General features: G+C 40.8%; 4 protein-coding genes, 1 non-coding gene and 2 pseudogenes across 12 annotated transcripts; 4 read left to right on the plus strand and 3 right to left on the minus strand.

Moving 5' to 3' along the window:
* Positions 1-33368: 33368 nt before the first annotated feature.
* On the minus strand, positions 33369-169571 carry PARG (poly(ADP-ribose) glycohydrolase). Of its 4 annotated transcripts, XR_001114968.2 has the most exons (19): positions 169051-169571; positions 162315-162381; positions 160044-161030; positions 158974-159157; positions 148919-149041; positions 148707-148790; positions 142469-142543; positions 111350-111442; positions 105816-105973; positions 94566-94645; positions 90153-90213; positions 82572-82647; positions 78256-78403; positions 64544-64622; positions 62946-63054; positions 53827-53932; positions 35258-35386; positions 34373-34589; positions 33369-34162 (listed from the first exon to the last, which is right to left on the minus strand). XR_001114968.2 is itself a non-coding variant. In XM_030798265.1 (18 exons), exons 2-18 carry the CDS (start codon positions 162350-162352, stop codon positions 34435-34437), a joined length of 2685 nt encoding a protein of 894 aa, XP_030654125.1. In that variant the 5' UTR covers positions 162353-162381; positions 169477-169571; the 3' UTR covers positions 33369-34434. The 4 variants fall into 4 exon arrangements, 3 of the variants coding, with proteins under 3 accessions (XP_030654125.1, XP_003278231.1, XP_012359051.1); XM_030798265.1 differs by having other exon boundaries at positions 33369-34589; positions 169477-169571; XM_003278183.4 differs by having other exon boundaries at positions 33369-34589; positions 169051-169566.
* LOC100586568 lies at positions 136165-136502 on the plus strand (annotated as a pseudogene).
* Positions 169565-206644, plus strand: LOC100586892 (mitochondrial import inner membrane translocase subunit Tim23). Its single transcript, XM_003278184.4, has 7 exons — positions 169565-169844; positions 172565-172623; positions 179947-180040; positions 180275-180359; positions 183058-183116; positions 186415-186525; positions 206105-206644. The coding sequence occupies exons 1-7, from the start codon at positions 169739-169741 to the stop codon at positions 206218-206220; spliced, it is 630 nt and encodes a 209-aa protein (XP_003278232.1). The 5' UTR covers positions 169565-169738; the 3' UTR covers positions 206221-206644.
* Positions 182361-182550, plus strand: LOC115831348. Its single transcript, XR_004026865.1, has one exon. It is a non-coding gene; the product is annotated as a small nucleolar RNA SNORA74 (small nucleolar RNA).
* Positions 206645-207987: 1343 nt separating the features above from the next.
* Positions 207988-234161, minus strand: NCOA4 (nuclear receptor coactivator 4). Of its 4 annotated transcripts, none has more exons than XM_030798266.1 (10): positions 233973-234161; positions 219740-219894; positions 218031-218171; positions 217759-217847; positions 217350-217458; positions 216457-216546; positions 215792-215935; positions 213135-214121; positions 212304-212444; positions 207988-209505 (listed from the first exon to the last, which is right to left on the minus strand). In XM_030798266.1, exons 2-10 carry the CDS (start codon positions 219878-219880, stop codon positions 209500-209502), a joined length of 1848 nt encoding a protein of 615 aa, XP_030654126.1. In that variant the 5' UTR covers positions 219881-219894; positions 233973-234161; the 3' UTR covers positions 207988-209499. The 4 variants fall into 4 exon arrangements, with proteins under 4 accessions (XP_030654126.1, XP_003278233.1, XP_030654127.1 ...); XM_003278185.3 differs by lacking the exon at positions 233973-234161 and adding an exon at positions 226493-226622; XM_030798268.1 differs by lacking the exon at positions 207988-209505 and adding an exon at positions 211580-212106 and having other exon boundaries at positions 233973-234036.
* A 2854-nt stretch (positions 234162-237015) lies between these two features.
* MSMB (microseminoprotein beta) lies at positions 237016-250697 on the minus strand. 2 transcript variants are annotated; one of them, XM_003278189.4, is made up of 4 exons: positions 250663-250697; positions 244658-244763; positions 243299-243404; positions 237029-237262 (listed from the first exon to the last, which is right to left on the minus strand). In XM_003278189.4, exons 1-4 carry the CDS (start codon positions 250663-250665, stop codon positions 237133-237135), a joined length of 345 nt encoding a protein of 114 aa, XP_003278237.1. In that variant the 5' UTR covers positions 250666-250697; the 3' UTR covers positions 237029-237132. The 2 variants fall into 2 exon arrangements, with proteins under 2 accessions (XP_003278238.1, XP_003278237.1); XM_003278190.4 differs by lacking the exon at positions 243299-243404 and having other exon boundaries at positions 237016-237262.
* Positions 250698-272415: 21718 nt separating this feature from the next.
* On the plus strand, positions 272416-272886 carry LOC115831201 (annotated as a pseudogene).
* The last annotated feature ends 15472 nt before the right edge of the window (positions 272887-288358 follow it).

Here is a 288358-nt window from a genome sequence, read left to right on the forward strand (position 1 = left end):
GGAACTACGTCTCTAAATAAATAAATAAATAAATAACGATTAAACTAAATTTAATTAAAGATACCGATATGGTTTTATTTGTGTCCCCACCCACATCTCATGTCAAATTGTGATTCCTGTGTGTCAGGGAAGGGGCCTGGTGATAGGTGATTGGATCGTGGGTGTGGATTTCCCCTTGCTGTTCTCGTGATAGTGAGTTCTCACGAGATCAGATGATTTAAAAGTGCGTGGTTTTCTTCACTCGCTCTCTCTCTTGCCACCTTGTGAAGAAGGTCCTTGCTTCCCCTTCGCCTTTCACCATGATTGTAAGTTTCCTGAGGCCTCCAAGTCATATTTCCTGTTAAGCCTGCAGAACTGTGAGACAATTAATCCTCTTTTCTTCATAAATTACCCAGTCTCGGGTAGTTCTTTACAGCAGTGTGAGAACAGACTAATACAGATACTGTCCTTAAAGTAGTTGTTTTACAATCCATTACAGTAAAGGTTTCTCAGGAAGCTGATGATACCAATTTACCAAACGGATCCATTCCTTTGCATTATCCCCTCTGGTTTTAATAGTTACTTGGTTTTGCCTTTCCCTTGACCATCTTCTTGGCAACCACAGGTCTCAGAGGTAACTTTTGTTGCCCTGGCTTAATTTTTCCTTTTATAGGTAGCTTCTAGGCTGGTGGCCTGAGCTTAGATAGACCCATATCTGAGCTTGGTCCAGCCTTAAGGCCCAACCCAGCACTCTTTTACTTCCCTTTTAGCTATTGCAGATAATAATAACCAAGGGATTGAATATTTTATCTTTTTCTCATTAGTTTGCATTTTCTTATGCATTCAATGAACCAACTCCCTGGAAGTATGAGTATGGCCCAGCTCTAAATTCCACCGGAAATTTTTACCTTTAGTAACTGAATGCAATCCACTGCAGCTCCTTAAGATGGGTAACCACGTGGCCACCCAGGAGTCTAAGGTTTTTGATTTCCTACCTTTTTGCCTTCCTCTTTATCCATTTAGATTTAGCTATATAATTTTTCCTTTATTTTAAAGCAACTCAAATAGCCTTTAAACTAGAAAAAAAATTACATTTTCTTTAGCAAACATCCTTGTGTTTTTATAAACCTCACCAAAACATTTTTTACTCTTTTACTATTTTAACCCTTGGTAACCCAAATTCCAAGTGAAAAACCGAAGGTTACTTAAATTAACATAATATGACCTTAAGATTCTAAACTACTGGACAGAATTTTGAGATTAAATTTACCAAATTAATCGTACCATATATTACTATAGTCATGTGAACTAAAAGGCATCAGAGCTAGTTTTCGTTAGTCTGATTAGCACTTACTTTTATTTATTTTTTTTAATTTTATTATTATTATACTTTAAGTTTTAGGGTACATGTGCACAATGTGCAGGTTTCTTACATATGTATACATGTGCCGTGTTTGTGTGCTGCACCCATTAACTCATCATTTAGCATTAGGTATATCTCCTAATGCTGTCCCTCCCCCCTCCCCCCACCCCACAACAGTCCCCAGAGTGTGATGTTCCCTTTCCTGTGTCCATGTGTTCTCATTGTTCAATTCCCACCTATGACTGAGAACATGCGGTGTTTGGTTTTTTGTCCTTGCGATAGTTTACTAAGAATGATGATTTCCAGTTTCATCCACGTCCCTACAAAGGACATGAACTCATCATTTTTTATGGCTGCATAGTATTCCATGGTGTATATGTGCCACATTTTCTTAATCCAGCCTATCCTTTTTGGACATTTGGGTTGGTTCCAAGTCTTTGCTATTGTGAATAGTGCCGCAATAAACATACGTGTGCATGTGTCTTTATAGCAGCATGATTTATAGTCCTTTGGGTATATACCCAGTAATGGGATGGCTGGGTCAAATGGTATTTCTAGTTCTAGATCCCTGAGGAACCCCCACACTGACTTCCACAATGGTTGAACTTGTTTACAGTCCCACCAACAGTGTAAAAGTGTTCCTATTTCTCCACATCCTCTCTAGCACCTGTTGTTTCCTGACTTTTTAATGATGGCCATTCTAACTGGTGTGAGATGGTATCTCATTGTGGTTTTGATTTGCATTTCTCTGATGGCCAGTGATGATGAGCATTTTTTCATGTGTTTTTTGGCTACATAAATGTCTTCTTTTGAGAAGTGTCTGTTCATGTCCTTCCCCCACTTTTTGATGGGGTTGTTTGTTTTTTCTTGTAAATTTGTTTGAGTTCATTGTAGATTCTGGATATTAGCCCTTTGTCAGACGAGAAGATTGTGAAAATTTTCTCCCATTTTGTAGGTTGCCTGTTCACTCTGATGGTAGTTTCTTTTGCTGTGCAGAAGCTCTTTAGTTTAATTAGATCCCATTTGTCAGTTTTGGCTTTTGTTGCCGTTGCTTTTGGTGTTTCAGACATGAAGTCCTTGCCCATGCCTATGTCCAGCATGGTAATGCCTAGGTTTTCGTCTAGGGTTTTTATGGTTTTAGGTCTAACATTTAAGTCTTTAATCCATCTTGAATTAATTTTTGTATAAGGTGTAAGGAAGGGATCTAGTTTCAGCTTTCTACATATGGCTAGCCAGTTTTCCCAGCACCATTTATTAAATAGGGAATCCTTTCCCCGTTGCTTGTTTTTGTCAGGTTTGTCAAAGATCAGATAGTTGTAGATATGCGGCATTATTTCTGATGGCTCTGTTCTGTTCCGTTGGTCTATATCTCTGTTTTGGTACCAGTAGCATGCTGTTTTGGTTAGTGTAGTCTTGTAGTATAGTTTGAAGTCAGGTAGCGTGATGCCTCCAGCTTTGTTCTCTTGGCTTAGGATTGACTTGGCGATGCGGGCTCTTTTTTGGTTCCATATGAACTTTAAAGTAGTTTTTTCCAATTCTGTGAAGAAAGTCATTGGTAGCTTGATGGGGATGGCATTGAATCTATAAATTACCTTGGGCAGTATGGCCATTTTCACTATATTGATTCTTCCAACCCATGAGCATGGAATGTTCTTCCATTTGTTTGTATCCTCTTTTATTTCATTGAGCAGTGGTTTGTAGTTCTCCTTGAAGAGGTCCTTCACATCCCTTGTAAGTTGGATTCCTAGGTATTTTATTCTCTTTGAAGCAATTGTGAATGGGAGTTCACTCATGATTTGGCTCTCTGTTTGTCTGTTATTGGTGTATAAGAATGCTTGTGATTTTTGTATGTTGATTTTGTATCCTGAGACTTTGCTGAAGTTGCTTATCAGCTTAAGGAGATTTTGGGCTGAGACAATGGGGTTTTCTAGATATACAATCATGTCATCTGCAAACAGGGACAATTTGACTTCCTCTTTTCCTAATTGAATACCCTTTATTTCCTTCTCCTGCCTGATTGCCCTGGCCAGAACTTCCAACACTATGTTGAATAGGAGTGGTGAGAGGGGGCATCCCTGTCTTGTGCCAGTTTTCAAAGGGAATGCTTCCAGTTTTTGCCCATTCAGTATGATACTGGCTGTGGGTTTGTCATAGATAGCTCTTATTATTTTGAGATATGACCAATCAATACCAAATTTATGGAGAGTTTTTAGCATGAAGTGTTGTTGAATATTGTCAAAGGCCTTTTCTGCATCTATTGAGATGATCATGTGTTTTTTGTCTTTGGTTCTCTTTATATGCTGGATTACATTTATTGATTTGTGTATGTTGAACCAGCCTTGCATCCCAGGGATGAAGCCCACTTGATCATGGTGGATAAGCTTTTTGATGTGCTGCTGGATTCGATTTGCCAGTATTTTATTGAGGATTTTTGCATCGATGTTCATCAGGGATATTGGTCTAAAATTCTCTTTTTTCGTTGTGTCTTTGCCAGGCTTTGGTATCAGGATGATGCTGGCCTCATGAAATGAGTTAGGCAGGATTCCCTCTTTTTCTATTGATTGGAATAGTTTCAGAAGGAATGGTACCAGTTCCTCCTTGTACCTCTGGTAGAATTCAGCTGTGAATCCATCTGGTCCTGGACTCTTTTTGGTTGGTAAGCTATTACTTATTGCCACAATTTCAGAGCCTGTTATTGGTCTATTCGGAGATTCAACTTCTTCCTGGTTTAGTCTTGGGAGGATGTATGTGTTGAGGAATTTACCCGTTTCTTCTAGATTTTCTAGTTTATTCGCATAGAGGTGTTTGTAGTATTCTCTGATGGTAGTTTGTAGTTCTATGGGATCGGTGGTGATATCCTCTTTATCATTTTTTATTGCACCTATTTGATGCTTTTGAAGGGTTTTTTGTGTCTCTATTTCCTTCAGTTCCGCTCTGATTTTAGTTATTTCTTGCCGTCTGCCAGCTTTTGAATGTGTTTGCTCTTGCTTTTCTACTTCTTTTAATTGTGATATTAGGGTGTCAATTTTGAATCTTTCCTGCTTTCTCTTGTGGGCATTTAGTGCTATAAATTTCCCTCTACACACTGCTTTGAATGTGTCCCAGAGATTCTGGTATGTTGTGTCTTTGTTCTCGTTGGTTTCAAAGAACATCTTTTTTTCTGCCTTCATTTCGTTATGTACTCAGTAGTCATTCAGGAGCAGGTTGTTCAGTTTCCATGTAATTGAGCAGTTTTGAGTGAGTTTCTTAATCCTGAGTTCTAGTTTGATTGCACTGTGGTCTGAGAGACAGTTTGTTATAATTTCTGTTCTTTTACATTTGCTGAGGAGAGCTTTACTTCCAACTATGTGGTCAATTTTGGAATAGGTGTGGTGTGGTGCTGAAAAGAATGTATATTCTGTTGATTTGGGGTGGAGAGTTCTGTAGATGTCTATTAGGTCCATTTGGTGCAGAGCTGAGTTCAATTCCTGGGTATCCTTGTTAACTTTCTGTCTCATTGATCTGTCTAATGTTGACGGGGGTGTTAAACTCTCCCATTATTATTGTGTGGGTGTCTAAGTCTCTTTGTAGGTCACTAAGGACTTGCTTTATGAATCTGGGTGCTCCTGGATTGGGTTCATATATATTTAGGATAGTTAGCTCTTCTTGTTGAATTGATCCCTTTACCATTATGTAATGGCCTTCTTTGTCTCTTTTGATCTTTGTTGGTTTAAAGTCTGTTTTATCAGAGACTAGGATTGCAACCCCTGCCTTTTTTTGTTTTCCATTTGCTTGGTAGATCTTCCTCCATCCTTTTATTTTGAGCCTATATGTGTCTCTGCTCGTGAGATAGGTTTCCTGAATACAGCACACTGATGGGTGTTGACTTTTTATCCAATTTGCCAGTCTGTATCTTTTAATTGGAGCATTTAGTCCATTTATATTTAAAGTTAATATTGTTATGTGTGAATTTGATCCTGTCATTATGATGTTAGCTGGTTATTTTGCTCGTTAGTTGATGCAGTTTCTTCCTAGCTTTGATGGTCTTTACAATTTGGCATGATTTTGCAGTGGCTGGTACCGGTTGTTCCTTTCCATGTTTAGTGGTTTCTTCAGGAGCTGTTTTAGGGCAGGCCTGGTGGTGACAAAATCTCTCAGCATTTGCTTGTCTGTAAAGGATTTTATTTCTCCTTCACTTATGAAGCTTAGTTTGGCTGGATATGAAATTCTGAGTTGAAAATTATTTTCTTTAAGAATGTTGAATATTGGCCCCCACTCTCTTCTGGCTTGTAGAGTTTCTGCTGAGAGATCAGCTGTTAGTCTGATGGGCTTCCCTTTGTGGGTAACCCAAGCTTTCTCTCTGGCTGCCCTTAACATTTTTTCCTGTATTTCAACTTTGGTGAATCTGACAATTATGTGTCTTGGAGTTGCTCTTCTCGAGGAGTATCTTTGTGGAATTCTCTGTATTTCCTGAATCTGAATGTTGGCCTGCCTTGCTAGATTGGGGAAGTTCTCCTGGATAATACCCTGCAGAGTGTTTTCCAATTTGCTTCCATTCTCCCCGTCACTTTCAGGTACACCAATCAGACATAGATTTGGTCTTTTCACATAGTCCCATATTTCTTGAAGGCTTTGTTCATTTCTTTTCATTCTTTTTACTCTAAACTTCCCTTCTCCCTTCATTTCATTCATTTCATCTTCGATCACTGATACCCTTTCTTCAGTTGATCGCATCAGCTCCTGAGGCTTCTGCATTCTTCACGTAGTTCTCGAATTTGGCTTTCAGCTCCATTAGCTCCTTTAAGCACTTCTCTGTATTGGTTATTCTAGTTATACATTCATCTAATTTTTTTTCGAAGCTTTTAACTTCATTGCCATTGGTTTGAATTTCCTCCCGTAGCTCAGAATAATTTGATTGTCTGAAGCCTTGTTCTCTCAACTCGTCAAAGTCATTCTCCATCCAGCTTTGTTCTGTTGCTGGTGAGGAGCTGCGTTCCTTTGGAGGAGGAGAGGCGCTCTGATTTTTAGAGTTTCCAGTTTTTCTGCTCTGTTTTTTTCCCGTCTTTGTGGTTTTATCTACCTTTGGTCTTTGATGATGGTGACGTACCGACAGGTTTTTTGTGTGGATGTCCTTTCTGTTTGTTAGTTTTCCTTCTAACAGACAGGACCCTCAGCTGCAGGTCTGTTGGAGTTTGCTAGAGGTCCACTCCAGACCCTGTTTGCCTGGGTGTCAGCAGCGGTGGCCGCAGAACAGCAGATTTTTGTGAACCGCGAATGCTGCTGCCTGATAGTTCCTCTGGAAGTTTTGTCTCAGAGGAGTACCCAGCTGTGTGAGGTATCAGTCTGCCCCTACTGGGGGTTGCCTCCCAGTTAGTCTGCTCGGGGGTCCGGGACCCACTTGAGGAGGCAGTCTGCCCATTCTCAGATCTCCAGCTGCGTGCTGGGAGAAACACTACTCTCTTCAAAGCTGTCAGACAGGGACATTTAAGTCTGCAGAGGTTACTGCTGTCTTTTTGTTTGTCTGTGCCCTGCCCCCAGAGGTGGAGCCTACAGAGGCAGGCAGGCCTCCTTGAGCTGCGGTGGGCTCCATGCAGTTCGAGCTTCCGGGCTGCTTTGTTTACCTAAGTAAGCCTGGGCAATGGCGGACGCCCCTCCCCCAGCCTGGCTGCTGCCTTGCAGTTTGATCTCAGACTGCTGTGCTAGCAATCAGCAAAACTCCATGGGCATAGGACCCTCCAAGCCAGGTGCGGGATATAATCTCCTGGTGTGCTGTTTTTTAAGCCCATCAGAAAAGTGCAGTAGTAGGGTGGGAGTGACCCGATTTTCCAGGTGCTGTCTGTTACCCCTTTCTTTGACTAGGAAAGGGAACTCCCTGACCCCTTGCACTTCCCGAGTGAGGCAATGCCTCGCCCTGCTTCGGCTCGTGCACGGTGCACTGCACCCACTGTCCTGCGCCCACTGTCTGGCACTCCCTAGTGAGATGAACCTGGTACCTCAGATGGAAATGCAGAAATCACCCGTCTTCTGCGTCGCTCACGCTGGGAGCTGTAGACCAGAGCTGTTGCTATTCAGCCATCTTGGCTCCACTCCACTTACTTTTCTTTAAGCCAATTGATGAGAGCTCTTTCATATAGTTTGATAGTTAAATATCACTTCCACATAACACATGTGAATATAACAGATATGCAGACCAAAGCAGATCCTATAAGATTTTTCTTTCTTTTTTTTTTTTTTGAGACGGAGTTTTGCTCTTGTTGCCCAGGCTGGAGTGCAATGGCATGGTCTTGGCTCACTGCAACCTCTGCCTCCCACCCAGCTAATTTTTGTATTTTGTTTTTTGTTTGTTTTTGTTTTTTGAGATGGAGTCTCACTCTGTTGCCCAGGCTGGAGTGCAGTGGCATGATCTCGGTTCACTGCAACCTCCGCCTCCTAGGTTCAAGTGATTCTCCTGCCTCAGCCTCCCCATTAGCTGGGATTACAGGCATGTGCCACCACACTCGGCTAATTTTTTGTATTTAGTAGAGACGGGGTTTCACCATGTTGGTCAGGCTGGTCTTGGACTCCTGACCTCAGGTGATCTACCCACCTCAGCCTCCCAAAGTGCTGGGATTACATGCGTGCACCACTGCGCCCGGCAATTTTTGTATTTTTAGTACAGACAGGGTTTCACCATGTTGGCCAGGATGATCTCGGTCTCTTGACCTCATGATCCACCCGCCTCAGCCTTCCAAAGTGCTGGGATTACAGGTGTGAGCCACCACGCCTGGCTGTTTACCTTTTAATAACACATTTTTTAGAAAAATGTTTTTCTATAATTTTTAAATTAGAAACTACCCATTTAATGAATTCTATTATTTAATGTACTTTAGATTCTAAATTATATATCAAGTTTGTTTATAAGCATTTATTCCATTACATTTACCTGATTAATTTAATTTTGATAGTTTACTTAGGTTATTTATGAAAACTCTGATAGTCATTATTTAAAGCTATTTCCTGTTAACCTTTTTTATAGCCTGTGAGTTTCTTACCTAAGGAAGAAACTTAAGGTTAAATATCGGTATTTTACCAACAAGTCAGAATTTAGCTGTTTTCATTAAACCAACAACAGTAAATGTCTTATTTATCAAAACACAAGAGGGCTGGGCGTGGTGGCTTACACCTGTAATCCCAGCACTTTAGGAGGCCAAGGCGAGCAGACCACTTGAGGCCAGGAATTCAAGACCAGCCTGGCTATGATGGTGAAACCCTCGTCTCTACTAAAACTTCAAAAATTAGTCGGGTGTGTGGCACACTTGTAATCCCAGCTATTTGGGAGGCCGAGGTGGGAAGATCTCTTGAACCCAGGAGGTGGAAGTTGCAGTGAGCTGAAATTGTGCCATTGCACTCCAGTTTGGGCAACAGAAAAAGAGTCTGCCCCCTGTCAAAAAACAGCAACAACAAAAATTACACTAGTAAGGATCATTTTGTTTTGGACTGGGTTTACAGTTTTATAACTCTTATACCAAATTTTGACATCTTATAGTATTTGGCAGGGATAAGTTTGAAACTGCTTCCATCAATCAATGGAAACAAAAATGCTGACAATTCTTAAGACATGTCTAAAATTTACTAATAATTTTAAAGCTGGCTTATTTATTAAATATTTTACTTATGTCACATGAAGTTGAAAAACATTTGGGTTTATTATTTATGAGTACTCTTTAACTTTAAGCCAATTTGGCACATTGTGGCCACAACACATAAGGTATATGTACATATACATAAACACACATACACACTCATACAAAGATCCTGTTGCTTTTACTTCAGAATTCTAGACATGAGATATTAATACGAACTCACCAGTTTACAAAAACAAACAAATGGCCTGGCACAGTGGCTCATGCCTATGATCCCAACACTTTGGTAGGCCAAGGTGGACAGATCGCTTGAGCCCAGGAGTCCCAGACCAGCCTGGACAACACAATGAAACCCCATCTCTACAAAAAAATACAAAAAAAAAATTAGCCAGGCATGGTGGTGGGCACCTGTGGTCCCAGCTATTCAGGAGGCTGAGTTGGGAGGACCGCTTGAACCGGGGAGACAGAGGTTGCAGTGAGCTGAGATCATGCCACTGCACTCCAACCTGGGTAACAGAGCCATACCCTTCCCAAAAAAAAAAAAAAAAAAAAGCCAAACAAAATGGTTGAATCCAGTGATTTTTTTTAAATCTCAGCAGAATAGTAACAACAGATTTTAAGCAGCAGAAAATAAAACAGGGTAACAGAGAATTTAAGAACTCTGTAGTTTCAGGTGGACCATTGGGTTCTGAATTTTTCCGTGATGTAATTTACCCATCAGTTCAAAATGTGCACAACAGACCATAATATGTAACCAGCTCGACTACTGGAAAACCTGGTGTGCCTTTGGACTTTTCCTTTTCTTTTCTTTCTTTTTTTTTAAAGACAGGGTCTCTCTCTGTTGTCCAGACTGGAGTGCAGTGGCGTGATCTCAGCTCACTACAGTCTCCACCTCCCAGGTTCAAGCGATTCTCCCACCTCGGCCACCTGAGTAGTTGGGATTACAGCACCTGCCATCATGCCCGGCTAATTTTTGTATTTTTTGTTAGAGACCAGGTCTCACCATGTTGTCTTGAGCTCGAACTCCTGAGCTCAAGCAATCCTCCCACCTCAGCCTCCCAAAGTGTTGGGATTACAGGCATGGGCCACTGCACCTAACCAGACGATTTTTATTTCGTACAAACACTTGCAAGTAGAGCTGCCATAAAATCAATGGGCTGTCCAAAAGGCAGTGGTTCTTTTTTTTTTCCTCATTCTTAGATTGTGTCCCACTTTTTTTTTTTTTTTTTTTTAAGGAGGAACTGAGCTGTGGCCTAGGGTTTAGTATGGTGGCTCAAAGTGTGCTGCTTGTGGGTGGAACTCCAGTGTGTCACTACTGAGTCGTTTCTGCCCTCTGATGTGTGTCAGTTTACCTCTCCGGAGGTCTGTCATCTCCAAGAGGGCTTGAAACACAGAGTTATCAGCCCTTACATGCATTTCCTGGGTGTGCTTTTAAAACTAATTTTGTTGGAGGATTCCCTGCTGCAGGGCCGCTGCATATTACAAGGAGTCAATCCCTTAGATGCTCCCACTCCAGCCCCTTGTCATCTAGGGGCACCTTTAGGCTCAGAGGAGCAAAATCTCCTCTCTCTTCAGAGCTAAGGAGCTCAGTCTCTCATTTAACTATGAAAAGGACAGTTCGGTTGCTCATGCAAATGCACAGACAAGCAAATTGAGCTTAATTTTGGGAGAAAAAGCAATGGAGAAGACCCTTTAGAATGTACCTCGGAACTAGAAACCAAACTAGGTGCCTGAAAGGGGATTGTTCCTGTCTTTGGAAAAAGGCCGTGACGAAGACCCTTTAGAATGCACCTCTGAACTAGAATTAGGATCCTAAACAACTTCCTAGGTGGAAAAAAAAAAAAAAAAAAACAGCTCAAAATAAATCAAGGATCATCAACAAAAGGGAGGTCCAGAGCTCATGAAGACTTCCCCGTTCCACCGGAGGAGAAGCTCGAAGTCAGGAAGGTTTCAATGGGCCCCTGCTGGTACCTTAGCTCCAAGAACAGGCAACTCCTTCTGGGTCATGAATCTTCTCTGAGGCCCCACATATTTGGGCACCAAATTATTGTTGACAAAAAGAGTCAAACCCTGTAAAATATTTGAAGAGATTTGTTCTGAGCCAAATATGAGTGACCATGGCCCGTGACAGCCCCAGGAGATCCTGAGAACATGTGCCCAAGGTGGTCATGGTGCAGCCTAGTTTTATACATTTTAGGGAGACATGAGACATCAATCAAATACGTGTAAGATTTACATTGGTTCAATCTACATTCAACAGGGGGTGGTGGGGAGACTTCCAGGTCATAGGTAGATTTAAAATTTTCTAACAGGCACCCAGGCGCCATAGCTCATGCCTGTAATACCAGCACTTTGGGAGGCTGAGGCAGGAAGATCACTTGAGGTCAGGAGTTCAAGACCAGCCCAGCTAACATGGTGAAACCCTGTCTCTACTAAAAATACAAAAATTAGCTGGGTGTGGTGGTGCGCACCTGTAATTCCAGCTACTCAGGAGGCTGAGGCTGGAGAATCACTTGAACCCAGGATGCAAAGGTTGCAGTGAGCAACCACTGTTCTACTGTGTGGAGATCGTGCCACTGCACTCCAGTCTGGGCAGCAAAGCGAGATTCCATCCCAAAAATAAATAAAATAAAACAAAATAAAATTTTTCTGATTGGCAATGGGTTGAGTTATTATCAATGGAAAGGAAAGTTTGGGTGATAAGGGGTTGTAGAGACCAAGGTTTTATCATGCAGATGAAGCCTCCAGGTAGCAGGTTTCAGAGAGAACAGATTGTAAATGTTTCTTATCAGACTTAAAGAGGTTTATCAGTAATTCCAAAAGGGAGGGGGTATAAACGAGGCATGTCGGGCTACCCCTCCCATCATGGCCTGAACTAAGTTTTTTTGGTTTTGTTTTGTCTTTTCAAGACAAGGTCTCATCTGTTGCCCAGGCTGGAGTACAGTGGCACAATCTTGACTCACTGCAACCTACACCTCCCAGGTTCAAGCAATTCTCCCACCTCAGGCTCCCGAGTAGTTGGGAACACAGGTGTGAGCCATCATGCCCAGCTAATTTTTTGTATTTTTGGTGGAGATGGGGTTTTACCATGTTGCCCAGGCTGGTCTTGAACTGAGCTCAAGCGATCCACCTGCCTTGGCCTTCAAAAGTGCTCGGATTACAAGTGTGAAGAACCACCCCTAGCCTGAAGTAATTTTTCAGGTTAACTTTGGAACACACTTGGTCTGGAAGAGGGGTCCATTAAGATGGTTAGGGGGCTTAGAATTTTATTTTTGGTTTATGGAGTCTGGAGATAGATTCACACACCTTCATTAATTTTTTTTATTTTTATTTTTTTGAGACGGAGTCTCGCACTGTCACCCAGGCTGGAGTGGCGCGATCTCGGCTCACTGCAAGCTCCCCTCCTGGGTTCACGCCATTCTCCTGCCTCAGCCTCCCTAGTAGCTGGGACTACAGGCACCCGCCACTACACCCAGCTAATTTTTTTGTCTTTTTAGTAGAGATGGGGTTTCACCATGTTAGCCAGGATGGTCTCGATCTCCTGACCTCGTGATCCACCTGCCTCAGCCTCCCAAAGTGCTGGGATTACAGGCGTGAGCCCCCCTGCCCAGCACCTTCATTAATTTTTGATGAAGTTCCCAAGGCAATTCAATGAGGAAAGAAAAGTCTTTTCAATAAGTGATGCTGAAATAAATGAACATTTATGCAAAAAAAAGAACCCTGACCCCTACTTTATCACATATACAAAAATTTACTTGAAATGGATCTTAGACTTAAGTTTAAAACCTAAAACTCCAAAACTTTTAGAAGAAAATATAGGAGGAAAATCTCTGTGAACTTTGGTGAGGCAAAAACATATTAGATAGGACACAGGTAGCACAGGCCATTACATTTTTGAAATACATTTTACTTTACCTTACTTTTAAAAAGCCTGTTGAAAGACATTGTTAAGAAAATGAAAAAATAAGACACAGACTGAATAAAATATTTGCCAAACACATATCTGATAAAGGATTTATATCCAGAAAACATAAAGAATATTTACAATTTAATAATAATTCCAGTGAGTTTAGCTAAAATTAAGAAACCTGGCCGGACATGGTGGCTCATGCCTGTAATCCGAGCAGTTTGGGAGGCCAAGGTAGGCAGAATGCTTGAGCTCAGGAGTTCGAGACCAGCCTGGGCAACATGGTGAAATCTCGTCTCTAAAAAATGTACTTGAGTTAGCCGTGCACGGAGGCACACTCCTGTAGTCTCAGCAACTTAGGAGGCTGAGGCAGGAGGATCACTTGAGCCTGGGAGGCAGAGATCACAGTGAGCTGAGATCACTCCACCACACTCCAGCCTGGGCGATGGAGCTAGACTCTGTCTCAAAAATTAATTAATTAATTAATTAATTTAATTAAGAAACCCAAGGATACCAAGTGTGGGTGAGTATGCAGGGCAAATACCATTCTCATATATTGCTGGCAAAAGGACAAAATAGTGCAGCCACATTGGAAAGCACTTTGGCAGTTTCTTTTAAAGTTGACTGTACAACCCAACCATCCGACTTTTGGGATTTTACCCAAGGGAAGTGAAAATACGTATCCACACAAAGCCCAAATGTTTCTAGGGGCTTTATTCATAATCACGAAAACCTGGAAACAATCCAGTGTCCACAAACTGGTGAATAAATAAACAAATTATGGTACTTCTACACAATGGGATACTGCTCAGCAACAGGAATGAGTTACTGATAACTGATATGCTACAATATAGACCAGTCTCAAAAAATGTGTGCTAAGTGAAAGAAGTTAGATAAAATGATAAATGATTCATTCAAGATGAATGAACGATTCCATCACATTCTGGAAAAAGCAAAACGATAGGAACAGAACTCGTATCAATGTTTGATAGAGGGGCTAGACCATAGGGAGGGGATTGACTTCAAGGGGCAAGGCAGAACTTTGGGCAGTGAACCTGTTATAGTTATCGTACAAATTGAAATGCTGTGTTATAGTTTTCTTCTGCTCCATAGTTTTAGGGAGAGTTTCATGGGCTGAAATATTCTGATTCTTTTTGTTTTCTTCTTGTGACTTTGTGTGGATGGAAACTGCCCATGTGCATGTATTCCATGAATGGGATTGGGAGGTTGGGTGGTTTACAAAATCCCTCCTCCCTCTTCTGTCACTGCCGGACTGTCCTTGCATTTTCCCTAATAGATGGCTTTAGGGAAGGGTGTGTGTATGACGGAGTACTTCATGTGTCCTTCAACTTTTTGGCTCTCTTCTGTCTTCCAATATTCTATTTCCCTCTCTGTTCTTTCCCTTTCACCACCCAGGTTTCAAGAACCATTCTTTCTCCTTTTTCTACCTTTTTCTGTCTCGCTCTGTCACCCAGGCTGGAGTGCAGTGGCGTAATCTCAGCTCGCAGCAATCTCCACCTCCTGGGTTCAAGCGATTCTCCTGCCTCAGCCTCCTGAGTAGCTGGGATTACAGGCACATGCCACCATGCCCGGCTAATTTTTATAATTTTAGTAGAGACGGGGTTTCACCATGTTGGTCAGGCTGGTCTCAAACTCCTGACCTAGTGATCTGCCTGCCTCGGCCTCCCAAAGTGCTGGGATTACAGGCATGAGCTACCGCGCCCGGCCTTTTCTAGCATTTTTGTGAGGATGCTCAAATATACAGAAAATAATTTTCCAGCAAACACTCATATACTCATCACTTAGATTCTACAATTGGCATTTTATAATTACTGCTTTCCCACATGTTGCTGAAACTATCCCTCTCTCCCTGCACTAATTCATACTATGTTGATACATTTCAAAGTAAATTGTACACATCTGTCCATTTCCCCTTAGATACTTTATCATATGTATCATTAAATAGAGCTCAATATTTCTTTGCAGTTTTTAAATGTAAAATCTATGTACAATGAAATTCACAAATATCCAGTATATATTGCTAAATTTTGACAATTGCATAGTTCTGTTTAACCCAAACTCCTATCAAGATATAGGATATCATCATCAACCCCAGATAGTTTTCTCATGTTCCTCAGTAAATCTTCCACCCCATACTCACAGACAACATCGTTCTGATGTCATCATGGGTTTTTTTTTCTGCCTGTTCTAGAATTTCATATGAACTGCAACTATATAGTGTGTACTCTTTTGCATAAGCTTATTTCACTTAGCATGTTTTTGAGATTCATCCATATTGTTTTTATTAGCAATTTTATCAGTAATTCATTCTTTCTTAGTTCTGAGTAGTTTGAATATACCACAAATTGCTTATTTATTCTCCTGTTGGACATTTGGGTTGTTTCCAGTTTGAGGCTATCAGGAAAAAGCTGCTAGTTATTCAGAGATGCCCTTTGTCAGTCTAAGGGCTTCCTTCCATAGCTTGCTGAGAGTTTTTATCATGAAAGGATATTGAATTTCCTTCCTAAAAAAAACATCTTCCTTTCTAAGAAGCCATGCCTTTCAAGGCTGCCACCGTGAGTCCCATAAACTTTTTTTTTCCCAAAAGAGCGTCAGTTTCTCAACCCATAAACTTTCAAGGGCCATCCCTTTAGTGTTCTTATTTACTGTTTTGCAAAATTTAATTCACATGCATGAAGTGTACAATTCAATGGTCGTTAGTTTGTTGATACGTGCAACCATCACCACAGTCCATTTTAGGATATTTTTGTCATTGCAAGAAGAAACACCATACATATCATACATATCCTTTGGCTATCACCCCTGTTTTCCCTTCATCCCTGCCCCCAACCCTAAGCAACAACAATTCTACTTTCTTTCTCTATGAATATGCCAATTCTGAGCTTTCCCATGAATGGAATCATACAAGATGTGGTCTTCGGTGTTTGACTTTTTTTTTTTTTTTTTAGACAGGGGCTTGCTCTGTCGCCCAGGCTGGAGTGCAGTGAAGTGATCCCAGCTCACTGCAGCTCGACCTCCCTGGTTCAAGCAATCCTCCCACCTCAGCCTCCCGTGTAGCTGGGACTACAGATGTGCGCCAGCATGCCCTGCTAATTTTAGCTTCTTTCGCTTATCACGTTTACAAGGTTCATCCGTGTAATAGCAAGTATCAGAACTTCATTCCTCTTAATGGCAGAATAACATTTTATTGTATAAATATCCCACATTTTATTGACTCATTCACCTGCTGATACATTTGGGTTGTTTCTGTCTTTCAACTATTGTGAATAATGCTCTTATAAACATTCATGCACAAGTCTCTGTGCGGACATTGGCTTTTCTTTCTATTGTCTATGTAGCTAGAGTGGAATTGCTGGATCACGTGGTAAATTTCTGTGGAGTAACTGCCAGACTGTTTTCCAGAGTGGCTGGCCTATTTTTATGTTCCCACCAGCAGTGTTGGGGGTTCCCATTTCTCCACATTCTCACCAGCAACTGTTATCTGACTTTTTGATTCTGGCCATCCTAGTGGGTGTGAAGTGGCATCTAATTGTGGTCTTGATGTGCATTTTCCTGATGACTAATGATTCTGAGCATTGTTTCATGTGCTGTTTGCCATTTGTGTATCTTCTTTAGAGAAATGACTATTCAGATTCTTTGCCCATTTTTTTATTGGTTTATTTTTCTTTTTATTATTGCATTGTAGGAGTTCTTTATATAGTCTAGATACAAGGCCCATATTAGATATATGATTTGCAAAAGCTTTCTCCCATTATGTGAACCATCTTTTCACTTTCTTGATGGAGTCCTTTGAAACATAAACGTTTAAAATCTTGATTAAGTCAGCTTATCTATTTTTTCTTCTACTGTTTGTACCTTTGGTGTCATATCTAAAAATATTTTGCCACATTTAAGGTCACAAAGTTTTTTTTAAATTTTATTTTTTATTGTGGTAAAATATATACAACCACATACATATTATATATATATTTGATATATATATATAGTTTACCATTTTTAACATTTTCAAGTTAGGTTCAGTGGCATTAAATGAATTCACATCGTTCTGTGCAACCATCACCACCATCCATTTCCAGAACTTTTTCATCTTCCCAAACTGAAACTCTGTACCCATTAAACAATAACTCCTCGTATCCCCCTCACCCTTCACCTGGTCCCTGGTAACCAGTGTTCTACTTTCTGTCTCTATGTATTTGACTACTGTAGGTAACTCATATAAGTGGAATCATGTAATATTTGTCCATTTTTTATCTGACATATTCCACTTGGCATAATGTCTTCAAAATTTATCCATGTTGTAGCATGTGTCAAAATTTCCTTTCTTTTTAAAGCTATGTAATAATGCATTGTATGCATAGATCACATTCTGTTTATCTATTCATCTATTGGTGGACATTTTCCACCAACTTCCAACTTTTGACAATCGTGAATAATGCTGCAATGAACATTGTGTACAAATATCTGTTTGAGTCCTTGCTTTCAATTATTTTGTGGATATACTCAGAAGTGGGATTGCTGAATCCAATTAAGTAAAAAAATAATTCAGGCCAGGTGCAGTGGCTCACACCTGTAATCCCAGCACTTTGGAAGGCCAAGGTGGGCGGATCACTTGAGGTCAGGAGTTCAAGACCAGCCTGGCCAACATGGCAAAACCCCATCTCTACTAAAAATACAAAATTAGCCAGGCATGGTGGCCTATGCCTGTAATCCCAGCTACTTGGGAGGCTGAGGCAGGAGAATCACTTGAACCCAGGAGGCAGAGGATGTGGTGAGCCAACATTGAGCCATTGCACTCCAGCCTGGGCAACAGGCTCAAAAAAAAAAAATTAACTCAATGTTTAAATTTTTGAGGAACTGAAAGGCCATCAAGATTTACACCTATGTTTTCTTCTATGAGTTTTATAGCTACCACTCTTACATTTAGGTCTTTGACCCATTTTGAGTTTGTTTACATGTGGTATGAGGTAAGCATTCCAACTCAACTCTTTAGTATGTAGGCTATCCAGCTGACCCATCACCATTGTTGAAAAGACTATTCTTTCCTCACTGGGTGGTGTTAACACCCTTGCATAATCATACATTTATTTCCAGATTCTTAACCTATCCTATTAATCCATATGTCTCTCCTGGTGCCAGCAAGTTTTGCAACAGATAAATGTGAGTCTTTCTACTTTATTCTTTTTTTTTTTTTTGAGGCAGAGTCTGCTCTATCACCCAGGCTGGAGTGCAGTGGCGTGATGTCAAATCACTGCAACCTCCACCTCATGGGTACAAGCAATTCTCCTGTCTCAGCCTCTCAAGTAGCTGGGATTCCAGGCGCGTGTTACTACGCCCAGCTAATTTTTGTATTTTTAGTAGAGAGGGGGTTTCACCATATGGGTCAGGCTGATCTTGAACTCCTGACCTCAAGTGATCCACCTGCCTCGGCCTCCCAAAGTGTTAGGATTACAGGCGTGAGCCACCGCGCCTGGCCACTTTATTCTTTATTTTCAGGATTGTTTTGACTCTTCTGGCTCCCTTGAAATTCCATGTGAATTTTAGAAGCATTTCATCAATTTGTATAAAGAAGTCAGCGGGGTGCCTGTAGTCTCAGTACTTTGGGAGGCTGAGGTGGGCAGATCACTTGAGGTCAGAAGTTTGAGACCAGCCTGGCCAACATGGTGAAACCCTGTCTCTACTAAAAATACAAACATTAGCCCGGTGTGATGGCACCCTCAACTACTCGGAAGGCTGAAGCAGGAGAATTGCTCGAACCCGGGAGGCGGAGATTGATGTGAGCCAAGATTGCGCCACTGCACTCCAGCCTGGATAACAGAGTGAGACTCTGTCCCCCGCCCCCCCAACAAAAAAAGCCATAAAAGTATATTATATCCAGGATATAGTTTTTTTTGTTTTTGTTTTTTTGTCGTTTTTGGTTTAGTATTTACTCCATTTTACTGCTTAAAAGCAGAATTTTCTGAGCCCTTTCACAGCCCTAAGGCCTGGTAAACTCTAAAACCTCAATATATAATGCAAACGTGTGTTGAATTTAGGCTTAGTTTTTTTTTAGAGAGAGAGAAAGAGATAAGGTCTTGCTCTTTCATTTAGGCTGGAGTGCAGCGGCACCATCATAGCTCACTGTAACCTCCAACTTCTGGGCTCAAACAATCGTCCCACCTAAGCCTCCTGAGTAGCTGGGACTACAGGGTGTGGGCCACCATGCCCTGCTAATTTTTTACTTATTTTAAAAATATTTTTTGTAGAGACAAGGTTTTATGTGTTGTCCAGGCTGGTCTCAAAATCCAGGCCTTAAGGGATCCTCCCACCTCAGCCTACCAAAGTGCTGGGATTACAGGCATGAGTCACCACATGCCAGCCCCGTTTCCCTATGTCAACATCTTGCATTGCTGTGATATATTTGTAACTGCTGGGGCTATATCGATACATTATTGTTAACTCAAGTCCATTACATGAGGGTTCACACTTTGTGTTGTACAATTCTATGGGTTTTGACAAATGTGTATGTCATGTATCCACCATTACACTATCATACAAAATAGTCTCATTGTCCTAAAAATTATGTGCCCCATTTTTCACCCCTCCCCTCACCTGTCTACTCACCTTGAACCCCTGGAAACCACTGATACTTTTACTAGCTCTATAGTTTCACCTTTTCCAGAAGTCATAATTTGAATGATACAGTATGTAGCCTTTTCAGACCAGCTTCCTTCACTTGGCAATATGCATTTAAGGTTCTTCCATGTTTTCTAGTGTTTTGACAGCTCATTTCTGTTTAACACTGAATAATATTCCAGTCTGCATGGAATGGTCCATAGTGCATTCACCTACTGAAGACATCTTTGTTGTTTGTATATTTCAGCAATCAGAAATAAAGCTGCTGTAAACATTCATGTGAGGATATTCTGTGGATATATTTTCAGTTCACTTGGGTAAAAACCTGGGAGGTCGGCTGCTGGTTCATATGGTAAGACTACATTTATATTTGTTAAGAAGCTGTCTTCAAAAGTGGCTGTAGCTTTTACATTCCCACCAGCAATAAATGAGAGTTCCTGTACCTCCACTTCTGACCAGTGTTTAGTATTGTCAGTGTTTGAGGTTTTAGCTATTCTAATAGCTGTGTAGTGGTATCTCTTTGTTGTTTTAATTTGTGGTACACTAGTGACCTAGGATGATGGGCATCTTTTCTTATGCTTACTTGCCATCTATATATCTTCTTTGGTGAGTTGTCTGTTCAGATCTTCTGTCTACTTTTTTTTTTCTTTTTTGAGACAGAGTCTCACTTTGTCAACCAGGCTGGAATGCAATGGTGTGATCTCAGCTCAGTGCAACCTCTGCCTCCCAGGTTCAAGTGATTCTCCTGCCTTAGCCTCCTGAGTAGCTGGGATTACAAGTGCACACCATCATGCCCAGCTAATTTTTGTATTTTTAGTAGAAATGGAGTTTCACCATGTTGGTCAGGCTGGTCTCAAACTTCTGACCTCATGATCCATCTGCCTCAGCCTCCCAAAGTGCTGGGACTATAGGCATAAGCCACTGTGCCCAGCCTCTGCCTACTTTTTAGTAGGGTTGTTTTCTTATTGTTGAGTTTTAAGAGTTATTTGTACACTTTGGATACATATTCTTTCTTTTTTTTTTTGAGACAGAGTCTTCTCTGTCACCCAGGCTGGAGTGCAGTGGCTCAATCTCCTCTCACTGCAACCTCCATCTCCCAGGTTGAAGCAATTCTCCTGCCTCAGCCTGCCAAGTAACTGGGACTACAGGTGCGCGCCACCATGCCAGGCCAAATTTTTGTAATTTAATAGAGACAGGGTTTCGTCATGTTGTCCAGGGTGGTCTTGAACTCCTGAGCTCAGGCAATCCACCACCTCGACCTCTCAAAGTGTTAGGATTACAGGCCTGAGCCACCATGCCCAGCTGGATACATATTATCAGAGTAGCTGGGACTGCAGGCACGTGCCACCACACCCATCTAATTTTTCTATTTTTTGTAGAGGCGGGGTTTCACCATGTTGCTTAAGCTGGTCTTGGACTACTGAGTGCAAGTGATCTGCCTGCCTCAGCCTCCCAAAGTGCTGAGAATACAGGTATGAGCCACTGCACCTGGCAATGTCTGTTTTTTTGTTTTTGTTTTTGTTTTTTTGGCATGGTTTGTGCTTTTGATGTTATATCTACAAAGTCATCACTGAACCTAGGTCACCTAGATTTTGGCCTTTAGTATCTTTAAGAAATTTTATAGTATTGTGTTTCATATTTAGGTCTATGATCCGTTTTTTAGTTTAATTTTTGTAAAGGTATAAGGTCAGTGTCTAGATTCTTTTTGCACATGAATGTCCAGTTTGGATGTTGGTTAAAAACAATATCATTTCAGCCAGGCGCAGTGGCTCACACCTGTAATCCCAGCACTTTGGGAGGCCGATGCAGGTGGATCACCTGAGGTCAGCAGTTTGAGACCAGCCTGGCAAACATGGTGAAGCCCCATCTGTACTAAAAATACAAAAATTAGCTGGGTGTGGTGGTGGGTGCCTGTAATCCCAGTTACTTGAGAAGCCGAGGCAGGAGAATCGCTTGAACCCAGAGGTGAAGGCTGCAGTGAGCCGAGATCAAGTCTACCGATGTTCTTTTTCAGTATTGTGTTGGTTGTTTTGAGTCTTACTCTTCCATATAAACTTTAGAACCACTTTGTCAATATACAAAAATAACTTGCTGGATTTTGATTGAGAATATGTTGAATTCATTGATCAAATTGAGCCTTGATAACAATGCTGAGTCTTCTGATCAATGAACATGGAATATCTCTCCATTTATTTATTTATTTATTTGAGATGGAGTCTCGCTCTGTCGCCCAGGCTGGAGTGCAGTGGCACAATCTCAGCTCACTGCAACCTCCAAATCTGGGTTCAAGGGATTCTCCTGCCTCAGCCTCCTGAGTAGCTGGGATTACAGGCACGCACCACCATGCCCAGCTAATTTTTGTATTTTTGGTAGAGACGGGGTTTCACCATGTTTGTCATGCTGGTCTCAATCTCCCAACCTTGAGATCCACCTGCCTTGGCCTCCCAAAGTGCTGGGATTACACGTGTGAGCCACTGGGCTCGGACTGGTATTTCTCCATTTTTTTAGGTATTTTTTATTTCTTTCATCTGAGTTTGGTAGTTTTCTTCATATAGATCTTGCACATATTTGTGAGCTTTATGCATAAGTATTTGATTTTTTAGTGCTAATGTAAATTTTATGGTTTTTAATTTCAAATTCTAACTGTTCATTGCTAGCATACAGCAAGGCAATTAACTTTTTATACTAAACTTGTAACCTGAAAACTTACCATAATAGTTTTTTTGTTTTCTTTGTCTTTTCTTTAGGATTTTCTAGATAAGCATGTCACTGGGAATAAAAGCTGTTTTATTTCTTCCTTCCCAGTCTGCATGACTTTTTAAAATTTTCTTTTATTGTCCTATTGCATTGGCTAGGATTTCTAGAAGAATGTGGGAAAGTAGTGGTGAGAAGAGAGAGCCTTGCCCTGTTCTTGATCTTAAATGTGAGAAATCTAACTTTTCAACATTGAGTATGATGTTAGCTATAGATTTTTATGGCTCCTTTTAAAAAAATCAAGCTGAGGAAGTTCCTCCTCATTCCTAGGTTGTTGAGAGTCTATTAACATGAATGAATCTTGAATTTTGTTGGATGCTTTTTTCTACATCTATTGATTGATCATATGACTTTTTTTCTTTGGTTTCTTGATGTGATAGATTACGTTTTCAAATATTGAACCAGCTGGGCATGGTGGCTCATACCTGTAATCCAGCACTTTGGGAGGCTGAGGTGGGAGGATCACTTGAGCCCGGGAGTTCAAGACCAGCCCCGGCAACATAGCAAGATCCTGTCTCTACAAAAATTAAAAAAAAAAAAAAATAGCTGGTCATGGCAGCACATGCCTGTGGTCCCAGCTACTTGGGAGGCTGAGGTGAAAGGATCAGTGACTTGTGGTGGCACCATTTCACTCCAGCCGGAATGACAGGGTGAGACCCTGTCTGAAAACAATCCCAAAAAAACAAAAATATTGAATTAACCTTGCATACCTGGGATAAATCCCACTCTATTGCTCAATTCTATTTGCTATTTGCTAAGATATTTTTAGGCAGTTTTGCATCTATATTCCTACAGGATATTGGTCGGTAGTTTAGTTTATTTACTTTGTCTGGTTTTGGTATTAAAAGGAATTGGGAAGTTTTTTCTCCTCTTCTATTTTCTGAGAGAGATTGTATAGACATGGTATTAATTATTCCTTAAATATTTGCTAGAATTCTCCAGTGAAACAGACTGGGCCTGAAGTTTGCTTATTGTGAGTTGTAAAATTAGAAATTCAATTTCCTTACTAGCTATATGGCTATTCAAATGATAAATTTATAAAATTAAACATACTCTTAACCACATGACCTAGCACTCACACTCCTTAATATTTATACAAATGAATTGAAAACTTTGTTCACACGGAAACCTGCACATAGATGTTTATAGCAGCTTTATTAGTCATTGCCCAAATTTGGAAGCAACCAAGATGTTCTTTAGTAGGTGAATGGATGAAGAAACTGTGTCACATCAAACAATGGAATATTATTCAGTACTAAAAAGAAGTGAGCTATCAAGCCATGAAAAGACATGGAGGAAATTTAAATGAATTTAACTATGTGAAAGAAGCCAGTCTGGGCTGGGGGCAGTGAGTCATGCCTATAATCCCAGCAATTTGGGAGACTGAGGTGAGCAGATCACTTGAGATCAGGAGTTCAAGACCAGCCTGGCCAACATGGTGAAACCACGCCTCTACTTAAAATATGAAAATTAGCTGGGCATGGTGGCATGTGCCTGTAGCCCTAGCTACTCAGGAGGCTGAGGCAGGAGAATCATTTGAACCTGGGAGGTGGACGTTGCAGTGAGCCAAGATGGCACCACTGCACTCCAGCCTGGGCGACAGAGCAAAATTCAGTCTCAAAAAAAAAAAAAAAAAAAAAAAACCAGAAGCCAGTCTGAAAAGTCTGAAAAGGCTACACACTAACACACTATGTAATTCCAACTATATGACATTGTGGAAGAGACAAAATTATGAAGATAGTAAAATATTAGTGGTTGCTAGTGCTTGGGGGGAGGGAGGAATGAACAGATGGAGCGCAGAGGATTTTTAGGGCAAATGTATTCAATCAGTTGTAGTAATTTGTAAAACTTTTGGAATTTTTGGTCCATTTCATCTAAGTTGTAAAAAATTTGTGTAGAGTTGTTTGAGCATTCCTTTATTATCCCTTTTGAGATTTGGAAGGTCTGTAATAATATCCCTTGTTTTATTCCTGATACTAGTAATTTGGGTCATTTTTTTTCTTTCAGTCTTGTGAGAGGTTTGTTTTATATTTTGTTGATTATTTCAAAGAACTAGCTTTTGTTTCATTGAGTCTCTCTTGATTTTTGTTTTTCATTTTCATTGATTTCTGCTCTTTATTTTGTTGAGTTATGCTCACTTTGGGCTTCTTTTACTCTTTTTACCAGTTTCTTGAGGTGGGAGCTTAGGTTATCAATTTGTGAGTTTTCCTCTTTGTGTATGCACTTACTACTATAACTTTCCCATTCAGCACTGCTTTAACTGCATCCCACACATTTTGATAGGTTTTCATTTTCACTCAGTTCAACATATATTTCAGAATTTTCCCTTGAGACTTCCTGTTTGCTGCATTTATTATTTTAAAGTGTGCTGTTTACTTTCCAAGTCTTTAGAGATTTTTCTTTTATCTTTCTGTTATTGATTTCTAGTTGATCCACTGTGCCAGAGAACACATTTATATGATTTCAACTTAATGGCCCAGGATATAGTCTATCTTGGCATATGTTCCACAGGCACTTGAAAAGGATGTGCATTCTGCTGTTTTGGGATAGAGTGTTCCATAATCGCCATTTAGACCCTGTTGATTTATGGTGGTATTGTGTTCCTCTGTATTTTTGCTGATTTTCTGTCAAGTTGTTCTGTCAATTGTTAAGGGAGGGGTGTTAAAATCACCAACTATAATTGTAGATGAGTCTATTTCATCTTTTATTTCTATTGGCTTTTGCTTCACATATTTTACAACCCTGTTATTTTGTGCATAAACATTTAGAATTGTTGTCTTCTCAGTGGCTTGACCCTTTAATCGTGTAATATCTCTCATTCCCTGACAACATTTTTTTGCTCTAAGGTCTGCTTTACTTCATATTATACAGCTACTGCTGTTTTCTTTTGATTAATGTTTGCAAGGTATACATTTTATTCTACTCATTCACTTTGAATCTACCCATATTACTATACTGGAAGTTTGTTACAGACACCATATAGTTCGTATAATTGCATTCATTTTTATAAGCTCTGCCAATCTGTCTTTTATATCTAACGTCCTTAGAGTTCATGTAACTACTAATGTATTAGGGCTTAGAGTCTGCCACTTTTTAAATTAATAAACTTCACATTTTATAGTTTTAGGTTTACAGCAAAAGTGAGCAGAAATTACAGTTTCCATACATCTTGTTTCTGCACATATGCAACCTATCAATATCCTGTACTGCATTGGTACAATTTTTTTTTGTTTTTTTTTTGTTTGTTTGTTTGTTTACGATCAATGAACCTACATTTACACGTCATCACCTGAAGTTCATGGTTTACATTAGAGTTCACTTTTGGTGTTGTACATTCTATGGGTTTTTATAAATATAATGACATGTATCCCCACCATCGTAGTATCATACAGGACAGTTTCATTGCCCTAAAAATCTTCTATGCTCTACCTATTCATCTCTCCCACCCCACAAGCACTAGCAACCACTGATATTTTACTATCTTCATAATTTTGTCTCTTCCACTCTGTCATATAGTTGAACTATACAGTATGTAACCTTTTCAGATTGGCTTCTATCACTATTTAAATTTCCTTCATGTCTTTTCATGGCTTGATAGCTCGCTTCTTTTTAGTACTGAATATTCCATTGTTTGGATGTACCATAGTTTTTTTTGTTTGCTTTTTTTCTGAGATGGAGTTTTGCTCTTGTTGCCCAGGCTGGAGTGCAGTGGCGCGATCTCACCTCATCACAACCTCCACCTCCCAGGCTCAAGTGATTCTCCTGCCTCAGCCTCCTGAGTAGTTGGGATTATAGGAATGCACCACCATGCCCAGCTAATTTTGTATTTTTAGTAGAGATGGGGCTTCTCCATGTTGGTCAGGTTGGTCTTGAACTCCTGACCTCAGGTGAACTGCCCACCTCAGCCTTCCAAAGTGCTGGGATTACAGGCATGAGCCACTGTACCCGGCCAGGATATACCACAGTTTCTTTATCCATTCATCTACTGAAGAACATGTTGGTTGCTTCCAAATTTTGGAAATGATTAATAAAGCTGCTATAAACATCTATGTATAGGTTTTTGTGTGAAGTTTTCAATTCATTTGGATAAATACTAAAGAGTATGAGTGCTGCATCATATGGTAAGATTATGTTTAGTTTTGTAAGAAAGTGTCAAACTGTTTTCCAAAATGGCTATAAAATTTTGCATTCTTACCAGCAATAAATGAGAGTTCTTGTTACTCCACACCCTTGCCAGCATTTAGTGTTGTCAGTGCTTTTGATTTTGGCCATTCTAATAGGTATGTAGTGGCATCTCGTTGTTTTAATTTGCAGTTTCCTAATAACACATTATTGTTGAATATCTTTTCATATGTTTACTTGTGATTGGTGTATCATTTTTGGTGAGATGGCTGTTCGGTATTTTTTTCTTTTCTTTTTTTTTTTTTTTGGAGATGGAGTCTCACACTGTCACCCAGGCTGGAGTGCAGTGGCGCGATCTCAGCTCACTGCACGCTCCCCTCCTGGGTTCACGCCATTCTCCTGCCTCAGCCTCCCAAGTAGCTGGGACTACAGGCACCTGCCACCATGCCTGGCTAATTTTTTGTATTTTTAGTAGAGATGGGGTTTCACCATGTTAGCCAGGAAGGTCTCGATCTCCTGACCTCATGAGCCGCCCACCTTGGCCTCCCAAAGTGCTGGGATTACAGGCATGAGCCACCGTGCCCAGCCCTTTTGTTCATTTTTAATTAGGTGTTCTTTCTCTTATTGTTAAGCTTTGAGTCCTTTGTGTATATTTTGGAGAACAGTTCATTATTAGATCTATCTTTTGCAAATACTTCCTCCCAGCCTACAACTTGTCTTTTCAGTCCCTTAACTGTGTCTTTTGGAGAGCAGAAGTTTTGAATTTTAATGAAGTCCAGTTTATCAATTATTTCCTTTATGTAGTGTGCCTTTGGTGTTGCATCTAAAAAGTCAGCCGGGTTTTCTTCTGTGTTGTCTTCTAGGGGTTTTATAGTTTTGCATTGTACATCTAGGTCTATGATCAATTTTCAGTGAATTTTTGTGATGAGTGTAAGGTCTATATCTAGATTTATTTTTTAACATGAGATATCCAGTTGTTCCAGCATCATTTGTTGAAAAGACTGTCTTTGCTTCATTGTATGGCATTTCCTCCTTTGTCAAAAAATGAGTTGACTGTATTCATATGGTTCTATTTCTGGGCCTCTATTCTGTTCCATTGGTCTACTTATTTTTGCCAGTATGAATTACTGTAGCTTTATTTACCATTATTTTAGACCCAGTTGTTTAGTAAGTTTTGACATCATGTAGTGTCAGTCTTCCAACTTTGCTCTCCTTCAATATTGAGTTGGCTATTCTGGGTCTTTTGTCTCTCCATATAAAGTTTAGACTTAGTTCATCAATATCCATGAAATAATTTGCTGAGATTTGAATTGGGAATGTGTTGAATCTAGAGATTAAGTAGGAAAAAACTGACATCTTGACAATATTGAGTCTTCTTATCCATGAACATGGTATATCCCTCCACCTATTTAGTTCTTCTTTGATATCTTTCATTAGAGTTTTGTAGTTTTCTTCATATACATCTTTTACATATTTTGTTAGATTTACACCTAAGTATTTCATTTTGGCAGGGGGTAATGTAAATGGTAATGTGTTTTGAATTTCAAATTCCACTTGTTAATTGCTGGTGTATAGAAAAGCAATAGACTTTTGTACATTATATTATATCCTGGGCAGGCGTGGTGGCTCACACCTGTAATCCCCGCACTTTGAGAGGCCAAGGCAGGTGGATCACTTGAGTCCAGGAGTCAACACCATCCTGGCCAACACGGCAAAACCCTGTCTCTACTAAGAATACAAAAAATTAACCAGGTGTGGTGGTGCATGCCTGTAGTCCCAGCTACCTGGCAGGCTGAGGTGGGAAGATCCCTCGAGCCCCTAAGGTGGAGGTTGCAATGAACTGAGATTGTGCTACTGCACTCCAGCCTGGGTGACAGAGTGGAACTCCATCTCAAACAAAACAAAACAAAACCAAAACCATTGTATTCTGCAACCCTGCTGCAATTGTTTATCAGTTTCTTATTTGTCAATTCTACATGTCATCTATTAACAAAGTATTTCCTTTTATTGTTGTATTGCATTAGCTAGGATTTCCAGTATGATGTTAAAAAAAGAGTGGTGATATGGGATATCCTTGCCTCATTCCTGATCTTATCAGGAAAGCTTCACGTTTCTCACCCTTAAGTATCATGTTAGCTGTAGGCTTTTTCTAAATGTTCTTTAACAAGTTTAGGAAGTTTTCTTTCTTTTTCCCCCCCAAAGATATCTTCATAACATTCAAAGTTTTCTTTCTATTCCTAGTTTGCCAAGGGTTTTTTTTTTTTTAATCATGAATGTGTGTTGGATTTTGTCAAATGCTTTTTCTGCATCTATTAATATGATCATGTTATTATTCTTCTTTAGTCTGTTGATGTAATGGATTACATTAATTGACTTTTGAATGTTGAACCAGCCTTACATACCTAGGATAAATCCCACTTGGTTGTGTGTATAATTATCTTAATACATTTCTGGATTCAATTTGTTAATATTCTGTATGGGATTTTTACATCTATGCTCGTAAGAAATATTAGCCTGTAGTTTCTTTTTCTTGTAATGTCTTTGTCTGGTTTTAGTATTAGGGTAATGCTGACCTCAGAGATTAAGTTAAGAAGGATTCTCTCTGCTTCTGTCTTCTGAATGACATAGAAAATTGGTGTAAATTCTTTCTTAAATGTTTGGTAGGATTCACCAGAAATCTGGGTCAAATGCTTTCTGTTTCAAGATCATTAATTATTGATTCATTATCTTTAAAAATCATAGGTCTAGTCATAGTGTAGTCATAAAATAGATTCTCTATTTCTTCTTATGTGATTTAAAGCAGATGTGTTTTTCAAGGAATTGTTCCATTTCTTCTAGCTTATTAAATTTGTGAACATAGTTGTTCATAATATTCCTTTATTATCCTTTTAATGTCATGGGGTACATAGTGATGCCCTCTCTTTCATTTATTATTTTTTTTTGAGAAGTCTCACTCTGTCGCCAGGCTGGGGTGCAATGGTGCAATCTTGGCTCTCTGCAACCCCCACCTCCCGGGTTCAAGTGATTCTCCTGCCTCAGCCTTCCAAGTAGCTGGGACTATAGGCACGTACCACTATGCCCAACCAATTTTTGTATTTTCAGTAGAGACTTGGTTTCACCATGTTGGTCACGATGGTCTCAATCTCCTGACCTCATCATCTGCCTGCCTCGGCCTCCCAAAGTGCTGGGATTACAGGCATGAGCCACTGCGACCGGCCATTTTTTATATTAGTAATTTTATATCTTTACTTCTTTTTTTAGTCTGGTTACAGACTTATTGATTTTATTGATCTTCCCAAAGAATCAGCTTTTGGTTTTTCTGACATTTTTTTTCCCGGTTGTTCTCTCTTTTTTTCTTCCTGGGGGTTAATTGAACTTTTTTTTTTCTTTAATTCCATTTTGGCTTATCTGTAGGGTTTTTGAGTATATCTCTTTCCATAGTCTTTCTAGTGGTTGCTCTAGCTACTACATTGTATTATGTATAGCTTTTCATAGTCTACTGGCACCAACATTTTACCTGTTTGTGTGAGCCAAAACCTTACCTCTATGCCCCTTTTCTTTCCCACATTTATAACAATTATTTTCTCTGCATACAGTGAAAACCCCAATAGACAGAATTATATTTTGCTTCAATAAATGTAATTTAGAAACCCACAGAGGCGTATTGTATTTACCCATATTTTTACTGTTTCTACTCTTCCTCCCTGATCTTCCAAGATTCCTTCATTGATGGTTTCCTTTCTGTTTCAAGAATTTCTTTAGTATTTCAGCCAGAACCACATTCCAATAATTCACCAAAATGACAAACACAAAAAGGAGGAGGAGAGGCACCTGATATATGTTCTCTGGACCTTTTATAACGTGCAGTTGTTCCTTTGGCCACATACACACGAATCTAACAACAAAAGTCATACTGTAGGATCAGTATGGGAACTGTTTGAAAAGCAATACCCCACAAATGTTCCCATGGCAAAACTGGAGTCCACAATGTTACCCACCATGCTGTTGGCATTGTTGTAAACAAATTAAGGGAAATACTCGTCAAGAGATTAATGTGAATACTGAGTGTAGTAAGGACTCTAAGGGGTGAGATAGCATCCTGAGAAGTGTAAAGGAAAATGACCAGAAAAAGAAGGAAGCCAAAGAGAAAGGTACCTGGGCTTAACTGAGGCGCCAGCCTGTTCTGCCCAGAGAAGCACACTTTCTGAGAACCAATGGGAAGGAGCCTGAGCCGCCAGAACCTATTCTCTACTAATTCATGCCATAATAGGTGTGTAACAACAACAACAAAAGACCTTTGGACTGTTAAAACAAAAACAAAAAAAACTTCCTTTAGCCATTTTATTAGGGCAGGTCTGCTGGTAACTAATTCTCTTAGTTTTCCTTTTTTGTGTTTGTCTTGTAGACAATGTGTCATTGTTTTTCACTGCACTTTCCTGGTCCTTTAGCTACAGAGAATGGGCTCTTCTTGAGCCTTTGTCTGCATGCAGCCTTTCCAGGTTGTTGGGTTCTCCAGTAATTGGTAATAAGTATGCGATACACAAGGCAGTAAGAAAATCCAGGGAACTCACCACTATTTTATTCCTTGATTCCCAAGGTCTCTAGCAATTCTGCCTTCTTTTTTCCAACTTTCAAAGTGTTCTTGTTTGTTTTATATATAATGTTCAGGGCTTTTTAAATGAGTTTAGAAGAAAGAATAGAGAAAAGTATGTTTACTCCATCTTTTGGAATCAGTCCTTTCCTGATTATTTTGATGTGTGCGTGTGATGATGCTGTGGTCATCTTTTTAAGACATACTGATTTACAGATAAAATATAATGTCTGGGATGAACTTTGTAATAATTTGGCATGGGTAAATGGGTAGGAATATAGGTGGAAGTGAGATTAGCCATGAACAGATAAATATTGAAGATGAGTGACGGGTATATGGAGGTTTATTACCCTATTTTATTTTTGTATATGTCCGAAATGGTCCTTTAAAAAAAAATTTCCTGACTACCCCACTCTAATATTACAGAATCTTACAATAATCATGATCTATCTATAGCTATTGTCTATGTTCCCTGCTAGAGTATAAACTTATTAACAGGGACTCAGTCTATCTTGGTCACAATTATAAGCTCCAAAGCTTTAAAGTGACTGGCATATAGTTGTTACTCAAATTACCATGTTTTGTCAAATAAAAGATGCCATAGATTGTAAAATGTGTCTTAATTTTATGTACCAGTAGGAAAAATTTCTGCAAATTGTGACACATACTACCAGTTTTCTTTTCTTTTCTTTTTTTTTTTTTTTTTTGAGATGGAGTTTCACTCTTGTCACCCAGGCTGGAATGCACTGGCATGATCTCGGCTCACTGCAAACTCCACCTCCCGGGTTCAAGCGACTCTCCTGCCTCAGCCTCCCAAGTAGCTGGGATTACAGATGCCCGCCAGTATGCCCAGCTAATTTTTGTATTTTTAGTAGAGATGGGGTTTCACCATGTTACCAGGCTGGTCTCGAACTCCTGGCCTCAGGTGATCCACCCACCTTGGCCTCCCAAAGTGCTGGGATTACAGGCGTGAGCCACTGCGCCCGGCTGACATACTACCACTTTTTAGAAGTATTTTGATTTGGGAGATACTACAATGTGAAAACATGTCTATTGGTATCTGTGGAATAAATAAGCTGAAATAATGTGAGGTTTACATAATGGTGAATATGTGTTCAAGGACAGATCATGTATTAATTGATAACAGCTATATTTTTCAGTCTATTATCAATTCTTCAGTGAATGTTCCTTCCCAAATAGTAAAAATTTATGTTCAAGTTTGTAGGACTATTACGAACCTTAATAGAAAATGCAGGATTCCACAACAATGATCTCCATCTTTTACCACCAAGAACCTCCTGTATTAATTTATCCCCAAGGTCTCCATAATTTATCCTCCTGTATTAATTTATCCCCAAGGTCTCCATATTTTAAAATACTTTGATAACCAAGTAAAGTTCATTTGTTAAGCTAATTTTGTCCTTTATGGATGAAATTATACTGTTTGGATTGAGGTAATATAATTCCAGCTACAGTAAAAGAAACTTCACCTTTTGCCCTACTTGTATGGATTCACTACAGGGAAATGTAACATTTCCATTAGAATATAACCTTGTAACCTCTAGTGCTACTTTCCTAGAGTCTAGGCCCCAGTTGAATGGGGATGGCAGTCACTGACTGGCTCTTAGCTCCTACATTAAGTCAACAAAGGGCATTTAGCTGGCCCATCTTACATTTATGTTAGGAGTTAGGCCATTTGTTTACACAGCTCTCCACAAAAGAGTCTTACTTTCTGTGTTCTGGAATACCTAGCTGGGTGACTTCTTACTTGGATTAATGATTTCTCTACCATAAGAACCAACCTACCCTGTTCATGAAACATTTTAAAGAACTGGTCACTTAGTCTTGGGCTGCACAGGAGGGGACGAGTGTAGGGCTAGAAAAAGTGAGGACATGAAACAACCATGAATCTGCAACCAAAGCAAAGAATGGGAAAGATTTTAGTATCAACAGAACTAAAGACAGATTCTTCCAAATTTGAGAGATGACTAAAAATCTTAGTTATTGTGGTAAAAAACTTCAGTGACAAGTGGCTGCCTTCAGGTGCCAAATCTCACTATCCTCTCAATCTCTACATAAACAAAAAGAGCGATGGCCACCAGCCAAGGCCCTGTCTTTTTCCTGCCAGTAGCAGGAGGTCAGGCCATCCACTGAAGTGCCTTATGAATAGGATTTGACTGCTACTGGTGTCTCCTGACAGCTGATGGTAAACCAGAACATCAACAGGGTGGTTTAGGATTGTTTTGGAAATCTGAGTAGTAAGTGCTTCTGGGATGAAATTCTACTTTCGGTTAGCACAGGATTGGCTTTGGCTTTCACTTTAACCTCTGAAAGACATTATTATTTATGTTTGTCGCCAGATTTAAAAATGCACAATTGTGATAAAGGACGTTAAACAGAACCCAGATAATGCCTAAACCTAATTGTTTCCCAACAGTCCAATTTTATTTAGATTTTATGTGCTCACATATAGACACACTTAAAGAGCATATGTTTATATATACATATATAAAATATAGATGATATGGGAGTTTCTGACAAAGTGATTTATTAATGAAAATTCATTCACTATATAACCTTTGAATACCAGAGAAACTTCAATATGTACAAATCAGCATGAAGTTCCCAGTTCTCAAACTTTGGTTATATGCATATGCCTCAAGCACCACAAAAGAAACATTAGTCCTAATTTAAAAAGAAAAAAGTACCAAGAAACAAAAAAAATCTTCAATTCTCTTGAATCTGTTTTCTTTACACAACATCAGGAAAACCTCCTTTTATTCCACATTTCCTTTCATCTCAGCCGGTTTCCAAAACTGGTATAAAAAAAACTGATCAGAGGAAAAAAGACAGACAAACCATTATAGATAAAAGTGATACCTCAAAAGGACAATTTCTGGAAATTATTCTATCTTAAATAAAGAAACTATTTTAACCTAGGAGGTTTGCATTATGCAACATATATGAAAAAAAAACCCTAATTACTAATTTTCAGAATTTAAAAACTTAAACAATGCAAGCATATTAAGAGTGGAGGGGAAGGCTCACAGGGAGATTTTTAGCAAAATCAGTTAAAGAGATTCCTGGATTTCAACTTGTTTCCTGGCATCGCTGGCATCTGCGGGCTGCAGAAGCAACTGGTATAATATATGGGCAGGAAGAAAGAGACCCGACAGGCTGAGCACAACCTTCCATGGGATTTCACAAGAGATCTGATGGACAAAAGAAATAAACATCAAAGAATGAAAACTGAAATAGAAGAAAATAGAAATAAAACATATCTAAGTCCACGTGAGTCAAGATGGAGGGAGTTTAGATGTACCAACTGACAACTGCATATGTGTGGAAGAGATTGCGTCCTTGACTACAAATGTGGATTATATACACATTTATATTAACTTAAGTCAATTCATATATTACACCTGACAGCTCAAATAGGACGTCTCTGGTGGGAGGTGGGAGGAGATGCTATTCGCTCGGCTCCTCAGGTCCCTGTCCTTTGCCCTGAATGGTCAGCGGTCTCTGCACAGGACTCGACGGCATGGTATATGAATGGATAAAGCTTGATGTCTGGTCCAGGGGTAGAACAGTTTCTGCATTCTTCATTGTAATATCGTAGCAACAGCTTATACACGTCTCCTGGAGAGCAAAAGGTCAGACCAGAGGCACATTAAAGTATGTAATTGAAAAAACCTTAGAAAGAACACTCCAGTTTTATCTTAATCTAAATGGCATATGCTCAGACTTGGCTTTTGAAAATACAGCATGAATTTCATACGCCTGAAAGGCTTTCCCAGCACAAATTAAACAAAATTTTTAAAACTCTTTAAAGAAACAACTTCTTTGTTCATGATAACAACAGGCTATACATGGTATACCGTCCATGAACCCTCCTGGGAGTTCATGGCAGCCCTCGTTATACACTTAGCTCCTGAGGTAGCAAGCACACTGGATGAGCGCTGGCAGGTCTGAGAAATAGGACAGTGGGGCTTCTCAGATCTGAACTTACCCTCATTCATCTTTCCCATTTTAGATTTTTATAGACACAAAAGTAAAAATGAACACTAACTCCAGCTTCTTGACCTTACTTTAGTAAGCTGATATACCCTATCAAGACTGTGGATGAAACTCTGCCAGAACAAAAAGACTCTGCAAATGCTGCCCCTCCGAGAGCTTTGTCCTTCCCGCTCAGAGCCATGCTTTTGTTTCTTCGTGCCCACTGTGATTCATCCAGATTTAGCAAGTGTTCCTACTGAATGGTGTACAATCCATCTAGATACCAAGTGTCAAGAGTATCTCCTACTTACCAACAGTGAGTTTCCTTTCAGTAAGGAAAATGTGCATGCTGTAAATGTCTCTCATCAATTCTGAGTCCCCAAAGGTGAAATAAACCACATCTCGCTCAGCTGCAGCAGCTGCCAGTATCTGTATTAGGGCTGAGGCAAAGAGAAAAGACACAGCTACATCATGACATTTTCCACCTAGATACCTTTAGCTCTTTACCAGCTGGTGTGCCACAGCTTCATCCTAGATTAAAGATTTATAAACCTAGTATACATGGTATTAGAAATGGGGAACACAAGGCCGGTCATGGTGCCTCACACCTGTAATCCCAGCACTTTGGGAGGCTGAGGCGGGCAGATCACCTGAGGTCAGGAGTTTGAGACCAGCCTGGCCAACATGGTGAAACCCTACTAAAAATTAAAAAAAAAAAAAAATTTAGCTGGGTGTGGTGGCGGGCGCCTGTAATCCCAGCTACTCGGGAGGCTGAAGCAGGAGAATTGCTTGAACCTGGGAGGCAGTGATGGCAGGTGAGCCGAGATCGCGCCACCGCACTCCAGCCTGGGCGACGGGGCAAGACTCCATCTCAAAAAAAAAAAAAAAAAAAAAAAAGAAATGGGGAACATAGGATGGACATAAATCATCTAGTTGTGTGGCTTTTCAGACATGCTGCCAAGAATATCATCAAACTATAGAATTCCAACACAGGCATCATTGCTGAACCATAAATAAAGGAAGCTGCAAACCATGGGACTAAGGTGGTATTTATATTCGCTTCTATTAATCTGCAATTAAAATTTTTTATGTTTGCTTACTAGATATAATTGCTGTGTCTTATCACACAGCCACTGGTCTTTTGTATAGGCACATTTGGGAGGTCCTAATGTTCTCCTTAATCCTACAGCAGGAGTTCTCAAAATGGGCTGGGGAGCACACCTGAGTCCCTCCTGCACTCCCACCTCCACTGGCCACTGCAGAACGGGAGGCAGAGTTCCTGAAAACACTGGACAGTCACTCTCTGGTGTGTTATAAGAATGAAAAAACAATTGAGATCTACTATTTCCAGGAATCAAGGTTACAAATCACTGAGCCTGAAGTATGTTTCCGAAAATTTAGTTACCTTACAATCTCAATAGATAGGATTTATTTTAAATAACCACAAAATTGAATACAGTTACAATAAATGCCCTTTTGCTAGTTATAGATCTCTTACTTCATAAAAGGGAAGATGGGAATCAAATTAAAACATTAAAGAGGGTATATATATTTTTTGAGATGGAGTCTTGCTCTGTCACCCATGCTGGAATGTGGTGGTGTGATCTCAGCTCACTGCAACCTCTGCCTGCCGGGTTCAAGTGATTATCCTGCCTCAGCCTCCCAAGTAGTTGAGATTACAGGAGCCTGCCACCATACCCGGCTAATTTCTGTATTTTTAGTAAAGACATGGTTTCACCATGTTGGCCAGGCTGGTCTCGAACTCCTGACCTCAAGCGATCTGCCCATCTCAGCCTCCCAAATTGTGGGGATTACAGGCATGTGCCAATGTGCCTGGCCAAAGGGGGTATCTTTTTATAGTTTTGATTTTTGAGAGCATGTTAATATTCTACATATTTACAAATTAAAATTAAAATACTAAGAATGGGAATGGGGAGAAACCTACAGCTGAAGGTAAACTAAAACAAATGAGCGTAATTTTAATTCAAATAAATAACATAACTACACTGAAGGGAAAGGAAGAAGAAAAGGAAGAAAGAAAGAACCCAAGTAACTTACAAAGACAATATATGACTTATATAAGTCCATAAGACCATAATATATGGTCTTAGGCCAGAACTGCAAACAAATTCCCAACTCTTTTTACAAGGTTTGCTTACCATAGTAGTAGAGGTGAAGCAACTCTGAAACTATTTTGAACTGTATTAGAGGAATGAGCAAATGAATAAATGTGTTGATGCTGCTGGGAACTATGTGTCTCACTATGGAAGAAGGGACACACAAAAATGGAATGGAGGAAGACAAAAAAGAACTCTGAGGATGGACTGAAATGGAAAGCATTGGTGTATACTCACGATGTCGAAAATATGTGTATCTGTGTGTGTGTGTGTGTGTGTGTGTACATATACATTTCCTAGCTCTGTCTGCTAAAAGGGCCAAAAGGGAGACACCACAGTAGCAATGAGCACACTCAGCACCCAAATCTTGGTCTCTACCATCATTCCCCCTAAATGGAACTAGATTCCTCAAGAAGTGCTTAATGCTATAGTTTGGACAAGAAAGGTACAAGATGACCTCAAAATATTTTGTTATACCAGAAGGTAAAGAGAAGTGCTCAAATGGATAAAACAAAACGAAACAAAAAACAGAAGGGCCAGCTCTTCCCCACAGGAGAAAGCCAAAGACTAACCGGTAAGTGTGGTTGGGGTATTAGAATAGGAACATCCTTTCTTTGCAACCATTGTGGTAAAGGTCAGGCAAGAATCATTAACAGATGCTAAATCTAGGGAAAATTTTGCCTTTGTCTTCCTACAGATTGCTTATTAGTTACAAGGGAGGAAAAAAACCCTCAACTCTGCAGTGGGGAAACTGGGCAACAGCCTGACACAGTGATCAAAATTAAGATCACCAGTAGTGTCAGATGGCCATCAAGTGTCTCTTGACAGTGTCACTGACACAGCATTCTGACAGAGAATGCATAACCTTAACCTCATCACAAGGAAACAACAGACAAACTCAAAGAAAGTTGTATTCTTTAAACACATCAATGTCATAAGAGATAAAAAAAAGGCTGTGGAAATATTCTTGATTCAAAAGGAGGCTAACAAACATGACAACTAAATGCAGTAGCTGACCCTGGACCCTGTGCTAGAGGGGAAAAAGGCTAGAAAGGGCTTTATTAGGTCATCTGACAAAATAAGAATATAGATGAAAGAGTAAATATCAGTGTACATTTATGAATTTAATAACTATAATGTAAGTTTATATAAGATAATATTCTTAGGAAATACACATTGAAGTATTTAGGAAAGAGGGCATAGTATATGTAAGTTAAGCTCAAATGATTCAGAAAAAAATTATGTGCATGTGTATACATATATATGCATACATAAAGGTGTGTATTTTTATTTTTATAAATTTGAAATTATTTTTAAATAGAAAGTTTTAAAAATTACATAGGAAGAAAAAATTTTAAGTTGAACCAGTAAAATTTGATATTGTTGAGTATTCCCCAGATTTGGGAAAGAATCTATGACATAATATATGTAAGATTCTAAAATACCATCAAAGTATGTCCTAATTTCCAAACTAATATTTATGGAGTACCCACAACATGGGAGGTGCCATGACTATGCCTCATTAATCTCAGAGTATTGAAAGTAATTAACTTCAAAATAGAGATAAGTTTTAATTAAAACTGCTCAACCAACTTATGTATACATTAAAGCTTCAATACACCCTATTTCAAAAGGTTCCTAATTAACCTAAACTACACATAAAAATGGGAACTAATGAATCATAATCTTTCTTGACCAAGAAGTACCATTTCTTACCTTTTACTGAAAATGAAAATTTAGCTTTAAGTATTTACTATTAAAAAAGACAGAGACCCAAAGAAGAGTCTTTTTCCTCCTATTTCCTACTAGATCTCTAGTCATTTGCCATTTGTGAAAATGAAGTATTAATAAAAACATTTAAAATTTATCTCTTTATAGAATTTATTTTATATTAAGAGAAAATCAAAAAGTAAAACCAATTCACATTACATTCTTGATTTCACACTCATTTCTATTTGAGTACATATTGTACCATAAGCACATGTTAGACTAGTTAGGACTGGGAGGCAGGAGATCCAAGTTCTATCTTCAGCCTTCTGCCAGCTATCTAGCTCTGTGACTTTAGCCAGTTACTCTCTGGGCCTCATTTTTCTCAACTACACCATGGAGTTAAATCAGATGCTCCCTGAAGATTCTGTCAGAGTTTAGAAATCCATAATCACTGTTATAATTATTTTCCCTCCATTGAATGCTAGACTATACATACATAAATGAAATTTCCAGAAAGATAATCTCGATCCTAGATACATTAGTAAACACTGACAAAAGTTTATTTTAAAACATCACTGTCTTCAGGCCTCCTTGTCTATAACACCCCCAAGATCTTTGCAAATCTACACAATTATGCTTCATTATTTAAGTGAACGCTCTTGCATCAAAAGTTAGACGAGAATAAATCACAAGTCTATTAGAGTATGTGGACTGATTCCAAGTATGATATAAAAACATCCAATTCTAACTTCAAGCACAATACGTGCCAAAATAATCACTTAAATTAACCTGCAGGGAGCTTGGTTTTAATTTTCTTTTTGGCATCAATGTTAAGCTATGAAAAAATACAAATAAATATGAATAACATAAAAAGCAATTCATAGTGTCCTGCTGCAACAAATGGACCAAGCACAAAATGGGTAAGATGATTGATACTCACACCACAAGTGTGGTGTGAGGCCACCAGCATGTAATATTGGTAACAACTGCTAACACTGGGCTCTTATAGCACACTGAACACTGTTCTAGGAGCTTTACAAACACTACCTCATGATTCCTTACAAAAACTCAACAAGGGAATTATTATTTCCATATTGAAAATAAAGAAATTTAGGCACCAAAAGGTTACGTAATTTGTCTCAGGTCACACAGCCAGAAAGTGGTGGAGCTGACTGGGACACCAACTCAAGAACGCTTGCCCTCACCCACTGCTTCTGGACTGCTGTGGCAATCCACCCTGGTCAACTCCAAGCAGACCTTACCACACGCCAGCCAGAGCAATGTCTTTACATTGCTTATTCAAATGATTTAAATGCATGCTGTCAAGGAGGCCAAGATAGTACAGATTTGAAAGTACTACGCACGTCCTTCTACTGAGCTCACTTTGTAAGCTCTCACATTTTGGGTACCCTGAGAGCTCAGCTTTGGTCACCAGTCCCAAAAGCATTTCACTTCTTCTTTCTACCACACAGCACTCTTTGAGGCCTACTCTTATTCTCCAATTGGTCTTGTCCTCTGGCTACTGTTTTAAATCTTGACACTCCCTCCTTTTCCACTATGGATGTTACTAATGGCTCAATCTTTGGTCCTCTCACCTGCTTTAAATACACTCTCTCTTCAAGAATGCAGCCACCATCTCTAGAACGGTAACTCCCAAATCTCAATCCAGATCCAGAGCTTGCAGCCAATACGGATTAAATAACAAAAGCACACAAGGGTTTCAATCCTGGTTTGAATCTTGGCACTACCACTTGCTATCTGTATGACTCTAGGCTAATTTACCTCTCGACGCCTCAGTTGTTGCCCCTACACAGACAAAACAGAAAACTTACCTAAATAGGTTGTTGTGTGCTAATACAGGCAAAGAATATATTTAGTACAATTCCTAGAACATAGTATGCACTCAATATGTTCTCAACTAATAATAACAATAGTAATGAACATATATTGGTTTTTAAGAAGATGGGGCCAAGTTTGAATGTTGGTTCTGACACTTGCTAGCTGCTCTCTTGGGACAGGTTTATTAGCTGTCTATAAACCTTGGTTCCTCATTCTTAAAAGTGGGGCAATAAATGGAAGGGTAACTGTGCAAACCATAAGAGAAAATGCAGTGACTGTTAAACCTGGCTGATCCCAGCTCACAGATAGTTAAAAAAATTCCTAAAGCCATTTTCCAAGTCCAGTAACTCAGCAGTATCTCTGAGGTGCTGACACAGGTTGAGTATCCCTCATATGAAATGTTTGGGACCAGACTGGCTTTGGATTTCATTTTTTTTTGGGTAATATTTGCAATATCAGTTGAGCATCTCAAATCTGAAAATCTGAAATTGAAATGCTCCAAAGAGCATTACCTTTGAGCATCATGCACTCAAAAACTTTTGGTGAATTTTGGAGCATTTTGAATTTTGGATTTTCAGATTTGGGATACTCAACCTGTAAGAAATACATACTTGCTCCAGACACCTTTGAATGCGCATTATCAAGCAAGACCCCATTCTCAGCACTGGGGCCACAAAAAAGGATAATACAGAAATGTTAAGAAAGTAATCTTCCTGAGCAAGGCTGGGAGAGACCAAGAGAGTGTGATCTGTTCTGGCAGAAGAAAGCAAAGTGAGGAGGAGCCTGTGGTAGACAAACGAGGTGACCTGATCCAATGCTCTATACTCCCACCTTCCATTTTTGGTTGGAAGTCATCCCTTCCCCAACTCCATAACCACACTTCCTATAAAACTCAGTCAAAGGGCTAGTCTAGGCCAATCACAGCATGGTAGAAAATGACGTATCAGCACTGTCTAAATTCTTTTTCTAGAGAAATGGTCTTTCTGGAGTTTAACTATCTTGATTCCAAAATTACAAAATAACTAGTAAAGACATTATTTAAGTTTGATATAAATGGACATAAAAAGTTTCTATATCTCAGAAACATTTCACTTAATATACATATGCCATGGAAATAAATTAGAAATCCTTTAAATCTCATTAGGTTATGTGTCTTGTGTTTCTTGATTCCCTGGCTATGACAATTTGGTCCAAGGGATGAGAAGTAATCCCAGTTGGTCAAATTAGAGTATTTTTCTGGCATTTTAAAACTAAGGAGTCCCCTTTCTTCTTGGGTCGCTCAACTGCAGGTTTGCAAGACTGGAACTATTTGGTCCTGGTTCCTGCCAGGCAGAGACAATCTGATGGAGACAGATGAAAATGAGGCCATTATATTGAAAGAAGCAGGCAGGAAAGGAACCAACACAAACAGAGGGAGAGCCTGATTCTAGGATCAACTCATACCTGAGGTCAACTCTAGCCACGTCAAGCAACAGTCCCCTTTTAGGTGGAAGGCATAAGCTACATTAGTGTCTCTTTCAACCAAAAGAATCCTAATACAGAACTTTTTTGGTGGAAGGGAATGAGGGTCTTTCTGGTGTAGTTACCACTGGAGTAGAATCTTACAAGGGACCGAAGTAATTAGCCAGGTACAGACAGACAGTTACAGAAAAATGTTTAAAGCCCAAGATTAATTAAAGGCACACAGAAGCTAACGAATAAATTCGTTAAATGGAAATTCATTGAGCATATTTTATTTGCAAGTCACTTTTAGGTACTGAAGGTAAGGAATGGGGATAGAAAAGAAAATGCAAAAAATGCAACAAGACACCTTTTAATGATAGTAAACTGGCAATGGCATACTTGTTTACAGGTCAGGTAACATATACAGGGAAGTCCAAGGGAGAGAATACAGTCATGGGTTCTTAGTTTCTGTTCCTGATTGGGCCAGTAAAGCCCTTTCCTCATCCCTCTTTTCCACTTACCACTAGAGAGAGAAACTAAAAACCACAGCTTCAGGCTGCTAAGCACCTAAAACAAAACAAAACAGAACAAAAACAACAAAATAAGGCAAGTTGGACAAACGTAAGTAAACAGCAAAGGAAATGCTAGGAGAAATTTACAAAAGCACAACAGAAGAAGGAACGTTAAAGTAGCACTCAATTCCTTCACAAAATAAGCAAGTAAAGTCAGAAGGACAGAGTCTGACCTAAAAGGTATAGAATCTTACAGCAAAAGAGTAAGTCTTATACCTTTCAGAGACACCTTTTCAAGTGCCAACATGTCTGCAATAATTGACTATGTTAGGTCATGAAGAGAAGTTCAAGAAACACCAAAAAGTAGAAATAGTATTATCTACATTCTTGATTACAATGTAATAAAATTAGACATGAGATAAAAGCAAAATTTTTAACAAACTAACCACTGAGATAATTTTAAGTTATCTCCTAAAATTCTCATGGGTGCCTAGGGTCTGGTGGTACATTTGAGGCAGAAGCTCCCCTACGCAAAAATCTTTGCTGAGACGAGATGTAGAAAGCTAAAAAAAAAAAAAAAAAAAAAAAAAAAAAAAAAAAGCTGCTTCTACCCCAACCATGAGAAAAGGCCAAATGTTGTAATCTACAAAATTATGACTTTTTCTGAGTTTATAGGAGAGCTGAGTTTTCGAGGCAACCAAAGGGTGACAAGCCCCTCTGAGAAGATAAAACACATGAACGGTTTTATGTTTGAAAGTAACAGGAGAAAGAGGTGGTCACCACACAAATGGGTAGGAATAAATCAGCTAAAACTTCAATGAAATGTTAAAAGTCAAGTATGAACTAGAGGGGCACTTTGGAATAGTTAGGAGCACCAGAAATAAGTAGAGCTTGCACTGGCTCAAAAGCTTTCACATAAGCCTCCACAACGTGCTCAGAAAAATGCAGGTCAGGTAGGAGGCCACAGGGAGCCCCTTTGATGGCACAGGCAAGCAGGACGCCACTGGCTGCTGCTGGAGCCAGGTCCAAAGCCCCTCTATCTCCTCCTAGTCCCTTCTCTCCTAGCCTGTGGCTCCTAGGGCCACTGGCTGCCTGAGGAAGAATGTTGTTAGTAAACTGTCTATTGAATGAACTAATATATTAAAAATGTTCTCTTAATAGTTGTCAAAGTAATGTACAATTAAAGCAGTTCAAAACTAATTGTGAGGCTGGGGATGGTAGCACATGCCTGCAGTCCCAGCTACTTGGGAGGCTGAAACAGGAGGATCCCTTGAGCCCAGGAGGTTGAAGCTGCAGTGAGCTATGATCACGCCATTGCACTCTAGCCTGGGTGACACAATGAGACCCTGTATCTTACACAAACAAACAACTAAATTGTGGTAAAACACAAAACTCATGTACAATTAAGTAACAAGCATGGGGGGAGGAGCCAAGATGGCCGAATAGGAACAGCGCCAGTCTACAGCTCCCAGCGTGAGCAATGCAGAAGACAGGTGATTTCTGCATTTCCAACTGAGCTTTGAAGAGAGTAGTGGTTCTCCCAGCACGCAGCTTGAGATCTGAGAAGGGGCAGACTGCCTCCTCAAGAGGGTCCCGGACCCCCGAGTAGCCTAACTGGGAGGCAACCCCCAGTAGGGGCGGACTGACACCTCACACGGCCAGGTACTCCTCTGAGACAAAACTTCCGGAGGAACGATCAGGCAGCAGCATTTGAGGTTCACCAAAATCTGCTGTTCTGATACCCAGGCAAACAGGGTCTGGAGTGGACCTCCAGCAAACTCCAACAGACCTGCAGCTGAGGGTCCTGTCTGTTAGAAGGAAAATTAACAAACAGGAAGGACATCTACACCAAAAACCCATCTGTATGTCACCATTATCAAAGACCAAAGGAAGATAAAACCACAAAGATGGGGAAAAAAAAGAGCAGAAAAACTGGAAACTCTAAAACTCAGAGTGCCTCTCCTCCTCCAAAGGAACGCAGCTCCTCACCAGCAACAGAACAAAGCTGGATGGAGAATGACTTTGACGAGTTGAGAGAAGAAGGCTTCAGACGATCAAACTACTCCGAGCTACAGGAGGAAATTCGAACCAATGGCAAAGAAGTTAAAAGCTTTGAAAAAAAATTAGAGGAATGGATAACTAGAATAACCATTGCAGAGAAGTCGTTAAAGGACCTGATGGAGCTGAAAACCAAGGCACGAGAGCTACGTGACGAATGCAGAAGCCTCAGGAGCCGATGTGATCAACTGGAAGAAAGGGTATCAGTGATGGAAGACAAAATGAATGAAATGAAGCGAGAAGTTTAGAGAAAAAAGAATAAAAAGAAATGAACAAAGCCTCCAAGAAATATGGGACTATGTGAAAAGACCAAATCTATGTCTGATTGGTGTACCTGAAAGTGACAGGGAGAATGGAACCAAGTTGGAAAACACACTGCAGGGTATTATCCAGGAGAACTTCCCCAATCTAGCAAGGCAGGCCAACATTCAGATTCAGGAAATACAGAGAACTCCACAAAGATACTCCTCGAGAAGAGCAACTCCAAGACACATAATTGTCAGATTCACCAAAGTTGAAATACAGGAAAAAATGTTAAGGGCAGCCAGAGAGAAAGCTCGGGTTACCCACAAAGGGAAGCCCATCAGACTAACAGCAGATCTCTCAGCAGAAACTCTACAAGCCAGAAGAGAGTGGGGACCAATATTCAACATTCTTAAAGAAAAGAATTTTCAACCCAGAATTTCATATCCAGCCAAACTAAGCTTCATAAGTGAAGGAGAAATAAAATCCTTTACAGACAAGCAAATGCTGAGAGATTTTGTCACCACCAGGCCTGCCCTACAAGAGCTCCTGAAGGAAGCACTACACATGGAACAACCAGTACCAGCCACTGCAAAAACATGCCACATTGTAAAGACCATCAAGGCTAGGAAGAAACTGCATCAACTAACGAGCAAAATAACCAGCTAACATCATAATGACAGGATCAAATTCACACATAACAATATTAACTTTAAATGTAAATGGACTAAATGCTCCAATTAAAAGAAACAGATTGGCAAATTGGGTAAAGAGTCAAGACCCATCAGTGTGCCGTATTCAGGAAACCCATCTCACGTGCAGGGACACACATAGACGCAAAATAAAGGGATGGAGGAAGATCTACCAAGCAAATGGAAAACAAAAAACGGCAGGGGTTGCAATCCTAGTCTCTGATAAAACAGACTTTAAACCAACAAAGATCAAAAGAGACAAAGAAGGCCATTACATAATGGTAAAGGGATCAATTCAGCAAGAAGAGCTAACTATCCTAAATATATATGCACCCAATCCAGGAGCACCCAGATTCGTAAAGCAAGTCCTTAGTGACCTACAAAGACACTTAGACTCCCACACAATAATAATGGGAGACTTTAACATCCCACTGTCAACATTAGACAGATCAATGAGACAGAAAGTTAACAACGATATCCAGGAATTGAACTCAGCTCTGCACCAAATGGACCTAATAGACATCTACAGAACTCTCCACCCCAAATCAACAGAATATACATTCTTTTCAGCACCACACCACACCTACTCCAAAATTGACCACATAGTTGGAAGTAAAGCACCCCTCAGCAAATGTAAAAGAACAGAAATTATAACAAACTGTCTCTCAGACCACAGTGCAATCAAACTAGAACTCAGGATTAAGAAACTCACTTAAAACCGCTCAACTACATGGAAACTGAACAACCTGCTCCTGAATGACTACTGGGTAAATAATGAAATGAAGGCAGAAATAAAGATGTTCTTTGAAACCAACAAGAACAAAGACACAACATACTAGAATCTCTGGGACACATTCAATTTCCCTGTGTAGAGGGAAATTTATAGCACTAAATGCCCACAAGAGAAAGCAGGAAAGATCTAAAATTGACACCCTAACATCACAATTAAAAGAACTAGAAAAGCAAGAGCAAACACATTCAAAAGCTAGCAGAAGGCTAGAAATAACTAAGATCAGAGCACAACTGAAGGAAACAGAGACACAAAAAACCCTTCAAAAAATTAATGAATCCAGGAGCTGGTTTTTTGAAAAGATCAACAAAATTGATAGACCACTAGCAAGACTAATAAAGAAGAAAAGAGAGAAGAATCAAATACATGCAATAAAAAATGATAAAGGGAATATCACCAGTGATCCCACAGAAATACAAACTACCATCAGAGAATACTATAAACACCTCTACACAAATAAACTAGAAAATCTAGAAGAAATGGATAAATTCCTTGACACATACATCCTCCCAAGACTAAACCAGGAAGAAGTTGAATCTCTGAATAGACCAATAACAGGCTCTGAATTTGAGGCAATAAGTAATAGCTTACCAACCAAAAAAAGTCCAGGATCAGATGGATTCACAGCCGAATTCTACCAGAGGTAAAAGAAGGAGCTGGTACCGTTCCTTCTGAAACTATTCCAATCAATAGAAAAAGAGGGAATCCTCCCTAACTCATTTCATGAGGCCAGCATCATCCTGATACCAAACCCTGGCAAAGACACAACGAAAAAAGAGAATTTTAGACCAATATCCTTGATGAACATCAATGCAAAAATCCTCAATAAAATAATGGCAAACCGAATCCAGCAGCACATCAAAAAGCTTATTCACCATGATCAAGTGGGCTTCATCCCTGGGATGCAAGGCTGGTTCAACATACGCAAATCAATAAATGTAATCCAGCATATAAACAGAACCAAAGACAAAAAACACACGATCATCTCAATAGATGCAGAAAAGGCCTTTGACAATATTCAACAACACTTCATGCTAAAAACTCTCCATAAATTTGGTATTGATTGGTCATATCTCAAAATAATAAGAGCTATCTATGACAAACCCACAGCCAGTATCATACTGAATGGGCAAAAACTGGAAGCATTCCCTTTGAAAACTGGCACAAGACAGGGATGCCCCCTCTCACCACTCCTATTCAACATAGTGTTGGAAGTTCTGGCCAGGGCAATCAGGCAGGAGAAGGAAATAAAGGGTATTCAATTAGGAAAAGAGGAAGTCAGATTGTCCCTGTTTGCAGATGACATGATTTTATATCTAGTAAACCCCATCGTCTCATCCCAAAATCTCCTTAAGCTGATAAACAACTTCAGCAAAGTCTCAGGATACAAAATCAATGTGCAAAAATCACAAGCATTCTTATACATCAATAACAGACAGAGAGCCAAGTCACGAGTGAACTCCCATTCACAATTGCTACAAAGAGAATAAAATATCTAGGAATCCAACTTACAAGGTATGTGAAGGACCTCTTCAAGGAGAACTACAAACCACTGCTCAACGAAATAAGAAAGGATACAAACAAATGGAAGAACATTCCATGCTCATGGATAGGAAGAATCAATATCATGAAAATGGCCATACTGCCCAAGGTAATTTATAGATTCAATGCCATCCCCACCAAGCTACCAATGACTTTCTTCATAGAATTGGAAAAAACTACTTTAAAGTTCATATGGAACCAAAAAAGAGCCTGCATTACGAAGTCAATCCTAAGCCAAAAGAACAAAGCTGGAGGCATCATGCTACCTGACTTCAAACTATACTACAAGGCTACAGTAACCAAAACAGCATGGTACTGGTACCAAAACAGAGATATAGACCAATGGAACAGAACAGAGCCCTCAGAAATAATACCACACATCTACAACCATCTGATCTTTGACAAACCTGACAAAAACAAGAAATGGGGAAAGGATTCCCTATTTAACAAATGGTGCTAGGAAAACTGGCTAGCCATATGTAGAAAGCTGATATTGGATCCCTTCTTTACACCTGATACAAAAATTAATTCAAGATGGATTAAAGACTTAAATGTTAGACCTAAACCCATAAAAACCCTAGAAGAAAACCTAGGCAATACCATTCAGGACATAGGCATGGGCAAAGACTTCATGTCTAAAACACCAAAAGCAATGGCAACAAAAGCCAAAATTGACAAATGGGATCTAATTAAGCTAAAGAGCTTCTGCACAGCAAAAGAAACTACCATCAGAGTGAACAGGCAACCTACAGAATGGGAGAAAATTTTTGCAATCTACTCATCTGACAAAGGGCTAATATCCAGAATCTACAAAGAACTCAAACAAATTTACAAGAAAAAAACAAACAACCCCATCAACAAGTGGGCAAAGGATATGAACAGACACTTCTCAAAAGAAGACATTTATGCAGCAGACACATGAAAAAATGCTCATCGCAGTTGGCCATCAGAGAAATGCAAATCAAAACCCCAATGAGATACCATCTCACACCAGTTAGAATGGCGATCATTAAAAAGTCAGGAAACAACAGGTGCTGGAGAGGATGTGGAGAAACAGGAACACTTTTACACTGTTGGTGGGACTGTAAACTAGTTCAACCATTGTGGAAGTCAGTGTGGCGATTCCTCAGGGATCTAGAACTAGAAATACCATTTGACCCAGCCATCCCATTACTGGGTATATACCCAAAGGACTATAAATCATGCTGCTATAAAGACACATGCACACGTATGTTTATTGCGGCACTATTCACAATAGCAAAGACTTGGAACCAACCCAAATGTCCAACAACGATAGACTGGATTAAGAAAATGTGGCACATATACACCATGGAATACTATGCAGTCATAAAAAATGATGAGTTCGTGTCCTTTGTAGGGACATGGATGAAACTGGAAAACATCATTCTCAGTAAACTATCGCAAGGACAAAAATCCAAACACCGCATGTTCTCACTCATAGGTGGGAATTGAACAATGAGAACTCATGGACACGGGAAGGGGAACATCACACTCCGGGGACTGTTGTGGGGTGGGGGGAGGAGGGAAGGAGAGCATTAGGAGATATACCTAATGCTAAATGACGAGTTAATGGGTGCAGCAAAACAACATGGCACATGGATACATATGTAGAAACCTGCACATTGTGCACATGTACCATAAAACCTAAAGTATAATAATAAAAAATAAAAAAAGAAAATGTGGCAGATATACACCATGGAATACTATGCAGCCATAAAAAACGATGAGTTCATGTCCTTGTAGGGACATGGATGAAACTGGAAACCATCATTCTCAGCAAACTATCACAAGGACAAAAAACCAAACACCACATGTTCTCACTCATAGGTGGGAATTGAACAATGAGAACACATGGTCACAGGAAGGGGAACATCACACACCGGGGACTGTTGTGGGGCGGGGGAGGGGGGAGGGATAGCATTAGGAGATATACCTAATGCTAAATGACCAGTTAATGTGTGCGGCACCCCAACATGGCACATGTATACATATGTAACAAACCTGCACATTGTGCACATGTACCCTAAAACTTAAAGTATAATAATAATAAAATTTAAAAAAAAAAGTAACAAGCATGTTAAAAATATTTTGCCAGCCGGGCACAGTGGCTCATGCCTGTAATCCCAGCACTTTGGAAGCTGAGGCAGGTGAATCATGAGGTCAGGAGTTCAAGACCAGCTTGGCCAACATGGTGAAACCCTGTCTCTGCTAAAAATACAAAAAATTAGCTGGGCGTGGTGGCAGGCACCTGTAATCCCAGCTACTCGGGAGGCTGAGGCAGGAGAATTGCTTGAACCCAGGAGGTGGAGGTTGCAGTGAGCCAAGATAGTGCCACTGCATTCCAGCCCGGGCAACAGTGCAAGACTCCGTCTCAAAAAAAAAAAAAAAATCTTGCCTTCTTTCTTTTGTAATTTTCTTTTTTTGTAAGAGATGTGGTCTTACTATGTTGCCCAGGCTGACCTTGAACTTCAGGGCTCAAACATTCCTCCCACCTCAGCCTCACAAGTAGCTGGGACTATAGGTGCATACCATCATGCTCAGCTTACCCTTATTTCTATTAATAATTAAAGAAATACCAGTTTAAGGATTTATACCTGCCCATGTTACCCACCATGAACATTTTTTATAAGTTTTTTTGTTACAAAAACAATATATGCTCACAATAAAAAAGATGCAGATTAAAAATAAAGTATAAAACATCACTGACCAAGTGTGGTGGCTCACAAGTGTAATCACAACACCAGCCTGGGCAACATAGTGAAACCCCACCTCTACTAAAAATAAAAAATGAAAAAACCCCAACAAAACAAAACAAAAAGAGTATCACCCACTACAGAACAACCATAGTTAATCTTGGCACATAAACAGATAAACATAGAGAACCTCAAACTTGTGTGTGATATTTTATATTCATGATTTAATTTTAAAATGGTTTATATGGCATACATTGTGTATTTCTCCCATTTGTCAATATTCCAAAACCATCCTTCCCTGTCAGCAGACACATTTCTATAATGATTTTTAAAGGATGCATAATATTTTATTGCATAAATGTACCATAATTTCTTTTTTTTTAGCATCATAGTTTAGTAACCAATTCCCCACTGAAGGACATTATGACTCGTTCTAAATAGGGAAATGTCACAGTTACTCCAAAATTTAAATCTCAATAGTAGAGGAAATGAATTGTATAATGGAAATCTTAGACTACTATGCTTGATAGTCACCAGAGCAAGCACAGCTGCAGTCTGAAAGGCTTTTAAGCCAGAAAAAAAGAAAAAAGGAAAAGAAGTGAACACATTTATAAAGTTTTCCAAACTGTCTATCACAAATGACCGTGGCTTACAGCAGACCTAGCTTCTGGATTGATGACTTGAATCTAGTCATTCATTTTACTTAAGAGAAAGACAGGAAAAAAGTGTCTGTCGTAAGATCAATAAGCCCAGAGTGAAAAATAGGTTTCCTCAAACACTGAAAATAGCACCATGCAGTTTTTGTCTTTGAATTTGAAGAAAATGTAGGTGAAAGTCTTTCGCATAAAGGGACAGGAAAGATCTTTATAAGTACACCACAAAAATGTGAACACATAAAAGCTAACTCAGTAACTTCAGCCTAATTGGTTGAAATAAATGAAGAAGCAGAAAAATGTTTATAACATGTAACAGTTAAACAATTAATATGTTTTAATATACAAAGAGTTATTACTAGCCAGTGATAAAATCAAACTACTCCCAAAGAGATGAATGGGCAGAAGGCATGAAAAAGCAATTCACAAAACAAACAAATGGCCAGTAAACATGAAAACTGTTGAGCCTCAGAGAAATGAAAAAGAATAACAAAGTCCTGTCTTGGTGATGCTGTTCATGTGAGGAAGACAATGTGAATTGATACCACCTTTCAGAGTGAAATCTACAAGGATCAAAATGAAGTATACGTATTCTTTGAGTCATTAATCTCACCTCTAGGAATTTACCTTAAGAAGATAATTACACATAATATATATAATTGTACTACACACTGTAGTACTGGTTATAATATAATGAAAAGAAATAAACTGTGAATGGAGAATCTGTGAAATAAATTATGGTACATATGTGCATACAACAGAATACTGTGTAGCCACTAACGAATGCTGAGTACTCAGTAGATCTACATTTGTTAGATGGATAGTTGAAAACTATCCATGAGACTGCAGACTTTCTAAAAGGAAGAGGCTGGAGAATAAAATAGAGGGTGTCACTTCATCAACAGTTACATAGATTGCTACTGAGATGACCTGAAGGATGGCCACCAAATGCTGACAGTGAATTCTAGTGATTTTTATATACTTCATGGTATTTTTCTAGATTAAAAAAAATAGTAAACGTGTCATTTTTATAAAATATTAAGAAGCATTTTACTGATGAGGGGAAAGGCAGTTACATTATGACAGACTCAAGTATTCTCAAAGAGATGAATTTTATCTAAACATAGTTCGGCTATTAAGGCCAGCTGGCTGTTTTATGTCTGCTTTATTGCTTGTTACTTTGTAACTGTGGTATAACAAAGAATTTTTCTGGCATGCCATCTTGGGTTCCTGGTAGAAGCTTCAAACACCCTTGGAATTTCCTGAGTGCTGGTGCCTTTGTTCTGCTAATGAGGCGATTCAGATTGCACACTGGGGAGTCAGGGGAGGGCAGAGACCAAGCTCAATCATGTGGCCAATGATTTAATCAATCATGCCTACAGAATGAGACTTCAATGAAATCTTTGGTCACCAAAGGTCAGTGCAGCCTCCTGACTGGTGTACACACTGATGTGCCAGGAGAGTGGGGTGACCTGACACTAAGGGTTGTAGAAGCTCTGCTTTCCCTTCTAGGCTTCGCTTTATGTGTCTCCTTTATAATAAAACTGCAGTGGTAAGGACAGGACTTTTTTCTGAGTTCTGTGAGTCATTCTAGTGAATTAGGAACCTGAGGTGGGGACGTGGGAACCTCCTAGAATAGTAACCAGCTGGACAAAAATGTGAGTGGCCTGGAGATCCCCCTGAAACTTGTGGATGGAGTCTGAAGTGGGGGCAGTCTTGTGGACTCTGTCCTTAATAGGCGAGATCTGCGATTACTCCAGGTAGTCAGTGTCAGATTTGCAATGCAGTACACCCAGGTGGTGTCAGACCAGTTGGGATGAAATGGAAAAGTAATCATCCTAAGTAATGATATAGTATTATTTTCTATAACTGATACTTTGAAAAAATGTCAATGTAGTAAATAGCCAATAGCTTTGTTGATCGGGTTTTGTGAATTTCCTACCACAAACAATAACACGTAAGAAATGTTTCTGCTTCTTGGACATCCAGATGCCTCCTGTCTGTGCCATTCTTGCAGCTCTCCCAGGCTGTGTTCCCACAGCCCCGTGGGCCTCTACTACAGCACTCATTCCCATGTACTGCATCAGTCTCATACTGCCTCTCTCTCATATGCTGGACTGTGAATTCCAAAGCAGGCATCACATCTTCTCCATCTTTGTATCTCAGAGCCTACCACTGTGCCTAGAAAGTGGCAGAGGTGCTATTAAATTTGGTGGATGAATGAGTCAGTGAAATAACTGTCCATAAAAATCACTCCAGTGGAGGAAAGTGCAAGCTCAGGTTTGAAACTTCGCAGTCATTATATGCTCTTTTCCTCCAGCCAACCTTTCAATATTCAACAAAATACTGTGTCTGGGGGATCAAAGTGATAAGCGACCTCTGAAGGAAAATGGTAAATGAAATAAGAATTCCTTCAAACATAATAGGAAAAAAGAAAATAGTGTTAAATATTCCTTTTCCTTTTCTCCTAGATTTTTGTGGTTTCATGACAGGACATGAGAAATCTGGCTTGAAGGACTTTTTTTTTTGTGGGCAGAATGCTTTTATCCTTCTCTACAACAACTTACCTTTTAACCTGGCATCACCCCCAAAGGCACCACAGCCCCAGTTTCCTGTGGCCACTGCAGAAAGATTCTCTGAAGAAACTCCAGGACGGAGAAATCCACAGTAAGCCTGCAGGATAAAAGAATTATCAAAGCCTGTGAGTGCCTAGACACTAACAGTGTTTCTGACTGATGTACTAGGATCAGTGTCCATTATCAAGCTTATGTTCAATTTCTCATTTTTTTTTTCCATAGGGGCCAAAATAGAGGGAAAAACAAAGAGGGAGGGAGGGAGAGAAAAACCTGGGATTATGCAAGGAAGAGACTAAGAAATTATAAATTTTAATATTTATTTGTTTGAATGCTAAGCAAATAAAATCCCTTAAACTAATACAGGTCCCAATTTATTTTTCCACTTCAAACAAACAGAAATGAAAATGGCAGAGATATTTCAAAAACTAACAGGATCCCAATTATAAACTACTAGGAAAAACCACCAGGAAAGCGACTTGTTAGAACAGTGTTCTTTTTCTTTGAAGGCTTTAATCACTATTTTTTTCATCAGGAAAAGGGTCACTATTATGCCTCCTCAGCATTCTCTCTCTGAGTTATGGAGACTAGATTAATAAATGTGCTTCCTGCTACTGAAATACTTAACAAAGAGCAAGGAACTATCTATAGAAGGAATTCCTACACCTGGTTAAGAAATAACCTTTAAGATGCCTTTTGGCTCTAAGATTCTCTAGTTTCACAGCTCTGTTTTAAGCTAGAATATTTAAAAATTTGCCAGTAATCTGAGAAAAGTACAATATATTCTGAGGATGCTGGCTAAGTATTAATTAAATGAACAGCTCATTTTCTATATGAGAAGACCATTGTGTAAGATCCCAGAGTTCCTGATTTCCACCTCTTTGCTGTCAGCTAGTTGGTCTTTCTGCCTTCTTTCTAAATTCTTATTTTCTGAAGTGATGAGACTGTAACAGGTTTAATACAGCGGCAAAGCAAAACTTCCCTGGGTTCTCAAGTTCCAAATGAAGCCTAAAATATAGCTTACATATAATAGCAAATACAATTAAAAGAATGATCTTGACAAATGTTCCCAGAGAAAACCCAAGGATAAAGAAAGATGCTTCTATGAAACCCACACATAGAAGTATAGTAAATTGTTCTTTGAAGTTTCCACAAAGGTATAAAAATTTATTTTACAGACTGTCTCGATAGATTAACAAGGCTATTCCTTCCATACCCTCCTAGACTGTAAATCCTGACAGATATTAATTATAAGTTGGTACCAGATCATTATTCAACACTGTGGTATAGCGCTTACACAAGCGCTCACAAATTACCTGCATAGTCAAATGCATGGAGCTTCTGAAAATCTCTTTCAGGTCAAAAAAATTTGAGAGCTCCATTTGTTTTGAATAGGCTCTTGAAAGATAGTCTGTGTCATTAACGAACAAGGGAAAAAACAAACCCTCTGGAAGAATAAACATAACTTTGCCGCTTTGTTTCCTGTCAGAATTTTCTAACATGCCTAGAGAGAAGAAAGCTTCCTCAGATTCCTAGTTCATTTCTCTGTTTTATACTATCAGGATGGTTTTAGTTTCTTTCTTACTGCTGTCTCTAAATAACTGGGTTAACTTTACTTCAATGTGCAAAAATAGCTTAGTGAAACTAAGGCCTAATGATTGAGAATTTGAAACACTTAAATTATTAGAAGCAAAATCTAGTATAAAATATTATCCAATTTTCCTGGAAAATTATCTATCTTGAAAAATGGCCATCAAAACAAACCACGAAACTCAAAATAAACCTCATTCAGTGTTTAGATCAAATCTTTAAAAGCTCATGGCTATAACCCCAGCACTTTGGGAGGCTGAAGTGGGAGGATCACTTGAGCTCTGGAGTTTGAGATCAGCCTGGGCAATATGGCAAGACCTGTGGTGTCATCTACTTGGGAGGCTGAGGTGGGAGGACTGCTTGAGCCCAGGAGGTCTAGGCTGCAGTGAGCCATGATGGCGCCACTGCACTCCAGCCTGGGTGACAGTGAACTCTATCTCCCACCCCACCACCAAAAAATATTGATCAGATAAAAATTAAATGATAAAATTACATAGAAATTAGAATAACTGGTTATAATGATTAAATACAAAATTATTTTATTCTGTTAAGAAGCAAGCATTTGTAAGGTCAGAAATAAGACAGTAGCATACTGCCCTGAGCCCTCTTTGGAAGGTCAGCCCAGGCTTCTCCCTTGTCTAGGAAGAAGGATGCCTTAAGTGCTGGAGACCAGGGCAGAGCCTTGAATCAGGGGACCTTTCCTTTTATGAGTAGGAATTGAACTCCTTTGGTAAAGAAACAAAGATGAGATAAGGATAGAGACCTCAAAAGAGTTGCCAAGTTCTCACTCCATAGAGAAAGGCACTAGGAGTTCTCAAGAGCTCTATATTGGCAAATGCGTTTGTTTTTCCCCCACCCAGAGCAAGAGTACTTGAGAAGACTGATCAGAGAGCTGCGAGAGTAAAAGAAAGCCAGCTTGAACTCTAGCCATACCCTGCCCTGACAGTCTGCAATGACAGAGCAATTTATTTTTACTAATAAACAACTCAGAAGGGGGAAAAGAAAAAGGAAGCACTGAGACCTCAGGATAGTAAGCAGAAGATACCAATGAACAACTCTCTCTTGGAATGAGTTTTGATGGGAAGGGAAGAAGACAGCGAACATAAAGGTAATTTGGGAGTCCTGAAGGTTGCAAAGGGGTGTATTGAGAAGAAAGATGAAAATATTAGTACCTAGAGTTAAAAACTAGAGACCAACCAGGAAATGGTAATGAAAAAGATGTAGGAAGAAGGAAAGAAAACAGAAAAGAGACCAAACAAAACTGGTATAAAAGTCTACAGGCCCAAAATGAGGCCCAGGAAAGAAATGGTATCCAGGGGAATAGTCTGGCACAAACTGATGTATAAGATTTTATACTTAAGATCTTTGGCTTCAATATCAATTTTAGAAGGCCCAAGCAGATAGTTACGTGCTGCATAGTGATGTTGCACTCAACAACGAAGCACAAACACGACGATGGTCCCATAAGATTATAATACCATATTTTCATAGTACCTGTCCTATGTTTAAGACACAAATACCCACCGTTGCGTCACAACTGCCTATAGTATTCAGTACAGTAACATACTCGACTGGTTTGCAGTCTAGGAGCAATAGGCCATACCATCTAGCCTAGGTGAGTAGCAGGCTATATCACTTAGGTTGTGTAAGTACACTCTGTGACATATGCACAGTGACTACTTCACAGAACATATCTCCATCTTTAAGTGATACATGATTTTACTTAAAAGATGTCTTTCATTATCATGTAAATACATTATTCTACGTGCTAGAATAATTTAATAATTATTGTTCCTAAAGAGTTACTCATTCATATGAAATCAATCTACTATACTTCTTTAACTTAATACATAGTGGATATTGATACTGATTTTCTGAGGTTTTTAGTATTCTGTGATTTCTTATGACTTTTTTTGTTTTCTTCTTCTTTTTAGCCCAGGCTGGGTGCAGTGGTGTGATTCCAGCTCACTGCAACCTCCAGCTCACTGCAACCTCCACCTCCCGGGTTCAAGCAATTCTCCTGCCTCAGCCTCCCGAGTAGCTGAGATTAGACTTTATCCCTAAAATAATTATAACATTAATACATTGTTTTTGCTATTCTAAAATGCAATATAAAATCAAAGAAGTATGTAGATCTTAGTTTCCTGATGTATAAAATCCAAGATTGGGTTATGTATTTGTTATTCTGATTCTGTATGTTGGGAAACTTAAGGGAAAATCCACTACAAATGATACATTTTGAACATTCTTGAAAAGTAAAGTGACACCTATTTTATGAAAAGATTGTAAGTGCTCAGATGCTGAACTTCTTAGGAATATCAGCAGCAAATTTGACTGGTTTTGTTTTCAGGCTTTGGTTTAATAACAGTCCTATTCCAAATATGATGGTGAATAATAACAAAAACATCAATAAACAGATCAATTTTTAAAAAGGTAAATAGGGATGATTTCTATCTCTCCACCTTGTTCAATTTCAGATTCAGAAAGCTCCACAAAACATATTCATTACTTAATCCTACCTAAAATCCTACCTAACATGGCAAATACAACTTTTCACAAGTGATTTCTTTCTTCTCTTGCAGCGCTATTTGCCACTTTTACAAGCTGAAGTCATAAATCTTTCTAATACTAAGATAATTCTCCTTTAGAATGACACCCAGCTGATCTCTCACAGGATTAAACATTGCTTCACAGTATCAGTTAGATGAAAGGAGACTGATTCCCTCCTTTAAAAACCAACTCTACTTGCAGGTCACGATGTGGGTCCAATAAGACCAGTGGAGCCTGGATGGAGCAGACCTTTTCCAGAGGCCTGGAAAGCACTTTGTAGGATTGGCTTTTCAATTATTAACTGGTGAGTAATGCTTAAAAGTAGCAAACAGGTCCCCAGAGGTCAGAGATCCATACTGACTTCTGACGGTGAAAACCAGTCTTACTGCTTTTTCGCTTAGAAAAATGTGGGTTTTTTTTTCTTTTCCTCCTTTCTCTCCGGCATGCATACACACACACAGACACAGACACACACAGACACACACACACACAAAAGTAGAATTGTGCAAGTCATCTCTAAAGTGATTTAACACAGACTTCTACTCTAAAAGTTTGCAAAACAAGAGATATAAAATATTAAACATTGTCTTCAAGTTGTGCTGTCAGTTTATGTGAGATTCCTGCTGCTCATAACCAAAATTCTTAAGTCAATTTTAATAGGTAAATGTAACTAGTAAGGGACAAATGCTTTAATTTAGAAGGCCTAATTTGGATTAGTTTCTGATTAAGTTGCCAATGACATTTAACAAAATCATTTACTGCTTTTTCCTTTTTCAGTGAAAGAATTAAAAAACCAATTCTTTGCTAAAAGAACACATTTTTTGGAATATATCAGTGAATAAAAGAACACACATTTATCAGATGCCTTCCCATGTGCCAGGCCCTGAACTAGGTGCTTTCTCAAAGTTAGTCCATGTGTTGATAGGCTCTTGAAAAACTATATCAAACAGAAAAGCATATTGAGAAAAGCATTTAACAGGTACCTTGCTCACAGCAGAAATTTATGATCACAAAAGAAGAGTGATTCAGGAATAAGCATGTAGGAGACTATTCCAAAAGCAGAAATATTCTCAATGATTTAAGTTTGAACCATAAAAAGTCTAGAAGGTCAGACCTAGTTATAGTAGTCTCTATGTGGAGGATTTACATTTTTAAAAATAATTTGGCTGGGCACAGTGTCTCACACCTGTAATCCCAGCACTTTGGGAGCCCGAAGCACATGGATCAACTGAGGTTGGGAGTTCGAGATGAGCCTGACCAACATGGAGAAACCCTGTCTCTATTAAAAATACAAAAATAGCCGGGTGTGGTGGTGCATGCCTGTAATCCCAGCTACTCGGGAGGCTGAGGCAGGAGAATCACTTGAACCCGGGAGGTGGAGGTTACAATGAGCTGAGATCGTGCCATTGCACTCCAGCCTGGGCAACAAGAGTGAAACTCCGTTTAAAAAAAAAAAAAAAAAAAAAAAAAAAAAAAAAAGATTTGAAGTCTGGGGAGCCTGGATTTGAGCCCTGGTTTGGTCAGTGGCCAGCTATGTGATCTGGCCTGCGACAAATTACTCAACTTCCTAAGAAGTGAACTGTCTCTAAATTAGAGACAAGAAAAATAGTTATGCCTCCCTGAGTGGTTAGGACTAAATCAGACACTGCATTTAAAGCACTAAGTAGAATGCCTCATAGAGAGTAAGCAATCATTTAATGGCAAGAATTACTTTTACTATTGTTATCTGTATAATTTGAAAAAAAAAATTTCACCTGCATTTGACTGAAAAGAATCTTTTATGAATTATAAATTAGACTTTATTGCATATTGACATGAATAATAGCAGGTTGAAAATGAATGTAGAACTGCATCGCTATACATTAAAAATTAACCCATCTGCTTCATATGGCTTCATCTGTCCCAAACTTGATTTGACGCTCAACTTACTAGGCTTTATTGAGCACCTGAAGAATATTTAGGAAATATATAACATTTTGTGACATATTGAGTGATTTAAGATAATGTACTTATGTAACTTCTAAAATATTTACCTCAAAAACCTAAATTAACACTGTCTAAGAAGTTATTTAAGCCAGGCCTGGTGGCTCACGCCTGTAATCTCAGCACTTTGGGAGGCCAAGATGGGCAGATCACCTGAGGTCAGGAGTTGGAGACAAAACTGGCCAACATGATGAAACTCCATCTCCATTAAAAATACAAAAATTAGTCTGGCGTGGTGGTGCGTGCCTCTGATCCCAGCTACTTGGGAGGCTGAGGCAGGAGAATCACTTCTACCCGGGAGGCAGAGGTTGCAGTGAACTGAGACCGTGCCATTGCACTCCAGCCAGGGCAACAAGAGTGAAATTCCATCTCAAAAAAAAAAAAAAAGTTATTTAATTATCAGTCAAGTCATTTAACAAAATATTTTTGAGACACTTCCATAAGGCGGTGTGACTGACTGCCACCAACTCCTAATGAAATAAAACTCCTGTTGCCCGGTTACTTAAAGACTCATTCTTTGTATAAAATGCCCCTCATTAAGACTCTATATTCTATAAATAAATGTTCTTCCATGTTGCCAATATTTACAACTAACTTAACCTATTCACATACATCTTTTAAATTTCTGGTGTCTTTGAGGATGGGCAAACTGAAGGTTGGTGATACACAAGTAAGTGCAGAGAGAATCAACTGGACCTGGCAATTTTAAAAAAGACTTATGCCCAAAGTTACCTTCTTAAAAGATCATAATTTAGGATAACTTCTAAAAGCGAATGATCTAGTTCTCATAGAAAAGTATATGTGGGAGTATAGAGTTCATTCATAAAATAGGGAAGCTTTCAGTTTGTATTAATGTATTAACCGTGGCTAAACACATTTTGGTTCTACTTTCCTTTTCCATATTTCTCTCCAACAACCTACTGCTTATATAAATGTCCTCTTGACTGTGTGACAAATTCACATATACATGTTTAGGTAAGTAGCACCTCATGAAAATTTAAAGATAAATCTTATTCTACTCTATATGCTCTATCCTAAAAACATCATGGCACTGGGGACAACTGCTTTAAGGCAAGAGTTTGGGACAGTGAAAATAGGCTTACATTTAAAATGTATCCAATTACTAGTAAAAGATACTTTTCAGGCAGGGCGTCGTGGCTCATGCCTATAATCCCAGCACTTTGGGAGGCCGACGGGGAGGAGATCGCTTGAGCCCAGGAGTTTGAAATTGGCCTGGGCAATATGGTGAAACCTAGTGTATCTAAAAAAGAAAAATCAGCCGGGTGTGGTGGTGCACACCTGTACTCCTAGCTACTCACGAGGCTGAGATGGGAGGATCACCTGAGCCCAGAGAGGTTGACAGTCTGCAGTGAGCTGTGATTGCGCATGCTACTGCACTCCAGCCTAGGCAACAAAGATCCTGCTTCAAAAAAAACAAAAAACAAAAAACAAAACAAAACAAATCTTCAGTACAGGCAAATCTCTGACTTTCAGAGTCAGGTAGGAGAGAACTTTAGAACTGTTAATACACCAAAGGCCAGTCTTTCTGGATAGCTATTCTGAGGGATTACTTTTTATTTTCATTTTTAAATAAATGATGTCTGTTACGTAAGTTCAACTTTAAAAAATAGTACATTATTCTTCAAACATTTTATAAAATTTGAGAACGCTAAACATTAAAATAATTTTAAAAATTATACATATGAGAACATGTTCAACAATAAATTAGATTCTCCCAAATAGATCAGGATATAAGGTACTTAATTATGTTCAAAATATCTACTAAGTTGTAAGTGTAGTAAAAGTCTGTCTAGATCACTGTTATTATTCTCAGAAGTCTGTGTAGGAACTGGCACACCATGTATAGCCATGTAAAACCACAAGCCTCATTATCCTAATAATCTCATAACCAAATCCTACTCATGGGAGTGAAAGAATGATTTTCAGAATTGGGTCAGTGTTCTTGGCTGTGTGAATAATTTGTGGAACTAAAGAAAATCTCTAGGCTGGGCACAGTGGCTCACGCCTGTAATCCCAACACTTCGGGAGGCTGTGGCGGGCAGGATCGCCTGAAGTCAGGAGTTTGAGACCAGCCTGGCCAACATGGTGAAACCCCATCTCTACTAAAAATACAAAAATTAGCTGGACGTGGTGGTGGGCGCTTGTAATCTCAGTTACTTGGGAGGCTGAGGCAGGAGAATCACTTGAACCTGGGAGGCGGAGGTTGCAGTGAGCCGAGATCATGCCATTGCACTCCAGCCTGGGCCACAAAAGCGAAACTCCATCTCAAAAAAAAAAAAAAAAAGAAAGAAAAGAAGAAAAAGAAAATCTCTGCTGAGTGAATAATTTGAGGAACTAAAGAAAATCTCTGCTGTTTTGGGAAAGCCCAAAATCCGGAGAACAGAATCAGCTCTCTATTGTGTAACAGAGTTTATTTATTATGGTTGCCAATACTGAAAATTTGAACAACAGGTATGGCTCATTTTTATATTTCTGTAATAAAAAAGAAAAAAATGAATATAGTAGGCAGCACTAAGTATTACAGAAAATAATAGATTCCATCATAAATCTTACCTAAAATAGAACAACATTTGACCTGGCTTTTTCAGTTTTTCTGTTTTAACCCTGATAGCATACTTTGTAGAGAAAATGTCATTAAGCAGGTCTGAGAAAAAATTTTCAGAGCTCATTTGTTTCTATACGGTTTTATAATGATAATGTTCCATAGCAGCTAAGGTACTTGATGAGATAAATGCATGTGTGGGGTTTAAAACTAAGCAACAGCCTATCTGGCAACCTTAGCTGCGAATCAAACAATTACAAAATGGAAAGTACATCTTGTACAAGCTGACAGAGCCATTAAATCAGGAGAGCTGTGGGCAGACATACTGACACTGCAAGAATTACCAGAAAGCATTAATTTCAGCATTAATAAAATGGCAGTAAATAGATGACAGCTGCCAGATGAACTAAGAAATAAGGTTACTGGCCTTGTTCAGCTCGCGTCTCATTTTCTCAGGCACAAACTGATCGAGGTGGCGTCTGAAGTGAAGAGCATCGATGGCAACGATCTCAGTGCAGCGCCGCTGCCAGTCGTCCCTGGGACAGGATGAAAAGGGGAGAAAAGATAAGGAACAGGTAGTCGCTCAAATAAAATCCTCTCAGTGGTCAGGTTGCCAAGACTTTAGCTGTGTTAAAATATTAAAAACAAACCAGTGTCTGCAGGTCTGAGCAAAAGGAAAGGAAAGGAAACACCTTTTATTTTTAGATTGAGGCATATACAGTGTGCACTGTTAGGCATTAAAAAGTAAAATGAAAAATTACCCAGAGACAACACAATGACATAGTGTAAACAGGTAAATCATTTATAGTAAGTCTCAGAGGTTAAAGGATTTGGGGGCAAACAAAAGGAATCTAGTTCTTTGTTTTCCTCTAATACTAAGGACATGGAATTTGCATCCTGACAAAAGCTCATTCCTCCTTTGCTTTGAGAGATCTGCTTTAAATCACTGGGGTTGTAACATCACTATATACTGTCCAGGAAATAATCCTAAGAAGTGTTACAAAAATGTGAAATAATTCAGTGCAGCATTCTACCTACTGTGCTCAATTGCTGACTGTGAGAAACTATTTTTAAAATAACAAAGACATCAAAGCAGACAATACCATGCTGCCTGTGGAAATAGAGAGGACTGGTTGAGATGATAATTTTGGAAACATGTAAAATCCCAAATATTTAATCTCTTTATGAACCTGCATATATTGCTGTGCCAAGCAACTTTTCAAACTGAAAACCAACAATAGAAATCTTCATGCTGGTTTGTAAATAATTATCAGGAATAAACATCTACATAGGTGTTTGTTGCAACCATATATTTTAAACAAAATAAAGAGAAAGAAAGCAGAGGATGGACTTGAGACATTACGAGGAATAAATCTGTGGCACGTGGGCAAGAGCTGATTCTTTCTGCCACAATGGTTTTCTCATCAAATAACAAACAAAACAAAACAAAAAACCCCACAAGCTTTCAGGTAGTATTTCTGCAAAATTTTATCTCTGGTTAACTAGAAGTAAGAATGTCAAAGTAGAAGACTGTATTTCAAGAAGAAATAGGAGACAGGAGCAGCAAAGCACACTGCAGGTTCTGCCATCAACTGGTTTGCGGCATTAGGTCAACTGTCGCAACATAGATTTCCTCTACCTAATTTCACAGAAAAATTAAAGATCACTTATTAAGTTGGTCAAAGGCTTTAAGCTCTGATTAGAACCTATTCTACTGAGATTTAAACATGGAATTTAACCTCCGCGGTTTCTGATTGTAGCTCAGAGGTAAAGAACTGTAAAGAATTCTGCCCCTCTTTGTCTTTGCTTTAGACTTTTGGTTTTATCTTCTCTGTTCTTCCCTTTGGTACAGGAAGATGGTAATAGTGTTTTCAATACCAATGAACCTGTAATGCTGATTTCTTTTCTTTTTTCTTTTTAAGTTCACTTGTTGAAATACAAGTAGACGGAATGAGAGTGTGTGAGGGTCAAGCCCAAATTCCTTTGCTTTTAGCCATGGAATACTGAAGACAGAAACAGACTCACCTTTCACTCCCATCTTCATGGCTCCGGGACCAACGATATGTCTCAGCATAGCCTGTGTATTCACTGTACTGCTCAGTACCTGAAACAAACAATCTGTCACTATTAACTTCACACTTAATGGCAAAAACATTCCACCTATCATAACATGGCAAGAATCACTTCTGTTTAGCACTGTACTGAAGGTCTCTCCAGCCAGTGCAATAAGGCAAGAAAATAAACAAAAAGGCATAAAGAATGTAAAAAAAATAAGTCAAACTGTCCCTATTTGTAGATAACATGATTGTTTACATAGCAAATCCTAAGGAATCATTGAACTAAAGAGAGAGGCCAGGCTCAGTGGCTCATGCCTGTAATCCCAGAGGTGGGTGGATTACCTGAAGTCAGAAGTTCGAGACCAGCCTGGAAAACATGGTGAAACCCCACCTCTGCTAAAAATGTAAAAATTAGCCAGGTGTGGTGGTGTGTGCCTTTAATCCCAGCTACTAGCGGGGCTGAGGCAGGAGAACTGCTTGAACCTGGGAGGCGGAGGTTGCAGTGAGCCGAGAACGTGCCACTGCACTCCAGCGTGGGAGACAGAGCGAGATTCAGTCTCAAAAGAAAAAAAAGAAAAGAAAAGAAAGGGGAAATTAAAATAAAGAAAAAGCATATAAGTAAACTTAGATCAAGGGTATGTCTGTATACTGGCAACAAACAATGGGAAAATTAACATTTTCTAAAAATCCATTACCCATAATGTCAAAAACCATAAAATACCTAGGAGTAAATATAACAACAAAAAAGACACTACTGGCCGGGTGCAGTGGCTCACGCCTGTAATCCTAGCGCTTTGGGAGGCCGAGGCTGGTGGATCACCTGAGGTCAGAAGTTCGAGACCAGCCTGGCCAACATGGTGAAGCTCCGTCTCTAATAAAAATACAAAAATTAGCTGGGCATTGTGGCGTGTGCCTGTAATCCCAGCTACTCAGGAGGCTGAGGCAGGAGAATCGCTTGAACCCAGGAGGCAGAGGTTGCAGTGGGCGGAGATTGTGTCACTTCACTCCAGCCTAGGCCACAGAGCAAGACTCCATCTCACAAAAAAAAAAAAAAAAAAAGACACTAGAAAAAAAGAAAAATGGAGACTGGGGAGGCGGAGGTTGCACTGAACTGAGATCATGCCACTGCCCTCCAGCCTGGGTGACAGAGCAAGGCTCTATCTCAAAACAAAAACAAAAACAAACAAACAAACAATGAAAAAACACCTTCAGGAAAATGCTTAGACAAGACTGGAGGAAAAATATTTGCAAATCAAATATCTGACAAAGGACTTGTGTTCAGAATACGTGACAAACTCCTACATGTCTATTATAAAAACACAACCCAATTTATAAAAATGGACAGAAGACCTGAATATAAACTTCACACAGGAAGATATACAACCGGCTAACAACCACATAAAATATTGCTCAACATTATTAGTCATCAGAGAAATGCAAATAAAAAAATCACAGTGAGAAACCACCATATACTCAAAAGAGAGGCTAAAATACAAAAGAATAAAAAAGAATGACAACACTAAATGTTGACAAGGATGGAAAACAAGTGGAAATCTCATTATATATTGCTGGTAGAACATAAATTGGTGTAATAATTTTGGAAAAGAATTTGGCAATCCCTTATAAAATTAAACATACACATATCCTTTGACCTAGAACTTCCATTCCTAGATATCTACTAAACAAATACTAAAAATGTGTGCTCACAAAAACTGCAAAGAACAATGTTCATAGCAGGTTTACTTACAATAGATTTGTATCAGTCATTGCTCAACCAGAGAAATGGAACCAGGAGGACATATATATGAAGAGATTTATTGCCAAAAATTGGCCTACACAATTGTGGAGCTGACTAGTCAGGTCCAAAGGGTGCACTGGAACTCTCAGGCATGGGTGAAGTGGCAGTGCACAGAATGAATTTCCTCTTCAGAGAAGCCTCAGCTCTGCTCTTAAGGCCTTCCACCCAACTGAATCAGGCTCACCCAGATTATCACTTATTTAATGCAAATTGTATTGAATGTGGCTAAGCACAGTGGCTTATGCCTGTAATCCCAGCACTTTGGGAGGCCGAGGCGGGGAGATCACTTGAGGTCAGTAGTTAGAGACCAGCCTAGCCAACATGGTGAAACACTGTCCCTACTAAAAATACAAAAATTAGCTGAACATGGTGGCAGGCACCTGTAATCCCAGCTACTGGGGAGGCAGAGGCAGGGGCATCACTTGAACCCAGGAGGCAGAGGTTGCAGTGAGCCAAGGTCACATCACTGCACTCCAGCCTGGGCAACAGAGTGAGACTTTGTCTCAAAGGAAAAAAAAAATGCTTATTGAATGCAATGAGATTAACTCTTTTACTTGTAGACTCTGATCACATCTATAAAATACTTTCACCGCAATACCCGAATTAGTGTTTGACAGAATAACTGCGGGCTGTAGCCTAACCAAGTTGACATTAAAAAAAAAAAGACTATCACAAAACTAAAGGTGGAAACAATCCAACTACTGATAAAAAATTAACAAAACATTTGCCACGATCACACAAAGGAATACTCCTTAGTAATAAAAGGGATAAAACCACTGATACATTAAAAAACATAGATAGATCTCACATTATGCTAAGCAAAAGAAGCAAGATACAGAAGTGTGTATAATATGTATTTACATGACATTTTAAAAAAAAAGAAAAACATAATTTATAATGAAAAGAATAAAAATTATGGTTGTTTCTGGGGTTGGGGACTGACCAGAAAAGGGCTCAAGGGGATTTTTTGAGGTGCTAGACATGTTTTTTTTTATGTCTTGATAGGGGTGTGGGATATAAAAGCATATCTATTTGCCAAAACTCACCATATTATCCACTTAACATTGTATACTTCAATGTGTGTAAATTTTACTTCAAAAATAAAAGAACTGTAAACAAATAATGAACTCTATTTAACAGGTTTACTTTTTGCAGTGGCATGGTTTAGAAGTCCTGATATCACCTTTTGTATACATTAGGCTTAAACAAATGAGAAAAATTGAAGATACTGGGAGCCACATTCTTCATTGTTGGGGAAGAGAGTTCCAATTATGGAAAGGGGGAAAGAGTACAATATAGGCTGTGATGCTGGTTAAGAATGGGAGGTATCAATATAAATTCAGAGGGGTGTGTGTGTGTGTGTGTGTAACATATATGTTCTAGTTCAAATCTTGGCTTCCAAAAACTAACTAAAATCCAGGATCACCTGCAGAAATGGTTGATGCCAGAGCTGGTGCAGGGAATATACAAGATGAGCCTACAACATCTTTTTGTGCTAAAAAGATGGAGATGCTCAAAGAAGAAAGTGCATTAAAGAATGACGGACACATGTCAAAGGCACACAATAGTTAACTTGAAGGCATTCCCACTGATTGAATATGGGACAATTTAGCACCAAACAGATAATAGCAATGGATCATAATCCACTGAATACAATAAGAATGCAAGTGTCTATACTTACATATATATTAATAAAAAATATTAATAAATAAGTATACACAAATAAGGAAAAAGGGAAAATCCTTCCTTATAGTAGAATGCCAACTACTAAATGTAGAAAGAATGGGAGTTTAAAATATTAGCAATGACTGCTAAAATTAGTAGGTGAAGGTTTAATGAGGACAAGATGTTTACAGTTTCAAAGTATATAAAATATATAGCGATACATTAATTACAGAATGAAAAAGAATAACCTGACAGTGGAGGAACCTGGTCGACCCAACTTAACCAAGTCATTACGCTGGTGTCACAAATATTGGGACAAACTGCTATCACATGTCTCCTTGAAAGATATACTAAATAGAACACAGTATCACTTTAGTGGGATTCCTACCAAAATGAATAACCTGAACCTAATTAGGAAGAAGCAGTGGACAAACACAAGAAGGACAATCTACAAAATAACTTGCCTATCCACTTTAGAAATATCAAAGTGAACGAACACAAGGAAAGGCTAAGAAATGGTTCCAGTTTAAAAAATACCAAGGTATGAGCCTGGACTAATTGAAGACTACTTCAATTTTATAAATGAATGAATTGAAGACTACTTCAATTTCTTTTATGACCTTAAAAGAAAGCTACAAAGGTCATAATTGGAATAACAAAATTATATTATAATGTAGATTAACTAACAGTACTGTATCAAATTAAATTTCCTGATTTTGATAACTAACTGTGCTGTGCTGATGTAAGACAATGTCCTAGTTCTTAGGAAACATACAACAAAGTATTTAGGGATAAAAGGGCACAGTATCTCCAATATATTCCTAAACAATTCAAGAAAAGAAAATAGAGAAAATGATGAAGTAGATGGGACGAAAATGTAAACTGGTGAATCTGAGTAAAGAGTATATGGAAATTCCATGTATTACTCTTACAACTTTTCTGTAAGTCTGAAATTTCATATACATACACATAAAAACACATAAGGCCGGGCAGGGTGGCTCATGCCTGTAATCCCAGCGCTTTGGGAGGTCGAGGCAGGTGGATCACAAGGTCGAGATCGAGACCATCATGGCCAACATGGTGAAACCCCATCTCTACTAAAAATACAAAAATTAGCTGGGCGTGGTGGCGCACACCTGTAGTCCCAGCTACTCAGGAGGCTGAGGCAGGAGACTCACTTGAACCTGGAGGGTGGAGGTTGCAGTAAGCCAAGACTGTGCCACTGCACTCCAGCCTGGTGACAGAGCGAGACTCTGTCTCAAAACAAACAAACAGAAAAACACACAATAAAAAACCACATAATATAAATAAAGCTATGAAAATAGTCTATTTTCGTATATGATTAAAAATTTCCAGAATCAAAAGTTCCAAGATTTAAACTCAATACTAGAGTTTCCAGTCTATTATTTAATATACTGCTTCTAAAAATAATTTGTATTTTAATTATTAGACATTTATCTAGATTTTGGACAAGATATTCATGCTAAAAATCAAGAAAATAACTAGAAAATTTATGTTATTTCTTTTATGAAGCATTCCTTGACACCATAAGTAGGGTTGATTGTTCTTCCTCCATGCTCCCAAGGTACTTTGCATATAACATTGGTAGAGCACTTAATATATTGAATTGTAATCTGAAAATCAATTGCATTTCCACATAGTAGCAATGAATAATTAAAAACAGAAATTTGAAAAATTTACAATAGCAACAAAATTATGAAATACTTATGGATAAATCTGACAAAATGGGGAAGAATTATACAATGAAAACTATAAAATACTAGTATAAAATACTAGTGAGTAAAACTGACATGAATAAACAGAGACATATATCCTAGACATGTGTCAAAGACAAAACATTGTTAAGATGTCAATTCCGAGGTAGGCGGATCACCTGAGGTCGGGAGTTCAAGAGCAGCCTGGCCAACATGGAGAAACCCTGTCTATACTAAAAATACAAAATTAGCCAAGCATGGTGACACATGCCTGTAATCCCAGCTACTAGGGAGGCTGAGGCAGGAGAATCACTTGAACCTGGGAGGCGGAGGTTGCGGTGAGCCAAGATCGCGCCATTGCACTCCATCCTGGGCAACAAGAGCAAAACTCCATCTCAAAAAAAAAAAAAAAAGTCAATTCTCCCCAAATAGATCTACAGATTCAAAGCATTCTCAAAATTCAGCAAGCTGTTTTGGTAAACATTGAAATACTGATTCTAAAACTTGGCAAAACGACTCTAAAGGAGAAAAAAGTTGAAGGATCCATACTACCTGATTTTAAGACTTATTATAAAGCTATAGCAACCAAAACAGGAAGTATGAAAACAGCACATTAATAAGCTTACTTCAAAACTTAAAACTTCTGTGCTTCAAAAGTCACTGTGAAGAGAATGAAAACACATGCTAGAAATATCTGATAAAGCATTTATATCCAAAATATATAAAGCTTTCAAACCTCAATTAAAACAAAAAACAATGAAAACTTAAACAAAAGACAGCTTAATGGGTGTAGTCATACGTCCAAACTTACATAATTGTATACTTTAAACAAATAGTTTATTTTATGTCAATTATACCTCAATAAATCTGTCTTAAGAAATGGAATCTGACTCCCTCACTAGACTCTCAGCTTCTCAAGGGCAGGGATTATAAATTATAGGCGGGGTGTGTTGGCTCATGCCTGTAAGCCCAGCACTTTGAGAGGCCGAGGCAGGAGGACTGCCTGAGCCCAGGAGTTTGAGACCAGCCTGGGCAACAGAGTGAGACCTCGTCTCCTCTGAAAATTTTTAAAAAAATTAGGTGGGTGCAGTGGTGTGAGCCTGCAGTTCCTGCTACTCAGGAGTTTGAAGTGGGAGGATCCCTTGAGCTCAGGAATTTGAGGTTAACAGTGAGCTATGATTGTGCCACTGTACCCTAGCCTGGGTGACAGAGATCCTGTGTCTAAAAAAAGAAAAAACAAATAATATTTTTATCTACATTAGCATCTTGTAATGCAAGAATATAAAAGCAGTTGAGTAAGAACTTGCCAAATAAATGTAATAATTAATGAGCCAAAGAAATTTAACTGAGATTAAAACAATGAGTCCAGAAATAATCTGAAGGCACTACATAATTGACGCATGCTAAAAATTCACATCTACAGTAAATGCATGGTATAGTAAAAAGAGCATTGCACTGAGATTAGGAAACATGAGAAACTCAAAGTGAATCTTCACTAGCTAGGTGACCTTAGATAACCAAACCTCACTGGACATCATTTCATCATCTGAAATTCAGGGTTCTTAATAATTCTTATTTTGTTTACATCATAGAATTCCTTGGGAAACTAAATAAGACAAGTAAAAAATTCATTCAAACCCACAAAGCCATCATCAGTATTGGTGTCATTAGAAATAAATTTTTTAAGGGGGTAGAGAAACCACAGATACGTGATTCTATTTACTTGGGGGTGAAAAGCAACCTGGTCTACTTGCCTGATAGGAACCAAGAGAGCAAGGACTACTCCTTCTTTCCTGTTTTCTGCCTAGTGTAGACAAACCTCGTTTTTCCTGTTCATAAAAAGACAAACTGCCTATTCTGATCTGTTAATTCGGAAAACAAATACTTGTTCTGTCTTTTTAAAAGAAAGTGGCTGAAAAATATAAAATATCAATTATCATGTTTGTACTTCATGTTAATATAGTTTCAGTGTTCTTCTCTGAGAGGAACAAGGTTAGATTTACTTCCTTCCCTCCTTCATGGAAAATAAAAAATACACATACAAACACTTTTGTACTGAACGAGTTAAACCCTGGGTTTTCTAAGCAGACACCTTTTAACATGCCAACTGTCTCCTTTGAAAAAAGTGAATGCTTTTAACTTGTTTAAAATTTAAATTAATGAACTATGATGAAAATATAAAGGTAAACTGGTAACAGCTACTGAGACAGAAGACTGAATGACCTTCGTGATAGTTCTCATTAGGGATGGGCCTTTAAGACTTCATAGTCAAAGACCTTCACTTAAGGAAAAAACTAGAAGGAATCTATTAAAATCTTATGAAGAGTTTATGACCTCTTTATGATTTTTTAGATTTAGTAGTAAGAAACATGGTTATTTTCCCTTATGAGGAATAAGAGTTTGTAATGATCATGGGAAAAAACATTTGGAGATTAAAAAAAATTCTACTTACCAATGGATTGTTCCCTTGGAAAGCAGGTTTATATAAACACCATTTTACCCAAATTTTATTAGCATCACTCAAACAGTAGTGATTATGCAGTAAATAGAAAACTCTTGCTTTTAATTCTAATGATTATTAAAAACTTAGAAAAGACAAGCATAAAAATGTTTAATTTCCAAACGTTTTTGGAAAACTCCAGCTGAATTTGGACCTTTCCCAATGAGCTGGTGTCTTAACAGGCACCTCTAGTACTGTAACTCTAGATGTCACCAGTACTATAAGCGATGGTGTCTACTTGTTATCATTTCTATCAGCTCTGCTGACATTCAGAAAAGATGTAAAGATTTGTGATGTCTGGGATAATCTGATTCACTGGAGGCAGATTTTACGTAAAATATATGAATACTCTTCCCAGTAGGTTTCATGTCTAGGCACCTGGTTTACGTGCTCACCAAACAGAAGCAGAAAAACAACTCTCAGAAAACTTAACATCCTTTAGTATTGAAACTATTTTCTGGATGTTGTACAGAAACAAATAAGAGAAGACAAAAAAAAAAAAGAAGAAATGGGAAGATTGGAATTTTAACTCTTTCCCTCTATCTATACTTACTGAAAGGTTTTTAACTCATGGCTGCCCCAGGTAGGATCACAACAAACAGAGGGATAACACTGTCTGTATAGAAGTATTTGCCTGTTTGCATGACCTGTTTCATATTCATTTAAAATAATGATACCAACCAGATGTCCCACAATGATGATAAATTTAATTTATTTCCAATTTCTCAAACTCTTCTACAGATTCAGGCAGTACAGTCACAGCCATTAGCTCACTGAGCTGGATGCATCATTGAAGGAATGGAATTGATCAGGCAGACAGATTGCAGTGCATGGCTAAGAGTCTCCTAAGGAGGGAGATGGCAGAAATCCAGACATCAAATAGATGATGAAATGGCCATTTCCATTAAGGTAACATCACATCACAGATATTAATTAGGAGGCACTATAATAAAGTTAAGTGGATGTGGGGGAAAATGCTGAGTTAAAAGTCACCCCATATGTCCTTAGCCTGAGGTAATTACAGATCTGAAGGTGAGTCATGGATCTGCAATTTTCCATTCATTTTACAATAGCTGCAGGAATGTTTAGAGATTACGTAAAAGGAGATTAGAATCCTTTTTTAGACTGGGGACAAATTATCTTTTAAAAAAGAAAATATTCTTATGTTTTCCTTTTAACATTCCTGTTTTATTCCCAATGAAAATGACATCCTTTATTTACATTAACAACATTAATGGAGGATGACAGTGTACTGACTACTTTCTTTTTTTTTTTTTTTTCTTTTTTTTGAGACAGAGTTTCACTCTGTCATTCAGGCTGGAGTGCAGTGGCGCAATCCCAGCTCACTGCAACCTCTGCCTCCCACGTTCAAAAGATTCTCCTGCCTCAGCCTCCAGAGTAGCTGGGACTACAGGCACACACCACCATGCCTGGCTAATTTTTTGTATTTTTAATACAGACGGGGTTTCACCGTGTTAGCCAGGATGGTCTCAATCTCCTGACCTTGTGATCCCCCCCATCTCGGCCTCCCAAAGTGCTGGGATTACAGGGGTGAGCCACCTCGCCTGGCCCAGTTCTTACTACTTTCTAGAGAAATTAAGCAAATGAAACAAGTTAGCTTTAAGTTTAAATGCATTTTACCAAGTTTTTTATTTCAAGAATGTAAATTCATCTTAAAAACTGATGGGATATTTTGTTCTCAGTGCCAATCCAAATCTACCTTAACAGCTAAAACAAAATTTTTTTTTTTTTTTTTTTTTTTTTTTTGAGACAGAGTCTCGCTCTGTTGCCCAGGCTAGAGCACAGCGGTGCGATCTCAGCTCACTGCAAGCTCTGCCTCCTGGGTTCACGCCATTCTTCTGCCTCAGCCTCCCAAGTAGCTGGGACTACAGGCGGCTACCACCAGGCCCAGCTAATTTTTTGGTATTTTTAGTAGAGACGAGGTTTCACTGTGTTAGCCAGGACGGTCTCAATCTCCTGACCTCATGATTTGCCCACCTCGGCCTCCCAAAGTGCTGGGATTACAGGCGTGAGCCACGGCACCCAGCCGGAATAACAATCTTTTAAAGTATTATTTGATGTACGTAAATGATGAAGACAGTCATAGTCCAAACCTGCAGAGCTTCCCTACGATATGAGACCAATAGCCAAAGTGCTGGTTGCTCAACAATAGATTTATGCCAGTTTTTTGTTCTGTAATTCCTTGCACTCTCATCTCCCCTAGTACCTTGCCCAATTATATACTTCCCACGTGCATCCATAACAAATGCAGACAGATGGCCAAAATGTGAGTTGAGGAAGTGTTGAGTACAAAAGGAGTTTATCTTTCCATTTCAGTATAATTTGGATCATAATCTCAGAATTCTGGATGCAATACTCCAAGTCACTAACTTCAAGTGGCTGACTGAGGCTCTGTCCAGGAAAAAAATTCCTTTGCAGAAGTTCCAATCTTAATTTCCTACATAAACTCAGACAATTTAAAATTTTTTATTTTTTGCCTTACTTCACCAAAACAGCAGAATCACAGGGATAGAAATTTACATAGGATGTCTAAATGATGTAGAATAACTCATTGAAAGCTCCTTCATCCACGGGTGCTTACAAAAGATAAAAAGATATCAGTAAAAAATGGTGCAGTAAAAACCTCTGAAAACTCTCTCCTCCATGAAAGCAACGGGAACACTATGATGAGCACTGTGAGAATCAACTGAAAAGTAGCCAAAGGCTTGCAGCAATCCAGGGAGTGCTTACTCAAGAAAAACCAGCTGAATCTTGGTAAAAACAATAAACGTTGCAGTGTTTTATTTGCCTTATTCCCAGCCCACTCTCCCAAGCTCCATCTCGGCCTTAAAAACTAACCTTCCTGAATCACAGTGAAAATCAGCAGCCATCAGAGGGGGCAAAAGAAAGCTGAAGCTCCTTCAAAGCCCAATGCTCAGAGAACTGTCATTATTTGACCTGTCTGGTGGTCCCTGGAGGGCCCGGCTCAGAAGGCTGTCTTTACTTTACAGGACTTGGAGCATGGCCAGTAGGAAAAGCCTAATTCTTTTGAGGGTTTGATGAAAACAATTACAGGGATTGTTTAACACTGAGACTTCTTGAGGTGGTGGCAAACAGCTGGGGCAAACAATAGGCTAACCAAAAGCTTCAAAGGAAAAGCTGAAGAATGAGAATGTCCACAAAGGGCTTTGAAAAGTTCTAATATATTAAAACAAGAAGGAATCTAGAGGGTTCATGCGTGCCCATGGCCATATGAATGCTCAGGAAAAACTAGAGAAAGCCCTCAGCTCTCTCCTCTGCCTGACCTTGACAGGAAGTGAAGGCTAAGGCAGAGGCATCAACTGCTTAGTACAGTGTTGAAGGTAGGCTGCACCTGCATATACAGCCCTTCAACAAAGACTATTAGGCTTTGTTGAGACTTATTAGTTTCAGGCATCTAAGGAAATCTGTTCAAGCATTACCTGACTACTAATCTAATGAGCAGGGACTTCACTGGCCACACACAGAAAGAACACAGACATCACAAAATTAGTTTAGAAAAGTCATTGAAAAAACAGCAAGAAGGATGAACTGTGATGAAAAGAGAAAATCTGATTTCCATGGTCACATTGCATTATTTTAAATGTCCAGTTTTAAATGAAAATTAGGAGACATGGAAAGAAATGAGAAAGTATGGCCCATACTAAAAAAAAAAAGCAGTCAGTAGTAACTGCCCCTGAGGAGCCCAGATGTTGGACTTAGTAGACAAAGAATTTACATCAGCTATTTAAAATATACTGAGACAACTAAAGAAAACTATGTCTAAAAAACTAAAGTATAAGAATCATAACTCTCAAATAGAGAATATTAATAAAGGGATAGAAATTATAAAAAATAAACAGAAATTTGTAATTGAAAAGTACAATAACTGAAATAAAAAATTCACCAGTGAGATTGAAAGCAGTTTAGAGCAAGCAGAAAAAACAGTCAGCGAACTTGAAGACAGGTCAATTGAGATTGAGCCTGAGGAACAAGAAGAATAAAGAATGAAGAAAAATAAACAGAGCTTCTGAGACCCGTGGAACATCAAGTGAATCAACAAACACATAATTTGAAGTCCCAGAAGACAAGGAAAGGGGAAGAACAAACATTTGAAGAAATAATGGCCCAACATTTACCAAATATAACAAACATTAATCTAAACATTCGAGAGGTTCAAAAAACTTCAAGTAGGATAAAGTCAAAGAGATCCACATGTAGACACACCGTATTCAAACCGTTAAGAGAATCTTAAAAGCAAAACATAAGAAAATATACTCTTCTGAAGGTTGTCTACAAATCTATCTGAGGCACAGTGTGGCTTCAAGATTAGACTTTCGAGTCAGTTTTGTCATGTATGTCTTTGGAGGTAATGTGGTTGGGTACACATTTTATATAACTCATGGGCATGGTTTTTCTCCTATTATAATTTTTGGGAATAACAATAAACTAAATTCTACAACCCAGGTGAGTGTTTAGACCCCTAAACTCATCTCCAAGCAGTAACAGATTCTAAGTGGAAATAAAAAATCCACTTTCGCAGGAAAAAAAAATAGTACCAGCAACTTATGGTGCATTAACAGCACCATAAGTGGGAATATTCTTTTACGTACTTGGATAAAAGACTCAATTTACATATGGTGCCTGATTAAGAGTTTCTTAAGAGATATGAGTAATCATCATTTTTCTTGATAGCTTATTCACAAGAAAATAATGTTACATAGCGATATCTCAGTCTGGAGAAACAAAAAAAATTAAATCTCTATAACAGACCTAAAGCATACACGTGACTAAATTTCCCCCCTCCTCCTCCCATATTAGCGTAAAGAAATCAAGAAGAACAAGAATAAACACCAAGATAATCAGACTTTTTTTTTTTTTTTTGAGATGGAGTCTTGCTCTGTCGCCCAGGCTGCAGTACAGTGGTGTGATCTCAGCTCACTGCAACCTCCGCCTCCCAGGTGCAAGTGATTATTCTGCCTCAGCCTCCTGAGTAGCTGGGATTATAGGCACCCGCCACCGTGCCTGGCTAATTTTTGTATTTTTAGTAGAGACGGGGTTTCGTCATGTTGGCCAGGCTGGTCTTGAACTCCTGACCTCAGGTGATCCATCTGCCTTGGCCTCCCAAAGTGCCAGGATTATAGGCATGAACCATCGCGCCTGGCCATGATAATTGAACTTTTTCTTTTAGGATTCAAAATAGGGTAAACAAAAGGTTACTGATTTCTCTAAATACTGTTCCTGTGCTTCTTATATTTACACAATGTCTTCATACTAAAGTACAAGAAACCACTTGAAAATTATTTTTAATAAAAACAAATCACTCTCAAATGGAAGAATTACAATAGAATACATACTACAGGCATATCACTGTCTTCTTCTTGAGAGCATTATTATGTCATAAAATTTCAAACTGCCAGGCGTGGTAGCTCATGCCTGTAATCCCAGCACTTTGGGAGGCCAAGGCAGGAGGATCATCTGAGGTCAGGAGTTCCAGACCAGCCTGACCAATATGGAGAAACCCTGTCTCTACTAAAAATACAAAATTAGCCAGGTGTGGTGACGCATGCCTGTAATCCCAGCTACTCGGGAGGCTGAGGCAGGAGAATCGCTTGAACCTGGGAGGCGGAGATTGCAGTGAGCCGAGATCGCACCATTGCACTCTAGCATGGGCAACAACAGCAAAACTCTGTCTCAAAAAAAAAAAAAAAAAATCAAACTGTGGAGTAACTGAATAGTTTTTAATCCCTGTTCCTCAGATAAAGATGCCAGGAAAGAAAGAAAAGGTAAAGATAAGATGTCTTACTTAAGATTAGGAAAATAAGGCTGTAATAATTTCAAAAACTAAATATAAATTAATGGATAAAAATATTGGGACTAATGCCCATGGAAGAGAAAAGCTATACTGGGTAGTCTCTAGTCTTCATGACAGATATTCACAGATGGGGACGACTACCCCATTTTCCAGGCTTCCCAAAACTAACCTGTGATAATCAGACATTCATTGTGATCCAGCACCTCAGTGAAGAGCCGTGAAATAATCAACTCAGGATTGATTAAAAAGCGGATTTCTTCCTGCACAAGTCCTGCACTGGTTACACCACCTCCAACAAAACGATTTGCAAAATCCACCTGTTGGGGAAATGTGGCATGTTAAATAATAGTCAAAAATACCTACATATATGATCAAGAAGCACACAGTCTCTAAGCTCTCATCTTTTCCTCTCCCATGAAAATCAATCCCCAAATAAGTAATCTTCCCAGGAAGGACAGATTATGGTTGCTTAAGCTCTTTCTATCTCGCTTCAGTTAACATCTCTGCCCATTTCTCTGGATCCCAGAACCAGAGAAGGAATCTGGAAAATGGAGCTTTTAGGCAAAATATTATGTATCATACAGACTCTTGTTTATAAACCTATTTGTGTCTCATGGGCCACAAATCAAGGGAGGTCTTTATCTGAGAAGGTTTCAAAGTCATTCTCCCCCATTCACTACTCAATTTCCCTTTATGTATTTCACGTGACTTTAATTAAACTTTTCTTATGTAATATGGTAACCAAACACTTGCCCTAAAGAACTGAAAAGTTTAGTAATCAACTTTTTGGATAACCTTTTCCAACCTTATTGTAAGAATAAAGAGATCGAATTTTTGTCCTTCTAAATTCAACCCCAAACCCCAAACTACATGAACATTACAAACCATTTTTTTTAAAATATAACTAAGGAAAAAAGGAAGAAAGAAAACCTAGTATAGCAACAAAGATTCAATTAAAGTAATATTTCCAATTAGGTTGGAAACTCTTAAGCTTTATGTGGAGTAGTATGATGGGATCCCCAAACGCCTACTAATAAAGAAGAGTTACACAATCCTCCAGAGAAAGCAAACTCAACTTGCTGGCATTATTTCTGTTTGTCCAGGGTGTCCAGCACCATGCCAGCCTCATGAAGCAGTATGTAAGAAATGGCAACCATCTTTTCCTTAGTGAGACTATCTGAGGAGTTAGATCACACAAACACACACACACACACACACAACTTGTGTATATACACAGTCATACACACAAGTAAAATAGAATTTACTAAATACTATGAGGCTTATATTCTTTCAAACTCTTTTAAAATATATGATTTCTTAAAACTTCAGTGTTCTCTAAAGCAACTGATACTAAATGACAATCTGAAGCCTATTTTACAAAATAGTAAAACAATAGTATAAATCGTTTGATATGTAAAAATATATGTCAAAAGACAGAAATTAATAGAAGGCGAAGCATTCTTCTTTTACCACAGAAGAACTTAGAAAATACTAAAACATACCACTGAGGAGTTCTTCAATTGAGTTACCAGAGAGAATCATATATTTGGATTTGTGTTCTGGAGTACTAAAACCAATGCTACAAAACCAGAGTAACTCTTTAGCTTATATAGGAAAATAATTTTGGTGAAATTTAGTCTGTTGATTAGAATTAGTTACCTACTACATATGAGGTCTATGGGCACTGGGTGATTCATGGCTTAAACTGTCCAATTCAACAAATATTTACTCAGTATTGTGCTGGGAATCACTGGATACAAAGATGAATAAGATATGTATGGTTCCTGGCCTCACCATATTTGCAATTTAGATGGCAGTCAGAATGAGCATAAGCAGAATGAGAAGATGATTATTGAAGAGCTTGTTACTATGTATTTGATACTTTCTAATAATACAATTAACTAAAATTGGAGCATGGGAGGAAGACAGGAAAGCTTTACAAGAGGATGTGGCAGCTGACATGCAGGCCGAGGGCATAGCTGCACAAGGATACAGGGCAAAAAAAAAAAACAAATGTAAATCACTGTATGAGGGGAATGGTAAACAGATTCATCGTGCTTGCCTGCAGTGTAGAGTAGGTGGAGGCTTACAGTTGGTGATGAGGTGGTCTGAGGTCTAGGGAATTTTTACTCAATTTCCCTCTGAAGGTTCTGGGAAAGATTCAAGTAACACCTGGACTTATGTTTTAGGAAGATAATTCAGGCTAGAGTTTAAAGAATAAATGGAAAACTGTAAAACTAAAAGTAAAAAGACTGGTTTTAGGTGAGTACTGAATAGTTTATACAAGCACTACTAGGGCCTCAAACAGGCAAGTGGTAAAGTAAAGGAAAGAGAAGAAACTCAGTAAAGAAATAAAATGGACTGTACTTGAGAACTAAGAGACTGGCTGAGTGCCTAAAAGTATAATGATATTGTGACTACAAATGAGAAACAGACGAGGTTTAAGATTGGCCTAACTTAATTTTTACTGGAATAAGGTACATAACAAAAATAAAAAGATAAGCTCTATCCAACTTATGTACTACTTGATAATGATCATGAAATACATTCAATGTGTATGCTATTGTTTACTCTTTGAATAAAAGGCTCACATTTTTAACTTGAAAGGTGTGCACAGAAATAAAGACACTAAACTCAGTATGCCTCTAAATGCCAGTCTTTTAGAAAACCAAAGTTTTACTACTTAAAAGTTCTTAACAATAAAGACCCTCTACAACAGTTGAGAAACCTCTTCCAGTACATGAAAACAAGAATGTGAGTGCATCCTTATTTTTAGCCAGTTATTTTCCAAGTCACTTTAAAGTTACTCATTCAGATTACTCAGCTTCTGAATTATAACTTGATGAAAAGACAGGAATGATAACGCTCCTCAGAGAGGTTTTGTTGTTGTTGCCATTCAGCATAATGTAATTTATATGCTACACAAGGAGCTCTGTAGCATTGCAATACAATATTCCCCGATCTCCTGGGGAGACATGGCATGGGTAGGGAGAACAATTAATAGCAAGAAGCCCTTACGGTATTCTCTAATCTACCGAGGTCTCACATTTCATCTACAATATATTCCAAGGAAGTGGGGAGGATCTCAACCTTAACTGTTGTTAAATAATTCCTTGTTGAATTGTATTGTAATGAAAGGTCAGCATTCCTGTGGTGCTAACTAGCAGTAACTTTGTTTAGTTCACGTGTATTAAGAATCTCTCAGTTTATCCAAGACTTTAAAGATGGAAAGAACTGCATCAAGAGGGGAATGTGGGGGAAAAAGTGATATTAATTTGAACCAATATTTAAGCATATTTTAAGATTATTTTTTAAACAGAAAAAAGGTATAGGAGTAAATGCAAATTTAAATATCTTTTGTTTTTGTTTTTGTTTTGCTGAAGTTAAGCACAGGAAAAATATTAATTCAGCTATCCTAAGTATTTTTGTTTATAAGCTCAAATAACCACTAGGAGAAGGTGATTTAGAATAAAACATAGTTTGTCTCTTTGAAGATTTTAATTACAAATATGTCCAAATAAAAGGCCATTTAAAAAAGAATCTGTTTCACTTAAATAATAACTAGACATAAATTTTATGGTAAGCATTGTTATTCAGACAAATCAGTCCATTTTCAGGCAACTGCTTTCTTTAGATTCTGAACCAATATAAGCACAAAATAAGAATCTAAGAAGAAAAACTATTATCAGTATAAATGATGGTATACAAGCTTCTTTCAAAGAAAACTCAGTTTACGATGCTCTTATAAATGGGATAAGAACACAAAACACTAACATTGTTAGTGAATTTTAAAGAAGCACTATAAATCAAAAGGTTAGGTTAGATATTACTGTATTTTAAACATGGGGTTTTTGTTAACCCCCTTCTCCAAAAATACTTTTTAAAGGTAAAGGCAGTAACAGATTATTAACAAAGATTGAGGGGTGGACCAGAATTGCCTGCTTTTAACAGGGAAAAGGCATAGCAAACAGCTAGCTCACGTGCATGAAACTGTTACATATGAGAGACAGGCCTTTCTTATCAATCAGTTTTAGATGTCTGCCCTATCAACCTAAACAAAGCTGTTGGTGGCAGAAAAACATCTCAATCTGGTCATCAACTGGGGCAGAGCAAGAAGAGCCTTTAAGGAAAAAGAATAAAAATGCTTGGTGACAGTCTGTCAAGACTATACCCTGGGAACTTCCTCCACTGTCAACCTACTATCAGTGTCTGAACCAAGAGGCTGATGCTGTCCAGATCTTGGGATTTTCTGTCAAAGGCTTTTTAGAGAAGCACATATAAGAAACAGAGAGTATACACTGGCAAATAACATTACCAAGGCTGTCAAAGTGACCTGTTTCGTGTTTTTCTTCATTCTGCTATCGCGCTTCTTTGCATTAAATCAGTTTAGGAGACAAATAAACAGCTTTTCAAATTTCTTTTGCTGTCAGAAGCTTGACAAGAAAAAGTCCTAACCATACACAGACACTACTGAAATTCACCTACCTGTAGCATGCCTCGACCATTTCCTTCTATGGTACCTTCGTAAGTGACATGCAATCGTGTCAAGGGTTTTTCACATCTACAATGTAAAAAGACATTCCCTTACTTATTATTTTAATGACAAGTTGTTCACTGCGGACAAATGTGAAAATATAGGTAACTATTCAAAAACTGAAACCACCCCAAATCTCGAAAGTCAGAAACAGATGCCTACTGTTAACATTCTTGGTATTGATCCTCCTTTATTCAAACATGTAAATATACATATTTAAATTAAAATTGGATAACCTATTGTTTGAAACCTGCTTTTCCTCTAAATAATATGAAAGTTTTTCCACTTTAAAACAGTTAAAAAACATTGCAAAATATAAAAAAAATTAAGCTCTATGAAATTTTGTTACGGCTAGAGTTGGCAATCTGAGGAAAAACGTAGAAAACATTTGGCAATAAATCATATATGATTCTCTTAAGGCTTCCATTTTCTATTTTCATTGTTTGATAACCGTGTGTGTGTGTGTGTGTGTGTGTGTGTGTGTGTGTGTGTGTGTGTGTGTGTGTGTCTTGATGAAAATACATGCCACAGAAATTCTGAACAATGGTATTTTTCTATTAATAAGATTAACAGATAAACCTAGTACCTGTAATTTAGAAGGCATAATTATTTTCTTTCCCTTTCAACCATGGTCACTGAGGTATTTACTTGACTTATGTTATATTAACAACAAATTCCATTGTATTAATAGTATTTGTTAACATTATTTTCCTTATTAGATATTTTTCCCCTGATCACTTACTGAATAAAAAATACAAATGAATGAAACAGAGGAGATCCAAAGTTTTAACTCACGTAAGAGTACCAATAATCTTTTTTGGGAGGGAGGAGATGATTATATTTTTTAGAAAATAGTCCAGGAGGTTAGCTGGAAAAGTACTGAGAATTGTTTGATTCCTTCCTGGTTTCAATGAGTTTAAATACATTTCTGGCAAAACTCCAGCCCAGCAGGCTGATAGCTTTAACTCAGAAGGTAATTCTGCACAGGTTCTGTCTAAGAGCCTTATTTGTATTAACTCATTTAATCCTCTCAACAACCCTATTACTATCTCCTTTTATAGATGGGGAAACAAAGCACAGAACATCTAAGTAAGCTAACCAAGACTAGTAAAATAAAGCAGCAGAGATGTGAAACTAGGTAGACTCACTCAGTGGTCCAGGCTCTGAATCAGTATGCTACACTTTTAGAAAAATTACTTTCCCGGTCTCTTGTAGAAAACAGTATCGTAAGTTTGATTTTTTTTTTTTAACTTCCTTTTTTTGGTCCTACTTTCCTAGCCATTTTATTCAGAGGAAGACCCCTGTAAGCATACTACTAAAAAGATAAAGAAGCATAATCTAAAAATCTCTGGGCTGTCAGTCAGGGCTTCAGAACGGGAATTCCATCTGTTGTCAACTATTCTCCATGACTGAAGCTAGAAACTTTATAGTGTAGCTCTTAATAAAATTATGAAATTGCTAGAAACTTTTTCTTGGTTTTGTTTTGTTTTGAAGCATTTTCTAACTTCCCAATAGGTCATCCTCTACACCCCTGCCCCAGGAGTCAAAGACATAGATGATTCTGGCTCTCTGTCATTAAGCCCGGCTAAAATATTTGCTGATAATCAAAGGGTTAACTATAACATGCCAGAAACATGGAATTCAGGAAAGCCTCTAAGCTCCTGGACCCATTTAGCCCCTTACTCTTGGGAACACCAACAATCCTTATCTTTTCTTCATTATCCCTCTTTAAGTGAATGCATGTTTCTGGTTCTGTGGAGTCTGGGAGACTGATTTTAATTATATTCTCCAACTCACATATGAAGCAACTAAAACAAAAAAGAGATCAATGAAATAAAAATAAGTCAAATTCTGCCTATCAAAATTAAGGGGACAATCTTGGTCTCACTTAGAGGCAAAGTTACTGTGTCTCATTGACACAGCAGCCTTGCCAGTCTCTGCATTTTGACCTGTCCCTTCTCTCCCACATGGTGGTATACAAATGGGTGTTCTTTCACATTAGTGCCAAATGAATATCAGATGCAAAGTAGAGATCCTGGATGACTTAAAAATAAGCCCTCAGATTGACCTATAAAATCTACACCAAAGTAACAGGAACAAAACATCTGCATTCCTATTAGAGATTAATAGAAGAGTGAAGAAAAACAATCCCCTGCACCATAGAGATGACATAGCAGAATGGCACTTTTAATTCCAGGCACCATATTTTAAGAGGGCCCAATGAATGGGGGTATGTTAAGGGCAGAGATAAAGGGTTTAGAATCCATATTACATGTGAAATAGAAGAAATGAATCAGTTTAGTATGAACTTGTATGCACTGTTAGAGAGGGAAGTAGGTCAAGAAGCCATTAAGATACATGAAGGAGGGTCAAATGTTAAAGAAAACTAGAAATTCAGATTTATTTATGTAGCTCCAGAAGGAAGAACCAGGAATGGTGGAGAATGAATGTAGAAAACATTTTTAGTGAATGAAAGCATGAGATGATAACACAAGCAGCCACCAATGGAACAAACTGATGTGAAACAGCAGATTTGCCATCACTGAAGCTATCCAGTCTCCATCTGTTGCAGGTATTACAGAGCTGATCAAGAGTTTTGGTAGGTGGCCGTCTGGGAAGTGAGGAGCGCCTCTGCCCGGCCACCCACCGTCTGGGAAATGAGGAGCGCCTCTGCCTGGCCGCCCCGTCTGGGAAGAAGTGAGGAGCGCCTCTGCCCGGCCGCCCCGTCTGGGAAGTGAGGAGCGCCTCTGCCCGGCCGCCCCATCTGGGAAGTGAGGAGCGCCTCTGCCCGGCCGCCCCGTCCAGGAAGAAGTGAGGAGCACCTCTGCCCGGCTGCCCCATCCGGGAAGAAGGGAGGAGCCCCTCTGCCCAGCCGCCCCGTCCGGGAAGAAGTGAGGGGCCCCTCTGCCCGGCCGCCCCGTCTGGGAAGTGAGGAGCGCCTCTGCCCAGGCACCCATCGTCTGGGAAGTGAGGAGCGCCTCTGCCCGGCCACCCCGTCTGGGAAGAAGTGAGGAGCGCCTCTGCCCGGCCGCCCTGTCTGGGAAGAAGTGAGGAGCGCCTCTGCCCGGCTGCCCCATCTGGGAAGTGAGGAGCGCCTCTGCCCGGGCGCCCCGTCCGGGAAGAAGTGAGGAGCGCCACTGCCCGGCTGCCCCATCTGGGAAGTGAGGAGCGCCTCTGCCCGGGCGCCCCGTCCGGGAAGAAGTGAGGAGCGCCTCTGCCCGGCCGCCCCGTCCGGGAAGAAGTGAGGAGCACCTCTGCCCGGCCGCCCAGTCTGGGAAGAGGTGAGGGGTACCTCTGCCCGGCCGCCCCGTCTGGGAAGTGAGGAGCACCTCTGCCCGGCCACCCATTGTCTGGGAAGTGAGGAGCGCCTCTGCCCGGCCGCCCCGCCTGGGAAGTGAGGAGCGCCTCTGCCCGGCCATCCATCGTCTAGGAAGTGAGGAGCGCCTCTGCCCGGCCGCCCCGTCTGGGAAGTGAGGAGCGCCTCTGCCTGGCCACCTATCGTCTGGGAGATGAGGAGCGCCTCTGCCCGGCCGCCCCGTCCGGGAAGAAGTGAGGAGCGCCTCTGCCCGGCCGCCCCGTCCGGGAAGAAGTGAGGAGCGCCTCTGCCCGGCCGCCCCGTCCGGGAAGAAGTGAGGAGCGCCTCTGCCCGGCCGCCCCGTCCGGGAAGAAGTGAGGAGCGCCTCTGCCCGGCCGCCCCGTCTGGGAAGTGAGGAGCGCCTCTGCCCGGCCGTCCCGTCTGGGAAGTGAGGAGCGCCTCTGCCCGGCCACCCACCATCTGGGAAGTGAGGAGCGCCTCTGCCCGGCCACCCACCGTCTGGGAAGTGAGGAGCGCCTCTGCCCGGCCACCCCGTCTGGGAAGTGAGGAGCGCCTCTGCCCGGCCGCCCCGTCTTGGAAGTGAGGAGCGCCTCTGCCCGGCCGCCCCGTCTGGGAAGTGAGGAGAGCCACTGCCCGGCCACCCATCGTCTGGGAAGTGAGGAGCGCCTCTGCCCGGCCACCCATCGTCTGGGAAGTGAGGAGAGCCTCTGCCCGGCCGCCCCGTCTGGGAAGTGAGGAGCGCCTCTGCCCGGCCACCCACCGTCTGGGAAGTGAGGAGCGCCTCTGCCCGGCCACCCACCGTCTGGGAAGTGAGGAGCGCCTCTGCCCGGCCACCCACCGTCTGGGAAGTGAGGAGCGCCTCTGCCCGGCCAACCACCGTCTGGGAAGTGAGGAGCGCCTCTGCCCGGCCACCCCGTCTGGGAAGTGAGGAGCGCCTCTGCCCGGCCACCCCGTCTGTGAAATGAGGAGCGCCTCTGCCCGGCCACCTATCGTCTGGGAGATGAGGAGCGCCTCTGCCCGGCCGCCCCGTCCGGGAAGAAGTGAGGAGCGCCTCTGCCCGGCCGCCCCGTCTGGGAAGTGAGGAGCGCCTCTGCCCGGCCGCCCCGTCCGGGAAGAAGTGAGGAGCGCCTCTGCCCGGCCGCCCCGTCCGGGAAGAAGTGAGGAGCGCCTCTGCCCGGCCGCCCCATCCGGGAAGAAGTGAGGAGCGCCTCTGCCCGGCCGCCCCGTCCGGGAAGAAGTGAGGAGCGCCTCTGCCCGGCCGCCCTGTCTGGGAAGTGAGGAGCGCCTCTGCCCGGCCGCCCCGTCCGGGAAGAAGTGAGGAGCGCGTCTGCCCGGCCGCCCCATCCGGGAAGAAGTGAGGAGCGCCTCTGCCCGGCCGCCCCGTCTGGGAAGTGAGGAGTGCCTCTGCCCGGCTGCCCCGTCTGGGAAGTGAGGAGCGCCTCTGCCCGGCCGTCCCGTCTGGGAAGTGAGGAGCGCCTCTGCCCGGCCGCCCCGTCTGGGAAGTGAGGAGCGCCTCTGCCCGGCCACCCACCCTCTGGGAAGAGAGGAGCGCCTCTGCCCGGCCACCCACCGTCTGGGAAGTGAGGAGCGCCTCTGCCCGGCCACCCACCGTCTGGGAAGTGAGGAGCGCCTCTGCCCGGCCACCCACCGTCTGGGAAGTGAGGAGCGCCTCTGCCCGGCCACCCACCGTCTGGGAAGTGAGGAGCGCCTCTGCCCGGCCACCCCATCTGGGAAGTGAGGAGTGCCTCTGCCCGGCCACCTATCGTCTGGGAGATGAGGAGCGCCTCTGCCCGGCCGCCCCGTCCGGGAAGAAGTGAGGAGCGCCTCTGCCCGGCCGCCCCGTCTGGGAAGTGAGGAGCGCCTCTGCCCGGCCGCCCCGTCCGGGAAGAAGTGAGGAGCGCCTCTGCCCGGCCGCCCCATCCGGGAAGAAGTGAGGAGCGCCTCTGCCCGGCCGCCCCGTCCGGGAAGAAGTGAGGAGCGCCTCTGCCCGGCCGCCCCGTCCGGGAAGAAGTGAGGAGCGCCTCTGCCCGGCCGCCCCGTCTAGGAAGTGAGGAGCGCCTCTGCCCGGCCGCCCCGTCCGGGAAGAAGTGAGGAGCGCCTCTGCCCTGCCGCCCCGTCTGGGAAGTGAGGAGCGCCTCGGCCCGGCCGCCCCGTCTGGGAAGTGAGGAGCGCCTCGGCCCGGCCGCCCCGTCTGGGAAGTGAGGAGCGCCTCTGCCCGGCCGCCCCGTCCGGGAAGAAGTGAGGAGCGCCTCTGCCCTGCCGCCCCGTCTGGGAAGTGAGGAGCGCCTCTGCCCGGCCGCCCCGTCTGGGAAGTGAGGAGCACCTCTGCCCGGCCACCCATTGTCTGGGAAGTGAGGGGCGCCTCTGCCCGGCCACCTATCGTCTGGGAAGAAGTGAGGAGCGTCTCTCCCTGGCCGCCCCGTCTGGGAAGTAAGGAGTGCCTCTGCCCGGCCGCCCCGTGTCTGGGAAGAAGTGAGGAGCGCCTCTGCCCGGCCGCCCCGTGTCTGGGAAGAAGTGAGGAGCGCCTCTGCCTGGCCGCTCCGTCTGGGAGGTCTATCATGGAGGCCAGAAGCAATGTGGGGGATGGACGTGGTGGCTCACGCCTGTGGTCCCGGCACTCTGGGGGGCGAGGCGGGTTGATCACTTCGGGCTAGGAGTTCGAGACCAGTCTGGCCAACTTGGCGAAACATGAAAAATACAACAGACAAACCAACCAACCAACTCAGTGACAACAAAACAGGTCTACCCTGGAGTCATACTCTAATTTTTTCTATTTTCCTCCCTTTCTGATCCTTTATCCCACTTTCTTTTTCTTCCTCTTCCTTCTCCCTCTTCTTTGTCAAATAGAGGATTGAGTTATTATCACTGATCCACATAAAGTCCCTCTCTACCTTATTTTAACTCCCACCCCCCATTTCTATTCCCCGACTTCCCATGTGTAACCTTCCTAATATGTTTGATACGCATCTTTTTGTTTGTATGTATTTTTAGAAAATGTTTATTGTTTTTGTGTGCAAAAAAAATTAATAAAAAAAAAAAATTAAAAAAAAAAAAAGAGTTTTGGTAGGTGGCTGGGGTTCCTTTCAGATCTAACATGCCATGATGCCAAAATGCTGTACATGTTCTCATCTTTTTCTGGCTCATTTTTTTTTTCTCTCTTCAGGTTGCTTAACCTTTTATCTACCTCCCTCTATTAATAATCATCTAAACCATGCACTCAGTCTTCTGAAGTAAATTTCTTTATCTTTCACTTCACAAATAAACATTTTTGATGGATGAAAACACCGCAGGAAAGCCACCTAAGTAGATATGACTTCTCAAGTTAACTTTTTTTTTAAGTGATTTCCATTCATCACTAATTCCAAACAAAACAATTACAAACTGTCATATAACAATTACAAACTATCATAAAATTATTAGAAAGTGAAAATGGGAGGCATTGGTTAAATATGTGTTTAGTATGCTTCATCACGTCCTCAAACATATTTAAAAAGTTAATCCACACTTCTTTAAGTGTACTGAGGGACTTGCTTTAGATTAAGAAATATGTTAACTATTTCAGGACCCTTCTTTAAGTGTGTTGGGAGACTTGCTTTAGATTAAGAAATATGTTAACTATTTCAGGACACTAAGGACCTTACAAATCTGAATTAGCTCATATTGGCTGCTATCTCCTCAATATTTTCTGATTAATAAGAAACAAACGGTAAATAGCAACTTCCACAAAATCTACCAGTAGTACACAAGGGCAGCCAAACTTCAAAATTCTTGCCACTCAACAAACTCTAGATGGTTACTATTTACTAAAATGTAAATAATAAAAAGACTTTTCTCAATCTTGTCCTCCAGAAAGAAAAGCCATAAAGTTCAAACACTAACCAAAAAAAAGGGTAAGGAGAAACATTTAAATATTGGTGTTCCTTTTATTAGTGTCTTCACATACAACACTCCTCAATTTTAAATAGGACTTTCTTTCAGAAGACAAAACCAAGACAAAATGGTAGAAATCAAAGAGTTATAGACTTTGATTTAAAAGGCATAACCTTTTCAAAAATGAGAGCTATCAATGGATCATTCATGAGAAGAAATTCCCTGGCACTAGGATAAATAGAGGTTAGAAAACCATCTTTCCAGGTGCTATAAAATAGAATCCTCTCATGGTGCAAGAGTCCTTCTAATTCTAGGGGTCTAGGATTATTTTTATTATTATTGTTACCTTTCCCATTCTGGAAAATCTTCAAGACTCTGTCTTGTAAATGTCACCAACCCAGTAGGTTCTACAGAAGCAATAAAAGAAAAACATACCCAAAATAAGTTTCAATTTTGAAAAAATTATACACACACACTCGGTAAAAGAATAGGTCTAACACTGGCTATAAAACTAACCAGGAAATACAAAGCCTAGCATTGGAAAATGACAGAATATTGATTGAAAATAATATCCTTACAGTAGAAATTCCTTCTATAAAATAATAAGACTTCACTAAACGAAACTATACAAATAACAGCACAGTAGGATTTGAGTGCTGGTACTTTCTGGTAAAGTTTTTGAAGCTGAATACACCTTTTTTTTTGAGACGGAGTCTTGCTCTGTCGCCCAGGCTGGAGTGCAGCGGCGCAATCTCGGCTCACTGCAAGCTCCGCCTCCCGGGTTCACGCCATTCTCCTGCCTCAGCCTCTCCGAGTAGCTGGGACTACAGGCGCCCGCCACCACGCCCGGCTAATTTTTTGTATTTTTAGTAGAGACGGGGTTTCATCGTGGTCTCGATCTCCTGACCTCGTGATCCGCCTGCCTCGGCCTCCCAAAGTGCTGGGATTACAAGCGTGAGCCACCGCGCCCGGCCACACTTTTTTTTTTTTAAAAAAGCATTGAAAAAAAGGATGTATAACTGGTACAGCTAATGCAATAAAGACAAAATTGAATTCAAATTTGTAGACTCCTTTACGAAGAAAGGACTTAACCCTACATTCAAAGACTGGTGAATAAATACACATTTATGTACTATATGGTAAAGTGAAATGCCAGATTTAAAAAGGAAATCATTTGCACATCCTCTGCAGTTAGTACAGCTAAGTCTCGGGCTTAAATAGTGGGCAATCACTCTACATGTTAGCAGCAGTCTTAGCCAGAGGAGAAATTACTGGTTCTAAGAGTTTACAGAACAAAGATGACATACTTTTCAAGGAGCAATAAATTTGGGAGGATCTAAATGAAGTACTATTAATGTAGTCAATAATTTTAGAGGATAAGACCCTTTTCTAGTCAGATTTATTTATTTATTTTTTAAAGCTAGTAGCAAAAGAAACAAATAAATCCGCTGGCCAGAAGTAATTTGTCTGATTCAAATCAAAGAACAAACTAAAAAGGCCATGCCATTTCTGTTTTCTTGAATAGAAAAAAGCTCTTAAGGAAAGAGAGAGATGTCAGTAACGATTAGTGATGACAGTGTATAACCCAGTGAAAGCCTGGCTATCATTTCATTCCTGTGCACAATTCCACATTTCCTTGTTCTCAGTCAAAAGCAGGAACCACTCAAAAACCATATGGAGCAGTTGCAGTGGAAAACAAATTTTGTTAACATGGGTCTTACATCCTTTAGATATCTAACTTTAAGATAAATGGATAACATATTTAAAACTCACAAGTAAGTGGTCAAACAACTCAAACACTAGAGAAGCAATTCCGTGAATAGAAAACATCTCTCTTGTCATTTGGTAACTTAGCAGAGAAGTAAGAACATCAAATGTCCTTCATATATACTAAGAGATGCTAAAAGAAATTCATAAACACTGCTGGCAAAGCAAGGAAAGACAGAAGAACATGGTTCCTTAGATTAACAAAAATGCCTTGAGAGCACGTCTGTTAGCGTTTTTTCATAACAAGGTAATTTTCACCTCAGAATAGGATACTTTGATTAATCAAATACTTCCCATAATAAAATCACAATATATACTACATACAGGTCATAAATTTTCAAAAACCTGATATATAAGACACTTTATCTAAAACTATATAGAAAGTAATTTAATTCGGAAGGCTTTTTAAAATATTTCAGTCTCAAGATCTTCATCAAATATAAAATACACATGTTTAACAACACTGAAAAGTTGGTCCTGATAGAATTCTATTTTATCAATTCTAAAAGGCATGTTTTTTCACATATTACATTTCCGAAACTGGAATACATCTTTTATAATGGAGGTATCTTACCATAGGTCTAGACTAGAGGTGAATTTTCCCAGAGAAGATGTGCATCTGCTTCTGCTGTCGTCTGGGAACACTATCAGCCCGATACCATCTGAATTAATCCTTTATGGCAGGCCTTTGTGGACCACACTGGTGGTAAGGCTGCACACCCAAAGCTTAGGGCTTGTGGTTCAAATTCTCAGAGAAATGTTTTTTTCCTTTCTCTATTTAGTGTCAAGGTTGAGACTTACGTTTCTTTATGGTCCCTTTTCTGGATGGTCAAGTTAATTTCTCATTTATCCTTAGGTGTACCAGCCTTGTGGGTCACGTCTCCTACTAAACTCCCTGTCCTGAGTATTTTTTCCTTCTTAGAGGTATATAATATAAATAGCATTTTTTAAAAATAATCTATGACATCTCGGATTCGATGAAATATGGTACCTTAAATAAGCTTCTGAAGTCTATTGAGTAGGCTCCAGCACTTCTACACAACCACTCGTTATACTGCAACCTCTTTTATTCTCTTTAGTATTTCCTCTTTAAACCGTTAGCTTTACATACTGAAGACCAAGAGCAATGTTGTACTGTATTTCTACAAAGAACTTAACATGTACAGTGAAAAAGTCAGAAAATAAAATGTTTAGTTATAATTTATTTCTTTAAATTCCCAATACTTATAATGGCATATACATTTCCAGTTGAAAAAACAAATTTTAAGCTTTTTCCTCCAAGTATCTGAAATCCTAAAATTTAGAAAGCCAAGTTAGTTTTTAGAGAAGACATACATGACTTGACTCCCAGGACAAAAAAGTAAACTCTGTACTACTTAGTTATAATAATTCTACTTAAAACGGCAACTCAAAGTATTGTAAAAACAAAACAAAACAAAAACCAATAGTAATAATTCTAATTAGACCTACAATAGCCAAAAAAAAAAAGCAGTCTTTTTTTTTTTTTTTTTTTTTTAGACAAAGTCTTGGTCTGTCGCCCAGGCTAGAGTGCAGTGGCACAATCTCAGCTCACTGCAACCTCCACCTCCCGGGTTCAAGTGATTCTTGTGCCTCAACCTCCCGAGTAGCTGGGATTACAGGCTCCCGCCACCGCGCCTGGCGAATTTTTGTATTTTTTAGTAGAGACGGGGTTTCACCATCTTGGCCAGGCTGGTCTGGAAATCCTGACCTCGTGATCCACCCGCCTTGGCCTCCCAAAGTGCTGGGATTACAGGCGTGAGCCACCGTGCCTGGCCTTACGTAGTCATCTTTTTAACAAATCATTACAAATTCTAATTTGATTTTGTGTCTCATAGGTCCAAATGATTCTGCATTTTAATATTTCATTCAGTACAGGGCACAAAACTGAAATTCAATAAGCTATGAGATAAATAATTCCATATCAGAGAAGCATGTAATTTTCCCTTAAATATCAAAATCCTGATAATTGATTTCATTCTAAAAATTTAACAATGTCCAATAGCAATACATTCAAGGGGGAAGATGCTAAGTACACTGTAATGCAGGAGTAAAAGAAGGATATGAGAAAAATGACCTTAAAATGATTCAATGACATATTTTAAGACAATCCTATGACCCAGAACTGAAAAAAAGCCATTTCACTTGACCAGGTTGACCTTACCTACTTAGCACAAAGAAACTTCTGAGGTGTTCTGGTTTACATCCACTTGTAGGAAAGGCTACCCATTGATAATAGCTTACATTTATTAAGCATGTATCTTCTTGTTTAATATCTATAACTACCCTGTAAGGTAATGGCCATTATTATATTATTTTATAGATGATAAAACTGAAGCTTAGAGGTGTCAAGAAACTTGACTGTGGTCATTCAGCTTCTGAGATAAGAGTGGCAATACCAATCTATTATCAGCTGGTCATTACCAGTATTTGTTGGACATTTACTATTACTGTCTCAGCTGCTATCAGGTTTTGGGGAAGCAAGAATGTTAAGGTTCAACAGAGGAAGACAGAGATATAAAACTCAGTACAAAACAGTTTTATAAGAACTCCACAAAGGGCTTAGGGGGGCACAAAAGAGAGGAATGGGTAGAAAAGCAATGCATTAGTTGACTTATGCAAATAAACTAGTGAATACTTCTTTATATAAAGAGCATCCAAAATTTATTTCCTGGTCAATATACTTTCTCTGGTTTTTATTCATGAAAATCTTTTGATGTACATTACAGATTTCAGAGAATATGGGTCCGATTTCAGAGTATGTAAACCCCGCCCCCCTGCATTTATAGCACACGTTTATGCTTATACACAACATAAGCATAAAATCTAGGTTATATTGTCGCATCATTACTAGTGTTTCAATGTGGTTGGGACAGGAATGTTTACGTTAAACACAAAATGTTCCTCACATGTCACTTGACTTGAACTGTTCCCATCAGCAAGAAAAATTACAGTAAGAATGAAAGGAATTTACTTTTCTCTGTGACTCTTCTAAAGTAGCAGAAGAGCGTTTTAAGTTTCTCCGGTTTCCTTGATGAACGTCCCTCAAACAATCTAAAAGAGATAAAAAATAAAAGAGAGTGGAAGATGAGTTAAAATGCCTTAATGATTCACAAAACTACATCCATATTGCTACCAAGTGATAAAAAGAAATAATTATTCCAGAAGACAATTCTGTAATGGTAAGAACTGGAAAATTGGTTTAGATTCAAATGGCATCTGGAGAGAACTGAAACCAACTAGAACCAGACTTCTTCAAAGCTGTTCAAATCAGACAGTATTTGCTACCAACCACATTTCTCCAACCTATCTTCCACCACAGAGAAGGCACCATCTAGCCCTCCCAGTCAATTGGGGTCAGTCAGTCAGTGCACAGCTACTTTCTCAATGGCTAATAACATTTATAATTCATAATGTTACTAGGTAGTTTGATAAGTAACAAAAACAGTATCTGAAAAAAATCCTTATCTGAGTGTTTGTGAGGAAATGAGAGTGGACGCGAATGGGGGAAGGGACATAGGCAGATATAACAAGATATCAGGGCTCAACAATCCTTGCTAATTAAACAACTAGATTCTTTTATGGACTGAATGTTGTGTCCTCTCAAAATTTATATGTTGAATCCTTAATCCCTAATATAGCTAAATTTGGAGATAGGGCCTGTGAGGAGGTAGTAACAGTTAAATGAGGTCATAGGGGTGGGACTCTAATCTGATAGAACTGGCGTCATTTTAAGAAGACAAGGTGAGACTATAGTACTCTCCCTCTGCCATGTGAGGACAAGATGCCAGCCAACCTATAAGCCAGGAAGAAAGCCCTCATCAGGAACCGAAGCAGCAGCACCCTGATCTGCAGCTTCCAGCCTCCAGAACCATGAGAAAATAAATTTTTGTTGCTTAAGCCACCCAGTTCTATGGTATTTTATTATGGCAGCCCAAGCTGACTAATAGAGATCCTTTGCATGGTAACCAAAACAGTGCCTACCCTGTGTCATCTAGTTTTCAGCAACCCGGACTTGGATTACTTAATTCAGTTTTCTTTGAAATGATGTGGCATTGTTATTGGTAACATATAATTCAGTTTATTCTGATGAAAGAAAAGCAGAGCTTTAAAAGCATTATGACCTGAGTAAGTAGTTCACTAAAAGATTTCTAACACAAAAGCATGCTTTTGAGCATAAGATCTAGCTTTCTAAAGGCATTTAAAAATTATAAAGACTCAGTGGTTATGAATGATGAGGTACTCTTCATCTGCCTCTAGTCATGTGCTCTGACTTTAAAACCAGAGACCCTTCAAGTAAAGTCCACGTTAATAAGTGCTGAAATGGGTAATTATTTTTCATGATTACAACAGCAAGCTTATGTAACTACGCTGAGATGGAAAAGTTAATTCCATGAGAAAATCCTATTGAGTGACTGAAATAAATTAGGAAAAGGAAAGGAAATGCAGATTTCAAATGGTTCCGTTTTCAATGATCTGAAATCTGTATTCAGGGTCAATTTCTGGAAAAACAATTTATATGAATTTATTTCCTAAAAAGAATACTAATGTAGGCTAGTATTTTAACCAAATCTAAAATCAGATCTCTTTTTAAAAACAGTTTAAGACAGCCTGTGTGATAATTTTTATTTAAAGAACCTATCTTTCTAAAATATTTAATACACATACTCTTATAATCGAGTTGCCAGCTGAAAGAAAGGCTCTTTGAGGCTGCAGGTTTCAGCGTGGCTTCTTCTAGAATAGAGTTTATTTAAGTCAAAATGAAGAAGCCACATGGCAATTTAATTAAACATCCTGTATCAATAAATATGATTTACTAAATGAATACCTTAGGCTCCACTGCAAAATCTCTTTCTAGGCTCACTATGTACTAGAGGAAAGCAATATGAATACAAAAGTAGCCACCACCTTTTCCTAGAGATGAACTGATGAACTATACAATTCAATTGAAGGATAAAAGTTCTTCTTCAACAGAACGATTGCATAGTGAGGAGAAAATGGCTGTTGCTCTTAAGAAATAATTCTCTAAAACATAGAAAAAGTGTCCCCAGCTTCCATATGTGGTCATCTGTGTATAAAATCACATAAAAGGTCACATACTTCACAACAATGATGACAAATTATTAATTTTAGGAGCCTTGTGAGACTGCAGATTTATTATCCTGGCAAGACAGACTTTCCTGGAAGATTTTATGGCTGTTATTATCACCCACTACAAATGAACACCATGAACACCACTGTTTATTTTGCAGGTACAAATCTTTTTTTTTTTTTTTTTTTTTGAGACGGAGTCTCGCTCTGTCACCCAGGCTGGAGTGCAGTGGCGCAATCTCGGCTCACTGCAAGCTCCACCTCCTGGGTTCACGCCATTCTCCTGCCTCAGCCTCTCCGAGTAGCTGGGACTACAGGTGCCCGCCACCACGCCCGGCTCATTTTTTTTTTTGTATTTTTAGTAGAGACAGGGTTTCACCGTGGTCTCGATCTCCTGACCTCGTGATCCGCCCACCTCAGCCTCCCAAAGTGCTGGGATTACAAGCGTGAGCCACCGCGGCCAGCTGGTACAAATCTTAAAGTTACAAATCAAGCAGAATCTCAATGTACTCTGTTTATTCATTGCTTGAATCCTAACTTCAAATCACTGTGTAACCAAATACACTTTCCCATCTTCCTGACAGAGCAGGGGGAAGAGGGGAAGTGTGGTGGTGGGTGTGGGGGGTAAGAAGTGGAGATAAAGTCAGAGGAGATGAAGCAGGTTTAAAATCCTTGTGACAATTCTCAGACTTGGCTGTTGTGAAATTTTAAAGTTGTGTGCACAGCCACTCAAAATGAATTATCCTGATATGGAAGCAAGTAAAAATAACATAAATAGACAGGCAAACAGTATGAACAAAAGTCATCCCAGGAGGGATATACAATCTGAGGGACAGCTTTTGGGAATGAGGAGGAAAACAAAAGGACTGAGGCTGGAGCCCAAGAAAGGGGTGAAGGGGGAGAAGAAAGATGGGGCAGGGAAGATAGAAGAGAAAGGCTGATAGAAATGGGGTTAGAGAAAGAGAGCATGAGAGACAGACACACAGAGAGAAAGACATATACAAACAGGCTCAGAGAAAAGTGAGACCTTCTCATAATCATTAAGCATCATTCCCCCCGCCCCCCCACTTTTTTTGTAAACTTCCCAACACTTCTCTTTTTTAATTTAGATTTTTCAAGTCCTGGGTATGTACATTTGAAGGCATATTTTAAGTCAGCAGTGTGCACACAAACCAGGCCACAATAACTCCTCTGCATGTAGGGAGGAATTTGGGCATTTAATTGAAAGATAATTATAGATTATTAAAGAAATCAAACAGAAAAAGCCAGTCAGGAAACCTTACTTTGTTCTAAACAAAACTGTATTTTCAAAGACAGACATCAGTCAAAGGTCAGACACTTATTAGCTGGCGTTTTTCTTTGCATACTTATAAGGAGAAACAGAGTTGAATAAAGTCTTTCCCTGAATGGAATACTGATAACATTACTGGAATTTTATTCTAGGTATATCCATCCCCACCACCACCATGACCCACTATGCCATTTCAAGTTAAGTAATAATCCCATTAGTATACAGTAAATCAAACTCAAAGCACTATAATCTCCATTTTAAAATACAAGCAAGTGACAATCCGGAACCCAGCCAGAAAGTTATTCCTGGTTCTTCCGTGAGGCACTCTGCCATATGGCCCCAGCAGCATTTTCAATCCAGGGAAGAGGCAGATGTAAAAACCTCCTGGGCTGACCACTGCTGAGACCCACAATTTATCTCTGACCATCTAGTTTCCATGCAAACTCAGAAGCATCGATGCTAATCACATTGGAAGCCCTTATATGAATGTTTAGGACCTGAAAGGCAAGCAGGGAAAAAGGTCAGGGGTATTTACCATAACTAAGCAGGGCTGAAAGAACGCAGCAATAAATAAAAAAGGGAAGACTTATTCAATTTATTGATGTCAGCCTCCCACCACATACTCTTACCATTTTTCTTATCCAACTAGCTAGCCATACCTCTCTTTTGAGATTAAATACACTCTCACACACACAACTCCCCACTGCTAGAAACTATAATCATAAGTAGAATCTATGCATAAAAGGAAATAACACAATAAAATGCTACATAATCAGCTTAACAAATGGCTCATCAGATTAAGTACTGGATCTTTAAGAAGCCACATAAAAGTGGGGGGACTTTCGGTTGTTTGGCATTTCTGGAGCACTCAGCATTTTGCTCATGACAGTCTTTGAGATATAATAAAAGAACACTGAGTTTGAGCAGAAGACAGTGATCACGTTCCAGTTGTGCTAACAATTCATTTACTCTCCCTGAACCTTATCAGTAGAGAGGCTTCCCTATCTAGAAAATTCCATAGACAGAATCAAAGCAAGCCATCAAAAGACAGTATCAATGGTGATGTACAGTTGTTGTTCTTATTATTTGCTAGCTTAGGCTCATTAAAACACACACCATCTCACAGTGAAAGGCAAGTGCAGACATCCTGGCTGCTTAGGATTCTCTACAACATTGTGGAGACTAACACTGGGTTACCTGCCTTAATTCATTTTTCATGTTCTGGTATTCAAAAGAACATCCATCACCTAGGAAAACAAGAATATGCCTGATTTCAAATCGTCAATGGAACTACTTAAACTCTTATTTAGTGAGAATGCTATTTGCTGCAAGCTTAAATCCGTCATGGTCACTCTGGACTTACGAATGGCTTTAATTCATTTAATAGATCAATAATTATTTCTAAAAATAGTTCTAATTTTTGACTAGCCATGAGCTAAGAATTATTAATTCAGTTCATTCAAAGGGAGACTGTGTAGCAGAATGGTTAAGGGACACAGCTTCTCAAAGGAGACTACATCCTGCGTTTGAATTCCAAGTCTACTAGTTACTGTGTTAACCTGGTGAAGTAACCTCCCCTCTCTAAGCTTCCATCTCATTTGAAAAATGAGTGTAACAACAATTCCTAATCAATATCTAATTCAGATGGTTAATGTGACAAGTAAATGAATTTCAGATAATGCTGAGTAAGCTAAGGTACTTGCTAAAATAAGGCACATAATGCCCAGGCAAAAAAAAATCAACATTTATTTACATAAAGCAGTTGCATTGTTCTAATTAATATTCCCTTCATTTAAAAAAATGGCTCAGGCTTGATTCCCATCAAGCCCAACATGCTGACTTTCAGTGCTAACCAGCTCAGTCTTCAGGATAAATGACCATGTACAATGAAAAAGATAAACCTGCCATCGTCAAGAAGCCCCAGACTTCCCCACTCAGAAGTTTGGCTGAAAAACAAAGGTCTTTTAAAATTAAAATATATGTTAAAATTGGCCAGATGCGGTGGCTGACGCCTGTAATCCCAGCACTTTGGGAGGCCAAGGCTGGTGGATCACGAGTTCAGGAGATCGAGGCCATCCTGGCTAACATGGTGAAATCCTGTCTCTACTAAAAATACAAAAAATTAGCCGGGCATGGTGGTGGGTGCCTGTAGTCCCAGCTACTTGGGAGGCTGAGGCAGGAGAATGGCGTGAACCCGGGAGGTGGAGCTTGCAGTGAGCCGAGATGGCACCACTGCACTCTAGCCTGGGCGACAGAGCGAGACTCTATCTCAAAAAAACAAAAACAAACAAACAAACAAAAAAGATATATATATGAATGTAAATTCTGGTAATTGGTTACAGGAAATTGGAAGTCACCAAAGCCAAGCCTTCCCAAGATATCTTGACCTCTGCCTGTTAGCCACCCAGCACCAGTGGGTCTTTGCTCCCCACAGAACTCTGTGGATCCTATTTCTTCCATAAGAAATAAAATGCTATATGCTGAATAAGTAAAATAGGGTGAAGTAGACACAATGACTATGTGTCTATGGAGGAGTAATTGGAAAGAAGCTATTCACACTAGCTTTTTTGGAAAAGCCTCAAAAAATCTGTGAAATTCCACCCTCAAAATCAAATTACAAAAATTGTCCACTGTTATTCACTTTGTGTTCAGCTTGATTTCTGACAACTGACTTGTTCTTCCCTTAACTATTTTTTCTTCTGCACATAAAATATATGGGCTGGGTGCAGTGGCTCACGCCTGTGAAACAGGTTTTTTATATAACTGCAATTGCAGATTCCAATGCTCTCTGTTTTCTCTCAATTCTACCTCAATTACTAACGAAATCAGAAGTAAAAGCTATGTTTGATTATATGTGGCTTAAAAATAAAACATCTCGTAATTCCTAAGATATAATATGAAAAGTAAAAGACAAAAGACTGAGAACAAAGGGTCTAAATTATAGTCTTAGCACTCTGCCACTAACCAGCTCCATTACTCAAAACAAGTCACTTAATTCTCAAATATTTCATCTGTAAAATGTCTTTTCATTCATTCAAGAAGCATTTATTGAAGGCCTACAATGCATGAGACTTTGTGAAAATAACAAAGAAGACAGTTAAGATCCCTGCCCCACTGAAATGATTAAATAAGCAATTATGAAGTAGTCTAGGTAGTACAGTAGGAATAGTAGGGGACAGTAAAGGCACACATCTGGTTGTACAAACCTAAGAAGTACCCTGGATGCCTCTCTCCGCCCATCTACCAATCCTGTCCATCACCATCACTCTGGCTACCCCTTCAAATGTCTCCACACCTCTGTCCCCTCCCCTACACTATCCCAGCTACCATCCTCTTTCCTGGTGCATTGCAGTAGCCTCTCCAATTGGGTAAACTCATGTACTCTGGCCCCTCTCTGCTTGATTCCCACATTACAGCCAAAATAAACTTTTGAAAATGTAAATCTGAACACACGTGCTAGTCTCTCTCTACCCACATATCTAATCCTCTAATGACTTCCTGTTGTTTTCAGATGGCCTAGTGAGGCACAGTATGGTCCAGCCTCCAGCTACTTCTGTAGCCTCTCCCATCTCCATGCTCCTTCTCACTCTCTGTGCTGCAACCACACTGTCTTCTCTCAGTCTCTGGACATGTCAGGTCCTTCTTGCAACTGGGCATGGTGACATGTACCTGTAGTCCTAGTTACTTTGGAGACTGAGGTGGGAGGATCTCTTGAGCCCAGGAATTTGAGACCAGCCTGGGCAACATAATGAGACCCTGTCTCAAAACAACAACAGCAAGAAAAGTTATTTCCTTGAGGAAAGTTTCCTTTATTAAATTATATCTTTCTTTAATAAAACGTCATGGTGCTGTGCACCTCTCCAGAGGTACACACAGGCTAGCATAGGAACCTAGAGTAGCAAACCTATCCTAGCAGAATCTGAGACACCAGAAAAACTGATACATGAACTGAGTATTGAAGGAGGAATAAAAGCCATGTGGAAAAGAGAAGGGCATCCATGACGTGAGGTTTGAAAATGAGATAATAGTACATAACAGTAAGAACTCAGAAACTGGCTTCTCCTTTCTCTGTAACCTCATGGCACTTAATACACTGTGGGGAATATTGCAGTTGCTCATTGTACATTTGAACTAAACACTGACTAAATGCCAGTATCTAAAAACAAACTTACCTACTGTACAAACTTGAAAAATAGATTAAAAATATGCCCCTTGCAACTAATATTTATGTAACCAAGGAGCATATTATATAAAAAAAATACTATCCTGTTTGCTAACACTAGGATTTTAAAGAAATTTTCTTAGATAACATTATTTTTCATTCTTTGCTGCCCCTTCCTTAGTGTTCATAGTGGAGAGTAATCATATATAATAACAAATTATCATCAACATTTTAATGTTTGAAGGTCATAAAAATATAACCCAAGAATTATCACAGTCTAAGAGCAGCTTATATTAAAGTCATCTGCTACACTTTCATCTGCTAAACACACAATAAATGCACTGAAATGTCTAGTTTTTAAATTTTTTAATTAAAAATTTACATTAGGAACTAACCAGCTGAATTCTAGAATTCTTCTCATCTTAAGAGAGAAAAACATTCTCCAATTTTAAAAGGCTAAAAATATGGTCTTTGGGGCTGACACTCTGATATTGGAGAGAATTGTGAATTCATTTCTCTGCTGCCATGTGGAGTTATAAGAAATGCTGCCCACATAAAGTAAGTTGCATTAGAAACAATGACACTCTAGCAGCAATGAGCACACCTATCACCCAGATGTTGGTCTCTAAATACTGTTGTACAATAAAAGAGACCAGGAATCCTTGAGAAAATGGTTGATTCCAAGATTGAGGCATGGAAAATGTAACATGAACCTGGAACAATGTATGATTCCAGAAAGGAAGTTAATGCTCAAAAAAAGGATGGGGCTTATCAAAAGAACATAGGAGTCAACCTAAAGGAGCCCTAATGGCCAAAGCTAGAATAATTAAAGCAGTAAAATAAATAATACTATTTAATTTAAACTGACACAACAAAATAAATATCCATGAGTCCATTCTGATATTTTAAAAATGGGGGAAAAGGGATAGCTCTTCCTTACAATGGAATTTCAATTAGCAAATGTAGAAGAGGGAAGCAGAAAATTCACAACGGGCAAACACTATGGTAATAATCATTGCAGACAAGATGCACCAATGGATGCCAAAATTAGTAGGGATAAATGTGAGGCAAAACAACATTTGCATAGTGTTTTATCTCTTGGAAAATATTTATTAATCACAAAAGGAAATATGGTAACTTCACAGTGGAAAAAGCCAGCAGACACTACCTTTGCCAACTGATCACCAGTAATAAGAAGTATCATGATCCCACTGATACGGTGCACTGAGAAGGACACAGGATCATTTCTGTGGTATTCTGCCAAAAATGCATGACCTCATTCCAATCCTGAAAAAACATCAGCCAAACCCAGACTGAGAATATTCTCCAAAATAACTGTGATGAGTACTCTTCAAAACTGTCAAGATCATGAAAGAAAAGAAAAAACAAGGAAAAAACAAGGAACACATTGGAGGAGACTAGGTAATTAAATGTAACTGGGATGCTGGGTAGGATCCTGGAACAGAAAAAGGATACTAGAAAAACTGGTAGAATCAGACTAGGTGCAGTGGCTCACACCTGTAATCCCAGCACTTTGGGAGCCCGAGGTGGGCGGATCACCTGAGGTCAGGAGTTCGACACCAGCCTGGCCAGCATGGTGAAACCCTGTGTCTACTAAAATTACAAAAAATTAGCTGGGCATGGTGGCGCATGCCTGTAATCCCAGCTACTCGGGAGGCTGAGGCATGAGAATCACTTGAACCTAGGAGGCAGAGGCTGCAGTGAGCCAAGATCTCACCACTGCACTCCAGCCTGGGCGACACAGCGAGACTCTGTCTCAAACAAAAAAAAAGAAAAGAGAAAAAAAGAAAAAAGAAAGAAAAACTGGTAGAATCAAAATAAGGTCTATAGTCAGCCAGGCATGGTGGCTCATACCTATAACCCAGCACTTTGGGAGGCTGAGGCAGGAGGATTGCTTGAGTCCAGTAATTTGAGATCAGCCTGGGCAAAACAGCCAGACCCAATCTCTACAAAAAATTTTTACAAATTACCCAGGCATGATGCTGCATGTCTGTAGTCCCAGCTACTTGGGAGGCTGAGAAAGATTGCTTAAGCCCAGGACTTCAAGGCTGCAGTGAGCTATGATAGTGCTGCTGCACTCTAGCCTGGGCAATAGAGTGAGACACAACCCCTAAAAAGTTTTTAAAAATAAAATAAGGTCTACAGATAATAATATTAAACCAATGTTAACTTAATTTTACTATGGTTACATAAGATGTTAACACAAGGTGAAGCCAGCTAAGTTTTATACAGGAATCCTTGGTACTATTTTTATAACTTTTCTGTAAGTCTAAAATTAGTTCAAAGTAAAATGTTTTTAAAGAAACTGTATTAAAAGGGCAAATTAAAATAAGTGGTACACCCAGCATGGTGGTTCATGCCTGTAATCCCAGCACTTTGGGAGATAGAAGCAGGAAGATCACCTGGGGTCAGGAGTTCGGGACAAGCCTGGCCAACATGGTGAAACCCCGTCTCTACTAAAAATACAAAAATTAGCCGGGCGTGGTGGCACGCACCTGTAATTCCAGCTACTCGGGAGGCTGAGAAAGGAGAATCGCTTGAACCCAGGAAGTAGAGGTTGCAGTTGGCCAAGATTGCACCACTGCACTCCAGCCTGGGCAACAGAGCGAAACTCCGTCTTAAAAAAGTGGTGTTACTGATCATTCTACTTTGGAGACAAAAGCAGTATGGCAAACAAAAGTGGGTTTTGTTTGTGTGTCCGCTCTATGACTTTATCTCCTACTCTGCACACTGCCCCACCCTCAGAGGCAGGCTCTGGGTGACCAGAGGCAGTGAAGGGCATTACACACAGCCTGCTGGGAAAGGGGCACAAATTACAGCAATTTTCTCAAGTCTCACACTGAAATCAGGGAAGAAAACTCATATATTCTATTCATGGGTCCTATAAAGATAATTCTCAAGTGAAGAAAGAAACAGAGGTGGGGATATGGGAGTAGTGAGTAGGAGGGAAGAAAAAACATTAATTTGCCAAGAAGATTCTTTAAAATATTTTTGTTTGTGTAGAAGATAGAGAAAGTAGTCACCTGGGAAAATGGCTGGAATCTAAAACTTTATCAATACCTTCACACTGTATTAATTTAGTCGAGCAGTTTGAACATTCTTTTGTTTTTCTTTTAAAAATATTACACTGATAAATTAACCATGTCTATAAAGGGTCAAAATCACCTTTCACTTTTCATCAAAACAATTACATTTTTCAAGTCTCATAAGACAGCTCATGACTTTATACTCTCATTTTATAAGACCTTCGTAGAAAGGAGGACTTTTCCTCTACCTTTCACAGTATTTCAGCATTAAGGAATATAAGCACAACAAAAGTTCTCGTGAATAATCAAACTGAAGAGGCATGTGGAGTCCAGAGAACTGGGGAATCATCTGAGAGAACAGAAAGAACATGGGCCCTGGAGTAAGACAGGCCTGAAATAAAATCTCAGTTCTGTGACTTACTAGCTCCTGGATCCTAATCAAGTTCTTTTAACCTCAATGAACTTTAATCACCTTGCCTGCAAAATGGTGAAAATGTCACTTAAGTACTGTAAAAATTAAATAAGACAACTGCATATAAAATGCTTGGCCTATGGAATTCATTCAAAAAATATTATTAGTTCCTTCCACCTTTGTCTTTTTCATTGTTAAAGAGGTGTTTTCTGAAAACATACCGATTGAAGTTAATGTCTGGGTAACTAGAATACTCCGATTTCATCTTAGCATTTCGTCGTGGAAATGTGCAGAAGAAAGCATTAGCTAAAAGACTGGCAATCTGTTCCTGCGACATTGTGATGGAATGATTCATCTTCTGTTTCAGGAGTGGTATTGGCTGATAAAAAAAACAAAAAAATACAGACAAGAAGAGCAATAATTAGTTTAGCAATTTCAAAAGCAGAGGCACCAAATTGCATTTGCTAAATTAAGGCAGAAATAATTTCAGGCCATTCTTGAATCCTTAAATCAGCAACATTGTTAAAGTCAAGGGTTGTTTATCAGGGATGATTCAGAAAATGTACTTATTTGACAAACTGCAGATTTCTAATCAATAATAATGATAGTGAAGAGAATATGAAACATTACTTATTAGTGAAAAACAAGATTGCTTCAGCAAGTAAATAAAAACACATTGCCCATGTAATGAAAAATTAAAATAAAAGATGAAACAAAAATATATAACATTGTTTAAGCTAAATTTTGTTCTTATTTATATTAAAAATTATTGGCCAAAATAATCTTTCTTAGTCCTCAATAAAATGATCTAAGATAAGTCTTAACCCTCTTATTCCAAATTACACTTCATACTGACAATTTCTTTATAAGAATCAAATCTAACTTCATTAAAGCTATTAACAGAACATGTAAAAACCACCATACGGACATGTATAAGTTGTAAAAAGATAGACATTTCTTACATAACCAAACATTCCAAGTTAAGGAAGATGTAAGACACTTTTCCTTCAAATCTTTTATGTCTAAAATGTCTTCTAGTTATACCACCAAATTCACTTACCTTTTATTATCAGTATAATCCACACGACCTGAGTATTGTGTTCAGTGGGTTTTATTCTGTTTGTAAACCAAAAATAAAGTTCCAAGCCCCCCCAACCAAGTGAATGAACCCCTCCTCTCGACCAAGGGGATTCCAAAGTTAACCTGAAACACTAGTCCACACCATGATAGGAAGTGTGGGTCTGACATGCCTCATTATATGCTCCTCACTTTAGAATTCAGCACAAGTGACCAGCATTAACATGAAAACAGAGACCTTAAAACTGATGAAACAGATTTTTTTATAATAATAAGACTCAATTCCAGCCTGACTCGAGTATAGCATCACATGACAGCAGACCTTGAAAGAATTGAAGTATTTTACCCCAAAATATATTTCTCTGACACATTTTGAAATAGCCCTGCAAAGCTGTCTGTTGGGAAATTCTGTAGAGAATCCCTATTCCTTTCCAGGTGAGAATTAAGAAAGGGTGTGGTACCTTTTTAGCTCTGATAAAAGCTCTGAAGCCTGCTACAAGGTTTCATCCGCATGATAAAACCTTGGTCTCCACAAACCCTTATCTTAACCCAGATATTCCTTTCTATTGATTCCAGGTCTTTGGATAATAACTCTTCCAACCAACTGCCAATCAGAAAATCTTTGAATCTACCTAAGACCTGTAAGCCCCCTTACATGTATTGACTGATGTCTTATGTCTCCCTAAAATGTGTAAAGCCAAGCCTGACCATCTTGGGCACATGTTCTCAGATCTCCTGGGGCTGTGTTACAGGCCACTGGTTACTCCCATTTGGCTCAAAATAAATCTCTTCAAATATTTTACAGAGTTTGACTCTTTTTGTCAACATATTTTAAATGTTAAACTATGTTTTTAAAGACATGCTGATAAAATCAAAGACCAACTACCAGTTTATCCTTCAGCTGTTAAGTTTCAAAATGCTCCCACAAAATATTTAGAGATGCATTTCCTTCTACCTTTCAGTAAGACCCAGAACTAAGAGTTTTGGGTAACTGCACCCATCTCAAAATGGCATGCCTAGAGCAAACTGTCCTGATCATACCTCAGGAGTCAACACCCAGAATGAACCTGGGGAAAGGGCAGGCAAGACAAACCAAAACTGCAGTGCTGAATAATGAATGCTTTTCTAAGTACAGAAGTACACACCACTGCTAGAATAAGAGTTTGCCAGAAAAAAGAACAGATTAAATTTGCAATTCAACTATTTCTCTTGGAAAAATTCAAAGGTAAACAAATTAGCAAAAAAGGTAAAGAATCTATTTTCACTATGTTATACAAAATTCTCTCCCCTTCAGGTCTTAGCAATCACCATTTCTGAGAAAAATAGAGAGCTAACAGTGATCTCCATTTTCCATCCTGTGCATTTATTCACAACCAAGCAACGAGTTTAGAAAAGGTGACAGTGCATCAATGGCTTCAAGCAAAGTGCTGCTTGGTTTTAGGAAGAAATGAGTTTTTAACTACCATTTACCAAGTTATTCAGAAAAATGATTTTAAAAATTAATGGTAAATATTTCAGGCTTAATGGACTTCAAACACAAACATTTCTTGTCTCCCAAATAAACAAATAGTATAATTTTAAATAGAGTTAATGATTTCTCCTCTCTTGGTGAGGAGAAATGCCTAAAAACTCATTATTTGGAGAAATGGGGAGATGTAAATCTTACTGTCAAGCACTCGGCTCAACAAAATAAGAGGCTGGTTACTGTGAACCAAGACATTTCAAAAAGTTCCTGACCAAATTTGTTTCCTTTAATTTTATTTTGATAAATCTAAAATTTACCCTTTAGATTTGGCCTAGAGTACTTCAATGTGATAAATTATTAAACACCAACATATACAATTTAACTTGCCACAAGACGTATTTTGATCTCAAATAAAAATCTTAACTTTCACAGCAGAGATTGACTTTTCAAAAAGGGGCAAAACACAGAATTTCCATGCTCTCCCCATTGATATGCTAATAGAGAAGAAAGTCACTGGGAGAAGCCAGGACAAAAAGCTGAGGATCCAGGGGTCTGATTTTGGTTCCAAGGGACTTGTTATAGCTTACAAAGTTAGATGCTTTTGAACAAAAATTTCTCATTAAATAAAATATGGAAACTCTCATATGCACGAGGGGAAGAGAAGAGGATTAAATGGTCCACACCCAAAGGCTACCTACTACCTACTATTGATTATGAACTACATATTGAATTCAAAAAGCATATAATTAAGCACCATGCAAACCAGGGACACAAAGAGGATCTCCCTTTAAGGAGACTATAATCCAGTGGTAAGAGATATACAATGACAAGAATTACAAAACAATGATTTGAGTGCTTCAGGAGGGATGAACCTTGCCTGGGAGGCAGGGAAGGCTTCACAGGGGAAGTAACAGACAGGCATACCTGGGAGGTAGGGAGAGATTTTACTAAGTAAGGAGAGAAAGGAAAAAGAACATGGAATATGATTAAGCAAATAACTTACAACAGAAACAACAAGAAGATATGTTTTAAAATATATTTCCCCTGCCCAATAGTAAAACTTATTTCAGACACAATGCATGACTGAGGTGAAATTAAAGTTGCATAAAATTGAAAACATCACACTGGAAAACACCTCATGGGTCTCAACTGAAGGTGGCATAGTCCAAGAAGGCATTTGGACATGGATGGGTTGTTTTCTGGTTGCCCCAGTGACCCTATTTGTGGTTTTTGGGGTGTCCTAATGACATACTGCAATGCATGGGACCATCATACACACTCAGAAATTGTTCCACCCAAATGTCCATAGGGCCCCTGTGGAGTAAAATGCTAGCAGAACCCTGGCTAGCAGCCATGCAGCAAGAGGCGTTGGCCCTAGAAATAAAAGACAAAGGCAAATTCAAGCACGGTTGTGAGAAACACAGGAATAAAATTATGAACAAAACAAACCCTGCGAAGGTTTGAAAATACATTTACAAATTCCTTGATGCTCCTCTGTTTAAGAGGTGGAGTCTTCGGCATGGTGGCTCATGACTGTAATTTCAGCACCATGGGAGGCAAAGGCGGGTGGATCACATGAGGTCAGGAGTTTGAGACCAGCCTGGCCAAAATGGTGAAACTCCGTCTCTGCTAAAAACACAAAAAAATGAGCCAAGTGTACTGGCACATGCCTGTAGTCCCAGCTACTCAGGAGGCTGAGGCAGGAAAATCACTTGAACCCAGGAGGCAGAGGTTGCAGTGAGCCAAGATCATGCCACTGCATTCCAGCCTGGGGGACAAGGGTGAAATTCAGTCTCAAAAAAAAAAAAAAAAAAAAAAGAGGTGGAGTCTAATACCCCTCCCCTTGGGTATCGGCTAGCTTCTAATGAACAGAAAAACAGCAGAAGTGATGCTAGGTACCTTGAGAAAAATAGGTCATAGAAGACACTGCAGCTTCCTTGCTCTCTCCCTTGGACTGCTTGCTCTGGGGAAGTTAGCTATTACGTCATAAGGACAATCAATTAGCCTATAGAGAGGCCCATGTCAGCGCCTTCTGCCAACAGCTCTGTAAGTAAGCCAACTTAGAGGTGTGTCCTTCAGCCCCAGGCAAGCCTTCTGATGACTGAAACCCTGGCTGACATTCTCACTGCAACCACAAGAGAAATCCTGATTCACAACCACTCAGTCAGCTAATCTGCTCCCAAAGTCAACAGAAGCTGCGAGATAATACATGTTTATTGTTTTAAGCCATTAATTTTGACACAATTTGTTATGTAGCAATATATAATTAGCATACTCCAAACAAAATAAAACACAGGATTCTTTATTTTTAAAAGTTAAGGCCAGCACAGTGGCTCACACCTGTAATCCCAGCACTTTGGGAGGCCAAGGCATCACCTGAGGTCAGGAGTTTGAGACCAGCCTGGCAAACATGCTGAATCCCCGTCTCTACTAAAAGTACAAAAAGTAGCCAGGTGTGGTGGCGCACGCCTGTAATCCCAGCTACTTGGCAAGTTGAGACACAAGAATTGCTTGAACCCAGGAGGCAGAAGTTGCAGGGAGCTGGGATTTGTGCCACTGCACTCCAAAAAAAGAAACTTAGCCAGGTATGGTGGCACATGCCTATAATCCCAACTACTTGGGTGGCTGAGGCAGGAGAATTGCTTGAATCCAGGAGGTGGAGGATGCAGTGAGCCAAGATTATGCCACTGCACTCCAGCCTGGGTGACAGAGCAAGACTCTGTCTCAAAAAAAGTTAAGAAAGTATCATTAACTCATTTGTTATAGAATACATCACTTTGGGGGAGGGTTAGGAAGGAGTGGGTAGTATTAAGTCATTTTGAAAATACGCTATTCCAAATCCATTAGTATGTTTTGAAATAATGAATACTTTTTTAAGTTAGAGGTTATTTAAACAAAGACAGAAAAAAGTCAAAGTAAACAAGCTTCAACAGTGTAAACAGAAGCTGAGGAATGGAATGCTGCATTTTTAATGTCCTTTTGTAGTACTCTCTACCCTCTAACCTTTTCCTTAATACAGCAAAATTACTACCCTCTTTGGCAAAAACTGTTTCCCATCTCTTCTCTTCTCTTCTCTTCTCTTCTCTTCTCTTCTCTTCCTCTCTCTCTCTCTCTGTCTGTCTCTCTCTCTCTCTGTGACCTTGGCCATTCGAGTTTAAGGGAAATTCAACTGTCAGTCTCAGGGAAGCTACTGAGGAAGCTACATCCACTAACCTGGGTGCAAATATTTGGCAGACAGAGTGCAATTTTCACCATATCAGGCAAGATGGACTGATACAAATGTTGAGCTTCTGCTTCTTCAAGTACCTGAAAACCAATAAAATAAGTTATGTGAATAACAATAACCAGTAAATATAATAACCAATGAATATGTTTGTTATGAAATTACATATCTGCTTTTCATGGAACCCCATAAAGTGGCACACTATCAGCATCACCAAACACAATGTAAAAATGCATCAACAGGTGTATACAAATAAACTTACAAATTCATTTCCAAATGTATATTTGGCATTAAGGCAATTCACCTTAATGCCCTCTGAAAAAAATTTAAGTATCCCAAATATCAAATATCCCTCACACAACATTCACAATAAAGTAAAAACACTTGCAAATGGAAACAGTATATTGTGCCCTTGGTTATATCAACTAGAAGCTGCTAGACACCAAGGACTCTCTTAGAAGCCCCCAAGGACCCATCTAGTTTCAATGGTCTACAATTGAAGAAATCTCCATAAAAGCCACATTAATGACTTCAGAGCATACTCTATGGGTCAAATCTAATCTGTTGGGTAATAAACAATGAGGTTTCTGATGGTCTTAGAATTTCTCTTTTCTAGACACCCTTGGAAAGTGAAAACCACAATTCCCGTATCATAATTTGAAGCACAACAAAGATGCCGTGCATGGTCCATTTTTGTCTTTTATAAAATTTCCCCTCTCTATAACACCTTTTAATCTAATTTCTTTCTAAACATCAGGGTATTTCTTTAAAAGTACTGGAAATGACAACACTCTTAATTTAGAGATACTACATATACAGTCACTACTGAAGTAAATACTTTATCTACTTTTAATCATATTTTAACTAGAAGAGGCCTCAGTTATAATCTAGTCTGATCTTGTCACTATTACAGAGAAAACTGAGGCCAAGGAGGTTACCTGATCATCCTACATTGAGGTCAATTAAAACCAAATCAGAAAAAGAACCTAAGTGTTCTGGTCTCTATGCCACAGCTCTTTCTACTTCCCTATGTGACCAATGTTTGGAATCGATGAAGAAACAGACTCTTGACAAAAATTAGGAACTAAGCTGAAATAAAGGTAAAACCATTTGTTTATCTGCAGCTGGACAGGGTATGTGTGTAAACAGAAAAAGTAACAAAGAATATTTGCCCTGATTTTGCCAGTAAATTCTAACACTAAGAATTTTCTTTACACCAAAACTCTAAAACCCAACCTATGTTTACTTCTCTTTTAAAATTAAGATAATGAGTAAACATATTCAGAATGAACAGAAGGATATTTGTAATTCAGAGAGTTTGAAATTCAATTAATCATAAGCATACAGAAAATTAAGTAAACAAAAGACAATTATTAATTCTGGAGAAAACAAAAAGTTGTTTAAGAGAGGAAAAGCAATCACAGCCCATATATGAATAGTGTTTGTACTATCCAACTGAAAAAACAGACTACTGATGTAATTGAAATGAATATGAAAACTATAGTGAGAAAATGGGGAGGTAGAAATGAGGTTTGCATTTATGGTAGTAGAGAAAGTGAGAATAAGAGCTAAATCCTAATCTTCTAAAGTGGGACTTGTTTTAAAAAGACTTTGGAGTAGTCAAATGACTGCCTCTTTATAATCTGCCTCTTTAACTCTGTTAAAAATAAAAAAACTAAATTTTTAAAAAATCATATATATTCATAGATGACATTCTACTATTTTAGAGGTACGCACTAAAGATACTGGCTTCTCTATACCTGAAAATGTATAAAATATATTAATGCATTTGTTTAAAATATTCAAACTTTTCCTGTTTATAATTTACTTTTTTTTTTTTTTTTTTAATAGAAACAGGGTCTTGCTCTGTTGCCCAGGCTGGAGTGCTGTGGCATGACCATAGCTCTCTGTAACCTTGAACTCCTGGGCTCAAAAAATCTCTTCCAGCCTCAGCCTCCTGAGCAGCTAGGACTACGGGCCTTTTTGCTTTTTAAAACTATTTATTCTGAAATAATTATAGATTCACAGGATGTTACAAAAATACTACAGAGGTACAGTATACCTCTCACCCAGTTTCTCTCAATGGTTACATTTTACATTACTATAACATACTAAAAACCAGGATACCAGTACAATATGTGTCACTCTATGGCATTTTATCACATGTACATTTCTGTAATCGCCACAAAAATCAAGATGCAGAACCATTCCACTACAATAAAGATCTCATGCTACCCATTTATAGTCACACTCAGCTTCCTTCCTCTCACTATGCCTAACACCTAACACCCACTAATTTGTTTTTCAGCTGAAAAATTTTGCCATATTACCTAAATGGAAACATAAAGTCTTTTGAAATTGACTTTTTTTACATGGCTTAATGCTCTTAAAAGGCATTCAAGTTATTGCAAGTATCAATAGTTGATTCCTCCTCATTACTAAGTAGAATTCCATGGTATGAATATAACAGTTTGTTTAGCAACTTCACCTACTGAGAGGCACTTTGGTTGTTTTCAGTTTTGTACTATTATAAATAAAGCTACCTTTACTCTCAACCTACCTATATTGTTGTCTGAAATCACTTCCTGTAAACAGCAGTGTGTCATTTTTAAAATTCACTGCAAATCTGTCTTTTAATAGATGAATTTAGGTCATTTATGTTTAATGTAGTCTTTGATATGCTGAAACTTAAATCTGTTATTTCATTTTATTTCTTTTACCTGTTTTCTTTTCCCTTCCTCCTTGTGGGTTACTTGAACATAGTTTAAAATTCCATTTTTGTTTATCTAAAATGTTTCTTGACTGCATCTCTTTGAATAGATGTTTTTTTAAAGTAGCTACTGAAGGACTGCATTACATATAACTTACCAACATTTACTGGTGTCAACATTTCACCAGTTCCAGTAAAGTGTAGACTTTACCTTCCTTTAAATTCCTTTACCCTTCTCCATTTATAATGTAAATATCTTCAATATTTCCTCTACATACATTGATAACTATACTAGACTGTTTTACAATATTTGAAGACAGTGAAAAAAGTCAAACATAACTTACAACATTCAAAAAAGTTTTTAAAAAGTCTATTATATTTATATTTTTACTCTTTGTTGTTCTTTCTTCTTTCCTGATGTTCCATGATTCCTTTCTTTTATAATTTCTTTTCTGTTTCAGGAAATTTCTTTAGACATTACCTTATGTTAGGTCCACTGATGTCAAGTTCTCTTTTCCTTCACCTGAGAACATCGTGGTTTCCTCTTCCTTTCTGAAGAATATCTTAATTGGATATGGAATTCTGGGTTGACAATTCTTTCCTTAGTCCTCAAAATTTTGTGTCACTTCTTTCTGGTCTCCATGTTTGCTGATGAGAGATCCATTGTCATTCAAACTGCTTTTCTGTATAGGCATTGTGTCATTTCTCTCTTGCTACTTTCAAGATTTTTTCTTTGCCTTTGGTTTTAAGAAATGTAATTATAGTATGTCTTGGTATGAATTTCTTTGGGTTTATCCTACTTAAGTTTCGGTCAGCTTCTTGAATCTGTAGATTTATGACTTTCGTCAAATTTTGGAAGTTTTCAGCCATCATTTCTTTGAATATTTTTTCAGTCCCACCCACCTTCCCCTCCCTTTCTGTCCATACAATGACACAAATATTATATCTAAACTCTGGGTTTTGTTTTTTCATCTATTTTCTCACTGCTGTTCAGACTGAGTAATTTCTCTTAATTTCTTCAAAGTTTACTGATTCTTTCCTCTATCATCCCCATTCTCCATTAAACCTGTCTATTCCATTTTAAAAATTCAGTTATTATATTTTTCAGTTTTAAAATTTCCATTTGGTTTCTCTGGATAGTTTTTTTTTTCTTTGCTGGGACTTTCTATTTTTTCATTTGTTTCAAGTATGTTTCTCAGCCTTCTTGTGATGGCTACTTTAAAATAATCATCAGACAATTCACATCTGTATTCTCCTGGTGACTATTGATGTTCATTTTTCAATTCAGATGAGATTTTCCTGATTCTTTTCTGGTCGTGAGTGACTTTTTATTGAAATTTGGATATTTGGGGTATTATAATAAAGATTTTCAATAATTGGATCTTATTTAAATCTTCAGCCAGAGCAGGCCTTCTGAGATACTATGCCAGCAGAGGAATGGGATAGCTACTTCATTACTAGCAATTGAGGGTAAAAATTCATGTTCCCCAGTCAGCCTTTAGTACCCAAAGTGGAAAGTGAGAGAGGTACCTTGATAGTGCTGGGTTGGGGTGAGAGTTCAAGCTCCCCACTAGGTCTTTACTGATACCACTTTGGTACCATGTACTCTCCTAGGGTCCCATAGTCCCTGCTGGTCAGTGGTCTTCTATCTTTCAGAGTCTTATGTTTGTTTTACATACAAGGTCGCCTGTTTTTCGCTGTAATTAGTGGGAAGGACAGAGGGAAGTGCCTATTCAACCATGTTAAACCTAAAAATACTAAACTTTAAGTGTCTTAATAGGCTGACACGTCTCCTTTGGGTATCCACCTTTGTCTTTTAAAACTGACGTGAGTGGCTGCTGCAGTGCTCTGCTGACAAGCTTTACAATATCGCTTACTTATCTGATGAAGCATTATTGCACTGTACTTCTTCACAACTGTCAACACTCCAGACCTATGTCTAATGCTGCTTTGGAAACACATAAAGGGAACCTAAAAATGTCATTTAAGAACATAAGCGACTAAACTACTGTTTGAGATGGAATGCATAATCTAAAATATCACCATGACCTTATAACCTGTACAATGCAAACTGGGATGCAAGTAGGGAAAAGTTATTTAAGATGTACGTCATTTCTTAACTTCAAGAAAATCAAGAGCCATTGGTCAAATCTTCTATAACAATTAAAGAAAAATAAACATATATTACTTATTATGATGATAATGATGATTATAAGGGAGGTAAGCATTTACATGATAGTAAAAAAAGAAAGTTGTATTAAATTCTCCCACAAGTAAAACCCTGCTCTCTACTGGATAGTCTGCATAGATGATTACATACAGCGAGTGTTTTGATCTGTGCGTGTGCACATGTGTGTGTAGCAACTTTTTATTCTAGTCCCACAAATTGGCTGTATATCTATGTAATATATATTATACATATATTTCAGTCAGAATTGATACAATAAATTTCAAAATTATACTGCTATTTTGCCTACCTCTTTTCCTTAGATTATAGATCTGTTCATTCATTTGACTGGCTGATAAACAAATACCTGAGGAACTATTATGTGTCAGGAATTGTGCCAGAAGATGACAGAAGAGTAAATAGTAACAGACGTGGTCACTGACCTCATGAATCTCATGGCACAAAGCCCTATCCTCTCCCTGTGACCCCCAATACATCAGCCCTAACCTAGGAGGGCAGTAATGACTGCAACCACATCATAGTGACTGCGGAGAGGCTGTTTTTTTTTCTTCTCTCTACAAATAGAAACAAGCTACTAAAATAACTAAATCTGCCAAACATCAAAACATTATAAATTATTTAAATATCTACAAACATACAAATAGAAAAGAGATATTTACTTATTTCTTCTTTCTTTGAATATCTGATTAACTACATACATCTGTTAAATGTGCTCTAATATTTATGAAATACATATTTATACATGACTAAGTACCATACCTGACATATGGAAAGTATTAAATATTGACTACTGAACTTTGAATTAATAAGTGAAATCTGTAGCTCGCAAAATGAAAAGACCAGTGTTATTTCAATAAAAGAAAATATTTCCATAGATCTTTTTCAAACAGTTTAGGGCAAACAGCTTTACAAAAGTAATCAGGCCGGGCGTGATGGCTCATGCCTGTAATCCCAGCACTTTGGGAGGCCAAGGCAGGCAAATTACCAGGTCAGGAGATCAAGACCATCCTGGCTAACATGGTGAAACCCTATCTTTACTAAAAATACAAAAAATTAGCCGGGTGTGGTGGCACATGCCTGTGGTCCCAGTTACTCGGGAGGCTGAAGTAGGAGAATCGCCTAAACCTGGGAGGCAGAGGTTGCAGTAAGCCAAGACTGTGCCACTGCACTTCAGCCTGGGCGACAGAGTGAGACTTTGTCTCAAAATAAATAAACAAATAAATAAATAAATAAATAATAAAAAAATAAAAAAAATCAATCACAAATCAATGAATATAAGAAATAGCACAAGCTGCTCTGTTTTCTCTATTGGTCTAAACCTAGTTACATCCTAATAAAATTGTGAAAAGTTACTAACAATCCTCTTTAATAAAAAAAAATCAAAATCTATATGAAAAGTCTAGGATGTGAAATTTTAGACAATTTTTCAGTAAGAAGTACACCACTCCAAAACCTAAATAGCAAAGAGGAAATATCCTCATAATACTATGGTCCATATATATATATATATATATATATATATATATATATATTTTTTTTTTTTTTTTTTTTTTTTTTTTTTTTTTGAGATAGAGTCTCACTCTGTCACCCAGGCTGGAGTGCAGTGGCATGATCTCAGCTCACTGCAACCTCCACCTCCCAGATTCAAGCGATTCTCCTGCCTCAGCCTCCTGAGTAGCTGAGACTACAGGCACACACCACCACACCTAGCTAATTTTTGTATTTTTAGAGATGGGGTTTCGCCATGTCGGCCAGGCTGGTCTCAAACTCCTAACCTCAGGTGATCCACCTACCTCAGCCTCCCAAAGTGCTGGGATGACAGGCATGAGCCTGTAATACTGAAGATGGGTGATGGAAACAGGGAGGTTCATTATCCTATTTTATTTTTGTATATGTCTAAAATGCTTCTTTAAAAAAAATTTCCTGGCCAGGCGTGGTGGCTCACACCTGTAATCCCAGCATTTTGGGAGGCTGAGGTGGGTGGATCAACTATGTTCCTAATATTAACATAACCAATATTTATACCTAAGTTTCTTTTTCGTCTTACATAGATGCATTTATCAGTTGAAATTATGTTGCTCAATTTAGTATTTTTTCTCACCAAATATGACAAAAAAGGCATTTTTTACATCACTAAAGGCAAAATGTTTTTTAAAATGTCATGTATTTTCACTGAAGAAAATTAATGTAAACAAAAAGAAAAGAAGTATTACCCATAAGCCCACTGCCAAGATATCCTCTTCTCAGATATAAACAGATGCATATTTCCTCCCCAAACTTCTTCTGAGAACTTAGGTATGTGTGCATATAAACACATAGTTTTGTGTTACGTTAATTTTTAAAATATTATATTTTTCTACAATCTGTTTTTGCCTTAAGAGAAAGCCTAAAAAGTCTTTCCATATTATACAATGACAAATGCTACACAGTATTCCAAAGTAGAGAAGTACAATAATTTTTGTAATCATTCCCCTTTGAGAACCATTTTTCCCAATATTATAAAAAATTTCAAAAATACAGTGAAGTTAAAATAACTATACAGTGAACACCCAAATACTATTTGGTTTCTATGACTAACATTTTATATTTGCTTTTGTCATATTGTCATCTGTCCATTCTTCTGACCATATATCAACGCATTTTTTCATGCGTTTTGAGGTAAGTTGCAAGCATTCCACCCCATTACTTCAGTTTGCATATCAGCAACTAGAGTTCACGCCAGGCGCGGTGGCTCACGCCTGTGATCCCAGCACTTTAGGAGGCCAAGGCAAGTGGATCACTTGAGGCCAGGAGTTCAAGACCAGCCTGGGCAAGATGGTGAAACCCTATCTCTACTAAAAATATAAAAATTATTTTATTGTATGAATACACCCACAATTTGTTTATTCATTCTCTTGTTGATAGATACCTCGGCTATCCCCAGGTTTTGGCTATTATAAGTAAAACTGCTATGAACATTCTTCTACAAATCTTTTTGTGTGCATATATTTTCATATCTCATAGGTAGGTATAGAAAGAAATGAAATTAATGGGTAATAGGGTAAGTATATGTTCAGTTTTCTAAAAAACAGCCAGACCTTTTTCCAACATTGTAGTACATTTTAAACTCCCAAAAACAAAGTATGAGAGTTGCAACTGCTCCATATAGCTACCTACATTTGATCTTTTAGCCTTTCTAGCGCCTGCAGGCTAATATCTTATTCTAGTTATAACTGGCATTTCTCCAGTGACAAATAATATCAAGCATTTTTTAATGTGCTTATTGGCAATTTATATACCTTCCTTTGTGAAATGCCTTTCAAACTCTTGCTCATTTTCTAGTGAAGTTGGCTGTCTTTTTATTTTTCAATTGTAGTTCTTTATATATACTGGATATATGTCCCTTGTCAGATAAACACTTTGCAAATATTTCTCTCTTTTAAAATTTATTTATTTCTATTTATTTATATGAGACAGGGTCTCACTGTGTTGCCAAAGCTGGAGTGTAGTGATGCAACCACATCTCACTGCAGTCTTGACCTCCCAGGCATCAATCCTGTCACCCTCAGCCTCCCAAGTAGCTGGGACTACAGGTGTGTGCCACCATGCCTGGCTAATTTTTGACTTTTTTTTTTTCCTTTTTTTTTGAGATGGAGTCTCCATGTGTCACCCAGGCTGGGGTGCAGTGGCGCGATCTCGGGTCACTGCAAGCTCCGCCTTCCAGGTTCACGCCATTCTCCTGCCTCAGGCTCCCGAGTAACTGGGACTACAGGCACCCGCCACCACGCCCAGCTAATGTTTTTTTGTATTTTTAGTAGAGACGGGGTTTCACAGTGTTAGTCTGGATGGTCTTGATCTCCTGACCACGTGATCCACCCACCTTGGCCTCCCAAAGTGCTGGGATTACAGGCGTGAGCCACCATGCCTGGCCTAATTTTTGGATTTTTAATAGAGACCATTGCCATGTTGTCCAGGCTGGTATTGAACTCCTGGTCTCAAGCAGTGCATCTACCTCAGCCTCCCAAAGTGCTGAGATTACAGGTGTGAGCCACCACACCTGGCCTCCAAGTGATCCTTCCACCTCAGCCTCCCAAGTACTGGGACCACAGGTATGTGCCACCATGCCCAGCTAATTATTATTATTATTTTTTTTTGTAGAGACAAGGTCTCCCTATGTTGCCTAGGCAGGCCTTGAACTCCTGTACTCCAGCGACCCCTCTGCCTTGGCCTCCCAAAGTGCTGGGATAACAGGCATGAGCCAATGTGCCTGGCATCCCTGTCTTTAGCTTGCCTATTTTCCTAATGTCTTTTTGTCACAAGTATTTATGAGTTTTTTTCTTTTATAGCTAATGTTTCCCATTAGCTATAAAAGCTATAAAGATGTCCTAGGAAATCTTTGTCGACGCCCAAGCTACAAAGATGTTTTCCTCTAGAAGCTTTATAGTTTTTGCTTTTTCAGTTAGAATTTAGAATTATTTTCTATGTATAGTATGTGGGAAGGGGCAATTTTTTTTAAGCCCACATGGAAATCCAGTTTTGCCAACACCATTAGTTGAAAAGACACTTCTTTTCCCTTGTTGTATTGCTTTGGCACTTTTATTGAAAACCAAATGACTGTATAAACATGGGTCTGTTTCTGGGTTTACTACTTGTTTCCACTGATCAATTTGATTGTTATGTCAGTATCATATTGTATTCATTTCCTTGAGCTGCTGTGACAAAGAACCACAAACCAGGCGGCTTAAAACAACAAAAATGTATTATCTCACAGTTCTGGAGTCTAGAAATCTGAAACCAGTTGTTGGTAATATCACACTCCCTATGAAGGCTCTAAGGCTCTTCCTGGCCTCTTCCTAGCTTCTGATGGCTTCTAGCAATCCTTGGGGTTCCTTGGCATTCAGATACATCACTCCAATCTCTAACTCCATCATCATATAAGCGTTTTCCCTCAGTGTCTTTGTCTCTGTGTCCTTTCCTTCTCTCATAAGGACACCAGTCATTGATTTAGGGTACACCATAATCCAGTGTGGACTCATCTTAACTAGTTACATCTGCAAAGACTGTATTTCCAAATAAAGCCACATCCTGAGAGTCCAGGTGGACATTAATTTGGGGGAACACTATTCAACTCACCACACATACTGTCTTGTTTACTATAGTCTTATTCTAAGTATCCAAAGCAATTCACATAAGTCTGCAAACTCTGCCCTTCTTATTTACAATTTCTTTGTAAATAAGGGTCCTTTGTGTTTCCGTATAAATTTTAGGAATCAGCTTTGCATTTTCTACAAAATACCTGCTTGGTATTATGATTGGAACTGCATATAGGGAGAACTGATATCTTTTTTTTTTTGAGATGGAGTTTCACTCTTGTTGCCCAGGCTGGATTGCAATGGCATGATCTCGGCTCACTGCAACCTCCGCCTCCTGGATTCGAGCAATTCTCCTGCCTCAGCTTCCTGACTAGCTGGGATTATAGGTGCCCGCCACCATGCCTGGCTAATTTTTTTGTCCTTTTAGTAGAGGTGGGGTTTCACCATGTTAGCCAGGCTGGTCTTGAACTCCTGTCCTCAAGTGATCCACCCACCTCGGCCTCCCAAAGTGCTGGGATTACAAGTGTGAGCCACCGCGCCTGGCCGAGAACTGACATCTTTTTTTTTTTTTTTGAGACGGAGTCTCGCTGTGTCACCCAGGCTGGAGTGCAGTGGCGCAATCTCGGCTCACTGCAAGCTCCGCCTCCCGGGTTCACGCCATTCTCCTGCCTCAGCCTCTCCGAGTAGCTGGGACTACAGGTGCCCGCCACCACGCCCGGCTAATTTTTTTGTATTTTTAGTAGAGACGGGGTTTCACCATGGTCTCGATCTCCTGACTTCGTGATCCGCCCACCTCGGCCTCCCAAAGTGCTGGGATTACAAGCGTGAGCCACCGTGCCCGGCGAGAACTGACATCTTAACCACACTGAGTCATCCGGTCCATGAGCATGGTAGATATTCTTTTATTCAGGTTTTCTTCAATTTCTCTCAGCAATGTTTTATGGTCTTCAAGATACTGGTCTTACACATTTTTTGTTAAATTTATTTCTAAGTATTTTATGGTTTTTTAATGCTATTTTTAATGAACTTTTTAAAATTTCACTTATGGCAAGTATATAAAAATATAATGATTTTTGTATACTGACCTTATGTCTTGCTAAATAAATTAGTTCTAATAGTTATTTTTTAGGTTCCTTGGGTTTTTCTGCATAAACAAACACCGTCAACTACAAATAGAAACAGTTTTACTTCTTCCTTTCTGACTTTCAAACATTTTATTTCTTTTTCTTGCCTTACTGCATTAGCTAGGATTTCTAGTACAACGTTAATAGGAATGAAGAGCGTGGGTATTCTTGCTTTTCCCCCAATCTTTGGGAAGAGTATTTCATATTTCACCATGAAGCATGATTTTAGTAGTAGGTTTTTCACAGATACTCTTTATCAGATTCAGGACATGGTTGTTAATGGTTGTTTTTTGTTGTTGTTGTTGTTGTTTTTCTGGAGACAGTCTTGCTTTGTCACCTAGGCTGGAGTGCAGTGGTGCAATCTTGGCTCACTGCAACCTCTGCTTCCTGGGTTCAAGCAATTCTCCTGCCTCAGCCTCCCGAGTAGCTGGGACTACAGGTGCACGCTACCACACCCAGCTAACTTTTGTAGTTTTAGTAGAGATGGAGTTTTACTATGTTGGCCAGGCTGGTCTCGAACTCCTAACCTCAGGTGATCCACCCGTCTTGGCCTCCCAGAGTGTTAGGATTACAGGCATGAGCCATCACTCCCAGCCTGCTAACAGTTTTTTACTCTAAATGGTTACCAAATTTTGTCAAGTGCTTATTCTGCATCTATCACAATAATCATACAGCTTTTAAAATATAAATCCAATCCTGCATTTCTGAGATAAACTCTGCTTAGTAATCATGTATTATCCTTTTTACATATTTCTGGATTTCATTTGCTAATATTTTATAAAATCTTTGTCACATACTAGTATCAGAGGTATATATATATATATGGCTTTATAAATGAGTTGGAAAGTGCTCCCTCCTCCTCTCTTCTTTGAGTTTCTGTGAACTTAGTATTAAAGCTTCCTTAAACGTTTGAGAGAACTGATCAGTGAAAACATCTTGGTCCACATAGTAACCAATGTTTAATTAGGCATATTTTACTAGGTATTAATCCTTTGTCTCTCATATATGTTAAAATAGTCTTTCCTGTCTGTCATGAAACCACTAGTTTTATTATTTTTATTTTTTAATATCTAGAATATAGCATACTTGAGCCCCTTTTTCAGTTTTATCTTTATCCTTTCTGTTGCTTGTTTGCTACTGTCCAGTGATACTTAACTATTTGCACCTCCCTAATGTACCATACTGACTTCATTACATACTGTGATCAAATCACAACCTTTTGAACCTATTTTCTTACTTATAAAATGAAAATATCTTGCAGAGATGTGGTCAGAATTATAAGCTTTTCAACAAATAACAGCTAGTATTGTGATGGTGATGATGCATTATTTTACCCTCTGCCTTGTTTAACATTTTACTACCATTAAACCACGAATTATGCTTCAGGACTCAGTTCCCATCTCCCTGGGAAGCCTTCACTGATTGCCTGACTGCCCCTTACTCTATGACTCTAGAGCCAAATGTACATACTTGTATTAGAACACTTACTGCGGTTATTACAATTATTTATCTGCATTTTCTGTCCTCTGATCTGTGAAACACACAAAAAAATTTAAACATCTTGTGACCCCCCAGTACTAAGCACAGTATTTAGTGCTCATTATTTGCTGAATAAAGAGTTGATAAAACCAAAAACATTGCATTTTATCTTCAAAGTATCCTTGCAAGATAGAAAGGATAAGGGCATCTAGAGAGACTAAAGCTCCAAGAAATAAGCAATTTGCCCACATTCAAAAACTTAGTGGTGGTTGGGGGCAGTGGCTCACACCTATAATCCCAGTACTTTGGGAGGCCAAAGCAGGTGGATCACTTGAGGTCAAGAGTTCGAGACCAGCCTGGCCATCTCTACTAAAAATACAAAAATTAGCTGAGCATAGTGGCCCACACCTGTAGTCCCAGCTATTCAGGTGGCTAAGGCATGAGAATCGCTTGAGCTCGAGAGGCGGAGGTTGCAGTGAGCCGAGAGCATGCCACTGCACCTCCAGCCTGGGTGACAGAGCAAGGCTCTGTCTCAAAAAAAAAAAAAAAAAAAAAGAGAGACATTGGGACTAGATGCCAGAGCTCTTCTTCCCAGGTTCACAAGGAAGGGTATAAAAGAAATACTGGCCAAGAAACTGGAAGACTAGTTATAGGCCTAGATCTGCATTTACTCTCATATTAACCATAGAAAAATCCCTAAATTCTTTATTTCCTCATCCATAGTAAGGATAATTCTACTATAACTTTAACTTACAGAGTTACGAAAGCTTTCAGAGATATAGTAGTGTTTTATGAATTCTAAAGCTCCATATAAAAAGTATTAATATCTAATGTGCCAGTAATTCACAAACTTTCTGGAGCCTCCTTCTTCTTTTATCACCCCCATATCAATTAACTGCCAAGTCCTATATTGATTGATCCAGCAGGATCTCGCATATTTATTATCTCATCTTAATCACTACTAAACTACCCTCAGCCCCTCATCCAGTCTCATCAAGATTACTACAATAATCTAATTGCTACCCTGCTGATAGCCCACCTTCGGTTTCTGCCCAAGTAGACTATCATGTGCTTCTGCTCCACTTCAAACCTTTCAGTGGCTTTCTGCTGCCTTTTCAATACAGAACAAATCCCTTGAACTAATAGTCAATCTCCCTTACCCTAGATTTTTTTTTTTTTTTTTTTTTTTTTGAGACGGAGTCTCGCTCTGTCGCCCAGGCTGGAGTGCAGTGGCGCAATATTGGCTCACTGCAAGCTCCGCCTCCCGGGTTCACGCCATTCTCCCTCATTCAGCACATATATAACATATACACACACAAACTCTACCTTCTGTGCAGCCTACATACTAGAAACTCAGAAATTCATTTTTCTATAGCATCTGTTTGTGCTGCTACAGATACGATCCTGGAATATCTTTCCTTCTGAACTCCAAAACTTATCCAACTTTCTGATCTTGCGCAAACAACAGTTTGCTTCAAGTCTATCCAAACTTACTCTCCAGCTAAAAAGTAATTCTCCCTCTTGTAATTTATTTGAACTTTTTTTCACAAGACACTTAAGACTTTCTGCTTTCTGTTGTTATTTATGAACGTGCCTTCTAGCCCTTACTAGAAGCTCCTTTAAGACAAGATTTATGATTGATTCACCATTCCTACAACAGTGGTGTTCATATCTAAAACTGTCAATAAAAATATGTTAAATTAACTGACACTTTCTATCTGAATTAGCTGATTTTACAAAGCTCATCCTCCTCCTCTCCATTGCCTTTCAGAATCTCTATTACTTAGCAAAAATATTATAGTTTTGTTTAGGTAAGTTGATTAAACTGTCTATAGGCTAAGCTTTCTATACTGGAACTACCTCTAAGTTTTCCCAAGTCTAAAACACATCTCATATTTCAAAAATTAGAAGTACAAAAACATTAAATATTGGAGGAAAAACAATCATACTACTCAATTATGCAAGGGTAAAAAAATCAACTGGAGAAGGTGAAAGTTTCTAACATTTGTCTGTGCACGACTCAGGCTGACACTTTGAAGAGAAGAATGTGACAGCTTACAAGAAAACAAACTCACTCATTCCCCTTAATTTCTGAAGGCTCATGAAAGTCTGACAGGCCAGCCACAGGGTGATCTCTCATGTGTATCACCCATGACAATTATGGCTTCAGTAAAAACGGTCTCCATTTTTAATAAACTCCAACTGGTTTTCAGGAAATAGCCAGGCTAACATGCTCATATTTAAGAAGGCATATTTCGCCAATTAGCAGCTAACTAGTTCATGGACCTAAATAAGACTGTGCATGGAGAGGTACAAAATCAGTGTGGTAGCAGAGGGCAAGGTGGTGTGAAAGGCTGAGTCCAGGGGTGAGCAGTGGTGACACATACAAATGGCTGTGCTGAGGATCACCTTGCCCCTCTACTTTCTTTTGGTTTGATTTGGTTTTCCTCTTCAAAAAGCTATTAAGAGTCTCCCTATGAATTTTCAGTGTTTATGACTCAAATCTGGGAAATGCTGATAAAAATCACAGCTCATTATAAGCATTTGAAATGATTTGCCCTAACGATAGATAAATGAAATATACTGAGTTTTTAAAGCACTCTGTAATTCACACTGGAAATAACCTGCAGTTGTCCTTACATTAATTTGACAGTTGCTTAATATGAAATAATCGGGCTGCTATACAGACACTTTGTTTCCTCCCCATCAAGGATTGCCAGCAGAAGGGGTAAAAGAGGAAAAGAAGCGCTAAGCAATGAAACCTCCTTTCATTCTCAGTCTCCACTCCTATGGCCCAGCTCTTATCAGCCAGTGCAGAACGAAGGAGGAGGAATGAAGGGAGAGAGTCCTCCTGCCAATTCTCACCACAACCCTACTTCCAATCTCTCCTAAGCACTGCTGTGTTTCTAGTGACAGAACTCTGCATTAGTTTTTCACTTCAGAAAACAAGCCATCAGAGGTTTAAAATTCACAGACTTTCTGGATGTGGTGGAAATTTCACCATCATGACTCCTAATTCCAAATAATTAACAACTAGTCTGGGAACACAATCAGTTTAGGAAGAAGATCTTCATCCAATTCTTGAAACAAAATATGCCTCTAATCAAAAACAGTCACACTATTTTCCTATACAAACTTCATTAAACATGAAGAATAGAATTGTGTAGGTTTATAAAACATGAAGGAAGTTCTTCTTTAAACAGTACTTACTGCACAATCACTATCTATTTTCATGCTAATAATAAACAGCAGAATTCTTACTTTAGAAAAGACAAAACATAATAATACACCCTCATTATCCTATGCCTCCAAAGAATTTACTTCTCAGTACTATTATGGTAAATGATTATTTCTTAGGAAATAAACCCACACTGGCACAAGACGCTCTGACAGGTCTTTGCTATTTCTCACTTCTATTACTGTACGACTACATGGCCATATCCATCAATCACTTTTGTAAACACCACCAAACCACATTGCTATTATGTCCAAGCCAATGGATACTTTCAATACCATACAGTCACATTATTATCCATCTTTATAGACAGGCAATCAAACTCAACATGACAAAATTTCAGAGAAACAGCTAATGGTGATATAAGTTTTCTAGCCCTAGAAGTAAAATGGATGTAATTTGTCTAAGAAATACAGGTGAGCAATAACTTCAATCTTTTATTATAGTTTATACTTTTAAATAATTAGCAGGTTTTTTCAACTCTAAGAAGTACCCTGAAAAATACTTATTTTTCAGTAATATATATTTTTAAGAGATGGGGGTCTCACTTTGTCACCCAGGCTGGAGTACACTGGTGTGATCATAGCTCACTGCCGCCTTGAACTCTTGGGCTCAAGGGATCCTCCTGCCTCGGCCTCCCAAGTAGCTGGGACTACAGATGCATGCTACCACACCCAGCTAATGTTTAAAAAAATTTTTGTAGCGATGGGGTCTCACCATCTTGCCCAGGCTGGTCTTGAACTCCTGGGCTCAAGCGATCACCCCACCTCAGCCTCCCAAAGTGCTAGAATTACAAGCATGAACCACCACGCCCAGACTTAAGTAATTTTTACGGTAGTTCAATGACAGCTTAGCACACTCACAGCGCTATTATAAAATGTGCCATGTAAATCAAGTGACGTGCATACATACATATTATAGTGCTTAATTCTTAATTTAATTATTAAATTATCCAGTATGAAATAATAATATTATAGTCTGAACTTCACTCTTATTAAGGATGAAACAAAACTAATTTTCCTAAGAGGCTTGAGGACACTCTGGAAGCGCACTCTTTGGAGAAAGAATAAAAATGCAAATACATTAGTAGTTAAAACAAATGCTATTACAATGAAAAGATCTTTATTAAAAATGGACAAGTTCTACTCAACAGCTCAATTATTTGAAGTAATACCCAATCTAAAAAAATTCAAAATGCAGTCAAACAATGTTGAGAAATCTCAGAAGTCCCTGTGAGCAGGTGTCAGATGCAGAAGGATCCTTAGGGATGACCTAGTACACTGCTATCCAGTCTAACTTTCTGCAGTGATTAAAATGTTCTATATCTGTGCTGTCCAGGATGGCAGCCACCAGCCACATGTGGCATTTGAAATGTGGCTACTGTGACTGAAGAACTGAATTTTAAATTTTATTTCATTGTAATTAATTTCTATTTAAATAGCCATATGTGGATAGTAGCTAGTGTTTGGACTCCACAGATGTGGTCTTTCTTGCTACACCACTCCAATGAAATAGTCACTAGGGCAACCGAAAGAAGATTCAGGGGTTTTCAGACCTACGTAGATACAACTACAGATGATTAAATCTGTAGCTTTTTGTTTAGAGGTTTTAAAATACACCTAATTTTATTCAACTGCATCAGGCTACTTTTGGTAACCCCAATTCATTTTAAAAGAAGGATGAAAATGGTCAAATATTCCTCTTGAAGTAATTTTGGTTTTATAGCCTATATAAAAATGAAGGCATATGAGGACCGATGTGGCACGTAGTTATATCACATAAAACATTAAGAGGTCAGGTTCAATCTATCATCTAGGGCATTCATCCTCCTTTTGCATGCAGGGAATTAAAGAGGTAAATGGGCCCCTGAGGTATGAACTTACGGAACTCAGAAATCCAAGAAAGAGAAGAGCCTCTCCCTTCTACTGAATTCTAGTCATGTATTGCTACTTAGTCCAAATACATATTGAACACCCACTCTGTCCAGGACATTAGATTGAGCACTGTGAAAAATAAACACCAAGACAAACAATACAAGGTGTCTGTCCTCTAGAAACTTACTACTTTTTAGGGTAAAAATACTACACAACAACTATAAAGCCTGGGCACAGTGTGGTTCATGCCTGTAATCTCAGCACTCTAGGAGGCCAAAGCGGGAGGATCGCTTAAGGGCAAGAGTTTAAGACCAGCTTGGGCAACGTAGTGAGACTCAGTCTCTACAAAAAAAAAAAATTTCTTTTTTGAGACGAAGTCTCACTCTGTCGCCAGACTGCAGTGCAATGGCGCGATCTCGGCTCACTGCAACCTCCGCCTCCCAGGTTCAAGTGATTCTCCTGCCTCAGCCTCCAGAGAAGCTGCAACTTACATGCCACCACGCCCAGCTAATTTTTGTATTTTTAGTACAGACGGGGTTTCACCATGTTCGTCAGGATGGTCTCGATCTCTTGACCTCGTGATCTGCTTGCCTCAGCCTCCCGAAGTGCTGGGATTACAGGCGTGAGCCACCATGCTTGGCCAAAAAAAATTTTACTTAGGTGTGGTGGTGTGGACCTGTAGTCCCAGCTACTCTGGAAGCGGAGGTAGGAGGATCTTGCTTAAGCCTAGGAATTTGAAGTTACGATGAGCCATGATTATGGCACTGCACTCCAGCCTGGAGGACAGAGCAAAGCCCCGTCTCTGGAAAAAAAATAAACAAAAAAGACTATAGTAAAAGTTATGCATACTGGCCTTACCTTTTCTCTCTACCAATCACCAGTCGCAAATGGTCAACTATCCCCTTACACAAATAATTCCTAAATCTCTCAGCAAGTGATTGTGGTTCAAGGCCCACATTTTTGTGCTGGACTACTCTCCCTGAATATCCTGAACTCAGTTCAAGAAACATTAACTGTGCATTAGCCATGAGCTAGAAAATACTAAGATGCCCTGGAAAAATTGGGCCTCATGAATATTCAGACATTTCGTGGCTATATGATGCCTAATGTAACAAGCATATGGAGGCGTGCACAGGTACTACTGTGGGCACCCAGAGGAGTTTTTAGTAGAGGCTGAGAGGACAAAAAAGGATACTCAGAGAAGATAAAAACTGAGCTGAGTCTTGAAGGCTGGATTAAGAAGCAAGCAAACACCATGACAGAGAACCACAAGTAATTTAGAGTCATTAGACCATCAGGTTTGGAGCAGGAAAAGTGGCATGAAATGATGCCGGAGAGGTGGGCAGAGGCAAGGTCATGGAATACCATAAATATCACCAAGAGTTGAAAAGAGATGAAATGCCATGGAAGGTTTTAAGATCTATGCTTCAGACAGCTCACTGTGTGTAAGCAGCATGAAGGATGGGTTTGAAGGGATCAACTGCACACAGGGGTCGGCTAGGTGACTGTTACAATATACTAGCTGAGTCACGACGATGGTATGGTGGAGACAAATGTAACAGAAATAAAGGCAAGACTCAAGAAGTATTTAGGAAGTAAAATTATGACATCATACTGTAAGATGAAGAAATGGCAGATCATCACAAAAGGTGGCTGAGGCAGAATAGGGCAGTTAAAATGATTAACAAGTTCTGGCTTGAGTGAATGAATAGACAAATGGTGGAAACATTCACTGACAGAATTTGGAAGAGTGGTGACAAGGCTAGTTTTAGGTACTTGTGGAATATCCAGGTGAATAAATCCAATAGTCAATTAGACGATGGCAGAGAGAAAGAGCAGAAGAAAAAAGATTTGCATATAACCTGCATTAAGTGGTATTGAAAGTTCTCACTACGTTAAGTGCTAGGAACATAACAAAGAGCAAATCACAGCCTCATACGAGGAAGCTTATAGAAGATGACTATAAAACATCAATTACAGAACTGTGAGTGGTAATGATGCGTCAAGGTAGGTTCATCAATTGTAGCAAATGCACCACTCTGGTGGGGGATGTTGATAACAGGGGAGGGTGTGCATGCCTGGGAGTGGGGGATATATGAGAAATCTGTGTATTTTGCTATGAATCTAAAACTGCTCTAAAAAAAGAAAGTCTAGGTCAGGCACGATAGCTCATGCCTGTAATCCCAGCACTTTGGGAGGCCCAATGTGGGCGAATCACCTAAGGTCAGGGATTTGAGACCAGCCTGGCCAACATGGTGAAACCCCATCTCTACTAAAAATACAAAAATTAGCCAGGCAAGGTGGTGCGCGCCTGTAATCCCAGCTACGCAGGAGGTGGAGGCAGGAGAATCCCTTGAACCCAGGAGGCGGAGGTTGCAGTGAGCCAAGATCATGCCACTGTACTCCAACCTGGGCGACAGACCAAGACAACATCTCAAAAATAAACAAATAAATAAATAAAGTCAATTGCAGAAGTGATAGTCATGCTGAACACTAAAAGTCAAGCAAGCACTAACCAGGCAGCAGGGAATGAGGGTCAAGGCCAGAAAAGAAACAGTGACATATGCATCCTAAAGTATAATTGTTCTGGACATGCTGCCCTTGAGGAATGGAATAAGACTAGCTTTTCCTTTGAGATAACAAGAAAGCAGCATGACATATGTTGAAACCCTTAAAATGAAGAAACTGAAAGAATTTACCTTTTAGATGTCCTCAAATCTCTCCAAGAGGTATTAAGTAGGAGCAGACTGATAGTGGAATGTCAGTAAATGTTAGAAAACAATGAAAAGGTTTGGAATCCTAGAGTAATGAGGAAATATATAAAAGATGGCAACAGGAAACAAAGGCCTAGTTAAGAATGAATAACATGAACTCTTAGCAAGGCCTATCAGTAAGATTTGTTATTCCCTCTCTCCCTCCTTCCCTGTCTCCTCTCGCCCTTTATTTCTTCCTCCTTCCTTTCCTTCCCCATTACAACTGTGCTCTGCAAAGTGTGCTCCATGGAATACTTGCTACAAAGGAAGTCAAAAGCTGTTACATGGAAGCTGTTTATAAATAAGTTTGAAAAAAAAAAGGTTTAATTAAATCAAGCTAAGCGTGTTACTTTACTGTAAGACTCCTCAGAGCTATTCCCAGAAGGAGGATATAATATGCAGTACATTCCCCCACCTTAACCATTAACCCTTTACTTACGAAGTGTTAATATTTGCGTAATACAACCTGGGACACAGTGGACCAGAAGAAAAGGGATGAAAGCAGTGGAGACTCAAAAAACAGAAAGCACAGTAGGAATAAGGGAGTAGAAAACTAGGAGGCTGAGGTGGGAGAAGAATTCTGAGCTCATGACTTTAGAGAAGGAGCTGGCCCAGGGGATAATCAGGTCCAAGCTCTGGTCATTTGTGGTCACATGGGTTAATAAAGTAGAAGGTGTCACACACAGACTTGGGTTTGACTAGCAAATGGTTCATCAACATGAATATCAACTGAATCGAAGCTGCCCGAGGTGATGCCAAGTAACAGGAGAGAGGAAAAGAGGTGTCAAAGATGGGCAGATAACAAGAACGGGAAGAAGGAATATAACCAGATGGCAAAGGATTCAAAGGAACGAAGACTGTTGGAAGCTGGTAGGTGCTTTCCCTGAGGCTGTGATGCTGCTGCTTCTTTTTTTTTTTTTTTTTTTTTTTTTTTTCCAGTAGAAACAGGGTTTCACCATGTTGGTCAGGCTGGTCTCAAACTCCTGACCTCAAGTGATCTGTCCGCCTCAGCCTCCCAAAGTATTGGGATTACAGGCATGAGCCACATGCCCAGCCATGTGGTTCTAAATGATGCCAGATCTAAGGCTATGGGCCATTAAGGCCACCTTTTGCTAGAGGGTTTTCTTCTTCTTTCTACCTTGAATTCAAATCTTTGAACTTATTGGGCCTCCCTAGCTTTACTCAATTAGTTTTTATGACGAATCTTCCCCTTTCCCTAGCCACTTTCAATTAACCTAATGTTTGGGTAGTATGTTTAATCTGATTCAGCTTCTTTCCTAGGTGCTATGTCAAAGACCAACTCTGATGGCATGTGCCACAGTCCATAGATAAAGATGAGATGTCACTTAGTTACTTAAACTCCCTAAACCTTGGTTTTCCATTCTTCATTTGTAAAACAGAAATATTAATAGCATCTAACTCATGAGGTGGTTGTTAGAATTAAATCAGATAAAGCATACTGCTGACACTATAGTTGGTACATAGAAAACTCTCAGTAATAAGCACTACCACCTCCATCGCCAAAGATAACCAAATAAGATGATCCAGCAAACACAAGGGAGATATTTACAGGGAGGATCTTGTAGAAGGGGTGAGTCTGGGATGAGACAGGCCTATGCCTGCAACAGATAGAAGTGTCCAAGAGAAGTGACGCTGGAATAGTCTGCAACTTAAGCAGCAGGCATGGAAGAAGGAAAGGATTACAAAGGGAGACAGTAGCCAACTATCAGGAAAGAGGCTATGCATATGGTTACTTAAGGCAGTGAGCAGTTCCAACATTGCACTCCCAGTGGAAGATGCCCTTTGTTTATCTTAGAGCTAGACTTCTCAGGACTGAGGCAGATTAGACCAAGAGCAAGACCTCAACACATATCACTTTGGAGTTCATTTGAAAATATTCCATATTTCATTATGCTGGAAATGGCCCTTGCTGCAGAAAATGTCTTTTTATAACACTTTTCATGTAATCAAAGAGCATTTGCAGTGACAAGGCACTATGTCACTCAGCTTACTAAAACTTCGTTAACACACTATAAAGAAAAATTATTTAGCCAGCTTAGAATCTGACAGACTCTTCTAGTTAATCATTACCTGTCATTATCATTACAATAAATCGAGGATGAGTATTTTTCTCTACTAGTACTAATAGTAAAATAAGGAGAAAGACCATTGGCTCAGTCTTTGGTAAACCATAGCACTAACAGCACCCCCTCATATAAAAGGACCAATGGACCTATTTAGTCTTTGATGAGCAAGTTTACCGCTTGCTTAAATAGGCTACACACTGAAACAGTACATAAATTTGAAAAACAGATCTAACGTTCTGTTTTTATTTACTCATTATTTTTACCTTCAGATAAAAATACTACAATAGTCCTTCCAGGGTTAAATATGAAATGTTACATGTAGATAAAAGTGTTCAAAGCATACTCAAAAGGCCTACAGAATTTATTTTGATGAGTAGGAACATAAGAAGAATAAATGCAAATTAACAGGAATTATAAATCAAGGCATCATGTTTAACTGTGTTAAAAAAATATAAACAAAACAAAACAAAACCCAAAACACTTCACAGCTAGCTGATAAAGAGAGATATAAATCATGGGCAAGATTAAAACACAGAATTATTTTCACTCCTCTAACAGTAGATTTTTGGATAATGAAATCAACACTGCAGCAACATTTAAAAGGAATAACTTCTACTGCTATTTGACTCAAATGAAGGGTTAGAGTTATAGGACAAACTAAGTACTAGCTTAATTTCATTATTACAATATAGGAGAAAGTCTACTGAATGAATTTTCACTTTTGAGTATCTATAACTTCTAACCTCTTTGTCCACCACATAAATAAATACAATCCAGATAGTGTTTTGCAAACACAAAATAACAACTCTAACTTCATCAGTGATCTAATGCATAGAGGGCTCAATTAAGACTGATATTCCATGGTAACTCATCAAGTTTATAAAAGCAAAGTGCCTAGTTCCAATTGGAGTAATCTGTCCTTTGGGATATGCACTATTTAGAAATCATAAATATGAGACCCTCAACATATGTCCCAATTCAAAAGCACTCATTAACCAAACCAGGGAGAGAAATTCCACATATTCCATCCAAATCTAAAAGTCACAATTGATCTGTTTCAATATTTTAGTGACTCTGATTAGCTCCCTTTTGGCTCCTATAGTTCTCATGAATTACATTGAGCTGTAAAGTAATGCAGACCTTATGATTCCAGAGACTGAGTCACCAAGGGAAGAGGTCCGAAAAGGTTAAATTTCCACTGAACTCCAAATCAGAGGTTCGAAAACTAGAGAGATAAAGACATTAGCTGTAGTCTTATGAAACATTCAAGGCTGCTTTCATTTGATTAGGAGTTTGGTACAGGCTCTTTGTGACAAATACAACAAAGACACTTGATATTTTTTAAGCTTTGAAGAAAATCCCAGAAAACAGATTATCTATGAAGAATGTTAAATCAAGCTAAGTAATGTGTTTATATACATTCAGAAACTTACTTCAGTGTTATCAAAAAACCAAACCAAAACAAAACAAAAAATGACCACCAAAAGGCTATCATGGAAGGAGGCCACATTCCTTCAGTTACCGAATAACGAAATCTGTTGTGATTTAAAACGGTAGTTATAACAATTTACTGCCTTAGGTCAGGTTTTCCCAAACTATTCTAAAAAGCACTAATCCTCCATGAAATGTTTATAGACAGTCTGGGGATAAAGGGGTGGGGATAGGAGGAATGAAGAGAGAAGAAAGAAAAATCCTCTAACAATATTTTTGTTCTAAAATTTTTAATACACAAAAATACTGAGTATATTTGATACAGTTAAAATTACCATGAGATAAGCTACTCATAATAGCATGCCACACCTCAGAAAGCTAGGATGTCCACAGTATACCACGTATGCATGAATGCATTGATGCTCAAGTGATGCATAAACATACAACTATTGTGTTTTACGTTATTGAATCATAGCTGATTTGTCCTATGATTTTTGCCTAATAATTTCAACATATATTTTAACTTTTTATTACATAATAAAGGCATAAATCAAAACTTAATTTCTTCCAGCCATTACTTTGCATATGTGAAATAACTTTTTGTAATCTATTTTAATACAAGTTTATGTTCTTTTTTTCTGAGTTTCTACTGATGCTCTGCCAATACATTATCATTTTTAAAGTTTTCCATAATCACAAGTTCAAAAGCTGTTATTTTAGCTAAACACAGGTATAATAATACATGCCTCAATTTTGGAGACAATGAATTATGTTGTAACTGTTTTTAAAATTTTAAGTGGCCTTTCTCTTTCTGCCAACTTGGAGCCTGTGGAGGCCTGCTGGGAACAGGAATACTAAAAGGCAGTATGTCTGGAAGGCTGTGGTCCAAGGCCATTTTTGCTGAGTATAAGTGGGGTCTCCAGAACCAAAGACAGCACACAGCTCTTTTTAAAATTGAAGGTGTTTATGCCCAAAATGAAACAGAATTCTATTCGGGCATAAGATGTGCTTATATACACAAAACAAAGAACAACAAAGTGACTCCTGGTGGCAAAACAAACAAAACCAGAGTAATCTAGGGAAAGGTAACTTGGTCCCAGGGAAACAGTGGCATAGTTCACGCCAAATTCTGAAGCAATCTTCCTGCTAAGGCCACTGGACACAGAATCTGTGTGATGCTGTACCCCTGAAGCATTTAAATTAATGAAAAGTAAATAAATAAAAGTGGATTTGTGCTCTTGGAAAAAAAAAAAAGTAAAAAAAATTTAAATGACAGAAAGAGTTCTGAAGAAAAAGATAGATATAATAACATGATCAACTTAATTTGCATCATTCAAAACTCAATATGATGTCCCATTTACCTTTTAAATTAAGTAGCACATAAATAAAAATGCAAGTTCAATACTAACAGAATTACACACTCTTATTTACAGTGATAGAGGCTTTAAACAGTCTTTCTCTGACAAGTCATAGGATAAGAGCTGATAGGAGAATGTGAAGTCAATATTTTAATAACTACAGCGAAGACAAAAGATGCACAATTTCTAAGTTGCAATAATCTATTTTGTATGCATGATTTGAAGTAAAGACTTTATGCTATATATGTATATTTAAATTGTGGCTTACAAAGAGAAATATATTACTAGCCTCATCACAGCAACAAAATCATTCTAAAGTCTAGGTTTTTCATTTTTTACTTTTAAATGTCCTCTCATTCCTGTACTCCTATCTCTCACTCTCTACCTTTACCAGCCACAGATGCAAAAAACAAAAGCAAAACCAAAACCACTTCATTTTGTTATTTATGACAGCCTTCATGGAAAAACCAACGGAAGGATGAAACAAAAGGCATATACATTTCTATCTTTTCAATTCCAGACATAAAACTCAACATGGAAAGGAAGATGAAATAGTCACTAAAATCCTTAGGCTTCCTTTCAACAATTAGTCCATTTTCTTAAGAAGTTTTCTACATAAATCAATTGCAGATTTAAAGCTCTTTATATTAACATTTTATACTTATTGTGAATATTCAAAAAGTACATAAAAATATATATGTATAGTCTAATGAATAAATATAAAACAAACATCCAAGTCCACAAATAGAAGCCAACATTGCAGAAACAGAAGAAACCCCCTTAAAAATACGTCCCCCATGCCCTTCTTCAGTTACTACAGCTTTAATGTAAATTTCACAAGTTAACACACTACAAGTGAAATGAAACAGTGCCACAGGTGTTGTAAAAGAGGAGTATTTGGCTGGGCACGGTGGCTCATGCCTGTAATCCCAGCACTTTGGGAGGCCAAGGTGGGTGGATCACCTGAGGTCAGGAGTTCGAGACCAGCCTGACCAATATGGTGAAACCCTGTCTCTACTAAAAATACAAAAATTAGCCTGGTGTGGTGGCGGGTGCCTGTAATTCCAGCTACTCGGGAGGCTGAGGCAGGAAAATTGCTTGAACCTGGGAGGCAGAGGTTGCAGTGGGCCGAGATCATGCCACTCCACTCCAGCCTGAGTGACAGAGGGAGACTCTGTCTCAAAAAAAAAAAAAAGTGAGAAGTATTTAAAAATTCCTCCAAGATGCATTGATAGAGGCCTTTTATAACATATAGAACATTTTGTTCAACTTTCCAGTGAAAAATGCCAGGAGTAAGTATATTGATTCATTTAGAATATAAATTACAGAAGTGTTTGAATTTAATTTTGTGAAACACCACACAGGAGGGCCATAAAACACAGATTCTGTTTGTAGCATTTCCAGCAGCTGGCAGTGAGGAAGACCAATATTAGCCCTGAAGTTGCAGAAAACACTAAATAACAGCAATTTCAACTCAGTAACACCTAAATATATAATTATAAATAACAAATTAACAGATTGGTCTCTGTGATCTTTGCTGGTTTCTGAAAAAATAATAAAAGCTTAGGTAATACTCCTTACTTCCATTCCAGTAGAGGTGCTCACACACCAGGATGGGCTTCTGGGCACCTTACCTCTCGTGCTAGAGACCAGAATGTAGGTAATTACAGTACCATGGATTCACAATGACTGTTGACATGAACTCCTCTTGTTGTAAGGTAGTTTGGGTTACAAAATCCTTTACTTACAGAATTAATCAAAGAAAGGTTTTAAGGAGATAAATATCAACAGCCTCAAAATAAACATAACTGCAAAATATTAATCTTAATACGATGTCAAATTTAACTCTTTTCCTTAATAAAACAAGCCACTCAGAGTTCAATGTGATATTTAAGTAAAGAATTTCCAAATTCTGGCTGGGAGCAGCCACTCACACCTGTAATCTCAACACTTTGGAAGGCCGAGGTGTGCAGATCACTTGAGGTCAGGAGTTCGAGACCAGCCTGGCCAATATAGTGAAACCCTGTCTCTACCAAAAATCCAAAAATTAGCTGGGTGTGGTGGTGCATGCCTGTAGTCCCAGCTACTCAGGAGGGTGAGGCACGAGAATTGCTTGAACCTGGGAGGTGGAGGTTACAGTGAGCCGAGATCATGCCACTGCACTCCAGCCTAGGCAATAGAGTGAGACAACTGTCTCAAAACAACAAAAAATTAGAAAATAAAAATTGAAAATATTGCCAAACCCTGCCAATAAACAATGTTTAAGAACTCTTAGTTTAAGGCCGAGCACGGTGGCTCATGCCTGTGATCCCAGCACTTTGGGAGGCTGAAGCGGGCAGATCACGAGGTCAAGAGATGGAGACCATCATGGCCAACATGGTGAAACCCCGTCTCTAATAAAAAATACAAAAATTAGCTGGGTGTGGTGGCGCACATCTGTAGTCCCAGCTACTCGGGAGGCTGAGGCAGGCGAATGGCTTAAACCCGGGAGGTGGAGGTTGCAGTGAGACGCTGCATTCCAGTCTGGTGACAGAGCTAGAACCCATCTCGAAAAAAAAAGAACGCTTTATAGGCCAGGCACAGTGGCTCAAGCCTATAATCCCAGCACTTTGGGAGACTGAGGAGCGAAGACTGCTTGAGCCCAAGAGTTCAAGACCAGCCTGGGTAACAATGGTGAAACCCTGTCTCTGCAAAAAAATAGAAAAAACTAGCCAGGTGTGGTAGCACATGCCTATAGTCCCAGCTAAACGGGAGGCTAAAGTGGGAGGATGTATATAGCCCAGGAGGTTGAGGCTGCAGTGAGCTGTGACAGCACCACTGCACTATAGCCTGGCTTTAAATTAAAAAAAAAGAACCCTTTATAAACAAGCATTCCTAGTCCAGAACATAAGACACTGAAAATGCAAACCAAATATAATTTATTTTCAACTTAAAACCAAACCAAACAATTGTTTCCCTTGCACTAAAAATCTTTTCTTCCACCAATCCCACCTACATATATGTCTGACACTTACTTCTCACTAACCACTGCAAGCGTGGGCAATGTTGTCCCTGTAGGTCATGACTTGCTAAAGTTCTAGAATAATATCTGGAGATTTGATGGATAGAAAAATACACAAGTGTATTAAACATCCAAGGTATTTTGTTAAGTACACTGATAATGACAGAATAGCAAACAATCACAGGGAGAACCACCTTCAAATCTCTAGATAGGCTTTACACAAATTTCCTCAAATCTCTAACAAACACAGGAATGGATGAGCAGACAATTTATCAATTTGATGGAATATTATTGCAACCATTAAGGCTAAACATTATAAAGTTATATAACACAGAAGATTTTATAATACAGCATAAATTTTAACATACATTTGTATCTAGCTATAAGACATCATATATAAGGGCAAAGACTTAAAGAATACAATAAGAAATGAATACTTAGTGTAGTTGTGGGGACTTCTCCAACCCTCCGTATGTTTACAAAGTAAATACAAATCAGAAGGTCTGGTTGGGCGCAGTGGCTCACACCTGTAATCCCAGCACTTTGGGAGGCCGAGGTGGGTGGATCACTTAAGGTCAGGAATTTGGGACCAGCGTGGCCAACATGGCAAAACCCCATCTGTACTGAAAATGCAAAAATTAGCCGGGCAACGTGGCAGGCACCTGTAATCCCAGCTACTTGGGAGGCTGAGCCAAGAGAATTGCTTGAACCCGCAAGGCAGAAATTGCAGTGAGCTGAGATTGTGCCGCTGCACTCCAGTCTGGGTGACAGAGTGAGACTCCATTTCATAAATAAATAAATAAATATCAGAAGGTTGAAAACGCAAGGACTCTTCTCTTTAAAGAACTGTAAAACTATCATCAGCACCTGAGTAATCATCTCATATTTATGATCTACACTAAACACACCAAAACCTGCTATATATTACCCATTTCAGGCATGCTTCTGGGCAAGGTCACCAGATAAAGGGGAAACAAGGTCCTGTCTGAGTGTTCTGATTAAGAAGAGAGAAAAAAATGACTACTTCATAGCAAGGTGACAGAGGTATTGTAACCAATGGCATGTTTTACTGCCATCTCAAGGTATCAAATTATACATTACTTCTTACCCCAATTAACCACCATATCCAATTTAAGCCCAGAAAGTTACAATACAAATGTTATGTCCTGATAACTTAAGTGACAAGCGTAACGACTATATCAGTTTGATCTACTTTTCATTGCATCAGATATTACATTGCTGTTACAGTGAAAGACATTTAGATTCAAGGATATCTGAGATATCCAACTTCCAGTTACAAGGATAAGGCTTCCATTATTTATGCCTGCCTTGTAAAAGCCACATGGGTCAAAAGCTCAATAAGATACTCCTGAAATTACTGGCACTACCTCGAAATGCAGAATTGGTTTGGATTCTATTAAAGTGATGTAAGAATTGCCCTTAGCACCTAGGTTTTTTGCAGAAAGTAACAAATTAATCCTAAAATTCAGAGTGAAATGCAAAGAATCCAAAAATAGCCAAAACAAATTTGAAAAAGACCAAAGTTACAGGACACACACTTCCTGACTTGAAAACTTACTACAAAGCTACGAAACCAAGACTGTGTGGTACTGGCACAAGGATAGACATATAGATCAGTGTCGTAGAACTGAGAGGCCAGAAACAATCCTTAAGTCAACTGGTTTTGAAAAGGTGCCAAGACAATTCAACAGGGGATAGAAGAGTCTTTTCAACAAATGGTGCTGGGACAACTTGTTATCCACATGCAAAAGGATGAAGTTGAACTCCTACCTTACACCACGTATGAAAATTAACTCAAAATGGATATTCACATGGAAAATAGTAAAATTGGACGTCTAATTTACGTCATATACAAAAATTAACACAAAATGGGTAATGGTCATAGTGTAAGAGCTAAAGCTATAAAATTCTTAGAAGAAACGTAAATCTTCATGATCTTAGATTAGCTTCTTAAATATGATCCCGAAAACAGAAGAAAAGAAAAAAAATGATAAACTGACTTCGTCAAAATCAAAAATTTTTGAGCTTCAAAGTGTACCATCAAGAAAAAGAAAAAAAACCCACAAAATGGGAGAAAATATTTACAAGTCGTATATCTGGTAAGGAACCTGCATCTAAAATATATAAAGAATGCCTAAAATTCAATAATAAAGACAAAAAAATTGAATAGATATTTCTCCAAAGAAGACACACAAATGGCCAAGAGATAAATGAAAAGACTCTCTCTGCTAATGGTACTATGAAAGTGATATTCCTATCCACTACTGGCAGCATAGTAAATTGCTACAATTAATCTGTGGAAAAATGATTTTATGGCAAAAGTTTTTAAAAGATTTTTAAACAAATGTTTTGTGCCCTTTGACTTAGTCATCTAATTTGTGGAAATCACCTAAAGAAACAATATCAAATATGGGAAAATATATATACATATATAATTTTGTTGCCACAATGTAACTGAAGGTAAAACTGGATGCAACCTGTATGTTTGAGAATATAAGAACCATTATATTCTCAAACTCTAATCATGGACTATTATATATTCCTCGATAATGCTGATAATGGTATGAAAATACAACAGAAAATGTGTATTCTAAGAGACTAAAACAAAATTCAATATTAACTCCTAATTATATTTACCTAAAACATACATATAAAATAACAGCAAAGTTATAAAACTAAAAGAGGATAATTATCTTAGTGTGGCAGAATTATGGGTATTCTTCTCAAACCTTCTTATTGAGTTGTCAATAATATTTTCATAAAGAAATACTTTTACCTTATCCCAGAAATCCATCAAAGCTGTAAAGTCCCATTTCTTAGAATACGCCACATTGTATTTCAGAATAGCATCCTGTGGAAAATGCAGAAACAAAACGTCATGGTATGGCCAAGTGAATGACCTATGAAGAGCCTGTCTCTTATGAATTACCTCCAGTACATTTCATAATGTTAGACAAGCTTCCTACTACCTCCCCCTGCTACTGATATGGACATCAGTAGCTACAGACAAACAGAATGAATAGTAATTTATTATTCACTTAAAAAAATGAGATTAGAAAGGTCAAGTAATAGGTGAAAAAACACAATTACACCCTAAAGCATGCATTCTAAATAGGGTGATATACTCCAAATAGACAAAAACTGGATCTTGAGGGATAAAAAATAAACTTAGATATCACAATTGTTGGTGGTCCTTGAAAGCGTCACATTATATATACACAGATACATAGTAGATTTGTAGTATGAAAATTTCATGGGTCAGTTAATAGGGTTGAGGTATAAATTTTTTTGTAAAAAATAAAAAATAAAAATTTCATGGGGACGAGGAGATTAGGAAAAAAGTATTTAAAAATTGTATTTTTAACAAGTATTTTTATACAATATATATAAATTATTATCTTCCTCCAGCAGTTCACATAAATTACACATTTATGTAGAAGAAAAAGTCAAAATACTATGCCATCTACTGGTGTAGCTTTTAACTGTTTGAATAGGCAATACTATACATGTGGTTTCCAGAGTCAGGTACGCATAAGACAATCCACTAGATGTGCAGAAACAACTATTTATTTATAATTACCTTTTATCTCATCCTTTTAAATATCTACTTTGGTTTTATTTTATACTGTACATATCACATTAATAAAGTAACAGATACGTAGAATTTACAAATGACTATTTACATTGGTAATACACACTCAAAATTTTTTTTACTGAGGCACACAGGTCTGAAAACCACTGTTAGCTTATTACTATAAATCTTCCAAATTTCGTTATCATTGAATAAGTTTTTAAAAAATTAATACTCTGTCAAAGCTTCCTGAATAGTACTTCATGCCATACTAAGTATCTAGGTTAAATGACGAGCCAACAAAATGTGTCTTATTCACTTGGAATCAAGGGACATCCAAGTTCCTTAAGAAAAGAGAAGAGAAGATAAAAGAAAAAGAAAAATCATCCATAAAATAAGATAGCAAGAAAGAGTCTTTATTTTTCGCTCACAAGCCATACATAACATTTTCTATTAAGAATTAAGAGATTTTAGGCCGGGCGCGGTGGCTTGCGCCTATAATCCCAGCACTTTGGGAGGCTGAGGCGGGCGGATCACAATGTCAGGAGATCGAGACCATCCTGGCCAACATGGTGAAACCACGTCTCTACTAAAAATACAAAAATTAGCTGGGTGTGGTGGCATACGCTTGTAATCCCAGCTACTCGGGAGGCTGAAGCAGGAGACTCACTTGAACCAGGGAGTCAGATGTTGCAGTGAGCCGAGGTCGTGCCACTGCACTCCAGCCTGGGTGACAGAGCAAGATTCCATCTCAAAAAAAAAAAAAAAAGAAAAGAAAAAAGAATTAAGAGATTTTGGCCTGCACGGTGGCTCACGCCTGTAATCACAGCACACTCTGGGAGGCTGAGGCAGGTGGATCACTTGAGTCCAGGAGTTCGAGACTAGCCTGGGCAACATGACAAGACCCCTAGAAAAAAATACAAAAATTAATCAGGCATGGTGGTGCGTGCCTGTAGTCTCAGCTACATGGGGGGGCTGAGATGGGAGGATCGCTTGAGCAAAGGAGGTTGAGGTTGCAGTGAGCCGAGATTGCACCACTGCACTCCAGTCTGGGTGACAGAGCAAGATCCTATCTCAGAAACAAAAAAAAAGAAAGAAAGAAAAAAAAAAGATTTTAAGGATTTTTTTTTCCAATCACTGGTATCTAATTTCAGAACTTCATAAAGTATTAAATAGAAACGTGTATCAATAGGTGAATGAATAAACAATGCACATACTGGAGCAAACTATCAATACATTGAACAATATGGATGAATCTCAAAATTATCTTCATTTTGAGTGAATGAAGCCAGACATACCCACCATGATTCAATTCATGCAGAATGTAAACTATAGTGAAAAAGAACAGATTAGTAGTTGTCTGGGGCCACAGCAGAAAGTGGAATGGACTGCAAAGTGGGGAGAGGAATCTTTGGGGATGACACAAACATTCTGTATCTTGATTATAATGGGAGCTTCATGGGTATGTGTAAATGTCAAAAATTATCAAATGACACACTTTAAAAGGATAAACTTTCTTATCCATACCTTATAATTCCTCAAAGTTGGTAAGGAAAAAAATTTTAAGTAGCAATTGCATTCTAATTCTGCACTGTAATTCTCTAATTATTTTAGTGTTTTATAACTAGCATTAAGCTCTAGCTCGTATTTATTTTTACTTCAGTCTTCAAGTTTCAAAAGTAGTCTACCATGAGGTCGCCTGTCATTAGAAAAACTGGATACTACTCTGTACTCTTGAGTTATCAACTACTGAGTAAGTTCTTTTTAGTTCATAATTCACAATAAGCACAAAAAATTCTTTCCATGCAAATTATCACACACATTATTTATATAAGTACTACTGTGTAAATCAACTTGTGAGGACACTATTACTTTTTTAAATTCTGAATGTCTCTAATCCCTCTAAATCCAAATCAAATGGTATATGAACAGCAAAAAGATCACTACATTCAATCAGAGGGATTTAATGTTTCCCTCTTCCTCTCTCAAAGCATTCTTTCAGCAAAGGAAACAATTACCATAAGCAGATAGAAAAATATCTCGATGGATTACTCTGTTCTAGTGAATCTACCATACGAGAAATGCAAAAAGGAAATTCAGCTTAAAGCAATTACCCCTTCCTGAAATAATCATGGTGCACTAAGGAACTGCCAGAGAGGTAAGCAGATTGTGTAAGTTAAAACACTATAGTTATTCTTTTATTTATTTATTTATTTTCAAAGATGGAGTTTCGCTCTTTGTTGCCCAGGTTGGAGTGCAGTGGCGTGATCTCAGCTCACTGCAACCTCCGCCTCCTGGGTTCAAGCAATTCTCCTGTCTCAGCCTCCTGAGTAGCAGGGATTACAGGCACCCACCACCATGCCCGGCTAATTTTTGTATTTTTAGTAGAGATGAGGTTTCACCATGTTGGCCAGGATAGTCTCAAACTCCTGACCTCTGGTGATCCACCTGCCTCGACCTCCCAAAGTGCTGGGATTACAGGCGTGAGCCACCACGCCTGGCCTCACTATAATTATTCTATTTGCAGTTGAAGAAATATAAAAATTCTTAAAAACAGCCTCTGTTTAGAAGAATAAAAATAAAGAATCTAAGATAGTGTTCTTCAAATGGACTCCGGGTAGTATTCCTGGGTAGCCTGCTTCTATGTGAATTTATAATTTTGTTTTTAGAAAATAACGGCCAAATAACAACATGCTGTAGGAATGAAGGCTGGTACTATTAATAGACAAAAATAATGAAAAGATTGAGCTGTCCTACTATACACCACAGTACAGGTATGTTAAATTCTAACGAACCTTTGTCCAGATGTGGTAATTACATGCCGTAATCCCAGTACTTTGGGAGGCCAAAGCAGGTGGATCACTTGAGCTCAGGAGTTTGAGACCAGCATGGGTAACATGGCAAGACTCGGTGTCTCAGCCAAAAAATATAAAAAATTAGCCCAGTGTGGTGGCATGCACTTGTGGCACATGCCTGTAACATTATACTAAAACTAAGTAAACTCTAGCAGAACTTGAGATTTTTTTCCAGCTACTCAGGAGGCTGAGGCACGAGAATCGCTTGAGCCAGGGAGATGTAGGCTGCAGTGAGCTGAGATCGCACCACTGTGATCTGATGTTCTATATAAGGATCCCATCTTTGTATCCACCGACATCCATCAACTGTTCATGATTAGTAGGAAAAGTAATTAATTGCAAAATAATTTCTTCTTTATGTAGTATTTTAAAGAATTTCTCAGCATACTATTTTGGGGTTTGGATCAGCAGTTTGAAAATATCTGTGCAAAAAAAGGAATAATGACTACAAATTGTTTTCACTGTGATAATAAATACAAATCAAATGATGGTTCATTACACCTGAAATTAAAAAAAAAGTCAAACTGATATAGCTGTATAAGCACTACAGGTATGAGGAGTTAGCTGGGAGCAGTGACTCATGCCTATAATCCCAGCCAGCACCTTGGGAGGCCAGGCCAGGTGGATCACTTGAGCCCAGAGGTTGGAGACCAGCCTAGGGAACACAGAGAAACCCTGTCTCTACAAAAAAATAAAATAAACAAAATTAGTCTGGGCATGGTGGCATACACCTGTAATCTCCTCTACTCAGGAGGCTGAGATGAGGATTGCTTGAGCCTGGGAAGCAGAGGTCGCAGTGAGCTGTGACCACGCCACTGCACTCCACCCTAGGTGATGGAGCAAGACCCAGCCTCAAATTTAAAAAAAAAAAAAAAAAAAAAAAAAAAAAATATATATATATATATATATATATATGGAGTTTATATTTAGCTTTATGTTTGCATACACATAATTAACATTATACTAAAACTAAGCAAACTCTAGCAGAACTTGAGATTGCTTCCATTTAAAGAGTTTACTTTTTGTAGTTGTGAGCCTGAGTAGTTAGTGTATTATTGGTATTGCTGAAGGCAGGGTTGATCCCTCGCTTGATACTTGGGTTCAAGATAATCTAAATTGTGTTAGGGAAGGAACTGACTGTACTCATGGCTAACCTGAAATATTAAAATAAGGCTGCCCCTAAAACCTTCTTAGTCACACAGGATCCTTGTAGCCAAAACAGTGTATGTTCCAGCTGCAGAGAGCAGACTGCCCTCAGCTTGCACAGCACCTTAGGTGTGGGAAGAATATATGGATAGAGAATGGGGTAGATAAAGAAGGACGGAAATGTTGTCACCCAGGTGGCTTTAGGGTCCTAAGGAGTGGAAAAGGATGGCACTGGGGAGGTCTTCATGGATCTGTGTAGGAGTTCCCTGTAGATAAATTACTGATCCCCCATCTACTATCCCCAGTATGTAATGGCTGAATTAATACGTAATCAACTGCATTGTATGTAAAGCCTTAGAACTAGTCAGGTGCTCCCCCCACCTAATACCATTTCTTACCCCGTAATCCTACCTGATTTTTAACAAACCATTAATAATTCTAATGATAATCTCTATTTTGTTGTGGTTTTTTTGTAACTGTTTTAAATAAATCAATTTGTACTGTAAAAAAAAATAAAGAGTCCGCTTTTTTTTTCTTTTTTTAAAAAAAGAGCCCATTAGAAGATTGAGAAACACTGTCCCCAAGGAATAAAGTCTTCAAAATACATTATGGTATAACATATTAATGTTTTCCATGTAAAGAAAAAAAACAGGAGCTACAGAAAGGCATAGAAAGTTTAACAATAACTTGCAAGTATCAGTAGAAAATATTAAGAAAGCTGAGAAACTATACGCAACAAATTAAGTCTCTGAAAGAAAATAAAACCCATTTTCACAGAAGTATAAAAAATTCTGTCATTGTTTATATTCATAAAAACATTAAAAGTTTTCATGGCTATAGTGCCCCCAAAATATAAATATATATATACACGCACACACTCACTCATATTTTAGATATTAGAATAACAATCTAATGGTTACCCTTGCAATCATAAATGAAATATAAATATATCAAAAATAAATTATTGCCAAAATATAAGATTAATAAATTATTCAACTGCTAGGAGCTATATTAAGGGCAATAAAAACCAGAATGCTTAACATATACTTTAATCATTAGGAAACTCAGCTTCCCTTTGGGCAAATATTGCAGAAGTCATAATTCTTTCCTGATTTACTTTTAAAGATATTTCAGAAACATGACAATTTTAAAACAAAAAATAAAAGAGAAGCTTGAACTGAAGGAAATTGGATGGGGAATCAAGAAACAGAGGTATTATTCCTGGTTCTCCAAATTATTCTGTGTGGCTCCAGGCAAGTCATTTGCAACTCTCAGTTCTTCTCATTTCCTAGTAGAACGTCTCTAAGGAGCCTTCCTTAGTGCCAGGAAGCAAGCACTTTGCATCTAAAGAATGTTGCTACCTGAGTTTATTAAGGCCACAAAGTCTTTGAAAGAGGAGACACAGGGCCCATAAAGAGGCAAGAATGGTAAAAACAACATACCTTCAAGTTTTGGGGTCGTGTAAATTTGTTGAGAAGTGCAGTCTGAATGAGCTCCCACCGGCTCCCTGCAGTTCGCTCACCATTCTTTTGGAAAAAAGAAAAACATATGAGGAAGCTATTCTAAGTTCTTTTGCATCACAGAATCAAAGGTCAAACAAGCAAATACCAAACCATTTTTCAGAGACTAAAAGAATCTCGGTTTTTGTTCTTACCTCATCTTCTACTGGGTACAAATTTTGTTCTGAACAAGGCATTTTAACATGCTTGTTATCCCACAAATCTTTATAATGTGTTGGAAAAGGTTTAGGAACTTCTCCTGCTCGCAAAAGATCTACCTGAAATTGAGGGTAAACAAAATTGTCAGTGCATAAAAACAAAATGTATCTTCTATAAAATAATCCAAAGTAACCAAAGCAAATGCTATAAAATAGAGACCAGCTCCCAGGCAAGAAATCACCAAAGAACCCTTCAGTTCTTCCCATTCCTCACCTCCATTCAACCAGGTTCCAAGTCACCAGATACAGTATATATTCTAGCTCCATATCCCCTAGGAATCCTTCCTTGCCTCAGCTTTTACTAAGTGTTTCCTATCCTTCTCCCTAACTCCAGCTGTTGCTAGACACATCCAGCCCCCATAAAACCCTTACCCTCACTTTGAGATAACATTATCTTTCTAAAGAACTCCCGGGCTTCTAACACTATAATGCCTATACTCTGATTCTAAATGTCATCCTGATTTTCGTATACTTTCTTATCAAAACACCATTCATTCCAAACAAGTCTTAAACAACACTTAAAATTCCTTAAACATAGCAAATACATTTTCATATCTATATGCCTGTACACATACTACTGTGGCCTCTCTTTTTAATACCACTACTACCAATTGCCACCTCCCCCACTGTATCTGGTTAAATCTCTACTGTCACCTTCATAGCTCTGCCAAATTTTCATTATCTTTATGAAGTCTTTAGAAACTTCAAAGTAGGCAGCTATTTATCTTGTTTTGTTAGATTATTATCATGCTAGAGCACACTTGTTTTCCTCTCCTTCATTAGATCCCAAACTTCCTGAAAATAACCATATTAACTTTGTATTCTGAATATGTAAGATAGAACCTGGCATGGGTACATGTGTATGCATATATGCATACATGCAAATATATATATACACACATATGCTAGTATAATAACTATTAAGTAAATGTTTGAGGAAGTGGTACAGTAGGTAGCCAGTCAGACATGAGCAGGGCAGGACAGGGCCCCTACCACTACCAGGAATGTCAGACAACCCTCAAGTGATGCACAGGCAGTTGTGAAACTGCCTCTCTAAAATAACTGGAAGCAGCCGGCACCAGGAAAAGGAGTCAGCCAATAAGATAGAAAAATCTGAAATTGGTGATCAGCAGCTTCCTGTTAAGATCTTAGGAGTTGGGCAAGTCGGCTCCAGCGTGTGTACTAGGAAGCAAAATGGCAGAGTTTAACTGGTATATGACCTTATAAGAACACTCGACTGGTAAGGGGAGAATACCTCAAGGAAGCATGTGTACAACTCCAGTAATCACATTGCACATGCAGACAGCCCATCTCAAGGGAAGAATCAGGAGAGAAGGGGACACAACCCCCTGGAAGCATGCCAACATATAAAATCTCAAGTCAAAGGTCAAACTATGTACTTGATCTCTCAAGTCGCCTGCTTGGCCCTCTTCCAAGTGTACTTTACTTCCTTTCATTCCTGCTCTAAAGCTTTTTAATGAACTTTCACTCCTGCTCTAAAACTTGCCTTGGTCTCTCATTCTGCCTTATGCCCCTCAGTCAAATTCTTTCTTCTAAGGAGGAGTATTAACACTGCTGCAGACCCATATAGATTTGCCACTGGTAAGAGAAAGAGATTATGGTTTAAAGTTTAACATTATGCCTATTCTGGATATTTCATATAAAAGAAATCATTTAATATGTGTCCTTTTGTGTCTGGCCTTTTTCACTTAGCATAATGTTTTCAAGATTAACCCATGTGGTAGTATGTATGAGTACTTCACTGCAGAGCATAATCACATAAATATATAATTTCACTTGTAATATGTTATGAATACGACGAACATTGTGTTATGAGACCAGCTCAGATTTAGTTTATCTGGTAAACTTAGGTAAGGCTTCCTTGAGGAAGTGGCAACTGAGCTTAACTCTAATGGCTAAAAAATTAACAAGGAAAAGAGTGAAACAAAAATAATATTCTAAGCCCCCCAACCAACTGAATGGACCCTTCCCTCAGCCAAGGGCATTCTAAAGCAAACCCAAAACACTAGTTCAGGCCATGATGGGAACGGGTGGTTGGACATGCTTCATTATACCTTCCTCCCTTTGAAATTTAGACGTGACTGACCAGCGTTAACATTAAAACAGGTACCTTAAGACTGACAAGGCAGACTCTTTATAGCAATTAAGATACCAACATGACACATACCAAGCTCTGAAAGAAACGGAAGTATTTTACCCCAAAATATATTTATTTGAAATATTTTGAAATGGCCCTGCTAAACTGTCTCTTGTGGGTAAAATCTACATTCTGGAGAGCAAGGGTCCCCAACACCCCGGAATGCAGACAGGCATGGACTAGGGGTCTATGGCCTGTTAGGAACCAGGCCGCATAGCAGGAGGTGAGCAAGGCTGAGCTCTGCCTCCTGTCAGGTCAGTGGCAACATCAGATTCTCATAAGAGCAAGAACCCTATTATGAACTGCGCGTGTGAGGGATCTAAGTTGCACACTCCTTATGAGACTCTAACTAATGCCTGATGATCTGAGGTGGAACAGTTTCATTCTGAAACCATCCCCCAACCCATGGAAAAATGGTCTTCCATAAAACTGGTCGCCGGTGCCAAAAAGTTGGGGACTGCTGCTGTAGAGAATCCCCTTCCCTTCCCAGGTCTTCCTTGATCCAGTCCAGGAGAGAAGTAATGAAGCGTCTGATAAGAGCTCTGAAGCCTGTTACCTACAAGCATCATCTGCATGATAAAACCTTGGTCTTTAGAAACCCTTCTTAACCCAGACAATCCTTTCTACTGATTCCAGGTCTTTAGATAATAACTGTCTTAACCAATTGCCAAGCAGAGAATCTATGACCTGGAAGCCCCTTTCGAGTTGTCCTGCCTGCTGGACCAAATCTTACATGTATTGATTGACATCTTATACCTCTCTAATACATATAAAACCAACCTGTAGCCTGACCACCTTGGGCACATGTACTCAGGATCTCCTAGGGCTGTGTCACAGGCCATTGGTCACTCATATTTGGCTCAGAATAAATTTCTTTAAATATTTTACAGTTTGACTCTATTTACCATTCCTTAAAAACGGAACAACTATGGAAAGAAGACTGTCAAACAGGCAGCTTCATAAAAACATCTGCTGAGACAGAGCAGGGAGCCCTCTTAGGGGCCTGCCAGGAGTGCCCTCAAGCAAGGAAATAAAAGAAAATCTCGAATCCCTTTGTTAGGAATAATGCTCAAAATCCTAAGGAAATTGAACACTCGAACAAAGGATTCTTAGCAAAGCAATTTTACTTCTGTGCAGAGGAGTGCCTCCTTGGCCAGTCGCCATGAGAGCACACCTGAACAAAGGGGCACAAGAGCCTTTATTCCTGACGCAAGTCCTGCCCCTGTACCCTTTCCCCACCGGCTGGGGTCGGGTCGTACAATCTAAACTAATTCCGGTTAGCTAAACATTTGATTTTTTTAGATAAGGTGGGCACGTGAAAGAAAGCAGAGAGGAAAGGGGAAGGCATGTCTGTAATGAGCTAGAAAGTTAGTTCTCTTTCCAAATAAGGAAAGGAATGTGAGCTGGTATTGATAACGCTTGGTACTGTGACGTGCCTGGGCATCTAACAAAGGCAAAAAGGAAAAAAGGAGAAAAAGGAAAAAAGGAAGGGGGGCACTATGAACTAAAGAATAAAAGATTGATCAGGTTATTTGAAGAGAAACCTCATCATATCCGAAACCTTCAAGGGAAATTCCAGGCACCTAGCTAGCCTTGAGAAGTAAATGAGCCATCAGATAAGCAAGGAGGTAATAACAGCTTAAACCAATAGCCACTCATGGAAGTCAGAGCCACAAGATGTGTTGCTCCCTATAGAAAATAAAGATAACAACTTGACATAGGTCCCTGAGTTATTTTTCAGAAACTCAGACCCCCGCCAAATGGAAAATGCCAACCACCATCACATAAGGGGGAACTGAAGACTGAACTCTGACTGACGTTCTTTTTTCTAAATTTCTTCCTGAGGGGCTTGGAGACAGTGACACCCACATGCCAAACCTTAACATTCCTTTCTCCTGATCCCAAGTTTCTAGACAAAGCCTTGCTTCCTTAACCAATCGCAAATCAAAGAATCTCTGAATCCTGCAACCCCACTTCAAGATATCCTGCCTTTTGGGATCAAACCAATGCATAACCCCCACATATTGATGTATGATTTTGCCAATAACTTCTGCTTTCCTAGAATATATCGCTACCTTTAATAAATCTTGCTTGTAAGCCATTGGGGAGGTCAGGTTTTGTTTTTTGTTTTTTTTTTAATTTAATTTAATTTTTTTTTTGAAACGGAGTCTTGCTCTGTCGCCCACGCTGGAGTGCAGTGGCGCAATCTCAGCTCACTGCAAGCTCCGCCTCCCGGGGTTCACGCCATTCTCCTGCCTCAGCCTCTCCGAGTAGCTGAGACTACAGGCGCCCGCCACCACGCCCGGCTAATTTTTTTTGTATTTTTAGTAGAGACGGGGTTTCACCGTGGTCTCGATATCCTGACTTCCTGATCTGCCCGCCTCGGCCTCCCAAAGTGCTGGGATTACAAGCGTGAGCCACCGCGTCCGGCCGGGAGGTCAGGTTTTAAGCAATAGCTATCCTATTCTACTTGCTTGGTACCCTGCAAACAAACACCCCTACTTCTCTTGCTACAGACGTCAGTGTCGGTGTTTGGCTTTACTGCACCGGGTGAGTGTACCCAGGTTCAGTTTAGTAACACTGCAGCTCAAGAAAAATAAACCTGGGCCGGGGGTGGTGCCTCACGCCTGTAATCCCAGCACTTTGGGAAGTTGAGGAGGGCGGATCACAGGGTTAAGAGATCGAGACCATCCTGGCCAACATGGTGAAACCCCATCTCTACTAAAAATACAAAAATTAGTTAGGCATCGTGGTGCGCATCAGTAGTCCCAGCTACTCGGGAGGCTGAGGCAGGCGAATCGCTTGAATCCGGGAGGCGGAGGTTGCAGTGAGCTGAGATCACGCCACTGCACTCCAGCCTGGCAACAGAGCAAGACTCTGTCTCAAAAAATAAATAAATAAATAAATAAATAAATAAATAAAAACCTGTGAGTCATCTATATAGGTGATCATTAAAACCACATGGGTGGGTGAGACCAACCAGAGAGAGAGAGAGAAGAAAAAAGGACCTATGAAAAAGGCTTGAGGAACTCCAACAATACTTACTTGTCACATACAGAAGAACAGCCTAAAAGGAAAGTAAGAATTGGCTAAGAAGGAAGAAAGAAATTTAGGATTATATTGTGTCATGGAGCCAAAGGATGGGTATATTCCAAGGAGAAAAGAAATGTCTATAAAGTCAAATGTGGCCAGGCACAGTTGCTCACACCTGCAATCTCGACGCTTTGGGAGGTTGAGGCTGGAGGATCACTTGAGGCCTGGAGTTCAAAATCAGCCTGGGCCAACATAGCTACAAATTTAGAAAATTAGCAGGTGTGGTAGCACATGCCTGTAACCCCAGCTACTCAGGAGGCTGAGGTGGGAGGATTGCTTGAACCTAAGAGTTGGAGGCTGCAGTGAGCCAAGATCACATACCACTGCTACTGCAATCCAGCCTGGGTGACAGAGTGAGATCCTGTCTCTTTAAAAAAAAAAAAAAAAAAAAAAAGGCCAGGAACAGTGGCTCCCACCTGTAATCCCAGCACATTGGGAGGCCCAGGCAGGTGATCACCTGAGGTCAGGAGTTTAAGACCAGCCTAGCCAACATGGCGAAACCCCGTCTCTATTAAAAATACAAACATCAGCCAAGGTTGGTGGTATGCACCTGTAGTCCCAGCTACTTGGAAGGGTGAGGTAGGAGGATCGCTTGAACCCAGGAGGCAGAGGTTGCAGTGAGCCGAGATCACACCACTGCACTCCGGCCTGGGTGACAGAGCAAGACTCTATCTCAAAAAAAAAAAAAAAAAAGTCAAATGTGACAGAATCAGCAGTTATGCTCAAAGTATTTTCACCCTCATAAGAATGTCCCAAAGGTAATTTTATAAGGATGTGCCATATTATCTGATAAAACAGCGTAGGTACCAGTTGAGCTTCACACAAAGGGGAACATACATGTAATATACTTTGTGTGTGGCTCTGTGTTTGCATGCATGCACGTATGCATGTATTTGTTGGAAATCGACCACTAAGTGCAATTTCAGATTGCCTTACATTTCTAAAGCTAAATGTTGGTTTCATTTTATTTTTAAGAAACAGGGTCTTTACTCTGTCATCCAGGCTAAACCGCAGGGCTCGAGTAATCCTCCCGCCTTAGCCTCATGAGTAGCTAGGACTACAGGCATATGCCACCATGCCTGGCTAATTTTTTAACTTTTTATACAGATGGGCTCTCCCTATGTTGCCCAGGCTAGTCTTGAACTCCCGGCCTCAAGCAATCCTCCTGCCTTGGTGTCCTAAAGTGCTGGGATTATAGGTGTGAGCTATCGTGCCCAACTTTCATTTTACTATTTCAAATTCTATAACTATTAACATCTGGAATCTTAGTAATGTAACTAAACACTGCTATTAAGTAACTGTTAATTACATTTATATCTTATTATCATATTCAGGAATAAGAATCTAGAAGAAAATACAACAAATTGTTAAACTCTGGGAATAAGACTGAGAGATGGGTTTTCTGAGTTACATGCTTTCATATAATAGTTGCATATTTTTTACAATAGTCTTGCATTGCTGTTGTAACAAAATAGAAGATTTTAAAAACTCAAGGGTCCTGGGTATCTAAGAAAGAAACGTTAACTATAGAGATTAAATAATGATGGTATAGGATGGTTTGGGTTTTCTTTGTGGGAGGGTGGGAGAGAGAAGGAGGAGAAAAAGCTAAAATATCACTTAACACCCTCTGTCCGTCTTTTCTCCAGTTCCTCACCATTAACACCATCTCAGTAATCCAGACTAAGAACCTTAATTTTACATGCATTATCAACAACTCCTTTTTATTTGTCACCCATATTTAGGAATTCACCATATTCTATCACTTTTACCTCATAATAACACAACCTTCTATTTTCTTTTTTATCCCCATGATTATTATCTCAGTGATTTTCAAGCTTTTTAAATAGCAGAATCCCTTTTCTCCCCTAAGAAATTTGACATAAAGTCATTTAAAGTCGGCTGGGCGCGGTGGCTCACGCCTGTAATCCCAGCACTTTGGGAGGCCGAGGCAGGCGGATCACGAGGTAGGAGATTGAGACCATCCTGGCTAACACAGTGAAACCCCGTCTCTACTAAAAATCCAAAAATAAATTAGCCAGGCGTGGTGGCGGGCGCCTGTTGTCCCAGCTACTCGGGAGGCTGAGGCAGGAGAATGGCGTGAACCCGGGAGGTGGAGCTTGTAGTGAGCCGAGATGGCACCACTGCACTCCAGCCTGGGCGACAGAGCGACACTCCACCTCAAAAAAAAAAAAAAAAAGTAATTTAAAGTCACACCAAAGCTATTTTTAGAAATACAGGTTTTGGCCGGGCACGATGGCTCACGCCTGTAATCCCAGCACTTTGGGAGGACAAGGTGGGCAGATCACCTGAGGTAGGGAGTTTGAGATCAGCCTGACCAACATGGAGAAACCCCGCCTGTAATCCCAGCTACTCGGGAGGCTGAGGCAGGAGAACTGCTTGAACCTGGGAGGTGGAGGTTGCCGTGAGCCGAGATCGTGCTATTGCACTCCAGCCTGGGCAGCAAGAGCAAAAAACTCCATCAAAAAAAAAAAGAAATACAGTTTTTATAGTAACTTTTACTTACTTACTCTAATATCAATAAGTGATGATGAGACAGTTTTAAATACAAAATTTGAAATTAGGAGTTAGGGATGAGAGTTAAGGCTTACATCAATCTACCATTTAGTTTACATTTATCTCTCTTACACATTATTAAGAAAATCCTGATTCACTCACCTATACAGTTGCAAATGGTAACATTTTACAAACTGTTTATTTTGATATTAAGCTAACTCTTCAGATAAATGGTAGCAAGGGAACCTTGGCTCTATGGTCTGCACAAAAATGGGTTATCTTGGCAAAAACAGCTGGTTCAAATATGGAATTAAGCATCTTCAAATTTGATTGTGCAGTTCTTTTTTAACAAGTTTTTCACTGTTAAAAATATAATTTAGAAATGAAATTTGCATCAAACTTCAAAAGAACCCCTGAAGCACCTCTATGTGGCACAATTCGGTACATACTGTTGCCTTACTTAACTCTTATCTGGGCTCTTACATTACCTCTCCCGGCTCCCAGTGTATCCTCACTTCTGTTTTCCTTACATGCAGCTGTCTGATTAATCTTGCTACAGCACAGATACTGTCTGCACAGACATGACTTAAGTCTGGTTCCTGGCACTTGAAGTCCTCTGTGATATGAACCCAATCCAATTTTCAAGTCTCTTCCTCATTCCCCACCCAAATTCCACACTCCAGCAAAGGCACTGTTTTCCATTTCTAAAACAGATAGTTTTCAACCACACAGGCTTTTCTTATAAATCTTATATATCTGTCTGGAAGTCTCCTGTCTTACTAACTGCACCTCAGAAATTTATGCTTATCTTTTAGAGCTCAGCTCAAACCCCATAACTCTGCTCAATGTTACTCTCACCTCTAAATATGCTAAAGAATTCTGAATTTCAAAATAGTTAATCACATCTACACTAAATTGTATGTTAAAAGGGATCATGTCAATTTTTTTTAGTACTGTGTGTGAAATGTATCTAAAACCTGACTAATAAATGAGATGAATGTTTAAAACTACCCAGCGAGTGATGGAAATCTAAAACTGGATTATGGTGATGGTCACATAGCTCAATAAATGGACTCAATATCACCAAATCGAGCACTTAAAATGGGTGAATTTTTATATACCTCAATGAAGTTGTTTTTTAAAAGCAAGAACACACAGAAAGTACAAAAGAGGTTACTAAGAACTAGAGGAAGCAGGGAAGGAGGTTTAATTATTTAATATGTACAGTTTCTGTTAGTGTAGTGTTATGATATTCACATTGGTTTTTGTCCAGGTTCTTGGCTTGTAACTCCCATAGCCCTTGTTATAGTCTTTTGTTATAATGTTATAATGTTAGTCTTTTGTTATGTTTTGTTACGATGTTGTTATAATGTTATAATGTTAAAACAAAGAGGGTAACAGCCCTTTCCCGAAAGAAACCCCCTTCTTGCCTGGGGACTAGACTGCCATGGTAGGACTAACAAAATAGGCACAAGATTAGAAATTATGGTTTAGGAGTCATGCAGCTGGAGGCTACAAGATTCTGACCCTCCCTAAACTGCTAAGATCAATGCTTGGGATATTTTGCAGACCCTGCACTTGATGGATCAGCTGGCACCACCCAGATGGATAAACTGGCTCATCTGATCTTATGGTCCTCACCCAGGAACTGACTCAGCACAAGAACACAGCTTCAGCTTCCCATTATTTCTTCTTCTGACCCAACCAATCAGCACTCTTGACACACTGGCCTTCCCCAACCCACCAAATTATCCTTAAAAACTCTGATCCCCGAATGCTCGAGGAGACTGATTTGAGTAATAAGAAAACTCTGGTCTCCTGCAAAAAAAAAAAAAAAAAAAAAGGCACAACTGGAAAATGATTTAAGGACACTAACACTAAACCATACGTAACTTTGAAATTTAGGGACGAATGCAGGATTGTGCAGTGAGTACACAATACTACCAATCGAGTAAAAAGAAAAAAAAGAATCCAATGAGGTTTCTTAAAAATACTGAAAAAAAATCTTCACCATCAGCTGACAATGATTGCTAATGATTGCTAATTTGTTAAGTTCTATATTAAGTAAGTTATCATTATATTGCTCCATTCTGTAGAATTCTCAGTATTTTATATATGCAGAAAACAGAAGAACTTTCTAAGCCTTGGGCTGTTTCTCACTTAATAAATATCACAATAAATGAGGACTTCCAGTCTTCTCTCATCATAGATAAGAGGTCCTACCTACCCGAATAGTTACTGTGTGATTGGCAGATGGTCTCAAGAGAGGCAGCCGGATCCCACACCGAGGCATTCTTCTCATCTCCTCAATGGGAGTTCCAAGCCACTTCTTATCTGGAGAAACGTGAGGCGGAACGTATTTAGGGATCTTCCTTTCTGTTCTTTGATGTTTGGTTTCGCATTGTTCTTTTCTAAGGTCAAGACAAATGTATTTAGTCACAAATTATTTACTGTTTTAATTCCCTTAGATACACAAGCACAAAACTTACCTAGACGTTATTGTTTAAAGTATGCCATACTTGGTCACTCACTTCGTTATGTTTTATATTTACAATCAAAATAAAAACTTATAAAGCTTATAAAACTCAAGAGCTTATTTTCAACAGCCTGTGGAAGAAAGTTCCAAACACATGTAAATCACCTTCTCAAAACAGAAATGAGTCATGGTTCACAGTATCATCTACACAGTAATTTTCAGCGAAGTGAACTCACTATTGCATGCTGATTGCACTATCTCAGGAAACTCAAATCACAGAAATCATGGATGGGATTTAAGATTCCATATGGGGTAATGGCAAAATATAAGCTTTGTAATATGACACACCTGGATTTAAATCCCAGTATTACCACTCAGAAGGTACATGATTCCAGTGAATTCTCTTACCCAAATCTCAGTTATCTCATTTAGTGAGTATAATACCATCTGTCTGCCTGTCACGGCATTAAAGTGTAAAAAAAAAAAAAAAAAAGTGTAATATACAATGGTCTAGAAGAATGTCTGGCTGAAGAAACAGTAGCTACTATCAACCTAGTATTTTCATGTTCTAGTAATTCCCATAAATACCAAAAGGAAACTCACGAAACTAAAAATCTGATTTCTAATATTTATTTCTTGTTTTCTGTTTCTAGCTTTTTTAGAGTTTAAACTTTGGAGTCTAGGTTTAAATTTATCGTAAGTAGTTAACAAGAAACAAAACCATTTCTTTGCTTTACTAGAAATCATAGCTTCATTAAACTCCCTTACAAAACTATAAAGCATATTATGCTGTTAGAGAGATACTCCTGACAGAAAATTACCTTCTATCCTCTGCTTTGGGCAGTCTCATGAAATGATCTGTGATTTTAGAATCCTTTTTTCCATGTTGCTTAGAATTTCTGCATTCTACATTCAGGCTAGAAATATTTCCAGGTAGTTTAGCATTTAAATCATTCATTCCAGTGCGACTCTCTCCTCCTTCAAATTGGAAATGTAATCTAACTTCACCTCCCTTAGTAGAGTACCGTTTCCTAAATTCAATGTCAGCGTCTCTTGCTTGGAACCTTGAAGGTTTATTTGCTGTTTGGGAGGAACTACCATCTTCTTGTTCATCAAAACCTGGACTTGTCTCCTCATCTGCTTCTGAGTCTTGACAACTATTTTTAGAATTATCCACATCCATCGGTGACTCGGGTTCACTTTCCTTCTCAAATGGAGGAGAATTTCCTAGGCAATTTTCTTGTCTAGTCAATTTGTTGTCATTTTTTGGTCCAGTACCAACATCCTCAGAGCCAACATCTGACAATGGACTCTCTGGCACCACGTCTATCTCCTCTTGCTGACAACTCGCACAGTCTTCCCCAGGATGGCAAGACTTGCTGCACTTCTGGTGGCTTTTGGCTTCTCTGGCCTGTTCATCTTCTGTAGTCTGCTTTGCATTTGCAAACTTTATAGTTGTGAGAAACTGTTGATTGTCTCTATTCTCTTCACTATCTGTGTCACTGTGATCATCATTTTGAGGTGACCGATCAATGTTAGCATTACTAAACTGCTCTGGTACCAGGGTTACTGTTTGAGGTTCACTTTCCAAAGGCTGCTCCGTGTGTTTCCCTTCATTTTGCCACTTACACTTTGCTGCAGTCTGATGCTGGTTCAAATACTGTGTACTTTTTTCAGTGGGTGATTTATCAAGATTTAGCTGAGAAACATTTTCTAATTTTTCTACATTATGTTGGTAAAAGTTATCTTTTTGTACAGAACTCATCATGGATTCTATTCTTGTATTGTTGTTTTCTTTACTATCCAAACTACAAGAGAACAGAAAGAACTAAAAATAACTTATAATACAAAAAAGTCACTTATCCAATCACACCCCCAGTGTCACAGCAGTAATTAAACTCCCTGTGGTTACCTGAGCACACAGCATGTCTTTCATGACTCCATGTCTTTGTTTGTGCCCCCTAATGCCTTCCCTGCAGCTGTGTGTCTGGCAAACACCTGCCTTTCCTTCAAGTCATAAATGTCACTCACCTCTCTGTGCAGTCTTCCTTTAGGGACCAAAGGTAAAGTTGAACATTTGTTTCTTCTACACACTAACCACCACTGTGCCCTGCTCATACCTTTACTATTGCATCTATCACACTAGGCAGTAATTATGTGTTTTTATGTCTGTGGCCACTGCTACACTGTAAGTATCTTAAAGACACGGACTAGGCCGGGCGCGGTGGCTCACGCCTATAATCCCACCACTTTGGGAGGCCGAGGCGGGTGGATCACGAGGTCAGGAGATCGAGACTATCCTGGTTAACACGGTGAAACCCCGTCTCTACTAAAAATACAAAAAAAAATTAGCCAGGCATGGTGGCGGGCGCCTGTAGTCCCAGCTACTAGGGAGGTTGAGGCAGGAGAATGGCGTGAACCCGGGAGGCAGAGCTTGCAGTGAGCCGAGATCGCGCCACTGCACTCCAGCCTGGGCGAAAGAGCAAGACTCCGTCTCAAAAAAAAAAAAAAAAAAAAAAAAAAAAAAAAGACACGGACTGGCCGGGCGCAGTGGCTCACACCTGTAATCCCAGCACTTTGGGAAGTCGAGGCAGGCAGATCACGAGGTCAGGAGATCAAGACCATCCTGGCTAACCCAGTGAAACCCCATCTCTACTAAAAATACAAAAAATTAGCCAGGCGTGGCCCATCTCTACTAAAAATACAAAAACTTAGACAGGCGTGGTGGTGGGTGCCTGTAGTCCCAGCTACTTGGGAGGCTGAGGCAGGAGAATGGCGTGAACCCAGGAGGCGGAGCTTGCAGTGAGCCGAGATCACGCCACTGCACTACAGCATGGGCAACAGAGTGGGCAACTCCATCTCAAAAAAAAAAAAAAAAAATACACGGACTATTCCTCTCTCATCTCGGTATCTCAAGTATACAGGACAGTCCCTGGCACACAGGACTCTCTAAAAAATTACTTATAAGTTGATTTTGAATTAACATAGATAAAGGAGAATAGAAAAGCATGAACAAAGAGAAAATATTAAAGCAACAAGATAAAACATCCATGTATTATTATTCATTTCTCTATATAGGAATGTTTCTATACCTTTCTGATTCCGCTGTCTTGATTCCTTTAGTGTCCATCCAACTGGTAATAGTCTTTTGTTTGAAAACTATAAAAAAAAATGTATATTCATACATTCCTTCAAATAGAAAACATATACAGCATATTATACATGCAAGGAACTATGCTAGGTTCTATGGGTTAAACAAAAGATTAATAACTCAAGTATTTGCCCTCAAGTAATATGGGTAAGACAGGAACATAAATGTTAATATATATGACACAGGGTAGAAAATGACTGGTGCCTAAAAGGGTTGGTATGGCCTAATGGATAAGAGCATAGGCTATGGAATCAAAACACCTGCATTCAAATTCTGATTCTCCCATTAGCTTCCTATGTTACTCTGTGAGGGGTCATTTCTCTGTATCTCAGACACCTCATTTGTAAACATGCAAAATAACTATCTCTCATGAGATGAGGCTTAATTTAAGTAAAAATAGTTCATGTAAAGTGTTTAAGGCATTCTCTGGTTTATGCTTAGTAAATGTTGATTCTTAATTATCATGATTATTAAAAGAGGTCCTGATAAAGGAATTAAGGTTATTTCTGAGGAAGACACTACTTCGGTGAACAGGAGAACGTGAGCATAATCGGTAAGATTTCTTTGGAAAGGTAAGGCTTGACTTATGCCTTGAAAAGTAAACATGCAGTCACATAAAGAGAAAATTATTAGCAAAGGCACCAATATCAGGGAAATATAAACAACTTAAAAAGAAAGCAAAAGAAAATATGGTTGAAAAGTCAACCAGGATCATACCATGCAATAGGATCTTGAATAACCCACAAAGAGAAGTACAAAAAACGTGTTGAAAGACATGATTCCTCTCATCTAGGAGGCTCACAGTCATGCATGACAGCCTGGAGGATAAATCTGAGGGGTAAGAGGGAAGAGCTTATTGCCAGAAACTAGGGAGGAAGCTACTAGTCCAGGTCAGTGGTTCCCAAACTATCTGGATCATCAGGAAGCCAGCCACACCCCAGTCCTACTGAATCAGAATCTATATGTGAGTAGGATGAAGGCATGAGGGGAGCTGGAATCTATTTTTTTTTTTCCAAAAGTGATTTTGATGATCCACTAGATTGAACAGTTACTGGCCAAGAACATAAACTAGTCCTTGTGAGAGTAGTAAAAGTGAGGAGAGTCATTACAGACTTCACAATAATAGGGGAATTTAAAAGTGACTTTAAGCTTTGAGCTTGAGAGACTTGAAAAATGATGACAGCCTTAAGTAGAAATATGGAATACAAGAGAATTGTGTTTAGGGAAGAAATATGATTAGGTCGATTCTGCCTATACTAAATTTGAGATGCCAAAGAAGTAACTAGATAGAAAACCATATCACTACTTCTGGCTTCCTAAGGTTTCCTTCCCAACACACCAGCAGACAGTAGCAAAAGTAGAATTGATAGCTCAGGAGAGAGAGATGCAATATAAATAAATACAACCCACATTTTATATAATCATTAGAAATAAGTATGCTGTCAAAATTTAATATACTGAATAGGGATTAAATGTACATCATATTTTAGTATCAGAAATAAAATCTTAAACATTCACAAATGTTTAAGATTTGAGATACTCACTAAATTGCAATGTAAGAATCTTAGCATCCTAAGTCACAGGATCTTTCTTATTTACCTGCCTCTCCTCAAACACCATATGGAGCAAAACAGATGCAGGCTCAAATATACGAAAATCAATGGTTTATTTTTCATTGAAATAATGGCATAATCGAAATACATTTCAGATGGGGAGAATTTTATACCAGAAAAATATTCAATTGCTATATAATCTTTACCTTCCACAAAATACTTATAATCCGGCTAGTAAAAATCTTTGATTAGTGTTTCAAAAATAGTTTCTATCACAAAAAAGTAATCACGCATAGTGATTTCTTATTGTTAAACACCATTACTTCCAAGATTTTATTCAGCATTTCTGCAGCAGATCAGGCTTCAGAGAAAAAATGAGCTTCAGTCAGAGGGAGTAAGAGGATAAACCATTTGATTCTGAAACTTTTTCTATAGTTCTGTATTCTCTATTTATTTTCTTTATATCAAATACAGCAAGCATAGTTTAGAAAAATCCTCAAATTGGGCCAGGTGCGGTGGCTTACGCCTGTAATTCCAACACTTTGGGAGGCCAAGGCAGGCAGATCACAAGGTCAGGAGACCGAGACCATCCTGGCTAACACGGTGAAACCCCGTCTCTACTAAAAATACAAAAAATTAGCCAGACATGGTGGCGGGCGCCTGTAGTCCCAGCTACTCCGGAGGCTGAGGCAGGAGAATGGCGTGAACCCGGGAGGCGGAGCTTACAGTGAGCAGAGATCGCACCACTGCACTCCAGTCTGGGCGACAGTGTGAGACTCTGTCTCGAAAAAAAAAAAAAAAATCCTCAAAATTACAAACCAGGAATATGCCAAAACATTCATTTTTTGAGTTGGTTTAGAAGTTAAAACATCTTTTTTCCATAAACGTAAGGATTAATGTTACGATGCAATGACTAGGTTGCTATAACACACACGAAGCATGTACTCCCGTGATAAGTCTACAGAACCTAAAGACTGCACATATTATTTCATGAAAAACCAGGAGTGTTCCAGTGATGGTAAAGAAGAAGAGAGCTCTCTCCTGCAGCCCTGACCCTAAGAATGTGTTCTCTCTCCAGTTTCAGGCTTCCTGAAGCCTGAGGAAGGGATGAAGGAGGAAAAGCAAGAGGTAAGGAACCAGTATCTTCTGCTAATAAAACATTGATCAGTCCTTCTTAGGGCCTCAGAGAAAGGACTGCTTACTGCTCTTTGCAATATCACGGCTTCTGGCTTCCTAAGGTTTCCTTCCCAGCACACCACAGGACTGTGTCAGAGCTTTATCCCTCTCACTCCTGAAGTAAGCATAAAATGATGCTTTCCAGGTTTCCTAGGAATTTTAACTAGAAATAGTCACAGCAAGGCAAAAAGAGTGGCAATAAGAAGTGACAAAAAGATACAAGATCTAGAGTCAGATAGTCTTGGATTGAGATCTTTGTTCAGTCACTTACTAGTACCATCTTGGTCAAGTTGCTTCACTTCGTTAAGCCTTTATTTCCTCGCCCAGAAAATGAAGCTAACAACACCTACTTCTAAGGGTTATGTGGAACAATTACGATTCAAAAATTAGAGAAAATATTGTGTTCAGCCTCACAAAGCACTCAATATGTTATCTCCCGACATTTCCACCCAGTCTTTTTTTTTTCCACTGAGATCAATAATTCTCCAACTTTGACTTCACACCATTTACATTTATTCTCATCAGCAACATTATTCAGTAACCAGTATATTTTAATCAGCAGGTCATTCAATTAATAGCTATAGATACAGCCAAAAGGCACAAAATGCAATAAAATTCGCCTGCATGTCAAAGGAACACTCCACTTTCACAAAAAGTCTATAGCAACACATTTGGGTAAACCCTGCGTCATCACAATGTGAATAACATGCTGAGTTCTGCCAATATGCAGGTTTGCAGATTTCTTTTTTTTTTCTTTTTTCAGAAGTGGGGTCTCGCTATGTTGCTCAGGCTGGACCGGAACTCCTGGGCTCAAGTGATCCTCTTGCCTTAGCCTCCCACGTAGCTGGGACTACAGGTGCATGTCACCATGCCCAGCAAAATTGGCAATTTCAGTCAGTACAAGAAATATGCCCAGGAAGATAAATAATATAAAATTTAAAGATACTGAATAAATATCCATTTCACTACCCCGCCTACTTGTCCTAAGATAATTATATATAAAAATTTAAATACCAAGTTCCTAAAGGAATCCCAAAAATTCAAACAATGGGCTTTTGATACAAATATAGTCTTTGAACATTCTGTTAATTCGTGTCCTGTGCCAGGTATACAGAAAACATTTAAACATGTGAAATACAGCCCCAAGTATTCATTTGGTACCTCTTCTGCAGAAATCTTAATTAAGATCCAACCAGTGAGGACTGACTGCCCTCACCCCTATTTGCAACTAACTCCTCCTCCTTTACATGCAAATAAGGTTAATGAAACCACAAATTATCCAGTCACAGAAGCTGAAGTACACCTGAACATATATCTGAAGTTCACCTTCAGTTCCCTCTCCCCTATACCAAGTTCCCTGAAATCTACATCCTAAATTTTAAATCCATCCCTTCCTTATACCCTTTAAACACATCACTTACTAGACAACTGCCATTTGTTTCTTCCAACTCGTCTCCCTGTCTACAGTCTTGACTATCCAGTGTTCTACAAACTACAAATGACGAGTCATTTTTCAATGAAATAACACAGACAATATAAGAATGCTTCGCACATAGTACGGTTAAGTATTATTTCATGAAACATTTATTTCAGTTATAAATATGGCTTCAGTTATAAATATGGCCAGGTTACATATATTTCTTACTCTGTGTACTCGATAAAATTTATGCTATGGGTTGCAGTTAGAAAAGCCCAGGCCGGACGCAGCGGCTCACGCCTGTAATCCCAGCACTTTGGGAGGCTGAGGCGGGCGGATCACGAGGTCAGGAGATCGAGACCACGGTGAAACCCCATCTCTACTAAAAATACAAAAAATGAGCCGGGCGCGGTGGCGGGCGCCTGTAGTCCCAGCTACTCCGGAGGTTGAGGCAGGAGAATGGCGGGAACCCGAGAGGCGGAGCTTGCAGTGAGCCGAGATTGTGCCACTGCTCTCCTGCCTGGGCGACAGAGCGAGACTTCGTCTCAAAAAAAGAAAAGTCCAAAAGCCACTGCTTAAGCCATATTTTCTAAAATATTAACCAAATGGTATTCCCACGCTTAAAAGCTTTTTAGTGGTTTCTCCATTAACCACAGAATAAGGTTGAAATTCCTTAAAATGGAATTTGAGTTTCTTCATAAGCTCCTGTCTGCCACCCAGCCTCATCGGACACTCCTCTGTCATCTTATGCTCCAGTCTTACCAACTTTTGCATGTCTTATTCCATCTGCGTGTATAATTCTTTCTCCTCTTGATTTATACAGCAAATCTTCCTCATCCTTCAAGGCCTACTGCAAGTCTACTTGGTACTGCTCCTAAGTTTGAAGACATCTAAGTGTACACTCTTCACCAGAGAACTGCCCGAGCTCTGCCCAGCCTCTTACACTGTTAACGAATGCATCCTTTTTGAAATGCTCTCCTTGTCTGACACAACACGAGCCAGGCTTTCCTCCCACCTCTGCAGCCGCTTCTCTTCAGTCTACTCTTAAACTTTGGTGTTCCTAAGGCTTCTGCCCTAGGTCACCTTTACTTTCTCTACATGTTTATGTTATCTATGCCCATAGCATCCATTATAATGTTTATGCCACGAACTCCCCAATCTACTTCTCCAGCACAGAAACATTTCTTCTCAAGTATCCCATTCTTTCATGAATCCATCCCCTTCCCTATTGCCAGCATCCAGGCCTAAGCTACAATTATTTCCAACCTAGATTAACTCCTTAACTGAATCTTGAGGCTCCACTTGAGTTCCTTTTCAATCCATTCTTTATTTTCCACACACCAGCCACACAGACTTTTCAACAAATAAGTCTAATCAAGTCACTCCCCTACTAAAAACCCTTGAGTAGCTTATCAATGCCCTTAGAGTTCAAAATCCTTAGCAATGTCTACATATCCAACTTGGTCTGACTTTTTTGTACCACCCTGCAGCCTCATCTCTCACTACTCTCTTGCTTTCACTCTATACATCAATTGCACTCCTGTTTTTGGTCTGTTTTGTTTTTTTGAGGTGGAGTTTCGCTCTTGTCGCCCAGGCTGGAGTGCAATGGTGCCCTCTCGGCTCACAGCAACCTCCGCCTCCCGGATGCCAGCGATTCTCCTGCCTTACCTGCCTCAGCCTCCCGAGTAGCTGGGATTACAGTTGCCCACCACCACGCTCGGCTAATTTTTTGTATTTTTAGTAGAGATGGGGTTTCACCATATTGGTAAGGCTGGTCTTGAGCTCCTGACCTCAGGTGATCCACCCGCCCCGGCCTCCCAAAGTGCAGGGATTACAGGCATAAACCACCGCGCCCCGCCTCGATTGCACTCCTGAAACACTTCTTACTTCCTCTAATTCCTACTCATTCTAAAGTCCTCAGAATAAGCATCTCCTTCTGGAGGACTATTTTCGATCCCATAAATTAAGTTGGGTAGAACAATCTGTCCTTCATCTATCAGAACATCCATTACCTTTTATTATATTAACTTTTGCTATCGTCTGTCTCTCCAGATAGATTTTAAGGTATGAAGGCAAGGCCAAGTTTCTCTTGTTCAACACTGTATACCAGGGTCAGGTACAATGCCAGCTTAGACTAATAGCTCTGCACCCTGGGACCCAGAATCTGAACAAGTGAAGTTGTTTTCTTCCTATCTAGAGGCTGAAGCGCCCTACTGTTTCACATACACCATTAGATCTCCCTGACGACTAAGGCAATTTCTCAATCAAACCTGAAGAAGCAAACAGGTGGTGGAGTCTCCTGCCATTTTCCGCCCTGTGAGTGACTGCTCATCAAAGTTTCTCACATCAATCGCACTGGGAAAAATGCGGCCCCATTCACCCACTAGCGGCTTTGGTAGCTCAGCAAGTGGAACTGAGAGTGATGATGCACACAAGACCAGAAAGGAGTGACTGGAGCCCCCGGGTCCTCAGACTGAGACCAGAAGGTTCGGGCCGAGGCGAAGGACAAAGATTTTTATTTTCCCACGTACCAAGCGAGGTGGCGCTGCCTCTGTGCTGTCCCGCCCGCCCTGGGACGCAGGCTGGCGAGGACGGTGGGACCCTGAACTGCACGTGAGCGTCCTTGGGGTCGAGGACGCGCCTCTGCCTGCTGGGAAAGCTCCGGGCGTCCGAAGCAGCCGGCGAAGTTGTAGCGGCGCCCCAGCGGGGTCGCTTGGTGCAGGGTTCACAGCCGGGGCCCGCATTCATGCTGGGACCCGCAGCGCACTGTCCCCGGGCCGGCCCGGGCGGAGAGCCTCATTCACTAACCCTGAGAGGGATGGACTGTGCCTCCTTCTCAGCGCCTGCCTGCACCATTCCCTCTCTGCCGCTGCCTGCTTCTGCAATTGCTGATCCGCCGTCCTCCCAAGTCAGGCCGTAAACAGTCGCCTGCCTTCCCTCTTCCACTGGCACCCCACCGGCCTCAGAATGCGCCGCTTTGATTCGGGATTCGTTCACTTTCCCACCACCGGAAAGCTGCCGTCAAGCGCCTCCGGCTTCCGGGGCGCACACTGACGCAAAGCGGAAGTGTCGCGCTTAGCGGGAACCGGCGCCCGGAAGGTCAGCGTGTGAAGTAGGCGCTGGCGACGCGGGGTTACCCGCTGTTATTGAGGAGTAACGGCCTAGCGGACCACCCAGGCTTAAGGCAGCGGCGGGAACCTCTCGGTTTGCTGCGATACCATGGAAGGAGGCGGGGGAAGCGGCAACAAAACCACAGGGGGATTGGCCGGCTTTTTCGGAGCCGGCGGAGCAGGTTACTCGCACGCGGATTTGGCTGGCGTCCCGCGTAAGTATGGGGCCTAGCTTGCGATTATTTCTGACTGATTCTTGCGCCTACACTAAAGTTGCGCGTCCCATGTTTTATGTTTTGTTTTTTTTTCCTTGCTGGCGTTTACAAGCTTAAATACCAGTGGTGGGGTTAGTGTGTCTGCATGGCCGCTTTTTCAAGATCGAAAGGCCTAAAAAAGGGTCACGGATCTCCCGGGGAAGCTGTCCGTGATTGACCTGGACTCGCGAGATGATGCATGTTTTCTTAGATTTATATCCAAGCCTCCTATGTTTTGTGTGTGGTGGGCCGTGTAATTGGCCCTTGATTAAGAGTAGAGCCCAGCTTTGGGAGTAAATGTATTCCAAATAGCAAGCCCGTAGTTAATTTTTTAGTACACAGCTACATATTCTGAGCCTCCAAGTAGCCGTCAGGGCAGAACATTCAGTAATACTGCATATAAGTGAGAAATAAATATGACTTGGAACAGGCTGGGAAACCATCTTTAGGAGCTAGGGAGTAAGCTGAACTTTAAAGGTGATATATAGACATGAAGAAAGAAGCCAGGTAAGAATTACAGGAAAGGAAATAGGCAACATCAAGGTATACAGAGGCATAAATATCTTGCCTTTGCCTCTCCTCAGTCTTGCGAATATGTTTTCCAGAACTTTGGTACTTTGTAACTGTGGTTATTCAACTAGATAAATAGAACTTGGACCTAAAGATAGGCAGTTGGTCGTGGATAAAGCCTTTACGAAAGTACTTTCTTTTTAGAGAATCCTTGTAATATTTCTCTAAATGTTTCATACTAAACAACAACAACGAAATATGTTCAGACTGACTCTAGTGCAAAAAAATCTAAAAGAAAAGACGATTCATATCCCTGGTGTCACCTTTGTCAAAAAACTGAATCTACAACACAAGATGTTTTGTTTTGTTTTGTTTTTTTGTTTTTAGAGTCAGGACCTCGTTCTGTCACCCATGTTTGGGTGCGGTGGCATGATTATAGTTCACTGAAGACTCGCACTCCTGAGCTCAAACAATCCTCCGCTCTAAGCCTCCTAAGTAGCTGGGACTCTAGGCACGTGCCACCACGCCTGGCTAATTTTTTTTTTTTTTTTAACTTATTGTGGAGATGGGGTCTCCCTGTGTTGCCCAAGCAGGTCTCAAACTCTCGAACTCAAGCCATCGTCCTGTCTCAGCCTCCGAAAATGCTGGGATTCCTAGGCCTGAGCTACTACTTTACCTGTTTAGAACACAGTTTCATATTAATCTTAGTATCTCTGAGTTTCAGAGCACAAGGGGCGTACACTTCCTTAATGTGACAATATTGTTACATTAATTTGATTAAGATTTGAAGGTAAATTGAGGGACCAGGGAATAAACACCATTTACTGAGCTTTTACAGTGTGGTAGCTACTTTTCTGGGGGCAGGACTATAGTGGTTTTTGTGGGTTTTTTTTTTTTTTTTTTTTTTTGAAAAGACTCGCGCTCACAGAGCTTACATAATACTGAGGTAAGCCAACAAACATAAATTAAAACTTTGCAGTTAGTGGTAAGTGCTGTAAAGGGAATAAAGCAGAGTCATGAGATTGTGATGGAAGCAGGATGCCATTTTAGAGCGGGTTAGGGAAAACATCTCAACGGAGTTGACATTTGAGCTGTGACCCAAATACAGTACAAATGCTTGGGAGGCAAGTATCCAGGAAAATAGCTAGTGCAAATGTCCTGAAACAAAACAAATTTGGCATGTTTAAGGAACAACTCTTAGGCCAGTCTGTCTTCGTAGTTACAAGGGAGTTGGATCAATTGAAGCTTGTGAAATCAGAGAGGTAGGGAATGACAGCTAATGTAGGGTTTTGTAAGTTATGGTAAGGCGTTTGGATTTTCTTAAGAAAAATCACTGTAGTTGCTATGTAGACAGTAAATTGAAGGGGTAAGAGAAAGCAAGGAGTTAGGTAGGAAATTGTTGCTGTGAGATATGATGGTTGGACTAGGATGGTAGCAATAGAGACGATAACACAATTCAAAATAGGTGTTAAAATAGAACAAGCAGGACTCCTAACTGATGAAAAGATCAGAGGCATGGGTGATGCATAGATTTGTGAATAACTGCTGAGATACAGAAGGATCCAAAGATGATAGGTTTTACTGTTTTCAATGTTAGTGAATTCAGGTCTGGCCCTCTCAAAGTTTGTATTTTCTTTTGCACAGACCCACATACCTGTGGTAATGACCCAAGGATTCTCAACCTTGCCACAGTAAATCAATCGTTAATAGTAGTATGTGAAGGAACTGCCTTGAAATACTTAGATACAACATGTACACAGTCAGAAAACACAACCCAACCACTGTTTTTCCCATGGAATTGATTAGTCTTTTCTCAGTCTTATTTTGCAATTTACATAGTCACCAAGCATTCTTGTAGTAAAGTGAAAGAAATTAGCTTTATAAATGGCCTGGGCTACACTTCCTGTAAGTTCAATAATCGGATCTATGACACTGCGAATATCTTATTGGTGTAAAAGCCTGAGCCACCAGTGGAAGACCTGGTTTGGGATTGAGGGTCTCAGGATGAGTCAGCCCCCCAAACTGACAGATGGGGAGGATAAAATGGGAAAAAATTTTCCGCCTTCAGTGAGCCTATAAAAATTGCAAACACATGTGACAATCAGGAGCTGGATTAACTCTAACTGAATTAAAGAATTTTGTTGCAATGTGACATTTTGTTTTCTCTCTAGTAACTGGTATGAACCCTCTGTCTCCTTATTTAAATGTGGATCCACGATACCTCGTGCAGGTAAGATTAAGATTTTACTAGTTTGGCGCATTATTTTACCATTTAAAAAAAAACGCCAAGTGCTACGCTGACTTGAACTGTGACATACACTTCTGGAGGCAGTAAGTCTCTGGTCTCCATTCACCCTTTTTTCCTCACAGACACTAGGAGCTTGGCCTGCATCTCTCTGAAACCAGTTAACTCCCTTCAAAAGCTTATTTTTTAAAACCAGAGCAGAATTAATTTTTGAAAGCACCCCAGTAAAAGTATTGGGATGCCTAGTTACAAAGTGTGTGGGGTTTTTTTGTTGTTTGTTTGTTTTTTTTTTTTTGAGATATTTTTGCTTTTGTCCTCCAGGCTGGAGTGCAGTAGTGCAATCTCTGCTCACGGCAACTTCAGCCTCCCAAATTCAGGCCATCCTTCTGCCTCAGCCTCCTGAGTAGCTGGGACTACAGGCGCCCACCACCACGCCTGGCTAATTTTCGTATTTTCAATAGAGACCGGGTTTCACCATGTTGGCCAGGCTCCCAAAGTGCTGGGATTACAGGCAAAGTGTGTTTCAAAGCTCAGTTTACAATATCGGGTTTTTTTGACTAAGCATCAGAAGTTTCAAAGAATATCTTTTTGAATCCAAGATATATTAGGAAATATATGTTGTATGTATTAGAAAAGCAAGGTTGATTTGACATCTGAAAATTAATGTATTGTGCCATATCAATTTATAATAAAGCAATCAAGGAAAGAATATAGTACAAAGACCACATGCTTATCTAAATAGATTCACAAAAATCATTTGACAACATCCAACACCCCCTTTAATGGTTATAAAAACAAACTAGGCTGGGCACAGTGATTCACACCTGTAATCCCAGCACTCTGGGAAGCTGAGGTGGGCAGATCACTTGAGTTCAGGAGTTTGAGACCAGCCTGGCCAACATAGCGAAACGCTGTTTCTACTAAAAATACAAAAATTAGCCAGGCATGGTGGTGCCTACCTGTAATCCCAGCTGCTTGAGAGGCTGAGGCACAAGAATCGCTTGAACCCTGGAGACAAAAGTTGCAGTGAGCTGAGAACACCCCACTACACTCCAGCCTGGGCAACAGAGTAAGACCCTATCTCTAAATAAATAAATAAAACTAGACGTAAAAGGGACTTCAGCCTGATAAATGGCATCTACAGAATATCCAAAGCCAACATAATTTAATGGTGAAAGACTGAATACCTTCTCCCTAAGATCAGGAGCAAAATAAGTATATTTACTCTCATTTATATTCAGCATTGTCTGGCCAGGGCAATTAGTCAAGTACATTAAATGGCATTCAAGTTGAAAAAGAAAAAGTATCTTTACAAATGACATGATCTTATCTATAGAAAATCACAAGGGAAATCACAGAAATCTATTTAATGATCGAGTTCAGCAAGTTGCAGAATATAAGTTAAATATACATAAATCAAATATATTTCCAGACAGTTGCAATGAACAGTACAAAAATGAAATTACAAAAAACAATTCATTATCAATAACATCAAAAAGCAAATACTTAGAAATAAATGGACTAGGCCGGGCGCGATGGCTCACGCTTGTAATCCCAGCACTTTGGGAGGCTGAGGCGGGCGGATCACGAGGTCAGGAGATCGAGACCACGATGAAACCCCGTCTCTACTAAAAATACAAAAAATTAGCTGGGCGTGGTGGCGGGTGCCTGTAGTCCCAGCTACTCAGAGAGGCTGAGGCAGGAGAATGGTGTGAACCCGGGAGGCGGAGCTTGCAGTGAGCCGAGATTGCGCCACTGCACTCCAGCCTGGGCGACAGAGCGAGACTCCGTCTCAAAAAAAAGAAATAAATGGACCAGATGTAAAACATATTCTGAAAACTATAAAACATTATTGAAATTAAGTGGAAAGACACATGCTATGATCCTGAAAATTTTAATATTAAAATGGCAGTGCTCTCCAAATTAACCAACAGATTTAGTGTAGTGCCTGTCAAAATCCCAGCTGGCTTTTTTGCAGAAATTGACAAGCTTTTATCCTGAAATTCTTATGGAAATTCAGGGGACATAGAAGGGCCAATGACCTTGAGAAAATAGATTGGAGGACTTGAACTTGCCAATTTCAAAACTTTCTACAGAGCCACATAATGATAGTAACATAAGGATAAATCCATAGTTAATGAAATACAGAGTCCAGAAGAAAGACCTTACAATATATGCAGTCACGTGCTTTTCAACAAGGATGCCAAGATAGTTAAGTCAGGGGAGACGTTAGGACAACTGGAATCCATATGCATAAGAATGAAGTTGAACCCTAACCCTACACCATATACAAAATGTTACCACCAAATGGATTAAAGACTTAAATGTAAACTAAAGCAGTCAAACTCTTAGAAGAAATCATAGGCACAAGTAGTTGTGACTTTGGATTAGACAGTGATTTCTTGGATGTGACATCAAAAGCACAAGTGGTAAAAAGAAAGTTGATAAATTGTATTTAATCAAAATTTTAAAATTTTGTGGTTTAGACAATACCAACAAGAATGGAGGCCAGGTGCAGTGGCTTGCACCTGTAATCCCAGCACTTTGGGAGGCCAAGGCGGATCGATCACCTGAGGTCAGGAGTTCGAGACCAGCCTGGCCAACGTGGTGAAACCCCGTCTCCACTAAAAAATACAAAAATTAGCCAGGCGTGATGCTGGGCACCTGTAATCCCAGCTACTTGGGAGGCTGAGGCAGGAGAATCACTTGAACCTGGGAGGCAGAGGTTGTGGTGAGCTGAGATCGCGCCACCCACACTTCAGCCTGGGCAACAGAGTAAGACTCGGTCTCAAAAAAAAAAAAAAAAAGAATGGAAAAAGTCCTGGTGCAGTGGCTCGTGCCTATAATCCCAATACTTTTAAGAGGCTGAGGCGGGAGGATCATTTGAGCTCAGGAGTTTGAGACCTGCCTGGGCAACATAAGAAGATCCCATCTCTGCAAAAAAATCAAAAATTAGCAGGGTGTGGTGGTGTGCACCTGTAGTCCCAGCTGCTGGGGAGGCTGAGGTGGGAGGATCACTTGAGTCCAGCAGGTCAAGTCTCAGTGAGTGTAATCAAGCCACTTAACTCCAGCCTGGGTGACAGAGAGAGACTTTGTCTCAAAAGGAAAAAAATTGGGAAAAGACAGTCCACAGACTGAGAGAAAATATTTGCATATTATGTATCTGATAAGGAATTTATATCTAGAATATTTAATTTTTTTAACTCTTAAAACAAAAATAATACAAAATGGGCAAAGGATTTGAGTAGACATTTCTCTATGAAGATATACAGATGTCTAATAATGACATGAAACCTGGTCAGTAACATTAATTAGAGAAATAAAACCACAATGAGATACCTCTTTACACCCACGGGGATCACTATAATCAAAAAGAAAATAATAATTGTTGAGGATGTAGAGAAATTGGACCTCTGTACATTGCTGGTGGGAATGTAAAATGATACAGCTGCTTTTAGAAACAGTCTGGCAGTTTCTCAAAGTGTTAAAAATAGAGTTACCTTATGACTGGCAATTTCACTTACGTATACTCCATACTCAAAGAGAATTGAAAACCTCTGTACACATAAGTTGTAAATGAATGTTCCTAGTAGCATTTTTCATAATAACCAAAACATGGAAACAAACCGAATGTTTATCCACTGATGAATGGATAAAAAAAGTGTGATATATCCATACAATGGAATATTATTTGGTAATAAAAAAAGAATTATTAAATTATGCTGCAATATAAATGAACCTTTAAAACTTCCTAAATGAAAGAAACCAGTCACAAGAGACCACATATTGTGTGGTTCCGTTTATATGGAATGTCCAGAATAGGCAAATATATGGACAAGAAAGGAGATTAGTAGCTGCCAAGGGTTGGGAGTAAATGGGCAGTGACTGCTAATGGGTATGTGATTTTTTTGGGCGGGGGGTGATGAAGACGCTTTAAAATTTATTGTAGTCTTGGTTGCACGACTCTGAATATACTAAAAATCACTGAATTGTACACTCTAAGTAAGTGAATTATATGGTACATGAGATACATATCAGTAACTCTGTTTTCTCTCTTTTTTTTCTAAGAGACAAAGTCTCACTCTGTCTCCCAGACTGGAGTTGCAGTAGCCGCATCATAGCTCACTGTAACCTCAAGCATAGCTCACTGTAACCTCAAACTCCTAGGCTCAAGCGGTCCTTCTGCCTCATGCTCCCGGATAGCTAGGGCCGCAGGTGAACACCACCATGCCTGGCTAATTCTTTTTTTTTTACATTCTTTGTAGAGATGTGATCTGACTTGGTTGCCCAGGCTGTTCTCTTAACTCCTGGCCTCAAGTGGTCCTTCTGTCTTGGCCTCCCAAAGTGCTGGAATTACAGGCATGAGCCACCATGCCTGGCCTTTTTTTTTTTTTTTTTTTTTTTTTGAGTTATGGTTGGAACCTTTTATTTCAGAGTTGAGTCACTAACAGCATCTGACAGCTGCAGCTGCATTTCTTGTGTGTTAAGTGTTCAAATTAAAGCAAGTTGATGATTCGGACCTTGCCAATTTAAAGCTTCATTATTTTTGAAATGTTTTTCAAATGTTATATTTTAACATTGGGTGTTCATTGATTTTTTTATTTTAAAAGTACCCCTTTATCAGTTTACTCAAAATTTCAAAACTAGTTGCATGTATTTTGCTTTAATGTTGAATCTACACTTAGAGGTTGTACTCTAGATCTAGTTACAAATTCAATATCATTGTGGCCCTGCATTGCTAAGTGGGGCTTATTAAGGTTAGACATAAAATATTTCATATCCCCCCAAAAACTTGTGAATTCATTCTTCATCATGAACATTTAATCTTCCATTGGAATTCTAGAGGGACTTCAGACTTTAAAAAGTGTTTTATAAACCTCATCTGTTATTGGAAATAATTATGGAAACCTTAAATTTAAAGATACCTTAATAGAAATTACATTTTGTAAAACTTTTATTTATACTTTTGAAGGTTAGAGACATCTTAAATAAAATAGTACCTGTCAACTCACCATGTCCTGACTTTGGCAACAACCTTTTTTTTTCTTGTTTAATAGTAGAACAGGATCTCACTATGTTGTCCAGGCTGATCTTGAACTCCTGGGTTCAAGCAGTCCTCCCACCTTGTCCTCCCAAAGTGCTGGGATTACAAGCATGAGCTGCTGTGCCTAGCCAACTTTTATCTGATACAGTGTTGTAGTTTCTCTTACTAATGCTTTTGTATCATCACTACTCTTACATCCTCGTTGAAATTTTTTTTTAAATTTTATCAAGTAATAAATTTTTTTGTTAGCCCAGGTGAACATCTGGTACAAAAATAAGGAAAATTTAAATATTTTTAACATCCATAGTGTTAAACACACAAAATTATAAATTAAAAAAGTTTTTTCTTTTTTTTTTTTTTCCCAGCAAGTACATTGATATCTATTCTTGGATTTATCTTCCATGTCAGCAAACTCTGGTACTTGGGATTTTAGTAACACTACTGTCCTGGAGTGTCAGCAGGATAGGTTTAACAAGAGCTTTTTAGTAAATCTTCTATACATTCAACATATTAACATACTTTGATAACCTTGTTTGCGTGTGAATTAATGGACATTTGCTTGCAACCCTTGTTATGTTTTTATTTTTCGGTTGATACTAGCAGGAGAATGAGTTGGTGCTAACGCGCACTTTTGCTTGCTTGATAATGTTCATCACAGCCATTTTTTTTTTTTTTTAAGTTTTCTTCTCTTTTTTTTTTTTTTGGAGATGGAGTCTCGCTCTGTCACCCAGGCTGGAGTGCAATTGCGTGATCTTGGCTCACTGCAACCTCGGCCCCCGGGTTCAAGCAATTCTCCTGCCTCAGCCTCCCAAGTAGCTAGGACTACAGGCGCACACTGCCATGCCCAGCTAATTTTTTGTATTTTAGTAGAGACGGGGTTTTACCATGTTGCCCAGGGTGGCCTCGAACTCCTGAGCTCCAGCAGTCCACCCACCTCGGCTTCCCAAAGTGCTGAGATTACAGGCGGGAGGCACCGTGCCTGGCCAAGTTTTCTATTCTTAATTAGTGATCTGTTTCTGGATTGAAGGATAATTCTTTTTTTCTTCTCAGCAACCATGGCCTGAGAATGAAGAATAATTATTTACCTTACCACATAGAAGCTAGCATTTCTAAAAACTCAAACAAAAAGCAGTTTAATACTAAGTCATTATTTAAAAGTTGAAGTACCGAAAATTTATAAAACTCTATACAATTATATTATGACATGGGATTTATTCAGATTTTATTATTGCCCAACAGACCATTCTTATGTGATGAGAGTAGATGTGCTTGTTTACTTTTGCAATTTTTGGTGAGGATGTGTGCACATGCCAGAAGGAAAAAACCAAGACAGAACCACAGTTTTCTGATCAATAATACAGTTTTCTGAGTCAACGTTCAGTATTTGCCATAAGGATGTAGGAAAATGTTAATTGTCAGTGGTCTTTACTATGTTAAATGTAACACAGTATGTGTCTTTTTGCCAAGGGTGTGACCTAGCCATTAGAGGCTTATTTTAACCATCTTTGCATGGAAAGCTTGCCAAAAATGAGTGTGATTTTTTTTTTTTTAATCCAACATGGCGATAGAATTTTGTTTGTTTGTTTTTTTGAGTGTGTTTTTCATAAAGGTGTATTGACTCTTTAAAATTTGGTAACCATATTTTGCTCTTAAGAGTGTCATTTCTCAATCTTAGTATTTTGGATGACCTTCCAGGGGTTCATGCCACATTTTGTGTATGCAATTACTGGAAAGAGGATCTATAGCTTTCTGAGAGTATCAAAGGAATATATACTCCTTAAACAGATAAGAATTATTAAAGGGGTTCATTTTCCCTTGCATAATTGATCCAAACTGTTGTACTTTATTAGTTATTGCTCATTTTTGTGAACATTTGGCTTTATACATAGAAAAATGCACAATAAATAGCTGCTACAGAATGAAAGTTATTTGCTTCTTCCAGACTGATTGTCTGTTCTGTTCTTCTCATAGCTTTCAGTGTTCTTTCTCTAGAGCTGTTTTTTCTAAACACTTTTGCCCAAATCTATCAGATTTACGTTTTGAAGGAAACAAAGTCTTTAATGAGACTCCATTCTAAGAACTGTGTTTCGTATTTCATTTCACTTTGATTTAGGTGTTACTGTTGCAGAAAGTTTTATTTTTGTATAAGTATAGGTTTAAGGTTTATTTTCTGTTAAAAACTACTTTGAAATGTTAAAAAGGCAACTTTACAAGATTTGTATCTTGAGGGACACTCAGCTTGGTTTTCGTTATTATCCTTTTAGGATACAGATGAGTTTATTTTACCTACCGGAGCTAATAAAACTCGGGGCAGATTTGAGCTGGCCTTCTTTACGATTGGAGGATGTTGCATGACAGGTGAGTGTTACATACTTTTTTCTCAAGTGTACTGAGTTCAAGTAGTTGAGGGTATGTAAAATCAAAAGCAATGAGAATGTTGGTTTCAGGGTTGTTTTTTTTTAATATTTACATGTCTTTTTCTATTAAATAAAAATGAAAAAGAATCAGAAGTGTAGTTATGCAGTTGAGTTTTTTTGTTTTTTTTTTTAATATAAACCTATCTTATCTGGGTGAATTGTTATGATTTACCAGGGGCTGCGTTTGGGGCAATCAATGGTCTTCGGCTAGGATTGAAGGAAACCCAGAACATGGCCTGGTCCAAACCAAGAAATGTACAGTAAGTCTCTTGTGACCATCTAATGTAGTGATACCTGAATATTAAGCTCTGTTTTGTTGGTTTGATGAGTACAACCTTGAGATTACAGATGGTTAGCATAGTTATGTGCTTTTTTGTCTTTGTTTTTTAATCATACTCAAAATAAAAGCAACTAAGGAATCAGATTACTGACTCTAAGCTTTTAAAAGTTTTTTAAATTTTAAAAAATTTTTTGAATCAGTGTCCCTCAGTCAGCTAGTGCTGTGCCAGCCTGACTTCTCAGCTGCACCTGTTACATTCTCCAACCCTATGTGACATGCTTTTCAAATTGTTGAGTTGCTAATGGGAATTTTGGATTGTTTGGGGGCATGCAGATCCATAGGAAATGGTAATGAAGAATAAGCAGCTCATGAGAGTGATGCCTGAAGCTGCCATCATTTAACTTGAACTTCTTACTGTCTTGACTTTATGTTTCCGAAATGAGCCGGATAAATTTTAAATAAAATTTTTAGAATTAGAGTTAATTCCAAAAGGATAAGACACAGTTTTCTGTTACAACTTGAAGTTGCAGAGAAGGGAAAGTACAGTTAAAAGGATCGGAAAGTATGTTTTCACCCAACTTAAGAAGTAAACAGGGCCAGTCCCTCTTGATATTCCTTGAACAATATGTGTAGTTTTGCCCATTTTTATTCTTCATATAAGTGGAATCATGAGTATGTATTCTTCGATGGCTACTGTTTTGTTTTAGGACACTTTAAACTCCATCTTCCTTTCATATTGTTCAGCCAGCAGATGGCACCAGATGTGCTAAAATCAGACCATGGGAAACTGGAAGGCCTGTTAAATTGTGGGGTTTTTTGAGAGACAGGGCCTTGCTGTGTTGCCCAGGTTAGAGTGCAGTGGCGCCATCACAGCTCACTGTAGCCTTGACCTCCTGGGCTCAAGTGATCCTCCCACCTCAGCCTCCCAAGTAGCTGGGACTACAGGCACATGCCACCGTGCCCAGTTAATTTTTTAATTTTTTGTAGAGACGAGGTCTCACTGTATTGCTCAGGCTGTCTCAAACTCCTGAGCTCAGGTGATCCTCTTGCCTCAGCCTTCCAAAGTGCTGGTATTACAGACGTGAGCCACTGCGCCTAGCCCTGTTAAGTTTTTTATATTCCTGTTACTGTGTCCATGCTTTACCAGCCTAGATCCTTTAATATTTTTATTACTTGTCCCTTGCTTCAATAATGTTTTTAAGTTTTTGTATTATGGGGAATTTTGAATATATAAAAGTAGACAAAATACATAGTATAGTGAACACATGAACCATAACCCATCCTCAACAACCATCAACCATGGCCAGTTCTATCCCATCTCCTTCTCCTCTCCCATCTTATTTTGAGAAAAAAAAAACCCAATATCGTATTAAATATAAATTTGGAAGTAGATTTCCTAGAAAAGACAACTTGCTTCCTTTCTTAAAACAAGTTATTAGCCGGGCGCGGTGGCTCACGCCTGTGATCCCAGCACTTTGGGAGGCCGAGGCGGGCGGATCACGAGGTCAGGAGATCGAGACCATCCTGGCTAACACGGTGAAACCCCGTTTCTACTAAAAATACAAAAATTAGCCGGGCGAGGTGGCAGGCGCCTGTAGTCCCAGCTACGCGGGAGGCTGAGGCAGGAGAATGGCGTGAACCCCAGGGGGCGGAGCCTGCAGTGAGCCGAGATCGCGCCACTGCACTCCAGCCTGGGTGAAAGAGCGAGACTCCGTCTCAGAAAAAAAAAAAAAAAAGAAAAAAAAAAACAAGTTATTAAAATGCTTGTTAAAAATGAAAAAATAATGGCTGTACTTAAAATACATTAGTAAATATGTAACGTAATTAGAAACAATATACTTCGGTTTGTAAACATTACTGATTTTTTAAAACAATCTTCTAGAAGCAATACAAATTTTTGTTTCTGTAGAACATTAATTGAGTCGTTTAATAATTAAACTGAATGAGTTCCTTCACTCTTTGTTACTGTATTTCCATAATTTCCAGCAGTAGTCAGCTGTCTGGACAGAACCATTCCTGGGATGGTGTTACACTGCTGGGAGAAGAATGTCTTCTCTTCATCCGGTTGCCTCCATCACTGTTCTGGTGGTGTCTGGCACTGGTCTGTGCTTCCTTGAGAGTGTGCTGAGCATTCACCTTGGCTGCTTGGTTCTAGTCTGGGAGCAGACACAGGGTGCTTTCCGCATATATTCTAGTTAGATGGCTGATTCCTTCTCTTTAATTCTACTTTATATTCTGTACTTTGATATTCTTTACTTTGATTATCTTTAACATTCTAAGCATATGTTCCCCTCCCAAAAAGAACCTTTTAGAAGCTAGCTCGCCATAGTTAACAGTGGCATTTTTTACATGGATTAGTTTCTGTAAACCTCTGTAAGATACATTCCAGGCTGTCATTCAAAGCCTTATATATATTTAATGTGTATTCATTATATTATACACTTAATAATGAGAGTTTTCCTCAGTTTTTGCCTAAAATCTTGAAAGTTTTAACCTAATTTTCACTTACGTAGAGTAAAAACCATCCTTATTGAAATCGGAGATATTAAGATGTATTTTAGAATTTAAAAAACTTCGAGCCTTGGGTCTAGACATGTTAAATAGCTATTATTGTTTTTAAAGGTTACTAGAGAAATAATGATTCTAAATACAGATTCTTTCTCTTTCTGCCCTGATAGGATTTTGAATATGGTGACTAGGCAAGGGGCACTTTGGGCTAATACTCTAGGTTCTCTGGGTAAGTAGAGATCTCGTTTGATAATAAATTGTTAAAGAAAGAATGCACAAATATCATGAACAATTTGATCAACTGATATTCTGGTCCTAGGATATGAGACAATTATGTTTAAATCCATTTCAGTGCATAATGTAGATACTACTTAGGGAAAGACCATGAACTAACTTATGAAATAATCTCAGGTGCTAATACCATTCTGAATACCATTTCTGAATTTTTAAAATCTTTTGAACACTGCACACTCTCTAAGCACAACACCCAATAAAATGTTTAAATGAAATCCAGATAATTTAGGTCCAAAGTAAAGAGCTTTGTATGTTAGGCAAGGTTCAAGGTCCTGTAGTGATACATGATAAATTAATCCAGCCCTCTTGCTATGTTTTCTTAATAGCCTGTTCATTAGTCTGTTTACCTGAGTAGATTTCAGGCACCTAATTGCCACAATTGGAATAGGTTCTTTGTAGATAATGAAAACGTTTACAGTTCTAGGCAAAAGTTAATTTAGTAGTGCTTAGTCAGAGCCTAATGCTTTCATACCATATTTTTTATGAATGATTGATTACTTACAATAGATCTCTTATGGCTTATGTCCTGACATCCAAAATTTTCCTACTTTGAACTTAGTTGAAAATCTCAATTTAAATTGTGGCAGATTAAGGAAGGGAAGACATAGAAAACTCATTGAAAACATAGAAAAAGCTTTTGTTATGGCAGAGTAAGGTCCTGCCTTGTCACAGAATTTGGAAGCAGTATATCTTCATACTTAAAGCCAGTTTTCACATTTTGGATCCTAAGAGTTGGCTGCTTTCATATGTTGCTGATGTCTGCATTCCTCCCACCCTCCTACAGAGTCACCCCCCTCTGTTTCTTTTAATTGCTTGTATACCTAGAGTAGTCAGCTGTCCTTGTCTGCCTAGGACTTTCAGAGAAAAGTCCAAGAAACTATGTTCCAATAATCGCCACCCCCCGCCCGCCCCGCCCACAGTCCTGGACAAACTAGAATGGCTAGTCACCCTCTGTGTACCCATTGTGGTATGATCGAGAACGGTGTTCTGCTTGTGATCAGTTTGAGTTAAATAAAGAGGAAGATGAGCTTTCATAGAGGTATAAAAATACTGCAGTAGAGGAGTTGTAAGGCTGAGCGTGATGTATTGTTGCAAGGGTCAAGTGTAGCTATAATTTTGAGAAAGAGTTTAAAAGTTTAACATTCATTCTGCATAGGAATCTGCAAGAGCATAGAAGGATGGCTTGGGGGAAGATACTTTAAAATGAAATGGTGCTAGTGTTATAATACATGAGAATCAAACCTCACTTTTTTTAATCTATTTTTTCTTATACTAGAAATACGTGTGTGTGTGTGTGTGTATGTATGTATGTATATGTGTCTGTCTGTCTGTCTGTCTTTAATCCAAAGTACAGCAATTATGGGTAACATATCAATGAAAATTTTAAATATTCTTCCTGAGACTTCCTACCGCTAGGAACATCAGCTACTACTGATGTTTCTTCTGAATTCTTCCAGGCGTTTCTCTGCATAGCCAGTCAGTCGTGTACCATGTGCACATGTCCCTGCTTTACTTATTAGTGAAAATGATTCTTCTGGTTTTTAAGTGACTGTATAGTATTCCATTATATGAAAAGTCCCTCTTTGGATCAATTCAGATGGTACAAATGCTCTTGATGGGCATTTTGTTTGTTGCCAGGTGTTTGCTATTAGAAACTGTTCTAGTGATCATTCCATGTGTATCTTTGGATAACTTTGTCTAAATATAATTGCCATACTGACTTTTGTGTTGGAAAAAAGAAACAGTTTTTCCTCTGCTCTCACACTACAACACTCAACATAGGATAGTTCTGTGACCAGTTATGTGGGAATATTTCCCCACATACCAAGTAATCTCTTTTGCAGTGGACACCAGTTGGGTGTCCTCCCATTTCATTTCTGCCTGGAGATAGAATTAGATCAGCAGGTTGAGCACTCTGTCCCACAAAACTGAGCCCCACTTTGGATACTTCTGATGCTGATCGCAAGCTCCAGGTTATTTTACCTGTGCTTCTGACCAACCAGCTTTGGCAGGGGTTCCCACAACGCCTTCTTTGGGTGCGATTAATTTGTTAGATTGGCTCACAGAACTCGAGGGAACACATACTTAACATTTGCGTATTTATTATAAAGTTTTTTTTTTTTTTTTTTTTTTTTTTGAGACAGGGTCTTGCTCTGTCACCCATGCTAGAGTGCAGTGGAGCTCACTGCAACCTAGACTTCTAGGCTTAAGCAAGCCTCCCACCTCAGCCTTTCAAGGAGCTGGGACTATAGGCAACATGCACCACCATGCCAACTAATTTTAAAAAAAATTTTTTTTAGAGAGAGGGTATCCCTATGTTGTTGCCTAGACTGGTCTCAGACTCCTGGGCTCATGTGATCTTCCCACCTCGGCCTCCCAAAGTGCTGGGATTACAGAAACTTTGTGAGCCACCACACCTGGCTGGATATTTTTAAAGGATACAAATAAACAGCCCAGTCAAGGAATACATAAGGTGAAGCCTGGATGGGCCCTGAGTGCAGGAGCTTTCATTTCACTGGAGTTGGGGTGCACTAGCCTCCTGACACGTGGGTGAGTTCTTTCTCACTTTCCTGCAAGCCCCACGAGTTCAGCTGTCCAAAAAGTCCTCCGACCCCATCCACTTGGGCCTCATATGGAAAATTGATTGGATAGGCATGACTGAGGCATGGACAACCTTGTAGAACTGTGATTGGACAAAAAGGGCATGCTCTACTACTAATAGACTGGGCACAGAAACCCAGCAAGGCCTGCCTGCCCAGATTCTCCTTGGCCTTTCTGTGCAGCATGTCTTCTTCCTGGGTATGGGGTACGACCTCTTCTGAAATGGGGGTCTTACGGCCTGCAATCAGACAAAGTAGGTCATAGAATTTCTTTATGGCCAGTTCTAAGACAGAAAGGTGGGGAAAGATTAGAGTCCTGCTGTAGGGAGAAAAGGGAGCAGTTGAAAGGAGGGCAGGAGAAGGTCAGAGAGAGAGATTGTTTTCTGAGGCTGCTTTTGAGGCCTGAAGTGCCCCAATAATACAACAAAAGACCTTCACCTTTGTCCCTCTGAAGCTGTTCCAAAGCTGCTTCCAGAACCAAGGACAAATACCTTAACAAGTGATTGTTTTAGCCACTTAGGAAGGGCTATGGGAGTTATGAGCTAGGAACCATGGATGAAAACCAATATATGTATATCATAGTATCACACTTTATCACTATTTTGTCACTGAGCACTTCCATTTCCTCTTTAGCTTTGCTCTATAGTGCATTTGGTGTCATCATTGAGAAAACACGAGGTGCAGAAGATGACCTTAACACTGTAGCAGCTGGAACCATGACAGGCATGTTGTATAAATGTACAGGTGAGTACTGTTGAATGGAGAGCCATCTCTTAATACACTTGAAGTGCGCTTTTTAAAATTCATGGTTTTCAAGGAAATTACACTCTGTTGCAGTATAATCTAGTGTTCTAACTTTATGGTTATTTTGGTTTGGTTTGGTTTTTAATTGTGGTAAAATAAACATAAGATTTACCATCTTAACCATTTTTAAGTGTACAGTACATTAGTTTTATAGTCACGATTGTATAACCAATCTCTGGAACTTTTTCATCTTGCAAAACTGATAACTCTGTACCTATTAAGCCTCCTCCCAATTTACCACTCTCCTTAGCTCCTGATAATGTTACACTTTCTGTCTCTGAATTGGCTGTTTTAGGCACCTCATATAAGTAGAATCATACAATATTTGTCCTTTTTTGATTGGCTTATTTTACATAGCATAATATCCTCAAGGTTCATCCATGTTGTTGCATGTGCCAGAATTCCTTTCCTTTTTAAAGCTAAATAATATTCATTCTGTGTTTGTATACCACATTTTGCATGTGCATTCTTTTATCAAGGGATATTTGGGTTGCTTCTACCTTTTGGCTATTGTGAATAATGCTGCTACGAATATGGATGTACAAGTATCTCTTCAAGATCCTTCTTTCTTTTTTTGGATATACACGCAGAAGTGGGATTCTTGGATCATATGGTTTATGGTGGTTTTTTGACATTAAGAATATAAGATTCTTTTCTGTATTTTTTATTCATTTTAGTTTAGTTTTTTTAATCTTGGACAGACTAAGCAATGGAATATTCAGAATTGTTGGTTTTGTTTTAAACAATAGTTTGGCCGGTGACATCAGCATATTAAACTATCACAAGACACACACAAGGTCAAAGCCCAGAAATGACTTCCCTGTAAGTCAATTTAGAGCATCTTATTCCTATGATCATCTTACTCTACTGGGTGATCAACATGTTGCTGTCAAGGGTCAGATAATTCTCTTCTGTGATAAGTTTTACTAGTTTAGAAGCATACATTCAAGTAATGCCTAATTTAGCTTTTTTGTGTTGATACATCTTTGGCTACTTAATTTTTATTTTTGTCAAAATAATCCACATACATGATTTTTTAAGTCAAGGTTTTTATCTGTTTAACATCTAAAAGATTTTAATGATGTGCAACAGTGTTCTCTATGTCTCACCTTAATTCCCTTTTCCCAAAGGCAACTTTTAATTTTTTTTTTTTTTTTTTTTCTTTTTTGAGACGGAGTCTTGCTGTCACCCAGGCTGGAGTGCAATGGCATGATCTCAGCTCACTGCACCTCCACCTCTCGGGATCAAGCAGTTCTCCCATCTCAGCTTCCTGAGTAGCTGGGACTACAGGCACACACCACCACATCTGGCTAATTCTTGTGTTTTTAGTAGAGACGGGGTTTCACCATATTGGTCAGGCTAGTCTCAAACTCCTGACCTCAGGTGATCCACCCTCCTCAGCCTTCCAAGTGCTAGGATTACAGGCGTGAGCCACCACTCCCAGCTTATTTTAATTTTTTTTTTTTTAAGACAGAGTCTCACTCTGTCATCCAGGCTGGAGTGCAGTGGCACAATCAAGGCTCACTGTAGCCTTGACCTCCTGGGCTCAGGTGATCCTCCCATCTCAGCCTCCTGGGACTACAGGCACACGCCTCCACACCCAGTTAATTTTTTTTTTTTTTCCAGAGATGGGATCTCACTATGTTGCCCAGGCTGGTCTTGAACTCCTGGGCTCAAGCAGTCATCCTGCCTCAGCCTCCCAAAGTGCTAGGATTGCAGGTGTGAGCTACCATGCCCAGGCTGCTTTAATTCATTGTTTTTTATTTTCGTGTTTTTAAATAATATTATTATCTTGATTTTTCTTGACTTTTCAGTCTTACATATTGTCTGTTGACTTCCAAGAGGAAAGCTGTGTTAACACAGCTTTAATACTTAAAGTAGAAAGGAGGTCACATCCTTTATATAGGTCAGCTCATTTACCATTCTCTGAAGGTAGTAGACTGGTACTCCCTTGTTTTATAGACAAAGAAACTAAAATTCAGACAAGTTAAATTACCTCCACATGCTCACACAGCTCTGTCATGGTCTAGTGCATCAAACTCTAGTCTGAGTCTAAAGCCCATTGTCTTTCTCAGCAAACCAAATTACCTCCAGGATAGAGAAATCAGGAAAATTTCTAGAAAAGGGAAAGAGGTAATAAATAACAGTTGAGCCAGACCTTAAGGATGGACTGAATTTTCTGATGTATCTGTTTGATTATATGATACATATAAGGAAGGTGTGGGAGAAAACTCTGGGAAGATAGTTTAGGCTTATGGCATGGAAGGCTGAGGTAAGAAGCTTAAAATTACATAGAAAGGCAGCATGTCATCAAAGGTTTTTGGACAGAGTATTAGAATTATCTCTGAGGAAGATTAAGCTAGAAGTAGTGGGTAGATAAAATAGATTGGAGGTAGAAGCCTAAAGTCAAAATGGTCCAGGAAAAGTATTAGTTGAAGAGACGGTGAGGGAAAGGTTGAAATGAAAGAAGATTGGGTCAGCTGGGCGCGGTGGCTCACGCCTGTAATCCCAGCACTTTGGGAGGCTGAGGCAAGTGAATCCCCTGAGGTCAGGAGTTCGAGACCAGCCTGACCAACATAGAGAAATCCCGTCTCCACTAAAAATACAAAATTAGCCAGGTTTGGTGGTACATGCCTGAAATCCCAGCTACTCGGGAGGCTGAGGCAGGAGAATTGCTTGAACCTGGGAAGTGGAGGTTGCGGTGAGGCAAGATCGCGCCACTGCACTCTAGCCTGGGCAATAAGAGTGAAACTCTGTCTCAAAAAAAAAAAAAAAATGATTGGATCGATCACTAGAAGACTGTTTCCTGTTTGGTGGTTTCTTCTTTCTCTGTTTTGTTATATTGTGAAAGCAATATATGTGACCTTGAATAGCAGAGCCGCTAGCTGTCCTGGGCTCCCTCACCACTGCCCCATCTGTCCCTTGTCTCTTCCAGGCAAGACTAAACTCACTAAAATGTTTCCCTTTTTCTTTTTTTTTTGAGTTAGGGTCCTGCTCTGTCACCCAGGCTAAAGTGCGATGGTGCCATCATGGCTCACTACAGCGTTGAACTCCTAGGCTCAAGGCATCCTCTCACCTCAGCCTCCCCAGTGGTTCAGACTACAGATGTATGCCACCACACCCAGCTAATTTTTTTCATTGTTTCTTTTTTTGTTTAGCAGTGGGGTCTTGCAGTGTTACCCAGGCTGGCCTCAAGCAATCCTCCCACCTTAGCCTCCTGAGTTGCTGGATTACAGGCGTGAGCTACTGTGCCTAGCTGTCTGAATTGTTTTTGACTCCCCATAGTACTATGTCCTTTTAGGACAGTTTTTTTGCCACTGATTCTCAGTTGTTTGGGTGATTGCTTTTCTGTGGGTGGGAGGAATTGTCCTAGATCTCTTTGAGGGTCTTATGAAAGTTTTTGACAGTTTCTAAACCCTGCATTAACATCTCAGTATATGTAGACTCTCCTTAGGAGAATTGTGAAACTTAACTCTTTAGAAGTTTTATAAACACTTTGAGGCTTATGATTAAATGAAAGTGCTGATATTTAGAAGGTAGCAATCAAAATCCAATTAAGCTTTTTTTTTTTTGAAACGGAGTTTTGTTCTGTCGCCAGGCCGCAGTGCAGTGGCACAATCTTGGCTCACTACAACCTCTGCCTCCTGGGTTCAAGCGATTCTCCTGCCTCAGCTTCCCAAGTAGCTGGGATTACAGATGCCCGCCACCACGCCTGGCTAATGTTTGTATTTTTAGTAGAGTTGGGGTTTCACCATGTTGGCCAGGATGGTCTCGATCCCCTGACCTCATGATCCACCCGCCTCAGCCTCCCAAAGTGCTGGGATTACAGGCATGAACCACCACGCCGGGCCAAGCCAGATTCTTTAAAGTGGCTCTATCTTCTCTGTAATTTGCTCCCTTGCCACTTTGATGACTCCACATTCTACTACTATTTCCATTGTCTTTTAACTCCCACTTCAGGGTCTTTATTCTCGCTGTTACCATTTCCTAGAACAATCCTTCCAGACACCTACCTCAAATGCTGCATCATCTGTCCATCTTTGTTCAGATACCACCTCTTCTTTGAGGCCTTCTCTTAAACACTGTAGTACATACAGTTTTGCACATACATTTTAGTTGTAGGATAAATTGCTAAAAATTAAGTTATTTGAGCAAATTATCTGCATGCTTAAAACGGGAATGACTACTGCCAAATGACCCTTCTAGTACTTGCTAACGTTTGCCAGTGTTAGCATCTACCATCACTTTTTTTTTTTTTTTTTTTTTTTGAGACAGAATTTCGCTGTTGTTGCCCAGACTGGAGTGCAATGGCACGATCTCGGCTCACAGCAACCTCTGCCTCCTGAGTTCAGGCGATTCTCCTGCCTCAGCCTCCCGAGTAGCTGGAATTACAGGCATGCACCACGATGCCCAGCTAATTTTTTGTATTTTTAGTAGAGACGGGGTTTCTCCATGTTGGTCAGGCTGATCTCGAACTCCCGACCTCAGGATGCAGTGAGCAGAGATCGCGCCACTGAATTCCAGCCTGGGCGATAGAGTGAGTCTCTGTCTCAGAATGAAATGACGTGACATGACATGACATGATGAAATGAAGTAATGAAATGAATAATGAAATGCTGGGTGTGGTGGCACGCTCCAGCCTGGGCGATAGAGCAGGTCTGTGTCTCGAAATGAAATGGAATGAAATGAAAAGAATAAGTGAAATAAATGAAATGAAATGATGAAATGAAATAATAAAATGAATAATGAAATGCCGGGTGAAATGAAATGAAATGATGAAATGAATAATGAAATGCCGGGTGCAGTGGTGCACTCCAGCCTGGGCAATACAGCAAGTCTCCGTCTCGAAATGAAATGAAATGAAATGAAATGAAATGAAATGAAATGAGATGACATGAGATGAAATGGGATGAAATGAAATGAAATAATGAAATGAATAATGAAATGCTGGGTGAAATGAAATGAAGAAATAAATGAAATGATGAAATGAATAATAAAATTCCAGGTGTGGTGATACACTCCAGCTTGGGTGATAAGAGTGAGACTCCATCTTGAAATGAAATGATGAAATGAAATAATGAAACGAAATTAAATATGAAATGAAATGAAATATGAAATGCTGGGTGCAGTGGCTCACGCCTGTAATCCTAGCACTTTGGGAGGCCAAGGAGGGTGGATCACCTAAGGTCAGGAGTTCAAGACCAGCCTGGCCAACATGGTGAAACCCCGTCTCTACTAAAATACAAAAACTAGCCGGGCATGATAGCGGGTGCCTGTAATCCCAGCTACTTGGGAGGCTGAGAGAGGAGAATCGCTTGGACCCAGGAGGCAGAGGTTGCAGTGAGCAGGGATCGCGCCACTGCACTCCAGCCTGGGCATTAGAATGAGTCTCCGGCTCAAAATGAATTGACATGACATGATGAAATGAAATAATGAAATTAATAATGAAATGTGGGTGGCGCACTCCAGCCTGGGTGATAGAGTGAGTCTCTGTCATGAAATGAAATGAGAAATGAGATAGGAAATAAATAATGAAATGCTGGGTGCACTCCATCCTGGGCGATAGAGCGAATCTGCATCATGAAATTGAAAAGTGAAATGAAATGAAATAGATGAAATGAAAAAATGAAATAAAATGAATAATGAAATGCCGGGTGTGGTGGTGCACTCCAGACTGGGCGATGGAGCGAGTCTTCGTCTCGAAATGAAATGAAATGAAGTGAGAAATGAAATGATGAAATGAAATAACGAAATGCCGGGTGAAATGAAATGAAATGAATAATGAAATGCTGGGTGTGGTGGCACACTCCAGTCTGGGTGATAGAGCGAGTCTCCATCTCGAAATGAAATGAAATGAGATGAAATATGAAATGAAATAAATGAAATGATAAAATGAAATAATGAAATGCCGGTTGTGGTGGCGCACTCCAGCCTGGGCAATAGAGCGAGTCTTCGTCTCGAAATGAAATGAAACAAAATGAAATGAAATGATGAAATGAATAATGAAATGCTGAGTGAAATGAAATGAAATAAATGAAATGAATAATGAAATGCCAGATGTGGTGGCGCACTCCACCCTGGGTGATAGAGTGAGTCTCTGTCTGGAAATGAAATGACATGACATGGCATGATGTGATGAAATGAAATAATGAAATGCCAGGTGTGGTGGTGCACTCCAGCTTGGGTGATAGAGTGAGTGTTCATCTCTAAATGAAATGAAATGAAATGAAATGATGAAATAAAATGAATAATGAAATGCTAGGTGCGGTGGCGCACTCCAGCTTGGGCGATAGAGTGAGTCTTCATATCGAAATGAAATGAAATGAATGAAATGATGAAATGAAATGAATAATGAAATGCCAGGTGCGGTAGTGCACTCCAGCTTGGGCGATTGAGCAAGTTTCCATCTCGAAATGAAATGAAACGACATGAAGAAATGAAATAAACGAATAATGAAATGCTGGGTGCAATGAAATGAAATGATGAAATAATGAAATGAATAATGAAATGCCAGGTGCAGTGGCACACTCCAGCCTGGGTGATAGAGCGAGCCTCCGTCTCAGTGAAATGGGATGAAATGAAATGAAATAATGAATAATGAAATGCTGGGTGAAATGAAATGAAATGAAGAAATAATGAAATGAAATGAATAATGAAATCCTGGGTGTGGTGATGCACTCCAGCCTGGGTGATAGAGTGAGACTCCGTTTTGAAATGAAATGAAGGAGATGAAATGATGAAATAAATATTAAATGAAATATGAAATGCCAGGTGCAGTGGCTCACGCTTGTAATCCTAGCACTTTGGGAGGCCTAGGCAGGCGGATCACCTGAGGCCAGGAGTTCAAGATCAGCCTGGCCAACATGGTGAAACCCTGTCTCTACTAAAATGCAAAAATTAGCCAGGCATGATGGAGGGTGCCTGTAATCCCAGCTACTCAAGAGGCTGAGACAGGAGAATCGTTTGTGCCCAGGAGGCAGAGGTTGCGGTGAGCAGAGATCACGCCACTGCACTCCAGCCTGGGCAATAGAACGAGTCTCCATCTCAGAATGAAATGACATGACATGATGAAATGAAATAATGAAATTAATAATGAAATGTGGGTGGCGCACTCCAGCCTGGGTGATAGAGCGAGTCTCTGTCATGAAATGAAATGAAATGAAATGAAATGGGAAATGAAATATGAAATGAATAATGAAATGCTGGGTGCACTCCAGCCTGGGCGATAGAGCGAGTCTGCGTCATGAAATTGAAAAATGAAGAAATGAAATAGATGAAATGAAAAAATGAAATAATAAAATGAATAATGAAATGCTGGGTGTGGTGGTGCAGTCCAGACTGGGCCATAGAGCGAGTCTCTGTCTCTAAATGAAATGAAACAAATGAAATGAAATGAAGTGAGAAATGAAATGATGAAATGAAATACGAAATGCTGGGTGAAATGAAATGAAATGAATAATTAAATGCTGGGTGTGGTGGCACACTCCAGCCTGGGCGATAGAGCGAGTCTTCATCTCGAAACGAAATGAAATGAAATGATTAAATGAATAATGAAATGCTGGGTGAAATGAAATGAAATAAATGAAATGAATAATGAAATGCCAGATGCGGTAGTGCACTCCATCCTGGGTAATAGTGCAAGTCTCTGTCTCGAAATGAAATGACATGACATGACGTGATGAAATGAAATAATGAATAATGAAATGCCAGGTGTGGTGGTGCACTCCAGCTTGGGCGATAGAGTGAGTCTTCATCTCTAAATGAAATGAATGAAATGATGAAATGAAATGAATAATGAAATGCCAGGTGTGGTGGCGCACTCCAGCTTGGGCGATAGAGTGAGTCTTCATCTCTAAGTGAAATGAATAATGAAATGCCAGGTGCGGTGGCACATTCCAGCTTGGGCGATTGAGCGAGTTTCCATCTCGAAATGAAATGAAACGAAATGAAGAAATGAAATAATGAAATGCTGGGTGCAACGAAATGAAGGGATGAAATGAAATAATGAAACGAATAATGAAATGCCAGGTGAAGTGAAATGAAATGAAAAAATGAAATAATGAAATGAATAATAAAATGCCAGGTGTAGTGGCACACGCCAGCCTGGGTGATAGAGCAAGTCTCCGTCTCAAAGTGAAATGGGATGAAATGAAATAAAGAAATGAAATAATGAATAATGAAATGCTGGGTGAAATGAAATGAAGAAATAATGAAATGAAATGAATAATGAAATGCTGGGTGTGGTGATGCACTCCAGCCTGGGTGATAGAGTGAGACTCCGTTTTGAAATGAAATGAAGGAGATGAAATTATGAAATGAAATATGAAATGCCGGGTGCAGTGGCTCACGCTTGTAATCCTAGCACTTTGGGAGGCCTAGGCGGGCGGATCACCTGAGATCAGGAGTTCAAGATCAGCCTGGCCAACATGGTGAAACCCTGTCTCTACTAAAATGCAAAAATTAGCCAGGCATGATGGAGGGTGCCTGTAATCCCAGCTATTCGGGAGGCTGAGAGAGGAGAATCACTTGTACCCAGCAGGCAGAGGTTGCAGTGAGCAGAGATCACGCCACTGCACTCCAGCCTGGGCAATAGAACGAGTCTCCATCTCAGAATGAAATGACATGACATGATGAAATGAAATAATGAAATTAATAATGAAATGTGGGTGGCGCACTCCAGCCTGGGTGATAGAGCGAGTCTCTGTCATGAAATGAAATGGGAAATGAAATATGAAATGAATAATGAAATGCTGGGTGCACTCCAGCCTGGGCGATAGAGCGAGTCTGCGTCATGAAATTGAAAAATGAAATGAAGAAATGAAATAGATGAAATGAAAAAATGAAATAATAAAATGAATAATGAAATGCTGGGTGTGGTGGTGCAGTCCAGACTGGGCGATAGAGCGAGTCTCTGTCTCTAAATGAAATGAAATGAAATGAAGTGAGAAATGAAATGATGAAATGAAATACGAAATGCCGGGTGAAATGAAATGAAATGAATAATGAAATGCTGGGTGTGGTGGCACACTCCAGCCTGGGTGATAGAGCGAGTCTCCATCTCGAAATGAAATGAAATGAAATATGAAATGAAATAAATGAAACGAAATGATAAAATGAAATAATGAAATGTCGGGTGTGGTGGTGCACTCCAGCCTGGGCGATAGGGTGAGTCTTCGTCTCGAAATGAAATGAAATGAAATGAAATGAAATGAATGATGAAATGCTGAGTGAAATGAAATGAAATAAATGAAATGAATAATGAAATGCCAGATGCGGTGGCGCACTCCACCCTGGGTGATAGAGCGAGTCTCTGTCTCGAAATGAAATGACATGACGTGACATGACATGACGTGATGAAATGAAATAATGAAATGAATAATGAAATGCCAGGTGTGGTGGTGCACTCCAGCTCGGGCAATAGAGTGAGTCTTCATCTCTAAATGAAATGAAATGAAATGAATAATGAAATGCCAGGTGCAGTGGTGCACTCCAGCTTGGGCAATAGAGCAAGTCTCTGTCTCGAAATGAAATGAAATAAATGAATAATGAAATGCCAGGTGAAATGAAATAATGAATAATGAAATGCCGGGTGTGGTGGTGCACTCCAGCCTGGGCGATTGAACGAGTTTCCATCTCAAAATGAAATGAAATGAAGAAATGAAATAATGAAATGAATAATGAAATGCTGGGTGCAATGAAATGAAATAATGAAAAATGAAATGTCAGGTGGAGTGGCATACTCCAACCTGGCTGATAGAGTGATTTTCCATCTTGAAATGAAATGAAAGAAATGAAATAATGAATGAAATATGAAATGCTGGGTGTGGTGGCTCACACCTGTAATCCTAGCACTTTGGGAGGCCGAGGCGGATGGATCACCTCAGGTTAGGAGTTCAAGACCAGCCTGGCCAACATGATGAAACCCCATCTCTACTAAAATACAAAAACTAGCTGGGCATGATAGCAGGTGCCTGTAATCCCAGCTACTTCGGAAGCTGAGAGAGGAGAATCACTTGAACCCAGGAGATGGTGGTTGCCATGAGGCAAGATCGTGCCACTGCACTCCAGCCTGGGCAGCTGAGTGAGACTGTCTCAAAAAATAAAAATAAAAATAAATAAATGAATAAAATAAATAAATTACCCTGTTTGATCTGACAGCTGCTAGTTTTTCCCTCATGATCTTTCTATTAAAATAGCTCTGTACCTACTATGTTGAGCCTTCCTTTTTTTTTGACACGGTCTCAGACTAGAGTACAGTGGTGTGATCGTGGCTCACTGCCACCTCTGCCTCCTGGGTTCAAGTGATGCTCCCATCTCAGCCTCCCAAGATGCTAAGACTACAGGCACATGCCACCATGCCTGGCTAATTTTTTTGTTTTTTATAGAGACAGGGTTTCACCATGGTGCCCAGGCTAGTCTCAAACTCCTGAGCTCAAGTGATCCACCCTGCCTTGGCCTCCCAAGTATTGGGATTACAGGTGTGAACCACCGTGCCCAGCCTCCTGTTTTTTTAAATTTCTATATTTAAAGAGTACATTGGGGGTTGGAAATAGTTTAGATCAGCAGGGATTAGCCATTCCCTAAATGTAAACTACTTCACTGGTGCTATACTTAGAGTGCCTAAGGTCATTTCCAAATCCATGAATCTGGAAGTTGAAGTTATATTTGTATTCCCACCACACAAAATTTATCTCTGTGCCCTGTCTTCTTGGGTCTATTTTTAACCAGAAATTAATAAGACATTGATTTGCCTTTGTTAGAGTGATTTCAGTGTTTCCAGTTATTAAGACAGGAAGTGTGAGTTCATGTTGGAATTCTGGGTCAGCAGATTATTTACCTCTTCTACAATTGCAGTGGAAATTTAAATCTATTTGTCCTGTGACATAGAAGTTAATGAGTATTCTTTTTTGCTTTTTCTCTTCTGAGCCAAGAGCTTTCTTTTCATAATTTATGTTGGAGGTGTTCCAGACTATGTTGTGTTACTACTGCAAGAAGGTCCTTGCCACAGAAAGTTAGACTCTCATTTCTTTTGATAATACCAAATATTCAGCCTTTTCCTCTGTTTTAAGAATACATATAATATGCCTTAAGTTAGATGCTATACCATAGTGGCTTCCCTTGTGTAAGAAAATGGAGTGGAGGGGGCTGAGCTGGAGCTTCCATGTCCATGCCTATCTGTTGGGCTAGAAACACCTCCCACTCAACTCCAGCCATTTGCCACTCTGCATAATTAGTGTACCTCATTTATTCAGAAGAAGCTGGAATCCCAGATTTTTATGTGAAATCTCCTGTTTTTAAAATATTTGATCTTTTTCAATGTAATTTGGCCCAACAAAACTCTTGCTGGCTTGAGTGCTGCCCTTGTACTGCCAATTGAAGTTTAACATTTGTCTAACCCTAAAGACTTTCAAAGTGAAATGATTTTTAGGTTCTTAACAAGGCTTTTCTATGCCAAGGTAAAATTTTCAAGGGCATATGAGGTATTTACTGTCTCACTCAGAGTTCTGTTTAAGTGAGCACATGGGCTTGCATGTTGGAGAAAGTGTTGTGAGCTCTTACAGATAAAGTTTGAAATGCAACCTATTTTCAATAGAAAAAAGCCTCGTACTCTCAGATATCTCAGAAAAACTTAGATTTTATAATCCGTTTAAGACTTAAGACTCTTAGGTCTGTGGAGTCAAAATGCTACGTGATATTTGTGGTGGACGAATTACTGAAAAACAGAATTCCTCAGCAAATCAGGTGTCTGATGCATAATAAACCAACCTAACAAAAAAAGCTGCCTTTCAGAGGGAAGAATATAGAACATGTGTAGTTAATTAAGCTATTTAAAACAGAAATGTTAGGCCTGGCACGGTGGCTCACGTCTGTAATCCCAGCACTTTGGGAGGCCAAGGCAGGAGGATCACGAGGTCAGGAGATTGAGATATCCTGGCTAACACGGTGAAACCCTGTCTCTACTGAAAATACAAAAACATTATCCGGGCGTGGTGGTGAGCACCTGTAGTCCCAGCTACTAGGGAGGCTGAGGCAGGAGAATGGTGTGAACCCAGGAGGCAAGGCTTGCAGTGAGCAGAGATTGCGCCACTGCACTCCACCCTGGGCCATAGAGCAAGACTCCGTCTCAAGAAAAAGAAATGTTAGGCCGGGCATGGTGGCTCACGCTTGTAATCCCAGCACTTTGGGAGGCCGAGGCGGGCGGATCACGAGGTCAGGAGATCGAGACCATGGTGAAACCCCGTCTCTACTAAAAATACAAAAAATTAGCCAGGCGTGGTGGCGGGCACCTGTAGTCCCAGCTACTCAGAGAGGCTGAGGCAGGAGAATGGCGTGAACCCGGGAGGCGGAGCTTGCAGTGAGCCGAGATCGCGCCACTGCACTCCAGCCTGGGCCACAGAGCAAGACTCCGTCTCAAGAAAAAAAAAAGAAAAAAAAAGTTATGAAAAATTTGGAAATATTTGTCACTAGCTGTATGACCTTTTGAAAAAGGTCTGCTTAATACCGTGCTCATCTATAAAATTGGGATATGATGATTATCAATTTACAGGATTGTGATACATTTTAAATGAAACAAGTTCCATTAAGTGCTTATTGCTGAAGGTATAATTCAGTGAATGTTCGTTCCTTTTCTTAGAGCAGAATTTGGTATTTTATTTTCACCTAAGCCATTTTGGTTCAGTTCTTAAGGCTTTGATTATTTTTTTAAGTTGAATGGTGTTTAGTGTGCCCATGTTCATAACAGCATATTCACAACAGCCATACAGGCTGGGTGTGGTGGCTCATGTCTATAATCCCAGCACTTTGGGAAGCCAATGTGGGCAGATGTTTGAGTCCAGGAGTGCAAGGGCAATATGGTGAAACCCTGTCTATACAAAAAGTTAGCCGGGCTTAGTGGTGGGTACCTGTAGTCTCAATTACTGGGAAGGCTGCGATGGGAGAATCACCTGAGCCCAGGAGGTCAAGGCTGCAGTGTGCCTTGATTGTGCCACTGCACTCTAGCCTGTGTGACAGAGTGAGACCCTGTGTCAAAAAAAAAAAAAAAAAGATAGATTCTAAGAGGCCAAGGCAGGCAGATGGACAGATTGCTTGAGCCCAGGAGTTGGAGACTAGCCTGGACAACATAGCTACTAAAAATACAAAAAATGAGCTAAGCATGGTGGTACATGCTACTCCCGAGGCTGAGGTGGGAAGATCGCTTGAGCTTGGGGAGGTCAAGGCTGCAGTGAGCCGTGATCACGCCACTGCACTTCAGCCTGGGTGACCCTGTCTCAAAAAAAGAAAAATGTGGTATATACATAAAATAAAATATTATTCTGCCTTTAAAAAGGAAATTCTGACAGATGGTAAGACATGGATGAACACTGAGCACATTATGCTAAATAGGCCATCTATAAAAAAATATTGTGTGATTCTACTAATGTGAGGTACTTAGAATAGTCAGATTCATACAGAAAAAAAGTAGAATGGAAGATGGCCGGGATGGGGTGTAGTTATTGTTAAATGGGCAAAGAGTTTCAGTTTTGCAAGATGAAAAGAGTCCTCTGAAGATGTTGGTACACGGAGCACCATGGCTCACGCCCGTAGTCTCAACACTTTGGGAGGCTAAAGCAGGAGGATTGTTTGAGCCCAGGAGTTCAAGACCACCCTAGGTAACATAGGGAGACCTCATCTCTACAAAAAATAAAAAATTTAGCCCGGTATGGTGGTGCATGATTGTAGTCCTACCTACTTAGGAGGTTGTTGTGGGAAGATCACTTGAGCTTAGAAGGTCGAGGCTGCAGTGAGCCTTTACCACACCACTGCACTCCAGCCTGGGCGACAGAGCAAGACCCTGTCTCGGAAGAAAAAATAAAGGAAAAGTAGATGTTGGTAATAGTAGCACAGCCGTGTGAATGTACTTAATGCCTCTGAAATGTACACTTAAAACTGGTTAAGGTGGTAAATTTTATGTTACATGTATTGTACCATAATTCTTAAAAGAATAAAGTTTTTTTTTAATTTTAAGACAGCTAAACAGTCCCCAACAAGGGCATTTAGTAGTCATGTTAGTATGTAGGTAAGGCTGTTCCTATAGAGCAGGAGCCACCAACTCCTGCTGGCCAGCTGCCTGTTTATTTGCTGTGTGAAGGATAAGAATGTGTTTTACATTTTTTAGTTAAAATTTTAAATGGTTATATAAGTACCTACATAACAATAGCCTTTGACCCTCAAAGCCCAAAATGTTTACTATCTGGCCCTTTTAAAAAAGATATATGCTAATCTGTGCTTTAAAGTCATTGTCATTTGAATGCATTAGTTCTGCCACTAATCAGCCCCATATCCCACAAACAAGACACCTAAATATTCTGGGCCTCATTTTCTCATGTATAGAAGAGGTGGTGCTTGCCTATCACTTTGGAAGAACTACATAAGGATCCCAAAATACAGGAGGCAAAACTGAAACACAAGTCATATTTGCTCTGCTTTATAGAGATTGACCATTGGCCTTATTTGGTTACTCTGTTCAAAGCAAATACCTTTGCTTATCAACTTCCTGTGCTTAGTTGTGTAGAGTCGTCTGAGTAAAGAGACCCTTAAACTTGCAAACAGATCAACCAATTGGGAAACCCTGGAATTAATGGAAACAGTTACAATTAGAACATGGCTGGTATGTGGTAAAAGGCCACCCTTGAGTAAAGATTAGCTATGTGATAAGTACAAACACCAATGTTTAGTGTCTTGTTGGAGTTGATATTTTTTCTCTCTGGCTTTTAAGAAGTAACTTCATTGATTTGAACTAAGTTTTTGATTCATTTGGCAAGAAAATAGAAAGCTTTTGGGGGAGTAAATTATTTGATGTTACTGGTGTCCCAAATATCTTTTTTTTTTTTTTTTTTTGAGACAGTCTTGCTGTATCGCCCAGGCTAGAGTGCAGTGATACAATCTTTGCTCACCGCAACCTCCACCCACCAGGTTCAAGCAATTCTTTTGCTTCAGCCTCCCACATAGCTGGGATTACAGGTGCCTGCCACCACGCCTGGCTAATTTTTGTATATTTAATAGAGATGGGGTTTCACCATGTTGGCCAGGCTGGTCTTGAACTCCTGACCTCAAGTGATTCACCCACCTTGGCCTTCCAAAGTGCTGGGATTACAGGCCGTGAGCCACCATGCCAGGCCTTTTTAAATTTTTCTTTTTATTTTTTGAGACCAGGTCTGGCCTTGTTGCCCAGGCTGAAGTACAGTGGCACGATCTTGGCTCACTGCAACTTCCACCTTCTAGGCTCAAGCAATCCTCTCACCTCATCCTCCCAAATATCTGGGACTACAGATGCATGCCACCATGCCTAGCTAATTCTTTACATTTTTTTCTAGAGATGGGTATCAGGGAACCTGCCCCAATAGTCACGTAGGTTCTTTACTATTTTCCTTAAGCGTCGGCCGGCTTGAGAAATAAAGGGACAGGGTACAAAAGAGAGAAATTTTAAAGCTGGGTGTCCAGGGGAGACATCACGTGTCAGTAGGTTCCATGATGCCCGAGCCACAAAAACCAGTAAGTTTTTATTAGGGATTTTCAAAAGGGGAGGGAGTATGCGAATAGGTGTGGTCAGAGACATCAGTACTTCACAAGGTAATAGAATATCACAAGGCAAATGGAGGCAGGGCGAGATCACAGGACTACAGGACCGGAGCGAAATTAAAATTGCTAGTGAAGTTTTGGGCACCACTGTCATTGATAACATCTTCTCAGGAGACAGGGTTTGAGAGCAACCGGTCTGACCAAAATTTATTAGGCGGGAATTTCCTCTTCCTAATAAGCCTGGGAGCGCTATGGGAGACTGGGGTCTATTTCACCCCTACAGTCTACAGACCATAAAAGACGGCCACACCGAGGGAGGCAGTCTATAGACCCATACCCCCAGGTGCGTATTCTCTTTCCCAGGAATGTTCCTTGCTGAGAAAAAGAATTCAGTGATATTTCTCCCATTGGCTTTTGAAAGAAGAGAAATATGGCTCTGTTCCACCCGGCTCACTGGCGGTCAGAGTTTAAGGTTATCTCTGTTATTCCCTGAACAATTGCTGTTATCTTGTTCTTTTTTCAAGGTGCCCAGATTTCATATTTGTTCCAACACACATACTCTACAATTTGTGCAGTTAACTCAATTATTACATGTTCCTGAGGCAACATACATCTTCCTCAGCTGACAGGATTAAGAGATTAAAGTAAAGACAGGCATAGGAAATCACAAGGGTATTGATTGGGGAAGTGATAAGTGTCCATGAAATCTTCACAATTTATGTTTAGAGATTGCAGTAAAGACAGGCATGAGAAATTATAAAAGTATTTGGGAAACTAATAAATGTCCATGAAATCTTCACAATCCACGTTCTTCTGCCATGGCTTCAGCCGGTCCCTCCGTTTGGGGTCCCTGACTTCCCGCAACATATGGGGTTTCACTATGTTGCCCACGCTGGTCTTGAACTCCTGGGCTCAAGCAGTCCGCCCACCTTGGCCTTCCAAAGTGCTGGAATTACAAGTGTGAGCCACCACGTCCAGCCCCCAAGTATCTTAAAGCCTTATAGATTCCATTGTCACTATGTTACCCCTAGTGCATATGCCAAAGAGGATTCCCAGGGAAGCTTGTTATTTGATGGCTGAGAACTAATGTGAGAATCCTTCCACAAGGGCCAAGTAGATACCATGTTCTTAGAATGCACAAAGCAAAGAACCAGCTGGAAGCAGTGGTTTTGCAGCTCTTTGCAAAGCCCTTGGACTGACTTCACAGTCCTGTGGATTATTGACTATAGGTTCAGGGGAGTTAATCTGAAATTGAATGTGTGGTCATAGGAAATAGTGTCTGCAAAAGTATTGTGTTTTCAGTTACCGGCCCGCCATCATTTTTCCACTGACAAACAGCAGTGAGGGCACCTTGGCTATTGCTTGGTTTTATGTTCAGAATGGGGTTTTGAGTTACTACATTTTGGCTACCTGCTTGGAAGAATCCTTATTACACTGAAAATCAGATCTAATAACTGAGCCATAGCAATGCTGTTGCAGATACCTTTAGCATTTATTCTCCTGTGCCTCATGGCTTATTTTTTCCACATTAGGAATTTGGTCTAGTTCACTTTCAGCTCTGCAGCTTTTTACTGATTTACTAGGCAGAGACATGAGGTTGATCCTTATTAAACTGAACAGATTATTTTGGGTATACACTATTTTCCAATTAGTACAATTTTTCAACCACATTGAATACAGTTGGAAGTTTAATTGCTATGCCTACAGTCTGAATATGGCAAGTTCAGAGAGATGATGTGAACTTCAAGGAGATACCTCATGTTATACTTTCAGTGGGGTTTTTTTGGGTTTCTTAAAAATGTTTTTGGTCGCCCTACACGTTTGACAGCTGTTTATAGATAATGTCTGCAGTTTCTGTTTGAGAGAGATAATTATGACACTTAGCATTGGAAAACTAAGAAGAACGTAAGCAGGTCAGATATCAGAAGTCTTCAGACTGGAGAGATTCCTGGAGGGGGAGTGGCCCTTTAATCCATCAGCTGAAGCCATCTGGTAGGACACTCACTGCAGAAATGGTTCTGAAATGTTCTAACTCAGCAACATCACTGAATGTCACAGAATTGACAGGCACGGAGCTAAAGGGCCTCTAGCCACCCCCACAACTCCGCTCTACCTTTGTCTCCCTAACACATGACTTGGAACAAATACACTCTACGTACAAAGATGGCTACCTGAAGTTTATGATCCCTACTCATGGAGCTGCATGAGGACTTCACATTTTTTAAAAAGCTGCTTTGGGCACCCCCATTCCTGAGGAGTTTTGTAGCTTGGTTTCTCTTTGCCACATAATGTTTGTAAGACTAACATTTTATAACCATAAGCAGTTGGGGCATTTTCTATTTTGAGAAATTTATTTGTAGCTTCCTTTTATTTACACTTGGGGACTTTTTTGTTTTGTTTTGAGATAGAGTCTCGCTCTGTCACCCAGGCTGGAGTGCAGTGGCACAATCTCGGCTCACTGCAAGCTCCGCCTCCCGGGTTCACGCCATTCTCCTGCCTCAGCCTCCCGAGTAGCTGGGACTACAGGCACCCACCACCATGCCTGGCTAATTTTTTGTATTTTTAGTAGAGACGGGGTTTCACTGTGTTAGCCAGGATGGTCTCGATCTCCTGACCTCGTGATCCGCCCGCCTCTGCCTCCCAAAGTGCTGGGATTACAGGCGTGAGCCACCGCGCCCGGCCACTTGGGGATTATTTTTAAGTAACTGATTGAAATATTTTTGTTTCTCCATCGCAAGTGAAATCCTTGTTGCTAATCTTTTGCCACATGTAAAATTGTTCACTTGTTTTCAAGCAGGTAGTTCGATGTCTGTAATTCTTGAATTCTTTTCAACTAGCACAATGCTGGGTGTCCCTCACTGTTTTTTAATTGTGGGAGATTGATGCATCAGTGCATGAAGTGGGGGGTGGTCACCAGCACCTAACTCAAAGTATGATTATAGCTATCTTACCACTTTTTTTTTTTCTTTCTCACTCTGTCACCCAGGCTGGAGTGCAGTGGTGTAGTATCAGCTCACTGCAGCCTCGACTTCCTGGGCTCAAGCGATCCTCCTACCTCAGCCTCCCAAATAGCTGGGACCACAGGTGCATGCCACCCCACTGAGCTAATTTTTCTGTTTTTTGCAGAGACATGTTGCCTAGGTTGTTATCAAACTCCTGAGCTCAAGCCTGCCTTAGCCTCCCAAAGTGCTGGGATACAGGTGTGAGCCACCATGCCTGGCCATCACTAATCTTCAAGGTTAATATTTGGAGGACCCATCCAGAGCTCAAAGGTTGTTAATACTCTTTCCAAATAGGGTGTCACCTTGTTTACATTACAGCCTTAAATCCATTGACAGTGCTAGTGGAGTTCTAAATCCTATTACTAGCAGGAAATGACTGTTCTAGTTGGAACTCCAGTAATAAACTGCCATAGGAACAAATTGGAAAGTAGGGGAAAAAAATTATGAATATGAAAATGTCATCATATGTATTACACAAGTGGTATTACTTTAAAAACTGTCTCCTTTTTGAGATAGAATATTGATTTATTTTTAAAATGGTCTCCATTTCAGTTTTTTTTGTGTGTGTGTTTTTTTTTGTTTTTTTTTTTTTTGATGGAGTCTCACTTGTCTCACCCTGTCACCCAGGCTGGAATGCAGTGGTATGATCTTAGCTCACTGCAACCTCAGCCTCCTGGGTTCAAGCAATTATCCTGCCTCAGCCTCCAAGTAGCTGGGACTATAAGCACACATCACTACACCCAGCCAATTTTTTTGAATTTTTAATAGGGTTTCACTATGTTGGCCAGGCTGGTTGAACTCCTGACCTCAAGCGATCCACCCACCTCAGCCTTCCGAAGTGCTGGGATTACCTGAGCCACTGTGCCCAGCCCATTTCACAGTACTTTTTATTTAACCCTATCATGCTAGGGCACTATGCAATATATGGCTATTTCATTTTCCTTTTGTCTCTTTCCCAGGTGGTCTTCGAGGGATAGCACGAGGTGGTCTGACGGGACTAACACTTACCAGCCTCTATGCACTATATAATAACTGGGAGCACATGAAAGGCTCCTTGCTCCAACAGTCACTCTGAAGATTTTGCCAACTCATGAATGGAGGACACTTCAGTAGTCATCTAGATCATTTTATAAGACAGTTTGGAGTTATTCTCTCTCTTCTACCTACAATTAGTTTGAAAAATTGGAGATTTTGATTTGCTGTGATGAAGATCCTGGATGGTTGACCAAGACTGGCACTTGTTCCAGCCGTTAGTGAGTTGAAGCCAAAGCCCTTTGGTGACTCACTGAGTACCATGGTTCTCTTCTCTGGAGAAGATCTTGCACGTATCTGTTCTCCTCCCCTATGAACTAGAAAACCACTTACTCCCAGAATTCAGGTTGTGCTTGTCAGTACTATATCACCAAGTCTATTCATTTAATGATCCAAAACTGTAACGTTGCACTGTATTCCAAATAAAGGGTAAAAACAGAACCAAAGTTATAACTCCAACACACAAACATAGTGGTTGTCTCAATTTAAAAGTACCTGGGTATAAAGTGAAAGGTACCCTTGGCATTTTCTGTCCCAGTTGAGGCAAAACATCTTCATGTTTGTGTTAAAATGAGCTACTTGGTGGCCAGGTGTGGTGGCTCACGCCTGTAATCCCAGTACTTTGGGAGGCCAAGGCAGGTGGATCACCTGAGGTCAGGAGTTTGAAAATCAGCCTGGCCAATATGGTGAAACCTTGTCTCTACTAAAAATACAAAAATCAGCTGGGTGTGGTGGGTGTGCACCTGCAACCCCAGCTACTCAGGAAGTTGAGGCTGGAGAATCGCTTGAACCCAGGAGGCGGAGGTTGCAGTGACCCCAGATCATGCCACTGCACTCCAGTCCAGGTGACAGAGTGAGACTCCATTTCAAAAAAAGAAATGAGCTACTGGTGGCATTCACCAATAGAGCTGATACTAAACCACCTCAAGGTATTTCAGGTCAGTCATTAGACTAGCATGCTAGAACAATCTTTCCAACAATCCTGCTTCATTCCATACATACATATTAACTCACTCCTTACTAGGAATAATTAAGAGCTAGGTTTTTTTTTTTTTTTTTTTTTTTTTTGAGACAGGGTCTCACTCTGTTGCCCAGACTAGAGTGCAGTTGTGCGATCTCAGCTCACTGCAACCTCCACCTCCCGGGTTCAAGTAATTCTCCTGCCTGTCTCCCAAGTAGCTGGGATTACAGGCACTTGGCCACCACGCCCAGCTAATTTTTGCATTTTTAGTAGAGGCGGGGTTTTACTATGTTGGTCAGGGTGGTCTCGAATTCCTGACCTCAGGTGATCCACCTGCCCTGGCCTCCCAGAGTGCTGGGATTACAGGCGCGAGCGACCGCGCCCGGCCAAGAGCTAGATGTTTTTCAAGGAAGCCTTGGGAAAACTAAAGGACATGAGGCCAAGTTGTTTAATTTCTGAGTTTGTGTTCTCATCCACCGTATGAAGTTAATCATGTATAACTGCACTACAGGTTATACACATAAATATTACTGTATTAAACACCTGGTGGCTATGATTGGAGAAAGTAAACTAGGGCCTTTTCGGATGCAGCTAGTAAGAGGAATCCAGTAGAAAGGCACTGAGTCTTAGCTGAAGTCCCATAGGTTTTTTTTAAATAGATGTGAATAGTTTTTATAAAAGACTGAAAGTGGAGGTTAATACACCTATTGTTTGCTAATTTCTCATAAAATACACTGATGTTATTTTTATGTTCAAGCTGTTTCTCAGCTGGATTCCTAACCAAAAGTTACCACGTTATACAACACCACACTTTGTCACAAATAGTTTTACAAATAACACGCAACAACCATGGCTGTTACGCTTTTAATGGAAGCAGATACAAAATTCATCAATGCAAAAGAATGTTTTACATACTCATTAACATAGTGATTAATGTAAATTAATTTTGACTTGTAAAATACAGTGTGTTTGGCCTCAAAAAAGAAACTACAGAGCTGCAACTCAAGATAATTGGAAAGACTCCTTACACTGTTTTTGCCCACCACCTTTATATAATACTCCTAAATGATATCTGGGGAGGGGATTAAAAAATAATACAAAGCTCTTTTCAGCTGTGGTTCAAAGAACTCTAGTGAAGCTGTATGGCAATGACATTGTGGGACCATGAAGTTTCCCCAGAAGTATTTCCAATAAGAGGCAGTTAAGAAGCTTAATAGTTTCAAAGTCTGGAAAGCAGCAAAGATATCTTAGAGAAAACATTATAAACCCCACCTCTCTCCTACACAGACATTTTAAAGCATGGACGTAACTTTAAGGAGACTGAGAAAACATCAGTAGTTTTCACAAAGCTTCAATGAACACCCCAAGGCACAAGTGTTGAAAACGGCCTGTTCACTAAAACGTCACTTTTGGAGGTACAGGTATGCTGTGCTTGCAGTGAGAGAATGACTTTATCCCTACTTAAAAGCACCAGGTGTCAAGCTCAGCTTCCATTTACACAGGATGCACCAATAATCCCTAAGATAGTGAATGATTCAAGTACTATACTACATTTCCAACATGTCTTTTGCCTATTTGCTTAGTCGGTACTGGGGTTCTTTTAAACCCCGTAGGTCTGTAGAATATTTTAAAAGGCTAGAATTACCTCAAAAATAGTCTTGAAATAATACTGAGTCCTTCTAAAAGAGCTCACTGGATATTTTAATAACATTTACAGAAAGACAAAATTTGCAGTAGCTGAGTTTCTTTTAAGTGAAGAAGAATGTAGAACTAACGTGGGCTAAAATGTTTCGTAATTAATGTCAAAGATTGCCAAGATTATTAATATATATTTTGGTCATCACTATTGACCAGGTTAATTTTTTGTGCAAAATACACTATATATTAATAGAACAGGAAAATCATTATTTCAGACCACTAACAGAAGAAAACCCACAGCAAGAGAAGCATCTATAGGGCAATTAAACGTTAGGGAAGTTTACTAGCTTTAGAATACATCAATATACTTCAATAAACAAGAGTGTTTTAATGTACTTTTAGTAACGACCCAATCTAAGGAGCCTTGGAGGCTTGTGAAAAAGACGTATCCACAAAGATGCTGCATTTTCTAGTGTGGGGTGAATTAAAATACTTCTGTAAGAAGGAGGGAACTGAATCACCTCAGCATGAATAAACAGCATTTTTCTTTTAAACAGTAACTCATAATCTGATGATTCACTTTGCTTTACTAGTTCAAAATGAGGCAGGAGAAGAACTAAGCTAACTGGTCAGACCCAGAAACACAAAGATTTGGCAAGCCGCAGTCACTCAGCTCATGATGTGTGATAATCAGCAGAAAGGCTGCTCAACTCGTCCATTCCTTCACATCTGTAAAGAGACACCCACAGATAAGTTACTTCATTGAAGAATAAAAGCAAATTCTCCCTGCCTTAAAGCTCTGACTCATTTTCCAGTACTGGTGTACCTTGTTATATTGTATTTTTACAAATTGAGCATTTGTGTTATGAACTGTGCCCATTAAATATGGTAAACTTTTCATCGATAAATGTCCTGAATGCCCACCAAACAGCCTTTCCCCATTTCTCTTCTCTCTCCTCAGGCCTCCCTGTTCCCTGAGACAAAACAAGATTGAAATTAGACCAGTTATTAACCCTACAATTGCATCTAAGTGTTCAGCTAAAAGGAAAAGTCCCCATCTCTCACTCTAAATCAAAAGCCAGAAATGATTAAACTTAGCGAGAAAGTCATGGTGAAGGCCAAGAGAGGCTGAAAGCTGGGCAGGCCTTTTGGACCAGCCAAGCTGTGAGCACAAAGGCAAAGTTTTTTGTTGTTGTTTTTTAGCTTCTCATTCTCTGGCTGAAAAGTTCTTGAAAAAAACTAGAAGTGCTACTCCAGTGAACAGATGAATGATTTAAAAAGTAAACAGCCTTATTTCTGATATGGAGAAAGTTTTAGTGGTGTCGATAGGAGATCAAACTAGCCACAACATTCCCTTAGTCCAAAGCCTAACCCCAGAGTAAGGCCCTAATTCTCTTCAATTTTATGAAGGCTGAGAGAGGTCAGGAACCAGAAGTCATGTTTGAAGCTAGCAGTGGTTGGTTCATGAGGTTTAAGGAAAGAAGCCATCTCCATAGCAAAAATGCAAGGTGAAGTAACAGGTTATCCAGAATATCTAGCCAAGTTCGTAAATGAAGTTGGCTACACTCAACATTTTTAGTGCAGACAAAACAACTTCCTATTGGAAGAAGTAGTCATCCAGAACTGACAGCTAGAGAGAGAAGTTAATGCCTGGCTTCAAAGGACAGATTGACTCTCTTGTTAGGGACTAACACAGCCAGTGACTGACTGACTTTTTTTTTTTTTTTTTTTTTTTTTGAGACAGGATCTCCCTTTATCAACCAGGCAAGACTGCAGCAGAGCTATCATAGCACACTGCAGCCTTGACCTCCCAGATGCAAGATTCTCCCACCTCAGCCTCCTGAGTAGCTGGGACTATAGGCACGCTCCACCACACCCAGCTAATTTGTTAATTTTTGTACAGACAAGGTCTCTGTATGTTGCCCAGGCTGGTCTTGAACTCCTGGGCTCAAGCAATCTTCCTACCCCCGCCTCCCAAAGTGCTGGAATTGCAGGCCTGAGCCACTGCACCTGGCCACTGGTGGCTAAGTTGAAGCCAGTGCTTCAATCCTAGGACCCTGGAGAATTATGCTAAATTTACTCTGCCTGTGCTCTAGAAATGGAACAACAAAGCTTGGATGACAGCGCACCTGTTCACAGCATGGCTTACTGAATATTTTAAGCCCTCTGTTGAGAACTACTCAGAAAAAACATTCCTTTCAAAAAACTACACCCATTGACAGTGTACTTGGTCACCCAAAAGCTCTGATGGAGATGCAGAAGGAGATTAATTTAATGTTTTCATGTTTGCTAATAAAACATCCATTCTGCAGCCTATGGATCAAAGAGTAATTTCAACTTTCAAGTATTATTTAAGAATACATTTTTTAAGGCCCTAGCTGCCTAGGTTCCTCTGATAGATCTGGGCAAAGTAAACTGAAAACCTGGAAAGGATTCACCATTCTGGATGCCACTAAGACCATTCATGATTCATGAGAGGAAGTCAAAATATCAACATTAACAGGAGTTTGGAAGAAACGGATTCCCACCCTCATGGATGGCTTGGAGGAACTCAAGACTTCAGTGGAGGAAGTAACTGCAGATGTGGTGGAAACAGCAAGAGAAGTAGAGTTAGAAGTGGAGGCTGAATATGTGACGAATTGCTGCAATCTCCTGATCAAACTTAAATGGATAAGCAGTTGCTTCTTATGGATGAGCAAAGAAAGTGATTTCTTGAGATAGAATCTACTCCTGGAGAAGATGCTGTGTATTGTTGAAATGACAACAAAGGATTTAGAATATTAAATAAACTTAGTTGATAAAGCAGCAACATGGTTTGACTCCAGTTTTGAAAGTTCTACTGTGGATAAAATGCTATCACACAGCATCACGTTAGAAATATTTCGTGAAAGAAAAGGCAATCGATGCAGCAAACTTCATTATCTTAAAAAACCTGACACAGCCATCCCAACCTTCAAGCAGCTACCATCCTAATCAGTCAGCAGTAATCAACATCAAGGCAAGAAACTCCAACAGCAAAAAGATTATGTGTTAATGGCTCAGATGACCATTAGCATTTTGTAGTAATAAAATACTTTTTAATTGAGGTATGTATTGTTTTCTTCTTAAGACATAATGTTATTGCAGACTTAATTATAGTGCCTTATATACAACTTTTATATGCAATGGGAAACCAAAGTATTTGTGTAGCTCACTTTATTGGGATATTTGCTTTATTGCAGTGGCCTAGAACCAAACCCACCTTCGAGGTAGGTATATAAGCTACTAGAATCCACCTGGGATCTGAAAATTCCCAACGGTTACATCTTGAAAGTTCATTTTGAAGTATGCCTAGTTAGTTCATAAAGCAAATTCAATTAAAATACATCAACTTTTTATGAGCTCCCCGTCCCACCCTCACTTGCCTAATATACATACTATTAAAAGGGATATGGTTCAGTGAGCCAAGTATGACTTCGTATGTAAGACAAAACATTTATTTTATAAATAGCTATAATCTAATTTTCATGCTGGTGGCATGTACCCACCTGTAGAGGAGTTCGATATAACCACTTCTCTTTATCAACTTTAAGCTGCATACAGGCAAAGAGATCACAAACTGCAGGGAGGCCATAATGGTCTGGGGGGAAGTTATGTTCCTCCTGTAGAGGTGAATTAAGTAATACTTCCTGCAATAAAAGAGTAGGTTGCTTCATGAAAACTAGGAGGCATGAGACCAACTTATCTTCCAAATAGGGTCTAGAGAGAGTAATTTAAATGTTGGCCATTCTCTGTAACAACCAAAAACAAAGGTGACAATTGTTATTTCTACCCCAAATATTTTCCATAAATAGCAATAAAACAGGCTAGATTCTTCTTTCCTGAAGGATGGGGCCTAGGCCTGGAAAATGCACAAAAAGTTCATAAATCCTCCATTCCAAATTTAGTATTTAACATATTTAAGGATCTGGCTGGCCGGTTTGCAAGGTTTGGGATTATGAAATATAAAACTCTAGGCCGGGTGTTGTGGATCACGCCTGTAATCCCAGCAGTTTAGGAGGCCAAGGGCAGATTGCTTGAGCTCAGGAGTTCAGGAGACCAGCCCAGGCTGAAACCCCATCTCTACCAAAAATACAAAAAATTAGCCAGGCATGGTGGTGCACGCCTATGGTCCCAGGTTCCCAGGTGCACACCTATGGTCCCAGCTACTCAGGAGGCAGTAGCGCGGGCAGGGGAATGGCTGGAGCCTGGGAAGGGGAGGTTACAATGAGCTGAGATAGCACCACTGCACTCCAGCCTGAGCGACAGAGACCCCATCTCAAAATAAATGAATAAATAAATAAAACTCAAACCAGTGCTATTTTGATGTTTATGCTCACCTGGGCCTTCTTTCGAAGCAGCCACTTGTCTTCTCCAGAGGATAACTGGCTGAGGTTGCCCATCTTCTTTCCTGGCAGGACCCAGTCAGCTGTGTTAAAGGAACACCAGGAAGTGTTCATGGGGCTTTTAAACTTTTGTTTGCCAGCTCTGTCTTCAGTACTAGGCACTTCCTTGGGACTTCCTTCTTTGTATGGGGGCCTGATAAGCCACTCCGACAAGGGGCTGTTCTTTATGACTTGGAAGGAATCAGCAATTCTAGAAGGAGTCATTGCCTTTGGTGCTTTAGTTTGTTCTATTACTTCTTTTCTAGAAGGACAGAGCCACACATTCAGGGAATCTTTATGCTTCTCAGGCTCAGGTTTGGGTTCCACAGGCATACCATTTTTATCCTTTCCTTCTTTCTTCAGAAGCCACTTATACAGAGCCTCCTTCTCACAATTCTCATCACACACACAGTCTGCAAAGCTTGTGCAGGGCTCATTGGCTCTGCACACCTCCTCTACCTTACATGGGTCCTGATGGTTCTGGACAAGCCAATCCTCTGTAACCATGCTGGGGGTGGACAATGGTTTCTTGGCCTCCAAGTGGTCATTCAGGCACTTCAGATTGCCCAGGTTTTCAATCTCCACACCTTTGGGCTGGTTTCCCTGACAGTTGGTACAGGAGTCAGTCTTGACAAGCCAATCATTCACATTATAGGACTGGAACAAGAGCTTAAACTTCTCACTGGTTTCACGACTGCCATTCTCAGGCTTCCGCAGCTTATGGGATTCCTGGGGAGTCACTAGCCAATCTGATAGGTCCATCTTGTCTTGATCAGGAAGCTCTTGATCTCCAACTTTTTCCATTTCAATGGAGAAAGAACTAGTAGTGGAATGGCTGTTACACTTTTGATAACTTGGTTTTTCACTCTTGAGGAGCCAGTTTTCTAAGCCCTTTAGGTTTCCCCCGACATTATTGAAGAAATTGCGGGCTCTGGAAGAAGTCTACACAAAAAGCACACAGTATTAGTTTGCCAGAACAATTATGACTGCTTTGGAGATTCTGTCTGCACTTTTTTTTTTTTTTTTTTTGAGACGGAGTCTCGCTCTGTCGCCCAGACTGGAATGCGGTGGCACAATCTCAGCTCACTGAAAGCTCTGCCTCCCAGGTTCACACCATTCTCCTGCCTCAGCCTCCCCAGTAGCTGAAACTACAGGCGCCACCACCACACCCGGTTAATTTTTTTTTTTTTTTTTTGTATTTTTAGTAGAGACGGGGTTTCACCGTGTTAGCCAGGATGGTCTCGATCTCCTGACCTCGTGATCTGCCCACCTCAGCCTCCCAAAGTGCTGGGATTACAGCCATGAGCCACCGCACCCAGCCCTGTCTGCATATTTAGTGTCTTGCCCAGTGTTTTGAAATTTAAGTACACAAAGCCAAAAGGCAAGGGATTTCTCTGTTTAGATATTCTTACCTGATAGAAAAGGGTGTAATATGCCTTTACAAATAAAGAACACAAAAAAATAAGCAAAGGATATGATCAGGCAAGTCATCAAAGAAGCCTAATAAACATGAAAATACTTGGCCGGGCGCGGTGGCTCACGCCTGTAATCCCAGCACTTTGGGAGGCCGAGGTGGGTGGATCACAAGGTCAGGAGATCAAGACCATCCTGGCTAACAAGGTGAAACCCTGTCTCTACTAAAAAAATACAAAAAATTAGCCAGGCGTGGTGGCGGGCGCCTGTAATCCCAGCTACTCAGGAGGCTGAGGCAGGAGAATGGCATGAACCCAGGGGACGGAGCTTGCAGTGAGCCAAGATCCCACCACTGCACTCCAGCCTGGGAGACAGAGCAAGACTCAGACTCAAAAAAAAAAAAACAAAAAACAAAAAAAAACGAAAAAAGAAAATACTCAACCTCCTTACTAATGGAAGAAAAAACAAAAGGAAAATTGCTATTTTGTGTCAAATTCAGAGCAAAAAAACCTAAATGACTATTACTCTTAGGTTTCAGGGAAGCAGGTACCCTGAATATTCTGCTGGTGAGACTATAAACTGTTGGCAACTTCCTGGAAAGCCAAATTGGCAGTATGTATCCAAAGTCTTAAAGGGTAAGCAGAATTATAAATCTAGGAATGCAATTTCTACAAATGTACTCCTAAGGAATTAATCAAGAATGCACACAAATAATTGGCTGCTGGATGTTTAGGGAATCCTTTTTTATATCCAGAAAAACTTGAATTTAAATTACAGCCAATCAATGATATACTATTAAATACTTTACAGAAGAAATTAAATGACAGAGAAATATGTTAATGCTATCCTGGTGAAAAAAAAAAATCTACTCACCAAAACAGGACTTACAGAATGGTTCTTTTAAAATATGTATGTATAGAAAACTGAAGTATATAAATACTTCACTTTTATTGTTACAGTGCTTTTCTCTTTGTGTTGAGATTATGGGTCTGTGGGCTTTTTTAATATAAAATTATTTTTAAAATTTTCTACGATAAAGAGTTCCTTATTTTCTAAACTTTCTATGATGAAGAGACTATTAATAAATACATTTCCAGACTGCAACCAAAAAGTTAACAATGACACATACTACTACTGATTAGTAACTAACTCCACCTACTGCTATGTCTACTGTAGAAACAATAAAAGCAGCAACAGACCTGACTCTTCTCCAAGGTCTGCTTTTGGGTGAGCCAGTCCTGGGGGTTGGTGCTGGGTATGTAAGGAGCCTGATGACCACTGGCAGGTTTGCTTCCAGGGAGACATTCACTGAGAGGGACAGCTACAATACCGGATGCTGACTTCTGTTAATCACAAAACAAGGAATGTCAAATGCAGTAGAAAGTTCACCAAAAAAAGAGAAGAGCCACTCTCTAATCTTGGCTTGCCACTGACCCTGGGCAAATCATGTGCCTTCCCAGAGCTTCAATTTTCACAATTATAAAACAAGAGACATAGCTGATCTCTAGGGCTCTTCTCAACTAAAACATCTAGAAACCTTTATGCACATTGCCATTCCTTTAAAAATAAATCATCTCTATAAATTATAAAGAGGATCCCTCACAGAGAACCAGTATCAGTAAGACAGCTAATGATAATTTCCTGTGAACTGACTGATAATTACTTTTTCTGTTAATCAGCCCCGACAAGACACCTAAATTTCTATTTGGCATTAGGTCTCAAGGGAAGCATTCAATTTCATAAACTAACTCATTGCCACTGGTGCCTTTTTACAAATAGTAGCATTTTTTTAATGCTATATAAAACCCAAAGGAAGTATAAGCCAAGTAATGACTCAATTACCAAAAACAAAATGATATTTTACCTGCTCTGGCATTGAGATATAGCCTCTCTTCTCCAGGAAGGGCCCAATATTTGCTGAACTAGCATGAGCCATCAAGTGCTCAGGAATTTGCTATGAAATAGAGATAATTTAATCGTGTTATTTATGCTATGCTGCCAAAAAAGTGAAACTATAATTCCACATTTCCAAAATGTTAAAGCATTACCATTTCATTAGAAATACTGTTCATACTAAATTCCATGACTTACAGAATAGTTATCAAATTTGAGAATACTCTACCACATAACTATTATATAAAAAATCTTTACCAGAATTGGTTGTATTACCACTTTTAACAAGACCCAAACGATTGGTTCTTTATTAAAAACTATTCAAGCCATAAATTTTACAAAAAATATATCAAAAGTATTGAGAGAGATATATGAGGCATTCCGAAGAGTATCACTGAGTCTGTACTACATTCCAAGAACGACCAACCTAGGCACTTAATCAAAATATGAATTTTTTTTTTTTTTTTAGGTGGAGTCTTGCTCTGTCGCCCGGGTTGGAATGCAGTGGCACGATCTCAGCTCACTGCAACCTCCACCTCCCAGGTTCAAGCGATCCTCCTGCCTCAGCCTTCCAAGTAGCTGGGATTACAGGCGCCCAGCTAATTTTTTTGTATTTTTAATAGAGATGGATTTTCACCATGTCGGCCAGGCTGGTGTCGAACTTCTGACCTCAAGTGATCCGCCCTCCTCGACCTCCCAAAGTGCTAGGATTACAGGCGTGAGCAGCCACGCCCAGCTGAGAACATGAAATTTTTGAAGCTAATCAAATTCTCAAGAAAGTCACTATTCATAGTAATTTTTTTAAGACCAGCTGTGAGTCCAGAGATATGAGAAGTGCCCAATGAAGCATATGAGATTACTCACAATGGTTTTGAGAGACCCAAATGTGGTGATGGTCTGGCGCAGAGTAGTTGTGTCAGCTTCAAAGAGCAGGACAGTTGAATCTTCAGGCTTAAGGGTCAAACTGCCCAGTCTGGGGGAAAAAAACAAAATTGGCTATTTTTAAGGAATATCTGTTTCATCAACTTCATCTAAAACAAAAGCCAAATTGTGAGTAATTTTAAATGATGACACTTCTCTAAGAAACTCAACCAAAGGTAGATGGCTTATTCATGTATCAGCAAGTATAATATTAAATACATGAAGCAGAATGATCTTATCCTAGCAACACAGAAGTTAAATATAACACATGCAATGAGTTACAAAATCGACTTTCTTTTAGTATACCAAAGTTAAAGAGTCAAAACTTAAAATAAGCAAAAAAAGTCGTTACCTCTCCAGGCACACAGAGACTTGATTGGCTAGATCTTTGTTTTGGGTACACTCCATTTGATGAGTAAGACAATTGAACTGGCCCAGTAACTAGAAGAAAAATGAAACCAACTAGCCACAATGACACCAAAAGCACCAGATATACTCAAGTTACCAAACAGTACTTGAGATTAAACTTTTATCTGATCTATATTAACACTGCATTACAAGGAAGATACTTTCTGGCAACCAGAAGCCATGCTCAAACCAATTCTAGCCATGTAGACACCTTACCGAGTACAGCTGCTGAGCCTGCTGTTGAAGTGTCTCCTCTTTAAGCTGATAAATAAGGTCCACCTGTTCATACAGCCACACCTCACGGCTTCTAAGACATTCCAAGTGACGGCTTATGCAACTGTGAATCTGAGCTTTGACCTAGGAAACACATACATGTTAGCTTCCTAGTGTTATAATCCCAAAGAATGATGTTTCCCAAAGAATAGTGAGTTTCTTAAACTTTTTTTTGGGGGGTGGGGTTGGGGGGGGTCAGAAATCCTTTTTATTATCCAATGACATCTATGAAGTATCTCCCCAGAAAAAATGTGTATTTTCAAGATTTTGCTTATAATTTCAGGGTTTAGTGTTTCAAAGCCCACCCAAGGACCCACTAAAGCCCTATGGACCCCAATTTAAGAATCCTAGCCGGCCGGGCGCAGTGGCTCACGCTTGTAATCCCAGTGCTTTGGGAGGCCAAGGGGGGCGATCACGAGGTCAGGAGATCGAGACCACAGTGAAACCCCGTCTCTACTAAAAATACAAAAAAATTAGCCAGGCGTGGTGGCGGGCGCCTGTAGTCCCAGCTACTCGGAGAGGCTGAGGCAGGAGAATGGCGTGAACCCAGGAGGCGGAGCTTGCAGTGAGCCGAGATCGCGCCACTGCACTCCAGCCTGGGCAACAGAACAAGACTCCGTCTCAAAAAAAAAAAAAAAAAAAAAAAAAAAAAGAATCCTAGCCATAAAGGCATACCTAAACTCTTAAAATCCTCCTTCAATACCCAGCCTTCTAAGAGGATTACGTTTAATTTGGGTGTCCTAATCAAGAGAAAATACAAGAATGTACCAGGAAATACTGACCCCCTCAGTTTTCCACATAATTTAAAAACCTATGGTTTTACAAGTTTATCAGCAGAATAAAGATAGAGTATTAACTTAACAGCTAGCCCCTTATCTCTTTTCTCACCCCACAGAATGAGCGGTCCATTTACAGCAGGCCAATTTAGTAAAGAGATGTGCCACCACATGTCAACAGCTAGAAGACCATTAGGGTAGACAATTTAAGTAAAATTATAAACTAATGTTTCTGGAAGCATGAACAGTGATTCAAACAGGGCTAAATATAAAAATCCCAAGGGAAAAAGTCAAAACAGGCCATAAATTATCCATGACAATATACATAAGAAACTATATTTTAAAACACATTTTTTTTCTGTTTAATAAAGTTGTGTTTCAAAGTCATGTAATACTTGGTCTGACACACACAACAACAAAATACTACTGGAACCAACAACAGATTTCACTCTGGCTTGCCCTAACAGATAGTCATTTACAGAACAATGCCATTAACCAGCTAAAAGATGATGGGGAGGATGCTCAAGTGCATCCTTCATGCAATCAAGAGGATGCAGCTGATAGGATACTGCTCACTCATTTCATATTTTTACTGGTTACAGTACCTGAGGAATCACACAGAGGAATAATCAAAAATGCATGCTGAACAGAATTTTCTAGAATGGCACAGGGTTTTCCAGACTCTTCTAGCATATGCCTTAATTCCCCTTGGGATGAAAGGCACCAGTATATCAGGCAACTGACTGGGACCAAGTAGACCACACAAAGCATGGGGTGAAATTTTTTGCTGGCACGGAGAGACCAAGTCCTTGGCCATGCTCTAACCAGCCCTGTGCCAAGAGTCCAGACAAGAGAAGAGAAAAGCACATGTCACACCTCTCGCAAGTTATCTTTAATTTGCTGTTCAGCCCGGAGAACTCCACCAATAGCGAGCTCCAAGTCCCTCCGTGCATCACTACACCTCAAAAGGGGTTCTCTATTACTGGAGCTGCCACTCTGGTCTTGGAAGGTATTCATTCTCCTCACTGTTCCTTTAAAAGAAAAAAATATATATAAATAGCACCATAATTACAACCCAAAACCACCTTTCAATCATCCCTCAAACGATCATTCCAACCAGCTCCCATTACTAACTACTTAGATTACTTTCCAACACCAAACCTAGCACATAAGATACTCTTAATAAATATTGTCTCCTCCCTTCCCTCTACCACTGTTCCTGCCATAAAACTCTGTAATCTACTTTAGTGACACTTTACATGTGAATAGCTATTTCTGGAAAAATACACTAATTGTCCTGAATCAAAGAGCATACAGTGTCCTGAAAAGTTAAAAGAACACTGGAATATCATTTTCTATTCATAACACACATATAGTCATATGAGGCATGTGTTCCTCTTTGTAGATTTAGAGATGAAGACTAAAAGGTACAGAAGGATCTTTGATTACTTTCAAAATAAGCTGCAAACAATCAAGTTTAGAACACTGTTTAGAACATGGAATTTTTAATTTCCCCCTTTTAGGTAGAACTTTTTTTTTATTTAGGAAGAACTTAAGAATGACTTCACAGCTAGAAAGCTCTCAAAAATATAACATAGGGCCGGGCACGGTGGCTCACACCTGTAATTCTAGTACTTTGGGAGGCCAAGGTGGGTGGATCACTTGATCCCAGGAGTTTGGGACCAGCCTGGGCAAAATAGCCAGACCCCGTCTCTACAAAATATAAAAATTAGCCACATGTGGTAGTGTGCACCTGTAGTCCCAGCTACTTGGCAGGCTGAGGTGGGAAGATCACCTGAGCCCAGGAGGTCGCAGCTGCAGTGAGCCGTGATTGCACCACTGCACTCCAGCCTGGGTAAGAGGGTGAAACTCTGTCTCAAAACAACAACAAAAGAGAATATAACAGATATAGAGATACATGTTTTATATAGAGAGAATATATGTAATATATAATATATAAAAGAATGTGCATTATATATAACAGATTATATGTGACAAAATGATTTCATATGATTCTCATATAAAGGAGACACAGAAATTGGTGTGGGTAAATACAGAGTTCTCTAAGAAGCTTGGGTTTAGGAGCGAAAGGAAACAGAAATGGGAAGAACAGCATATAATGATATAATGAGACTGTAACACAAGAGTGTCAGTAAAGCCATGAAGTAAAACTTGACAAAAGCTACTGGAAGAACAATGACATGATTTTTAAACACTGAGAAAATGACAGCAGTGATTACTAGAGCTCAGAATAGGTTCACTAAGCCTTGTGATACCAGTTATTTCCTTTTGGATTGTTTTACTAAACTGGCAAGTCAAGGTAATGCTGTAGACACAAAGAGATGACAGAGGACTTGTGGCAAGACTGTATGTTATCACTGTGGACAAAGTGAATATCAGCTAAAGAGAAGCACAATTAAACTGAATAATAAGATTATTTTTTACAAAATACTCAAAGGATGACAGACTAAGGCCAGTTTGTAAAGTTTTTAGAGGCACATCCCTGTTTTTCCTAATTACCTGTATGAAAACACAGAAGACAAACATTAAAGCTGGAGGTAACATGGGGCTGTGACAGAAACAGATCCCAAAACAATCTCTACGTAGCTGTTCAATCTTACAAAACAAAATGTAAGTTTTTTCACTTTAATTAGGGAGGGCAAGGAAGAGAATAATTCCTTTGTAAAGGGTGGAAATCTTTAACCGAAAGTAAATTCTCTATGAATTCGCAGTGTGCTGGGTCTGTGGGAAAACATAACTTACATACTATTTGACTACATTTACCAAGAGTATAGTGTTTGTCACAGGATTAGCCTGTTCCATGTTTATTAGACTAAATTCAAAACTTACTTCTGAGTAACACGCTTTAGAAGAGGACACTTAGAAAAGGGAAAGAGGCCTCAAAACCATGAAAAACTTCTCCAGGAAGGAAGGCTGTTTAGCCTAGATAAGAGACATCTCCAGGAGGTCATGATTACCATTCTCAAGTATGTGGAGACCTGTCAACTAGAAGAATTAAATTTGTTTGGAACAGACACAAGGGGGTAAAAAACATTAATAGGAGGCATGTTAGGCAATATATCAAATAACTTCCTAACAGTCCTGAAAGCAATGACTTTCTGGGAGAAGCCAGCTTTGGGGTGAAAAGTGGCCTACCCAGTGTAGAGTTCTCCAAGTGGCTGACTGCCCATTTCAGACAAAGGAACTTTGCCAGGCCTTGACTGCATCTTTAAGAGTAAGTTTAGGGCCAGGTGCCTAGCTGAAAGCTGGATAGAGACAAAAGTGGTGAGTTCCTCCCTCAGAAATAATGTATTCTGAGGGAAGTGGGAAGAGCAGCAAAACAAACTTTCTGTCCACTATCTCAGCAAAAGACTCGGATTCAGGAAGTAGAGTTTCCACAAGAAACTGAACAATTCAGGAAATTTTTTAACTTCCCCTTGCTGATTTTGTTTTGTCAGTCTCTTTCTCCATAATCATCTATTAAAAAGAAAGGGCTGCCTTAATTGGATTTCACAGAAATCCCTGTGGAAATTTTTCCAACCCTGGACACACCAACAGTGGTTACTTTGCAGCCTCCTTTTGCATGCCATAAGCTGCCTATGTTAGGCAGAAGCGTTAGTGTGCACTTGGAACTCACTGCAGGGACTGTGAAAAATACCTGCATCACATAGGTGAAATGCTGGCTCTGATTTGGAGAGCTGGAGCATGACAGGCTGCTTCACTTTGCATTTAAGCCAGTCATGCAAGACATGTTTAGCAGTCTTTCAACTGTGTTACCCAGCCTTCTTCACCTGTGCCAAATTTCCCACTCTTAGATTCTCACCATTTGTGTGGAATGCCACAATGCCTGGCACAGTGTAAAATTGAATCAATAAAATTAAATTGTTGCTTCACAATGTCAAAACTCCAGAATTCCGGAACATATGGGAGACAAACTCAAATACATACAGTGCTGACTGTATTACTAGATTCCTAAAGCAAGTCCTCTCAATTCATTCACAAGTATTAATATTACACAATAAGAGTAGAATACAGCAAGAGTTCACACATTGGACTTTCCCCTTATCAGCTATAGACAGAATGTAGGATGAGATTTAAAAGTTACAAAACTGATTTTTCTACACACAGTTATTCACATTTTTTCAAACTAAAAGGAGTGTTATCCTTCAAAAGTCATCTTGAGAACTCATTTGTCAGCCACGAAGAAAATCTGTTTCATTTCTTTATGGTAAGTCCCAGGATGCTTGCCCCTTTGCTGCCTTTGGCTCTCTCTGTCCTTCCTCCTCCCTGTGGTGCAGTTAGAGCACAGTCAGCTTTCAGAGCCCAGATGCCAAGAAAGGAGCTGTGCAAAGGCTTGCCCTCTTGCACTGTGATGAAGAGGAAGCCTTCAGAGCTGAAATGAAGAGCCCCAACCATGGGTGAATTCAAATCACAGTGAGCTGAAGCCTAAGCCAGCTGTATGAAATGTTACATCCAAAGAGACTTATATGAGGTAACTAGTTCACATGGCCATTTTCAACAGTTATTCACCATTTGTTTCAGGTTCAAGAGCCAGAGTAGCAAGCATGACCGTTAAGAGGTCACTCTGGAGTCTGACAAACCTGAGTTCTGGCTGTGTCTCCAAGCTTGAGACCCCTGAGCTAGTAACATAATCTCTCTGGGCCTCAACTTCCTCAGGAAAAAGGGAGACAAGGATGGTAGCTACAGAGGGGCTGCAGTAAGGTTAAAGTGAGATATTATATGTCTACCGGCACTTAGCCTAGCGCCTGCATACCGTAAGCCCTCCACATTGCAGTGGTTATTGTTATCAGGTTTAGTTGACAGGCTGTGAACAGGACCTGACAGAATCCTTTAGCCATTTATCAGGGCTATGACCTTGCACTATTTGCCCTTGTGGAACCTAACTTCCTAATACATATGTGAGGAATATAGACTCACAGACTTAGGGGTAAAGAGGTCGTGCTTATTTAATAAATATTAGATTTCCATCTAGTCTTTCACTATACAGCATAGCAAAAGGCAATCTTTTATTTACTCCAAAAACTCAATGGTCTAAATCCTCTAATATATACCAAGTATAGATACTTTTGACTGTTGTCTTACCTGTAAAGAGATTGGACCAAATCAGCTGTGATCCTAGTATTCAAATCAATAAAAGATCACTAAAAATGTCTTTTTATCTTCACCATTATAATCCAAAATATTGCCTTACCATCTTCAAAAGAGGACTCCCTTAAATGTTTATGTTTTGAGACAACATTAAAAGTTTAAGTGCTTTCTAAAACTTCCCTGCCTCTAGTATCCCTGTTCTAAATTTGGGGGTAGAGGAAGTAAAGGAGGAGGAAACACACATACCCTTCAAACGAATAACAAAACCTGGAGTCTCCTCAACGAGGAATTCTTTAAACTATATGTGCCATGCTTACACAATGCTTTGCACAAATCTATTTGTGAAGTCTGAAGATCACGGGACCAGAATTGAGCAACTAACCACAAATGAAGTGGTTATGTAATGAAGCTAAGTCGTTATTGTATGGCTTAACCATAAAATTTCCAAAGAGCTGTAACTCTTGTGACCCACACAAACTACAATTTAAAGCTGAAAAATAGCTCCTCACAAGCCTCTTAAAAAAATAAAAAATAAAGCTGAAAAAAATCTTGGTCATGTCTTTAATATAACACTCTCATTCTACAGATGAAGCCACAAAAGCCCAGATAGTTTAAGTGACCCATCAGAAGGGCCACAGCCAGAAGGGGTAAGATTTGGGTTTAGAACTACAGTTCCCAAGGTCTAGTCCTGGGTTCTCTCTCCCAGATGAGCTTGTTCTTCCTTTAGTGTATTATCACCTGTGAAGTATTTTTACTTGCCAACACTAGTGATTAAAATTAACATTCCAATGGATTACTATTGAAATAACTTCCGTTAAGATTTTCAGTCAATTTTCATAGCCCTCAGTAAATTATAACCACAATTGTTCAGAATCTTCTGCCTTGGATAACACTAACAAAAATAAACAGTACTGGCCAGGCGCGGTGGCTCACGCCTGTAATCCCAGCACTTTGGGAAGCCGAGGTGGGTGGATCACCTGAGGTCGGGAGTTCGAGACCAGCCTGACCAACATGGAGAAACCCCGTCTCTACTAAAAATACAAAATTAGCCAGGCGTGGTGGCGCATGCCTGTAATTCCAGCTAATCGGGAGGCAAAGGCAGGAGAATCGCTTGAACCTGGGAGGCGGAGGTTGTGGTGGGCCAAGGTCGCAGCCATCGCACTCCAGCCTAGGCAAAAGGGGCGAAACTCCATCTCAAAATAAATAAATAAATAAACAGTACCCTTGTATGTCATGATAGGCTCAGAAAAACCGAAACACTGCCAAATACCAATGCAAATGGTTTTGATTCAACGTCTGTATCACAGCCACTCCAGGCTTCATTTGTCTGTAAGAATGAAAGTTCAGACTAGATCATCTCTAACCTCACCTTCCAACTCTCACATTCTCTGCCCCCCTTGCCACCTGCCCTTGCCCCTCCAAAGACCTCTACTTTTTACTTATTTGCCTGGCATCCTAGTCATTGCTAAAAGGCCAAGCATGGCATCTATCCACAGGATACCTATGTGTTCTATGAGTATTACACTCGAAATACTAACTGAACAATTTGCTTATCTTTGATGAGACAACCTGCATTAGACCGTCTGTAAAGCTTTTAGTTTAAAAAAATTATGTTAAAAAATATTTTGCAATTTTACCTTGAGACTTTTTTCACTTCACACATTCTTTCTTCCGTCTTTTTCTTAAAGGTTGATTTTGTTGTTGTTGTTGTTGTTGTTGTTGTTGTTTTGAGACGGAGTCTAGCTCTGCCGTCCAGGCTGGAGTGCAGTGGTGCGACCTCCGCTCACTGCAAGCTCCGCCTCCGGGCTTTACGCCATTCTCCTGTCTCAGCCTCCCGAGTAGCTGGGACTACAGGCGCCCGCCACCACGCCCGGCTAATTTTTTTGTATTTTTAGTAGAGACAGGGTTTCACCGTGTTAGCCAGGATGGTCTCGATCTCCTGACCTCGTGATCCGCCCGCCTCGGCCTCCCAAAGTGCTGGGATTACAGGCATGAGCCACTGCGCCCGGCCTAAAGGTTGTTTTTCATATAACTCATTAACTCAAGGATTATATGTATCTTACCCTAGCCCCAGCCCACTTTAAATTCCTTATCAAGACAAGCAGTTTCTGAAATCCAGAACCTGGTTCTCTGTAATCTTTTTAAAACCACACAAACAAACGTTAATGTCGCAACAGATTTAAAATAAGGTGATAATAAATTCACTATTGAACATTTTAAGATTTAACACTTCACAGATTTTACTAGGCTCAGATTTGTCCACCTTTTTACAAGTAACTGAGGGCAATAAATCCCAGCACATCAATTTTCTAAAGTAGTAACTGAAAACCGACCACAAGGCGTTTCTAATTCGAAAGCAACAGTGCCTCACGCGGCTTTCTAGACTTCCCAAAAGCCCTTTCAAAGCGGCCTCAGGAGCCCTCAAGTCAGCCGCTGGGACCCGGCTCCTGCCCGGCGCCAGCCCTGCAAGGCTACCCGCCTCAGGGGCTCCCGCTACGGCCTCTGGGCTCGCGGACGTACCTCACAGGCCAGGTCACCGACGCCCCAGCTGCCCGGCAAGCGACAGGCTGCTTTACCCCTGACCCGAGTGCGAAAGGTCCCCGAGCTCGGGCCGCGCCCCGCCCGCGCGTCACAGGGCGGCCACCAGCCAGCTGGAGCGCTCAAGCCAAGGGCGGGGAGGAGCGGAAAACTCCGCCCACTGTTACCCTGCTCCCAGCCAGTCCCTGCTGGCGCTCGCGGCCCCCCTGCAGCTCCCTCGCCGCTGGGCCTCCCCGCTAGACGCCTGCTGCCCCCGCCCGGCCTCTCAGGGTAAGGCCAGCTAGAGGGACCTCAGATGGCACTTGGGGCTCCTCTCCAGCCTCTCCCTCTCCCCACTTGCTCCACCCGATAATGGGCCCAACTCAATGAGAATTATATGAACTATAATGAATTACATGAATTAAAATGTTTAGGACAGTGCCTGGCAATATAGCCCCTACCTACCTGTGACTATCATGCTTATGGTACTTCTAGCTTTCCCTTTTCTCCAAGATAATCCTCATAGCCTGCATATGCAATCAGGCCAAAAGATGAAATCTAGACAACGCTGTAATTCTATTACCTTTTAGTCGATTTTTTGAATGTAGAATACTTGCTGTTGTCTACGTATATAAAGCTGTTTTTGTTAATAGTAAGAGTAAAGCAAAATCACATGAGAAACACCAAAGGGGAACACTAAGGAGCCATTACCCTAAATTAAGTATCCCTTAGATTTCAGATGAACAGAGTGGAACTGCGTACTTTGTCTGTGATGCATACAATTTCTGGGACCCCAATCCAGGCATTCATTATCAAAAATAAGAAAATTTCTCCCTAATTCCAAATGCCCTCCTTGGATAGTACATTTCGTAAAGACACAAAAAAACCAGACATACTTCTGAATGACTGAAGTTACAATTTTATGGTCCTTTTTACTAATTTACATCAATGGCAACAAAGAAGGAATTCTTAAGTCTATTAAAATATAACTGATGTCAGGAACTTTCATCTATTTTATATGCCTCTGAAAAACGGCTGATCACAATGTAAACACAAAAAACCTTTGTTGGCCATCACCTACTTAACCAATGGTCTCTGTTCCCTCTCTAAAAGATCCTGACCAATGCCCCAGCACAGTAAAGTCTTCAGCTACTCCCCTATGTATATTTTCACTGAGTTTCACAGTTATATTCATTTGTGTTTCTCCTCAAGCCAGCTGTAGCTGTTACTATAATGATGTGATTTATTAAATATTACATAAACATAAAAAGACTGAGAAAGAAAATCATAAAAATCTAAAATTCTGCACTCAGACCACTTTACATGTAGCTTTTTACTCCCTTATGCTTCAGTATTTGCCCTTGTGTCTTTATAAAATGTTTAGGTTCTAAAGGGGAAAAATGCATAAGGTATTTTACATCTCTTCTGCTTCAAGAATTTCTATGCTGTCTCAAAACAACAACCATCCATCCCAAGCAGATCATCTCATCTAAAGCAGCATAGCTCTCCTATGGCTCCCCATTTGCCAACAGGATAAAGTCCAAATTTCTTTTAAAGGCAGTAAGGCTCTTGAGTTAGGGTTCTCCAGAGAGATGGAACATTATATAGACAGACATAGATATAGACATAAAGACATATACAGATATAGATATGAGAGGGGATTTATTAGAGGAACTGGCTCATGTGATCAGCAGGCTGAGATGTCCCATGACAGGCTGTCTGCAAGCTGGAGACCCTGGGATGCCAGTACCATGGCTCAGTCCAAGTGCAAAGGCCTCAGAACCAGGAAAGCAGATGGTGTAACTCTCAGTTTGAAGCCAAAGGCCTGAGAACCCAGGGGGGCACTGATACAAGTCCTGAAGCCCAAAGCCTGGGGAGCCTGGAGTTCTGTTGTCCAAAGACAGGAGAGGAAGAATGTATGCCAGCTCCAGCAAATAGATCTGCCTTTTCAATGTTTTTGTTCTCTCTGGGCCCCAGCAGATTGGATGGTGCCCACACACACTGAGGGTAGATTTCCCCCACCTAATCCACTCTGATTCACACCCTAATATCCTCTGGAAACAGACACACCCCAAAATAACATTTTACCAGGTTTCTAGATTTCCTTAATCCAGTCAAGTTGACACCTAAAATCAACCATCACAGCTCTCTATTTCCTGGCCTCTGACTCTCCTGCTGTCTCCCAGAACAGCTCCCACACCCTAATCTACTGGACAGCTGTTCTATGCATAGGATAGTTTGGTTTATCTTGTGCAGCTTGGCTATGCCAGTTCTCTCTGTCAGCAATGCTAGTCTCTCCTCTTCTCCCTACCTGTCTGCTTTTCAAGTCACCATCACTAACTACAAAGCCTTCCCTGACTGAGCACCTCACTCCTCAATACTTTTGGCCAATAGAGTTGGCTGCTCCCTCCTGCATTACCACTGTAATCTGTATGGGTTTCCGGCAGGACGCCTGTAACACATGTTACCCTATTGTTACATGCCTGCCTCCTTAGCCTGAGGGCTCCATGAGAGAAGAAACCATGTCTTATTTATAAATTAATAGCTTTGTACATCCTAATACTAAGCAGACAACCTGGTATCAGTACCTTGGCATTACCAACCGTTCACATTCTATGTGTGCCACTGAATCGACATAAAGAGAAGAATGTCCCTGGCAACTGTACAATGCTTCACCCTAAATTCAACAGAGGCCTAAGACATTTTGGACAAACGGATGAATACATGATAAATTAATGTTTAGGTTCAGACTAGCCACAGTAAGTATGGTATAGTTCTGCTTTAAACATAGATAATCAACTTGATGTCCCACTAAGGCCTGTATTAATGCAGGAAGGTTTTTTCAGAGAAAGAAAATGTTTCTAGCACAACTATTACTTTTGGCTTTTTTCAAACAAGACAAAGCTGGCAAGGGTGTTGCCACTGAAAGTATGATCCCAGAATAAGTGCTGAGATAGTGTCTTTCCTGCTGCCAGAACCACAAAGCTCAGCTTCATGGATTCACACAAACAGCAGCAAGATTGTGGGTTAAAGGGGACACATTTACTGTATTTTACAGCCAACTCTGGATTTTTTCTTCAGAGTTGGCAGTACCACAGAAATTCTAACTGAATTTCAAGTTGAATACTGGAGGGACTATATTCAACTTGAAACTTCTTGCCATAATATAGTCAAGGATAGGAAAATATGTTGACTTATCTACTATCACAGTAATAATGCCATTTTATCCTGATTTTATATGGCAAACACTTTGTGGTTCTCCCCGTAGAAGCCAACAAGTGATAAAATATTAATATTTTCCCTCCTTTAAAGCCTGGAGGACTAACAATAATGCCAAAATAAAGCTCAAAACACACCTGAGATTATCTTCTTTTGAAAGCTGAAACCAAGTATGAAAAGACTTAACTTCTCCCCCATGACCAAACTGACAACAAAACCTTTTAACCTATTTTGTGAGCTACTCACTACTTCACTGAACCAAACTGCCATATTTGTAGAGCACTTAGGTAATGCTGCATAAGAGGAATATTAAGCCCCAAAGGTGCCCCCAAACATACTGCTAACCCCAAAGAGGAAGATATTGATTAATCAAGCCAAGCAAAATTAGGGATGACAACTTGGGATAAGAATGACTAAGAGTGGGCCGGTCGCGGTGGCTCACGCCCGTAATCCCAGCACTTTGGGAGGCCGAGGCGGGCGGATCACAAGGTCAGGTCAGGAGATCAAGACCATCCTGGCTAACACGGTGAAACCCCATCCCTACTAAAAAATACAAAAAATTAGCCAGGCGTTGTGGTGGGCGCCTATAGTCCCAGCTACTCGGGAGGCTGAGGCAGAAGAACAGCGTGAACCCAGGAGGCGGAGCTTGCAATGAGTGGAGACCGCGCCACTGCACTCCAGCCTCTGTGACAGAGCGAGACTCCATCTCAAAAAAAAAAAAAAAAAAAAAAAAGAATGACTAAGAGTGTAGAGTCATTCATATCAGAAGTTAAGCACTGCAATGTTATGATTTAACAATCAAAGAAGATAAGCTGAGAAGGACAATATGGCAGCTCCTCTAACTGACATACATGGAGATAGTATTAATGCCTACTAGCTAGAGCAACAGTGGTCAACTGGGCCCCCATTCCAGCCTAGACCTCCACATTGTTCGTGTGCGTTCTATGTTGAAGCAATGTGTCCAGACATAACTATATGAAAACAAAGTCAAGATGAAAACCTTGGATGAAAATTTTAAAAGGACTAAAAAATAGCAAGGAGAGTAATAAAAAATGCCGTGGCCTTCTACAGTTCTTCCATGAAACTGAACTTAACCCAGTGCATACATATTGGTTGGGTGGTCTGTTATCGACACTTTAGGCTTGCCTTTGCAACCTAACCAGTATGTGAACAGAGGCAGTGAATTCACTGCTGGTTTCAGTACTGCTTGAGAAAGTGCTCTCTGAACCAGCAGCACATTCCACTGTATATCCTAAAGAGTGACAAATCTTCATTTTCTGAGGCTAGGTATACTTTCTTGGAAAGATCTGATGACTAATATATATGTAAAGCACTTAAAATAGTGCCTGATGCACATTAAGAGCTATATAAGTATTACCTATTTTTATTACTTTTAGTCAAAGAACAGGATATGGCCGGGCGCGGTGGCTCACACTTGTAATCCCAGCACTTTGGGAGGCCGAGGCGGGCGGATCACAAGGTCAGGAGATCGAGACCACGGTGAAACCCCGTCTCTACTAAAAAAAATAGAAAAAATTAGCCAGGCGTGGTGGCGGGCACCTGTAGTCCCAGCTACTCGGAGAGGCTGAGGCAGGAGAACCCGGGAGGCGGAGCTTGCAGTGAGCCGAGATCGCGCCACTGCACTCCAGCCTGGGCGACAGAGCAAGACTCTGTCGCAAAAAAAAAAAAAAAAAAAAAAAGAACAGGATATAACAAAGACATAAAGTTCATCAATTTCATTATCATCATCTCTCTCCAGGACTCCTGCAGAAACCTCATGACTGCTACCTACTCTTCCCCTCTACCCTTACTCTTCTCCTCCTGCTGCTCCTTTAGCTTAACAAGGATGCTTCTGCCTCAGGGCCCTTGCACTTTCCTCCAGGTATCCTCAAGCCCAGGCCTTCACTTCCTTCAGGTGTCTGCTCAGAGGTCATCTTCTCATTGAGGCCATTCCTCACCATCTTTTATTTTTAAAAGTCTTGCCTCTACTCCCCCTTAATATGTTTTATTACTCTCCATAGTACTAACCACAATCTGGCACGTAGCAACCATTTATTTCTGATCTCCCTTCAGAAAACATACTAGAAGGTAAGTTCCACATGGCAGGGACTTTGTCTTTTTGTTCACTGTTGTATAGTAGGTGTTCAATAATTAATTACTGAGTAAATGAATTCAGTTAAGTATTTACATCTAGTCTACTATGTGCCAAACCTTTTTTTAAAAAACTCATTATCTCAATTAGCACTCACAAACCATTAAAGTGGCTATTATCATCACCATTAATTTAAAAAAAAAAAGCAGACTTGACAAGGTTAAATATATTACCTACAGTCACAAACTTCCAAGTAGAAGAGCCAAGATTTAATCCCAGATCTGAGCCCAAAGTCCCTAACCACACCTGGTATGTTGAAGGAATCATTAAGTATAAGGTATTATGTATTCATCCAACAACTATTTATTGAGTACCTAAACTGACACTACTGTGATAGTCCCTGAGAACACAATGGTGAGCTTGCCACCTAGAGGAGAACTCGTGTCGTAGATTCACCAACCAAGCAGAAAATACTAATTCTTTGAAATAAGAGACTGAGTTCAAAGTCCATCAGCAGCAGCAATGACTGGCTCTGAATGCTAACACTATGTGAGGGAAAGTATTATAAAACACTAACTTAGGGACTCTCAACCGGGGGAGGGATATGTGTCAGGATATCCTAGGGAGTTTTATGAAACCCCTACACCGGATCCTGAGATTCTGGCACAGCTATGCTGATTTAATAAAAAAAAAAAGGGGGGGGGGGGTGAGGGGTACTATGTAGTTCTAAAATATCTTCTCTCCCTTTGAGAAGGACATCTTCCTCCCCTTCCATAGCTCAACATGTTTTTCCATTTCCGAAATGCCTGTTTGCACAAAGGTAATAATGTAATTGTAGAGATTTATTTAGATAAAAACTACCACAAAACTTTCAAAGAGTAGGATTTTCCTCAGAGACCCAAGGACAAAGGCTCCCCGGAAGGCAGGAAAGGAGAAAATGAAAGGAATGTTATTGTGCTGGACTTTACATATATTATCTCATTTACTTATCTGAACAAATCTGCAAGCTAGCAAATCTTCAAATGAGAAAACCAAGTAAACTGCCTAAGCCATTGCATCCTTAGGGTAAGCCTTTCTCAAACGGTCTCATGTACTTTAAAGTTTGGAAATGTCACTCTAGGATCTCGGTACAGAAATGGGCCAACTATGACTTCCTGTGCCATCCTCATTCCAATAAGTAACTCAAGAGTCTCTATAAACTTAGTTCCAAATTACCAAGTGCATGGTGGCAAGCTAAGTCCATCCAAAAGGCAGTTACTATGGTGAACCCGACCTTGATTAGAAAGTGACACAAAAAGGCACAGTTAAAAGGAAAAAAGCTCTGCCCTTGGGGTCAGATAAATTCTAGCACTCTGACTTCTGTCATTCTACTTCTGCCATTCTTGATGGCATCATTCCATGTTAAATCCCGTGCCACGTAAGATTATGATTATTGTTTTCCCCACAACAAGAATTTAGTTCCATGAGAATTACGTGTCCATTTTTTTTCATTGCTATCCTCAACATCCTGAACATACAGGCACCAAATAAATGATTGTTGGTGGAATGAACCAATGAATGAGCAAGCCTTACTCTTCTCAGCTGTAAAACAGAGATAATCAAGCTATTTTTCGGGATTATTGGGAGAATTAAATGTGACAGTATGTGTTTGGCACACAGAGGGCCAAAAAAACCCAGTATCTTCTTTGCATTTCCACCTGACAAGCTAGAAATGGATTATGTTCTGTGCCCGTTCGGCAAAACAGACCTCGCCTCGCCCCACATCCAAGCAAGAGGCGAGAGAAACAGGAAACTTGGAGCTGTCACACCTAAAGAGAGGGGAAGGCCGGCGGAGAGCAGGAGGCGTCCGAGCCGGGTGTGAGGAGGGTCGGGGAGGAAAGGACAGGGCCACGGCCGGGCACGAGGAGGGTCGGGGAGGAAAAGACAGGCCCGGGCCCGGCGTGTGGCAGGAAGTCGAGAAGGTAGGCCCGGGCCGGCGTGTGGAGGGAAGGGGAGAAGACAGGCCCGGGCCCAGCGGACAGGCAGGAAGAGGTGCCCGGGCCTGGCGTGTGGAGGGAAGGGAAGGGGAAGGCAGGCCGGGCCCGGTGTCGGTCGGGTCGGGAAGGGGCGGACAAGTCCGGGCCCAGCGGGCCAGCGGTCATCGAGCCTCCACCCGGCCCACAGCGTTCTTACCAGGTCCGAGTGCCTCTCCAGGCGATCCGAGGAGACCTTGGGTGGACTGAGACACGGCCCCACACTAACCTACGGCTCAAAGGCAGAGTTCTCGCGACAACACAATCTTCCTCCCACACCTCTTGCCATACGTCTGACAGTCTCGCGAGATCTCCGCTCGGGTCAGCCAGAAGCCTTTGACTGCCCTCTAGGAGAGGCAGAGCGCAGGCGCACACTCACCGCCCCCACCCCCGCCCTTGCACAGTGTCCTTTAGCCTTTCGTGAATAAATCTAAATTAAATGAAGCAAATGTTTTTTTGAAGGCAAATTTGGTGTCGAGGACCATCCTAAGTGATTCAGATGTCCTCACAAGGTAGATATTATTTAGTTTGAACATTCAGATGCAAAAATTAATATCATAAGACACAAAAGGCCATATGTTGTATTATTCCACCTTTGCCACATTTGTTTTTCTAAAGATTGAGTAAATAGGCCGGAAGCAGTGGCTCACGCCTGTAATCCCAGCACGCTGGGAGGCCGAGGCGGGCGAATCACAAGGTCGGAAGATGGAGACCATCCTGGCTAACACGGTGAAACTCCTTCTCTACTAAAAATACAAAAAAATTAGCCAGGCGTGGTGGCTCGCGCGTGTAGTCTCAGCTACTCGGGAGGCTAAGGCAGAACTGCTTGAACCTGGGAGGCGGAGGTTGCAGTGAGCCGAGATCGCGCCACTGCACTCCAGCCTGGGCGACGAGCAAGAATCCGTCTCAAAAAAAAAAAAATTGAGTAAATAAATAAATGGCAGAACCCAGATTCTTTTTTTCTTTTCTTTTCTTTTTTCTTTGAGACAGGGTCTGACTCTGTCGCCCAGTCGCAGTGATGCAATCTCGGCTCGCTGCAACCTCTGCCTCCTGGGTTCAAGCGATTCTCCTGCCTCAACCTGCTGAGTAGCTGGGATTCCAGACATGCGCCATGATGCCCGGTTTTAAAAATTTTTTTGTAGAGACAGGGTCTTGCTGTGTTGCCCAGACTGGTCTCAAAGTCCTGGGCACAAACGATCCTCCCACCTCATCTAGGATTACAAGCATGAGCCACCACGTCCAGCCTACAGCCCAGATTATAACCCACATTATTTACTTGTGACTAGATGTTAAATAGCACTTCTTTCTGTCTCAGTTTTTTTTTTTTTTTTTTTTTTTTTTTGAGACGGAGCCTCGCTCTGTCACCCAGGTTGGAGTGCAATGGCGCGATCTCGGCTCACTGCAAGCTCTGCCTCCCGGGTTCACGCCATTCTCCTGCCTCAGCCTCTCCAAGTAGCTGGGACTACAGGCGCCCGCCACCACGCCCAGCTAATTTTTTGTATTTTTAGTAGAGACGGGGTTTCACCGTGGTCTCGATCTCCTGACCTCGTGATCCGCCCGCCTCGGCCTCCCAAAGTGCTGGGATTACAAGCGTGAGCCACTGCGCCCAGCCTTCCGTCTCAGTTTTGACAGAGGTCTTCCATACTCAGTTGCCAACTGCTTCCCCACATTCCGCAGCAAAGGAGATGATCATAGCAGAGTTTTATGGATCTCATCCAAGAGTGACTCTGCTACAAGGAGCAAGGCAACCTCATTAGAAAACAACAGGAGACATAGATTATGATGCAGAAGCTAAGATAACAGTCATAGGCTGTGAGTGGAAGGGGAGCTGTGGAGAGAGAGGCCCACAAAAGTCCCACGAGGAAGTCAGCCTAGAACATGACCTCAGGCAGAAGGAGCCCTTAACTCTCCTGTCCCCCATTCCCTCTCAATTCAGATGCAGCCCCTGGAATGAGACTTTGTGTAACTCAAAATGTAACTCAGACCACTTTTTTAAATTATCTGAAGGTGAACAAGAAAGCTAAGGGACCTGTCTAGATGGCTCAACTGGCCCACATAGCATGTTTGAACAGATAGGGGACAGGGGAAAATAAAGCTCTTTATCAGTTGCCCACTGATTGTTCAACAGATGACTGTTTGCTCATTTCTGATCTGTCACATACACACAGCTGAGTCCAAGCCCCAGGAGAACAGGGTTCTCTCCTGAGATCTCTTTGGTTCATTGCTGTATCCCCAGGTCCAGAGCACTGCCTGGCCCAGGTGCTCAGTACAGACCTGTTGAGTGAACAGATGTTCTTTAACACAGAAACAGTTAAAAGAGAATCAATGTTGTCATTGTCTTAAGCCACTAAGTTTTGGGTGGTCTGTGTGTAGCAAGAGATAACTGATACTGGGGCCTCGCACCCAGGGCACTCTCTATCTGCAAGGCAGAGCCCCTGGCCTTTAATTCCCCTCAGGCTGCGTGTGGTCTTGGGGGCACTTTCTTCAGGCTGTCTTGTTCTAAGCTGCTTTGACCTCAAGCAAACACAGAGGAATATGGGGGACACATCATAGAAGACACTTCCTGATGAAGAGGAAGGAGGGATAAACAGGAACACCGTAAAGAAAAGAAGGGATCGAATTCCAGCTTGAAGACATACATTTTTTTCATCGTTCACCAGACAGCAGGACACGGGCAGCAGAGTGCAGACATCAGAAACAGTAAGAGTGGCAGTGGTCCCCTGAGTAAGGGATGCACAATGACCTATTATAGAGTTAGGAAAAATAGAACTTTTATTCATATGTGTTTTGTTTTGTTTGGGTTTGGGTTTTTTTGTTTGTTTGCTTGTTTTTTGACACGGAGTCTCACTCTGTCACCCAGGTTGGAGTGCACTGATGTGATCTTGGCTCACTTCAACTTCCGCCTCCCGGGTTCAAGTGATTGTCCTGCCTCAGCCTCCCGAGTAGCTGGGACTACAGGTGCCTGCCACCATGCTAATTTTGTATTTTAGTGGAGACGGGGTTTCACTATGTTGGCCAGGCTGGTCTCGATCCCCTGATCTCAAATGATCCGCCTGCCTCAGCCTCCCAAAGTGCTGGGATTATAGGCATGAGCCACTGTGCCCGGCCATTCATATGTAGTTTTGTCTCCCTTTTTAAATGTTTTGTATTCTTTATAATTAAATCAATGCATACATAAATTATAAATTAAAAGGACACACATATTCAAGTGTTTGCTCAAAAATCTTTTTACTGATAGGCATGGCTACACAATCATAGACTATTAGAGGCCAGAGGAGAATGTGGCCTGGCCTGGGAGCCCTGTGCCTACTAGAAGCACATTAGATTATCCATTCACTGACAGAACAGGTCTTTTTTGGGTCCTTCTTCTCCACCACAATATACTTGCAGTCCTCCTTCTTGAAGATTCTTTGGCAGTTGTCTTTGTCATAACCCACAGGTGTAGAAACACTGTCATTGAGACAAAACCAGGGACTGTTAGAAGAGAAAGGACCCCCAGCACCCCCTCCCCAGTGCCAGCTCTGTTCAGCTAGTCACCCACACTCCAACTTAAGGGCACCCTTTGGCTGGCAGCCCCAGAGCGTGGCCTCCAGGAACCTGAACCAGTCTGTACCATACAGTCACACAGCTCACCCCGACATTCCATCCTGCAGGCACAGAAGGTCATCAGTAGGTGCTGACAGGCCCAGGGGCAAGTCTGGCTACTCTGGAAAGTGGCAGCTTGTTCCATGCTGGCTCCTCCCACCCTCCCTGTTCAGGAAGTGGCCAGCATATTGTTGCTAGAATGTGGAAAGGAAACAAATCCCAGCCCTGACTTAGAGGCCTGTTGGCAAGGGAGCTCTCTCAACCAACCAGAGCAATGAGTCACTCCAGGCCAGTGTCATGGAGCCCAGGGAGAAGCTGATGAAAGTCAGAGACCACCTCTAATTGAGCTGCAGTACATACAAATATTTTGAAGAGTTCTGATGAGATGAGATGATACTAATGCTAGAATATTTGTGTATTATTACTATTATTAATTTAATTTTTTGAGACGAGTTTCACTCTGTCGCCCAGGATGGAGTGCAGTGGCACGATCTCAGCTCACTTCAGCCTCCATCTCCCAGGTTTAAGCGATTCTCCTGCCTCAGCCTCTTGAGTAGCTGGGATCACAGGAGCACACCACTACACCCAGCTAATTTTTATATTTTTAGTAGAGATGGGGGGGGTCTCACCATGTTGGCCAGACTGGTCTCGAACTCCTGACCTCAAATGATCCACCCACCTTGTCCTCCCAAAGTGCTGGGATTACAGGCGTGAGCCACCATGCCCAGCCCAATGCTAGAATATTAAGTGGAAAAATCAGCCCACAAAACTGTGATATAAAATTTGATATCCACTATGTAAAAGAAAAAAGATATAGAAAAGAGACATAAAGAAATGATGATAGGGCTGGGCGCGGTGGCTCACGCCTGTAATCTCAGCACTTTGGGAGGCCAAAGCGGGTGGATCACGAGGTCAGGAGATCGAGACCATCCTGGCTAAAACGGTGAAACCCCCTGTCTACTAAAAATACAAAAATTAGCCGGGCGTGGTTGCGGGCACCCATAGTCCCAGCTACTCAGGATGCTGAGGCAGGAGCATGGCGTGAACCCAGGAGGCAGAGCTTGCAGTGAGCCGAGATCACACCACTGCACTCCATCCTGGGCAACAGAGCAAGATTCCGTCTCAAAAAAAAAAAAAAAGAAAGAAAAGAAATGATGATAGAAGCCCAGGCATGGTGGCATATGCCTGTAATCCCAGCTACTTGGGGCTGAGGTGAGACAACAGCTTGATCCCAGGAGTTTGAGACCAGCCTGGGCAACATAGTGAGACCCTGTCTCAATTTTTTAATATAAATAAATAAATAAATAAAAATATAGAATGTTGGCTGGGCGCAGTGGCTCACGCTTGTAATCCTAGCACTTTGGGAGGCTGAGGCGGGTGGATCACGAGGTCAGGAGATCGAGACTACGGTGAAACCCCATCTCTACTAAAAATACAAAAAAATTAGCCGGGCATGGTGGCGGGCGCCTGTAGTCCCAGCTACTCGGAGAGGCTGAGGCAGGAGAATGGCGGGAACCCGGGAGGCGGAGCTTGCAGTGGGCCGAGATTGCGCCACCGCACTCCAGCCTGGGCGACAGAGCAAGACTCCGTCTCAAAAAAAAAAAAAAAAAAAAAAAAAAAAAAAAATATATATATATATATATATATAGAATGTTAATAGTTATGGCCGGGCGTGGTGGCTCACGCCTGTAATTCCAGCACTTTGGGAGGCTGAGGCGGGCGGATCACGAGGTCAGGAGATCGAGACCATCCTGGCTAACACGGTGAAACTCCGTCTCTACTAAAAATACAAAAAAATTAGCCGGGTACGGTGGCGGGCGCCTGTAGTCTCAGCTACTCAAGAGGCTGAGGCAGGAGAATGGCGTGAACCTGGGAGGCGGAGATTGCAGTGAGCCTAGATAGCGCCATTGCAGTCTGGCCTGGGCGAAAGAGCAAGACTCTGTCTCAAAAAAAAAAAGAATGTTAATAGTTATTACCTTTACGCAGTCGGGATTATGAGTAGGTATTTCTTCTTTTTTCTCTTATACTTCCCAATGATTCTATAATTCATATGTTTACTTAGAAAATTGGGAAATATCATTTAAAACCTTTCATGTTTCTCATGTTTAAAGGTGATTGCTGGCTGGTAGGAATGTAAAATGGTGCAGCTGCTGTGGAAAACAGCTTGGCAGCTCCTCAGTAAGTTAAACAAAAAATTACCATATGACCCAGAAAGCTACTCCTGGGTATATATCCCAAAAGAATTGAAAGCAGGAACTCAAACATTATATACCAATGTTTGTATATTGACAAACATTGTATGCTAATGTTCAGAACAACATTACTTACTTTATCCAACAGGCAGAAGCAACTCAAGTGTTCAACAAATAAATGGATAAGCAAAATGTGGTATGGCCATGCCATGGAATATTATTCTGGCAGAAACAAGAATGATGTACTGATATACACTACAACATGAATGAAACTTAACATGCTCAGTGAAATAAGACAGACACGAAAAGACAAACACAGTGTGATTGTATTTATATGAAATATCTAGAGTAGGCAAATTAATAGAGATAGGAAGTAGATTTGAGATTACCACAGGTTTGGGGGACGAGGAATCTGAGTTATTGTTTAATGGATATAGAGTTTCAGATTGGAGTCATTAAAAATATTTGGAAATAGGGTTTATGGTTGCATAGTATTGTGAATGTACTTAATGCCGCTGAATTGTATGTTTTAAAATGGTTACACTGGCACATTTTATGTAGTATACATTTTACCACAATAAAAAAAAGGTTAAAAATAAAGTGTTGTTTGTTGAAGAGATACAATTCTTTTAGTTCGTGGTAGGAAGTGAAATGGTGAATCTGTGCTGCCTGTGTGCAAGTACAAGTTGGTAAGGCAAAGGGCATATTACTGGATGCTTATTTCAATGCAAACCAGACTTACTCTATAGATGAAACAGCAGAGAGAGAGAGGGAGGCAGAAACTGTCAACATCGGGTATTCAGCTGTCCAGAGTCAGTGGTTGGATGACCTTGGCCTTTTGTCTCCCACTCCCTTTTCCTCACCCAAGTCAGGGAGCCAGCCCTGGGCCCGGGCAGCGTGGAGCCCAGAACATCTCCCATACCCTGCCCAGGAGCCTCTGCCTGGGCCCCCAGCCTCAGGCTCCACTGCCACTGAGCACCTTGAGATCTGGGCAGCGTCCCATAGGAGGGTGCAGTGGGTCCAAAAACTTCTTCCAGAAAAAGCTTAATCAAAGTCTGTATTTTTCCATGGAGGAGAAAAAAGTTCATGAGAAAAACAAACTTGGCAGGAAGTGAGGCAATTCCAGGGAAGAAGGTGTTGATTCATTTCCCCTGCGTGGAGCAGTGTGCCAAATGGAATAGGCAACATGGCAGGAGAAACCTTGAAACCTTGAAACCTGACCAGGTGACAGTTACTGTCCCAGGCTCACAGGACATAGAATTGGCACAGAGAAGGCATTAAGTGCTTGTTGGTTTAAAGAATATATACACAGAATCTCATTTAATTCTCATAGCCACCTAATTATACTGTGAGGAAACAGAGGCTCAGAGACATTCAGAAACTTACTTAGGGTCACACAGCTAGTATACAAGGGAATGGAGATTCAGACTCAAGTTACTCTGACTCCAACAGTGAGGTTCTTCCCTCTTCACTGCAAGGAGCAGCCTGGCTCGTTTCCACACCAGGACCACGAGAATCCCAGCCTACAGTGGAGAATCTTAGAAGAGGGCAGGGATGCCAAATCTGGATGACATGGACACTTTAGCCACCAGGGAGCCACGCTCCTATGTGAGGGAGGGACCAGTCACCAGTCCTTCACCTGGCTGGGATACAATCACACTCCACCAGAGTGATAGCAACACTTGATATAAAGACAATGTCAAATCTCTGGAGCCACAAAATCAAGGTTCAGCTGTAATACCCAGTGATCTGGCCAGTGCGATGCCCAGGAGCCTGCTCTGAGCAGCCAGCCATCTCCCAGTCCAATATTCCTCTGTTCCATTAGGCACCTAGCATGGGGCCTGCTCAATAAATGTGGCTGGAACTCTCCAGGCACTTCAAGTTCAGTAGGACTCAGGTGTTCTGATCTAAGTCAAGTGCTTGCTTCTCTACTCACAGTGTCCTCATAAGACTCTCGAGGCACCTGTTAAAATTCAGATTCCTTGGCCCCTCCCCTACAGATTCTGATCAATCAGTTCTGGGATGGAGCCCAGGAATCTGTACTTCATCAAGCTTCCCAGGTGAGTCTGTGATCAGACAAGTTTGGGAAATGCCCCTTGACACCAATGCTTCTGCCATCAGATCCATTCCTGTTCCTGCAAAACACTGTAAGCCAAGGCTACATGAAGAGGTTAGATGGATTTGGGGGGTTGGGAGTTAGGTAGCTGGTATGGACATAGCTGCTGAGGAAACAGGTAAATTAGGATGGCACTGCGGGTACTCTGTTGTCTGCCTGCTCAAGTTCTAGACTTCTGGTGTCCATAGCAACCCAGCAGAAAACATCTGCATAGCCTTTGGGCTGACGTGAGTTAAACTTGAGCGGTGAAGCAGCATAAGTTTTATGGTGCAAGGCACACTACAGATCCTCCCTTACCCCTCACATCTGATCCCTCTGCCTATGCTCAGAGGCACTGCTGTTTTTGCAAATCTACAAGGCCCAGACTGAAGTGATGACTGGGCCAGTCTCTAGAATAGTGTCAGACAATTAGATACTCTTTCCTGTCTTCAGGATCCCCTCTGGAATAAAGCTACTTATCAAGTTTCAAAAACAACAGAAAAGAAATGAGACTGAGGTGGAAAACAACGCAAATGTTCATCAACAGATGAATGGAGATGCAAAATGTGGTCTCTCCATATTACAGAATATGATTCAGCCTTGAACAAGAAGGAAATGTTGATGGAAGCTTCAACACAGATGAACCATGAGGATATTATGCTAAGTGAAATGAGCCAGTCTCAAAAAAGCAATTACTGTATGATTCCACTTATATGAGGGACCTAGAGTAGTCAAAATCATAGACATAGAAAGTAAAATGGTGGTGGCCAGGGGCTGGGGAGCGGGGGATGGAGAGTGACTGCTTAATGGGTATAGAGCTTCAGTTGTGCAGGATGAACAAGTTCTGGAGGTGGATGGTAGTGATGCCACAACAATGTGAATGGACTTAATGCCAGTAAAGTATACATTTAAAATTGTTGACATGGTACATTTTACGTTACGTATATTTTACCGCAATTTTTTTTTTTTTTTTAGACAGAGTCTCGTTCTGTCGCCCAGGCTGGAGTGCAGTGGTGAGATCTCGGCTCACTGCAAGCTCTGCCTCCCAGGTTCATGCCATTCTCCTGCCTCAGCCTCCCAAGTAGCTGGGACTACAGGCGCCCGGCTAATTTTTTTAGTGTTTTTAGTAGAGACAGGGTTTCACGTGTTAGCCAGGATGGTCTCGATCTCCTGACCTCGTGATCCACCCGCTTCGGTCTTCCAAAGTGCTGGGATTACAGGCATGAGCCACTGTGCCCGGGCCACAATTTTTTAAAAAGAAAGAAATAGGACTGAAAACTAACCCCCCAATACCGCAACACCAAGAGTAAGCCCTAACTATGGACTCAGGTGATAATGATGTGCAATGTAGGTTCATCAGTCATAACAAATATACCACTGTGGTGGACGATGTTGATAACGGGGAGGTCGTGCATGTGTGAGGGCAGGAGGCATTTGGGAAATTTCTGTACCTCTGCTCAGTTTTGCTGTGAATCTGAAACTACTCTATATAAAGTCTATAAAAAACTAAAACAAAAACTAAACCCCTGAAGATTGGAATTTTGCAAGAGGGAGTAGCTGTTCCTCAGAGAACAACTATGTCCCCCTCTTGGCCAGCACTGGCTTGAGACTTACAGGGTGCAACACGAAATTTCTGTTTCGTAGCAAGTGCATGTCTCACAGTTGTCAGTCTGCCACTCTGAGTTTATCGGGTGTTTGTTTCCTTCGAGATCCATGCATTCTAAAACAATACACACAACATCATCAGGGCAAGTCATGCAATGAGAACAAGGCCTATCAGGACATTGAGCCCTGCCCCTGCTATCTACACCCCTCCCAGAGAGAGAGGAGCTCAATTATTTTAAAGGTATCTAAGAATGGTGCTCCTGTATTCACCCACGGCTAATTCCAGTACTGTTCAGTTCATGCTACTGATAATGTTTTCTTACAGAAAGCTTATATCCTTCTAAGTTTTATTTCAGAACAGATATTTCAAGAAAAAATAAGGCCCTTTTATTGAATTAGGTAGCCATGTGAGTCTATGGGTACTTGGGACCAAGTTTTTTTCCTGCTGGATTATCTCTGGATGAGTATCTCACTTCTACACTTCCCTTTGCTTTGCATCAGTGGTTTTCAACCCTGGGTGCACATATGAAACATCTTGGGTACTTGAAAACCACCCATGTCTCAGCCTTACCCTAGAACAATGAAATCAGTATCTCTGGGTGCAGGGCCCAGGCTACTGTGTTCTTTTTTTTTTTTTTTTTTTTTTTTTTGTTTGTTTGTTTGTTTTTTGTTTTTTTTTTTTTTGAGACGGAGTCTCGCTCTGTCGCCCAGGCTGGAGTGCAGTGGCGCAATCTCGGCTCGCTGCAAGCTCCGCCTCCCGGGATCACGCCATTCTCCTGCCTCAGCCTCTCCGAGTAGCTAGGACTACAGGCGCCCGCCACCACACCCGGCTAATTTTTTGTATTTTTAGTAGAGACGGGGTTTCACCGTGGTCTCGATCTCCTGACCTCGTGATCCGCCCGCCTCGGCCTCCCAAAGTGCTGGGATTACAAGCGTGAGCCACCGCGCCCGGCCTACTGTGTTCTTATAAGGCTCCCCAAGTGACGCCAGGCACAGTGGCTCACGCCTGTAATCCCAACAATTTGGGAGGCTGCGGCAGGCAGATGACCTGAGGTCAGGAGTTCGAGACCAGCCTGGCCAACATGGCAAAGCCCCACCTTTACCAAAAATACAAAAATTAGCCAGGCATGGTGGTACACACCTGTAGTCCCAGCTACTTGGGAGGCTGAGAAGGTAGAATCACTGGAACCCAGGAGGAGGAGGTTGCAGTAAGCTGAAATGGCGCCACTGCACTCCAGCCTGGGAAACAGCATGACTATCTCAAAAAACAAACAAACAAACAAACAGAAACACAAAGGCTTTCATCTGCAGACAGGTCCATCTACCAGGCTGCAATAACATAATAAACATTGAAAAGCCAAGACTTACCCCTGGTTGAATCTCCTGCAACTCTCTCATTAGGTATGAAATAGCATGATGCATTGCATAAAGTCACGAAGGTGGTAAAGATCACGAGGCTGCCCACGAGAACATTCTGTAATGTGAAGAAAGGTCAGGGTAGAGAATGAATTAATTCAGAGGATAATCCTTGACTGAGTGCTGTGTACCAGGACCTCGGCTGGGCTCTGGTGAGAGGTTATGGTGTGGAGCTCGTAACTGAACAAACCAGTTAATCTAGGCTGAAATTGTAGAACAAGGAAAAGTACTTGTTGACTTTGTCATCTTTTTGAGATGAGCTAAATAAACAAACCTTAACATGGTAATTTCTGGGAACTTTTGAAAGAGAAGATGGTGTTAAATAAAATGTATAGGAGGCCATTGGTTTGGACTGAGCTCCTGCACTGGGCCCAACAGACCAAACCAAAATGCAGTCACCCATGCTGAAGTTCTCTGCCACTAAGCCAAAACTAAGTTGCTTATCCAACCTTCTAAGAAATTAGAAGAGAGTGAGAGGTAATAGCCAAGTACCCAACAGGCCAGTTTTAGCTGACATGATGAGAAAGTTCCCTCTGCTTTAACTTATAAGCAAAGTCACTTCGAAAAGACCGATTTACTTTTTGTTCTCTGTTTCTGCTTTTTCTGGCTCTTTTCTGTCTATAAAGCCAAACTTCTCTGCCAGGCGCAGTGGCTCATGCCTGTAATCCCAGCACTTTGGGAGGCCAAGGCGGGTGGATCGTGAGGTCAGGAGATCGAGACCATCCTGGCCAACACGGTGAAACCCCCTCTCTACTAAAAATACAAAAAATTAGCCAGGCATGGTGGCGGGTGCCTGTAGTCCCAGCTACTCAGGAGTCTGAGGCAGGAGAATGGCACGAACCCAGGAGGCGGAGCTTGCAGTGAGCTGAGATCCGGCCACTGCACTCCAGCCTGGGTGACAGAGCGAGACTCCGTCTCAAAAAAAAAAAAAAAAAAAAAAAAAGCCAAACTTCTCCGGTCAGCTCTGCAGAACACTCGATCTATTTTATGGAATGAGGTGTTCCCTGATTATAGACTCACGAGTAAAAGTTAAATGAGGGCCGGGCGTGGTGGCTCATGCCTGTAATCCTAGCACTTTGGGAGGCGGAGGTGGGTGGATTGCCTGAGCTCAGGCAATCGAAACCACCCTGGGCAACATGATGAAACCCATTCTCTACTAAAATACCAAAAAATTAGCTGGGCGTGGTGGCACACGCCTGTAATCCCAGGTACTCGGGAGGCTGAGGCGGGAGAATCGCTTGAGCCCAGGAGGCGGAGGTTGCAGTGAGCCAAGATTGTGCCACTGCACTCTAGCTTGGGCAAGAGAGTGAGACTCTGTCTCAGAAAAAAAAAAAAAAAGGCAATTAAGATCTTTAAATTAAATTTGTTGTAATTTTGTCTTTTGACAATGGGAATGAAGGCATTTATTCTGTAAGATTGCTAAAATTAATTATGAAGTGATGCTACTTGAACTAGTATGTTACTCATATAAGAATAGAAAGATAGGGAGGGCACAGTGTCTCACTCCTGTAATCCCAGCAATTTGGGAAGCTGAGGCAGGCACACCACTTAAGCTCAGGAGTACAAGACCAGCCTAGGCAACATGGTGAAACCCCATCTCTACAAAAAATACAAAAGTTAGGTGGGTGTGGTGGTGTGTCCCTGTAGTCTGTGCTACTTGGGAGGCTGAGGTGGAGAATCACTTGAGCCCAGGAAGGTTGAGGCTGCAGTGAGCCATGATAGCACCACTACACTCCAGCCTGAGCAATGGAATGAAACCCTGTCTTTAAAAAAAAAGGCAAACACAGAGCTCAAAATAGAAAACCCAGAAATTTCCAAAGGTAGTTGGATAAGTAAAAAAGAAAAAAAGAAAACCCAGAAAGTATAAATATATGTAGAAGTTTATTATAAAATAAACATGTTCTTTGAGATCTGTGGAGAGCGATTATTCAATAAATGCTATTAGAACAAGTGGTGAACTATTTGGGGAAGAAACAAAGTTAATTTCCTATTTGAGCCCTCATTAGTGAAATAAATTCTAAAAGGATTCAAGGGTTTTTACAAGAAGATCATAAAATAATCACAGCATATATACATAAATACTTACTCTAAGCATAAAAGAAAAATAGATTTGAGAATATAAAGGTCATAAGAACATAACTGAAATTAGAAAGATATCAAATTTTCAGAACAATATCATTACATACCAATGGGAGAAGAAAAACATCTTAAACAGAAAAAGGGCAAGAGAAATAAAGTGGCATTTCACACACAGACACACACACACACAGAGAAATGATGAATAAACACATGAAAAAGTTCAACTTACTGATAACAAAAGAAATGTAAATATGTAGCATGAAACAGAAACATAATGGGATGGTGAGAATAATCATTTAATTTATAACACCCAGAGGGAAATAGAGGCATCTATGGGAAGTGATATGCACAAGAATGACTTACTTTGAACAATCGTTATGGAAAACAATTTGCTACTATATATCCACATTCTTAAAACCGTTTACAACATTTGATTTCACCTTTTCATCTCCAAGATGTGATCCTAAAAATGGCACAGAGACAGAGACAGAGACAGACTCCTCCACAACGATGCTCACTGCAGTGCGAAAATGGAAAGAAACAAAATGCCCAAGAACAGAGCTGGTGGAGAACAGTGACTCAGAAAAACACCTGGTGAGCCAGCAAGGTAGAAGGTGAAGTCACATGAGCAATTGATCACCACATGTCACGACATGAAATGAAGCAGGCTATGAAATACATGATTCCCGTGATGCAGAGAGAGATGCTCAGAACACACTGAGGGTTTTGTACCAAATAACAAGTCATTTTTGGATGGGAAGATTATGACAATTTTCTTCTTTGGACTTTTCCTCTTATTTTCTAAATTTTCTACAATAAAATAAATGAGTTTCATAGCCAGAAAGAAAGAAAGAAATTCTTTAAAAACAACACAATGCCTTGATACATTCAGCTCAAGCCGGGACTTGGAATGGCACTTGTTCTGTTTCATTCTTCTTCTGAGTAACCTTCAGCTCAAAATCATTGTGGAAACCTAAACTTTTTCCCCCCAAAAAGCCAGCCTTGTTGACAGCATTTTTACTCCCTTCATGCAGAAAGAGGGCTCCTGGGGTACTCGGGATCACTGGAATCTTGGGGATTTTGTTTCACTGAGTCACAAAGCAGGAGAGTCAACAGGGACAAGCAGGGCTGCATCCCAGGACAAGTGACACGTGCAAAATCCCCAAGTCTCCTGCAGCTCTAGAGCAGAGGCAGGAGGTTGAACCACTGGGGGAGAGTCCAAACATGGTGACAGCAGAGAGCAAATTATTTAATTTTGAGATTATCTACTTGACAGTATCTCAGAAATAGCCTAACGCTGACACTCTCTCTCTCTCTCTCTCTCTCTCTCTCTCTCTCTGAAACTCAGTTTTCCTTCCCTGTAGAAAGAGGGGTTCTCCCATTTGGGTGAGCATTAGAGTTACCCAGGGAGCTCATAGGAAACACAATCTCAGAGCCACTGCCTCAGTATCTTTACCTAGTCTCCCAGGTGAGAACCCAGGAACAATGACCAACCCAGTGCTGCTTTAATGTGCATATAAATTCCTGGGAGTTTTTTTTGTTTTGTTTGTTTGTTTGTTTGTTTGTTTGTTTGTTTTTGAGACGGAATCTCGTTCTGTCGCCCAGAGTAGAGTGCAGTGATGCAATCTTGGCTCACTGCAACCTCCGCCCTCCGGGTTCAAGTGATTCTCCTGCCTCAGCCTCCTGAGTAGCTGGGATTACAGTAGTGCACCACCACAACTGGCTAATTTTTGTATTTGTAGTAGAGACGGAGTTTCATCATGTTGGCCAGGCTGGTCTCAAATATGGGACCTCAAATGATCCGCCCGCCTCAGCCTCCCAAAGTGCTGGGATTATGGGCCACGGCGCCCGACCAGAGAGCCTGTTAATTAACCTGCAGATTCTGCTTCAGTAGGTCTTTAGACTTATACGGAAGCTCCCAGGTGATGCCCACGCTGCTGGTCTGAGGCTCACCCCTGAGTAGAGAGGTTCTAAAGCTTCTATTCATTCCTGTCTTCCATTCTGCCACCAGCCTTCCCTCCCTTTCTGTCTTCCTTTCCTGCATTTAGTAACCCTGAGCTCCTGATGTGTGCAGGAGATTACACCACGACGCCAGAATGGCCTAGGATTTTCTAGATGGTACAGCTAGTCTTGAGGTGAAGCAGGCTGGCAGTACCCTTAGAAGTTGTGTCTCTTGGCTGGGCGCGGTGGCTCACGCCTGTAATCCCAGCACTTTGGGAGGCCGAGGCGGGTGGATCACGAGGCCAGGAGATCGAGACCACGGTGAAACCCCATCTCTACTAAAAATACAAAAAATTAGCCAGGCGCAGTGGCGGGCGCCTGTAGTCTCAGCTACTCGGGAGGCTGAGGCAGGAGAATGGCGTGAACCCGGGAGGCGGAGCTTGCAGTGAGCCGAGATTGCGCCACTGCACTCCAGCCTGGGCGACAGAGCGAGACTCCGTCTCACAAAAAAAAAAAAAAAAAAAAAAGAGTTGGGGGTCCTCAGGATCTTAGGCAGGCAGGGGTATTGCCAGCTCCGCAGCTTGCTAAATTCACTGCGAGGCTGCATGGAGTATAGGCTGGAGGAGCCTGTCGAGTGGAGATGGGGAGGACCTCCTACCCCACTGTTGCTTTACCATCCCCAGTTCTGCCTCCAGACAGTTTCTGAGAGCAAGTTTGTCTTGCCGAGTGACCCAGAGGAGGCCCGGGGTCCCCTCCTGAGGACCCTCTCCCGCCTCCCTTGGCTCCTCCCACTTGGCTGGCTGCTTCTTGTCTCATGTCCCCTTGCAGCCCCAGAGCAGCCCAGTTCATTCCCTGGCGTTAGCAAACAATGTTTTAAGAAAGATCAAGTTTAAGACACAAGAAAAGCCTGCATGGGTTTTTATAAATTTTGAAGCAAAATTCTTTCTTGGCCAGGCACAGTGGTTCACACTAGTAATCCCACCACTTTGGGAGGCTGAGGTGGGCAAATTGCATAAGCCCAGGAGTTCAAGACCAGCCTGAGCAGCATAGCAAAATCCTGTCTCTAAAAAGAATACAAAAATTAGTCGGGCATGGTGGCGCTCGCCTGTGGTCCCAGCTACTTGGGAAGCTGAGATGGGAGAATCACCTGAGCCCAGGAAGGTCCAGGCTGCAGTGAATCATGACTGCACCACTGCACTCCAGCCTGGGCGACAGAGTGAGATCCTGTCTCAAAAACAAACAAATAAACAAACAAACACAACCCCAAACCCAAGATTTTTCCTTAACACATGATACAGCGAAAAGGGCCTAGGGAAATCGTTCCCAAACTTGAGTGAGCATTAAAATCACCTGGGCAGGTTTTAAAATTGATGCCCTGTTCTCACTGCAGCCCAATTAAATCAGAGTGTCGGGGTGGAAGATGGGTGTCAGTGTTCTTCAAAATTCCCCCGGAGGTTCCACTGCACAGCCAAGTTTGGGAGCCCCTGGCAGGGAGAGAGGGATGCCTGGGTTCCTATCTCAGCTCATTCACAGGCTTGCGGGGAGACCCCAGTGGCAGCTTCTTCCCCTCCCCAGGCTCAGTTCCCTCATCTCAAAAACGATGCAGTCATGTAGCTCTGAAATTATTTTTAATTTCAAATTATCACATAGGACCCAAGAATTAGAGACACCTATGAAATCTAATTGAACCCCAGAATTACTGGAAGGAAAAACAACTTAGATCTTAGAGAATAGAACTAGTGCTAAACTCATTACAATTTTCCTAAGCTCTCAGACTCTCATACTCTGCACATTGAATTGCAGGTAATAACATAAGATTCCTAACTAGGTCACATTTACCATTCAATGCTATGTGGTAGAAGCACGCACATATTAAAATAAGGAATACATATTCTCTTTTGATTTTCTAGCCTTTATATATAAAACCAGTTACTTACCATTGTGACAAGCAGGACTCCTTATAGACAGGTACATCCAGGAAAAGCTGCATCAAACTTTTATACAGAAGAGGGCAACCACGCATTTGACATCACTGGAAATGATAACAAGGTGAGAACACATTGTTTACAGAGGGTTGACTATCAAAAGGAAAGTATGGTTTCAGATGATTTACGACTTATTAATCAATCATCTCTCCACCCAAGTTATGTGTTTACCTTGTCCCCACCCCGATCTGCATTTGCTCCTGACCTAAAAGAGCAGAGGAGGAGAGAACTTCTCTTTGCTGAGCCTTGGCCCTATGCTGGTGGATTGCTAGCACATGATGTGTCCTTATTTGATTTGACACACAAAGAAACAGAGCCTCAGGGATGCTAGTCACAACAGCCAGGTGGTAAAGGTGGGTTTCCTGAAGGCATAAGAATAGCCCAGAGGTCAGCCCAGCAGGCCCACCGGGCCTGGGTTGGTGGCCCGGATGACCCTGCCCTTAGGGTCTGACATGAGAACAGAAATGGGTCAAGCCATCCTGCAGGGCACAGGAGAGCAAGAACTACATACAGCTTGGGGTTCCCTGACAAGCTGAATTGCTGGACCTTTCTAGAGCCCTTCTTGAATCTGTAGTCTACTCCCTGCTGCATCAAGCAAGCCTTGCTTCTCTTTGTTCCACAGTGGTCTCCTCCCAAACAACCGCACCTGCCGTCATCATGGCTAGGATGGCCTTTGGGGAATGGCAACAAGCAGAACCTCCTAGGGTGCTGGAGGGACTTACTACTTTATCTGTTTGCTCTGGCCACCACAACAAAACACCCCAACTGGGTGGCTTTGACTAAAGAAATTTATTTGCTCACAGTTCTGGAGACTAGAAATGTGAGGTCAAGCCATTGGGGAAGGCTTGTTTTCCTCTGAGCCCTCTCTCCTTGGTTTGCAGATGGCCACGCTCTTGCTGCCTCTCACATGGCATGCATCCTTGGCATCTCTGTGTCCAAATTTCCTCTTCTTATAAGGACACCAGCTGTATTGGATTAGGGTCCACTCTAACGATCTCATTTTACCTAAGCCACCGCTTTAAAGGCCGTGTCTCCATTACAGTCACATTCTGGGATATTGGGGGTTAGGGCTTAAACCAATTAATTTTTAGGGGATGCAATTGAGCTCATAAGACAATTTTATCCCAAAAAGTCCCCTCACTCCTCGCCACAGCTTGCTCCAGTTCCTAAAATTTAACCCTGAGATCCCTCTACCCACAGGTGAGAGTTCATGCTCCTAACCAGGGGGTCCTTGAAGCTCGTCTGAGCTGGCCATAGTGGCCCTTTCCAGCACCACCCTCTACTCTCTCTAAAATCAGCCTCACCACCCCTAACACAGCTTGAGGTCACTCTCCTGCTCCTTAGAAGAACTGTAGTGCTGTCTGGCTGCCTCCTCACTCACCAAGGGTGCCACACACTTCTGCCTTTACCTGCGTAAGTTAAGTGTTCATCGACTCTAAGTTCCAGGAAGTCGGGACACATTCATCATGCACTGTAGCCCCTTGGTTTCTTTTAAAACTCCAAGTTTGAAGAACTTCCCACAGTGTGAAGTGGAAAGTTCTGCCTTACATTGAGAGCAACTAGGATTTGCTGCCCTCACCTGCTTGCCTCCAGGGTACAGGCACGAACCTCGGCTCCACAAACACTCTCCTCTCAACAAGTCCTCTTCAGAGAGGGTCCAAGGACACTGGCATCATGCAGAATCTCCCTAGGAATGATGGTGTGGAGGGTTCTGGCTCTTAGGGCAAGGGTTTCTGGAGTCCAGTGTGCAGTGTCAGTGTGTGGGGGCCGTGACTGTGACTGGTAGCAGGGTGGTCTTGCTGGAGCCAAGCAGCAGTATGGTTTCAGTGCCCTACCTGACCTTGTGCCAAGAAAGCCTGTGTCTCTGGCCTTTAGTAGAGGCTTGAATTCTCTAACAAATCTCTTTCCACCTCAAATGACCTACAGCAAATTCTATTGTTTGCAATTAAGAACTTTGTGACCCAGAAGATCGAGACCATCCTGGCTAACACGGTGAAACCCCGTCTCTACTAAAAACACAAAAAATTAGCCGGGCGAGGTGGCGCACGCCTGTAGTCCCAGCTACTCAGGAGGCTGAGGCAGGAGAATGGCGTGAACCCCGGGAGGCGGAGCCTGCAGTGAGCCGAAATCGCGCCACTGCACTCCAGCCTGGGCGACAGCGAGACTCTGTCTCAAAAAAAAAAAAAAGTAAGAACTTTGTGACCCAGATGGTGACTGTGACCTATTCCTGTTAGTGTGCCTTCCAGTGACCAGCAGGGTGCCTGGCGCAAAGCAGCTGCCCAGAACAGGATTTCACCTGGGTTATCTCAGGTATTCCCAAGTAAAAAGTATCCTGGCAAGACCAACCCATACCACTGCCAAAATGACCTCATCTACTGCTCCCTAGGGGTTGAGAAAGGGATGCTCAGAGCAGGTGTGGCCAGCTGCCCACAGGGAGAAAGGCAAATCAAATGAGCAGTGCTGTCCGGGTGTGTGACAGCCAGCTCTGTCCAAACCTGCCTGATCAGTTTTCAGTGTTGATCCTACCTCAACTGTCATCCTTATAGATGGAACCAACTTATTTTTCTTTTAATTATTTATTTTTCTTTTTATTTATTTTAATTTTTTTTAAAGACATAGTCTTGCTCTGCTGCCCAGGCTGGAGTGCAGTGGCACCATTATAGCTCACTGTTACCTCCAATTCCTAGATTCATTTGATCCTCCCACCTAAGCGTCCCAAGTAGGTGGGACTACAGGAGCGTGCCACCACACCCAGCTAATTTTTAGATTTTTTTGTAGAGACAGGGTCTTGCTATGCTGCCCAGCCTGGTCTTGAACTCCTGGGCTCAAGTGATCCTCCTGCCTCCACCTCCCAAAGTGTTGGGATTACAGGCATAAGCCACCATGCCTGGGCTGATTATTATTTTATTTTATTTTATTTTTTGGTTTTTTTTTGAGACGGAGTCTCACTCTGTGGCCCGGGCTGGAGTGCAGTGGCGCAATCTCGGCTCACTGCAAGCTTTGCCTCCTGGGTTCACGCCATTCTCCTGCCTCAGCATCCCGAGTAGCTAGGACTGTAGCCGCCCGCCACCACGCCCGGCTAATTTTTTGTATTTTTAGTAGAGACGGGGTTTCACCGTTTTAGCCAGGATGGTCTCGATCTCCTGACCTCGTGATCCGCCCGCCTCGGCCTCCCAAAGTGCTGGGATTACAGGCGTAAGCCACCACGCCTGGCCCTGATTATTATTTTAATGGCTATATTTTATTCCATGGAATGATATGGACCATCATTTATTTGGTCAGGTACCTCTTGTTGAACACTCAGGTTGTTTCTGACTTTTTTTTTCTATAATTAGAAACACTGGGCTGGGCACGGTGCCTCACGCCTGTAATCCCAGCACTTTGGGAGGCCGAGATGGGCGGATCACGAGGTCAGGAGATCGAGACCATCCTGGCTAACATGGTGAAACCCCGTCTCTACTAAAAATGCAAAAAAATTAGCCGGGCGTGGTGGCGGGCACCTATAGTCCCAGCTACTCGGGAGGCTGAGGCGGGAGAATGGCGTGAACCTGGAAGGCGGAGCTTGCAGTGAGCCGAGATCGCGCCGCTGCACTCCAGCCTGGGCGAGAGAGTGAGACTCTGTCTCAAAAAAAAAAAAAAAAAAAAAAAGAAACACTCTTGAAATCCAGGTCCTTCAGATAAAAATTTCCCACACTTACACTAATTTCTTTAAGATAAATTCATAGAGGCCGGGTGAGGTGGCTCACACCTGTAATCCCAGCACTTTGGGAGGTCAAGGTGGGTGGATCACCTGAGGTAGCGAGTTCGAGACCAGCCCGACCAACATGGAGAAACCCCGTCTCTACTAAAAATACAAAATTAGCCGGGGGTGGTGGAGCATGCCTGTAATCCCAGCTACTCCGGAGGCTGAGGCAGGAGAATCACTTGAAACTGGGAGACGAAGGTTGCTGTGAGCTGAGATCATACCATTGCACTCCAGCCTGGGCAACAAGAGCGAAACTCCATCTCAAAAAAAAAAAAAAAAAAAATTACAGAGGTAGAATTTCTGGGTAAAAGAAAATTATAATTCTCTTAGATTATCACCTATTACTCTGATATGTGGGAAATGTTTTGTCTTAATTTATTTTTCTTTGCTAATTGGCAAGATCAGACCTTTTTTTTTTTTTGAGACGGAGTCTCGCTCTGTCTCCCAGGCTGCAGTGCAATGGTGCAATTTTGGTTCAGTGCAAGCTCCATCTTCCAGGTTCACGCCATTCTCCTGCCTCAGCCTCCTGAGTAGCTGGGACTACAGGCACCCTCCATCATGCCCGGCTAATTTTTTGTATTTTTAATAGAGACGGTGTTTCACTGTGTTAGTCAGGATGGTCTTGATCTCCTGACCTCGTGATCTGCCCCCCTCGGGCTTCCAAAGTGCTGGGATTACAGGCGTGAGCCACCGCGCCCAGCCTAGACCTTTTTTTGTATATGTATTGACCAATTGTTTTTCTTCTTTTGTGAGTACCCTGTTCACTCATGTCCTTTAGCTATTTTTCTGTTTGGGGTATTTATATTTTTCTTCTAGATTAGTTAAGGCTCCTAATATTAAAGATATTAATCTTCAAGTATCACACATGTTAAAATATTTCCCTGATTTTTTTCATGGTCAGCCCACCCATTCTGGAGTTAGAACTAAGGAATGAGAAATTTTCCTCATTTACATTTTTACCTCTCAAATGATATGTTTTGACATGTAGAGATTTTAAACTTTGACTATAGCCACACTATCCCCACCTGTGGGTCAGCCCTACAAGCCCCAAAGAACACCTCAAGATCCATGGAGTCACACAGCCCTTGCGCTGATGCTGTGGCAGGAGCTGCCATTCATTTCCAGGTTTTTTTGTTTTGTTTTGTTTTTTGTTTTTTTCTGAGACAGAGTCTTGCTTTGTCGCCCAGGATGGAGTGCAGTGCTGCAATCTCAGCTCACTGCAACCTCCGCCTCCCAGGCACAAGCGATTCTTGTGCTTCAGCCTTCCCAGTAGCTGGGGCTACAGGCATGCACCACCATGCCTGACTAATTTTTGTATTTTTAGTAGAGACGGGGTTTCACCATTCCCCAGATTGGTCTTGAACTCCTGACCTCAAGTGATCTGCCTGCCTTGGTCTCCCAAAGTGCTGGGATTACAGGCATGGGCCACCGTGCCCTGCCATCATTCCCAGTGTTAAAAGAACATTAGACAAATTCAATTTAACAGAGTTTGATTGAGCAAAGAACGATTTGTGTGAATCAGGCAGCCCCCAGGCAAAAATCAGTTCGGAGAGACTCCTGCGCTGTCTCGTAGTCGAAGATTTATGGACAGAAAAAGGAAAGTGATGTACAGAAACTAGAAGTGAGGTACAGAAACAGACGGATTGGTGATGGCGTGGTGTTTGGCTTATTTGAGTCCAGTTTGAAAAGCTGGCTGCCTGTGAGTGGTTGAAGTCTGGCTGCCGACCGGGCGCGGTGGCTCATGCTTGTAATCCCAGCACTTTGGGAGGCCGAGGCGGGCGGATCACAAGGTCAGGAGATCGAGACCACGGTGAAACCCCGTCTCTACTAAAAATACAAAAAATTAGCCGGGCGTGGTGGCGGGCGCCTGTAGTCCCAGCTACTCAGAGAGGCTGAGGCAGGAGAATGGCGTGAACCCGGGAGGCGGAGCTTGCAGTGAGCCGAGATTGCGCCACTGCACTCCAGCCTGGGTGACAGAGCAAGACTCCGTCTCAAAAAAAAAAAAAAAAAAGAAGTCTGGCTGCTGTGATTAACCGAGACTCAGCTACTTGGTACGAGAGTAGGTGACAGCCTGTTTACACGTGCAGTTAGCTTACAGTTCACTCTGTACAGAGAAACCATTAGGGTGAATTTAAAATATGTAAGGAGAAGGCTTTAGGCTAAACTTGATTTAACACCAAGATCGGTGCTCCCCTCACCCGTCTTCAAGCTGATGACTTATCTCCCATCCGCTTCCTCTCCCATCCTGCTCTAGAGCCTTTCCAAACCACGATCTCTTCTCTTAAACCTCTCACCCAACTGCCTACTTCATAAGCAGAACACAGTCTTACTTCGTATCTCATAGAGACCAGTGGTGAAAACTGCACCCCCACCCCCACCCTGCACATTGCCCTCCACCGGATCCTGTTCTTCCACTTTCCCTCTGGGTCCCTTCCTCACCCCAAATACGCAATACGGATCCCATTCCCCTCCCCATCGGCCCCCATTCCTTCCCAGGGACCCCTCCCTAAAAGCCAGCCTCCCCAAGACAAGCAGGCATGAAGGGACAGATGGAAGTGTTCAGTGTTCGAGGACTGCCCACTTCCCAGCCTGGCAAAAGCCAGTCTCCCTGAGGGTCCACTTACACCCTGGCAGTTTTACTTTGTGAGCCCAATCTTTGTAATACCCTGTGGCAGGACCCGTTTCTGTATTCGTCAGGATTCTGTTCTGTTGGAAACTGAACTAAAATGAGCATTGGCAAAAAGACGTTTTCAGCTCAAGTGTTAAGTCCAGAGGTGGACCAGCTTCTGGACTGAGGGGCTTAGTCTAGGACAGGCATTATGAGAGTTTTCACTCTGCAGAAACCAGAAAGACAGACTCTGCCCCCACCCATGGATTCATTTCTGCATAATCTCTTGCTTCAAAAATACAATAAGACAAATTCTCCACGCCAAAGGATGCAGTAGAGGGTCTTTTTACAGCAACAGAAACGCTGTAGGGTGAACCCCCTACATGGAGTGAGGGTGATGGTGGGATAGAGATCCTGGAGATCCAGGCAAAGAACTGGGTTGGAAAAGGAAGCCACTAATAGAATAGCGAGAAAGAACACTATAAATGCTGTGAGCCACGGCTACTCTGGCGTCACAAGAGTGCACTGGAATGCATTGAGGGTGACAAGCCAGGGACCAGGAAGACTGCTGGTGAATAATCTTTCTTGTTTTCTGTAAGGAACTTGGAAAGCTTATCCAGAGAGGTGTGAAAACAGCAGAAAAAAAACACGGGGACAAAGAAACGGGGCAAAAGCAAACATGTTCGGGATTAGCCGCTGAGAAACCTAAGAAACAAAACCAGGTTTTGTCCCAGAGAAAAGGGAGACTTGGGCATCCCCTTGGAGGTCTGGAAGCTTCTTGTTTGTCAAGTGGATTAAAGGGTATTTGGTCAAGGATCATTGTGTTTACAGCTTAGAGCAACTATGCAAAGAGCCCAGGAACCACCTGCCTCTCACGCTTTCAATGGATTGTCCCAGAGACCGCTCCCTTTTGTGGAGCTGATGTTTGTCTTGTGTTGAATGTAACACAGTCACAAGGTGGCTCTGGTGACAGGAAGCTTGTATTTTCTTTCTAGATGTGGTATTCAAAGTGTTCAACAACCAGTATGGCTCAACCACTGACCCTTCAGTTCAGCTGCCAGAAGTCAGTCTGGGGGACCCTACTGTGCCAGGTTCTACTCCTTCTGTTTCTGGATGATGTTGAAGTCTGGAGGGACCAGGATCCAACATGCTGAGTGGGGGCACTCAGGAGTCTTGGGCAGCAGCCACGTACCTACCAGTATATCTGAACTGATCTATACTAGCATCACAGGCCTTTATTCTCCTCATACAGCACAAGCAAAGTAAATGCAGCCACTGATCAGAGAGAAGAATGCCAGCCAGTAATCTTCTGTCCTTACCATGAGCAGTGCCTTCCAGAACCACCCTAGGGTGGAGGGCTGAGAGGTGGGAAGGGAGCCGGAGCCTCTCATGTCCACACATGCATTACCTCAGGGATTTCCCAGCAACACAACAAAACAGGCCTTCTCACCCCGACTTTACCAGTGGGGCATTGAGGTTTCAGGATGGAAACAACTATTCAGGGTTTTCAGATGGTGAGAAAGAGCGAGAATTTAAACCCAGGCCTGAGATGAAGCAGGGACCTGTGCCACCACCCCAACGCCACCACCAAGCATGGAAATAAAGGAAAATCTTGAGTGCCTTCAAGGGAAATTTCAGGCATCCAGCTAGCCCTGAGAAGTAAGTAAGTAACTTGTTAGGCAGGAAGGTAATAGTAGCCCAAAACAATAGCCAAGGAAGTTAGAGTCCGGAGATGTTTGGTTTTAGGAACTAAAGATAACAACTTAACACACGTCCTTGAGTTTGTCATTCAGAAACCTGGACCTCCACGTGGACCCCACCAAACGGATCTGCTGGCCTGCAGACCTCAGATAGAGGGAGCCGAGGACTGCACTCTGACCACCTTCTTTCATTCTAAATTTCTTCCGGAGGCTCCTGAAAGCCACACCCGTGAGCTAAAGCTAATACTCTTTTCTGTTAACCCTGAATTTTGAGGCGAGGCATCACCTCCTGAACCAACTACAAATCAAAGAATCTCTGAATCCACCTATGACCTGTAAGCCCCTGCTTCGATATATCTCACCTTTTTTGGGCCAAACCAATGTGTACCATTCATGTACTGATTAACAATTTTGTCTAACTTCTGCTTTCCTGAAAATGTACCCCTGCCTTTAAAACCCTTATCTGTGTGAAAGGAAACTATGTTGGCCCTCCCAAATCACTAAGTTAAAGAGAAAATTCAAGCTGGGAACTGCTTAGGGCAAATCTGCCTCGCATTCTATTCAAAGTCATCCCTCTGCTCACTGAGATAAATGCATATCTGACTGCCTCCTTTGGAAAGGCTAATCAGAAACTCAAAAGAATGCAACCCCTTGTCTCTCACCTATCTGTGATCTGGAAGCCCGCTGCCTGCTTCAAGTTGTCCTGCCTTTCCAGACGGAACCAATGTTCATTTTACATATGTTGATTGATGGCTCATGCCCCCCAAAAGGTATAAAACTAAGCTGTGCTCTGACCACCTTGGGCACATGTCGTCAGAACCTACTGAGGGTGTGTCACGGGCGCATGTCCTCAACTTTGGCAAAATAAACTTTCTAAATTGACACTTGTCTCAAGTTTTCAGGGTTCACATCTGCCAGCCATCAGAGAGGTCAGGATTTGAGCATGAGCTGCCTGGTCCCCCTTGCTCGGGGCTGTGAATAAACACCTTCCTTTCTAGTGCTGCAACCTCAGTGTGGACATCTGGACTTAGCTGCACTGGGCAAGCCGACCCCAATTTGTCAAGCACATCCGTGTGAAGAAACCACCAAACAGGCTTTGTAAGAGCAATAAAGCTTTTAATTCACTTGGGTGCAGGTGGGCTGAGTCCGAAAAGAGTCAGCAAAGGGAGATGGGGAAGGGGTTGCTTTATAGGAGTTGGGTAGGTAATGGAAAGTTACAGTAAAAGGTGGTTATCTATTGTTAGCAGAGGAGAGGGTCACAAGGTACATAGTGGGGAGAGCATAAGACTCATTGTCCAGAAGAAGAATGTCACAAAGTTGATTGATCAGCTAAGGTAGGGCAGGGAAAAGTCACCATGGTAAAATGTTGTAATTTTGGTTACTCAGTTAAGGCAGGAACTGGCTGTTTTACTTTGTGGTTTTTTGGCTGCTCCAGACTTCTTGGTTCCTGCAGGCCATCTGGACATATATATGCAGGTCACAGGAGTTATAATGGCTGAGCTTCAGCTGAGACGCCTGACACAATTCAGTTATATAATAGGCCTAAAGACCCAAAAGCCAGTACTCTCTCTCTCTTTTTTTTTTTTTTTGAGATGGAGTCTCGCACTGTCGACCGGCTGGAGTGCAGTGGCGCTATCTCAGCTCACTGCAACCTCCGCCTCCTGGGTTCAAGTGATTCTCCTGCCTCAGCCTCCTGCGTAGCTGGAATTACAGATACATGCCACCATGCCCGGCTAATTTCTGTATTTTTTTTTTTTTAGTAGAGATGGGGTTTCACCATGTTGGCCAGGCTGGTCACAAACTCCTGACCTCAAATGATCTGCCCACCTCAGCCTCCCAAAGTGCTGAGATTACAGGCGTGAGCCACCACGCCCAGCCAAGCCCATGCTCTCTTTACAGCCAGGGCTGCCTCCCTCACACACCTACCCAAAGAGCCAGCAGCATCTGCACTCAAGTGAAGAGATCTAAGCAACTTTGAGCCCCAGAGCAGCAGGTGGGGGCTGCCACCAGCATGGGGCTTTTCATGCAGGGGATCCCACAGCCCTTCTCCATCCCCTTCCTCCTCCCTTGACAATGTGTTCAGGTCTCCCACAGCCTTTGGCACCAAGAAGTTCCAATAGATGTTAACCAGCCTGGTAATTTAGTACAGTGTTAGCACCAAGTCACCAAGGTTGAGGACATGCTCCCGTGACACACCCTCAGGAGGTTCTGATGACATGTGCCCAAGGTCAGAGCACAGCTTGGTTTTATACCTTTTAGGGAGACATGAGCCATCAATCAACATATGTAAAATGAACACTGGTTCGGTCTGGAAAGGCAAGACGATGTGAAGCAGGCAGGGGGCTTCCAGATCACAGATATGTGAGAGACAAATGGTACTATTTCCAAATATTTCCAAACTAATCTCTTTTCCAGCTACTCACCAGGAGGAAAGTAAATGCCTGTCAGACATGGTTACTAATCTCCGCCTGTGGGTGGGATGAAAAGGAGCTTACCGATGATTGGCCAGGTGCTCACCCTCACCAGGTCTCAGATTCCTCTTTGGCAAATGAGGGAGTCAATTCTCTATTGGAGGTAGCAAGTTCAAATGCTCAGGGGGCAAGTCAGGTAACACAACCCAGTGAAGAGGGTATGATGTTTGTATATGAGGTACTTAAGAGCCTCACTTTCCTACGTAAATAGGCTTTCTCCTATTTTCCTTGAAATGCATACCACTGCCAGTCTGTTTCTCTTTATCCCAATTTTGACAAAGACATATGTATAAAAAATACATTTTTAGGCCAGGTGTAGTGGCTTATACCTGTAGTCCCAGAACTTTGGGAGGCCCAGGTAGGAGGATCGCTTGAGGCCAGAAATTCGAGAGCAGCCTGGACAACATAGTGAGAACTCCATCTCTACAAAATAAAGAATTAGCCAAATTGGAGGTGGAGGTGGGTGGATCACCTGAGGTCAGGAGTTCAAAACCAGCCTGATCAACATGGTGAAACCCCATCACTACTAAAAATACAAAATTAGGCAGGGCGCGGTGGCTCACACCTGTAATCCCAGCATGTTGGGAGGCCGAGGCAGGTGGATCACGAGGTCAGGAGATCGAGATCATCCTGGCTAACATGGTAAAACCTGTCTCTACTAAAAATACAAAAAAAGTCAGGTGTGGTCACGGGTGCCTGTAGTCCCAGCTATTCGGGAGGCTGAAGTAGGAGAATGGTGTGAACCTGGGGGGCAGAGCTTTCAGTGAGCCGAGATCACACCACTGCACTCCAGCCTGGGTGACAGAGCAAGACTTTGTCTCAAAAAAAAAAAAAAAAAAAAAAATTAGACAGGTCTGGTGGTGCATACCTGTAATCCCAGCTACTTAGGAGGCAGGAACATCACCTGAACCTGGGAGGTGGAGATTGCAATGGGCCGAGATCATGCCATTGCACTCCAGCCTGGGCAACAAGAGCAAAACTCCATCTCAAAAAGACAGGACAGGACACGACACGATATGACATGACACAACAAGGTAAGAAGAAATAATATGTCTTTCACAAAAATCTTTCAGAAAATAAAAAAGGATAGATCATGCTCCAACTCCTTTAATGAGGCCAGTGTTACCCCAATATCAAAGCTAGACAAACACACCAAAAGAAACAAAAATTATAGAACAATATCTCTCATGAATATAGATGCAAACATACTCAATAAGATATTAGCAAACAAAATCCATCAACATATATAAAAGATTATACACCATGACCAAGTATGATTTATCCCAGAAATGCAAGGTTGGTGTGACATCCAAAAATCAAGTAATGCTTTCTCTAGTATATGGTGAGGTTTTTAAAATTAATTAATTAAAAGCAACAAAACCCCAAAATCAGTGAATGTAATTTACTAGATTAATAGATTAAAAGACATCATATTGTCATTTCAATAGATACAGAAGCATTTGACAATAGCCAACATACATTCATGGTAAAAACTCTCAACAAACTAGGAATAAAAGTAAACTTCTTCAATCTGATAGAGGGCAACTACAGACAACCTACAGTTAATGTACTTAATGATGAAAGACAGAATGTTTCCCACTCAAGATTATGAAACAGGCAAGAATGTTTACCCTTACCACTTCTATTCAACATTGTACTAGTGGTCATGGCCAGGGCAACTTAAAAGAGGGTAGAGGGAGAAAGAGAGAGAAAGGTAAATTAAAGACATCTAGAACAAAAAGGAAAAAGTAAAACTGTGTTTATTTGTAGACCACATGATCTGTATGCAGAAAATCCCAAGTAATCTACCAAAAAACTTTACTGGAATTAATAAATGAGTTTAGCAAACAAGGTTCAAGTATACAAGGCCGATATGTAAAAGTCAATTGTATTTCTACATACTAGTAATAAACAATGTGAAAATGAAATTAAGGAAACAAAATTTCATTCACAGTAACACCTAAAAGAATAAAATACTTAGAAATGAGTTTAATGAAAGAAATGCAAGACTTACAATAAAAATCATAAAGCTTTGCTCAGAGAAATTGAAGAAGTTCTAAATTAGAGGCAGCAAACTACAGTCCATGGCCCTGATCTGGCCCCCTGTTTGTTTTGTAAATAAAGTTTTACTGAAACACAATTTTTTTTTTTTGAGATGGAGTTTTGCTCTTGTTGCCCAAGCTGGAGTGCAATGGCATGATCTCCGCTCACTGCAACATCCACCTCCCAGGTTCAAGCAATTCTCCTGCCTCAGCCTCCCGAATAGGTGGAATTACAGGCGTGCACCACCATACCTGGCTATTTTTTTGTATTTTTAGTAGAAACGGGGTTTCTGCATGTTAGCCAGCTGGTCTTGAACTCCTGACCTTAGGTAATCCATCCGCCTCAGCCTCCCAAAGTGGTGGGATTACAGGCACGAGCCACCACGCCCGGCCAACAACTGCTTTTACACTACAAAGCAAAGTTGAATATAGCCCACAATACCACAAATATTTTTACTATCTGGTTCTTTGCAGAAAATTTGCTAATCCCTGATTTAAATAATCCCATGTTCATAGATTAAAAGACTATATTGTTAAGATGACAGTCCTCCCCCAATTTATTGATAAATTCCTGCCAATTTAAAAAAAATTAATGTCTTTCCTAAGAAAATGAATCCATTCCAAATACCGCGAAATCAAGGGGAAAAATTAAATAGTCACTCCTGGCTGGGTGCAGTGGCTCACGCCTGTAATCCCAGCACTTTGGGAGGCCGAGGCAGGTGGATTACCTGAGGTCAGGTGTTCAAGACCAGCCTGGCCAACATGGTGAAACACTGACTCTACTAAAAATACAAAAATTATCTGGGCATGGTGGCATCTGCCTGTAATCCCAGCTACTAGGGAGGCTGAGGCAGGAGAATCGCTTGAACTTTGGAGGCGGAGGTTGCAGTGAGCCAAGATTGTGCCACCACAGTCCAGCCTGGGCGACAGAGTGAGACTTGGTCTCAAAAACAAAAACAAACAAACAAAAATAGTCCATCAGGTTTTTGTGGAAATTGATAAGCTTTTGCTAAAATTTATATAGAAAAGCAAATGACCTAGGATAGCCTAAATATTTTGAAAAAGAACAAAGCTAAAAAAAAACCACACTATCCAATTTCAACACTTGCTATTGTTAAAGAAAAATTTTGCACCAGACACTTGTCAAAAATGTCAAGACAGATTTTATTCAGACTACTCTGGTGGGGAAGAGACACTTCAGCATTAACTGAGCTGAATTCTATGAAACCAGAAGGCAGGAGGCTTTTTAAATGCTAGGACGTGTTAAGGGAAAAGTACTGAAGGATGCTAGTTGAGGGGAGGGAGGTTTGGTCAATGAGTACACTGACCAGATTGTGAACTTGTGCTTATCCAGTTGTGAACTGGTGCTTATCAATATCAGGGTCCTACCCTACCACCAAGATTGGGAGACAGAGGCTCTGTCCTACCTAATGATTACATTTCGAAAGGATGGCTCCCAGGTCCTTGGGAAAGACATTCCTGTGTTATAGAAGATACATTTCCAAGAGACAGAGACAGGATTTCTAACTGCCAGTTTTCTAAAGTAAATCCTTTAGGAAAAGGGGGTTCGGGGGCCTATATTCAGGTTTTGCTTGGAACAAATCATAAATTCTTTGGGCAGCATTGAATTTTATTAGGCAGAAACTTAAGGGGGCTGAGGTCATCATCCTAAGGATGTGGCCATGAACTGTTAGAAACGACAGTGTTTGTTGAAGTCTCTTAGTGTCGGAGGTGGATGAAATAATTTGTGCTGAGAGTCTGCAGTTTGCTTTTTTATTAATATTTTATTTTTTTATTATTTATCTTTTTTTTTTTTGAGATAGGGTTTTACTCTTGTTGCCCAGGCTGGACCTAGGCTGGAGTGCAGTGGTGTGATCTCGGCTCACTGCGACCTCCACCTCCTGGGTTCAAGTGATTCTCCTGCCTCAGCCTCCTGAGTAGCTGAGATTACAGGTGTGTGCTGCCACGCCTGGCTAATTTCTGTATTTTTTTTAGTAAAGAAGGGGTTTCACCATGTTGGCCAGGCTGGTCATGAACTCCTGACCTCAGATGATCTGCCCACCTCAGCCTCCCAAAGTGCTGGGATTACAGGTGTGAGCCACTGTGCTTGGCCCAGAGTCTGCAGTTCTTATGGGCCAAGACTGAGGCTTAATTGAAAAAGTGGCTTAGAGGAGCCTGATTAAAATTTGGTCAGGGAGAACCTTTATCACCACAAAGCCACAGCAAGCAAGACAGTTGATACTAGCATACAGGCAGATATGCAGATCAAGGAAATAGAGAAATTGAGAGTCCAGAAAGTGTAAGAATTAAAGAAAGAGGAAATAAACACAAAAGGTGGCTTGCTAGTTAAGACAGGTTTATTTTAGAGAAAACAAACCTGAGAAGAGCTTTTGGCCAAGTTAGGTTAGAGGCACACTTTTTTACAGACCAAAAGTTTTTAAGGATTTAGGGTGGGAGAGCTGATTAGAGGCTTGGACTGCTTTTGTGGGTTTTTTTTGTTGTGCTTATTTGGGAGGGAGAGTTGTGTGTTTGTTTTTATACATTTTTTTTGCAGTTGCAGGCATACCACCCGAATATGCTTTTAACTTTTTTATTTTAGTGCACTTGAAGGGAAAGGAATGTGCTTTTTAAGGCCTACTGTTTTACTGGGGCCCATTGAATGAGGGTGAAGTTTGGCGGTTACCTAAGAGACTTTTTCCCCACCTTTTTTTGTGCCTGAGCTGTTTTATTTGTGTTTTACTATCTGCTTTTTCTGGCTGCTTGTAGAAGAGAAGTGATTTCCTTGAAATGCATGAGGCTAGAAAGGGAGCTGGAACTTTTAAAGTGGCGGTGTTTATCCAAGGTGACAGTGATCCTGCTCTGTCAGAAAGAAACCCTACATTTGCGGTCAGTTGATTTTGACATTCAGCAAATATTTACTGAGCCCTTATTGCCAACCAAGCATGGTATTAAGTACTGGAATTATTGAGGTAGTTAATATATGGCGTCTGTCTGAAATAAATCTGTTTTGTGAGAGAATATTTTGTGTTAAGAGAAACATGGCAAAGCATCAAGCAGTCATCTATCTGCCTTCAGTTTTTCCACTTATAAAGTAAGAGAGTTTGACCAAACCATTATTCTCAAACTTTAGAATTCATAAGAATCACCTGCTCTCAGCTTAAATCCTAGGTCCTGCCTAATCTTAGGGCCTAAACTTTTCCCCTTCATGACTCTGATCTGGCTGCTTTGGCCTTCCTGATGCTCTTGAACAAATCGAGGAAATTCTTCTTCTTTTTTTAAATAAATTTTTAATTTTTTAAATTTTAATAAATTTTTCATTTTATTCAAAGTTGGTATAGAATTGCTAACATTTCCATAAAATAATTACTACGCTTCCATTGCAGGAAAAAATACCACAGAAAGGAATGTACTTTGCAAAAAATTGTAGTTCATCTTAAGTTTCCAAATACTTTTGAAGGCTAATGCAGCAGCTGGCAAAATAACACACAGTACACAAAGAACGGTGTATTTTACAGAGTCAGTAATGAAAACGGACAGCTCTTCAGCAGATATGCTTCATTTTTTTCATTTTTTAAACAATAACACTTTGAAAGACACATGAAACCAAGATCATACATGTCCGAAGAAATTCTGGCCCTGGCTTTTGCCCTGGCTGCCCTCTCTCCCCCAGATAGTCATAGTCTCACTCCCTCACTTCAGGTCAGAGCCCAGAACAGCGCCCCCTCCCACCACTTTCTTCTTTCATGCTGCATTTCATTCACAGCTCACCACTGCCTCATTTTACTTCATCGATTTGTGTTTATTGTCTGCCTTGTCCACTAAAGTGCTAGTACCATGAGGCAGAGACTTGACATATCTTTCTCACCACTGTATTCCCAGCAACCCAAACGGTGCCCAGCACATCATAGGTGCTCAGTAAGCACTTTTATATAAATGAACAAATGAATAATAACAGCAGTTGCTTTGCAGATGAAGGGCTGGAATAGGGAGAGCTGGAGGCTTTTCCTTCCTTCCTTCCTTCCTTGACACTGAGTGTCACTCTATCGCCCAGGCTGGAGTGCAGTGGTGCGATCTCGGCTCACTGCAACTTCCATTTCTCAGGTTCAAGTGATTCTCCTGCCTCAGCCTCCCGAGTAGCTAGGATTACAGGCATGCGCTACCATGCCCAGCTAACTTTTGTATTTTTGTAGAGACAGGGTTTCACCATGTTGGCCAGGCTGGTCCTGAACTCCTGACCTCAGGTAATCTGCTCACCTCGGCCTCCCAAAGTGCTGGGATTACAGGCATGAGCCACTGTGCCCAGCCGGCTTTATTTTCATTTTACACTTTCTGTATCATCTACATTTTCCTAATCTTCTGAATATATCATTTTTAAAGAATACTGATATGGCCGGGCATGGTGGCTCATGCCTGTAATCCCAGCACTTTGGGAGGCCGAGGCAGGTGGATCACCTGAGGTCAGGAGTTCGAGACCAGCCTGACCAACATGGCGAAACCCTGTCTCTATTAAGAATACAAAATTAGCTGGGCGTGGTGGTGAACGCCTGTAATCTCAGCTACTTGGGAGGCTAAGGCAGGAGAACCACTTGAACCCGGTAGGCGGAGGTTGCAGTGGGCCGAGATTGCGCCACTGCACTCTAGCCTGGGTGACAGAGCAAGACTACATCTCTTTAAAAAAAAAAAAAAGAACATTGATATGGGTTATTGGGAAGTAGGATTTGGGACTAAATTTATTTCTTTGCATACTCCTATACTTTTGACGATATTAATAAACAGTATTTTTAAAAACAGGGTCAGAGAAGGCCTGCAATTTAAATGTGTCTTCTCCCTTTCCCATAAAGTTCTGATATGCAGAACTTTCTGGAGAAGGATAAGACCTAGGTAAGTGTTGCGGGGTTGGGTGGGGGGGAATAACAGATTGAGGGATGCGCAAAGCATCAGTCTCCTTTTCTGGGGGTCCATCATATTCCCATCCACATTACCATTCATCGCAGTGTCCAGCATCACCAGGTTGGTGAGCATCACCCAGGCTGGAGTGCAGTGGTGCAATCTTGGCTCACTGCAACATCCAACTCCCGGATTCGAGCAGTTCTCCTGCCTCAGCCTCTTGAGTAGCTGGGACTACAGACGCACACCACCACGCGTTTGTATGTTTAATAGAGACGGGGTTTCACCATGTTGGCCAGGATGGTCTCCATCTCCTGACCTCATGATCCACCCGCCTTGGCCTCTCAAAGTGTTGGGATTATAGGCATGAGCCACCATGCCCGGCCCATTTTTTTTTTTAAGTATAACATATCTCTATTAAGTTGAATAGAAACACTAACAGAGACTAGTACGCATAGTGATTACAGATGAAGACAGATAAAAAAGAAAAAGAGATACAAGGGCGCATTGAATTTATGACAATATTGTCTCAGTACCACAGCAGGAGCCAACTCACCCCAGGGCTGGCTTCCCAAGGCCAGCTCTGGGAAGCCTGATTTGCTCAGCGTTGACCATATTACTGGTTGACCCGGACTGGGGATCCAGCTGGCAGGACAGGCTGTAGCTCTTACCCTCACTAGGCTGCTCTCTGGCCCAGAACCAGGCCCCCAGTTCCTCCCCGGGGTGAAGGCTGTAATGATTTGCAGCCACCTGAGCAGCTAGGTCTCGTTTTCTGGGGGTCCATCATATTCCCATCCACATTACCATTCATCGCAGTGTCCAGCATCACCAGGTTAGTGAGGAATGTGCCAAGGACGGGACAATTCCCTTCTTCTGCTGCTGCCACCTTGCATGGGCTCTTTGGGGGCTTGCCTCCAGGGTGGCCGACTTGGAGGTCCCCACACTGATGAGCCGATCCCTGTTCGGTGGCTTGTCTTTGCTGCACAGCTTTGGACATTTTTCTATTGCTTTAAATTGGCTACTCAGAGGAGAGCAGCCACAACCCCCCACCCCACAGTGCCTGGGCCAAAGTGGCCCAGGTTAAGGTCCCTGAAAGAAGAGACACCAAAGAGTTCCCCCTCCTTCTCTTTCTCTCTGTCCCCTGCATCCTCTTTCCAGGAGCACAAAGAGGTCATGTGAGCACGCAGTGGGAGGGTGGCCACATGTGAGCCAAGAGAGGGGCCTCAGAATTAAGCCTGCCTTGCCTGCACCTTGATCGTGGACTTCGAGCCCCCAGAACTGTGAGAAATGAATTTCTGTTACTTAAGCCTCCCAGTCTATGGTATTTTGTTATGGCAGCCCGAGCCAACTAATACAACAGGAAAGAAAAATTCCAATCTCTGTAAGTTCATTTTTAAGTTCATTAATGTTTAAAGTGATTAACAGTGGGTACACTTTGTAAACCATCAAGATCTCGTACAGTCATATTTTATGATTCCCCGTAATTAGTTGGTCACGGTTTCTAACTCCTGACAAACATTAAGGCTTTAGTTTTAGAGAGTTTTTATCCTTTTACATTGAATAACAGAAAAATACAACAGAGGGAAAGTCGCCGCTTAATAGACCAGAGTCAGGTTCCGTCTAATTTGCCCCTTGCCTCGGGTTGATTAGTTAGTACATGAACTTTCTGCTCAGTTTCCTGGGCTTAGATATTCTGTATCCTCAACACAGAGAGGTGATTCACAATATGTGGCTTGAACAAAAATACTTTTAGGTCCAAGAGACTTGTTTTATACTCTATTCTTTCATTAAACTTTTCTTTTTATCTTTCCTTATGTATGTATTCATTTTATTTATTAAAAAATTGAGATGAGGTCTCACTTGTTGCCCAGGCTGGTCTTGAACTTCTGGGCTAAAGTGATCCTCCTGCCTCAGCCTCCCAAAGTGCTGTATTATAGGTATGAGCTGCCACACCCTGCCCATTAAACCTTTCTTAGTTTCATGCGCGTCCGTGTGAAGAGACCACCGAACAGGCTTTGTGTGAACAATAAGGCTTTTAATCACCTGGGTGCAGGCGGGCTGAGTCCGAAAAGAGAGTCAGCAAAGGGTGGTGGATTATCATTAGTTCTTACAGGTTCTGGGATAGGCGTTGGAGTTAGGAGCAATGTTTTGGGGGGCAGGGGGTGGATCTCTCAAAGTACATTCTCAAGGGTTGGGAGAATTACAAAGAACCTTCTTAAGGGTGGGGGAGATTACAAAGTACCTTCTTAAGGGTGGGGGAGATTACAAAGTACATTGATCAGTTAGGGTGGGGCAGGAACAAATCACAATGGTGGAATGTCATCAGTTAAGGTTATTTTTTTTTTTTGAGACGGAGTCTCGCTCTGTCGCCCAGGCTGGAGTGCAGTGACGCGATCTCTGCTCACTGCAAGCTCCACCTCCCGGGTTCACGCCATTCTCCTGCCTCAGCCTCCCGAGTAGCTGGGACTACAGGCGCCCGCTAACACGCCCGGCTAATTTTTTGTATTTTTAGTAGAGACGGGGTTTCACCGTGTTAGCCAGGATGGCCTCGATCTCCTGACCTCGTGATCCGCCCTCCTCGGCCTCCCAAAGTGCTGGGATTACAGGCTTGAGCCACCGTGCCCGGCCCAGTTAAGGCTATTTTTACTTCTTTTGTGGATCTTCAGTTACTTCAAGCCATCTGGATGTATACGTGCAAGTCACAGGGGATGCGATGGCTTGGTTTGGGCTCAGGGGCCTGACACTTAGAGTTTTATTTTCAAAGACAGGGCATTGATTGATTGATTGATTGAGAGATGGGGTCTTTCTATGTTGCCCAGGCTGATCTTGAACTCCTGGGCTGAAGCAATCCTCCTGCCTTGGCCTTCCAATGTTGAGATTACAGGCATGATCCACCATGCCCAGCTGAACAGGGCATTTTAAAATGCAAATGTGTACTGACCTCATTAGTAGGAGGATGCATTCTGGCACCCCTGTTCTTCACCTGTCCTCCAATCCTTAAAAGGCCATACTGCATAAAGTCAACAACAGATAAATGTTTGCTGAATTAAAGGATGGATGAAAAAAATTAATAATGAATTTTTGCATAATCCAATTTTCTCTTTTATATTCCTAGAAGAAGTTTCTTTGAGCCTATTAGATCCTGGGAATCTTTTAGGTGAGCATGAGCTTGTAGGTTGCTTTTACATATATCTGGTATATTTGAGTCTCGTATCAAAACAATAGATTGGTAAAGGTGGTATTATTGTATTGATAAGTAAATAGTCTTGGAGGGAAAATGCAATTGATCTAAGTTTAGATATCTTCAATAGTCAGCATTCAGAAGTTTAAAGGGCATAGGCTAAGTTCATCAGACATAACTGGGCTCAAATCTTGGCTCTGCCACATATGACCTTTGACAGGTAACAACCGTTTTGCACCTGTTTCCTCATTTGTAAACTGGGTACATTTGTGGCTAGTCCTCAGGCTTGTTGAAATTAAAACAGGTAAAACTCCAACTCATTGCACGCTATACATATCATATTTCTTTCTTTTCGTTCTGACTGTAAGTCCAATGTCTTTCCCAGAGTATCAAAGGGCCTGTCTAAGGGATGCATCTGACAGGTTGCACCAAACAAACTTGTGTATGTCAACAGCTGGGAAACTTTGACTTTGACAAGAATGTCAAAGCAAATGGACACACACACACAAACAAGGATGTGCATCTTTGTGTAGGCAAGTGTACTCAAGAAGGCAGGCAAGGGAAGCAATATTCTGTTTCTCAAGTTTTAAGCAACCTAAGGCAGAGTTTCAAGTACAGGAAGAGAACTTGGGAGATGAATTCAAGTCTGTGAAGCCTTTGGCTAGCTTACATAACAATGAGTTAAACATGTACAGTGCTTTACAGCTTCCTCTCCATGACCTTTTTGTTTTTGTTCTGTAAGGTGATTACACCCACTGTGCAGATGGGCATGCTGAATGACCTTTAAGATGCCTAGTTAATTACGAACTCAACTCCAGTTCTCTTTTTTTCAAAATCAGATTTCCTTTCAAATCCCATCATGCTTCTCCATTCTATTAAAGTGCCTGGAGATCTCCTTCCCTCACACTGTTTAAAGTCATGCCTCAGATCTCACCACAGGGAAATGAAGACTTCACAATCCCTAAGATCCAGCCCACACTCCTGATATCTGGGGTGGATACCAAGAAATGATCCTCAAAATTCAGGAGAAGTGAAAATGGTATTAGAAAGGAAACTTTCCCTTTTCACAAGATGGCGCCGAAAGTGAAGAAGGAAGCTCCTGCCCCTCCTAAAGCCAAAGCCAAAGCGAAGAATTTAAAGGCCAAGAAGACAGTGTTGAAAGGTGTCCACAGCCACAAAAAAAAAGAAGATCCGCACATCACCCACCTTCCGGCAGCCCAAGACGCTGCGACTCCCGAGGCAGCCCAAATATCCTTGGAAGAGTGCTCCCAGGAGAAACAAGCTTGACCACTATGCTATCATCAAGTTTCCGCTGACCACTGAGTCGCCATGAAGAAGATAGAAGACAACAACACACTTGTGTTCATTGTGGATGTTAAAGCCAACAAGCACCAGATCAAACAGGCTGTGAAGAAGCTCTAAGACATTGATATGGCCAATGTCAACATCCTGATTCGGCCTGATGGAGAGAAGAAGGAATATGTTTGACTGTCTCCTGATTACGAAGCTTTGGATGTTGCCAACAACATTGGAATAATCTAAACTGAGTCCAGCTGGCTAATTCTAAATATGTGTATATCTTTTCACCATTAAAAAAAAAAAAAAAAAAGGAAACTTTCTCAGCCAGGTGCGGTGGCTCACGCCTGTAATCCCAGCACTTTGGGAGGCTGAGGTGGGCGGATGACCTGAGGTCAGGAGTTCAAGACCAGCCTGACCAACATAGTGAAACCTCATCTCTACTAAATACAAAAAATTAGCCAGGTGTGGTGGTGGGCACCTGTAATCCCAGCTACTTGTGAGGCTGAGGCAAGAGAAGCGCTTGAAACTGGGAGGCAGAGGTTGCACTGAGCCAAGATTTTAGCACTGCACTCCAGCCTGGGTGATAGAGCGAGACTCCGACTCAAAAAAAAAAAGGAAACTTTCTCTGCCAGAAAACAGCTCCTGCTTGTTGTATTTGTTGTGCCATAAACATGCCTTGGGTGAAGACGCAGCCTCTGTTTCTCTGGGGTTAACCCCACACAGTTCCCTCAGCACAGGCACCCTTTTCTTCGATGCTCGCAAAGTCCCATTCCTTCCTTGCCTGAGCACACAGCCCATCATAGGATCTAGCCCTCTTTTGCCTTCTCCAGTCATCTTTACCTTCCCACCTGCCACACTACCAGAAAAATAAAATAAAGTAAAATGTCAATAAAGACATTTCTTTATCTGGCTTGTCTTAAAGTCAAAAGGAGGAGGGACTAAGGCAGGATCAATATTTAGTTTGTCCTACAGTCAAAAGGAATAGGAATTAAGGCAGATAAATATTTAATTTGTTCAACATTAAAAGGAGTGATTAAAGTAGATAAATAAGGATAATACTTCAGGCAGATAAACACAAAATCCTGTGTTTATTTCCCCCAGACTAACTGCACAATAATGGGCTGGTGTCCACAGGATTAGTCAACAAGGTTTGCCCTGTCCTTCCACCCTACTGTCCCTCTTGGTGCCCCTGGGCTCAGGGAGAGTGTTTCCTGAAGTGATTCCGAAAGGAATGACCTAGGCTGGGCACTGTGACTCATGCCTGTAATCCTAGCACTTTGGGAGGCCGAGGCAGGAGGATTGCTTGAGCTCAGGAGTTTGAGACCAGCCTGGGCAATATGGCGAAACCCTATCTCTGTAAAAAATACAAAAATTAGCTCGGGGTGGTGGTCCCAGATACTCGGGAGGCTGAGGTGGGAACATCACTTGAGCCTGGAAGGTTGAGGCTCCAGTGGAGCCATGATTGCGTCACTGCACTCCAGCCTGGGCAATAGAGTGAAACCCTGTCTCAAAAATAAGTAAAATAAAATATTTTTAAATGCAGAATTTAATCTAATCACAAGGAAACTGCAGACAAATCTATTTTACAAAGTAACTGGCCTAAACTCTTCAAAAATATCAAGGCCACTGAAGATAGAGAAAGGTTGAGGAGCTGTTTCACATGAAAGGTAATTAAAGAAATCTGATGAGTAAATGTAATCTGTGGTCCTGAAATTGAACATAGAATATTGGGGCAACTGGTGAAGTTTGAATATGGACTATGGATTACATAATATTATTTTATCAACGTTGAGTTTTCTGATTTTTGGTCAGTGTTCTGAGATCACATTAAAAAAAGTCCTTGTTCTCATGAACTCCACACTGAAGTGTTCATAGATAAAGGGACATGATGAATGCAAATTACTCTCAAATTGTTTTAAAAAAATGTGTATAAGTGTGTATGCATGGGGGTGAGGGGAGAGAGAGAGACAGATGCTGGGCACAGTGGCTCAAGCCTGTAATTTCAGCACTTTGGGAGGCCAGGCAGGCAGATTGCCTGAGCTCAGGAATTCAAGACCAGCCTGGGCAACACGGCAAAACCCCATCTCTACAAAAAACACAAAAATTAGCCAGGCATGGTGGCGCATACCTATAGTCCCAGCTACTTGGGGTGCTGAGGTGGGAGGATCGCTTGAGCCTAGGATGTCAAGGCTGCAGTGAGCAGAGGCTGCACCACTGCACTTCAGCCTTAGTAAAAAAAAAAAAAAAAAGAAAAAAAGAGAGGTCAGGCGTGGTGGCTCAGGCCTGTAATCCCAGCACTTTGGGAGGCCGAAGTGGGCGGATCACAAGGTCAGGAGATTGAGACTATCCTGGCTAACATGGTGAAACCCCGTCTCTACCAAAAAAAATACAAAAAATTTGCCGGGCGTGGTGGCAGGCGCCTGTAGTCCCAGCTACTCAGGATAATGGCGTGAACTCGGGAGCCAAGATCGCGCCACTGCACTCCAGCCTGGGCGACAGAGCAAGACTCTGTCTCAAAAAAAAAAAAAAAAAAAAAAAGAGAGGAAATGATAGCTGAAATGGAACAAAGTGTTAACAGCTGGGAAATCTGGATGAAGGGTATATAGTTTTTTGTTTTAATGATTCTGTAACTTTTCTGTACATGTGAAACTAGGTCAAAATTAAAAGTTTTTTAAGGGTCCTCTGCTGGCCAAGAAGCACATAAAAAGATGTTCAATGGCCAAATGCAGTGGCTCACACCTGTAATCCCAGGACTTTGGGAGGCTGAGGCAGGCGGATCTCTTGAGGTCACGAGTTCGAGACCAGCCTGGCTAACATGATGAAACCCTGTCTCTACTAAAAAATACAAAAATTAGCTGGGCATAGTGGCGGGCACCTGTAATCCCAGCTACTCAGGAGGCTGAGGCAAGAGAATTGTTTGAACCTGAGAGGTGGAGGTTGCAGTGAGCTGAGATTGCACCTCTGCACTCCAGCCTGGGCAGCAAGAGTGAAACTCTGTCTCAAAAAAAAAAAAAGAAAAAAGAAAAGATGTTCAATATCATCAGGCATTCAGGAAAGTAGGGAAGTGCAAATCAAAATCGCAATGAGCTACCACTTCACACTCACGGGGAAGACTACAGTCAAAAAGATAGTAGCCGGCCGGCTGCGGTGGCTCACGTCTGTAATCCCAGCACTTTGGGAAGCTGAGGCGGGTGGATTACCTGAGGTCAGGAGTTCGAGACCAGCCTGGCCAACATGGTGAAACCCCGCCTCTACTAAAAATACAAAACTTAGGCTGGCGTGGTGGCCCACACCTGTAATCCCAGATACTTGGGAGGCTGAGGCAGGAGAATTATTTGAGCCCAGGAAGTGGAGGTTGCAGTGAGCCAAGATCATGCCTCTGCACTCCAGCCTGGCCGATGAAGCAAGATTCTGTCTCAAAAAAAGGTAATAGCCTATGTTGATGTGAAGGTGTAGATATCAGAACTGTATGGCAGTTCTTTAAAAGGTTAAACATGGCCTGGCGCGATGGCTCATGCCTGTAATCCCAGCACTTTGGGAGGCTGAGGCGGGCAGATCACGGGGTCAGGAGATCGAGACCATGGTGAAACCCCGTCTCTACTAAAAATACAAAAAATTAGCCAGGCTTGGTGGCAGGCGCCTGTAGTAGTCCTAGCTACTCGGGAGGCTGAGGCAGAAGAATGGTGTGAACCTGGAAGGCGGAGCTTGCAGTGAGCCGAGATCGCGCCACTGCACTCCAGCCTGGGTGACAGAGCGAGACTCCGTCTCAAAAAAAAAAAAAAAAAAAGGTTAAACGTGCAGTTACATTTAACCCAGTAATTCTATTCCTAGGCATACACCCTAGAGAATTAAAAACAGATACAAAAACACATACTTGTACATAATTATTCATCGCAGCATTATTCACAATAGCCAAAAGGTGGAAAAAATCCACATGTCCCTGAATGAACAGGAAAATGTGATCTATCTATACAATAGAACATTATTCAGCAATAAAAAGGAACGAAGTACTGATACATGCTATCACATGGGTGAAGTTTGAAACTTTGAAACTTTGAAAACGTGATGCTAAGTGCAAGAAGGAAGCACAAAAGACCACACATCATAGGATTCCATTTATATGAAATGTCCAGAATAGGCCAAAATATAAAGACAGAAAGTAGATTAGTGGTTGCCTAGGGCTGGGGAGGATGGAGAATACCAGGGTTACATTTAAAGGATACAGAGTGTCCTTTTGGGAGAGATTAAATATTCTAAAATTGATTGTGGCAATAGTTGAACAATTGTGAATATATTAAAAATCACTGAGGTGCAAGGTGAATTGTGTGGTATGTGAATTCTATCTCAACAAAGCTATTACTCAAAAAGTGTTGTTTTTAAAAGTTTTTTCCTCTTGAATTCCCATAATTCCACCAAAAAGTGTTCTTGTTTGTTCTCCAAAGCGTTCCAGTTTGTATAATAAATTGTATGATCACTCTACTTAAGTTTTATATAGGACTCAAAAGCAAGCCTGATTTGATAATGGAGTTTTGCTCTTGCAATAGAAAAAGGATATGAAGTAGGGGAATTTTCTGTCAGAGAAGAAGTGGAAAGCCTGGCTCTTCTGGCCTGGAGGAGTCAAGAAAGGAGAAAACAGCAGCATTAACAATAATAATAATAGTATCAATAAAAAGAATAACAATAGCAAACTTCTATTGGGTGCTTACTCTGTGCCAGCATAGTGCTAACTGCTTACATAAATAATCTCCTTTGATCCTTACAGTATCCCTATGAGGGATTCAGACCTTGCATCCTTTCCCATTGTCCATGCTCCTCGGGGAAGCAGTGGTCAAGCAGTGGTTCCCAATCTCCCCTTTCTACTCCAAAGTCCCAAAGGGGGAAGTGGGTGGAGGACATGAGGTGATTACTAACGAGGTACCCCCAATTTCCTTCTCCCCAGTAACCTCCTCCTGAAGAGGCTGGAAAACCAAATACTCTCTTTCCCAGCCTTCCTTGAGAATAGAATGTGACTTAGTTTTGACTGATTAGACATAAGTTTCCTCTAGAGCTTCTGGGGAAGACATTTTGTTTTCAAATGAAAGGGACCAGCACAAAAGAAACGCTGCCTGTGCTCATTGGTCTCACTTATACATTCCTTAAACACGAACGTGATGGGTGGAGCTGAGGCAGCCATTTATAATTATTAAAATTGTAACATTATTCATCCTTAAAAAATAAGAAAATGCTGTCACATGCTATGACATTGATGAACCTTAAAGGCATTGTACTAAATGAAATAAGTCAGTCACAGAAAGACAAACGCTGTATGATTTCACTTATTTGGTATCTAAAGTAGTCAAATCCATAGACGGAAAGTAGAAGGGTGGTTGCCAGGGGCTGGAATGAGAAGGAAATGGACAGCTGTCTAGTGAGCACAGAGTTTCACTTTTGCAAGATGGACAAGTTCTAGAGATCTGTTGCATAGCAATGTGAATAAAGTTACCACTATTGAAATGAACACTTAAAAATAGTTAAGACGATAAATTTTGTATGTGATTTTACCATAACTTTTTTTTGAGACAGAGTCTCGCTGTCACCCAGGCTGGAGTGCAGTGGCGTGATCTCGGCTCACTGCAGTCTCCACCCCCTGGGGTTCACGCCATTCTCTTGCCTCAGCCTCCCAAGTAGCTGGGACTACAGGAGCCTGCCACCTCGCCCGGCCAATTTTTTGTATTTTTATTACAGATGGGGTTTCACCGTGTTAGCCAGGATGGTCTTGATCTTCTGACCTCGTGATCCTCACGCCTCGGCCTCCCAAAGTGATGGGATTACAGGCATGAGCCACCGCGCCCAGCCTCTTTTTTTTTTTTTTTTTGAGATGGAGTGTTGCTCTTGTCGCCTAGGCTGGAGTGCAGTGGCCCGATCTTGGCTCACTGCAACCTCCGCCACCTGGGTTCAAGTGGTTCTCCTGCCTCAGCCTCCCGAGTAGCTGGGATTACAGGCATGCGCCATCACACCCAGCTAATGTTTTTGTATTTGTAGTAGAGACGGGGTTTCACCATGTTGGCCAGGCTGGTCTTGAACTCCTGACGTCAGGTGATCCACCCACATTGGCCTCCCAAAGTGCTGGGATTATAGGCATGACCACTGCGCCCAGCCTACCACAACTTTTTTATAAAAAGGAAGGAAATACTGATACCTGTTACACTATGGCTGAACCTTGAAAACATTGTGCTAAGTGAAAGAAGGGAGTCATAAAAGGCCATGTATTGTATGATTCCCTTTAGATAAACTATCCAGAATAGACAAATTCATAGAGACACAAAGTAGATTAGTGGTTGTTCAGGGATGGGGGAATAGGGGACTGGGGTGATAGCTAAAGGTTATGGAGTTACTTTTTGAAATGATGAACAGTTCAAACATTGGTTATGATGATGGTTAGATAACTCTGTGAATATACTGAAAAGCAGTGATATATACAGTTTAAAATGGTATTTTTTGGCCAGGCATGGTGGCTCATACCTGTAATTCCAGCATTTTGGGAGGCCAAGGCAGGAGGATCACTTGAAACTAGGAATTCAAGACCACCTGGGACAATATAGTGAGATCCCATTTCTACAGAAAACTACAAAATTAGTTGGGTGTGGTGGTGTGTGCTGGGACAATATAGCAAGATCCTATCTCTATAGAAAACTACAAAATTAGTTGAGTGTGGTGTAGTCCCAGCTACTTGGGAGGCTGAGGCAGGAGGGTCACTTGAGCCCAGGAGTTCGAGATTACAGTGAGCTGTGATGGAGCCACTTCTCTCCAGCCTGGACAACAGAGTGAGACTCTGTCTCTAAAAAAAAAAAATAAAGAAACAAAATAAACGACATATTTTATGGTATTTGAATTATATTTCAACCAATATTTTATTAAAATTAATAGAGAACACAAAGATAACTTGATTAAATCAAAAGGCATATTCTATTCTTGAATAGGAACATCCAAAATCATAAAGATGTCAATTGTTCCTAAATTGATCCATAAATCTTTCTGGAAAAGACCAACAAGATACTTTTGGTACCAGACAAGCTGAATCTAACATTGAAAAATAAGTAATAGTGGACTGAATAATTCTGAAAAAGAACAAGAAGGGGTTTATCAGGCATCAAAAGAGAGTATAATAAAATAATTAGTTGGGAAAGCAAAATGGAAATGGGGTTGTACAAAACTGGGAGCCAGCTGAACCACAGTGCTGGCCAAGTGGGCTAGCGCCAGCTATGGGGTTCCTAGGTGTTGGAGTCGCTCAAGAGTAATTTTTTTTTTACACTGAAACTTATTAAACATTTGTTTTTGACCTACAAAACCAGTAGTTTAAAGTGATTCAATTTACTACTTGAGGTGACCAAATGAGGGAAAAATCAGAGTTGAATTCAAAGCCTTTTGTCAATGGTCAATGACAAAGAAACCATGTATCCACATTGGAGGGCCTTAAAAACTAGTCCTAGATTCAGAAATGCAATTCAGGATTGTTAGGGGATGCAACTGAAGGGGAGCTGAAGCTGGCTTGGACATAATGTGAGGAAAGCCCCAAGTAACAGCTGTGGCACACCCTGGGCTATCTGGGGCTTTCTTTGATTGGTAATGTGTTGGTAGGGGCTGGGCAAAGTACAGCGAAAGAGACTGGTTTTGGCTTAACCATGCAGGATCAGAGTTGATCACAGAGACCCATGTGGAAAAAGGGGATTGTAGTGGATGTGAAATGCAGTTGCCATTAGGCAATTTATATGGGTCAGTTCTCAGACTGGAAGCCAAGCATGTCATTATCAGGCATGTGCACATAAATTCAATGCAGCATCCTTGATTGAATCTGGGACTGCAGAAAAATCACTATAAAGAATGTCACTGTAACAATTGGGGAATTTTGAATACCCATGTTAAGAAATAGTGTTGTGTGCACATTAAATTTTCTGAATGTGGTAATTATATTATGGTTATGTAAGAGAATATTTTTGTTCTTGGTAGATAGAAACTGAAGTAGTCTGAGATGAAGTGACATGATGTCTGTATCAAATTACTTCTGAAAAAAATTTAAACAGACAAAAAGTAAATGTGGCAAAATGTTAACAGTGGTTTATTCTAGATAATATATGTTTGGTATTTTTTGTTTTCTTTTTTTTTTTTTTTTTTTTTTTTTTTTTACGAGGTTTCACTCTTGTTGCCCAGGCTGGAGGGCAATGGTACAATCTCAGCTCACTGCAACCTCTCTGCCTCCTGGGTTCAAGCAATTCTCCTGCCTCAGCCTCCCGAGTAGCTGGGATTACAGGCACTTGCCACCGCACCTGGCTAATTTTTGTATTTTTAGTAGACAAGGTTTCACCATATTGGCCAGGCTGGTCTCGAACTCCTGACCTCAGGTGATCTGACTGTCTTGGCCTCCCAAAGTGCTGGGATTACAGGCGTGAGCCACCACACCCAGCCAGCATTTTTCAAAATTAAAAAAAAAACACAAACCTGAGAGAAGGCCTGGGCTGGCTTATACCTGTAATCCCAGTGCTTTGGTGGGCCCAGGTACTTAGAAGGCTAAGACAGAAGCCTTGCTTGAGCCCAGCAGTTTGAGGCTGCAGTGAGCTATGATCACACCATTGCACTCCAGCCCGGGTGGCAAAGTGAGACCCTGTCTCAAACAGCAACAACAACAACAGCAACAACAACAAACTTGAGAGAAAAGAATACTAGTATACATTTGGTCAGCTGGATTTGTTTCTCTGTCAGACTGCAGGGGACACTTAGCAAAAACAGACAGCGAGAATTAGGTACATGATCACTGGTGAACATGCTTTAAAAGGTAGATCCTAAAATGGAACCAACAGGGCAATACGGGGCCTAAGGGTCAGAAGTCTGCAGTTACCTGCTGGGGCCTTGTATTTGTCCTTGTTCTCCAGTTCTCTAAGGGCTGGGAGCATTGACCCTCGGTCTCTTTGTTCTCCCTAAGCTTGTTCTCATAAAATTCCTTTATAATCTCACCTGTGGGCAACATCCTCCTGTCCTTGTCTCCATTCCCTTGTGCCTTGGGGCACTGAAGCCTGTTCTGTTTTGTTTTTTGAGATGGAGTTTTGCTCTTATTGCCCAGGCTGGAGTGCAATGGCGCGATCTCGGCTCACCGCAACCTCCACCTCCCCGGTTCAAACGATTCTCCTGCCTCAGCCTCCTGAGTAGCTGGGATTACAGGCACCCGCCACCATGCCCAGCTAATTTTTGTATTTTTATTAGAGACAGGGTCTTACCATGTTGGCCAGGCTCGTCTTGAACTCCTGACCTCGGGTGATCCATCTGCCTCGGCCTCCGAAAGTGCTGGGATTACAGGCACGAGCCACTGCAACCGGCCTGAAGCTTGTTCTTTGGTTTAGAGTCTAAGTAAATAATTACAGCAAGGTGGGGGGAGGGGTGGCTTACACCTGTAATCCCAGCACTTTGGGAGGCTGAGGTGGGAGGATCACTTGAGCCCAGGAGTTCAAGACCTGCCTAGGCAACACAGTGAGACCCTATCTCTACAGAAAATTTCAAAATTAACTGGGTGTGGTGGTGCATGCCTGTAGTCCCAGCTATTTGGGAGGCTGAGGCAGGAGGATCTCTTGAGCCCAGGAGGTTGAGGCTGCAGTGAGCCATGATGGTATCACTGCACTCCTGCCTGGGTGACAGAGTGAGACCTTGTCTCAAAAAACAAACCTGCTGGGCGCGGTGGCTCACACCTGTAATCCCAGCACTTTGGGAGGCCGAGGCAGGCGGATCACGAGGTCAGGAGATCAAGACCATCCTGGCTAACACAGTGAAACCCTGTCTCTACTGAAAATACAAAAAAATTCGCCAGGCATGGTAGTGGGTGCCTGTAGTCCCAGCTACTCGGCAGGCTGAGGCAAGAGAATGGCGTGAACCCGGGAGGCAGAGCTTGCAGTGAGCCGAGATCGCTCCACTGCACTCTAGCCTGGGGGTCAAAGTGAGACTCCGTCTCAAAACAAACAAACAAAAAACCTATAGCTGTGGTTCTTCACCTTGCCTATGCAGGATGTGTATAAAGTGAGTATTTGTTTAGCTGTACTTGTGTCAGGGAAAAGGCATGTGGATTTAAGCAACATTTTAAAAAGCTTGCTTAACATCTCAAACACCTGGAGCCACTGGGAAACTGAGAGCTGACAGTACCAGAAACCACAAAATGACAATTATCCACATGGTGAAGAGAAGAACTGAAAAGAAAACATCAGCTGCTCTGCTTTCCTGCCTCTTTCGTAATAGTCTCAACTGCTTATTTTTGAGATGTGGTTTGTCAAGATAATGAAAGGAGCTGAGAAGATTGGGAAAGATGCTAAAACGTGAACAGGCATATTCTTATGTGAACCTTTGTGATTTCCTGTGAGCTCTTCCTGCTTCACCATGAAGCTGGTGGGCATCAAGAGGCCAGCGAAATTTCCTAAGAGTTTATGGACTCAATATTCTTTTTCATTTCTTAGTTACTGAAGACACTAATGAAGCAATGATTGCTAAGAGGGCGTTCTGGTAGCTGTCACTATCAGGGCTATAATAGCTACCCTTAGTAGAGTGCTGAGTGTCAGGATCTGTTTCAGGCATTGAAATAGATTATGTCTTGTCATCTTCAGCACAGAACTGTAAGCCAAGCATCACTATCCCCATGATACAGATGGAGAAACACACTCTCAGTGAGATTAAGGAACTGGCTCACGCATATAACTAGTGCAGGCAGAGTGGAGTCTTTACCACTCATGCAGTGTGGGTATCTGTCCCTCCAGATCGCTTGTTGAAATGTGACCCCCGGTGTTGGAGGTGGGGCCTAAAAGAGGTGTTTGGGTCATGGGGGTGGATCCCTCATGAATAGCTTAGTGCCTTCCCTGCAGTAATGAGTGAGTGTTCTCTCTACTACTTCACAGAGATCTGGTTGCTAGTCCGGGGCCTCCCTCCTCCTACTCTCTTGCTCCCTCTGTGGCCATGTCACAGGTGGCTTCCCTTCCCCTTCAGCCACTACTGGAAACTCCCTGGAGCCCTCTCCAGAAGCAAATGTTGGCACTAAGGCTTCCTGCACAGCCTGCAGAACTGTGAGCCAAATAAACCTCTTTTCTTTGTAAGTTACCCAGCCTCAGGTATTCCTTTATAGCAATGCAAAATGGGCTAAGACAGCCACTGAGTTCTGCTGCCCAGAATGGAGAAGTATGACTGGCACTGCTGCACATATTCATTCAATGAGAAAATATCTTGATTATACCGAGCATCTAGTTGTAGAAATGAGAAGAGGTGCCTGCTGAACATTCTGGAAACTTGCTCATTTTTTGTGCTGTGAGTTCAGACTGAACAGGATCAGCAAGCATAACTGTATCTGTGTTCCATGCCTTATCCTCCAGCAGATACCAGGAACATTCTGGAGTTGAAGCTGTTTCCACTAATAACCAGAGAACAGTGCAGTTCTAACGGAGGTGCCAGGGATGCTCTGTCCTGGAGAGCATTGAATTTCCTGGAGACAAAGTCTTCTGGAGTATTTCCAGGAAGCGTGACTTTTGTTTTTTTTTTTTTTTTTTTTTGAGATGGAGTCTCACTCTGTCGCCCAGGCTGGAGTGCAGTGGGGCGATCTCGGCTCACTGCAACCTCCACCTCCCGGGTTCAAGCTATTCTCCTGCCTCAGCCTTCCGAGTAGCTGGGACTACAGGTGCGTGCCACCGTGCCTGGCTAATTTTTTTTTTTGTATTTTTAGTACAGACGGGGTTTCACCATGTTAGCCAGGATGGTCTCAATCGCATGGTCTCAATCTCCTGACCTCGTGATCCGCCCACCTCGGCCCCCCAAAGTGCTAGGATTACAGGCGTGAGCCACTGCGCCCCGCTGGAAGCATAACTTTTCAACGTTTGTGCAGATAACACCCTGAGGGGCCTAGCCCATGACTACAGAGGAACATCATCTATGATTGAAATAATTAAAAGACCGGAGTTCCCTGCTAACTTTGAATATGATCGGCCAAGCGCCTGGTCTTAGAGAAAACAAGAGCCCATCAGCAGGCACGTCTTTATGGGGAAAAGGTGCCCCTCCTTGTGCTCTCTATAAAGACAGGGAGACTTAGCTGATGGACTTGTCAAGGGATGAGTTCTCCAAAAGCAACGAGTGAGATGGAGTTTGAGGCACGTGATGCTTATTCTAATAAGATCACACCTAGGATCTAATAAGATCCACACCTAGGAAGGGAAGCAGGAAAAACCGATGGGGTAGAGGAAAAAACTGAACTGTGTTGTGGACCCAGCACAACCTCAGTCTACCTGGAGGGCACCCTGGAACAGCAGTGTTCATCAAGAGTGTCCGCTTCAGGCCGGGCGTGGTGGCTCACGCCTGTAATCCCAGCACTTTGGGAGGCCAAGGCGGGCAGATCACGAGTTCAGGAGATCGAGACCATCCTGGCTAACACGGTGAAACCCCGTCTCTACTAAAAATACAAAAAATTAGCCGGGTGCGGTGGCGGGCACCTGTAGTCCCAGCTACTCGGGAGGCTGAGGCGGGAGAATGGCGTGAACCCGGGAGGCGGAGCTTGTAGTGAGCCATGATCACGCCACTGCACTCCAGCATGGGGGACAGAGTGAGACTCTGTCTCAAAAAAAAAAGAGTGTGCAGTTCAGACTGGAATGTTGGAGCCTGTGTATCCTGCTTCACCCAGTCACTGGATGAGGCTGCCCCAAGAGGGCAGCAACCTTGGGTGACCCAAGATCACCCCACAGACCAAGGACCCCCAAAGAGCCAAAAGCTAGAGGCCACCCATTGACCGCAAGCCCTGCAGCTAGGCTTCACATGTTCCTTGGTGGGGAAGATGGAGGAAGGGGTGAGTTGGGCAACTCCATGTCTTCCACAGTCTTCTACCCAGGCTCTTCCAAGCTCCCCATAGCATCATCCTCTTAGGCAACATCTTTTACTAAATATTGTATTAGATGTTAACGGCATCTGTCCCATATCCCTTCAGCCCTCCCTGTTTTATCTGCAGCTGTGGTTGACATTTTTTGTGCAAGCTAACAGCTTCTCCTTTTTGCCACTGGGGTCAGTTAACTTTCAGTTACAGACAAACCTGCTTAAAACACAAACAGGCATTAGAAGAGAACAAAAATGTTGCCTTTTCAGATCTCAGACTTTCAGAAATTTTGGAACCAGGAATTGACAAACAGTACTTGGAATTCAAGGAATGAACTGACCCTAGGCATTTCTAAAAGAAATTCCAACTCAGTAGAAACAGTAATTTGAACTTGCATTTCCCATGAGCAAACTTTCATGATCCTGTAGCTATAACATGACTGGATGGTGAGAACGTAACCACTGCTGGTATCATCCCAACTTGTCAGCCCACAGTGTTAGCCTTTGGGCTTCCTGGGATATCTGAGTGGCAAGTTACCCATGAAATACATTAGGCAAACAGGATTCGATGAAAGGAGGAGGAAATTATTTCTACACATTGGATGTTTATATTTTAGATCTAAATTGCGGCATGTACATATTGGTTCTTCCTTACTCATTGGCTTATGTTGAAGTTCACATTAATAATGGAATGTTGGCTGGGCATGGTGGCTCACGCTTGTAATCCCAGCACTTTGGGAGGCCGAGGCGGGCGGATCACGAGGTCAGGAGATCGAGACCACGGTGAAACCCTGTGTCTACTAAAAATACAAAAATATTAGCCGGGCGTGGTGGCGAGCACCTGTAGTCCCAGCTACTCGGAGAGGCTGAGGCAGGAGAATGGCGTGAACCCGGGAGGCGGAGCTTGCAGTGAGCCGAGATTGCGCCACTGCACTCCAGCCTGGGCGACACAGCGAGACTCCGTCTCAAAAAAAAAAAAAAAAAAAAAAAAAATGGAATGTTTTCTTTGTAAAGAAGGACAACCCTGCTGATTTCCTGCTGTAGGACAGGCTATCCTGGAACTCATGTAGGCTGGGCAGTTGTCTACACCCAACCCTGATCCTCTTAGTGCCATCATTCAGTTGTTAGGCCAGCACCTTCGACTACAAATTAGGCAAAGCTAAGAGACATATATGATTAATTTCATATATTAATTTTATATATTCCTATATTAATTTCCCAAAAAGATTTTAAACAAAGGTTATACAATGAAGCTAATCAAATAGAAGTGGCAAATCAAGATAAGGAAAGAAAACCCGAGAATTCATGGGAGCAAAAGGGCTGTTGTAACCGCATCAGAATGTGGGCATGAGGTTCCTAGTTTCAGAGCAGTAAAAACAAAACAAACAACAACAACAAAAACAAACAACAACAACAAAAACAAACACACACAAAACCACCAAGTTACACAGTTCTCATCAGAAAGAGGAAAGCATTCCAGATTCTTAACAGAGATGCATTTTCCCTCCAAAATTTCTAAAATTTAAACATAACAAATTTATTTTTATTTTTTTACTTTAAGTTCTGAGATACATGTGCAGCATGTGCAGGTTCATTACATAGGTATACGTGTGCCATGGTGGCTTGGTGCATCTATCAACCCATCACCTAAGTTTTAAGCCTCGCATGCATTAGCCATTTGTCCTGATGCTCTCCCTCTCCTCGCCCCTGCTTCAACAGGCCCTCGGGTGTGTTGTTCCCCATCCTGTGTCCATGTGTTCTCATTGTTCAGCTCTCACTTATGAATGAGAATATGCAGTGTTTGGTTTTCTGTTCCTGTGTTAGTTTGCTGGGGATGATGGCTTCCAGCTATATCCATGTCCCTGCAAAGGACATGATCTCATTTATTTTTGTGGCTGCATAATATTCCATGGTGTATATGTACCACATTTTCTTTATCCAGTGTATCATTGATGGGCATTTGGGTTGGTTCCATGTCTTTGCTATTGTGAATAGTGCTGAAATAAACATACGTGTGCAGGTGTCTTTGTAGTAGAATGATTTATATTCCTTTGGGTATATACCCAGTAATGGGATTGCTGGGTGAAATGGTATTTCTGGTTCCAGATCCTTGAGGAATCGCCACACTGTCTTTCACAATGGTTGAACTAATTTACATTCCCACCAACAATGTAAAAGCATTCCTATTTCTCCACAGCCTTGCCAGTATCTGTTGTTTCTTGACTTTTTAATAATTGCCATTCTGACTGGCATGAGATGGTATCTCACTGTGGTTTTGATTTGCATTTCCCTAATGGTCAGGAATGTTGAGCCTTTCTTCATGTGCTTATTGGCTGCAAAAATGTCTTCTTTGGAGAAGTGTCTGTTCATATCTTTTGCCCACTTTTTGATAGGTTTGTTTTTCTTGTAAATTTGTTTAAATTCCTTGTAAGTTCTGGATATTAGACTTTTGTCAGATGGGTAGATTGCAAAAATTTTCTCTCATTCTGTAGGTTGCCCGTTCTCTCTGATGATAATTTCTTTTGCTGTGCAGAAACTCTTCAGTTTAATTAGATCCCATTTGTCAATTTTGGCTTTTGTTGCAATTGCCTTTGGCAATTTTATCATAAAATCTTTGCCTATGCCTATGTCTTGAATGGTATTGCCTAGGTTTTCTTCTAGGGTTTTTATGTTTTTGGGTTTTACATTTAAGTCTTTAATCCATCTTGAGTTAATTTTTGTATAAGGTGTAAGGAAGGGGTCCAGTTTCAGTTTTCTGCATATGGCTAACCAGTTTTCCCAGCACCATTTATTAAATAGGGAATTCTTTCCCATTGCTCATTTTTGTCAGGTTTGTTGAAGATCAGATGGTTGTAGATGTGTG

This window comes from Nomascus leucogenys, chromosome 18, assembly GCF_006542625.1.
Source record: "Nomascus leucogenys isolate Asia chromosome 18, Asia_NLE_v1, whole genome shotgun sequence".
NCBI classification, from domain to species: domain Eukaryota; kingdom Metazoa; phylum Chordata; class Mammalia; order Primates; family Hylobatidae; genus Nomascus; species Nomascus leucogenys.

Coding starts and splice junctions, on each gene's coding strand:
- PARG (XM_003278183.4), bottom strand. CDS start 169,267: ATGAATGCGGGCCCCGGCTGTGAACCCTGCACCAAGCGACCCCGCTGG. Junction 82,648..90,152: donor GATTTTCCAGAATGGGAAAG/GTAACAATAATA, acceptor TTTACATTGTAG/ATGTGAAAAACCCTTGACAC. Junction 78,404..82,571: donor ATGGTCGAGGCATGCTACAG/GTAGGTGAATTT, acceptor TTTCCCCAACAG/GTGGATTTTGCAAATCGTTT.
- LOC100586892 (XM_003278184.4), top strand. CDS start 169,739: ATGGAAGGAGGCGGGGGAAGCGGCAACAAAACCACAGGGGGATTGGCC. Junction 169,845..172,564: donor GGATTTGGCTGGCGTCCCGC/GTAAGTATGGGG, acceptor TTTTCTCTCTAG/TAACTGGTATGAACCCTCTG. Junction 172,624..179,946: donor ATCCACGATACCTCGTGCAG/GTAAGATTAAGA, acceptor TTATCCTTTTAG/GATACAGATGAGTTTATTTT.
- NCOA4 (XM_030798268.1), bottom strand. CDS start 219,880: ATGAATACCTTCCAAGACCAGAGTGGCAGCTCCAGTAATAGAGAACCC. Junction 217,848..218,030: donor AGGCTCAGCAGCTGTACTCG/GTAAGGTGTCTA, acceptor TTTTTCTTCTAG/TTACTGGGCCAGTTCAATTG. Junction 215,936..216,456: donor ATATCTCAATGCCAGAGCAG/GTAAAATATCAT, acceptor TGTGATTAACAG/AAGTCAGCATCCGGTATTGT.
- MSMB (XM_003278189.4), bottom strand. Junction 243,405..244,657: donor TGCAGGAGATTCAACCAGGG/GTAAGTCTTGGC, acceptor GTATTGTTTTAG/AATGCATGGATCTCGAAGGA. Junction 237,263..243,298: donor GAAATTTCGTGTTGCACCCT/GTAAGTCTCAAG, acceptor TCTCAATGACAG/TGTTTCTACACCTGTGGGTT.